Source organism: Gouania willdenowi, chromosome 10, assembly GCF_900634775.1.
Source record: "Gouania willdenowi chromosome 10, fGouWil2.1, whole genome shotgun sequence".
NCBI lineage: Eukaryota > Metazoa > Chordata > Actinopteri > Blenniiformes > Gobiesocidae > Gouania > Gouania willdenowi.
The window spans coordinates 23,373,911-23,642,923 of NC_041053.1; the positions used below are offsets into that span (position 1 = coordinate 23,373,911).

Genomic DNA, 269,013 nt, shown 5'->3' on the forward strand with positions numbered 1-269,013 from the left:
AATCAAACCAAAAGTGGAAAAAGTGGAGCACTTTGATAAGAAGCAGCACCTCACATTTTCACCAGTCAGATGTAATTTATATTTATTTCTAAACATGAGCTTAAACATCTACTTAGTTGTATGTGATTTTATATAAAATGTCAATATAATCTCCCTTATTTCATTTATTTCAAGTTAAAAACACTATTTAAATGTCAACCTTGTAAAGTTTTGGTAGGGTCGAGTTTGTACAGTCAGTCCTTCTGGATTCCTTTAGTTAATGCACATCCACTGTCATGACACCACACCCCACAGAGCGACAATTGCTGCCCTGAACCGATCTCAAATCTAAGTCTAAAATTTAGTTTCTGTGTCTGGAAAACTGGCCAAGGCTGCAGTGACGGGATAAGTGCACTTTTTGGTTGTTCTTGTACCACAAGCTGGATTCTCCTGCCCAATCCATGTCTTTTAAAACACTGCCCATGCTGGTTACACACCCTCAGCCTCGCCCAATCACAGTGCTGCCCTGGACCACAGGCTTTTAATGGAGTGTCTATCACAGCTACCTATGATGCTGCATTCAAGTTGTGTGGGGAAAGACAAAAAATAAATCAGATGTGCATTTTAAGACTGCTTACATCAAGGGGTCTTGCTACACTTGTAAGTATATAGCTAAATTTGTCTCTGCACACACCCTCCATCCTCCAAAGCATAGCATCACAGACCAATGAGTTGACCTACAAATTATTATATGAACTTAATGAAAGATAGCTGCTGTCACAGTGACTAAAAAGTTAAATCTAGGGATTCTTTTCCACTGGGATATAGAATTAAATTGTCATCAAATGTGAAAAAAACCCACATAATAACAAAACTAAATCAAAAGTGCTTCTGGACTGCACTGTATGTGTATTACTGCAAGAGGCAAATGGTGGCTTGAAGAAAATGAACATTTAGTGTTAAAAACAAATAAAATGTCCAGTTTTAAAGGTTTGTCCAAGGATTTTGATTTACTGAGCATTTTCCATTCTCTAACATAGCACGTCATTAGCTCAGCGGTTTCCAAACTCTGTCTATGTGCCACACACACGTTTTAAATCAATGCAATTCATTTCACACATTGTCATTTTAATGCAATCTGGACAAACTGCAACATTTTATGAATCAGCAAAGCTAATTGTGAGCTTCTAGTAGTGCCGCCAAGAGTCCTCTTTGAACATAAAAATATGCATTCTGTCTTGAAGTGATAAAGGGTGCATTTTATCCTATATTTTTGTTATGAATTAAAAATACACTGTAAAAAAAACCTATGCATTTAGGGCTTAAGTCCAAAAAGCTGCGCAGCTTTTGACTGCACGCTATTTTCCACCTGTACTTACGTCAGTCACTGTGCGCCTTCATCCCTGTTACGCACTGTGGGTGGAGCGAGCCTGAAATGTGGGTGTTCTCATTCAAATCTGGCTTTATGCGCATTCTGTGTAAGTCCTTTTCCTCTTACGCGCTTCTAACCCTGGAATAAGTGCAATGCCCAGATAAGGTGAAACCTTATATTGCACTAGAAATATGGACTGAGTTACGTTTGAAGCTACACAGACTCGAGCGTCGCGCAGCAGCAGCTGTGATCATTCAGCTGCTGCTGCGCGCGTAATTAAAACTCTGACAGACGCATACTTCTGTCCACATTGGTCACAGTGATTCAACTATTTTCATACTATTTCCAACGTAAAGTCACAGTTTGATCCACTACAGAGTGAAACAAGCTGTCATATGTGGGTGGGGATGGACCACAATATGTTCCCACACATATTTTAATGAGGCTCAGCTCAGGTCACTTTAAACTATTTATATGAGATTTTAACTGTGACTCAGACAGAATGCGGCCAATCCTCAGTCATACTGCAATAATCTGATGAATGATCTGATCAAATCAACCTGTTATATTGTTTATCAATGAAGGCTTTTCAAATTAAAAGTGTACTTTATCATTTTCACGGATTTCAATGACATTTGGGAAAACTCCAGGTTCCGTGATTCAAACAAGATAACTACACCTCGATGGACGATAATTCACAGGTCTCGGACACCGCTGACTTCCTGTCCCCGAACAGAACATTTTGATTCTTCTCCGAGAAAACCCCCCAAAAGGCTTAAAAAATTTCATGCACTTTAAATTACAACATATCCGTCAACATCTGGTTGAAAGTAGTGAAATAAAACATGTACAGTAGGTGGCGATACGCACCTATTGAAGTTGGTTGCAACACACCAATAACCAAGAAAGAAGAAGAATATCGGCCCTATTAGAATAAATCTAACAATTTCTGAAAGCTAAGATGTTTTACTTTACAGCCAAATTGATGTCATTACAGAAATGCCACCTGCATATGTGAGGAAAGCGTTTAAAGCAGCCACTTTGTTTTGACAGCTCGGAGACAAAACAGAGGAAAACACACAAGTGTAAAAAAGAGCGAAAAACATTGGATTTAATGTCATCAGAAAAAAAAATAGAGCTTTCAAACCTTACAGAGGATAGCTTCTTACTTATGTACAATACTGTGTGGTTTTTTTTTTACAATAGAGGAAACTTGCGGGTTGATGCCCAAAATACGTTCACAGTACCATTTTCATTGGGTCGCAGACAAAAAGCATAAGAAACCTAAAAATCTTTTTCCCTTATTTTGACTTCTCTCTTCTCACGGCTGCTTAAGTTTAGTTTTTAAAACTCATGATAAAAGTCAGATTATACTTACTTTTTATAGGCCTTTAGTTTTCATTAATTGATTTGAAATTGATAAAAACTACACCTTTTCTTTAATTTATTGGGCTTTTTGGCCATAACTTCAGTAAAATGAGTGTCGACTGTTATAACAGGATGTGACTATTCCTTATTTTCTGTTCCCCTGCTGTGATATTCTGTTATAAAATGCTCCATATTTGGTATTTAAGATGATTTTTTTTTTTTCTTCAGTGTGGCTAGCGTGTGTGTGTAGGTGTGTCATTATTTGAAGGGGATAATATTTCAAATTCAGTGTGTTATTATAAAGGTTTATTTAAATAAATAAAAAAAATGTGCACACATTAATGAACCATTTTATATTACTTCCACATCCAAGTCAGCTTAAACATTTGGTTCAACTGATGATGCACATTATGTTCTTCAGCCTCCAGCTTTGGTCTGATTGACAGCACATGTTCAGTTGACTTAATGTTGAGTGTTCACTGCACACAATGACAGTCTTCAACTGTTGGTTGTGTAGCAGCAGTGCAAATCTTTTTCTTGTTTTTAACTTTTTATCTTTTTTTTTTTTTTTTTTTTTTTTCAAAAACAAGGCTATTTCTTATGTCCACATTTCACAAAAAGATATTGCCTCATTTAGTGATGCTGTCCAGATAATAGACAAGTGGGCTTTGATGGTCCTAATGTTCATTCATTTTGACTGCTGTACTGTAAACATACAGAGAGCAGACATGTGTTCTGAGTTGGGACCCCTGGGGCCCTGGCAAGTGACCGACCAATGAAACCACAAAAGAGAGTCCAGGCTGGGGTGTGTAAGCATGTGTGTGTATGTATATTTGTGTGTGTGTGCATTTGTGTGTGAAAGGTGGAGAGGGGTTGGGGGGGGGTCACTAAGAGAGAGGCTTTTGCAAGAGCAATTAATGTTTCTAGTTACAAGACTCCTTATAGTGCTTTATATGGAGCATGTGGGTGTAATTTGGACACAAGTTGTGGTTTTGTATTAGAAAGCCGTCAGACAATAACTCCAGAGTGACTCACAGAGGTCTCGTGAAACGTAGGCTCACTTCACACATGCATTGCACGCACGCACACACACGCATAGATGTAGGGGAAACAATGTAACTGTAATTCAATTCATTTCAACTTCATTTGTATAGCGGAAATTACAATAAATTCATCTCAATGCGCTTATCAAAATATAAAATTCATAATAAGAAAGAAAAAACCCAACAAGATCCACGTGAACAAGCATTTAGCGACAGCAAGAAGAAACAACTCCCTTTTAACTCATTCACTGCCAGCCATTTTCAGAACAGCCAATCCCTCAGTGCCAGGCGTTTTAGATGATTTTCACTAATATTTCAAGACCCACAAAAAAATTTGTCCTATGACAATCTGACATCTGAAACCAGATTGATTCCGAAAGATTAGACTCCCTACTTTCATCAGAAAAAACGATTTTGTTTCTAGCTTGATTTGTTCTTCTGTAATCAGCAGTTGAATAGAGGCAAGTTTCACACAACTCACCAGTTTGTGACAAAAAGCTGAGAAAAACCTATTAGTGACTTTGAAGCAATTTTTTTTTATTTTTTTTTGCTTTAGGAAACATTAGTTTTGCTTTAGGAAACATTAGTTTCCTTCTATAAAACTACAAAAAACATCACTGAGACCAAAATTTTGATGGCAACTGTAGTGGCAACACACAAAAACAAAATTTTACCACTTCTTGCAGGGCATGAAGTTTTCTGACTCGTCTGTTCAAAACATAATCCAATAAAAAATTAGGAAAAAGAGGCAAGCGTAGGATGAATCAATCAGTCTCTTTAATCCCAAAAAATAGAAAAAACAAAAATAAAAGTTCCAAAATCAAAGTGTCCTTATATTTAAAGCTAAAAAAATAATAAACCCTTACATAACGACCACACTGACGCCCGGCCGCGACATTGAAGTTTACGACGGCGATGACGTCATTGACGACGATGACATCACTGACGGTGTTGGTGCTGCTGACGATGCTGACCACTTTGACTGCTTAGGTTGACGGTTTTAACAGCTTCGACCGTCAGAAACACTGTTGCTCCTCGTCCTGCTTCACTAAACTGCTGTCCTTTGAATGTAAGGGCTTTACCAGGGCAGTGTTTTCCTTCACTTTTCGACACTAACCCATACTTTACGGTAGAAAACCAGGTTCACAGCAGCAAGTCAAAACCAATGGAGCGAAGAAACTCTGATCAACATAAAAACACTATGGCATAATAATGATATGGCTCTAACAGCAACATTATTATTATTTTGCTATCTATGTCATAATTGAATGGTTTGCTTAATGTATTTTGGCCGTCCTCCAAGTCTCTCCTCCGTCAATCTTCACACACGCAACTTCCTCCTCCTCGCGGACATGCCGAGTCTCACCGCTTGCACCGTTTTTTTTTTTTTATCGCTTTCTCTCACCATCGTGACACTTTCAATAGTCCACTGAGTTCCACACATGCTCTGGTCGAGTGTGCGCTGCTGTGAGCTGCTGGGAACTGCTGGGAACTTCAGCATCAACTCTCGTAGCGCCATTTTCTGTCTCGTAAACTCCTTTCCTCTCCCTCTGAGCTCTGCCCATCAAGGGTGATCTCTCATCGAAAGATGCGCTGCTGCCACCTACAAGTCACCAGTTGGTCACTACATCATTATACAAGAGATGAGCTTCGTCACACTGTCTCCTAGCAACCCCAGCAAAAAAACACAATTCACGTCTATAGACGTGACCGGCACTCTACGTTACTAAACCAATTCACGTCTATAGACGTAACTGGCACTCAATGAGATAACAGGAAGAAATCTCCAGCAGAACCTGGTTCAGAGGTGGCAGCCATCTGCCTCAATTGGTTGTGGTTAGTGGACAGGAGGACCAACAGAACAGGATAGAGAGATAGAACATTTGAGTGTCCCAGACTAGTTGAGCCATGAACCAATGACACCTGAAACAGAGAAGAGAGAGAAGGGCGAGGAGAAAGCACTGACTGCAGAAAAACATGATACAGTTAGTAGAATGAAGTTATTATAATAGATATTGGATTTTTTTCCCTTAGCAGTCTTAGCAGAGAAATGAACATGCACATGTCCACACATCTATTTTAATACTACTAAAAGTATAGAAACTAAATAGTTAAAATGGTTCTCAAAAAACAAAAACAAAAAAAACAGTGCATTTGTATCACAGCTATCTCGTGAACTCCTCAAGCAGTGCAAAGACAGACCAAGGCGTTCACTCTGCAGAGTCATTACAGTCGTTTAAGAGGGTTGATTTGAGTTCATGTTAAGTTTAGGTGCAGGCACAAAAATGTAATGTGCACCAGTAAAAAAAAAAAAAAAAAAAAAAGGCTTCAAGTCAGGAATCAAGCTGAGTTGTTGACCTGGCAATGTATTTGCATAGCAATGAGGCACAGGGCTGTTAAATATCAAATACCAAAGTCTTCGAGGAACCTGAAGATGATATCTTAGTTACTAAAAACGGAACTGTTTATGACTGCGTGTTTGTCCCGTAGTGTGTGCGAGTGTGTTGAGACGACACGTCTTCCTTAACAGGTCAAATACAATCTTCGTGACATAAATCAATGACGTTATGAGCTGAGTCAAAGTTAAGGCTCCGTCATATCAAAGTTATGGTCAGCGGGGGTTCTTTTTTTGTATGATTGATTTGTTCAACACATTCATCTGGACTGACAATTTGAAGCCAATAGAAGAAACCCTGTTTAACCTCAAATGAAATCCAAGTACAAGTCGTAAATATCCAAGCCCAGTGACATAAGGTGTCATTCCTCACGCCATATCTTTCAAGCACATTTCACCCATCTTCAAAGATAAAGGTGCTTTATCTTTGAATCAGTTTTGTTCCCACACCAGGTGGGAGATGACTGGAAATAATCAAAACTATAAAAATAAATCTATTCAGGAGGCACTAAATACTGTTTCATTCCACTTATTTACATAAACACTACTCTGTTACCACTTTTTGTCATATTGCCATCTTTTTCAATACTGCAGCACATTAATGTAAATTGAGAGCATCAGATGCACCATGTACACTGTAATTTTCATCCAAAGTTGTGTTTTTTGCAATTAGCGTTGCATTTTTTTTAATAGTGCGATTAAATGGTGCCAGTGCTTTGAACATTTATAGGCATGTACAGTAGCTACTCCTCCATGTCTGTAGGTGGCAGCACAATAATAGCACTACAAACCAATTGTGTAAATTGTTTAATAGGCTTTTTCAAGTGGTTTGCATTGCTTAAACATGTTTTTGTGATAAGTAACAACACAATGTATATCACATCATTTCACAAAAGCTCTTTCATTCATTCATCAATACTAGGGTGACCATACTTTGATTTCCAAAAAAGAGAACACTTAAATCCACCTTGGCATACTTAAAGTACTCAATGTTTTCGACCTTGTAACGGCCAAATTCAACACAATAAATAAGTTGTTATTGTCAATAAGGTTTAAAAAGAATTTCTGCCTTTATAAAATAAGACTTAAACGAATCTAAAATCAGTGGTGACTCCAGTCAATCACTTTTATTATGCATTTTAACAATCTGTCTTTGAAATAGCTCATATTAACCTTAAAATCTTTCAATCATTGATACGATGAGAAACACTGCCTCCTAGACATTAAAACTATAACAAAGAACTCAAGGCTTACAGAACAGTAAATAATCATTAAATATACACTTCAGTAAATGACATTTTCAAGTAAATCTACTGTTATTTGGACTCTTTTAATCTCTCTCTCTTTCTCTTGGACTTTGGTCCTCTTTCTCTTTTCCTCATGTGAGACGATTTTTTCAAAACAAAGCGGCATCTTTAATGATTCCTGGAAAAAAAAAAGGACAATTGTAAAATATGCCCGGACAGCCTGGACAAGACGTTTCGGGGTAGAACCGGACTTATGGTCACCCTAATATATACCCACTGATCTTCAGCACAGCAATACAAGTTGATGGATCCAATATTTCAGTTGACTTAGGCCTTGATTAAGGGTGTGGCTCCTGGAGCAGCTAAGACATGTCCAGTCTATACCATGGTAAAATGGTAAATGGACTTGATTTATATAGCGCTTTATCACCACACTGAAGCAGTCTCAAAGCGCTTTACATATCAGCTCACTCACCCAATCACTCTCACATTCACACACCAATTGGACAGGACTGCCATGCAAGGTGCTAGTCGACCACTGGGAGCAACTTAGGGTTCAGTGTCTTGCCCAAGGACACTTTGACACATAGTCAGGTACTGGGATCGAACCCCCAACCTCTCGATCAGAAGACGACCCTCTACCACCTGAGCCACGGTCGCCCCATAAAATCTTCAAAGAACAAAGTCACCAAAATGCCACAAACCATTATTTTCAGTCAAAAGCATAATTAAATTGTAATAGCCAGGTTTTAACCCATAGAGGGCAGTCACTCTTACATTTTAACAACAAAATATGCCAAATTGAAATACTTTGACTAAAATGTCAAGAGTTGGACAAGAATTAGTCAACAACAGTACTACACACCCAAACAAATGTGTTTTCAGCAGAAAAAATAGGCTCTTTAAGGCTTGTCTAAATATTGGATGACAAAGTCAACTCAGTAGCTTGTGTTCCAACTCTTGGCTTTTACCTTGTAAATATTTAAATTTCATAGAGGTGAGTGGAAACGTCTCTGTTCTCTACTATTATTGCACTCGTGATAACTCACGTGAATCGTAAGAACACATTAAGCTTTTACTGCAGGCGAGCTCTGGGCTCTGATTAGAACTGGTGTAAATGCACAATATATCAGACCTTTACTTATCTTGGCTCAAACAATGTGCTGTTACGGAGTTCACTCCATGTGGCTTGTGTTGCAACACTACTGGTACATTATAAAGTACCTCTCTCATTACGGTCCATATAACCCTGCAGGCTAGGTTAGCACAAAGGAGGTATTGAGTGATAAGGGAAAAGATGGGCCATAGCTGCCCCTCACCTTGGCTGATCTAACCTCATTGCCAGCAGAGGTGATGTCATCATGGCTAGAGACCCAGGGGTCGACCACTCTGATAGGTGGGCATGCTGAGACAAAAGGGAGCAGTTGGGACACAAAGACTCCATTTATTGCGAGTGAGACATGAGGCCAGAGTGGACTACGTGGGTGGCACATAGTGTCATAGCTACTGAAAAGACTGTCGAGCAATTAATGATGGGATTGGAGAGCTGGGCAACGTGCTTATTACATAAGCTCAGTCAGACATCGCCAGTAATGAAAAGGCAGTCTTTTTGACTTACGCTTCTATTTGCTCTCACCGATTCCCCCAAAATTTACCTCATCCCATAATATTGGATCCAAGGATGCTAAATTTATCACGATGGCCAGGTCCAACCATTGTGCAGCATAATATGACACACTTACCACTCATTAGAAATGAAGGGTCCTTTGTGGTTGTCTGACAATCATTAAAACTTCTCTCCTGGCTTGGCTTGTTTACTCTCTGGTAATTACCAGGTGATTGTGTAGCCTGTGACCCATATTCAGAGTCAGGTCAGCCAAGACATGGGGGATAATTGACAATATTCAGAAAAGAGCACGTAGAGAAAGAGTGTTAGAGGAGATACCCATTTGTTCCTGCCTCATTAGACTGTGTTAGACTAGCGGGTCTGCAGTATTCTTTTAGGGAACAATACTGCTTTCCGTTGTAAGGCCAAAATGTTGCCTCATTGAGGCTGTGTATATTAGTATGTATAAGAAAGCCTCATTTGTTTATTTCTGTATTTATTTATTTACTGTGCCGGAATGTCAAGTGTAAATATCCTCCGGATAGTTAGACGTTGATGTTTATAAGGCATTTTTGACCGAGCACTTTGACATTTTTGCTTGTTTAAGTACAATTATGAGGTAATGACTTTTCTTTTTCTGCCTGTGTGATACATTTTTAGTCACAAGCATTTACTTTTACTACATTCTCTTTCTTACTTTTCACCCCAGTAACACGCCTGACCAAGTAAAACATCTTTTTTTTTTTTAAATCACAACCGACATGCACACTAGAGGACCTACAGTAGTACATCAAGTTGTGTGCATGTTGGAAAGTCCGATCACAAACTATCAAATGAGACGTGCATCTTTCTCCACAATGCATTTTATACATTCAAAATACTTTATTATTAGTTAAATAATGAGGCAAACTGCTCTGTTTTTTTTTTTCTCTTGTTGAACAAGCAGTCTTTTTCTTCAAAGCTGGTCCTTTTTTAATATTTTCTATTAGGAAATTGAGTCACCCATATAGCTACAGTATTACAGCACGTTTTCCTTTTGCTTACTCCCACGCACAACTGTGACTAAGCAGAAAAAGGAGAAAGGTGCTTTATCACTGTAAGCATTCAGTGTCAAAGCCTCCAAGTAACAGAATTTGATTTTGATTTCATTGACAGCTTAATAGGCAAGTTTTTATTTGGGTCATTGATTAGCCCTTGGTCTTGTTGGAACCTGTATGACAATGTGTTGGTGGGCACTAATAACTCGTAACTAAGTCATTAGAAGAGTGTTGTGTGGCACGTCCTGATTGGAGGAAATTATTTTTTTTTTTGGTGTGTGCAATTTCCACAAACATGGTTGACTTTATTGATAATAAACACACTCATGTAAGACCACCCAACTATAAAGAAATACTTTTTTTAAAAAGCTGATAAAATCTGTGTATTTACCAATAGCAAATTTTCTCATTTGGAAAGGGGAAATATGGCAAAAAAGTACGATTTTTTAATTTTAACTGAAAGAAAGCTCATCATGTTTATGGAATGGTTGAGGTTAATTACCCAGTTCATGAATTAGTGGTTGGGTGGAGATCAAACCAACATGTCTCAGATGCTTGTGAACCTCACTGCCATGAGGTTACAATTGTAGGATGTTTGTGGATATTTTTGTTTACGACGTGTGTTCTTCAGTTAGGGGTAATTGATTGCTGTGATGTATGTGTTGGAACATGTTGTATTTTTCCGTAAGGCCAGCGGCTGAGAGGGGCTGGACTAATGCACCAGATGAAAAGTCTCCCAGGACTGTCTAACCTTCACAGAAATTCCCAGAATTCCAGTTCCTAATTATGACATTCGCCAAGCAGAGGCCCAACAACTCCACCACAGCCGTCGCCACCACAACACTCATTACACATGCAGACTTGCATGACCACTTAAGCATACATACAAACATGCATACGCTGTAAAATCTCTCTCTAATAATATGAACCGATGAGAGATGGAAACTAACATGGAAATGGCAGAGAAAGACGAAGCCGCTGGAGTAATAGAGGAAGCCAGAAATCAGAAAAATGATCCTCCAGATTAGAATCTAGTATGGTGGAGACACTAACTGCTAAGAAAAATAATTTGGGGGTTTATATCTCTGATTTGAGATATGATGTAAGGCAGCTACCATAAATTTATTCTGCATTAATGATTCATACGAGAAACTCAGGCAATTGGTTGGTTTTTCCCATCAAACAATTGTAAGCCTTGGCCATCCTCCATCACAATACATCAATGTACCATTTTTTCCTTCTTTACCATCAATGCTCACATAGTTTATATCCTATCAGAAATAATACTGATTTTTCATTATTTTGGGAAAAAAAATGTTGACCCGGATACCTGTTGGTGTAACCTGTTACTGGGGGCTACTGATGCTAATCCTGTATACTGTAGATTTGATTAAAATCACTGATCTCTCTCGCATTTAATTGGCCCAAAATATGCCCCAAAAAATCCATTCATCTTATCTACAAGATAAAACCAATACAAAAGATTCAATACTTTTTTGTCTACTTAAGGAGATCATTCGTTTGCTTTCATATCAAAATTATTACATTACAGGTGTATATGTTTAGCTACTCTATTGTATTCTAAGTATTTTATCACACGAAAATTTAGGGCTCACCGACTTCCAACCTTCTTTTTGTTGCATTTGATATCTTTGTCTTAGAATGTGATCTTCTTCTTCATATATATGTTTCTGTTGTTGCTTGGTATGTTTAATTTCTGCAGATTTCATTTCGATATTGACATTTATTTGTTATTCAAGGCAGGTAATAACTGATTTGCTCTATGAGACACTACCAGCAATAACCACACAGGCTGTTAAAACCTGTGTGAGTACAACGAAAGTTGGCAATTCATACTTTGTCAAGTTTTCGTATTAACATCTCATATTCAATGTTGTCCAGGGTAAAGTAATTAGAAAAAGTGCTTCACGACTAATAAAAATCATATTTAAAAAAAAAAAAAAAAAAAAAATGAATCATGTATTCGGTGATCGAGATAGATGCCTGAAGAACAAAAGAAAACAAAAAACGATTGAAGCACCCTCACTATTATGGTCACTCTAGTTGAAGCTGTAAGCAAAATATTTAAGTTACTTCCTTCTTTATCTGGAAATATGAGCTTAAAACTGTGGTTTGTTAATGCCAAAAATGACACCATAAAACCCCCAGTTATGTTGCAACTACTACACCAAATGAATTAGCTATAGCTATGTCCTACAGACTGGAGATTCCAGTGTATTTAAGCTCAGCTCAGGGGCCTCATTTATAAACGCTGCGTACGTACAAAAGAAAGTGTACGCCACTTATAAGTAACGTTTGGGACTTATAAAAAACAAACCTGGCAAGATAATGTGCGCACCTCCACGGCGGCTCTAACCCTGCCGTACGCGCAAAATCATGAGGAACCGGAAACTCCGACCCCAACAGGAGAAGGATGAAATTAAAGACAGCTCTGTGAAATTGATACATTTGTGTGAAATAACTGAACATTGCACATTTCACAATAAATATCATATATGAAGGATATATTTGCAAAAACAAAGGAGGTAAAAAAAAATATACCGACACCCCAGGGAGTGAGTGACGTGCACGCGCCTACAAATACAGTTTTATAGGCAAGGCAAGGGAAATTTATTTGTATAGGGCATTTTCATACACAAAGCAACTCAATGTGCTTTACATGATCAAAAAGTGCAACAGAAAACACTGAACAGCTTAAAATCAATAAGAACATCATCAGTAAAAACATTTAAAATCATCATCAACTATATTAATAATAACAATTGTAATTAAAATCACATGATCATTGCACAAAATTGCTGATCAATTGCCTGCAACAACTGTAGCTGTTATAAAAAGGAACGCACTCACAATACGTAAAAAAGCACAATGGCTTATCTGGCACTGCTGGAGAATGTGGTGCACAGGAGACTCCGGAGGGAGCGACTCTTCAGAGACCAGCGAGATCTATAAGCAGGAACCCCCCCCCCGTAAGGACAAGGCTGCAGTACCCCCGGCCTCACTCACCCCAGCCACAGCACCACCGACCAGTAAACACCCTGGGACTGATGAAAAATATGGTTTTACTTGAAATTAAATATTGTGAATATCGTATAGTTCCAAAAGTGTTTTACTACCTCTTCATTTTTATTATTTCAAACAAGGAAATACAATTTAATCCCATGCTTCTGACCCATCTGTATAGGTATCCGTTATAACACAGAGGGATTCCTCAATGATCCTCCAGCTTTTGGTCTGTGAGGCTGAGCTCCGGTGCGCTCTTTCCTCCACCTGTTGAATAGATGCTCTTCCTATGGAGAGTGATACACATTTTCTCCTCCACTTCTACGTCTGACCATTTCCTTTTCACCTCAGTCACAGTCTGATGCTCTGAGGCATTCGTAATGCGCATGCGTGTGTCCACCTTACCTTAGTGAATATTCATTAAGGGCGTTCACCGGACTTTATATAGGCACCATATGAGCGGAGTAAAGCCTTGTTTAAGGTTCTGTGTAAAATCCCCCACTGTAGACGCACGTAGGCGTAGACCCCCTCCTCCGTAACCTTACGTGCGCTTCCCAAAAATCCTGACTATCACCTTGACGTGTCAGCTAGGGCTGTGATTGGTCAGCTCCAAACCTCAGCCCCGGTCACTGCCTTTTCCATCACACCGCCATCTTTCAACTTTTTGTGGAGCGATACGAGAGTTGTTTCTACAGTGGATTTAGTCAAAGTGAAAACCGAGACGGACTAAAAGTGCCAGAGTTTTATTTTTTCCTTTCATGGCTGCAGCACGTGAAGCAAGTCTGACAGTTTTTTTTTGCGTATGCACTTCCTGGTTTTTAGCGTACGGCAGCTGAAGTGATCTAACCTAGGCACAGTTTTATAAATGAGGCCCCAGGTCATCGTTTTTGTGACGACAGCAGATCTCACAGTCACCTAAAGAGAAAATAATCATAGTTTATATGAATATTTCCATCTAACTCTCATCTTTCTCCCACATTTCCCTTTAGCTTGCACAGGGTTAGCTAGCGCAGAGATAGCTCGCTGCATTATTCACCTGGCTTCATTCAAAGCATTCTTCAAATTATGTTCCAGAAAAGTTTTGGGAATAGTGGGCATTATAAACCAAGCATTGGTGTTTCTATTTTCTTTGTACATTTTGTTCCTGGGGGAAATATCACCAATTAAGTACTACTATTTTGACAATATTTCAACTCACTGAGAGCAGTGATGACTTCATGTGCTTGGCAGTTCTGTAAACAGCATTGCTGACCAATATGTTTCCAATCCCACTTAAATAGTGTGAGGGGGAAAAAAAGGTTCAGAAGGCAGCCTATTTAAAGGCTTTAGTCAGGCAGAAGAGCTCTAAAATATGTTTGAAAATATAAAAATATTTTATAATATATATTAAAAATATTTCATAAAGATGAATGACAATTAATTTTGAAACATATTCTTAGAGATCATTGCAGAATAAGGCTTCAGGAAAAATAGATTAATTCTCTAGGATGAAAAATGTGCCAATTTTTAAAATGCATATGCATGTTTCTTTATTTTTAGGTCTGAGGCCTTGGCGAGACCACGCTGTGAGTCAGTGTGGGAATAAAAGAGCCCTTTATTAGAGATGGCACACAAGGGTCCTTCATGAGGCCCACGTGGGCACTTGACAACATCTGACATAAGCATTTGTGAGTGTGGACAGCAGCGTTTGTGGTTTCATCACTAATGCTACACAGTTGATGGACTCCAGGGTTGTGAGGTCTGATGATTTATTTTATTCCATTCTGCCTTCTGTTGTATTTGAACTCTGATAAGGGAAGAAAGAACACAAAGAGTTGGTTTAGATATCAATAAAAAAGAAAAATGCATGAGGCAAATTTCTGTAATGCCAGAAATCACACAGAAGTCACTCAAAACCCCAAAGTTCATATAAAAAGTAAAGGAGCTACTACTCATTGGGGTGGATCTGAAACAAAGGGTGGTAAACTTAACCTTGCCTGCAAAATAGATTTGTGTTTGTGAACACCAGAATCAATTTTATGCTGCTCCAGCCCTTACCCGGGGTTTCCACTGGATACGTCTCCGCTGCGCCACGGCACCGATCCGGTTTTGTCCCGCTGTCCGCCTTCCGGTAATCCCGACCGGTTGCGTTTTGATTGTGCCACGGTGTACTCCGGTTGGACGACTGTGACGTCACGAGAGAGGAGTTCTCTCGATATTTATATAATCGCGCGAGAATGCAGTTAAGGGTATGTGTTATAAACGCAACAATAAACAGATGAACAGGTCAATGTTCCTAATGAAGGAGAACAAGAAGGGTTTTGTCATAGCCACATTTTTTTAGCAACAGCCAACAGAGAAGAGACAAAACTGCACCAGTAAAACATGAACTAAATCAAAGTTGCTGCAGTTTACAGTGCAGTTACAGTAGGAGAGGAAACAATATAGTGAATGTGATTTTGTTTTTACACATTGAGTTTTTAGTGATGTAGTTTCTTCAATTATAATCTGAAGTGTTTTATTTTGAAAAGTAACCGGATATTTTATTGCGGAGTACGTGCTTAACTTCCTGTTTAGCTTCATTTGCTCTGTGCTGATTGATACGTCGTGCTCCGGTGTCCGCCAGAAATAGAAGCCCTGCGTATATCTGGCGTAGGGCACCGGATTGTCGGAGCTGGCAAGGAGCAGACACGTAGCGCAGCGGACCCGGTGGAAATTAACACATAGACTAAAGTTGAAACCTTTCAGCTCCGGTGGTGCGGCGGAGACGTAACGCAGCGGAGCCGCATTCAGTGGAAATTGGGGGCAGTATTGTGGTTTAGGGCGGGATATCCGGGTGTGACGAAGGCAGAAGCGTCGCAGCAAAACTGGGGCATGCGCAGTTGCGGGGAGAGGAACTACGTGGGCTACCACTATTAGCGTAGCTCCGAAGCAAAACAGAAAGATGTTGACGCAGAAGGATGAACATGTGGAAGCTGCTATTAAGAATCCAGCATTTCATTTTTGAAAAAGCAACAGCGAGAGGCACTTTGTGTATTTTTGGATGATAAAGATGTATGTTTTCACCAGTGGAGTCTGTAACAGTTGTAGCCATAGCAGCGTCTCTGCTGTGTGATTGGCTAAAACAAATGATGGTAGACAGGTGCTTCGCCCAATCAACTTCAAGCTGTTCATGTCCCTCCCTGGTTTCGAAAGGATTCACCAAACACAGACCCAGATTGATGTGGAGAACTGGAGTTAGAGGGAGGGCTACACATCAATCTGGCTCTTGCCAGGTTATGGTGAACCAGGTGCGTCCCTAAATCCTTCGGTGGCGGTGTAATGTAGAAAACAAAATCTCTTGCTCTGATCAGTCCATGAAAACAGGAATATTTGGATAGAAACCGTCCTATTGATCTGTCGATGCTATTGCTCGAAGGTAATGCAGTCTGTCAATCAGTCAGCACCATGTGAAGATGATCTACCGACCATCATCCAGCAGGTCTGAACTCCTGAGCAGCGCTGTCACGCACACTCTCATATGTGAACATTGTGCCATCACTGCGTAAAATACGCAGCTGATGAGCTGATTCTGACGCTCCTTGCCATCAACGCCACACGAGAGTTTTGCGGTCAAAACATGGAGAGAAAGACACAGGAGCTCATTGGAGCGTCCGAAACGACATCCATGGAGCTCCGTGCAAAGTTTCCTGTCTGCACCACAGCCACACTGGACTCCACACGCGAGGCCGCGTGTCCACCTTTTTCTCTCCCTCACACACTTTACTCTGCATTTTTGTATTCAGTTAATATTGACTATTGTTGTACTTAAATTATTTTCTTTTACTAGAAAGGTTAACTGCAGCATTTTTTTCCATCTCCACTCTATTTTATGTCAACATTCAGTGCAATAATGATCTCTGTGTGTGAGTTTGCACCTGTCTATGGGTCGTATGGTCACCGCAAACAGTCCCTGGTTTGATGAATTGCATTGCACCCACTGCATTAATTTACTTGCATCTCCCCCTCCCATTTTTTGCACCCCTTGTGAGATCCGCCAAGTTTACATATTCATCAAAAATAAACACGCTAAATGGATTGTGGGCTCATTGTGATGCGCTGAAGACGCGCAGTCCTGATTCCCTGGGGTTTGTACCCATTAGTAGTGCGTGGAGTGACGTTTGCACACGTTTTAATACCCCTAAACCTTTAGTAAATCTGCTTCATTGTTAGCAATGGCTATATTAGTCTACAACAGAGGTGTTGGCTGACTTTATTACTTGTTACAAAAACCTGTAAAATGATTACTGACCCTAAACCATTGTAGAGAGAATGCCAAGCTGTGTGTGAGAGTGTTGTGGTATTTATTTCAATGGGCAGCAATGGCTGCACCCTAGCCTTCAATAACATGAATGCATAACATGAATGCATTGGAGGGTTTTAAAGTTGAAAATGGGCAATACTTTTAGGATTAGTACAAATAATGAAAGAAATAATCTCAACAATGTCAATCAGAAAAATCAACAGCTAGCATGTTTTAGTACACATCGATTAAAAATGTAGATTTTTCGATATTTTTGCCTACCAATTCACTTCATACAACTTACAGCGATCTCTAACTGAATCCATTTATTGGGTCAAATGACGCTAAGCAATGACAACTTCAGGTGTTAAAAAACTACCCTTTACTCCCCCCTGAGAGGTTTTTGAGGTACTTTAATGTGACGCAGCTTCCCCCGGTCCTTCTCACAAACAACAGTCATAATTCGCATGTCCGCATGAGATCCATCTCAGGAAATTCTAAACATAGTTTGTTTAAGGTATTTGCCCAAACACCTCAAGTTATTTTTTAGTAGTGAGGACAAATCTCCAAATTTAGCGAATGTCATTTAGGTCAGGAATGTTGGATAACCTGCTACTAGTTTTCAATTCATGCCTGTGAGTGTTTGTGTTGGTATCTGTAAGTGTGAACATTCCTGGCATGGGCAAGCAACAGAGCTGAGTGCACAGAGGGGGGGTTGGAGGAGTACTTCTAGATCAACTCAATGAACCCTGGTTGGCAATTTATCTCCCATCATTACCTTGGGCTCGAGATTCACAGTAGGAGTGGGGGAAAAACAGTCTGTTGTTTGTTCTACACAATGAACACAAATCTATTCAACTCAGAGCCTCTGATTAAGCCTCAAAACCCTAAATTGTAAATGTTTTGCATTTTAGCACTTTTTTACTGAGTCATGTAATAGGTTAATTGATTTTTAAGATGAGATTCTGACACCCTAGTCATCTGAAAGTCTTTAGGATGATTCATCAAGCCTGCTCTACAACTGTGACTCAGCTATCATGCTGGGTGCTAATTCATAAGTGGGAGCAGCCAACAAGGAATGTTGTGTTTGGCCCAAACACATTGTGACACATTGGATAGTAAAAGTCAAGGGTTGTACCACCAATTTTATGGGGCACTCGCTGTACCATCTCAAGTATTCGAAGCTGCACCGCTCTTTTGCCAAAAAAAAAGAACTTTAGCTTTGAGAACTTGAGTGAAAGTGGTTTTGCTCTGAACGAGTGACCATCATAGCCCAGCAAGACATTTTTAAGCTCTAACAAGCTTTTGCAAATGGTGGCGTAGCTTTTAATGGCACTGGGGCAGTGCAGGGTGCCATTCATCTTCAAGGTTGTGGACATCAACCCTTAAGCTGATGATTATGCTGTTGTGTTGTGGGCAGTAATATCTGTGGGTTTAGAGAGAGATACGGGCAGATAATGAATAGAAGTTGAATGTTTATGGTGTGTCAAGCTCCCCGAGGTCTGATCGTGGTCTCAGAGGAGTCTGTCACGGTTGGTTTGGTAGAAGAGGCTGACAACAGATCCTCTGGCTCAAGATTTAAGCGGTTAGAGCTGATCTTGACTCCAGGACCACATAATTCCAGTTAGCTTAAACATATAAGTCAGCAAGCTGGTCCCTTTGCCTAAAAGCAAGCCAGTCTATATATGCTGGAAGCTATGCAGAACAGCTAACTTAGAGCACACCTGTGCATGAGAGAAAGTCGCTGCATGGACTATTTGCTGGACGAATGTGACTTGATGGTTTAGGTTGGAGGGAGTCGGTGGAGGATGCAGCAGACGTGCACAGCGGTGGGAAGTATGTGGTAATTATTGTGTTCAGAGCTGCCATCTGTCAACTCTCTCCTTCTAGATATTTACTAGACCAACATTCCTCCTACTGGGTTGGTGGATTTGTTACCCGTCATTCTCTGTGTGTGTGTGTGTGTGTGTGTGTGTGTGTCCGATATAAATTGGGGCATATATGGCTTATAGACAGTTCCAAGCCTTGGGCCATCTTCCAGTATAATACCTCACTGTACAATTCTTCTCCTCCCTTATTTGTTATTCTCTCATAGTTTATATCGCCTGCACAGATTCATTTTGTCTCTCTGAATTATTTACATTTTTCAGAGGCACAGTTATTCCATGAATAAGCAACAAACCCACTATGTTTACAGCTCGTACGTATACGTCACATTGCAAACATTCGCCTTGCAACAATGTGCAAAGGAGTTTGCGCACTAGTTGAGCCTTTCTGCAAAAAAGGAGGGGGAATAAATCTTCTCTTATCACAAAAGCCTTTTGGGTTCGTTTTTTACCAAGAAAAAGGAATAAATAAAACTAGCTAATTGATGCTTGTGTTTGGAGTCAGTTTGGGCTAGTGTACATGTCTTTCAAAAGGCTTTATATCAGATCTATGCCGAATAAGCAGGGTTTGAGCTCCTTGGCACTACTGAAGAAGCCTAAAATGCATGTAAAATGTAAAAGCTGTGAAAAATTAATGAAGAATTTGTGTTTCATGTAACGCAACTCTGCATGGAGTGTGCCTTCCTTATTTCCTTGTCACTTGGTGGCTCCATTCCTCTCATTGTCTGACAAATAAGCTCTGGTCTGGCTTTCATTGAAAACCCTCTCTCCCTGGATTGCTAATGCTGTTTTGGAGGATAATTATGATCCCTTTATCCCATAAAATAATCTTTTTTTCAGAGCCTGAGATTTAGCTGAATTGTTTCAATGTGTAGCAAGTTGATAGGAGACAGAAGACAAGACATCATGCAAGACTGAGACCTATAAGTATTTATTTGCTACTCTTGGCAATTCACTAAACAGGTTGGTTAACATATACTGCACAGGTCTTGTCTAGCGTGTTGTCCACTGTATGTAGAGCAGGCAGCATCCAACCAGTAGTTGGCTGTCACAGTGAGACCATCGAAGAATTCTGTGTTGTTGTAGGAAAGCTCCCAAACCACGGCATTAGCTCTTATTTCCCACAGCCACTCATGACAACCCAGCGGTCCTCAGATGTGGCTTTTTCAAACACACAAGAGCAGAGTGGTTGAGACTAATATTTTATAGACCTGTAAAAACAGCACCATAAACAGAGCCTTCACTGGGTAACACATGGGGGTCTTGTACTGTAAACCCACAACTTATCAAGGCTACGATTTTAGCGTATGTGTGTGCCACTATTAAAATTCAGTCATTATGACGCAAAGTGCTTAACCCTCATCTGTAAAAGTAAGTGTGTGGCTCGATATTTGTCCACTCAGCAGTTTATGAAGTCTGGCAGTAGGTGCTGAGCATCCACAGTGTTTATAGTGAATGGTAATCTTCTTACCACCCTGTCGGAGATCTCATTAATGATATTTTAGGTTTTTTCTTGAAGGTCTGGCACGCATGGCAATAAACTTCGGTTACTTGCTGAATCTGGCTTGGTTTACAAAATCCTACGTTATTTATTGAAAAATATTCTCGTGAATAATAGTTCCCTGGAATTAGGGATGATGATGTATTCCCAGAAAAAATAATTCTTAGAAAACTGAGTGATAAATTTGAGGAATGTTTATAAAACCCAAAATGTGGGCCAAACGGTTTCTACGAAAGTCAAAAATGGAAAAAATAACAAGCCTTTATCAACTGGTGGCCTGTGGGGGGAAATATGATAGGATGGAGCACTAAACAATTACTTTTGTCACAGTGTGGCCTTCCTGCTCACCGAATCCTCTGCTCCCAGTACTTTACTTGCTTCAGCCACTCCCCTTCCAGCTGACTCATCTGAATCACACCATGTCCTCATTAGTAATCAACAAAATATATATAGGCTAAGCCCTCGCAGATTAATAACTTCTTGCCAGATTGCCGTCGCAACTTGCCTGACTCTCTTGTACTTTCTGTCAGTTTGGTTCCATGATTACGAGTATAGTGGTGTGATGAAGCCTCATGAGGCATGGAATCTTTTGAGCAATTGGTTCGAGAAAGGGTTCAGATGGCTGTCACCTCTGAGCTTGGTTCTACTGGAGATTTCTTCCTGTTAAAAGGGAGTTGTTTCTCCCTACTGTAGCTGATGCATGTTCATGTGGATTTGTTGAGTTTTTTCTTTTTCTTAAGAATTTTATATTTTGATAGCGCTTCGAGATGACTATTGTTGTAATTTGCGCTATATAAACAAAGTTGAACCACTCAAATCACACAAAGGACAGTGAAACTGTTTGTGGAACGAGGAAGAGGACACTGATTTACTGTATATGCTTGTTTAACTTGGACAATGATGTACAGAACATGGGACATTTTATACAGAAACAAGCATACACCTCTGCCAAACACCAAATATCCTCTTTGTCAGATATTGGCAGTTATCTGGATCAGTGATCCTGATTATGGTACCATGATCAATCACACTCCAAAGGCTTGTAAGAAATATCTAGCCCCATCATTATTGATATAGTAGGTCCAAATGTATGAGTGCCATTATTTTTTGGGAAAAATCAAGATGAAATGCAAAATGTTGATCCGGATTAACTCCCTCCGCACTGTCTCGTTCTCGTTCTCTCTCGAAATGCTCCTAACTATTTTCCAAACTATTAAAACTATCCAAAATCTAGTATCCAAACTATCAAAACTCTATCCAAACTCTTAACTGACCACAGCTCTGTTTAAAAAAAAAACCCCACATTTTAAATGGGGCCTGAGCGGTTTATATTGCTGTCAAACCTCGCAGCAATTCACTTCCCAAAGCAGTCACGTGGTACAGCCAGCTTGTGAGGCTTTGGTCATCATCATTTTTGGCTCCTTCCCTAAGGAGACCAGCTTTGATACGTGTTGCACAGAAACACCCCACCGTTACTCGACAAGCTTTGTAGCCTCAGCACATCTTGGTAACTGATTAGCTTTCCACCTTTGGGCATGTCTCCTTGTCCCACTCTGATCATTGAACTTGTTTTGAACCACCATTCGATGCTCCTGCTAAGGGTCTTCAATAAATCATTCATATAGTTTTATCAGCAGCCAGGTTGCATTTGAGTCCTGCAACATCCCGGGACAACTTTTGCTAGTGGGATGATTGATTCAGTGAAATGGCATTCTTTTTAAACTCAAAATGATTAGACAACTGAGTTACCCAAACCCTAGTGCCACCACACATGAATGGAGATAAATGCAGCTGAGTGCCTGAGGTTTCCAACATGGCTCTGTTATGAGTAAATAATTAATCCACATAGTTGGACCCTGTCTCCTGTCTGCAGTAGCATACTCCAAGGCCACACAGCTGGTACCAATTTACGTTCCCCCACCACATCGTGGTCCAACTGCATATGTAGGAATCATGGCTTATTGCAGCAGTAATTCTCTCCTTCCTCTCATGCCAAGGCTATTCTTGGACTTTTTGCCTCTTTATTTTTAGTCAGGCCTGCTTCACTGGGTCATTTAAATGGCCTTGATGTGGTGTGTTAGCTGAAAGCAGCAGACACTTGGTCAAAAGATGTCCTAAATAACCGTTGTGATGCGTGCTTTGCTGCCATCGCATTCGTTTGGCCAATGACATTGGCCAATGACATGGCCTCATTGCTCCTAATAGCTGCAGATGTTGAGCCTCACCTGGTTGTGGTGGAACCAAGAATGCATCCATTCTTTTTATCTATTTTTGTTTAACGTGTGGCTGTATGTTTATGAGAAATGGGGTGCGTGCGTTTGATTTTGCTTGTCACTGCATCAAATGGTTTAAATGGTATCAAGCACACAATAACAAAAAATCTGGGCCCTGTTAAAGCATTGGTAAACGAGAACACACCCAAATACCAAAGAGGACAGTTTCAGATAAGATTCTTCTCTGTCTTCTTTGAAGACATCCAAGTGGTCATAAAAAAGTCATGTATTGTATTTTCAGGATACAGCAGATCCTGAGGTGACCTCTCAAAAGGGCAGATGGCCTCTAGGCTCCTCATTTGGTGAACTCATCTATCCGTCAACAGGAAATGAACTTGTGCCTCAGTTTTCTGTGTCTTGGCTCTTCCTGAGGTTCCTGGGCAGACTGAGAGCTGTGGGGAACATGGAGTGCATCCCAGATTAACATAATAGAGTTAATTGATCAACTGAAGTTCAGTTAGAGGACAGTCCTTTAATGTGCTTGCTTTACTTTAGTTTGCTACATACTGAGCTCCAACATTACCTCACTCCATTCAAGGCTCCATACCTGAATGTGAGCTTCCTGTTCCAGACAACAATACCATATATTGTTATTTATCTCCTTTGTGATGTGGCATCTGGGAATTCACTCGAGCAATTAACTATGGATTTTCTTAAAGCAGAATTAAGAAACTTTTTCACCTTAATAAATCTTTCTCATAGTCCCAGTGAGGGTAATGCAAGTGTTTATGGGGTGAGCCACCCCCCTGCTGTCTCTGGCCAGAAAACAGCACTTGCAACTTTCCTGCCTCCAACCCGGTGGCAAGACATACTGCTTTATGGCAGCCCAATACAAACTATTGCTAGATTATGACCAGCCCCATGGCTGCACACGGTTGTCTACAAATGCACTTTTCTCAAACTTACAGTATTTCATGGTGGAGCCAGCAAAAAAAGGCCTAACAGGCCTTTTCTGAGGAACGGAACAACTCCATGCAGTGACAGCTCAGCACACTCGTCGTGGTGTGTGATTGCGCAATAGGCACGCACACACACTCGCAACCCAGCACTCCATCAGGCAGCACACACACAAATATCCATCTATCTATCTATCTATCCGTCCATCCATCCAATCATTTTCAGAGCCGCATTGTCAGCACACAAACAAACACATCACACAAACTTCCACACTCACTTCCGTATTACTCCCACATCATTCATTAATTTTACTTGTCTCTTTTCCTCTTACTGTTCACATGGTCACATGGGACTATATGTGTGAAAGCACCCTTAGTGTCACTGTTGCATTAGGATTTTTCAGTGATCGTTTGCTACTGTCTTGGGAGAGCAAGGGTGTGCATGTAGCTGTGGGGTGGGGCAGGCAGCGGAGGGTGCAAAGTTTTTACGACAGTGACATAACCAAAAGGGACCTTTAGGGGGAGCGCTAAGTGCAAGTTACTTAGTTCTGCTTTACTGTTCAGAGGAAAACATCTGAATCATAAAGCGTCGCAGCCCTCCAGGACTACATTTAGATATCCAAAAGCAAAACTATGAAAAATGACATGACATCTCCCCCTGTTCATCTGGTTTCATGTTTTAAAACAGATAAAATAGAGATACATTAAATCTATTTAGAGACTTTATGTACATGCTTTTTGCTATGGAAAGAAAACGGAGTACTTGTGTGAAGCCATAATGGAAACTCCTTCCAAACAAGACCTCAGGATCAAACCTATATTGATAAAATTCACATCCAAAATCTGTCACAAAATCTCACTGTGGCAAAACTGCCTCTCAGGTAAGGGTTCAGTGACACACCACACAGACGTTTTTCGCACTGCAAACTCCCTCCAAGCTGCTCCCCTGCAAGATATACAGCCGCTGTAATTAATCACAATGTGCCACACCTGAGATCAACCAAGGAAATCCCTCCCTGACCCCCGTTTCTACACAAATTCACTCTAACCATCACACCACACTTACCAACAATCAAATACACCAATAATATACAAACACTATGTTTCTCTATATATAACAGGTTATTAAGCCACTGTTGGCTTAAAATTCACAACTGTGCAACATGATTGTCACTCTGGAGAAAGTCTTGTAAAGATGTACTTTCACAACAAGTTAATTATCCGATGTTGTCAGATACACAACACAGTTTGGTAAAGTAGTGTACATTCAATGTTACTTTTGGCAGCACAAAAAAAAAATGAAATCATTCATCAATGAGAAATGGGCTTAATGTTTTGGCTTCACAATCTATCACACAGTGAGAAACCTAAACTGAAGATCTTTTCCAATCATTTTGAAAGCCACAGTTCTCTGTTCAAAAACCTCAACTGACAACAGCGAGTCGAAGGGACATAGATCCTACTGAATCTAAATGGCTGCTGTTAAACCACTTAAAGTTGAATGCCTTAAAGTGATGCAAATCTGTTCACTTCACGCTCTCTCACTTTCAAGGTCACTATCTTAACCACTCTGAAACGGTGATGTCTGGCAAAGAGTGGAATATAGTTTAGACTTAGTCACAACCTATTAGCTGTAAGCCCGTTTGCCTGAGCTGACTCCGGGACTGTCATTAAGATAGTTTTATATGGCCTGACCAAGCAGAAGTGCCCACAGGAGGTATTTTGCTGGCTGCTTCTCTCATGGATAAGCCAAGATGTGGTTCTTCCATTTCGTTTTGCATCTGCAGCTTCAAGGGCTCGCAGATATTAGCTGAATGGAAGGAGGACAATTGTATAGACAAAGAAATCGAACCAAAAACTAAAATATGATTACTTTGAGTATTTACAATGAGCAATAACAATTAAACAAATGTATTCCTCCATGTGTGGATGTGGGATCAGTTATTGTAACAGCTCATAGACCCTCTACCAGCTTGCTTACAAAAAAAAAAGTGATTTGTCTCCTGACATTAGAATAAATGACATCTACAGATCTACTACAGTCTGAGCGGATAGAACAGTATTTTTACAGCTGCAGGGAATGGTGAAAATGTAAGTGCGTATGGGAAATTTGCCAGTAGCTGTTCAATGACAGTTATTACAGTCACAGCTGGACTCCTGCTAATGAAAATATGAGAGGTGTTCATGAGTAAAGGAGAAAGAAGCTCACTGCAGCTGATATACGTACATGTGACTATAAAATGCATGTTTGATTGACATTTGTGTGACATGGCTACTATGGCCCTGAGTCTTCCTTCCACGAGTTTCCTCCAACAGTCCAAAAACTTGTAGGCTATTTTTGGTATCCACTAAATTGTCCATAGATGTGATGGGTTGTATCAGTTTGTGAATGGCCACGTTTACATGATGGTTTTTAATTCTAGTTATTCCGAATTAAATTATTCGAAATTAAAGTGTTCTGCTTCGTGTTTACATGGAAATGGTAATTCCAAATTGAGGTTTACATAGAAAACCGGTTTATTCAGCTTTATTCAATTCCGCTTTAGGGGATTGGGAAGGATTCTGAATGGACAGGGGGCGAACGTGACGTATTCACATCAATCTGGTAAAAAACATATAAACCTTTTCTTTTCGGCCACAACATAGAAGACCACATGATAACTGTTTTCACTTTCTTTTTTGATTGTAGTTTTGAAGCAGCAGCTCGACAATAACACATGGGTTCACTTTCATCCGCAGAGTAGAAGAAGAGAGATAGAGCAGCGGAAAAGAAAGATAGAAGTCCATACTTCAGGCAATCAAAGCCAGCGGTTAATGCAACAGCTGTTCTACCTCCACTATACAGCAGGATGAGTGAAAAAAGAACTTTATAAGGATCAGCGCGTATCCTCGGCTGGAGTCCGGGCGGCCATCCTGGACTATGTCGTCACCAGCACGTTATTGCCGCAAGTCGCGCATGCGCAGAAAGACAGGAATTAACTTAAAGCGGAATTAAGAGTTTACAAGAAAGAGGAATTATTTAATTTGGAATTAAAAGCGGAATAATCCAGCCACCTAATTCAGATTTAAGTTTAATTCAGAATTACATTTGCATTAGGATTTAAGTGTTTACAAGGTCAGTTTAAAGAATAATTAACTTTTATTCTGAATTAAAGAGGAATTAAAGCTCCGATGTAAACGTGGCCAATGTAATGTCTGTCTGTCTGTATGTGATGGGACAAAGCTAGAGTGTAGAGCCTTTTCTAGATTTATGGATGCAAGATGCTGCTTGGAGGGTTTAAATCTAATCAATGGTTCACAAACGTGTATAATCTACTACATTTTACAACGGGCCACAATCAGGGTAACAATAAAATGAAACATCCTAACTTGTGTAGATCTAACTTTTGTAGAAATTTATGGCTACGTTCAGACAGCAGGTCCGAATGCACAATTCATATTTTTTTTTTTTATATTACACCATTTATATTACACCTTGAATGCAACTTCTATCAGTTTAGAGTAAGAACTGAGAGTGACCCTGAAGTGACCTGCATGTGCAAGAGGTACTGAGGTAATACGTGACCACGCAGACACGCACCGTGTTTATAGAAATAAATAATAATAAACCTCACTCTCCTTCCACTGTCCACTTTCCACTCCGTCCTCCGCAATGGCTGCTTTTTTTCCTTGCCGCTCCCCTGGGACAGAGAATTGTGACATTGATTACATTTCAATGATGTAAAGGTCGAATAAATGCGACCTGGCCGTTCAGCAGTGGCATTGCAAAATAACAGATACGTATCAAATTTAGGACCATAAGAAAGTGGCCTCGGTTGGTTTTGAAAAAATCAGATTTGGGTCGCATTCGCCTGCAGTCTGAACATAGCTTAGTCTCATGGCTCTGCTTAGAATCAGTATTAATGCCCCCTGGTGGCTCATGGGGCCCTAAGCATTTTGTTATTCCACATTCTGCTAGACTGGCATCCTTTCAGGGTCTTCCCTCATTTTGTGCCTGGGCGATATGACCCAAAATTCATATCTCAATATTTTTGCTGAAGATGGCTATAGGTGATATAAACTTAATATATATATATTTTTTTTCTCACTGTGGTTTTACAAAAAAAACAATACTGGGTCAAAGTCACTGGAAAAAAAATCCACAAAAGTGCTTTTATTTTTTTCATGTGAATCTTGTTGGTTTTTTTCGTTCTTATTATGAATTTTATATTTTTGATAAGCGCATTGAGTTGTACTGTTGTAATTTGCGCTACACAAATAAAGTTGAATTAAACAAGGTATGATTATCTATGTTTTTATTCAATTGACTTATTTTGGCCTGAGCACTTTGCATATTTAATTTTCTTTTTTTCTTCTTTTATTCAGGATTCAATGTGTGAACACATTCTGTTGTGTTGCTTCTTCCAGGGCATGTCTGAGTTCATGAAAGCAGTTTTTAGAGCGTTGAGCCATTGAGTACGTGGTCCCTTTAAGACAGTAGCAGAAGGGGTCATGTGAGAGGTGTGTAAATGTATCTCTAGCTGCTGCTGAGGCTTCAAACACAGCAAGTTTGTGGGGCTACATAAGAGGAATACATGCACTGTTTACTCAAACATCTCTGAGTGCCTCCAACACTCATAACCAAGTAGGAGTGTGACAATATCTCCATACGGCGATATATCGCAATATTTTTTCACACGATCAATTATCGATATGCTTTCGCTAAGTATCAATTTTTTATTACATTTTTTTCAAAACCGTTTCTGCTTTTTCACTAAAATGTGCAGGTAGGTCTTTACAGAAATGTTGCACTAAAATAGTGTCACTGTTCATAGGACACTTTTTCAATTTATTGTCTTTTATAGAAATAAAATAAAAATTGTATTTTTTCACTTAATCTTTTTTTTCTTATGTCTTCGATTATCGTAGATTGATTTCTGACCAATGTATTAATAATCGCAGTATCGTCATATCGTGAGATAATAGTCATCGTGAGCTTTGTATCGCGTATCGTGAGGTACCCAAAGGTTCCCACCCCTATAACCAAGGGAGTTTTAGTGAAGACAACCAAAGCTCTACACTGTGCTGCCTCTGACAGACACAGAAAAGGGACATAACAGCAGAGCAGTAAGTCAGACAGCTATAGACAAAGCAAAATGCATAATTTTTTTTTAAATAAAATAATATAATTGTATGCGATAGTGTTGTTTTCTCTATTACCTATAATAGAAAACTTGATATTTTGCCAAATTCGATGTCAGGTTTTTTGCTTATCACTGAGCAACCTTGTGACAGGCATGAAACAAATAAGCATTTTGGTTTGGGGTTTTGTATTTAAAGCATAAACTTTATCATAAAACAACTGGGGTGTTCAGGTTGCATGTTCTTACAGTCATGATCTGTAATTTCATGTTGTTTATTTGGTTGCCTCTTTCCTTTAAACAACCTCAACTTTGATATATTGCTTCACAATAACTAAAGCCATTATGTTAATGCTCAATGGCTTTTATTAGGTTGGGCCTATTACACGGCACGGCAGTTAAGCAACATGTGTTTGTACAGATCTCAAGCTGAGAATTCAAATCAACATTTGGGTTGGGTTCTAATATATTGTGCATGTGGCAGGCTTTGTGAGTCTACTCAGATAATTGTCTCTTACTGTGAGGGCATTTGAATGGTAGTACATGCTAACATGTAAGCATCTTTTCTCTCCACCTGAGGTCCAGGAGCTTGAGGGTATTTTGTAATCTTAGATGATTTTGGGACTCTTCTGGATTGTGATGATATTTTACTAGTGTCTGGCACCTGCTGCACAGGTAACAGCCCAGAGTGCTTTAAATACCATAGGCACCCTCTCATGTTCCGTCTTCCTGGAACTAATCAAAACACATCACCTGGCCATTCATTTACCGTACAGCGTCTGAACCTGCCTGAACCAATGGTAAAACGATCAGAATTAAGCCCAAACCCAACCCAGCCCGTCGGGCAAAGTTTTCAAGCTCTAATAGCAATATAACTTCTGCTCTCCAACTGTCACAACTTCTGCATGCATCAAGTATCTAGCAACCATAATGTAATCATTGTTATGTCATTAAGTGTCATTCATTACCCTAACCCCTAACCCTACCTAACCCCACTAGATCTCTCCACCTAACCCAATGCCAACATTGCTCCAAAGGTGTCTTAATTTAGCAAATGACACTTAATGACAGCATTTATGACACCTTATTCATGCTAATGACAGGTGTCATGTCAGCCTTATGTATAAAACGTCAAGTAAAGTGTTACCAAAATTTTATTTGCTTGGATTTAGTCACGGTTGCTAGATACTTGATGCAAGCAGTAGTTGCGACAGTTGGAGAGCAGAAGTTATGTTGCCATGAGAGCTTGAAAACTTTGCCCGACGGGCTGGGTCGAGTTCGAGCTTAATTCTGATCGTTTTACCATTGGCTCGAGTCAGGTTCAGATGCTGTACGGTAAATGAATGGTCAGGTGATGTGTTTTGATTAGTTCCAGGAAGACGAAACATGAGAGGGTGCCTATGGTATTTAAAGCACCCGATGCTGTTACATGTACAGCAGCTGCCAGATACTAGTAAAATATCATCTTAGATCACAATCCAGAAGAGTCCCAAAATCATCTAAGATTACAAAGGACCCTCAAGATCCTGGACCTCAGGTGGAGAGAAAAGATGCTTACATGTGAGCATGTAATATCATTCAAATGCCTTCACAGTAAGAGACAATTATCTGAGTAGACTCACAAAGCCTGCCACATGCACAATATATTAGAACCCAACCCAAATGTTGATTTGAATTCTCAGCTTGAGATCTGTACAAACACATGTTGCTTAACTGCCGGTCCGTGTAATAGGCAGTAATGTCAGCCTTATGTATAAAAATATCACGTAAAGCTCAAAATTCACTGAAAGCCTTTAAATTCATGCACAAACTCAAAACTGAAATGTAGCTCTAACTATCTGGTCGAATAAAGGAATCACTGATAGACACTATTTGTCAAATACAGTCTTTCCACAATCAATCATGTTGGAAGGGGTAATTGTTGGAGGCCCTGGAAATAAGACATTCCTCGGAGGGGAAAAACGAGCTTGGTAGAAACATTCAGCATCCCTCCTGTGCTGGACCCAGTCTCCATTAATGCATTGCGCTGTGATGAGTGATTCAGGGTTTCTATATTGGGCAGAAACTCCAACACAGTGACATGAAAACACTATTGGCAGCAGCTTCACATATCCCACATCAGGCCCAGCAAAACCATAATTACCCCTTTCATTTTTCAGCCTTGTTTATTTCAGAGGCTGGTGTTACAATTAGGACCATTCGCCTTGCAATTACAATGTCAAAAATAATAAAACAATTTTGGCTTGCCTAAAATACCTGTGCATTTGGAGCAGTGATTCAATGTGTGCAAGATGAAATTGTGACATTTGGACATTGTTAAAGGAGCAGAGTAAAGTTAACAGAGTGATGGAACTGAAACTAGGAATGGTAATATCAATTTATGTTATTGTTCATTGTTTTTTTTGTTTAGCATTCAAAAATTGTCTGTTAATTGTTTTCTACTCTCTAAAGAACTAGTGCCTATTACTCACTACTAAACCACTCAGACTAGTCTGAAAACTTAGATTGACCAAGTCTTGATAATTTTCTTGAAAATATCGATGTCAAAAAGATCCTATGTTTCATTAAGTAATTGATAGATACTGTACAGTATTTAGACAGCAAAAAAAACAGTATAACCATCATAAACGTCTGCTATGGTACAGAAACTGTAGATAGATAGTCTGGAACAGTGGCGACGCCAGGATTCAATTTCATAGTACGCACCAGGCAGAGTAACATGGTAAAAACCCACTTTGTAATAATAATAACAGGCTAAAATGAAATGGTCTACGCCTCCCTGTTGGGTCAAACTCCCGCAGAATGGCCTCAGAATCGATAGGAATATCATGATAATTGTTCATCATGGTGTTCTGGAGGTATGTTTTCAACTCAAGCAACGTAAGACATGCAGACACTGCCATTTTTTTCAATCGTTGTACTCAACTCCAGCTCAAACTGTGCGACTCAATTGCAGAGGCCGAATGTGCGCAGCTCATGAATCATGTTCTCACACTGTACGGACCGACACTCTGACACAATCTGACTGCTAAAACTGTATGTTCATACACGACACGTCGAGGTCCTGTTTGCTGAAATGCAACGTACAAATTAGAAGAAGAACTCTGAAGCGTCGCCATTAAAACAGAAGAAGAACCTGGAAGTGGAGAGACACTCGCAAATCTCAGCAAAAAGAGCTTTAAAAAAGAAAAGGTGGGGATGTGATGGACCAGGAACTGGCTGGACAGACGTGGGCAGTACGGTCCGTCAATTTTACAGCGGTCCTACGGTGTTCGCGCTTGCGAAGTGAAAGAGTTTGAGGAAAGCGGGTCTGTAACACTGCTTCAACAGTGCGTTACCCTTACGAGGAGCAATCAGGATTTCAAACATGTTTGATTTCCTTACTACCATAAGATTGCTGATCGGGAGCTGGTCGTGAGGTGTTAATTGCTTCTCGTGACCCATGAATACTTCACGATGCACTACACATGATTTAGCAGAGACTTGGCCTGATCCTAAAAATAGACGCACGAGTCAAAAATCAAAATGGGCCAAAAGTCACGCAGTGTATGACCGCCTTTAACAGCTGAATGAATGCTCAGCACTGGCAATGTTAGGAGAACCTTCACAACAGTTTGCACATTGGGATAAAAGTCTCTAATTTTTTTTCCACACCTTCAAAAAAAAAATAAAAATTTACGCACAGTGCGTACAGGATTCTGGCTGGCGGTGCCACTGGGGTGGGATGGTGTAAATTTACTGCATTTAAATTACAATAGGAACCAACCTATTAATTTGTTGGTGGATTATAGAACATGTGTATGTGTCTATAAGTGTTTATAGAGTAAAAAGAAATGTGCATTGATAAGTGGAAGAAGATCCATAAAGATCTGACAGTCTCAATCCCAGTTTGGTTTTCTGGTGTATAGTGCATCTCTTTTCAACCTTCGTGGCTTGTATAGTTAATAGGTGAATGTAGTTTGGTGAGTATATACAGAGTACAGACCAACATGTATCAAGTGGTTTAAATGATCTATGTACATCCTGAAATTTAATGTGATGAAGCAGATATTGGAGCAAACACTTTCAAAAAGTGCTTTTCTTTGTATTTGGCAGGAGAGCATTTTCCATTATAGTCCACACGAGCCTGTCGTTTTCCAGAGTTTGAACCTGTAAAGTCCTGTAATTTGGTTGGGTATCTGTTCATTATCACATCTTCACCCTTTATCATTTCCACTGACAGGTTCGCACTCTCTCTCTGTATTTTGGAGGCACTATTTTCCACAGTGGCTATTTTTCCCCATATAACCCTCAATAAAGACAGAATGAAGTGCCTGGATTATAGTATGTTTGGAGTTTCTAGCTAATAAAAAATTAGGTAAATAGAGAAAAGCAGTGATGTGCCGTGACCACTAGGGTTGGGTAGGCACGTTGCAAATCGAGACCACCAATGACAATTTCATATGTTTCTGCTGGCAAGTGTTAATTCAATTCAAATCAGTTTTATTTGTTTAAAGCAATTTCCAACAAAGTCATCTCAATGCGCTTATCAAAATATAAAATTCATAATAAGAAAGAAAAAACCCAACAAGATCCACAGGAACAAGCATTTAGCCATCTAACAAAATCAACATCGTAAAACACCATTAAAAAAACATAAACAATTAATTAATATAGCCTCCATACTCTCCCAACAAGATATATCTCATGACACGGCAGCACATCTGTTGTTTGTGTTGGAAACACAGAAACACGGAGAAAAAGACAACAACAACAACTCAGAACAGCCTCAATGAGGTACATCCACAAAGCCAATCCTTCCTTTTGTTCCATTCACTGTGGAAAGTATTAAACATTTTCTGACTTTTCCTTTGCTGAAGCTCTGGTAGCTCAGGTGTTGGTCTCCCATCTTTTAAAAGCTGTCGATTTCCTTCAAAAAAAAGTTTCTCTATCATCTCTAGCGCTGTCATGCTGCCTGTAGTGTTATTCTGCCCACTAGCTAGAGGACGTAGCAGCAGCGGTCACATGGCATCTATTCACTAATGTACTGTGAACTTACGTATAGCATTTAGCATAGCGCGGTTACGTCCAAAGGCAGCTCTCTACGCTGCCTTTGGACATAAATGGTTGTCATCTTGAGGACCTGACTGTGCATGCGCAAACACATAAAAACACGCAATGGGAACAGAGGCAGAGGAGAAATGTGCCTTTGGCGTGGCCTCCCTCTGCCTTACAGCGGAGTGAAACTGTGCAACTGTTCCAGTAAATAGTGCTGTTTAGTAATTTGGGCTATGAAACGCACAAAATGCGGACACTTTCAAACTTATAGGTACTGTAGGCTATTGGAAATGAAAAAATAAATAATTTATAATTATATTATAATTAAAACAAATAATCAAAATATCAATTCAACCTTGGGTAGGCACTGCCTACGTGGCCTACCTTGACGGCACGTCACTGGAGAAAAGCACAATAGTATTGCTTTTTTCTGTTTTGTTTTTTTTAATGAAAACAAGAACACAATTAACCACCATGTAGTTCAGCTTCCACAGTGGAAATAAATAAATAATACAAATGTATCAGTCTATGAGACTCATCTCCAAGTTTAACAGCCTGATCGCAGACGGGATAAATACTTTGCATATCTGTTTGTTCTCCTACAGGGCGCGATGAAGCAATGGCCTGAGGGCATTAAAATAAAGTCAGAGCACAGTATGTGATCATGTTGGGAGATAATTCATCTAGCCTTTTTGACCACCTGTTTCTCCCAAAAAGAAAACAGATCTCTGTGCTGAACTTCAGTTGTTTTGGAGCATATTTCAACAATGCTGTGGAGACTATTTTGTCTTTGACAGACAAACCATCAAACCAACAAACAAAAGAAAATGTCAAAAGACTTTCAATAAAGGCTTTGTAGAAAATACGTAGCATTTTGTTCCAGACTTCCGATCGGTTACATGTCAGCAAGTACTTCAAGTACTTATTGTGAAAAGGTACCGGTATTCGTCTTTTCCAAGTTGCCAAACAAATTCCGAAAAGGCTGGTGCATTCAGAATCAATCTGTTTAGGACTTGAGATTCAGGTTTGGCTCAGTACCCACATCTGGCTGGTTTAACCCTGCAAACAGCTGTGTCAGTGAGCAAGTGAACCCGACCAACGAAAAGAAAATGACCCATTTTTTTCTATTTCCTTTTTTCTTTTCAGAATTGGAAAAAGAATGAATGGATTGTTCATGGACCATTGTTGATACCAGCTTTGTGTTTCTCTAAACACGTGCATTCTTTACACTGGGTAAATAAATTCAGAAAATGCATTGTGATCACATGTGCTGTACTAAGCTACAATGGCCACATTTACATGAGAGATTTAATTCCTCTTTAATTGGAAATAAAAGTTAAATCCTCTTTAAACTGACCATGTAAACTATTCCTAATGCAAATTTAATTCAGAATTAAACTTAAATCCGAAGTCGGTGGCTGGTTTATTCCGATTTTAATTCTGAATTAAATGATTCCTCTATCTTGTAAACACTTAATTCCACTTGAAGTTAATTCCTGTCGTTCTGCGCATGCTCGACTTGCCTCGATGACAACCTAGTCCAAGATGGCCCGCCGGACTCCAGCCGAAACTATTTATTTAGTAAGAGCCTTAAAAGACCTGGATATAATGAAGAGTGGATGGACATGCAGACGGACACAGACTTATTACACACGCGGACCTCGGCAAACAGAACAGCATCACCGAGGCATGAAGCACCAGAGCTTCACTATTGACGTGTGGATCATTATAAAGTTCATTTTTCACTCAGTTTTTGTAACGTAAATGAAATGTTGCACAGCACAACAAAAGGTTGAAAAATACGGCTCCAAGAGGTGCATATGTCATGTGAAGACACTGTAGCACTACGATTGATCAGAGAGAAAAGCCACTGCCTCATGGAAAATAGCTATTAACTGTAAAATCCAACAATTACAATTTAAAAAATCAAAACAAGCAGTATTTTTTAACTGTCGGAGAATTGACTCCATGTTTGTTTGAGAGGCTGCACACCACACGACAACAGAGACATGTTTTCGACTACAGACTGATTATAGACCCCATAATGGCCCACGTCACGAGTGACGTGGCTGGAGGCACAAACAGGAAACGCTGCTGACTAAAAACTATGGAGGCTAGTAATGTTACAGCTTTGTTGTGTGCTTGGGTGCCAGAATAGGAGGAATAATGTTAGTGGACATAGATTAAAGTTTTATAGGATTCCAGCGGACGCTCAGAAAAAATAAAGACAATTGTGGTTTTGCCTCCAGACTAAGCCCCGCCCAACAAAATACATTACAATGTTTACAAACAATCAAAGGGTCTATAGGGACAATCCTTTGATTGACATTTTTTCACCAGAAGAGTACCTGATACTAAAAGCAAGTAAATCAGAGCCAGTAGTTTAAAATCTTCATAGATTCATTCTTTGCTTTGCTAAGCATCAGATGAGCTCATGACAGGCTGTTACTAATAATAATACTAAACAATGAGCTCAAAGACACTAAACAGTTGGAAATCAGCAGAGGTGCTTTAAAGTTTTCTTTGAATTTGTCCAAATAACAAACACTTTTGTCCTTTATTAAGTTTTATTACATTTTCATGCAGCTTTTGATTGTAGTTATTGTTAAATGACTTCATTTTCATTTCAAGTTGTTAACATAAGAACAACTGGATTTGTGCTGCTTTTTTCTTTTTATATCATCAAGTTAATCTATCTGATATAATCTTGAGTAAACTAATCAATTGTTAACACAGACAAGCTGAATAAATGTGTGTGCGTGCGTGTAAGAAGGTTAGGGGTGGAATTCCGTGCTTTATATTTTTTGATCCAGTTGTTGTGAAATTGTATTAAGGCAGTGACACATGTGCTGCTAGGATGAGAAATGGTGAGCCCATAAAAGTTGTGCGTCATATCCCACGCAGTGCAAGCTGTTCAGGCTCCAGGTCTGGTTTTTGCCGTGCGGTGAGAGCTTGCAGTGCACGGAAATCTAGTGTCTCACACCATGCTCTGCAATGCAGGCCTGCATCTGTTAATTAAAGTGGATACACAGCCTAATGTGTGCTGATCAAAAGCAGGTTCATCCAAGACTGAGACTGCACCACAGTGGAATGCTGGAGGGTGTCTTTGTTTCCAGACACTGCTCTAAAACCTTTTTTTTTTTAGTCTCTAACCAAATTTCCTGGGTAGTGATTTAAAGAGGGTGCGGCTTTACGCTCATCTACGAGCATATGAACCTGCTGCTGATGTGAAAGAAAGTGGAGGCTGGTGCTTTCACAGAGCTTTGTGGCTTAGAACCAGCTGTCCATGTGGCAACAACTTCATCAACCACAAAAATGGCTGGCATTCACCATGCAGGCAGCCCAGCCATGGCACTGCACCAACCATGTCTGGCACCTTGCAAATGTAGCTACACCTTGTGATACGATATACTAGGGTGTTGCTGCTGGTCTGAAAATAGACATTTGATATTTTATTTACCTTTCCTCAATTGCCTGTAGAAATGTTGAACCACAGCGACGGATAAGGGTTCAAGATGTTCTGATATGTCAAATCAACCCATAATACTGATGGAATATATAACTATTCCACAGCTTCCACAGATTCTCCTGGGGACTGTGACAGAGATTTGATCAAACAAATGAAGCATTAATGAAATTGGTGAAATGAAAGCCTGTAATGTGTTTTAAATGTAAAACAGGAGCACACAACATCCACAAAGCACCAAATATCATCTTGGCCAGATATTGGCAGTTATCTGGATCAGTGATCCTGATCATGGTACCATACACATTCACATGGCTTGGAAGAAATGTATATCCCCATTAATAACAATACAGTAGGTCCAAATGAAACTTGGTGTATTTGAACAACCAACCTGATGTGAGTTTTCAAAATTTCGCCAATGAGCCCTCCAATTGTCCTTGGGGTAAATTTGACCCCATTCAATATTTATCAATCAAAAAAATAATAGTTGGCTTTGTTTTTTTTCATATTTCATGACTTTTCCTAATTGATTAAGCATAAAATTATCATGATGATCTTTCTCAATATGTTGCATGCATTGGTGTTCCTCTGGGGTCAATTTGACCCCTAGCTGTTTAAACTGTGTGAAACTTGTCTGTGTGTGTGACCCCAGTGTAATTCTAATTTAAAAATTTGGCCTGATCGTGGCACTACAGGTCAAGCCAGTGGTTCCCAACCTTTTTCGTGACCCCATTTCATATCACAAATTTCTGGCGATCCCAGAGACATTTTTTTCTCTGGAATTAGTTTTTGTGTTTGTTATAACAGCATTAGTGCACAAAGTGACACGATGCGCCAGCTCAGATAATATTTACTTCATTTTATTTGAACTACAATTATATTTGAGAAAGTGAAAGTATAGAACATTTGTGTTTGGTAAATTAAATAATAATGATAAAAATATTTCTAGTGACCCCATTTTAATTCCAGCTGACCCCACATGGGACTTTAACTACCAATGTAACATTATGAATTATACTGGAGACCCTATATTGCTCTATAACCACTTTCATTTGAATTCAAAATTACTAATTTTCATGTTGAAAGTTATGAAATAGTTTTACCGTTTCTTAACAAAAGGAAATGCTTATTTTTACAAGCACAGTTCTAAGTTATTGCACTTTTATTTATATTGCAGTACATTTTAAATAGAATTTGATGATTTACACTATTCTAGTTTTGCTATTTCACATCACAAAACATTATCTTCATGACCTTTAAGAAGGTCATCATACTGACGAACAAGTGACAGTTACTAGTTATATGTCATTACAGAATCTCTCCTGGTCACACGGTCCTAAGCAGGCCAGATACCATCGTACACTGACAACATTTGCCAAGGTCTCTTCTCAGAGACTATCAGCAGCATACAAAACCCTGAGCGCACAGAACAACTACAGATTCATTGGGACACACGCACACACACACACCTCTGAATCCCAGACTGGTCTGCCTCAAAAAAAATAAACCCAGTGTCCCCATCTGACCAGTAAACCCTACAACTTGACTCCGTCTCCTTCCATTAAAAACTGCCACAACAACTAGTATGATGGTTCGGAGCTGTCCGACTTATTAAGAATCTCTAAAAAGTTGGTCTTCAACCAACTGACACAATTCTTATCATTCAACAAAATATTTGATAAATTTCAGTCAGGCTTTTGTTTTCATCACAGCACAGAAACTGCTCTTATCAAAGTGATCAATGACATAAGGTTGAACACTAATTCAGGAAAAGTATCTGCTCTCATTCTACTGGATCTAAGTGCAGCCTTTGACACTGTAGACCATATAATTTTGTTGCACAGATTGCAAACATGGGTTGGACTGAATGGAAAAGTAATGCAATGGTTTAAGTCCTAGTTATTTTGTAAGCATTGGAAATTTTGAATCTGACAGATTACCAATGCCATGTGGGGTTCCTCGGAGCTCTGTTCTTGGACCTCTTCTGTTTAGCCTTTATATGCTTCCTTTAGGACAAATTTGACAGACCTGTAAGGTTGATTATCAGAGTTACGCAGATGACACACTATATCACTGAACCCAGATGACTGTGATCCCATAAAGGTGTTGTGTGACTGCTTAGAAAAAGTAAACTGCTGGATGAGTGAAAACTTCCTTCAACTAAATCATGACAAGATGGAGGTGATTGTCTTTGGTAACAAGGAAAAAAAAAACTGCTATCAGCAATTATCTTGAGTCTCGATCTTTAAAAGCTAAAGACCAAGTCAAAAACCTTGGTGTTCTGATTGACTCAGATCTGACATTCAGCAGTCAGAACAAATCTATCACAAAAACATCTTCTACCACCTAAAGAACATCTCCAGAGTGAAAGGTTTAATGACTCAGAAAGATCAGGAGAAACTGGTCCATGCTTTTATCTCCAGCAGACTGGACTATTGTAATGGTCTTCTAACAGGAATCCCCCAAGAGAGCATCAAACCGCTACAGCTGGTTCAGAATGCTGGAGCTCAGGTCTTAACCAGAACAAAGAGGTCAGAGCACATTAGTCCAGTTTTAAAGTCTTTCCACTGGCTACCAGTAAGCCTCAGAATAGACTTTAAAGTTCTGCTGCTGGTGTATAAATCTGTGAATGGGTTTGGTCCAGAATACATCAGTGACATGTTAGTCAGGTATGAACCCAGCAGGTCTCTCAGATCTATGGACACATTTCAGATAGTGGAGCCCAGAGTTCACAGTAAACATGGTGATGCTGCTTTTAGTTGTTATGCTGCAAAGAAGTGGAACAAACTGCCAGCAGAGGCAGAGCTGAAGTCAGCATCACATGTGAACATTTTTAAATCAAAGTTAAAGACACTTTTTTTCTCTACTGAGTATGATTGAGAGGGAGATATTTGGTCATGTTGATGTAATGTGTTTGTTGATGATTTTAAATGATTTTACTATAAATTACTAAATGTTCTTAATGATTTTAAGCTGTTGACTGTTTTCTGTTGCACTTTTTAATCATGTGAAGCACATTGAGTTGCTTTGTGTATGAAATGCGCCATACAGATAAGTTTGCCTTGCCTTGCCTAAAACCTGTCCTAATTGATGAATGCAAGAATTCTGCTTCCCAACAGAAAACCCTGAATGAGAATCTCCAGTCATCATTTGGTGTGCCTTGAATCAAAGCACACCACCAAGTCCAGCTCCAACTCAACCTAAAAAGGCTTAAAAACTGTTCAATGGGGCTGAAATAAAACCACTCTGAAATAAGGAAATTCCAAAGTGATGTAAAAGTCTTACAGACAGTCTGATTGCAACTTGTGCTTCCAAAGAGTGGCACAATCGTCTTTTGAACACGCTGTTATTTCGAACTATGGCTATAGGCTGATTTGAAAAACTATTTTTCAAATTCATTTAACAACGCAAACTGGACTTTGTGTGAAAAGTTTGTTTTAGTGAAAATATGAAAGCTCGTGTGTGACCAAAGAGCACAAGATGAAAAATGTTGCTGCAGTTTGACATTATTATACTATTTAAATGGTAGAATCTGCTGCTGAGTATAAATGCAGGGGAGCATTAATGTAGGAAACTGCTTGATCCTGTGATTTAGCCACCAGTTGGCAATTGTCTCAGCAGCCGGGATTTACTTATTCAAGCCAACTAAAGCCAACAGTAATGATGAGTTACAGCACAACCACAGGCCAATCACTGCCTCCCAAGCAGCCTGATCTGATCTCAAACTGTCTCTGAAATGTTCAGCATACAGGCATGTTGTAGCATTAACATTGTCGCCGATTCCACTCTTCTTTTTCTCTCCTCATCAGGAGTCTTCTTTCCTCTCCATCTCTTTTGAGTCTCCACCTCAAAAGCTGCTTCTTCTCCTCTGATGACAGTTTTTTCTCCACAAAAAAAGAGAAGCAGAATTACTGAGTGAAAGGGAAAAAGAGAGCAAATAACAGCTTTTAGAATGTTTGGATTGTGAAACCAGAACATTAGTACAAACCATAATGGCTGGCCCAGAGAGCCTAGCGCGTCTCCATAACTTCACTCTCACAGGCATGATGTAACGCCAACCATTTCATATGAAGCATTTGCTTGTTGCACTCCTCAAAGTCTATTTATACTATCTTCGTCTGCTCAAAATAAAGCAGTCTATGTTAGGCCGGGGCCCTTTAAATAGCCTGTTTGTTGAAGCTGAAGGTATTAAAGTAGAACGCTATGGCAGTGATAGCTGACGATGAATCTGGAAAAAACTTTGAATTTGTTATTGCCTCTAAAAGTAGGAAAAGATGTTAGACCATTTCTAAAAGAGGATGAAAGAAATTACTTTTTAATGTCACTGCACCACGTCTGTTTGTGATGATTCAGATACTCATAAAGCACTAAATTAATGGAACGAAATAAAAGTGACTCAGTCAATTGGCAGGTGCAACCGTGCCGTGTGTCATCCAGAGTAGATATATTTTTATTACAAAGCAGTATATTTATGTGAGAGCATGTGTCGCACGTGTGTTTATTGTGCCAACCAGGCCTTGTTTTATATGATGCAATTGAATAAACAACCGTGTCTATATCCACAATCTGTAATTAAAGTTGCAGAAAGGATCCACGCGAGCCCTGAGAGCACACGCCACAGCTCTGTGTCCCTGAGCTATCAGCATGGGTCTGAGAACTAGTGATCCACACCACCTTTGGTCAACATGTTTGCAAAAAATGATGTTGGGTTGTAACAAAGTTCAAATAAAGCAATTGGTGTTATGGCATTCTGCTAAATCTGACACTTTTTGACAGTTCTGTAGCATTTAAATTACAAATCTTATCAAAATATCTCAACGGAAAGACTATAATATGTAAACTTTTGTATAGTAGGAATTAGGGATGCACATCTACCTGTGATAAACGATTCCATATGCATCTCGATACAGGTTACGATTCGATTAAAAAACAATATCCTTTCATTACTGACAGATTCGATACAGTGTAAGAACTATATGATTAGTTTCGATGCTAAATATTTGTTGTAGATATTTTATAAGTTAAAGAAGCCAATTCTAAAGTGACAGTACAATATTTTCTTTTGAAATATGTAAAAGTTTTGCACTGGCAAAACAAAAACAGAACAACAAGATCACATGTCAATGTGATTATTTTTAGACATGGACCAAAATAAAAATAAAAAAAAGTCTGGCTGACTCATTAGATGGAAACTCCAGAGATAAAAGTAGCACAGAATACCAACAACAAAATGCAACATTTCAGCCTGAGCATAGTGTTTTGAGCATTAGAGATTGGTAACAAAGATGCAACATTTCAATGTAAGCAACTTACACACCTATAAACAAACCATGTAACAATAATCTTATAATAATGACCCCTGGTGGTCATCTCAAAATGTGGCCTGGGGAGTAGGGCTGGGATAAACGATTATTTTTTAATCGATTAATCAAGCGATTCGATTATCTCCCCATTAATTGACTAAAAGTTATTTATACATGCTGATTTACATATCTAAAATGAAAAAAAAAAACATGAATTCCTGAACACTGCAGTATATGTTTATCGCTCTTCAACTCAGAATTCCAAAATAAAGTTCAAGTTACAATATAAAAGTACAAAATAATGCATTCAGAGTCAGAGGTCGCATTAAAACAAACTTTCCTTTTACCTTAACAAGTGTGTGTGTGTGCGTGTGTGTGTGCGTGTGTGTGTGAGTAACAGTAGCAGATCGATGATAGGCTGTATGTCGTTTTGAATGATTGGCAAAACAAACATTACAATATAGTCCATATTGACAGGTGGACAGTGGAGGTGGAGTGCACACACACGCGCGTTTCTTTTAACATGCTCATACTCGTGTGTGTGTGTTGTCCTTTAGGAAGTTTAAGGGAAAAATAAAAGGACAGACTGCAAAGGAAAAACTCCAATAGATGCCTATGTGTACAGGAAACATACATTGCGTTAATCAGGACGGACTACTAGGCTATCACAGTGGTATGTAAATGCGTTATCTCATCGCGTGTGTGCGCAAGCGTATGTGCATGTGCTGTTGCTGATGTCACGGCGGGTGTTTCCTCCTTCTCGCGTCGACACGCTGCCGTCCGGTCACACTCGGGATAAAGGACGAGGTTTAGGGGAACAGCTACCTTCAACAAACGAGTGGGTGTCTTCACTGCCTTGTACTCGGAGGAGCCACTAGCGTTAGTTATTCTTTGGCGCCATCATCTTTGTTTTGGTCAGACGACGCATCGTTGTGTGCACATTTTGCGTCGACATATTTTTTGCGTTGACGTCATCGATTATGTCGTTGTCCCGGCCCTACTGGGCAGCTAGAGTGGAAGGACAAAGCAGCAATCACATTCTTATCTTAACAATGCTTAAAATACTCGTCACATATATTTTTTTTCAAACCTGAACTCTACTGTTATCATTAGTTATTATCACCCTACATTGTGTTCAAGGGCTCATGTTTCTGTGAAGTTTGGTTTTAAATAAGAAAAATTGGATTTGACATCATATATGACAATGATTGAGAGCCATGGGTCCTCTCTCTTTGTGAATAGCATAAGCAGTTACGTCGTGAAATTAAGCCGAGACGCCATTAAACTTGTTCAACTCCAGTTTTCGTCTTTTTTGAGCTACTAGTACTAACTTCTATGATCTGTTCATGAAAAAGACTTTGGTAGAATTTCCATTGGGAAAGATTCTTAAGTTTGTGGCGTAGCTGGGCTGCGTAACACATCAGGGCAGTATGCTAAATGGGTGGGGCATGTTACCAGGGCTCCTCGCGCCGGATCCTACTGCACAGACTCTGGCACCAAATGACATCAAATTGTGCAAGATGGAAGCGCCCCTAAATGCTGTATTTTGGCTTATCTCTCACTTGTTGAACCGGATATCCGGTCGCATCGGTTTATTGTCCACAACCTTAATAGGAATGAGAGGCGATGGAGAAGCTGCATATGCAATAAATAGCAATTTAAACACCTGCTTGTGGAGGTCGACATGTTTGACAAACTGTGACGTAGTGATTACTCAAGGAAGTGCTCAATTAACTTAACTTGAACTGTTTTTTACGAGGTTAAAGGCATCTGATGCTAGCGTGGACACACCTGATTTAGGGTGTCTTGAGTGTTCAGCTGGAAAGCATGCATTAATCTGTATTAAGATGGCTGATATTGGCATTTAAATTATTCAAAGTCTAATTTTATGTTTCCCGGTGAGTGCAACGTCAAAATCCATCTACCGTAAAATTCCTAAGACCTCATGTACAAAAGCTAGGAGAGAGGAAAAGGGTTTAGGCCTACGCTGAAATCCAGGAAACGCACACACAAAGGACCTGTACACAGGCTATGGCCGTGTTCTTGTGACGGGGTGGAGATTGCAGCATCAGACCAATGACAAACATGGTCAAACTGTGTAGAGCAATTTACGTCACAAATGAGGAATAATTCTTTAAAAATATGAAGAATTACAATCTATAAATCAGACCAAAACAACACTTTTGCTGCAGAAAAAGCAGGAATAAAAGAATACAGGCAGGAAGCTGCTGACACTGTTGCGTAAAAACATGAGATTATACAATATTAATCCATGGGATGATAAACGGACAGCGCTTTGATCAGCCAGTGTCACTTTTACACAGACGTGTTTCTATTCAAATAGTCCTCCTCAATTTATCACACACACTGCAGTAACGTGCAGTCAGGGTAGGCAAGGTAGGCAGTGCCTACCCAAGGGTGAATTGAAATTTTGATTATTTGTTTTAATTATAATGTAATTATAAATTATTTCTTTTTCAATAGCATACCAGAATGCTCAGTGTAAAAAACCCACAGTCCACACCATAGCAGAGGAGCTGATACTGCCTGCAGCATTAAACTTGGTCTCTATCATCAGGAGGAAACAAGGTCTGCAAAAATACAATTCAATGAAGCAACGGACAGCAACACAGACTGTTTATTGCTTATGTATGTTTTGACATGAAAAACTACCTGTTTTATTCATTTTTGTTTTGTAGGTTCAGTGTTTTATATATTGTGTTCCTGAGTTAATGTTGCTGGTTAATTTGCATGTATTATTATTTATTGAGTTTATTTAATTTTATTTTTCAGTATCAAATGGTTGAAGTCGGTCAAAATTACCTGCAGCAATTGTATATATGTATATATCCATTATTTATTCTTTAAATTTATTATTATTATTATTATTATCATAGTGTTTCTGGTTTGTTTGCTTTTTGTTCTTTCGCACCATCCACCAAGATAAATTCCTTGTATTGTTTTTAAACTGAAGTTGGCGAATTAAAGTGATTCTGAAAATCTTGATCTCTATTTCTTTCTTTTGTGGTTTACTTTAATGTTAATAAGGATACAATGTTATGCAGAGGTGCACTTATAACAATTTTATCGATATATTTATATTTATAGTCATAGCGGAGAGTCGGGGGGTGCAAAATATTTTCTTCTTCCTAGGGGAGGCGTGATAGAAAATAATTGAGAAGCAATGCCTTTGTACGCTGCCCTTCTTCTTATTTCTTAATCTTTAGTGACCTAAAAATAGCATTATATGATACAGGGCACTCAAAAAGACTAAGGTGTAAATCAGCCTATATTACACATTTTGCAGTATAATCAATGCAATTTTTATTTTCTAAAATATTGATAATATTGCATGATTAGGACAACTACTGACTGCTGACATTGTAAGCTTTGCAAGTGGGTCAGACAATGAAGTGAGTGCAACTGTTCATTGTGCACATGAATTAAATCTGATTATGGGTTTGTTTCTGTGGGGGTGTGTTCCTGCACGTGAGCACCAAATACTGACCCCTATAGTTTTTTGACCATATCTTGCCCTCTGCTGGTTCATTCTAGGCAGCACTGGTCTTGCATCAGCCATCTTGACAAATCATATGTACCACTTATGAAAGATGACGACATATTATTGGGAAAATATATTGCAAAGTACAGGGAAATGACCCAATTCTTTATCTTCTTTAATGACAAGATGTTGCATTTTGAAGTTAGTATAATGCAGACTTCTATAGCAAAAACAGTTTATTTTTGCCTTCTAATTGCCCTACCTTATGAATGTTTTTTCTGATTCTGATACTTCCATGACAAAACCACAAATAAAAGCATCTTCTTCTCATTCAGCTCCATTTTGGTAAAAAGATGCATTTGACAATATCGTACAGACAACATATTTTTATGTAAAAGCTAAAGAAATTGGGGGAAGAAAAGAATGTTTCCATCTGATTAACAAGTAAAAACCGAAACATAGATTGATTTTGATTAGATGAAGATATGACCACATTATGTAAGAGGTATGAATTATTGGTACCACTACATAAACAAATCCCCTAAAAAAAGGGGGAAAAAATGTCTCTTCTTGCCAAAAAAATGCCTGTGACTCAATGAAAATGGGTCTGTGACCCACTTAAGGGTCAGAACCCATCGTTTGAGAACCTGTGCTTCAAAGAAGAACTGGTACTTTATCAATGAAGCATACATTCACTAATTCATTCATGGAAAATATAATATTCATAAACTTCTGGAAGCATTAAAGAGATAATAACTTTGTATAAAAGCATACATTAGTTCCTCTGGGTGTGTACTTGGTACTTGTGTTCATACTGTCAGGTTCTATACACCACAATGCTTGTGTAGAATCATTATTGGGAGAACTAGACTTGGTAAATGTGTGCACGCACACACGCACACAACATCGTAAAAGGAGTCGACGAGAGGTGAAGATAATGGTTTTTGGAACAAGAATCAGAAGAGAACAAAGGCTCAGGAAGTTCTGCTGTTGGTTATCACAAGACCAGTCAAATGGTGAGTGGGGGTTCATACCCCAACCCCTGGACTCTGAACTGTATGTGGAAAATCACCAGAAGAACAAGGCAGTCAGAGAGAGTCTGCTGGGAAGGAAACAGAGAACCTCGATCGAGCATGTAGCTTTACATTTATCAGGGTTATTGATTATGTTAATGAATCTAGTCATCTAGAAATTGACTGATGTCCAGCTCATTGGAAACACCTGCAGAAAAAGTTTTACGCTGAAAATACATAAATCACTCATTATATGCATTTATCTAGTGTTGCAATGTGGATTTAAACTTTTCCTAAATGCATGATAGACTGCTGTGGGCCTTGGGTTCCCACAGTGAACACATCTGTTATGCTGTACTGTTTACTGTACTGAGACTGTGTGTGTTTCAATTATAAACAGCTCTCGTTTTGGGCACTCACGTGAAAAGTTAATGTGCGTTGACTATTCTTAGATGTTTGTAAGTCACACCCCATTGTGTGTGTGTGTGTGTGTGTGTGTGTGTGTGTGTCCATACATGCATGTGTATCCCCGTATAGAGTATGTGATTTCACCTTGGAGCCAGAGATGGGCCCTAAGTCCCACGCATTTCCCATGCTCACTCACACCAAGCAGTGAGTTTCCCCATTCTCTCTCTCTGTCTCTCTCATGTCCTCATCTCTTTTATCATTCTCTACCTTCTGTCATCACCCCGGTCCTGCCATTATCATCCTACTTTGTTTTCACCTGATTTTCAGCCTGACCCCATCTCCTAAAGGAAATAATTACCAAATGGGGACACCGTGTTTAATCGCTGATTTTGAGGTCAGCCACTCGCTCACATTTACTGGTCGTTTTTGTTTTCAGCTGTGAAACTTGCCAATGTTCCTGTCCCCGCAAACCACACACCCCATCTCTCTCCCTCTCTGTCTCTGACCCCCATGTATTAACCCACAGTACTGAGACCATACACTTCAGGCAGTAATCTGTGTAATCGCTCACCGTCGAAGGAGTTGGCCTCCAGTCCGTACACTGCGTATTGGAACATTTTGTCCGTCCAGTTCTTGACTATGAAAAAGTGGTGATTGCGGAACATGTGGCATGGTTTGTGCAAAATGCCAGCCTATTTTATATTGTGTTTCAAATATTCTGCTGAATTGCAAAGTACATGCAGCATACTGTACATTTTTCACGCGAAAACAAGTTATTTTTAACTTGCATGGAAAATCCATTGAAACCAAATCTTTCCCCATAAGCCCCCAGTGTGAGTTGCTGTGTGTGCAGACTAGGTGACTGCTAAGTGGTCACATACAGGTCTTAATTGGTAAGACGTGGCTTGAGGACAGTTGAAACAGCTGTTCTGTAGAGCGGTACAGACCTGGAGTCAGTCCAGCTCTGGGCTAATTGAGCTCCACTGGCATTCCACTCACCTTGAATATGTAAAACACTATGCCTGTGGCCACAGCATGGGGGGAGGGAGTGATTTTTCCCTCCGAGTGTACACTAGCTCCCGTAACTGGGTCATAACTGAACATCCCGTCCAGTGGAAATCTGTTTAAAACCACAAAAGTTGAAGGTAGCAATAACTAGTTTGATTGTTTAGCTCAATGGTTCTCAACCTTTTCAGCCCGCAACCCCCAAAATAAAGATTTTAGAGGCCGGGGACCCCGACTGTACCTGAAAGTGGTTGAACACAGACATGAACATTGAAGAACAGTCTTGTGGAGACAGGGCCAACTACAGGTACATCTAAAAAAAATAAATATCATGATAAAAAAGTTTTATATTTTTGGTCACTTCTTTCAGAATGTCAAACCCATATATGATATAGGCTCAAAACAGTGAAACATTTCAAGCCTTTATTTCTTGAATGTTTGATGATTATGGCTTACAGATAATGAAAACCCAAAAATCAGTGTCTCAGAAAATTAGAAGATTGTGAAAAAGTTCATTTTTGGAAAGTCAATCAGCTAATTAAAGCTGGGGTTTGTAAGTTTTTTTTAGTTTTATTTGGTTAAAAATCCATAATCATCTTGTGTTCTGAGTGGACAGTGAATGTCATCTCCTTCTCCGGTCTCTGTAAAATGAACTTTATAAATCTAGGAGCATGACGCTCCTAGAATCTGGATGTCAGCCAATCAGGGAACAGATTGCTGCCTTTAAATGGTCTCTCAGTCTGGGAAAAAATTAGTTAAAAGTGACAAAAAATGGTTAAAAAAAAAAAAAAGAAAAGAAAAGGTGGTAAAATTGGATTTTAAAAACCATAGAAATTTTTTAAAAATTGCAAATTAGAGTGGCCAAAAACGGAGACGATAAGTTGTAAAAAGGGTTCAAAGTGTCAGTATTGGAACAATTAGTTTGAACTGGCAAATGTGGTTAAATTGGCAAAAAATAAGCATGAAATATGTTAAGAGGCTAAAAGTGACAACATTGGGTCAACATATGTGACATTAGGTGGGAAAAGTGGTGGAAAGGGTTTATAAGTGCTGAAAATGTCTTGAAAGTGGAAATAAATGTGCAGAAAAGGCATTGAAATTTGATGGAGAAGAGGCAGAAATGGGAGTGATGTAGCAAAAATGAATTAAAAGGATTAAAAATATGGCAAGAAAAAGCGATGAAAATAGGTTAAAACATGGCAGGTTTGGTGTAGTTGCAGAAAAAGGGTAAAAATAAGCAAAAATGGGCTCAAATTGTTCAAAAAATATTCTTAAGTTTCTTGAAGGCATCTGGCGACCCCCTCCCAGTGTCTCGCGACCCCAAATGGGGTCTTGACCTCAAGATTGAGAACCTTTTTTGAGCTGACGTTTTATCAAAAAAAAAATAATATAAGCCAAACGTATTTCATTCCACAACGTGCCTTTGATCTTGTATGCCTACTTGTTGATTCCCATTTATTTTACCGTCACCGCTGCAATGTGTCAGCTTGAAGGAGCATCATTTAAGGAATGTAACTCATGCACCGAGGATGCCACAGAAATGAAGCACATAGGTGTAAAGGAATGCCAGTCAGCCTATGCATGGCTTCTACGATCCACCTTCTGCCAGAGCTCGGACTCAGGAATGCTGTGTCCATCCGTCAACACTGAGCTGTCGTCCCTGGCACATGCCACATAGAGGATTTTTGTAACCTGGCCTTGGGTGGATTTCATAACCTGGTCTGGCAAAGGCCGAGATCCACAGCAGTGTGAGAAGACTGTGTGTGGAGATAACATAGGTATGTCCAGTGACGCTTTGGCTGCATGGAGGGGGTGGACTTAGACAGAAAATGAGATTGAAATCTTTGTTCAAGCTAAAGTTAAATTGATCCCCCCTCCCCCTTCTGCGTATATATCAAAGTCTTCCAATGCTCATCTTTTTGTCCATCTCTTTTCTCCTTTGCCTCCAGTGACTCTTCCAGGTACTCCTGGTCTCCGACTGTGGCTCAGATATGTATAATGAATGGTGTGCTCTATGTGGGGCCTGAATATGTGCGGTGGACTTAAGGGGGCACAACCTCAGAGATGATTCTGTCTGCCCAAGTCTCTCCTACACACACGCACACACACAGTTGCGCACACACATGCCTGACCTCCAGGGAACACAAGGTCTTGCTGTATTAAGCCTCTGGGGAAGGAGAAATTAGAAAGGGCCAGACGGAGCACAGGCTCGCTCCTCATCTGGTCTCCATTAGGAAGTGAGAGACAGAAAAAAGAGACACGAGGTGCACAGAGTAGGACAGACTCTCTCCATAGCTAGAAGTAAAAAAAACAAGTAGGCTAATTAACCCGTTTTAAATCACTTTCCTCTGTTTGTGAAGATATGTATCCACTTTCACTTCAGCTGTTTAAAGTGTATTATATGGACAAAAGCAAATGACTTTATCACCAGGAGAAATTAAGTGTAGCCTAATGACACGACAGCATTTATGAGATCAGGCACTGATGTTGGATGAGAGTCCTGGCCCTCCAACACATTCATCCCAAAGTTGTCCACCCAACCTTTAATGTGCCACAGACCAATTTCATGATTTCATGACTTGGTTTTCCTCGGACTAGCAAGGCGGGGTTATGTGTGTGCACGCGTGTGTATATGATGGTGTGGCTGGAGCACGTCCAATATATGACTGTAAGCAAATTTGCTGCGTGTATCAAGGCCGTCTGAGGGGCACAGCAATCAAACGCTCGGGCGTGTGTTCAAGCGCATGTGTGAATTTTTCAAAATAAAACATTAGGAAATGAAATACAAATAATCTTCAAAAACTTTGCGGCCCAGTACCAAACTGGTCCACAGAGCGGACCACTGCTGTACACAACTACATCCAAGCCTTGTTCCTATGGAGTTTACATGCAGCAGCTTGGCCATAGAAAACCTTTCCATGAAGTTGGTTCCACAATCTGTGGTTAGTTTGATCCTACTGATGATGTGTCACTGAGCTCTTCTAACCAGCCCATTGTGTATCACAAATGTCTGCAAATGGGATCAAAATGCATTACAACACTGCTCTTAAACTGTGTTGCTGCATATGTGAATTTTTCCTCTGGGCATTAATAAAGGTGTATTCTACTTCTACTTTGAGGTTGGGGAGAGTGGGATAACAGTAAAAATAAAAAAATATTGATCCTCTGACCACATATTTAGGAGGAAGGCATTATTTCATGAAAGTGTCTGGAGGTACGTTAAACACAGCCATAACCCCCGGGACTGTAGATACCCTTCCGGAGCTTTTCTACTTAAGCGCAACGTGCCAGTGTTTATCAATGTACTAGGATAGTTGAGTGATCTAAGGCACCGCACTCACCGCCAATTTAAATTTGGCAATTTTTTTTTTTTTTTTTTTAATTTTAACATATATTCTTTTTTAATTTTAACATATTTAACACGCTGTGATGGACTGTCGCCCTGTCCAGGGTGTACCCCCGCCCAGCGCCCAATGAGAGCCAGAAATGGGCACCGGCAGACCCCCGCGACCCTGATAAATGGGAACTAGCGGGTTTGAAGATGGATGGATATTTAACACGGCAAATTCCACCTTTAAAAATACATTGTCGACAAAAATAAACATTTTAGGGTTAGGGATAGAGTTAGGCTTAGAGTTACAGTTAGGGCTGAAATAAAAGGGTTAGCGGGGTAGCTAAAAATAAATATGAGCTAAACTACAAATGACAGAACTTTAAGTCAAGTGGCGCACCTATCACGTGACCTAAACTGGCCAATGAGGGGCGCTGCGTAACCATAGAGTGGCAGTCTACGGATACGTTTAACATACCCAAAGCCACGGCCTTATTTCATAGTCTGTCAAGGTAAGAACCACATGGATAAAGTGCTTAGACAATTATGACAAAAAAAAAAAAGCACTTCTCAGTCAATCATAACTTTAATGAGAATTCTGTTTAGAATAAAACACAATTCAATTAATCCCGCTCATTTACCCCCATACACAAGGTGAGCTGTGCCACGAGACGACTTAATTTTAGACATGCTATATTTTCCAAACAGTTGTGTTTACACTCATTCTGTTTGTTTGAAGGGATGCACAAAATCCTGAAATATATGCAGATATATTAGTTGGTGACAAAACTATATTTGCCTTGATGTAGTGGTCCTAAAAATGAAAAATGGCCCCTTCCTACCCCATTCTCCCCTTCTTGATAGGGTTTTTAACAGCTTTTGCAAAGGCTTTGACTGATATAAATACACTGAATACTTATTTATTAGCTGACGACTAATATTGGAAAACACATCTTAGAGCTTTGTACAGCCTTACATAAGGTAGTAGCCTCCTTTTTTCACAGGTGTGCAAAAGCACGTTCCCTGACCGGGAATCGAACCCGGGCCGCGGCGGTGAGAGCGCCGAATCCTAACCACTAGACCACCAGGGAGTGATATACAATGCTGTACGGACAAATCACATAAATGCTCCATTAGACCGAGGGTGAAAACCAAGCTTCTCCAGCTAGCATTGTGACAGCGAGGGTCATGTTAGCCTGTTAGCATTAGCTCTTACCTCATTACGTCGTGTTCAACTGCAGTTGCGTGGGGAAGCGAGCAGTCAGCATGTAGAATGGAGTAGAACACAGACAGGGACAGGTTTGAGCTCAGTGAGGACAGATGATACTGGGTCACAGCAGGATAGCGTCATAAAAACCTATAGCAGCCCCCAGACAGGACACCCTGTGCAATGTATGTTCACATATAAATGTAGAACATGAAGGAACCAAACACCTGCTGAGGCACTGAAAGGATAATTAACTCAACTGTTAATTATGATCTGGGACACGTGGGGATTTTTTTTTTTTAACTCGTTTTTTTTTTTTTTTTTTTTTTTTTTTTTGGTGAAAGAAAGAAATTATAAATGTGAATAAATGCCCAGTTTTCTTGTGAAACTTGAACAAAAATGAGGATTTTTCAGGCGACTATAAACGGATGTCAGTGCAGTAAAGTGTGATGCTGCTCTCTTGTGGCTGAAATCTATATTACCGCCAAACACATATCCACGTTCAACATACAATACTGCACCTTCAGGTAAATTGTTTAAAGCTGTTATATTTATATGTCTGAACTTATTCAACACATGAAATTTAAGAAAACAGATACAAAAAAAAAAAAAAAAAAAATCTGATGGTAAGATAATTTTACATAAATTTTAATAATAATTAAAAATTTTAAAGGCAAAAAATCTTCCTCCTCCTATTATTATTTTTTTAAATATAGAATTGCACATTTAAAAACATGACCAACAGCAATTCATCCAAAATGCACACATTTAATTTACAATACCTTACGATAAATTCATTACAATACGGGCAAAAAAAAAATAAATCGATTTTTGAGGCCTCTAAAATACAAACAAGCTGGACATCACTTCAGGATTCATGGGATTTGCTGCTAACAGAGAGACCCCAACAGTTTCAGAGATAGGTTTTTATTAATTGACAGGTTTTTCATGATGAGATAAGATAAGTTATTCATCCCACTGTGGGGAAATGTGTTTTGTACAGCAGCAGAAGAATAAAACAATCTTGACAATGTTGACAGTCTTGGAGATAAGGAGTAATGGCGGACACCAGAAAAACAAGACTGAATTATCCACCATCTAATTTTGTGCACCTTTGTTCTGTACTTCAAAAAAATACAATAATATCGAAGGTGACTGGGAAAGGTTTTAAAGGGATAAAGATCAGCTCACGTTAGACTGTTTCTGTTGATATTTAAACGTAATGTTTATTGTTTCTGATTTTCAATGATAATCTGAAGACAGTGTGGAGAGGCCACGTGTGTTTATGCCTTTTCTGCTGTGTATTAAAGTGCCAAAATGTCTGCACAAAACTGTCTCTGAAAATCTATCCAACCACTTGTGAGCGACCACCGTCTCCTATGACTGACCTCAAACATCAGCTGTGAAGAACCGTAGACAAAACGTAATTATAAGATCCGTCCTCGAGTCCCCCTGTGGGACCTAACATCACCTTGAACTCAGTAAGTAGTGTGTATGAAGCCATGCCAAGCCTCAGAACATGACCTGGGTGTGTGTGGGTGGCTGTTGAAGAGGTTGGCAGGTGGATGGAGCAGATGGATGAAGGGGATGCAGGTCCATCTCTCCAGACAAATGATGTCGGGACACATGGTCCTTAAGATCACTGCCATGTTTTAGATTCCTGCCGCCTGACACCAGATCGGAGGAAAGTTCACTGGATGAATAAAGACAATGCTGACCTCTGATTGAACCACTAGCACCAATCAACAAGTTGTTTTTACACCAGATGAGAGTATTTCAGCCCAAAATGAGTATCTAGGGATTATACACGAGCATAGCAAACTGGCTTTGTGTAGGATTCATGCTAAAATAGGTGTGTGGATTATTTGTCATCATTAACATTGGAGTAACTCTAAGGGTATCCTTAAACATTATAGAAGCAGAACACAATTGGACATTGAATGCTGCTATAGTGTTTAATCTGAAAAAGTTTAAAGTTTGGTTGTTGTTTTTTTCAAGAAAGTGTCTATTTGTACGGTTGCCGTACGGACAACCCCCAGTGCTATTGGTGCGGTTACCGAAGTACATGTACGTAGCGTCTTAGGGTTAGGGTTACCCTATATTGCAACATTTTTTAGGGTTAGGGGTTAGGGCAAGGTTTTGTCTTAGTCACGGGACCTAAACTGGCCAATGACTGACCTATCACGAGACCTAAACTGGCGCAAATAGGGGCGCTACGTACGGATAGAATGTCGGTATATTGATACGACAATCATACGGATCGCTACTGCCTATTTTCAAATGACTGAGAAAGATTTTTTAGGTTACTGTTTTTTATAGTAATGTTACGGAAGCGGATTTTGATGGAGAAAATAATTTGGGGAAAATCAAGAATGAAGTCGAAATGTTGAGCTTAAATTGAAACTTCGAGAATAAAGTTGAAATATAATGTCAAGATTAAAGTCAAAATTTCGAATATTGTGATAAAAGTCAAAGGTCTGCTAATGAAGTCAAATCTACGGAAGCTGACGAGGGCCAATTCACCATATGACAACAACAAACAGCAGATCGTGGCCATCTACAAAATGCAGTGTATCGATGACTGCGTTAAACTATACTTCAAAATTGGGTTTAATAACAAAGAGACTCTTTCTTCTTCTTTTTTTTTTAGCTCATAACACACCATTATAATGTCTTTAACGACTTTAAAGCGATGTTGCCAACAACGTAATCTGTTCAGGAGGAAAAACCACACTGTTGTCGTATATGGTGAATTGGCTAGTCTGCTTCCGTAGATTTTACTTTATGGCAAACCTTCGATTTCTATCACGATATTATATTTTGAGTTCAATCTCGACTTTAATCTCAACATTATATTTCGACTTTATTCTTGATTTTGCCCAAAATTACTTTCTAATCCGTTTCCATAACCATGCGATATGAAATGTTAGTGGTTACAGAAGTGGGCTTGTAACCAGAGGGTTGCAGGTTCAAATTCACTGTGGGACCTTGAGCAAGTCCCCTTCAACTAATTGCTTCCAGGACTGTCTTGAAAAACAGATTATTAATCTCAATGGAACTTTCCTGGTTAAAAAATAAATAAATAAAAATAGTGCACATTTTAAACTATTTCTCAAACTTGATCAAAGCAGTCACATTTCTGCTACTTTTTCAAATATGCATTCACAAATATTATTTGATTTTGAAGTGAAACAGTTCAACAGATTAAATAAATCATATGGATTTAAACCAATTAAATTACAGTTCGTTCTGAAGCTTTGATTATTGGACTTCTTCTTTTCATTAGTTTATATCACAGTGAGTCCTGAGCCTTCAGGACAGAAAACAGCAGCCCTGGGCTCGGACACCCTCCCTCCTCTTTCCTCACACTGAGACCCTTAAAAATACGCACGCGTTTGTGCAGCGGAAGTTTTTAAGCAACCTTATCTGTGTCTTTATCTGAGCTGAAGATGTGCTGCAGAAAGACAGGTCAAAGGGGAGCGCGGCCCAGCATTAGGGATGTGAAACACATGCCAGGACCAGGACCTGTCATCTGCAATTTACAGTGTCCATGATTTCATCATTACACTATTTTCTACAGCAAACTGTGCGAGAGAACTTCATATAAATCACGTCACCGTGCGTTTACTTTGGTTTCAGGGATAATATTAGCGAGAGCCGAGTCTCAGGATGATTTTACGGCCATTCATCAGCAGACGAGGCCCACAAATCGTGTTTAAAACTATAAACACAAACTGGGACGGGACCAGGAGCTCGTGGCTGGGCTAAATGCTGTAGATAAAACAAACGATAATACTGTCTGTCTCCTGTTGCCGTCTCCACAGGCATTAATAGTGGCTTTAGTGCCAACTGTGAGGAAGAGAAACGCGTGAGGCCGCGCGTCTTTACGCACGGATGTGTTTCCGTTCCCCACAAATATCCTCACCTCAGATACATCTGTGTGAAATATCTCATTTGACATGAATCGGAACTATTTTATTGGCCTTGATTGAAGTGTCACACGCGACACCCGTGCATGTTAACGTGGCCTGCAGCGTGGGTGGGGTGTTTGTTTATGTGTGTGAGATTTGTTGTCGTCTGTTATCGCGTCCTGATAAGGCAGACAGCGGCTCCAGGATCTCTAGGAGGCAGACAGGAGAATAGTGTCGTTACTGGTTTCAGGTTCCGTGTCCAACCTGTGCTATAGTCTGTTTCTCTTCCTCTCTAGGGGAGGCTGGGGGGTCTCATCATGGACAGGGGGGGAGACTGCATTTTCTATTCAGTTGGGCTTTTTCACGATAAATCATTGCTCTTGTTTCCTGGAAACCAGTATAAACATCCTGGACAGGAGCTATAGAGATGTGCTCGTGTCGACTTTCCTCAGCGTTTAAACTATTAACGTGTGCGTGAATGCAGTCTGACGTCTAGACCAGAAGTGAAGCAACTGGTGGCCCAGGAGCCACATGCGGCCCTCGGTCGAACTTTGTACGGTCTCCAAAACAAATCCCCCCATAAAATTATCTTAGAATTTGGAAAAAAATATGGAACCCAACACAATACACAAAATAACTCCAAAACGACTGAAAATGCACTAAATGTCAACCAAAAAAAAAAAAAAAAATACAAAACAAATGTTCCAAATACACATAAAGAAAAATACACCAAAAATGGCTGTAAATGCACAAAATCACTGCAAATACAGAAAACAACACTGTAATAAATACAAAAAATACCACTATACACTATTATTAAAAACAAATATACAGAAAAATGTACAAATTGACTCCAACACGCAGTCACAACCCTTTCTTTTTTGCTGAGTTAATGCTCAGATTGGTTGAATGTTGATAATGTGGCTCCCGGATCAGACAATCACCTTTTATAGCCCCTGTTGGGGCTGAATGATTTTAGAAAATATTCTGCAATTTTTTTTGCCTCAATATCGCAATTGCGATTTATTATGCGATTATTTTTTCAAGGGCCTCTTGTCATGTATTTTTCAATGAACACAAGCAATAAATCAAACAATTTCAGATCTATTTAAATTTTAAATAATTATTAAATGTACATTTTAAAGCACAAATTACAACAATAAAGCAAACAAATCTGTGGCTTTACCTCTTCAACATAACTTCACGTTTCATGAAGCATGTGGTCTGCACTTCTTAAACACTCTCTGAACTTAACAGGAAAGTACAATACAGGACAAGAAAAAAATAAAATAAAAATGGCAGTCTTTGTGATTAGAAAATTGTTTTTTTTATAATATCACAAATGCAATGAATCGTTCAGCCCTACCCCTGTTGTGATTAAAGTTGCCCATTCCTGTATGGTAGAAGAAGTGGAAGTAAATTTAATCTCCGTATTTTGTCTCAATAGCATCGTTGCACTGCAAAATAATTTTCCTTACTGAATTTTAATGTTGATAGACATATATTTATCCAGTTATTAAATACTGATATAAAGGTCAATTCATTTACAAAGCAGGCACAATGTGTGCAGAAATTTGTTTCAAATTAAATTGTGTATGATTATGGGTTGAAATTACATGTGTGCTTTTTGTTGGTTGGACTCAGACGACTTGGTGTCTACTATGTTAATTGATTGTGTCAATATATTTTGTACAACATCATGCTCATGATGACTGGGCTGCACATAGTCCTGAAATTAAAACCCATACATCTTCTAAAATAACAAAACCCTGCAGTGGAAGTAATTAGTGGAGATTACAAGCAATAACTTTTCATCCCCATCATAGTCTGACCTCCCAAATACAAATGTGAAATTGTCAAGAACTGTACAAACACACATTAGATTGACCTCAGCCGTAAATCTAATGAATCATTTTGAGAAGGAGGAAGATTCTGTATTAAATAAGCTACATAGGGCAACAGCAGGTGTAAAACAGCTAAACGTTGCTCTTGGACATGTGCTTTGCCATGAATCTGACGATACAATACAATTCACGATGTGCATCTCACGATACGATATATCCCAATACTGTACCAAACAATACCATATACGTTGTGATATATCGCAAAATCAATAATTACAATTTCACGTACACATACAAAATGGTATGAAATACAATTCATTTAAAAAAAAAATTCACTTGCAAGAACAAGTAAATGGTAACTAACTGTAATTCAAGTACCAATATCAAAAACAAGTGGTATGTCTATCAAACTGTCAAATTACATTTTTCAAAAAAAGTTAAACTTTTGCTTCTACAACAGATTATGATTCTGTTAAGCCAGTAAATTCTTAAAAGTAACCACATACATCTATAAAAAGGCCCAACGTTTTATGAAAATAAAGTGCAATAAACTTTCAAGCTAAAACGCATTAAGGAGTGAGGTAGTTTAACAAGGTCTGATGTGGTTCACTGACACCCTGACACCTAGTGACCGGGTGTCATATGTTCGCACAATTATAATTTTTTTGATAATATTGCGATAAATCGCCAAATCGTTTTTCTTACACCTTTAGTTGTTCTATGAGGTAATCAGGTGGGTGTGAGCAAGGATTTTTTTTTTTTTTTTTTTAAAGCAGACCATTGAGACACTCTGACCCGCCTCCTTGATCATGACGTCACTAATGGAGAGAGAGAGAAACATTTAGACAGGGAGAACACTTAAAATCCACACTTCACACTTGGGATCAGTCTGGTAAACCAAACCTCTACTTAAACCAAGTAAATAACCCCAGAAAGAAGAGGAGGCTTGTTGACATCTTTGTATCTGCCCATGTGACGTTTTAATCGTTTTTTTTTTTAAGTCCTTGGCAATGTTCATCGGTCCCAGCACCTCCACTCCCTTCTCTGTAAAGGATATATTAAACCTGGAGCACAGTCCTGGTCTGATGGTGTCCTCTCTGGATCTTTCCTCTCGGATGGACTCATGCTGCAGCGCACCTCCAACATCCCCCTCCTCCTGCATGCTGAGCCGCCTGAGGCACGGGCCTCACCGGGGCCCCCAGCCCTCTGCAGTCCCTCTGTTCACTGAGGACAAACACGGCTCCAGAACCAGCGGTGGAAACGCGTTCAACTTCGCTTTGACACCTTATGACAGGAGGTCCACAGAGATGGAGGTGGAGAAGGATGAGAAGTCCCAGTGTGAGGAGAAAACAAGTGGAGGTGAGTTGATGAGGATTTATGGGATTATAGGTGTATGCATGGTTCATGAGCTTTGATTTATGGCACTATTATTAATACTATTATCACTGTGTGACTTTGGATTACAAGGCAAAATCGCGATGCTTTACATGGTAAATATTGAGACATGTTTAATGTGAAGATCTATGCAGAAAAACAGAACAAAATCCACAACAATATAAGTAGCCTAAACCCAAAAACACCACTTTATTTTTAATCATAAAGGTCAGTATAATAATTCCAGCAAGGTAATTTTGTTTTCTTTAAAAAAAAAAAAAAAATATATATATATATATATATATATATATATATATATATATATATATATATATATATATATATATATATATATGTATATATATATATATATACATACATATACACGTCAGGACACAGATCAAATCTCCCTGAAAAATGTCTGAATAAACGAAACCTTAACATAAAGCATATATAGCACGTTGCTTTGGCTTGTGATGTAGGCCTTTTTTAAATTTCATTTTATTTTATTGTTATTTCTCAAAAATAGGTGCTTCATGTCCATTTGAAATAAGAAAAAGGTATTAAACGAGCAGGTTTGATTTTTTTTTCTCACTATTGCAATATAAAATCATTCTGTGGTCATATATAAACCTTGAATTGCCAGCACTCTTTTTAATCTACGTGCTAATAAATATAGGATATTCAGTTATACTGCAGTTTAAGATATTTCAAATTAATGATTGAGAATTGTTTTAAATAAAACCTATACAATTTTGCAATAAAGATAACAAAAAATCTTCCTCATAATATAACTTTTTTCGTTCTTTAATTAATTACATTTAAATTAAATTATTGAATAAATCATAAATGATTATTATTTAAATAATTTTTACATCAATTATTAACAATTTTCTAAATAAAAGAAAATGTATATCATATGTTACATAATAAATGTTTTTTCTTTTTTTTTTTTACCTAAATCTCCCTCCTAATATTACTGTTTTGGTTGTTTGTGATTTCCAGGTGAATTCAGGGTCCAGGGGCAGCCAGAGGAGTCAGACCGGCTCCGGTCCAGGAGGCGTAGGAAGCCACGGGTTCTCTTCTCCCAGTCCCAGGTGTATGAGCTGGAGCGCCGCTTCAAGCAGCAACGGTACCTGTCTGCCCCGGAGAGAGACCACCTAGCCGGGCTCCTCAAACTCACCCCAACCCAGGTGAAAATCTGGTTCCAGAACCGGAGGTACAAGTGTAAGCGGCAGCGCCAGGACCAGAGCCTGGAGATGGTGTCCCTGCCGCCGCCTCGGAGGGTATCTGTGCCAGTGCTGGTCCGGGACGGGAAGCCCTGCCTGGCGGCCGAGGCCACTGCTTACAACCCGCCCTACAGCATGGGTCACATTAACCATTTCACATATAACAACTACCAGGCTTTTAGCAACTACAGCCCGGGCTGTAACACAAACTACGGCTGTAACTACGCCTCAGCACCGGGCCACACGGTGCAGGGTTCCCCGAACCACTACATGAACTACGGAGAGCAGAGTGTGCACAACGGCTTCTCTTCTGCAGCAGGAGTGTCCCACTCCCTGCATGGCATTAGGACATGGTGAAGAACAGAAGGATTACTGAGAATAATGAGGAAAAATCCTGCTACTGCTGCTTAACTTTGATACGTTTTTCCTTTTAGCACACTTTAATATTCAAGCAAAAATAAATACTAAATTTAAAAAAAAATGTACTCAAACAATTTAAATATTTAAAACCAATAACAAAATCGTAAATTTGTATATGGGCCAAAAAAAAAAAAAAAAAAAGGTCACTTTTAGGGAAGATTCATTAAATTTAAAGAAGTACTTTTTTTTTTTTTTTTTTTTTTTTAAAGGTTTATGGACTTTTAATGGCTAATTTCTTCCAAAACTTTATCAAAAATAATAAAGGTATGGGTTTTTTGTTTTTTTATGTTTTTTTTAAGTACATAAGTACAAAGAAAAATCCACCTTTCAAACAAAACAAACAGTAAATAAATAAATAAATAAATATATGAACCAAAGAGCAAAACAATGTACTTACAATAAAAAAATAAAATAAAAAAAAGGCTGTTGAGAAATATAAAGTTTTTTCAGAAATGAATTAAGTCTAGAGGCATTTATGCTATAAAGAATTGTCAAAGAGTATAAGCTTGTATTTACCAATGCAAAACAATATTATTCAAAACAAAATCAATCTTCTTACCATCAACAAACAAGGCAAGTTTCACATCTGATACACTGAACATGTTAAGTTGAATCCCTTTAGAGTGAAACCAATTCCGAACATCGCTCCAAAAACTGATGATCCAAATCCTCAGTCCCGACTTCACAAAATACACAATAACCAACGTCCATATTAAATCTCTGTCTCAATAATAACTTAAAAACCTTAATTAATAATCTTAAACTGAAGTTCTTACACTTACATCTTATCTTATGCCTTTCACACATTTCATTTTTTATTTTATTTTGAAAAATCTTTGAGGATGTAATCTCTTAAAAAGTACGTCTATATACCAGATTTTTAAAATTACAAGTAACTTATTGAGTCTTCTTCATCTTGGTCTTATGATGTAATCAGAAAAATAGTAGAACAATTAGTGGTACATTCAAAAATCAGATTCTCTTGGTTACGAACTGGTAAAAAATAAAATTAAAAATACAGCAATTACTTGAATAAATGCAAATCCAAACATACATATGAATAAGTTTTATGCAATAGATACAGAAACACTAAATGTGCTCACAAAAGCTAAAGGTCATATTAAATATACATGAAAAATTAGACTATTCCATTAGCCAAATTACCATACATTTTGTAGATACAATACTTTTTTTTTTTTTAACCATATAAATGAATTAAAATTTCAATTGTTTTCATTATTTTGTCAGAAAATCTTCAATACTGTATATTTTGAAAATAATCCCCCAAAGTTTGAGCCCTGATATCCAATGAGGGAAACATAAATAATTTAAGTTTTGATATTTAAACTATAATAAAAGTTTTTTGTTTTTTTTTTAATGCATATACAATGGTTCTAATGGAACATGAACCTCCAAAGCAACCCTCATGTTTTATGTCAGCTTAAAACATTCAAGTGGCTATTAGAGAGCGTCCCTCAAAATGCTTAAATATTTACGCTGAAAGCACAAAGCAGTGAAAAGTGTCGACTACTGTCAGCCACACACACACGCTTCACACGTGAAAGCATGACTTTGACTTTTAAAATATATTTAAAATCCAGGCTTGATTAGAAACGCTTTAAAAGGATTTAAATAGTTGAAACCAAATATTGACTTGTATCTTATGTAAATATATTGTTGGGTCTCCAACCAACTTTTTTTTCATCTTGTAAATTCATTACTTTCTTAATTGGGTAACCCCGCCACAAAGTGTGGAATATAATATATTTGAGCTTCGTCCGTGTGTCCGTCCATCCGAGTTCAAGTGGACAGCTTTTCTCAGAAACTGTTTAAGATACAAAAACCAAATTCAGTGTGTGGCTTCAGGGTATCAATACCTTGATGGAGTTCGAAAATGAGAAGCACGCCATTATTTTTTTCAAGAGTTATTGCCTTTGTTACATTTTTTTACTCAGTTCGAGGTATCTCAAAGTGGACAGCTTTTCTCAGAAACTGTTTAAGATAAAATAACCAAATTCAGTGTGTGGCTTCAGGGTATCAATACCTTGATGGAGTTCGAAAATCAGAAGCGCACAATTATTTTTTCCAGAGTTATCACCCTTGTTCCGTTTTTTTACTCTGTTCGTGGTATCTCAAAGTTTACAGCTTTTGTTAGAAACTATTTAAGATACAATAACCAAATTCAGTGTGTGGCTTCAGGGTATCAATACTTTGATGGAGTTTAAAAATGAGAAGCGCGCAATTCTTTTTTTCTGAATTTTTGCCCTTGTTCCATTTTTTTTTTTTGACGGGGGATGTTGATGACCAGGTCTTCTTGTTTATAATGTGTTCCTCTGAGACTGGTGTTGGAGGCCTATAGTTTCCATGTTTACACCATCAGGTTGGTGTCACAACTGTCCAATGCTCTGTTCTGCTCCACTTGACTGATTGTATCAGAACTGTTTGCAGGAATAGTCCAAGTTGAGGCCTGGTGTAAGTGTGCGGTGTTTAGGGACGGGCCACAAAACTGTCACCACTTCACATGAGTAGCAGGTTCTCATTCGTCCCTCAGGATTCTACACACTTAGGTCGCCCGTCTTCCCTTTTTTTGGACAAACTTTAGTCACATAATTTAACATGTGAAGCTTATTTGAAAGCCCATAAGCCGGAGCCTCTGTGTTGTTTGCAAAGAGGTATATAGCAAGGTCATGTAGGGTAGGTCCCCTGGCCGCCCTCTCCTCCCTGGTGTTGATAAGGCAGCGTCAGATAAGAGCTCTGCTCAAGCCTAAATATATCCTCTCTCGCCCTCCACGGTGGCTGAAAAGGGAGAGAGAAATCGTTGGAATATTCAGCTTTTCCGGCTCTTATCTGAAGAGAGGCAGAGGTGCATGCTTTACTATCTCTGCTACTGTTGAGGCTGATAATTCTTCTTGTGCAGAGCTCTCTGATGCTCATAATTCATACTTTTTCAGGCAAATTTGATGCATTCAAAAGATAGTTTTTATTGTCTGTTGCAAAGACATCACAGATTTTGTTATATAAATCACATTATACAGTACGTTTTTTTTTTTTTTTTTTTTTAAATAGCACAGAAATCATCATTTGGATTGTGTTGGCAAATCAAACCCTTTTGACAGAAGTGATTTTTTTTCCAGCATCACAAAGCATTATTGGTTGGGTCAGAATAAACATGATGGTTACAGCGGCATAAAATAAAGCAATTATGTTTGAACGTTGACTAATTAATCTTTCCTCATGGCACAGCCACATGGTATGTTTAACTATTTCTAAATCATTTTTGTGTGGAAAATGATTAAATATATTACTTGTTTTTTAAAATTATCCATTAAATACAGGATTGTACTTGTACTTGCAAAGCAGTTTTTTTTTTTTTTAAATTAAATAAATAAAAAATCATTTCTAATGTCATTTTCTACATTTTTCAGGAATTTCGACAAAATATTGTCTAAAAATAAACATGCCTAGTTTTTAAGAGCTTGATTTGCTCTTTTTTTTGTGTGTATACATGATGTGTACAGCGGGAGGCGGCGTTTAAAGTGGTTTGTATTCAGTGTCATGTGAAATGTTAGCATGTACCACATCTACAGGAAGGGGAAGAGCAGCCGCTTCTTTAGTATGTACAGAACTGTTGCAAGAAAAAGAGCCAACGCTAAGAAGATGAGCAGCTTGTCTGTGAGCTCTCTACGGTTGTACTTGGTGATGAGTTTTCTGCCCAGCTGAATGGTTCCCGTCATGGTTTTAAACTCGTCGTTCGTCTCATGGATTGTCCTTGAAGAAGTTGCTTTAAAAAAAAAAAAAAAAAAAAAAAAAAAAGTCAATCAACGCACATTGGAAAAAGCATATCAAATGAATCCAATGAAGAAAAAAAAAAACTCCATGTTATCCTTTTCACAGCCCAAATTAAAGATAATTTGACGAACCTAGCGTTGTGATGGTGTCTTCACTCTGCTGGACCTGCTGGGCCATCATCCGGCTGATGCTCATCAGATTTTCTGTGATGTTTGTTGATGTTTGGGCCAAATCCTCCTTAGTCGGCTTCCTGACAGAAAAGTGGCGTTCCTATTAGTTTGAGTCATTTTATTTATTGCTTACATTTCATTTTCTTGAAGAACGTCATTTAAATGTATCACCAAGTGTACTACAGACATATTCATATCAATATTTACTATTATTAAAATGGATCTCTCTAACAAAAAACGCAGCTCAGTGAGTTACTGGTCTAAATATCTACACGAAGAATTAATGATATTAAAACTTAACAATTTTAAAGGTAACATTTTTATTGATTTTGTTCAGAATATTTACATTAGAAGCAGTACAATATTCCAAAATTACAAACACTTGTATGCATTAATATGGAAACACTGTAGGTTAACATTTATGGCAAACAATTTCAAACACTTAAAATTGTACCAATGTGTAAGTGATTGCTCCTGATTGTATTCTATATATATATATATATATAAACAATAAATGGTATAATTATATATATATAGTCATATTTTTTTACAACAAAAAATAAAATAAAATAAAATAAAATAAAATAAAATGTTCCATTTGAACAAATACATGTTAAATTTATCCCTTTGAAGCCTCAGAAACAGAGTAAGTCTCTCCATCACAAATATTTGGTAAACAATATTGTACATTTCTTGAATTCCTGGTATGTCTGCTTGGAACCATTTTCTACTCATGGTTTTTTTTTTTTTTTTAGCTGATATTAAAATAAATATGTATCTGTTTGAGTTGTATTAGGGGTTTCTAGGCCTAGGTACAAATACAAAAATTCAAAGGGAATTCAGGTACAAAGAACCTTTTCCAAACATTTGTGAACTTCTTGCCAAAACGGGGTCACTTTTGAAAAAAAACAACTGTCCTGTCACCTCACCTATGTCTAACAGCACCATTACTCCCATTAAGGAGGTCCTGCTTTTCCATGTTGTCAATGGTGAGTTTGCTGGCCAAGTTGGCTTTCCTCCAAACTGTCTGATTACTGCAAAACATACAGAAGAATACACAAAAAACAGCTTCATATGAGGGGTTTTCAACCTTGGGGTCGTGACCCTATGTGGGGTCGCTTGGAATTAAAATGGAGTCGACTGAAATATCTAGTAATTGGTAAAAAAAAAAAAAAAAAAATACGACTGATTAAAATTGCATTTTTAGATTTAAAAAATATATTTTTCATATTAACACATCACACACAATATCAAGCAACTGTATTCTATTCTTAAACTTTTTCCAATATAAATCTAGTTAAAATAAAATGTGGAACACACTTTAACCCTCCTATTATTCTTTGGGTCAATTTGACCCCTTTCAATGTTTGAATTAGTTAATAATTGACTTTATTTTGACGTAATTCATGACTTTTTCTAATTCGATGGGTACAATTGATTGATTCATATTTTTTCATTGTGTTGAACACATATTGAATGCATTTGTCTTCCTCTGGGGGTCAATTTGACCCCAAGCTGTTTTAGAGGCTAATAGGAGGGTTAACAAACATGATCAACAACAAATTCTAGAAAAAACAATCATTCTCTGGGGTCACCAGAAATGTGTGAAATCAAAATGGGGTCACGACCACAAAAAGGCTGGGAACCACTGGCTTATTATTACAAAGTGGAATAATTAAAAAAAAAATTTAAGGAACATTTTTAAACCAAGTGAGGTTTTATAAAATGCAAGAATCACGTTGTTTTTTTTTTTTACCTCTGCATTTGTTTCCTGTGTCCTTCAACCTGACTGATTAAAATCTGTTTCTCTGACTCTTTATCCTGCTCCATTGCCATTTGTTCCAAGTCCTTCCATTGAAACAAAGAAACACGTTGACATGAGGAAATAAGCAAATTTACACGCATTGATCTCAATACTCTATATATATATATATATATATATGCAAATGTTGAAATTACCTGAATCCGTGACCTGAGGTTGTGGAAATTCTTTTTCACATCCGTGTTCAGTTGTGTCAGCTTGCTCTGAGGCCCTGAGCACGCAATGATATCCTGTAAAGACCAGAAAAATTAAGGGTGTATGAAAAAACTGATGCTGCGATATACCAAAAAAATATCCAAATCATGTTCTTTCTAAAGAAAAGCCATTTATTTTGCTAACATGCACAGAAGGTAAACACTGGGTGTCAGTGAACCACATCAGACCTTGTTAAACTACCTCACTCCCTTATGCGTTTTAGCTTGGAAGTTGATTTTATTTTCACAAAACATACTGGGCACTTTTATAGCCATTTGTGGTTATTATTCATATTATTAATTTTTTTTTGTTTTTAAGAATTTAAGAACTTAATAGAATCAAAATCTGTTGTAGAAGCAAAAGTTAATTATTTTTTTTGAAAAATGTAATTTGACAGTTTGATAAACATACCTCTTGTTTTTTGTATTGGTGCTTCAATTACAGTTAGTTACATTTACTTGTTCTCGCAAGTATTAAAACAAATGACATAAATTGAAGTTTATGTATTATATTTTACCATTTTGTACTTGCAAAAGTGAAATTTGTAATTATTGATAATACTTTTTTTTTTAGTAATTATTGATATCACAATCTATAACGTACTGTTTAGTATCGGGATATATCGTATTGTAACATAGGGCTGCTCGATTAAAGAAAAAATAATAATCATGATCATTTTAGTCATAATTGAAATCACAATTATTCAAACGATAAGTTATTTATTTTTGTACAAAACAATGTCAAATACATTCTTTAAACATGAATAAAACATGTAGCACTGAATAAAACAACTCAAAGTTAGTTATTATTTGTAGAAATCAGAAGTTTGTTTTATTTAGCAAATAGTGTATGTAAAATAAAAAATATGTATTATTATTTTTAATAATTGTTTTTTCTCAATTATGTTATTTTTGTAATCGTTGGGTGTAATAATTGAAATTGTAATTGAATTTCAATTAATTGCACAGCCCTACTGTAACATGCAAATCGTATCGTATCATCAGACGCCGAATACACAAACATCTGAAGGCAAAAACTAAAAATTTCCCACAACCCCAAATACTTTTTTTAATTTCTGGAATTAGTTTTTGATCATGTTTGCTACAGCGTTACAAACACAGAATGAATGACAAATTGCGCGATCACATATTTTTATACTGCATTTTTATTTAAATTACATTTTTATTCATACAGTGAAAGCATAGAATATAGTGTTTAAGATTGCGTGTTTTGTTTTGATTTAAATATATATAAAATATTAATAAGACTTTATTTATAATAAATATAATTTATTTATAAAAACATTTTAATCAATTACTAGGCATTTCAGGCGACCACAAATGGGGTCACGACCCCAAGGTTGAAAAACTCTACCCTAAATAAAGACATGATTTCCTTTGTTTCTTATACACATCTCTCCAAAATTCACAGTCCCAGTATAAGACATTATGAAGCAGATAGGTCCAATAATTAATGTTTTATGGTACAGCCACCAGTGTATCTCTATAAATAGTATACATTACAGTAGTTAGTGGTAAATACATTATTAACAATGACAGGCAGAGGAGTCCAGCCGTCCTAACGCAGCACTAAACCGTCTTACCGCAGAGATAATCGCACCTGAATGAGAGCTTTGATTTCCAGGTCATATTTCAGGATTTCTTGTTCACATATTCGGACGTGGACTTCCGATGACGCCATGTTGCCAACAACACAGACTACGGAAAGCAGGAAGGTTCATTTGAAGAGCAACGGTTAGTGAGATCCGTTCATGCGCCTGATCCTTTCAACGCATGCGTGTAAACTACGTCACTTCCTTCACTTGCAATAGGTCTGTCACTACAAACCCCCACAGAACCAGTGGTTTCCAAACTCTTCATAGTCCGTAGACATGTACCCCCTACTCCTGCATATAATGTAATGCAGCGTTTTTTTAAACCTTGGGGTCGTGACTCCATGTGGGGTCACCTGGAATTCAAATGGAGTCCCCTGAAATGTCTAATTTATGATTTAAAAAAAAAAAAAAAAAAACAGATAAAAATGTATTTTTTTAAAAGTTTTAATTATTATTATTTTTTATTATTATTATTACCACACACGAAACAAATTTAATTACTTATATTATGCTTTCACTTTTACAAATAAAAAATCTACATAAAATAAAATAAAATGCAATATAAAAAAATCTGAGCTGGTACATCTTGTCACTTTGTGCCCCAATCCTCACAACAACAAACATTGTCAAACGCTAATACTAGAAAAAAAAGAAAAAGTCTCTGTCAACGCCAAAAATGTGATATTAAATGGGGTCATGACCCCAAAAAATTGGGAACCACTGATGTAATGTCACATATAATGTAGCCTTACAGTGAAATTTGTCTCTGAATGTTACCCATCATGCTGAGGAATAATATATAATAAATAAGAATAATATCTCACCATGGGTTGTCTTACATCGGCTAAAGTGTAAATTGTGGCAATGCATGGAGGCTCCTGACTGCTGGTAAATTTATATTTCAGTTATTACAATTACAATTACAATTTTTATTTTTTATTCATGGAGCCCCTATGACAATTTATGCACCCGTGGGGGTACCCATACCCCACTTTGGGAACCTAGGCCATAGACATTAGCCGTTTCTCAGTGCAAACTCTGTAACTGTGAACTCCTGGGGTAAAGATTTATGAGATTTATGTGACGAAAAAATAAAACTGTCTGAAGTGAAGGAATCCATAGGAGCTCTAAGAGACAATGAATCTCCTGGCAATGATGGTCTGACCAGTGAATTTTATTAGCATTTCAAAGAAGAATTGTCTGTATTTTTAGTTCATGTTTTCGAAGAAGCCACAAGAAAGACATTTTCCAACATCACTACAACAAGGCCTTATTAAACTAATTCCTAAACCAAAAAAAGATAAACTGAACCTTGAAAATTGGAAACCAATCACCCTGTTAAATAATGATGCCAAATGATTTGCATCCATCTTTGTCAGGAGACTTAAAACAGCACAGGACAAGAAGAAACCATTAATGAAGAGCAGTCAGGCTTTAAGAAGTATAATGAATAAAGGAAAAAACCACCGCAAGACGATATATACAACACACAACACAACACTGATGAAATAAAATAAAAACCAAAATATATCATGTGATCAGGGGTTATTTTTGTCTTAATTGTTTTTACATTTATATGGGGATTAATTTAGGATGTGATTCGAAAAATGCATTTGTTTATTAGAGAATCAGTTATCATTTGAAAAGGATGTGAATATTGTTTTTGTTTGTTTCTCAGCTGGAAGTAGAGCTGGGACCAGGTTGTGGTTTTTTTTTTTTTTCTCTTGATGTAAATATTTGTGTTCCACTGTAAATATTGAGCACCGGCACCATTTTTGGAAAAATAAATGAAAGTCGACTTGCCATATGGATGGTCGTGGTTCTTCTTTTTGAACAAAAATCGAACCCCGCCACAATCAACATTCACTCAAAACATCTCCAATTTTAAGGATTGTGCACTGACAGCGACTGTAAATGTCACCATCTTCACCCAACCTACGTAATATACTGAAGAGTTTTTAATGACTTTATGAAGGAAACATTACTGAATATTTAAATACACTTAAAACGAAACATTTTAAAACCTATGTTGAAGTGCAGTCACTTAAATACATTTAAATATTACACTAAAATAATGATATACAATTGATATACAGTATTTAATCTAATTTAAATAACAAAAAAAAAAACAAAAAACAAAGACCATGGTGAAATTATTGTCCAGTTATTATTATTGACAGGTTAGGGTGAGAGGTACCAGCTGCAGAAGAAAAGCTTTTTCCTAACATTTTTACAATGCCTTAAGGAAAAAAAGTATTTAAGTTTTATTTCTATAAGTGTAGGTTTAATTTTTATAAAGAATAACTTTCTTTTCAGTGATTTGTTGGGAAAATGTGACGTTATTCTAACCCTTGAAAGTGCAATTATTGTCTGTGACTCAGCTTGATTAAATAGTAGCACACAGCTTCACACTGTGATTAAGCACATGGTGAAAGTAAAGGTTTTATAATGAAGAAATATTTCATACTTTAGGCATGGTTTTTACATTACATGTAGAAGTCGGGGCTTTCTACGCACAGTTCACACATTGCTGTACCAGTAATTCAGTGTTCTTTCATTTTGATTAAGTTTGATATCATGACTCAGTCGTGCAGATTTCTTTACATTTTTTTTTTGTTAAAAATAATGTTTAACTCAATAAACCACAGCTCATCACCAACAATGTGAAACAGGGATTCTATTATCTACCACTATTGACCCCTTGATTGTTGAAAGTGTTTATAATTACGGTTGCCGTAGGGACAACCCCCGGTGCTATTGGTGCAGTTACAGAAGTACATGTACGTAGAGTAGCGTCATAGTGTTAGGTTATAACCTAATATTGAAACACTTTTTATGGTTAGGGTAAGGTTTAGTCTTAGTCACGTGACCTAAACTGGCCAATGAGGGGCACTGCGTATGGATAGAATGTTGGTATGTTGATACGGCAACCGTACGAATAGCCACTGCCTTGATTGATTGTAAACACTGACGTATTTTTTGGGGCGGGGCTTGGCCTGGAGGCAAAGCACGATAGATGACTTACCCGCGCTGTTAGGCAATGTTGAGCGACGTAGCAATATGGCGGCCATCTTACATCGGACATGTGGCCCTGCTCATTACATCGATGTCAATGGTGTATGTACTATTTAAATAACCCTACCTGGCTCAAGTTTCTGATGGCAAGCAGCAATTTCAACATGTACAAGCATCCTGTCATACCTACGTATAATAAGGTTTGTAATAAGCAGACTGTTTGTAAATCTGTTAATATTTCATCAAGTTAAGGGTATTTTTGTTGAAGCTGACCATTCACCTTCTAACAGCTACTGTAGAGCGCGTCAGAATGTCAGTTGTCGGAGGTAAAATGGCCACCGTCGAGCTACGCTGGCGAATCTTGCTTGCGTCATCTAGCGTTTATATACATCTATGATTTAGCCAGCAGCGTTTCCTGTTTTTGCCTCCGCCATTAAGGGGTCTATAGGTCCCAGGTAATTATGAACATACATGAACTAATGCTCAAAAGATGAGTATTTATTTATTATACACCCATAAAATGAATGACATTCCATCATTTACAGAGGAACACACAAAAGTCAATGGCTTAGCTCTGACACAACACATCACTCATATTTGCAAAGGCTTTCATCAAAATGTACAGCATATAAAGGCTGAAAGACAAACACGTGAAGGCTGCTCCAACTCAAAATATAGCACTTTGTCAGCACTTCATAGTAAGATCCCAAAGTGCTGAGGAATTTATTTATTTTTATATATTTTTATTTATTTACACAAGGCACAAGTGTGGAAATATTTCAACAATAACTGATGATCTGAGGTTGACGTTGAGTTGGAGGAATTTCTGCATCAGTAAAAACGTATAGATGTGCAGCACTATCAGGGCCTCCCCTGCAACAGACAACGCATTAGCATGGCAGTGCATGGTCATGAAAGATCAGCCATTTAAAGGCACAGGGAGAAGCTCACCTGCATTAATGGGAGGACTGACGACTAGTTCCAGTGATAGTACAGGTACCAGATGGTGTCATTTGACAGGGACGGACCAAACAAGGGATTGAGCTGTGCAAGGATCGCTATCAACCAGCTGGAAAACAGTGAGGATAAATATATTTACCTAATCAGTTTTCAGACAAACAACTAATGTGGTAATTCTTTAAAATAATAAGGTTTTATTGAACACATCTAATGTGCACATTTCCATCATCACTGACACTCGCTGGATTCAAGCCTGGATTTAAATGATTAATTGCCTGAAAAGAATACTGTAGGCATACTTTAAACATTTAACACGTTCTTGACTTTGCATTTATCACAATAAATGTCAGAGGTTTTATGCAAAGACTTTGTTACATTGAAATTATTTACTCTGTGTGCACTGCATAGTTTAAATAATAATTATTTTAAAAAGTCTAAATGTTTATATTAGGGCAGAAACATATTTATCTGAGGATATTAACATACATGGCTAACACAGCTAATGTTTTAAGTCAGAGTTTTTCAACCTTGGGGTCGTGCCCCCATGTTGGGTCACCTAAAGATAAAATGGGGTTGTTTCAAATGTCTAGTAATATATACTGTATATATATATATATATATAATTATTTTTTTCCGCAATTAAAAACAATTAAACAATTATTCTTTTTCAAATGAAAACACACAATCTCAAACAACTGTATCCTACACTTTCACTTTCTCAAATATAATTCTAGTTAAAATAAAATACAGTATAAAATATCGTATCGGCCAATACCAACATCGATCCGATACGATTTCAGCACAAATCATACATACTTTTATTACTTATTTTGTAGTGTGGAATGTTAGAAAAGGCTTCATCAAGTGATGTTACTAAAACAGAGAACAAGTCAGCAACAGTAGGTATGAGAAAAACTGACCCATTTATTATTAACCTATTGGTTACATACATTTTAACCTTCAACATAATATCTACAGTATTCTACAACTGAATAAATATAATATACATCGGTGATTTTAGATGCAGTCCCAGATGATTCAATAAGACATAAATACAATTGTATACAGTATGTAAATAATAATTTGGATTAAATATGTTTTAATTATTTGTACAATGCAAATAGTAGTAACTAATATTCTACCCAACCTCCGTATGTATCCCTGCAATAAAGTGTATTTTCTTCAATACTCACAACAGGTAGCAGCAGACTGCAGTTAGGATCAGCATTGTGACTGTAACTCTGTGGAGAAAATTATTATTATTATTATTATTATTATTATTATTATTATTATTATAAATAGCAGATGAATCGTCTTGTAGGCCTTTTGCAGAAGCAGCTGATCCCGTGATGTGGTGACAAACTGAAAACAAGGAAGCTAAAAACTTCCCCACGAGGTGTTTTTAAAGTTAAAAAAATAATAATTTATTTGTTATCGATACACTGCACAAGGACATAAATATTCCCATATTGCCAAGTTTATATAAATTAAAGTGACGTTAATAAATTGTCTAAACTTTTAAGCGTTTAAAACTCACTTTAATAACTTGTTTTTAGTTTGTGGACAAATTTGACATTTTAATTCACCATGAAACCGGTTAAATGGTTTAAATAAACACCAACATGAAATGCCGAAGAATAAAAAAAACACGGAGGTGATCGTTTGCTGCTAGCAGCCGATGCTAAAGCTAAAGCTAACTGCTCACCCTCTGTTTGGTCCTTTGGGAATAAACCACGGTACAACTCCACCAACGATCCCCCAGAACAGGGTCATCACCGAGGTGGCGATCACAAAGCTCATTTCAACCATGGCTGAAGCGATGCTGGTCCTGAAAGACCTACGATGTCACTTATAGAAAGTTGTGTAAACTTTGTGCGGTGGATCCAGCTGCTGCTTTAGGACCTGTAAAACGGAGACTAGTCATGTGACACAGGGAGGAGGGACCTGCAAAACAGAGAGTAGTCATGTGACACAGGGAGGCGGGACCAGTAGAACTCAGGATAGTCACTTCCTACCTTACTTCTTTCAATCTTATCCTCATTTAGGAAAATGATTTCCACATATGGACCTGGATTCATTGTCCATTAAATAGGGCAGCCAAAATACAGCGCGTAGGGGCGCTGTCACCCTGTAAATTTGACGTCATTTGGAGCCAGAGTCTGCGCAGTAGGGTCCGGTTGGAGGAGCCCTGGTAACACGCCCCGCCCATTTAGCGTACTGCCCTGAAGAGTTACGCAGCCCAGCTACGCAAAGAACTTAAGTGTCTTTCCCACTGGAAGTTTCACTAACATCTTGTTCAGATGAACAGATCATAGAGGTTAGTACTAGTACTAGTAGCTCAAAAAAGACGAAAAAACTGAACGGAAAAGTTTAATGGCGTCTCGGCTTTCCTTCACCATGTAACTGCTTATGCTATTCACAAAGAGAGCTACGCAAGATCCGAGGCTGTCAATCATCGTCCTATATGACGTCAAATCCCGTTTTTCAACCTAAAAAAACTTATTTAAAACAAACGTCACAGAAAAATGAGCACTTGAACACAATGTAGGGTGATAATAACTAATGATCACAGCAGAGTTTAGGTTTGGAAAACAATTATGTGACGAGTATTTTACTTTACAATCTATGGTCGGGACCCCATTTGGGGACGCCAGACACTGGTAGGGGGTCACCAGATGCCTTCAAGAAACTAAGACTATTTTCTGAACAATTTGAGCGTATTTTTTGCTTATTTTTACCCTTTTTTTTGCAACTACACCAAACCTGCTGTATTTTAACCATTTTAATTCATTTTTGCCATATTGTTGTTGCTTTTAATTCATTCAATTTGTGTCATTTGTAATATTTTATACCCATGCACTTTTATACGGATTAACTTTTCATTCTGACAGACTTTTACCATACCTTATATTGTATTTTATAATGATTGTGTCTGATTTAAATGAATCTTTGAAGTGTACTTGAATGTTGTTGGGAGGGGCATGTGCAATTTTGTTGAAATTGTACATATTTTGATCCATTATTGTCACTTTTAATCTATTTTCACTATATTTCATATTATTTTCTATTTTAACCACATTCACGATTTGTCATGCACATTATTTGACAGTTTAAATTAATTGTTCCGATTTTAACACTTTGTTTCTGGCCATTTTAATTTGCAACTTTTATCCAATTTCTGTTTTTTTAAAATCCCATTTCACCACCTCTTCCACCATTTTTTTCCCCACCAAATGATTGTTCTTGAATGTTCATGTCTGTGCTCAACATCCTTCAGGTACAGTGGGGGTCCCCAGTCTCTGGCACCTTTAATTTGGGGGTCGCAAGTTGAGAACAACTGAAATAGTAGTAATTTCCAAAAACAAAAAATCAATGAAACTCCACAATATTTGCAGGGCTCAGTTTTCCCATGTTTATATCACATAATGGCTGTTTTTTTAAAAAAAATCAATGAAGTTTAAAAGAGAACATCCTACAGGGACGATTATATCACTTATTGGTTGAATAATATTGGTGCCCTACATACTTTATTTAAATTTCATTTATATGTAGAAGTGCAAACTAGGGCACAATAATGTTGAAATTGCTCTTTTTTTCCCCACCTAAAATCTGAGGCCCACTTAACATCAAACTGGTCCGTATTTGGCCCCTGAACTGAAATGAGTTTGACAACCCTGTGGTTTGCGTACGTTGAAATCATTTTTTTTCTTAAAAAACATGGCTAAATAAAAAAAAAAATTGATTTGGACATTTTTTGAATCGATACAATAATTGCTAGAGGTGAGTATTGGCAAGGATGATGCAATATGATACGTGGGTCACAATACGATATTGTCGCAATATTCAACCCAGTTAATATCAAAATTAAACGTAGAGATGAAAAATCAGGTGGCTTGATATGTTCATCAGAAGATATTGATCATTCAGAGGACAAATTGAGTCAAAACTATTTGCTTCAAAATATCCTATTTATTATTTATTATTAGTGTTTTTGCAGATTTTCACTGAAAAACAGAAAATGCAGTGTTACACACTGTTATCATAAAATAAAGTGCAACAAGTTTCTTTTCACTGAATCTACTGTGTAGAAGTCTAAAAGTAACCATGACAACATAATGACGGCATTGTAACAACTGTAAGTGAGAACATTAAGGATAAATCACCCTGAGCTACTGACAATGCACAAAAACAAGAAAAAATAATTTCTCCTATTGTATCAGTTTAAAGACTGATCTGAACACATCAAAAGCACCACTGAAATATTGCACAAATACACACAAATATTGATTAAATTCCCCCCCAAAAAAATGATCGTTAAATTAAAATCGATTTTTTTCACATCTTCAATAATTGCGCGAATATCGCCAAATCAATTTTTTTCTTACTCCTTTTCCAATCTCAATTAGACTTCCTCATAATGAGTCATTCATAAGGCCATATCAAAGATTTTTTTAAATAACCATCGCTCATGCATAACATTCTTCTTACCGTCTATTATCCATATTTTCCATACATTCATGGATCAATATATATTCAATCATTTTATATTGACTTATTTGTGCAAAAATAAGTAGCAGAATTCACGTTTTCCCCCATTTGAAATGCCCCCAGAGCTGACCAGACACTCAAGGTTCAGACAAAAAAAAAAAATTCCACACCAGATAGTTTTTTATATAAATTGAATTAGAAAGGTCGTACCCAAAGCACGTCCAGAGTTTAGTGAAATACGCATCTTTTTTCCCAACTGCATATTTTTCTGTCAAAAGTTACATCATAATCGCGAGCACATCATCTGCTTTGTATCGTATACCAAGTGTTTCATCCCACCCCTAGAGATAGGTTTACATTAAAAACATAAAATGTATTTCACCTAAGGAACTGGATCTCTAGTAAAACACCGTACATAGGAGGGCAAAGGCAACAATAGCAGCCAGTAATTAGCATTACTTTATTAAAACATCAGGTTTAACATAAGCAGAGACCCATTGTTGGCATTAGATGAGTGGATGGAGAACATTAATGTTAATTTTCAGCCAGCGTTACAGGATCCCTCTTTACATGATAAAAATAGGCCTTCCCTACACCCTTTGTCTTTGTGTACGTTGACTGTAGAAAATTGGCATTCAGAATTATGAAATCACAACAGACAATGTGATGTTATTTTATACAGTTTTATTACTAGCAAAAGATTGTTTTCACTCCTGCATCTTCTCAATAGTCTCCTCCTTGTATTTGCCCTTCTCCTTTCCATCGGAGCGAGACTTGGCCTTGCGCTCCAAGATCTTCTTGCGGTCCTTGTCAAGCTTTAGCCTGGTGATAACCACCTACAGACACATGCAAAGGAGGAAAAAATGATTAGTGAACTCAGATAAATGTAGGAGGTAAGAAAGAAACGGCAAATAATCTTTAACTATCAATATCCAGGTCCTGCATGTTAACTCAACCTTCTTATAGTGATTGTATCAGTGTCACATTATTGTTAGTTATATCATGATAAAAGAAAAAGGACACAGAACCCAGTTTAAGTAATTCAAAAGATGTCATGTTTTAAGGTTTGTGACTTGAGGTGAGCTGTATTATTCCTGGTAAATTTAATTTGACTTTCATCAACCAGTTCAGTTCAACAGTGATAAAGACCAGTTCCCAGGGAGAGCTGGACAAATTTAGTCCAGTATTTGGAAACTTAAAAATAGAGAGAAATTTAAAAAACCAAAAAAAAAAAATGCTTTTGGAGGGAACGGTTTTAAAGTAAATTAGGGAAGGAAAAAAATAAAAAATAAATAAAGACCCCATACTGCTGATTCATGTACATGCATCTTTTGGGGACGTGTAGGGACCAGTGATTCAGGTGATGTTACATTGAAACGACCAGAACCAGTTCACACGCAAATGTTGAAATTCCAATAAACTTGAGTTAAGATCTTTGCCCAATCCTGACAGATTGACTTTAGTGGTAATTTCTATCATTTTACTTTGGCGTGGGCACTGCTGCACAGTAAATGAGCAGATTTTGATCAGTATGAGAAAGATGGACAATAAGGAGGTGTCGAGCTGTAACGGATTCAGGTTCAGAAAAAACTGGCTTCAGGCTGAATTCTTTAGGTCTCGGGCTGCGTCGAGTTAACATTTTTAAGGCCCGATTACAGCTTTATAGTAAATCAATCAGTCAGTGGAGCTGGAATTGTGAGAAAATATAAACTCAAAAACCAGTTTGGATACAATTGGCTAAATGATTCACTGATTAGATATTTTATAGCCTTATTGTTCCAGGCAAACATACAGAATAAAACACATTAACAGTACTTTGTTTGGTTTTTTCAATTGTTCAATATTAACCTTCAGCTTGTTGTTCATATTTCAGGTACTGTATTTTTCATCCATGAAATCAAATCACTGTTTAAGATTAGATTATTGAACTAGTTTTACACCTGTGAGAGGAAACATTTCCCATAAGCGCACATAAACAGCTTTATTTACACTGCTCTGATATAGTTATATGTAATGTCTAAAGTTGTGATAGATAATGACTGGTCAACAACCTGTGGACAGGTGCTGTAAAGTAGCATGTGCTAAAACTCTCTAAACAATACATCTATCTGGGTTACCAATGTAAATGTGATGTCAATATCAAATAAAGGGAATCAATAAAAAACTTTTTCATTCAATCAGTAACATTATTTAAAACTAACCCAAATGTGCTACTATGCACATCATTAGAATCATTGTACAACACTGCAACCCAGCTTAATTCTACTCAGGTGATGAGGAATAGAGTTTGAAAAAAAAAAAAAAAAAAAAAAAAGCGTATACTTGTGCTATGCAAGTGTTGTGTTCTTTAAAACTAAAGTTGGTAACTTGAGAAAAAGATACAATAATAGCTTTAACATGACGTTATTTGTGAAAACAGGTATTTCCTGTTCATTTTGGTTGTTCAGCAAAAAAAGAAAAGATTACTGATTAAAGTGTTCCAGAGTGGAAAGCTTTTCAGACCCTCCAGGATTTTGCGATCACAACTATTAATACAAAATCAAGCAAACTCCGCAAAATCGGTGCGGCACAACTTTCCTCCAAAGCTGAAAAAAAAAAAAAAAAACATAAATATGCGGCTGCTTATCGTTATTTTTGACATTTTAGCACTTATAGTTGCTATGGAAATAGAGAATGTACTATGCTCCATAAACATATATACGTAGATGCCGCATTGACTGCTGCTGCCCACTAGAGTAGTGCGTCTACATATCTTATGTCTATGCTTTGTGCTGCTTACAAGGAACCTATGAAGAAGAAAATGCCTACGTCACATCCTGTTTTTAACCAGTGGAGAAAGCATTCAATGGAGTGATGTGTGATTGAAATACTCACATTTGCCAACAAAAATAACAGTTAAGGACCGTGCAAAACAGTACTTAACGTTGCTTCATAAGAATGGAGGTTAACTTTTTTGTTCAAAATGCAATGTTATCATTGAGCACAAGTCGTCTATGAACAAGCATTTTGCTTCTGCAAAGCACGTCAAGAGAATGCAAGCCAGTGCCCAACCCCATGTGGGAGAATAAACGGGAAACACACAATATCAATACATACAGTACGTTTGTTAATGCTTTGTATTTTATTTTTTGTTATGCCTAAAAAAATATGTCTTCATGACAGGCTCATGTTATGCACTTTAAGATTCCTTAAGTTCAATATTAATTACTGACTTGCACTTCTGATTATTTTGATTAAAAACTGTTGCACCTTTTGCATTCAGGGTATGCTCAGTATATAAGCCAAAAAAAAAGTGCATGTTTTGCAAAATTGTGTTGGTGTTTGCTTTCTAACAATAAAGTGTATTTTTTCAAGAACAAGTCTGGTCAATATGTATTTATAATTGGTAGAAACAATTAACTTAATTGTGAGTAAAGGATGTTTTAGGGCTGAAGAAATAATGCAACTTCTGGAAAAACAGCTGCAAAATCAGGCATTTCAGCCCACAACAATCACAAAAAATTCCCGCAAAATCCTGGAGAGGCTGGCTTTTATATCCTACAGTAATATGTAAATATTGTGAAAAGGCCCATGCATGACTTTCACTGCAAGTGCACTAATATCAAATACAATATCATGTTTACTGCCGACTTTGAAATGTTGGGCTTTAAAAGACCAGATAAAATTAATATTTTGACAACATAACATTGGGTCACAATGTACATCAATGTATCTGTAGCGTGTAAATAACTTTTCTCTCTGACAAAATGAATCAACCAAAAGGCCCGACAGAAACACTCACTATTCCAGATTCACAAGCAGAGCTTTGTCAGTAGTGGCTGATACAATACCGATTATTAGTAATCAAGGAAACCAATAACTTGGCCTGGCCAATATATCGAGGGTCAAGATGCATCAAAATGTATGTTTTGGCAAAATAGAAAATTACAATATTGCCTAGATTGAACAATACATTTTAATGTAATAGCTTATAGTGTATTAAAGTACTATTTTTAGTTATCGCTACTTCTCAAAACAGCATGAAAAGCAGTTAGATGCATTGCTGAGTGTGTCCTAACAAAGATCTTCCTCTACACAAGCCACACTACAGAACTCACTCACACATGCTGTACCTTAAGAGAAAAAGACTAAAATAGTACATATTGTGCAGGTGTTTGTAAATAAATGTGTCTGTAGCATTGTTGCATCACCGGAATTGTCTTTCTGGTATGACTTTATTGAGGGTATTGAGATAAAACGAAATGGATTTTATATCATATCGCCATAAATCTAGATATTAATTTTGGTCCACATCGCCCAGCCCTACAGTACACACACACACACACACACACACACACACACACACACAGTTGTCTGCTAAAGTTTGGCAGCGCGCCACAATTTACAATTCTACAATTTCATTTAGCAGAAGCTTTTAAGCAAAGCAACACACAACACGAGCAGTTTGGGTGAAAGGGATCCTCCACTGTTTTTACACATGTGGCTTAAAATCATTGAAATGTCCTTATTAGAAGATCTATGTTTAACAAAATGCATTATTTTGCACCATATTCAGTTCACTAACTTTTAAAAATGAGACTACTTCATTGTTTTAAAACCTGTATTCCACCATCTTGAAATTACGTGATTCAGAAGTACTGGAGCGACTGTAACAGGCAGCATGCACACCAAGACATTTAGCAGCTTTTTCAGTCAAAACAACAATTTTTTCTGCTTTTGGTTGCTCTAAACAATCAGGAAAAAGTTAATGATATCGATGTAAACCTCTTTGGTAACCAAAAAAAGATCATTTGTGTAAATTTTATGACAATTTTGAGGGACAAAAGTAGTATCAACTCCAAATACCAGCTAAAGAAAATTGGCAGTCCGTATCGGTTGATAAGGCTGATGGGAAAAAAAAAAATGTTATCGCATCGGCCCTAAAAAAAAAAAATCTCTATCGGTCTATCCCTACTGCACAGATTCCAGGAAATTCAAACCCCAGGTTCACCTAAAGTGATAAAGTTGGTCCACACTTGCGTTTCTTTTGTAATAAAACCTCCATGTCACGCTGTGGACTCCAGTCTCACCTTGCTGGGATGGATGCCGACATGTACTGTGGTTCCGTTGGCCTTCTCTCTCTGCACACGCTCGATGTAGATGACATACTTCTTCCTGTACACCTGGACAACTTTGCCAATCTGTTGGCCTTTGTAATGTCCACGAACCACCTGTTTAGGATCGCACAAGCAAATACAACAATTACCAACAAATGGAACCCGACCAAATCATTTTAGACCACTTTTGGAATGGCTTGACTAATGTACCTGGACTTCGTCATCTTTGCGGATGGGCATGGACCTCACGTTGTACTTCTGGCGAAGCTCCTTGGACAGGGGGGAGGACATGATCTTCCTCCTGATGTGTGAGGGGGCATTGAAGTGCCTTTTGCGGTTCTTACGGCGAGAGGACGTGACGAAAGGATTGAGCTTCATGATGCTGTTGAATATCACGAAACACAAGATTTAACTACGATTTTACACACTAACTAACAACAATTAATGTCTACAATTATTAGACAGCAGCTCTAATACGTTTTTGAAACTACAGTTGAGACGTGATGACGCCGTGTCCCCGATATGCTAACCCAAACATGCTAACACACCGTAACGCTGGTTACCTGAAAATAACATTGTTTTCCAATACTTTAAACCACAATTGCCCAGGGAAACATGTGCCCATGCCGACCAACTCGGCGTAAGAACTGTTAAATTCAAACAATCAGCAATAGCTTAATAGTCTATAACAAGCACGCTGATAGTAGCGGAGCAGCAGCACTCCATACATATCGTCATTTATTTAGTCATCCATACCGTGTAGGTGAGCAATATTTGCCGTTTTACAACAGGACAAGTGATGGCTTTAAACTTCCACGTGTATATGCAGACACCAATGTGTAAAACGAGGGATGGATGTGGATGTTTTTGGGTAAATACTCCTAGGGTATCTTACCCTGCCGCTTGGTCCTCTATGGCCGGCGGAAAAGAGGCTGAGGAACTACTTCCGGCGACATTAGTTCACACTGAAGTCTCGCGAGAGTTCCCGAGAACCAGCGATACAAGGATACAAGTACCTTATCATGATACGTTTGATTCCTGTTTTTAAAACGTATTTCTCCTGAAGCGACTGACAAATCAAATTAATTTGTTAACAGTTTTTTTTTTAGCATATTTGATGGAAGAAGTACATTGATTTGTGTTATTTGTAATAATCAAACGTCATCATTAAAGCATCATTGCTGCCTTTACTTGTGATTTCTGCACAGTTTGCATGTTCTCCCATATACCTGGTTTATGTCAGGGTATCATTATAGATGTGGACATATGTGTTTGTGTACATGTATGTATGTACTTGTATAATGTACTTGTATATATATATGTATGTGTGTGTATATATGGATATATTTAAACTGTGCATAACCATTTCACCTTTTATAACATTTATACTACAAGTTAATTGTAAATTTGGTTCTACATACAGTATAAATAGTGAAACCGTATTTTTATTTTGTTTTGTTTTGCACATCACAAATGTTGCTATTAAATTTAAATATATATTATTTTCACACTTGCTTTGGCAATGTAAACTTGCTTCTCATATCAATAAAGCTGTTTTGAATTGAACTGAATTCTAAAGATAGATAGATAGATAGATAGATAGATAGATAGATAGTGAGACCATAAACCCTATAGTCTTACTACATTTAAATATATATAAATAGGTAGTCTGCCCATGAATGTATGCGTATATACATATGTGTTTGTGTACATGTATGTATATATGTATGTACTTGTATAACCGGACGCACAGGTGTGTGTATATAGATATATGTAAAATTCTGTACATAACCTTTATATATATATATATAAAGAAACCCTATTTTTTATTTTATTTTGTTCTAATTTATTGTTTTCCATGTAGGTTTTAAAAAATATATTTATTATTTTATGTGTACTGTACATCGTTCTAGATAGACAAACAGACGGACCAATTAGCAATGCTGATTGTAATATTTTTTTTATTTGATTTAAAAAAAAAAAAATCAAAAAGACAATATCTGTGGACAACATTTTTTGTTAATCTTTTTTTTTTTTTTTTTTTCTGAGGTCGTTTAAAACATTTACCACAAGGTGACGCCAAATACAACTTTTAGGCTAGAAAACCATCCCTGTCAGCACACAACTTTTCTCCATGATTCATCAAGATTAAGTTGCGCTGGTTCTCTGTCCTACACACATTTAATTGATCCCTAAACATTTCAATCATACACAGTAAATAACTAACACAGGACAATACGATATGTTTGAACTGTTAACAGGGCACTTTGACGATAACAATCGAGTGCACACATTATATGACCTTTATTTGCGAAATTAGCGACGCTGCAATAAATTGAATATATAAAAACACCTTGTTTTAAAGCACGTGATGAAAACATAACCTGCGGCAGCTTCTCTTTAATTATCTGTAACTGACCTGCAGATAAACACACACACACACACACACACGCACACACTGACCTCCCCCTGTAGGACAGGAACGACCCCCTGTCCTGCTCACACACAGCGGACTAAAACACTGAGCTAATGTCGTGTCGTCGTTGAACCGGACTACGTGATAAAGTGATGCTGTCATAACCCCCCCCCCCCCCACCCACACCCCCACCCACCCCTCTTTTACCGCGGACACGGAGCCTCTCTCCCCGCCCGCACCTCCGCTGGACCCGCTGTGGCTGTCGCGGCGTCAGTGCGGATGTGGAGCCCGCAACGCGAAGCTGTTCAGCCGTTGGCAAGCACCGGAGAAGATGAAATGTTTTTCCCGTTATCTGCCGTACCTCTTCCGCCCTCCGAGCACTATCCTGTCCTCCACTTGCCACACAGAAGGTAGGGTAGGGTAAGGGTAAGGGTAGGGTGGTACCCCGAGGGGCTCTCACGGGACTGCTTACTTTGAATGTGAAGGCTGTTTCTCTAAAAGCTCCACTAATGGGCTGCGTCTGTTTTCTACACAAGCAGAAGTTTTACTGGTTTTTGGCGGTGGTAGACACGAGACAGTATATCCTACATTATTCATTAAGAAGTGACACATTCATCTGAGTTATTTATTTATTTATTTATTTACAGAGCAGACGTAAACATTTTTTTTTTTTTTTTTTTTAAAGCTTATCTATATCACTAAAGGTTTTATGACGTCATACACACGCATGACGTTTAGAAACACCTCACCAGTAATTCATAGGGTTTAAACTTTACAGTCATATGGAGGTGACTCAAAACTATGCAGATCAAACACCCACCTTCGCCACAAAGTTGGGAGCATGATATAATCCAAAAAAAAAAAAAAAAAAAAAAAAAAAAAAAAAATATATATATATATATATATATATATATATATATATATATATATATATATATATACATATATATATATATATCCATCCACTTACTACTAACGTAGTTAGTGTTTCTGATGTGGATTTGGAATGATTGATGATGTACTGCTCAACTTTTTTTTTACATTTTTTTATCGGCTTTACAAATGTTAGAATGTGTTTTAGTTTGGTACTATTAATGTAAGGCCTCTGATTTTTCATGATTGTGGAAAACTGAAGGAAAATATAGAATTCACTTCCTGAAGCATAAATTGGAAATATTATTATTATTATTTTAAAATATTTTGTTATGTATAGTGGCAATTTTGACACTGAATATCCCTCCACTTCCTAATAACGTTTTACTTGGCACAACATAGTCAGGGACTGTGATGTAAATGTGAGGACTAAATGTAAACAAAAGCAGAATGATTAAAACTTAGACTAAAGACATCAAACTTTTTTGTTTAAAAAAAAAAAAAAAAAAACCTGAAAAGGCTCATAAAAAAATTAAAATAACAACAAGTAAGGGTGTCCTGTTCCAAATATTGATATCTAATATTGGTTCGATATCAGATATATTATTATATATATTATAAAATTATCGGATTATATCGGCCAACATCCAAAATCTAAGATAGAAGCACTCTGATACATCATTTATTCTCTTTGGATTTATTGAGGTTATTGTTCAAATTAAATCAAACGTTATTCATAGCGAGTTTTTTGTATATAAAATATAATTCAAAATGCTTTACGTCATTAAAACTTTGCATAGATTAAAAAATACCCCACGCAAACACGCAACAAGAACGTAAACCAAACCCATGCACACAGACACATAAAACTGAGATGGTACAGAGGCTCTTGGAGGGAGTTTTTCCACACTCTATTATTTATTTTCTAATTATTTCATTACATTTTTGAATATTTTTATGTAATAATAAATGGGTCAGTTTTTCTCACACCTTTCTAACATTGCACCCTAAAATACGCAGAAGTTTGTGCAATCCGTGTTGATATCGTATCAATATGGGTACCAACTAACACTCAAGGCTGCAATATCAGTATACTGTATGCTTTTTTCTTTTATCATGATTCTACTCAAAAATAAAATGTCATAACCACTCTGATGTAGGCCAACACTAACCTGAGTCACCAAAGCCTCATATTCTGCCTGGTCAATCCATTGTGCTGATTGTGCTGTCAGAAGAGCGCAAAGAGGGTCTGAGTGTGTGTATAACCAACCATTTACTGGGTCATAATGTGGAGACTGAGCCATTGCATTATTTAGTCTTGCATGGTCGCCCTCCTTCCTGTGTGTGTGCTCTGCCCTCAGCCCTCTGGCAACCAAAGGAGGATTGTGTGTTACAGTATACAGTACAGCATGTGGTGGTCATAGTCTGGGCCCTTTGCAGCCTGTAGAGCTGCCCTATATATTACTGTGTCTCCATAAGACATGCTCATTCATTCATTCATTCACGCACTCACTATTTATTATTGAAAGTGTCTATTTGTACGGTTGCCGTACGGGCAACCCCTGGTGCTATTGGTACGGTTACCGAAGTACAAGTATGTAGCATCTTAGGGTTAGAGTTAGGGTTAGGGTTTGGTTATAACCCAATATCGCAACAATTTTTAGGGTTAGGGTTTGTGTTACTGCCATAATGAAAGTGTGTATTTGTACGGTTGCCGTACACCCAACCCCTGGTGCTATTGGTACGGTTACCGAAGTACAAGTTTGTTGCATCTTAGGGTTAGGTTTAGGATTATAACCCAATATCGCAACAATTTTTAGGGTTAGGGTTACTGCCATAAGGAAAGTGTCTATTTGTACGGTTGCCGTACGGACACCCTCCGTGCTATTGGTACGGTTACCAAAGTACAAGTACGTAGTATCTTAGGGTTAGGGTTAGGTTTAGGTTTAGGTTATAACCCAATATCACAACCATTTTTAGCGTTAGGGTTAGGGTTAGGTTTAGTCTTAGTCACGCCACCTAAACTGGCCAATGACTGACCTATCACGTGACCTAAACTGGCCAAATAGGGTGCTGCGTACGGATAGAATGTCGGTATATTGATACGACAACTGTACGGATAGCCACTGCCTTTATTATTTGCTTCACGACTCCCATTATCTTTATGTCTTGACAAGTGTTTTGTTTTTTTTCTTGCCCTCACGCTAACCCCAACCCCTCACTAACCTTTTGAGGCACGATGTATAAAATCAAAAGGAATAGTTTAGTTCATTTTAAAGAAAAAGCTACTCCTTAAACTCTTCAAATAAAATAAGCTTTTAAACACAGCCAAATGTCTTTTTCCAAGGGTTGCCACAGCTTGTCAATGTACAAAAGTCACAAATGTGATTTTTTTTCAAAAATGAAGAAAAATATGAATAAAAAAATATATTAAAAAAGCTTTTACCTACTGTAATATCTCATATCTCTTTCCTCAAAAGGTGAAACAGGTGTTAGATAAAGATAATTTGCTTTCTTAGGCTCTGTGGACAACCATAAGAGCCTGGACTGAGTGTAAACAATGTTTATTTGTGAGAGAGAGAGAGAGAGAGAGAGAGAGAGAGAGAGAGAGAGAGAGAGAGAGAGAGAGAGACAGCAGAAAACAACAAACCACTCATCATGTTACTAGAGTTAGGACTCAATGTTGTTGTTTGTGATGTGGATTTAAAATCCTGTACTGCTCATCTTTTATATCTGCTTTACAAATGTTAGAATGTGTTTCAGTTTTGTACAACTATTGTAAGGCTTGAAGGAAAATATAGAATTAACTTCCTGAAATGTAAATTGACAATATTGTTACTATTAAAATCTTTTGAATTATTTTGATTCATACATTTCTTTTAAAGAAAATCAAGTGCAAATGGCAATTTGACACCGAATATAGACTCACGCATGTTTTTGGAAATGATCACACAATTTGTCTTCATGGACAGGTGGACATAAACAGGAAAATGTCTATGTGAAAAATCTGTCCTAATATGATCAAATATGATGAGGGACTTCTACTTCTGAACTGCAAATAACTCTCTTACACGGACTAAACCCTTACCAACATGTTTTTTTGGGACATTATCACATGTTTCTGTACAATCTTTTTTATTTTATTTTTCATTTACATAATGATGCATGATTACTCTGTCATTTTTACTTTTTCCTGCGAGCCGAATTGGATGCTCCAAAGGGCCTGGATTTGGTCCCCGGGCCACGAGTTTGACGTGTGACATGATCTAAAGATTGACAGCGTGATAATCAATTTGTAGCTGCACTGCACAGTTTGTTTGTCCAATTATGAGGATGTGAAGTCACCACTCTTACACTTTTCACTCACCGTCTGAGTCTGGAGTGAAGCAGGAGTTTTTAATAAAGGAAGTAATGGATCAAAAACAACGCTCCAGCCACAGTTATATGATACATGTTCTCTTCCTGTTTGGAGTGTGGACAGAGAAACATGAAGCAGTTGTACTTGGATGGAAAGAGAGAGCGATGTTGAATGTCGTATGCTTGAAGGCTGGAGGAATGTGATGACACAGCAAATGACCTTGGAAATGTGACATGGGGGAAAAAAAGCCCATCCAGGACATCCTGTGTGATGTGTTTAAATAATGGTGGTGGTGGGAGGGGGGGGGGGCAGCAGCAGTCTGTGTAGATATTGTATTGGTGCTGTGTATATTCACCCACAGTGACTTGATGACCTTCTGCCCTTCCCAGGGAAACTTGCTGGTTTTGAAGAGGTTGACAGATGAGCATTGTTGTTGTTGGTCACTTCAGGGTAGATGACTGTGCAGTATAAGCATGTTAGTAGAAACAGATTACATCATAAGCCATGTGCTGGACTTCTCTGTGTGTGTGTGTGTGTGTGTGTGTGTATCCTGGACATTTTGAATCAGGGGTCACCAACCTAGCTGAAACTGTGAGCTACTTTTCAGTCCGAAGGGTTACCAGTTAAAAAATCACTTCTTATATACTACATTTTGACGGTCTCTCTTTAATTAGAGAGTAAAATACTAAGGAATGCTAGCAGTGACTTAAAAAGGTAGGAAATAATTAATTATATAGGGATATTGATATCGGATATTGGTCCGATATCAGCCAGAAATTATTATATTATATTTATTCCTTTGTAGAATACTGTAGATATTATGTTGAATGTTAAAATGTATGTAACCAATAGGTTAATAATAAATGGGTCAGTTTTTCTCATACCTACTGTTGCTGACTATTGTTCTCTGTTTGAGTGACATCACTTGATCAAACCTTTTCTAACATTCCACACTACAAAATAATTAATACAAGTATGTATGATTCGTGCTGATATTGTATCTTATCGGTATCGGCCAATACTCAAGGCTGCAATATTGGTATCGTATCGGAAGTGAAAAAGTTGTATCGGGACATCCCTATAATTAAATAATAAATAATTTATTCAGGCAACTTTTTTTCCGCTAATTTACTTTGATCTCCTGACATGTTTCGACTGTCAACTGCCAGTCCTCTTCAGAGGTGTCTGCTGATCGCTTTGATGTTTCCTTGACTTCTGCCTAATATTTCCAGCAAGTTATTTTTGAATAATACTGTATATGAAGGTTTTATTTATTCAGACTACTGTTTTTCACATCAAAGCGATCAATTCAATTACATTCAACTTTATTTGTATAGCGCAATTTACAACAAAGTCATCTCAATGCGTTCATCAAAATATAAAAATCATAATAAGAAAGAAAAAAACCCAACAAGATCCACATGAACAAACTTTAGCGACAATGGAAAGAAACAACTCCTTTTTAACAGGAAGAAATCTCCAGCAGAACCAGGTTCAGAGGTGTCAGCCATCTGCCTCGACTGTTTGGCGTTATTGGACCTGAGGAGGAACAGAACAGGATAGAGAGATAGAACATCAGAGTGTCCCAGACTAGTTGAGCCATGAACTACAGACCAGAAACACCTGAAACAGAGAAGAGAGAGAAGGGTGAGGAGAAGGCACTGACTGCAGAAAAACATGATACAATATTATCAAATCAGCCTGCCTTGGCCTTGGGCCTCGCCCCCAGTGGCCGAGTTAACACTTATTGTAAAGGTGATGAATCTCTTCCCGTTTATTGGTAAGCTAACTGCGGTTAAGTTATGTTATGATTCATGATCAGCAGACGCCTCTGAAGAGGACTGGCAGTTGACAATCGAAACATGTCAGGACATCAAAGTGAATTTTCAGGAAAACAGTTGCCTGAATAAATAAAAGCTTAACATAGTAGAGGTAGGAAATGTTGAGGTTTCAACATGAAACACTCTATTTATCCTCGTTTATGCAATTGTTTCAATTTCTTGAAAAGTTATAGAAAATCCACATTGCGTTTTTTTTCTTGTTTTGGTATATATTTTAATATATCATATGTTTTATAACATGCCACTTATCTTTGTGAGTTTGAATCCTGTAAAGTAAATAAGTTCATTGGTGACTAGAGCTCCTGAGGGCACCTCACATGGTCCATGAGGGCTACCTGGTGCCCGTGGGCCCCGTGTTGGTGACTCCTGTTTTGGATCATGTGTTTCAGAGATTCATGGTCTGGTTTTTGCTGCCTTCCTTTACATAAGTCGTTTGTTCTGCCTGTGTTCCCTGAAGATTTCTATCCTCCCCATCCCACATCACTCAGTCTGCGCTGCTGTGATGGATGAAATCTTAAAGTCCTGTGATGGGTGTGTGTCTGCGTGTGTTTCATTGCTTCTGCTTTTGTGTGGCACTCATTAATAATGTGTGTCGTCAACTCACTACGTCTCTCATCCTGTCATCAAGTGGGCTCAACCTGCATCAATATCCTCCTTTTCGTTGCCATGGCGTCTGGGTAAACTCGGAGATGAAAGACTTTTAGAGCGTGAAAACTGTACGCCATGTAGCCAGCTCTGTGTGTGTGAGTGTGCACGAGCTTTGTGTTTGTGTGTATTTATTCTTAAACCATTACAGGAAGCATTTCCTGACACTGTCTGATGGGAACCGAGTGTGGCACCAGTTTGGAGCAGTCGTTCAGTTGTACTCTTTCTGTTTTTGCGATCGCAGCTGTTTCCGGCTGGGTTGTTTTCCTGACAGACTTTCAGTCGTTATTATGGCCCTCTTGCTGTGTGCCACTGGGAATGAACATGAACACTGCTGCATACGGACATCACTCAAACACATGCACGGGAGGGACTGCTCTTTTTTCTGTTTGCTGAGCTTTTCAAAATGGAGCCTATTTTTCAACATGAAGGCCATTCCAGTAATTAACGTTGTTGTTGCTGATTTATGAAAGCACTATGGCTGTTATGCTGTCAGTTGAATAGTTTCCTGTGACGGGGCATTTGATTGCGACATAAAGGGTAAACTGTAGGTTTAGATAGTATCTCATATGGAGCGAGAGACTTCTAGATTTGGTTCCCTTTTCATATTAAGTATTTACTTCTGTAGCAGAATCGGTTTTATAGGTACTTGTACAGTGCCCGTCGGAAGTATGTATTCATATAGTGGGAGGAGCTTTAAGTAGAGTTGTCAATTATGGCCAAATGAGTATGTGTTTGAAGGTAACATGTACAAAGAGGTGTACATACTCTGTACTCTGTAGTATTATAAAGGGGTTTATTTGCGGGTGCAAAGTAAAATAGCGTGTGCAATTTTCCCTGGTTTAATTGTATGGGACATGTGATGATAAATTGAAAAATAAAGTTTGCACCAATGTTCGCTGGACTTAAGCAAATGGATAATAAATGTCATCCCCTGTCCTTAGACTCTCATTCGGCAAGGAAAAACTCAAAAAACCCAGTGGGAAAATGAATTACACACAAACATGTCATGTACATCTAAGGTGCGCATTAGGTTATGAAAATTCGGGGAGAAATTTGCTCCACACACGCACACACACACACGCAGACGGTCCTTGCTTTAATAGAAGGATGATAGAATATTTTTTTTGTGAAAAAGAATTGATATAATGAGTGATGCACTCAGACAGTAAATGGTTTTAATGTGTAAAAAAAATCACATGTCTTTTATTTGGTTTTTTTTTATGTTTGTGAAGAAAGAAAATAACATGTTTTTAAAAAGTAACAAACTCCATATAATGTCAATATAAAGCTGAGAATTTAGCTGTGGTAACGTTATAATAAATGTCCTACTCTAAATTTTCCTTAATTCATTTATGCATAATTTTGTAAATGATCAGTTTTGTTAGACATTTATCAAAGTTTACAAATCTAGCTGGAGAACATTTTTTTTAAATAATTTTTTTATTTCATTTTAAACAGACAGGCTTTGAGCTTTTTAAAGATACCTAACTCATAAAATATACATCACTGCAGAAAAAGTGACTGCTTTGGTTGTTTTGCTTGTTTTGGTCTTAAATGTGTTGGCCCACTTTCAATGTCCTTATCAGCATCGTTTCTAGCTGCAGCCGTTTCAAGTGTCATGATAAGCGCACTCATCAGCGTTAGCATTTCATGGCTAAACAACAACACTTTTAGTTATTCTGAAATTTAGCTGGTTTTGGTAATTTAATTGAAATTTAGTTTATGAAGCTCTGAAGTGAAGGGGATATTTTTGACCTAATAGTGTGGTTTGGATATTCTTTAAATTTGCACCTGTGGAAATACAAATATATGCACTTTTTTGTGTTATTAGCAGTAGTCTTACAAAAAAGTATTGTTCTTTCTTTACTATTTCTTTGTTATGAAGCTAGTCACTGGTGACCAGAGGTGTAAAGAGTTCTGATGTATTATACTGAAGTAGAAGTACTGTTACTTGATTGAAATTGTAGCTCAAGTACAAGTAAAAGTAAGTCATACATAAAACACTCAAGTACAATTAAAAAGTGGCTCAATTAAATAGTACTCAAAGTAAAAGTTACGAGTTGCTTTTGACCCCATGTTCATTTTTTGGTAATAAATCTTGCCACGGTTCCTTTGCATCTCATGTATGAACTTAAAAAGGAAGAGACAAAATCTTGCAGAATTGGAACTTTTTCATTTATTTTCCACAAAGGCATCTGTATAAAACACTAATAACCAGTGAGTTTTATTAAAAATAAAAAATGATTAAACTCTTAAGTATAGCTACATTTATGAACTCTAAAACTGAAAAAATAACCAGCATTCAATGCTGTTTTGGTCGGCTATGATGTGATGCATTTAAATGTTGTCTGTTCATTTCATTTTTAGTAGTTTCACAATGTCCGTCGATCACTTTAAAACAAAAAATTGTAAGTTCAGTACAAGTAAAATTACTGATTTTGAATTATACTATAAAAAAAGTACAAGTACCCATAAAAGCAACTCAATTGCAGTAACGTAAGTACTTGTAATCCATTACTTTCACCTCTGCTGGTGACATAACTATGTGTTATCACACATCATACATCGTACATGTAATACAATGATTACCCTCCTGGAGCTAACATTAGCTATTAGCGATGATGAGGTCATTGTAATGCAAATGAAATGTCAGGTTAGAACTACAAAGAAGATCTTTTTTTTTAAAAACCCTCAGCAGGATGTGATTGAGTGTTCATAGTTCTACTGCAGATATTTTATTGTGAAATCAAATGATTAACAGCAGCATAATTTGGAGGAAAATCTCCATATTGACACATTTTCCTCCACTTCCCTACAAGTTGGTGGGAACTGAAATCAGCCTGTAGCTCTCCTAACACTTAGTGAAAACCACTGCAACATATCAGTATCATTCTAACACAGCACTCGCCTGAAATCTCTCTGTACCACAAACACTTCCTGCTAGCATTACACAGCATGAGGGCACGAAAACAACTACAGAAGTGAGCAATTACTTGCAAAGCTGCTTCTCCCCGCACTCGCAGCTTCACAGGAGGAAGTGTGTGTTTCAGCATACGCAATGACGTAAGCCTCTTATGTCAACTTTTTTTTCCCCCCTCACTGTTTGCTATGAATTGAGAATAGATATTGGCTGTGACCAAACGGCGAGACTTGGTGTTAAACAGCATCGACCGCGCTCCTGTTGGGAGCCCTAGAGCCAGACAAAGAGGCTCCTTATCAAGCTGGACGGCTAGGCCTGTGTGCTGTGGTTGACAGGCTGCAGCAGAGACACAGTGACTATTGGGACTGCATGGGGTATATATATAGAACATCGGAATGGGCTTAGTCTTTCTTGATGCCTCCTTTATTGCCCATCTAAAACATTGTAAAACTTCACACGTCAAAAACGTTCATCCCGAAAAGGGTTGAACCATTAAACACCCTACTACTTATATTACAGTACATCAAACAGTTCAATGTAAATCTTTGTTGAAATACTTGCCATTCACGTTGGAGTACATAAAAAGTAATTAACAATTAATTATCAAGCAAACGGAGCAGTAAGAAGTACTGATGCGAAGCTGCCTGAATATTAAGCTATCAGGCTTTTTGAAGAAAAACAAATGTGTGTAAACTCTTAATATAGTGACCAAAAATGTGTATGTTTTCTATCATTGAATCAGCCTGAAGGACTGCCTCTGCCACAAAGCATTGGCCTGTTTTATTGAGCGTTAGAGCTGATTGTAAGGTTTTTGTTTTTAAATGACTACATCCACAGCACAGCCATATCCCAAAGACACTAAAAACTAAAATTAAACCCATGCAACAAAAAGTCCTATTGCTGTGTATAACCAATCTTTGAGATTCTCCTCTCAAGTGAGAATACTGGTTTTGGCTGTAACTGTAGATACAAGAGTCTCCCGTCACAAATACCAATTATTGTATTAATCTCGACTAGATTAAAAAAAATGGTAATGGGAAATTTATGAGGGTCCTATAAATCGTTTTAATATTTCTTCTAATCTTCTTCCTAATAAATTAGTGAACCTTGACTTTTTAGCTTCCCAGTAGACTTATTTTTTAACACCAAAGTGCACACAGTACTAATTGCATGTTATAGTAACAACCTTAACTCAACTCAACTTTATTTATATAGTTTACAACAAAGTCATCTCAGCGCGCTTAACAAAATATATGGTCCATAGTATGAAAGAAAGAAAGAACCCAACAAGATCCACATGAACAAGCAGTTCTCCCTCACATTAAAAACTCCCTCTTTTTATAGGAAGAAATCTCCAGCAGAACCAGGTTCAGAGGTGGCAGCCATCCGCTTCCACTGGTTGGGTTAGTGGACAGAAGGGCGAACAGAAAAGGGTAGTCCATCCAAATGTCCCAGACTAGTTGAGTCGTGAACCATCAATCAGGAACCACCAGCTCTAACATCAAGACACCTGAAACAGAAAAGAGAGCCCTCGGTGAGCGAGGAGAAGGCACAGACTGCAGGAAAAACATGATACACTCGTTCCCAGTGGTTAGGTTAATATTAATATTAAACTACTAGCAGCATGTAGTGATCTCAGCGATCAGTAGGGACACTTATCCGCATTTAAATTATCGCAACTATACGATGTAAATGAGTAGGTTATGATTGTAATGGTCTCTCGCAATGGTCTGAGATGTTGACCATTTATGTGTAATGGTCTGTGATTGTGACCAAACAACGAGACCAAAACAGTAGTACATTTAATTTAGGAATAATCTAAAGCTGGAAATGACAAAAGCAGCAGTCTTTGTTTTTTTAATGTGATGTATCATGAGCAGGGTCTAGTATTGTGTCCCACTGTGAGTGTAACACAAAGATCCTACATTTATGCCCAGTGTGTGCTTTTACTGTTCCGTCTGAATGGAGTCCTACACGACGTGGATAAATAATGCAGAGCCTGCCCCTGGTATGAGGCAGCAGACAGCAGCAGTACATGAAGTACCAGCCAGTGTGTGGCTGCTGTCTCGTTTCAGTACCACCTCACAAGCCCAGCCCTGCAATTATACTGGAAATACATGTGAATGGCTAGTAGACGACATGACGTCACATTGCTGAGTCTTTCCTCTTCTCCTTTGAGCACCTTTTCTTTTCATATTTTTATTTGAGAACATTTTTTTTCAAAATGTACATCTCTGCACAGTGTCTGGGAATTTCTGCACATTTGTTGCTGCTGCTGTTGTTTTTTTGAAATGCACATCTTGCACAATATCTGCATTTTTTTGGGAAATCTGTCTTTTTAGTTTTACCATTTATATTCCGTATATATTTTATAATCTTTCTACTGTTAGTTTTACACCGTGGCTCAGAGAGAAACGTTTTTTTTTTTTTCTCGATTCTTCTGTATGTCCAGCACATGTTGAAAAATTGATATTAAAGATGACTTTGACTTTTTTTTTTACTTTGACTTTAGGAATAAGTGCTGATTGCAACAGTGACTCAATTTATAATACTCCCATATTACTGGACAGAATAGCATTATTACATGACAGCTTTTAGTATCAACGCCACATTAGTGAGCTGGGACTCTATTCTAGAAATAATTACCTCCTATGTAAGATAATTTTAGCTCATTTGCCATTAAATATTCAAAACGTAATTGGTAAAGGTTGGACGATATATCGTGTGACAAAATATTGCAATATTAAAATGTCATGATGGGGGCTAAGATTAAAACAAATATCACACAATCTATTACACACACATTGTTGTGGTTTGTTTTTTTGTTTTTTCTTCCTATTGAGTTGAAAAGGTCATACCTAGAGTAAGCATGAAAGTATGTCCAGAGTGAAAGTCAAGAAAAAGCATCGTTATTTTTCCTACTACAATTTATTTGTGTTTCTTTGTCTTTTACATACACTAAGTGTAAATATCTGTTTTTTTTTTGTTTTTTTTTTTTTTTTGCACAAATGTGCTTTACGCATGGGGAGCTTGGCAGATTCAGGTGGTGACTGAGGTGATTCTACTCCTGATTTCTTTCCAAAATATTGTATCATTATTGTGAACCCTTTATCGTCGATCATATCGTATCGTCCCACCTCTAGTAATTGGCTAATATTCAAGGATAAACAAACCAAAATACAAATATAGCTGAACTGAAACACCATTATATGTAACCATTACTATAGTAGGAATGAGAGGTGATTTAAAAGCTGCGTATGCAACAAAAAGCAGCTAAAACGCACACTTGTGGAGGTCGACATGTTTGACAAACTGTGACGTAGTAATTACTCAAGGAAGTGTAGCATTTGAAGGCAACCGATCGTTCTGATGGTATCGTATACTTACCCATTTTAGACTTTCTGTGGGAGCGAAGCAGGACAGAGTCTAGTCCTGAATGTGATGTCAACAAAATAACATGCTAAAGCTCATTGGTTGAAATCTCCATAATAACAATGCCCACACACAAAGGAATATTCAATGTATTTGAAGGCTACAAGTGGATAAATAGGATGGCATATAAAACATTTATTAGAAATACATTGAATTTACAAAGTTTAGCATATATTCAGGCACCTTAGACACCTTATCTCTTGAGTAATCCCAAAAATCACATTTCGATACTCAGATATAATGACAACAGAGCTACTAAGCAATGTGCTAATCCACCATTGAAAGACATTTTGACACACTCCATCCATCCATCCATCCATCCATCCATCCATCCATCCATCCATCCACCCATCCATCCATCTACCATCCATCCATCCATGCATGCATCCATCCATCCACCATGCATGCATGCATCCGTCCATCCATCCATCCATGCATCCATCCATCCATCCATCCATCCATGCATCCATCCACCCATCCACCCACCCATCCACCCATACATGCACCCGTTCACCCATGCATCCATCCATCCATCTATCCATTCATCAACCATCCATCAAAACAGTATTTTTCCACATCAGTTAAGGACTCAGTAGAAATGCTGCTGCCTTGTCATCTTTTGAACATTTAGCTGAATTCAAAATGAGAATTACTTTGAAGAAGAAAAAAAACATGTCTTGACAAGCATTTTTTCTTTACAATCTAAATTGCTTAGACTTGAGCAAGATTATAAAAACTGTCACGGCAACAGTGCCACGCTCTGGGATTATGAGACATGTTTGAATACCAGTGTTAGGGATGAGCAGCCATTTTCTTATTTGCACTACATTTTAAGAACAAAGCTCAAGAGACGATAAATCTGAGGGCAAGTTTCAACAAAAGGAAAATATTTGCCAGTTGTGTATTAATGAGTGTGAAGACCATTTAATGAAATCAATGTGAACATTTTTTTTAATTGCGTGTTACTTTAGTATTTTTGGTTTGTATATGTCAAAAAGTGAAGCCTTAGAATAAAATACATTTATTGAATTAACTGTATTATTGTTTAATTAATAAATCCCACAACAAGCACATTTACAAATTCAGTCTTACTGACCTTTAAAATGTGCTAATGTAGTTACCTTTGTTCCCAAGTGTTTATTGTTCTGACCTAATGGTTCTGTGGCCCAATTAGCTTGTTTGTGCTCAGAAGCCTGGTGCTTAAAAATGACTTATTATATAAAATAATGTACTTATTTAAATATGACTATACATTTTTTACAAACAAACAGAAGTGGACATGTGACAAATATGAGGTTTATGGCCACAGATGTTGATGAAAAGATCAAAGCTCAGGAGAGAAGAAGCAGGATAGTGCTAAAGATGGCTTCACTCAACCCTCCTGGTGCGTTTCAAAGTTGCTGAGTGTAAGAAAGCGAGGTCAGGTGGTAGAGCAGAGCTGGTGGTGGATGTAGAAATGGATCGGGGGGAGGGGAGAAGATGAGAGTGCAGATTTTGGGGTTGAAAAAAAAAACGAAAAAAAAAAACCGCTCTCCGGCAGAGCTGAATATCCAGCTTGGCTGTGACACACAGTGTTGCCTGTTTTCATACTAAACATTCAACTTTGGACCATAACAAGTTCCAACTGAGCAACACCTCCTATACCCCCCCCCCCCCCTTCCACATTTGTACTTTTTCATCTTATCCTCATTTTTTAACATCTCTGCTTTCCGTCTCTGTTTTTAATTTTCCTCACCTTCACTTTATATTTCTCTCACCCTGCTTTTATGTCCAGTATGAAGGGAGTACAGAGGGGTGTGGGGTATAGGACCTGGGCCTCCAGGTTACCATAGTGATACTTTGTATCCTGATGTCATTAGTATTGATGGTGTGCAGTTAGAGCTGGCAGTCCTGGCACAGGGGCTGTTTACTGTTTGTGCTGAACCTAGGCCACTCACTGTGAGATTACTGTGTGTCTGTGTGTGCGGTAAAACACCTTCTGTTGTATTCCATGAGGTGGTGGTGGTGGTGGTGGTGGTGGAGGGTGAGACAGAATTGAAATCAAAGGGAAATGAATCAGTGATTGGATGCTTGGGGTCCAGGTGCTGGATATGGACCAGAAGGATGCTTAGCGTAGTGGAAATGTTTGTTCCTTAAAGAAAAAAGTTACACACTTCTCTCTGACTGCCCGTCCCACTTCTTATTCTTCTGGTTTCATACTTGGCTTGTGTGTCCATGAAGATAAATGTCCTCTCGTAGCACCACTCCTCTCAGAAAATGTATATATGTGTGTGCTGAATAATCAAATCCCATGGTTACTCCTCTGTCTACACCCTGCCCATCGCAGGCTCATATTTTGATAACTATGGCTATTCTTCAGCTGGCAGGTTACAACCACTGTGTTGTAAGAGTAATTATTTCTGCTTTGCTGTTTGAGGCCAGTGGTGGAACAAATTATGGATCCCATATTGATACATTTACATCACATTAGAAGAGAGAGAGAGAACATGTGTTGCTGGGCTGTTTTTAGTCATATGCAACACCTAACCCAGTGGTTCCCAACCTTTTTTGGTTCCTGACTTCATTTTGACATCAAGAATTTCCTGGCGACCCTAAAGTAGGGCTGCACGATTAATCAAATTTTAATCATGATCACGATTGTGGTTGTCTCGATTAAATTAACCTGATCATCGGCAATATTTATGTTTAGAACTAATAGTGCATTTATTCAGTTCGCCTTTGTTGTATTTAAAATTCTTGGGGTAATTTTTTTTTAATAATTTCTTTTAATTATAATTCCATTTTAAAGCTTAATATTGCACTGTAAACTGTACACATTGTTTGTTTAAAAGTAGTGCAATAAAAGCACAGATTTTTCCCTAATATGATAAATTATAGTGATTCCCATATTGATCAAAATAATCATGATTATCATTTTGGTAGTCCTAGCCTAAAGACAGGATTACTTTTTGATCATGTTTGTTATATTGTATTAAAAAAAATACACAGTAGCCAGGATTAGTGACAAGTTGTGCCAGCTCAGATATTTATTATTATTATTATTATTATTATTATTATTATTATTATTATTATTATTATTATTATAACTAGATTTATATTTGACAAAATGAAAGTATAGAATATACTGTAGTTGTTTAAGATTGTGTGTTGTTTTAATTTGAAAAAGTATATAATTAGTATTTTTTTTTTTCAATCAATTACTAAACATTTAAAGCGACCCGATTTCAATTCCAGGCGACCCCACATAGGGTCCCGACCCCATGGTTGAAAAACACTGACCTAACCTGTTAGTTTCTCTTAGAATGCCAAAAACCAGACTTAAGTGCACATTTAGTCCCAAAACTAACAATAAATCACATGTTGAATATTAGAGAGTTCTTCAAACTTCCTCTGTCAGTTCCTTTAATTTTTATTTACATTTGCTCGTGCATATGTATATGTACTGTACAATAAAACGGCGCTAATTCAGAGGCAAGCAGTTGTAAAAACAGCTGAAGAGTTGATGGTCCACTTCCTGCTCCACCCACTCCCTGTGTTTATTTTTGGAAGGAAACTCCACCCAAATTGTCTTGTATGAATCTGAGTGAGTATTCAGTGATAGTAGAATGTCAGCTAGAGCATTCAGTTGTTTATCTTCACCAGTATGACTGTGATGTGAATAAAAAAAAGGAATTATCCTAAAGTTTTAAAAAAGAATAGTCGAAATAATAGCTCCTCCCCCCCAAAAAAAATAGTTTCTAAAATCTGATTTTGTATAATTTAAATTTTTGATTAAACTTTGAGAACTCTACACTTTACATAATGTTGTGCAATAATGTAAATATATTATATTGTCACTTATATAAAATGTAGTCATTAGTTATTCTTGAAGAATACAGAAAAAAATGAAGCTAAACTGCACATTTCTGACTTTTATTTGTGATGAATTCTTTCCAATGACTTTTCATCATTTTTGTCTTCAATCATTCATGACATTTTATTTGTCCCTTTAATAATAGATGTCATTATGCAGCCAGCGACAAAACATTGACATTAGAGCCGACCAAGGCCGACTGCTATGATACTTCCTTAGTTATACATCCTCGCGGTTAAGTAGAAAAATAAATGCTCAGTGTGAACCAGTGTGAATACTTTAAAATTAAACGTGTTCTTGTTAGTCATTACATCCTGTACCTTATCTTTAGTTTCCGTATCTTTGCACATTGATTTTCTCATGGCCTGACTGAGCTTTTGTTGTTTAACATTCCCTTTCCCACTGATCAGCCCCTGATAGGAAACAGCTTCAAGTTCATGCAATTGTGATAACCCCCCCCCAACCCCCCCCCCCCCCCCCCCCCCCCCCCCCCCCCCCCCCCCCCCCCCAAAAAAAACAGCAACTTTGTCTTTGAATTCAATTCAATGCCTTTATTGTCATTATACAAAGTACAACGACTTTTCCAGCTTCTCCTATTTACAGTGCAGAACATGTTAAAAGAATACAATCATTACAGTTTGTAATAAAATTAGTTCATTAACAATATAAGGATAAAAGATAAATGTTTATACAAGTGAACACTATGGCTTCAAGATAAAGGGTGTGGTTCCAGAATTCATACATGTAATTTTGAATCTGGCCAGGTGGTGGTGCTCTAAGATTATCTGTGATCTACTGCTGCCAGGGCTTTTTTTGGACTCCAATTCAATCCCATTACATTTGAGTAGATATTCCAGTGTGAGTTGCTGGTGAGAGCAAGAAGAACGACATGCAGAGAGAAAGAATGAGAGAGAGAGAGAGTCAGGCAGATGGGCAGACTCGACCTGTTTTAATCACAGATAGCTGTAATGAATGGAAAAGGTAGTGACTGATAAAAAAAAGTACAAGTGATTGAAACCGACGACCGTCCAGTTACCAAAACTGAATTATTTGTACAAAACATCTCATTTTAAATTGTTCTATAGATGACAGACAGACAGACAGATGGATGGACCACTTTTGCCAGCTCTTACATTAGACCTGGCAAATCCCTGAGGGTTTTCCAGCAGTGATCCGTTCTGACCTGATCAATACATCTAGCAATAAAAATTAAGCCCTGTCTCTATGAGAAACTGTCCTGTTGCAACTTATTGACAAGTTTCTGGGAAATATGTTTCAAAGAATTTATCACCACAGCAGGAGATACTGATCCACCTTAAGCTTGACTCTACGTGTGTGTGTGTGTGTGTGTGTGCTGGTGGATGGACAGCTTGCCACCCTGTGGGCACCAGCCTGTCTGTGATCCACGCTGGCAGCTGCTCTGCCAAATGGGATTTTCTTGAAGATTATAGACTTCTAAGTGTGACACGCATTTGTTTGTCTCTGTTGTTGACAGAGTGCGTGTGTGGACTATTACATTAAAGACACAAGATGTAGGCCTATTTGTGTGTGTGTGTGTGTGTGTGTGTGTGTGTTGGTGGTGCTCTTGAGCCGAGGTGCATCATGAACATGTTCTGTTACCACATGGGGCTGGTTGAAACATGTGTGATTGGCTACAGGGACTCCTCTCTGGCAAGCTTCTCCCGGGGAAACGGACTGGGTTCAGATACGGGGTCAGGCTTTTTCTACCCTGCTGCTGTTCTTATTAACAACCACCATGTTAAACAGAGATTGGCTGTCCAATTCAATTCTTTCTTACATTCAGCTGCTAGAGTACTGTTAACCTTCGCCAAGGAGGTAATATCTTCGCCTGCGTTTATTTATTACTTTCAAAAGCGAAAATGGTTTTCGGAAGTATGTTGGTCAGTCTGTTTGTGTACACGAAAACTTGAAAAGTTATGAACGGATATTGATGAAATTTTCAGGAAATGTTGATAATGTGACAAGGGACAGGTGATTAAATTTTGGTGATTTTCTAAAAGAAAATATATAGATATATCCCATTAGTTTTCCCTTCCACACAGTGGAAATGTTCCAATAAGAACACTGTGATTCTATCATTGTCTCCAAGGAGACGTAGGTATCCGATCGGCCTTTTTTTTAAAAGTCTGCGATAAACAAGCGTGGGTTCATTGGTTTGTTTATTTGTCTAGCAGGATTACGTCATAAGTGCTGAACAGATTTAGACAAACGTCGACCTTACGCCATGGAAGTTTCAACAGAATTTAAAAGGGAATATGGATCAATATACTGATTCTGGATCAGTATCAAAAATCTAAGAATCATTATCTCTCATCATTGGCAAAAAATCATATTTCGGTTTGTAACTGGCTGAAGTTTATGAAATTTGACTCAGGTATGTCCGTTTGGTTCCTCAATTAACTCACCAAGTTTCATTGCGATCAGATCCGGATTGTGCATTTTATAACGATTTCACAAATGCCCATACATTTGGACCTATTGTATTGTTATTAATGGGGATATAAATGTCTTACATGACTTTAAAGTGTGAATGATCATGGTACCTTGTTCAGGATCACTGATCCAGATAACTGCCAATATTTGGCAAAGTGGATATTTGGTACTTGCCATAGATTTGTGCTCTCTGACTGCTCTTGTTTTAAATTGTGTCAACTGATAATTGTGTTTATTTTTTTAGCGAATACAATTACAAAATGTTTTATGGCATTGCATTTCATGCAAAAAGGCTTTTTAAAGCCTATAGTCATTTAAATTAATTAGATTGTCTTCTTAAATCACAACCAAAACCAGTCGTTGAAAAGGTTCATGTCTTCTTTTCTTCTTGTGAATTTCATCTGAAATCTTAGGAATAAAAGATTAAAAACACCTCATTTATATTCATTTCTTTTCGTTGGGTTCCGCCTCTTTTGTTTCCATTGCTTGTTCTCCAGAGAGCTGTCCACGGTGCTGAACATAAGCTCTGCATGGGTCCTTACTCATGTATGGGGAGGAAGCTTTGTATTCCCTCACTAACATGCTTAACCTACTTTCCACCAGCCCTTCTTTCATTGGTCCATGGAAAGGAAAGTGCTTTCACATAAATATAGTATACCTCATAACACATGCAGTGTGTGTTCAAGCTTTCCAAGCAGCACATTCAAGATCTGCTCAATATTTTAGGGTTTGATTGGATGGCATCTCATTATTGTCTCTCCTTAAAGCACCACTGATCATTCCACTAATCAAATACAGTTATGGTCCTGAATGAACTCCTCATGTTCGTCCCATTAACCCAGCTGGTGGAAAATGTGTTGGGACATGCTTGAACCTTTATTGAGATGAATACGACTAAAATAATACCATTTTAAGATCTTAATTGTCCTATTACTCGGACAGCTGTTGTGCTGCATTGCAATGCCAGTTCAAATGCAGTTTCCTAGCAACCAGAGAGGTGCAACGCACTGATTTCTTGTTAAGTGCCACGATTTCCTCCCAGTGAGTCAAGACTCCATGTTCATCAGATGAATTTGAATCTGCAGCGTGTGCAGGATTTTTCACCTGCAGGCGGTCATTTTGTTGTGTTTACGGCATGTAGCATTGTAAAGCAACAGAAACAATTCCAAACGTATGTTTTTTGACAGAGTAATCATCAACGAAGACATTCATATAGATTAGCACCCATCTGTATATCCTCAAGGTTTGCTCACAAAGAAGACGTGCTCCATGCAAACAAAATCATTTCGCTTGATTAATTTTCATCTAAAATGCTTCGTCTGGAGCTAATCATTGTACATGCATTCTATTCAATTAATTTATTATCAAGGGAAGCAGAGGAGGAGGCAAGTTTGGGGGAGGGGAGAGGAGAGTCAGAGGGGGGAGACTGGAAATCCAATCCTGCTGGTCCGAAGTCTCAAAGCAGTGGAGCATTTGTCTCAACCCGATGTAATTGGAATGACACCCAGAGTAAAGCCTGCTGATTTAGGCAGAGCCTCTAGGCCTGATTTAAAGCCCGCTACCAAAACTATACATTCATCTTTTTATCTTTCTATCTTACTCTTTTGCACAGCCTCTGTTCTCCTATGTAACCCTCCCCCCATTCATTCACCAACTACTGCCTTGTATCTCCATCTGCACTCTATTAACAGAAAGCAAGCAGCCAATAGTTTAAATGAATACGATTGAATTCTTACAGTGAAATGCATTTCGCACACTCCTCATGGCTCTAAGATGCTTGACCAGCTGTCCTTTACTTTTTCAGAGGTCATGTTTTAACACTAAAGTAAATAACTCCAGAGAGAGAAGTGCAAATAAAGGGCAGACTAAGAGAGTGTATCCAGGCCAGGGTGCTGCCTCCCTGGGGTTGGCTCCCATAGACAGATGGACTGCCAGGGCAATCCTATTACCCCCATGTGTTTAGCTGCTCTTAATGCCATGGTGGGTTGCATGGCTAATGGGCGCCAATGAATGTTTGCCCAGAGAATTTTATGCCGTCTATTATCATCCTGATTTGTTTAACAACACGGAGACGATTTAAACCTGATAAAATGTGGTGATTATTATGACCATGACACATTTGTAGCTCAGCTGGTGTTCTCTAATATAGCAGGTCTCACTGAGGGATGTCACATCAAATCAGCTTCGCCACTAGAAAAGGTCCCACACTGGATATACAGTATGTATGATACCAAACAGCCGCCTTATCTCGAATGACCTTTCTGGATATGTACGAAAACTGTAACTGGACAGTTATATTTATTAAATTGATCATTGTTGGAGGACCACGCCTCCTTCATTTCTGTACAGACTTGAACTGTTTTGCACAGTTTGTAGGATGCAGATATTTATGGCACGAAGGGATCAATGTATTAGTGACTTTGTTAATACCCTGACTTTTAGTCTTACGCCACGTCCAGGCTTTTGACTTGTCCCCATATCATACCCCAACTGCACTTGTTGGATTTGTAAATATTAGGGTTGTAGCGATACAACTTTTTCACTTCAGATACGATACTGATACTGTAGCCTTGAGTATTGGTCAATACCGATATCGATCTGATACGATAACTTTTATTACTTATTTTGTAGTGTGGAATGTATGAAAAGGCTTTATGTTACTCAGAAAAACTGACCCATTTATTATTAACTGATTGGTTACATAAATTTTAACCTTCAACATAATATCTACAGCATTCTACAATTAAATAAATATAATATATATCGGAGATTTTAGATGCAGTCCGAAAAAAACTGATATTTGTTTTCTGGCTGATATTGGACCGATATTCGATATCAATATCGGATCGGGACACCCCTAGTAAATATGGGTCTATTGGAGTGATATGTTAGACTAAAGGCAAATATTCCAAGTCCTTGTTCACATCATTACAGTTATCCTTTTTATTTTACCTGCAAAATACATAATATGCCCTTAGGGTGTGATGGTTTCTTGAAAATAAACCATCTGATTAGGTTTAAATGATTACTGTTCAGTTAATATTGCATGTATTTGTTAGTTCTACTGACAGTTATTTGTAATGTAATGCTTTAATACTGTGTGCAGCTGTCCAGGGAACTGCAGATGGAAATTAGCATGAGCTAAATCTGGTACAAAGCATCTTTTTGTAAGAGCAATGTATTTTATACATTGTCGCTGTCAAATGAACTCATAAAATAAAATAAATAACATTTAGACTCCAGACGGATGAAGGTAATCATACTCTAATATTTTTTTCATGGTTGTACCCAATGGAAGGTTATTAGGTAGAAATGCACTGATATGAAAATTCATGGTTAAAACCGAAAACCAAAACACCGCAATAAATTATTCTGCAAATTATTAGTGCCATGTCATGAATATCTATGAATATAAATGTATACTAACCTCACTAAAATTGAAATATTCCAGTTGTATAAATTTGTATTTATGCTTCAAAGAATAAACCAATTAAAATTATGAAAATATTTATTTAACACTGACATTCCATAATGCACAAAATAAGAGAAAAAAAAAATAGGCAGAGTTCATGATACAATTCTTAAAACGATAACTGGTTCACTGTAATGATACAATACAGTATTTTGGAAAGGGAAAAAGTCAAAACAAAAAATGCAGTTAGAAAAATAGCCATGCCTTAATTTTACTTTCACTCTGGGCATACTTACATACTTATATGTGTGACCTTTTCAACTCAATAATATAAATGTCATTTTTTTCCAACAAAACAAACAAAAAAACAGAGACGAACAATTCATGCAAGTCTAAAATTGAAACCAAATCATGTCATGTCTCCCCCCCTCCCGTCTTTTAATAACTTGATATATTGTTGCATGATATATCGTCCCACCTTTGATGGATATATTAGGCTGAATTTCAACATTCGGTAAGCTAAATAATAAGCAAACAAAAGAATCTGAGAGATTTTGACAACAACGTATAATGTGATGGCTGAAGCAGTGGGTCAAAGTATCTTTAAAGTTAAAGATTATTTTGAGGTTCTGGCTATAAAGTGGCAGGCATAATTTAAAATTGTTCTAATCAAACTGGACACAATGCTGAACAAAAGCTTACCTGTCCAGCATTAACTAAGATGCTTATGAGGTTGATTGTAGTTCTGATTGAAAGATCTCAGAAAACTCATTAGATTGTAGTTTATTTATGCAACAGCAGACCAGAATGAGGGCTTGTGTTGACCTCAGTCCACCTTGAAAAGCACTAACACTAAGCCTGTGTGCATTGGACCTAGATTATGGAGCACTGGACGAAGACTGGTCTAATATACACTATCAGTCAAAGGTTTTAGGACACCCTCAATTTTCCAGTTATTTATTGCAATTCAAGTCGTGCAAGTCCAATGAATAGCTTGAAATGGTACAACGGTAAGTACTGAACAACCAGAGGTTAAAAAAAAGGTTTGGTTACCCAAAACTGAAAAATAATGTACATTTCAGAATTATACAAATTGGCCTTTTTCAGGGAACACGAAGTGGGTTAATAATTTAAAGGGGACATATCATGGTTTTAAATCCTTTCTTTTTAGATATAAATCATACAGTTGTGGTCTATATCAAGCGGAACTGCAATGCTTGGGTCTGAATTCCTCATTATTATAGCTCCACAGACCCCTTTTCTGATGTGCTTCTGAGAGCAACTCGTTTTGGTGCGGTCTCTTTAAATGCAAATGAGACACTTCATACCCCGCCCCCTCTTCAGGTGACACTCGGTTCAACTCCATCCTGCTCGGCCATTTTTGTAGTTTGATAGAAAAGATACGGCTATGTAGCGGCACATAAACTTTTTATTCAGAGGTTATTTACAAAATGTCAACAAAGGAAGACTTGTCCATCCAGCCTTACATGTTAGAGCCAGAGTCTGACCCAGCGGAGCGAGATGAAAATGAAGATGATGAACCTGCAGAACCCTAACAAGTGAGCTAGCACAAGCACCGAGCTAACGCTAGCGCCAAGCTAACGTCACGAATTGCATTTTAATACAGTCTTTTCAAAGACAAAAACGGCAAAATGAAATGACTAATGAAAACTTTAGACTTTAATTAAATCACGTAGGCCATATCATCAAGGATCTAAAATGAGCACACAGCGCTAACATATGAAGTCTGAAGACGGTGCAACTGCTAAGCAACCGCTAATGCTAACAAGACAATGACAGGGACGTCTTATCGTCACACTTTTTAGCGTTATTTACAGCTTACCAAAGTGCTCTGTTCATCATCTCCAAAGATAGAAGGAATTGAACCCTCAATCAGACAAAGTCTTTCGGCAAATCCTTCTTTATACTGGCGGAGGTTGCAGAAGCAGTCATCCTTGAAGTGCTTCGCGCACACAAAAATGACCTTACCCACAGATGTGGGTACATTTCCGTAAAAAATAAAACTCAACCAGGCACTTTGAAAAGGTTCTGATGCTGGGAGACGGTGTAATGAAGCGTGTGGGTTACGACATCCAACAACCGAACATTTTGACTTATCCTCTCGTAACTTCGGCATCCTTGAGCTTGGACTACAAAATCGCAGCGAGAAATAAAAATGGCGGATTGCTCGAAGTGTTGGGCCTGGAGTCGATGTCCTAATTTGGTTAATAGTTCAAAAAACGTAATAGAGAATAGAAAAATCGAAACAGATTGAAAAATATGACCAAAACAGAATATAAAGATATCTACGGAACACCTGAAGAGACTAATTAGATTTTTTCTGTACTTCTAAGCACTCTAAATATACAACAAAATGCATTTAAGGGCTAAAAAAGTGGATTTAGCATGATATGTCCCCTTTAAAGCTGTTCTGCACCAATGAAGGTGGAATCAGCCTTGAAAGCTGGTGCTACTCATTCCTACAGGTGTTCCAACTTTTCTTGGTTACTTCCAACCCCCTCTGTCTGCATGAAAGCAGTGTTGGAACACACTGTGGTGCCAGACCCTCATGAGCATCAGGTGAACAGTATTATTCAACTCAAATTGCTTATTTGTTCTATGTTTTCATTTCAGAGTGAAAAGACACAATAAACTGAATAATTTTTCATTAAAAAACTGGAAAAAGTGTGGTGTTTGACTGGTAGTGTATATGACAAGAAGGACCAGATATGTATGCATTGCTTATCTAGTGAACGTGTAGCACTAGGACTAACTCTGGAAGGGACAACTGATGTAGACGAGTTGATGTTTTGATTCATTTTGGGACTTAACTCAAGTCTAAAGACGTCTTTGGTTTATTAACGTTGACTGCCAAAGATGTCTAAGGACGTCAATTGTGTTTTTCGGCTGGGGTTGCTAGGAGACAGTGTGATGAAGCTCTCCTATGAATATCTAACGTGTACCATGATGTAGTGATCAACTGGTGACATGTAGGTGGCAGCAGCGCACCTTTGGATGAGAGATCACCGGTGTTGGGCAAAGCTCAGAGGGAGCGGAAAGGAGTTTACGAGACAGAAAATGGCGCTACAAGAGTTGATGCTGAACTCAACTCTGACCTAGATATCAAAATAATAATAATTTTGCCATCAAAAGCCCAGTCTCAGTGTTGTTTTTGTAGTTTTATAGAAGGAAACTAATGTTGAGGTGTCACTAAAGCAACAAAAAAATTAGCTTCAAAGTCACTAATAGATTTTTTCAGAAAATGCCGTTTTTCTCAGCTTTTTGTCACAAACTGGTGATTTGTGTGAAAATTGCCTGTATTCAACTGCTGATTACGGAAGAACGAAACAAGCCAGAAACAAAATATTTTTTTCTGATGAAAATAAAGAGTCTAATCTTTCATCTTTCAACAGCCATTATAGTAGCAGTGAGCCTATACATTGTTAGGCAGGTGGACATAATCTTATTTCTGACAGATCATATTTGGAACTAGAGGGTGTACAGACCAGCATAAAATAGTAGGAGTGTAGCTTGCCAGTCTCCTATTTCACTGAATTGGTTTTGTCTAGACATTTATTTCTGGTTATTATGAGTTAATTGATTTTTCATTTGCACTATGTGTATTTACGCTCCTTCCACATCACGTGTCAGTAAACATTTCTACTGTATGGTGCAGATGTATAAAAGTGAAAAGCAAATTTATGAGTGATAAATGATCAACTGTTATAGATGTGTTTTTCAATCAGTTTTGACAGAAATCTCTTCAGTCAAAGGTCTAGCTGGATTTGGTTTGATGTGAATTATTACTCAAAAAATTGATTTATTTTACCCCATCATCTATTTGTTTTTTTTTTATCACCAAATTGGATCAACACTGTGGGCTTTGAATTGATTACTTTTTGTATTACCATAAGCTTATATTTGTTTGATTACCTCAGTGAAAACAGTCAATATCATATTCTATTTAAGTCTGACTTTTTCCAGTGATCAATATGGCATTGACTGCAGTATAGAGATATGAAGTAATTGCAGTGAGGGGAATATAGAGGTAAAGCTGCAACTGTACTGTGATGGAGAGAAGTGTGCATACAATATATAAGTGTTTGGTATGCAGGTGATGTCTCCACTGCTTGTAAACCTCCACTGGCATCTCCGGGTCAGGTAATTACCACACATCAAGGAAACCAATTGGGCATGACTAAAATATTATTGCCATGTGATGGAGTTCCGACGTTTGCTGGTGCCGGGGACTAATTTAACCCACTTTGTCCACACAATTGAGGGGAATTGAGGACACGCTTTTCCAATTCCGGTGGTTCCCCCCGAGCATTTGCTCCAAACTAACATGCTGCAGCTGTGCTGTCAGTGGTCTTTTACCCAGGGAAGGGCAAGATGGGACGTAATGAGCACGACAAGTGAGTTAGCACAGAGGAGCAAGTTGTAGAGGTGATGAAATGGTGATGGAAATGTCTGTTCTTTGTGCTCTGTGATTACAAGTCTAACTTTATCGAGCAGGGAGTGAGATTTAAATGCAAATTGAATGATTAGATATCTGTTACCCTTGATGATAGCAGTGAAGGAGATGGAAGCGTAATATTAGATTAGAATGCATCTCTGGCTCTGAGTAGCCCTCTCCACTCACGCCCTCATTATACAGTCACTTCCGCCCTTGGTTTGTATGCATACATCACAATTTTCTTCCACTCCGCAAACATCTTATACTAAACCTCTTATGTCGAAACTTGATGCATGACCTCTTTTGTTCTTTCAGTCCCTTTTCAATATTATTCAGGCTGCTCAGCTGTAGAAAAGACAATGTCTTTGTGAATATAATAAGAAACCATTTCTTTAGTGTTCACAGGAAACTGTTTAAATATAGATAGAGACTTAAGACACCATTGGCCATTGGGTCATATCTAAGAAGGTCAAGGATGGCAACATTTCTCTGCTGATTTCATTAGAGGGCAAGAGAACTAACTGTAAATATCCAAAACGTGAAATCAAAAGCCCAGGTAGCCTTCATTATCCTCCTGCTTGGATAATTCCCAGTAATGTATTCTGATGAAGCGGGGAGTTGGAGGGTGATGGGGTGTAAAATAGCATGTGTACAAAAGCTCTGTTTTTTTTCTCCTCTCAATACAAGCATGGTACCTACCTCACAGCCAGATCCCCATTAGGAGAGGAGCAGAGGATTGGATGTGCAAATGGTCCTGTGGATTAGACAGTTAATGCATTTAAGAGAGGGGGCTCCACAATCTCTTTACTGCCACTGCTGCCATTTCTCTCTCTGTTTCTATGTGTGTGCGTGTGTGTGCGTGTGTAGGGGAGATACCCTGTCCCTTTGTGCTGCCGGAGAGATTTAGGGTAAAGTGAGTAGATGCGACTCATCAAAGATTACAGGGTGACCATGGGAGAAAGCTTATTATGTGGGATGTTATTAAACTGCATGGAAATGAGAGCTTTTGCTGATAAAGGAGCAGACGACAGGCGAACTAATCTAATTAATCAGTGTCTGGGTTTTACATTTTCTACTCAGCTCATCTTTCGTCTTGTGTCCCTGTTTGTCTGTCCTTCACTCACCATACAGTATATACTCGATCTGCTAACTGTCCACAATCATGTGTTTCTGTGTCTTATAAAGCCTCCCTTGTTTCCCTCATGGTATGAATGTAAGCCAGAGGTGATGGGTCAGACTCAGTAGTGTATACATAAACCAGTTGCTCGATCAGCTGTGACTACACGCAGATGCCTCTGCATGAGGATGGATGGATGCACCGTCGTACCCAGGACATGAGGCTGCTGCAGCTGTCAGATTTACAGCCACGAACCTGCTGATGATGGCGCTCCAGCAGCAGTGAGAGAACACATTTTGAAGTGTCTCACTGTGGCGGTGCATGGTTGGTTGTTAAAGAGCTGCAGGGAGGGGCGGCAATAGGAGCGCATGCAGGGCGCAGCCACTACTGTCATCTTCATCTCCAGTGAGAGCACAGCTGAGCTGCAGGGTGACCAATGAATGAATGAATGAATGAATGAGGAGAAACCCACCAGTGGACGTTTAAAGGTGAAGGTGCAACTCCTCAGAGCGTGACATGAAAATGCTGAGGTGATTGGAACTGGGAGCGAGCTTGTTGACGCATAATCCCGCCCGCCCCGCTGGCGCTGAGAGACACATCGAGCCTCCATCAACTCAAATCCCCTAAAAGAGATTTAGTTTCCTACGGAGTCGCTGCGGCAGCACTGGGACAGCGTTCTTTTACGTTTACTTTTTGGATCGTCTGGGTTTGATTTTGGGGATTTACGCACGGACCTGACGCGCTGTGATCGATCCTGTCTCTGAGGTGTGCGCACGGAAACCTGCTGCTATAGTAGCCCACATATACATCACACCTCCATCACAGGTATTTGATCTGGGATCGCGTGTTTACAAGCGGATAACTGGAGCTATGACAGGCCCCCCGCTGGTCCCACAGTCCGCCTGCTGACGGTACCGGGCAGGATGGAAGCAGGTCTGCGCGCTTTCAGGATACCCAACCACCCGATTCATCAATGGAGGAGGAAAGTGACACCCGCAAAATTAACAACAGCTTCCTTCGTGATCACAACTATGCAACCGAAGGTATTTATTCCACTTATGTCTATAGGGAAATACATATTATTCTTGTATTTTAAATAACCTGCAGGCTTTATCTCCAGAGGGATGCTGTTCTCCATCACAGCACATCCTACCGTAAAACAGAATAAATGACCTTAATGTGCTTAAAAATCACTATGCCCATCTCCTAAAAGTGAGCACATTAGATTTAAAGGTATTTTAAAGCATATTTAATCCCAAAAGCTGCCTTAAGGATATTAAGGGATCCTCTTATTCTTATGATACAATGATAATTTTTTCAAGCTGAAAGTTAAGAGTCATAATTACTTCTTATTCATACCTGCTATTTTAAGATGACCATCCCAGTCAGATGATTTACACTTTAATCCATCCTTTACTATCCATGCATGCACCGAGGATAAAAACCCTACATAGCAGAGGAATATGTGCTTCAAATATGGTTCACTTTATTGAAGAAGACGTTCCTCTGTTTTGTTGAATAATGTCAAATCTCAGTGTTTCCAGCGTTTCGTGCCCATAATGGACACACTTCATCCTTTTCACAATCAACCTGTTCAATGTATGATTTACAATAATTCCCCACATGTTCCACCCATTAGCTGCAGCTGCCCTCCACCAGCTCCTTAAAGCACTGATCAGCATGAAATGTCACAGGTACAGAAGATCATTATCTCATTACTGCCTCATTTACCCCTAATTATGTAACATGTTATGGACATTATCTGTTGAACCAATGTAGTGCTGATAAAGAGAGAACCTGAAAAAAAACGTGATGACTTGTTTCTTATAGAATAATGTGATGCATATATTCACAAATTAATTTGCATATATTACACATTATTTAAATAGTACCCCATCCATCCATCCATCCATCCAATGTTTTGTTACTTGATATTTATTCATTGATTGTTTTTATTCTTGCATTTGAAGCACAATGCTTAATGTGCAGTATATCCAGATAGCAGAATATATTTGCTTATTTCCCTTGCCAAACCCTTGAAGAAGGCCCCAACCTAAAAATATGTTTCATTTTTAACCATAGGCGCTCTACTCATGATAGAGAGGGGGAAGAATTGAGCAATTTGTACTACACATGGAAATAAACTGCATGAGGGGTTGTTGTATAGGTTATTTCTAGCTGCAGGGTGGGTCAGAGCCATCACCGTTTTCTCCATTTATGAGCTCAGGTTACAGATGCCACTGCAGGATGAAGGAAAGGCAAAGTCAAGACTGCAAGGAGCAAAAAGCCCCATTATTTCCTGCAGTTTCAATTTCATTCTTTTTAGCTTTTTTTTTTTAACTTCCAGGATAGAATTTTTTTTCCATCTACAGATGATTCGTTGTCACAGATAAATACACAGTCACAGCAAGAGGAAGCAAAGTGGGGGTGGGAGTGGTTGTGATTGATACCTTTGTTTGATATGTGCTTTGAGATGGAAAATATACGGGGTGAATCTTCTCCGCCTTGTCTCTCTTTTTCTCTAAGTTATTCAGTCTTTTGCTATTTATTCATTGTACAAGCAGAGATGAGATCTTTTTAGATTTTATGTCTTTTTTAGCAAAAGGACTGTCTAGTCTGATGCCCATCTGTGCGTTTCAAATGTCCACTTTTGTTATGTTTTATTGCTGTAATTTACGAGCGATGGTCACACATCGTATATCATGAATAAGTGGGTGTCTGCTCACACTTCTTCAGCGTCACAATGTCCGTCTGATACCAGAGTTCATGCAGGCCAGTGCTGAGGTCTGTGACCCATCTCTAACTGACCAAAATGCACATGTGCTCCATCAGACCACACACACACACACACACACATACACACACAGGTCCCTGATGAGTGGCAGTGAGCTGGTCTGGATTTCCCTCAGGCCAAGCTTGTCCACGGCAGCAGGACACTTTAATGATGTCACATTTTCATGATGTCACTTGTTTCGACCTTTGCCTCGCACCAATCCCACGCCTCAGCGACTCTCTTTGTTATTTCATTGACCCGGCGTGCACACACTAATGTGTGCGAGTATTGAAGTTTCCAAATCTTTTCAACTTAAAAGCACATTTCCAGAGAGATGAATATCATTTATATAGGAGAGGTATTTGAGATATTTGCTTTGTGGAGTTGGTTGTCGATGAGACATGGTAACGTTTACATGAGAGCTTTAATTCCTCTTTAATTCAGAATAAAATTCAATCCTCTTCAAACTGACATTGAAACACCTAATTCCGAATGAATATGGCCATTTCGAATTAAACTTAAATCTGAATTAAGTGGCTGGTTTATTCTGATTTTAATTCTGAATGGAATAATTCCTGGATCTTGTAAACACTTGATCGTTTGATGTTTCTGCACATGCTCCTCCTGTCGCGATGATGCGCTGGTGATGACATAATCCAAAATGGCCGCCCGGACTCGAACTGAGACTATTATTTAATAGAAAGTGTCTTTTCGTACGGTTGACATATGGACAACCCCCGGTGCTATTGGTACATTTACCGAAGTACACGTACGTAGCGTCTTAGGGTTAGGGTTAGGTTTACGGTTAGGTTTAGTCTTAGTCAATGACCTAAACTGGCCAATGAGGGGTGCTGCATACTGATAGAATGTCGGCAAATTGATACGGCAACCGTACGAATTGCCACTACCTATTTAATAATAGCCTTAGAAGACATGGATATCATGAAAAGAGTAAATGGACGAAAGCATAAACTTGTGGACATTCAGACAGACATCGACAAACAAAATAGGCTTCATCGGAGGACATGAAGCCTTACACCAGACCCACAGAGCTTCAGTAATGACGCGGGTCGTCTGAAAGTTCTCCTTTCACTCAAAATCTTGTATAGTGGAGGCAGAGCAGCCATTGCATTAACCGCTGGCTTTGATTCACCAAAGTATGGCCATCTCCCTCTCTCCTCCAGTACTCTGTCTCTCTTCTACTCCTCAGCGGACGTAAGTGAAACAGTGCAGTATGTTATTGTCCAAAATAAAAGTGAAAATAGTACTTAATATGTGGTCTTCTATGTTGTAGCCAAAAAGAAAAGGTTTCTTGTGTGTTTTTTTTCGATAGACGTGAATGCGTCACGTTCGCCCCTTGTCCAATCAGAACCCTTCCCAACCCCCAGACCTAAAGCAAAATTGAATCAAGCCGAACAAACCTGTTTTCCATGTAAACCTCAATTTGGAATTACTATTTTCATGTAAACTCAAAGCAGAACACTTTAATTCCAAATAATTTAGTTTGGAATAATGAATTCCGAATTAAAAAAAAATAATCATGTAACTGTGGCCATTGCTGATAGTAATCGGATTAATGATTTGTGTTTTACTGTTGCTGTGTATAACAATATTGAGACAGGGAACTGGTGTTCTCCACGGTTCCAGTTCATTATCATAATCACCACTGTGGACGGGTCAATAATGGATGTAGCCGCCAAACGGCACAACGCTGGGTTTCAAAATATAAATAGCTTCCTAGCTGTGAGGCAGGACCTAACCTAACGCCTGCTTTTTCATTGATTTTTGGTCCTTTACAATCTATCCACCGGAACAATGACCTAAAGATCTATTGGTAGGATATGTAATTCCTTACTCCTCCACTGCTCTATCCTTTCTTCTTCGCCTGTATACTACCACAGGCTCCCTTGCTTTAGCTTCATATGACTATCTGATGAAAGTAAAGGCTGGTGTGAGATGTGACCTCTGTAGCCTCGCTGAATACTGATGCAGCACTGAAGCAGTGAGCACTGGGCCTTTATTACTGCTACTGCTGCTGCTGCTGATGAGAGCAGAGCCATAGCCTGTCTGCCTGTGCCAAGGCAAACGGCCGGGGGCCACACTTTAGGACGCCGGCATGAAAAGGCTTAGCCCACCATACCCCCGGGTCGCATTCATTATTCACAGTGAACCACTCAAAAACGCAGAGCCCCGCCTCAACTCATCTGGCCTCGTAGTGGAATAAAAGGCAGAGTGTATACATGCGTTTGGGTGTGGTGGGTGTGGGGGTTGCAGGGAGCCTAATGGCAATCTGTGAAGTTGGGGCAAGTCACATTCTTTCCTCAGCAGCCTCTTTCATCCCCCTCATTATCTTCTTATTAAGTCTGTTGCACCATGAAATTTTAATGAGAATTTATGAAAGTGTACCCGTGGTGTTGTTACTATAGGATGATTGCAGAAATAACCCATTTCTCAACCTGATTCCTGTGCAGTAGACGAGCTAATGCTGTGCTACACTCACTCTGGGAGTCATTCTGTACACTGCTAGCCTCATAGTTGAGTCGTGCTTGACCTTTTTTAGGTTAATAATTGGACACGTTTGTACATTTTAATAGCTAAACTCCCATGTCCTGCATGGGGAAGGACGGGGACACAGAATCCTTCATGTTTGTGTGATAAGGTCACTGTAGGTACAACATGGTTGAGTTGTGATCCCGTCGCTGTCTAATCTTTGATTTATCTGGCAACTGGCAGATGAAAGGATACAGACACAGACAGAGAAAGCTTTTGTTTTGGTGGGGAATTATGTTTTTATGAGTCCTCTGCTCGTACTCCATCCCCCCTCCTCTTGTGTTTTCAATTTCTAACAGAATACTAAATAACAAGCATCTGAAATGATTCCTTTGAATGTTCAACATTCCTTTTCTGGGTTTACCGTCTCACCCCTTCTTCCTGCTCCACCCGTTAACCCCCATCCACCCACCCCCACCCCCCGCAAGGCAGACGCTTGCTACAATAATATGTGTAATAAAGTTTGAGATCAGGGCAGCATTTTTATTGAACTCATTTCACCCTCAACCCCTGGGCGGGTGTGCAGCGCGCATGCAGAAAAACGAGAAGCAAGACGCACATGCAGAATAACACACTCTGTACGCACACTTTGTCTCAGTCTCAAGGGGCTGATCATGAGAAACCAGGTTAATTAGCTTGTTCACTCAAGATCTTTCAGAGAGTCTCAATCCTTAGATGAAGAGAGCTGCATTGTGCCCTCTTGCTTTATGTGCAGCTAATAAACCTTTAATGGTTTTGCCGGGTAGCAGAGCAGAATAGTGGTGGAGTAGTTTTAAATAAATTTTAATAGGTCTCTATTGTTGCGGGTGAAAAATTAGGTTGGAAACAAAGGGAGTGAAATGTTAATTTCGTTTCCTCGTGTGATGCCTTTGTGGTTCTTCTCATGATATGAGGAGAAAAGACTCACAGGAAACAATATGAGTTCAACAAAATCTATGGAAACCTTTTACTCTTTTTTAAAGGGTGATGAATCTCTGGACATTTCCACGCTTTAATATTGTAATGTAGTTTAAATTAGTGATAAACCGATACATTGGCCGGCCGATATTATGGGCCAATTTTTACGTGTATCGGCATCGGCTGATGCGGGCTGCTGCGTTTGCTTTTCTGCATTATTTACAGAGAGCAGAAATATTTTTTACTTTGTGTCATTTTTCTTTACCTTTGTTAATTTCAATTAATGGTCCTTTTTTTAAAAAATTAAGACTCGTACCATTTGTTATCATCATTGTGAAATTTTTATGATGTGAATTGAGGGGGAAAAAAGTAGTATCGGCTGCAAATATTGGCTCAAGAAAATTGGCTCTCCGTATTGGTCATCGGTTTAAGGCTGATGGAAAAAAAATCGGCATCGTCCCTAAAAAAATCCATATCGATCTATCCCTAGTTTAAATGTAAACATCTCATTTTCACATACATACTAATATAGTATTTAATATTGCACAGTCACCAATAGGGGTGTGCATTGCCATGAATCTGATGATACTATTTACGATTTGTATGTCACGATACGATATATCCCGATACTAAACAATACGATATACATCGCGATAAATCGCAATAACTAACTGTAATTCCAGGACCAATATCAAAAAACAAGTGGTATGTTGAGCAAACTGTCAAATTACATTTTTTTTTTAAGTTTACTTTTTGATTCTACAACAGATTCTGAATCTGGTTCTTAAATTCTTTTTTTTTTTTTTTTTTAAGTAACCACATACATCTATTAAAGTGCTCAGTATGTTTTATAAAAATAGTGTTCCAAGCTAAAATACATTGAAGAGTAAGGTAGTTTAAAGCTGATATCTGGAGTTTCTGAGAAATGTTTAAGTATCTTTCTTTTGAAATGTGAAAAAACACCTAACTAGTCTTTTACTATGGTCTACTGCCAGTGGTCATTCATATACATTATTGTATATAAGTCCCGCCTTCGTCCTATAGACCCCTATAAAAATGGAAACCAGCGCTGTGATCGCCCAGCCAATAGTCTTCGACTTCCTGTAGCGGACTCTGTCAATCAAAGTGAATGCGGAACTGTGAATGAAAACAAGTCCGCGCGTCACAACAGCAAACAGGTAAATATGATTTTGGCTCTTACCTGACCCATAGACCTATATCTATGCAACCGGATGCAACCTTGTTATGTTCCGCGATGCGCATGCAGAAAAGTAGAGGCGTGGCTTCTGGTAGATTGGCAGTGGCAGGGGAGAAAGTGGAGTGATTTAGGGCGGGACATCGAGACATTTCTCAGAAACTCCGTATATCAGCTTTAACAAGGTCTGATGTAGTTCACTGACACAGTGTCACTGACACCTAGTGACCATAGCGCAATTCACAATGTTTTTTTTTTTTTTTTTTGCTCAATGAACTATTGCGATATATCACCAAATAAATGTTTTCTTACACCCTTAGTCACCATGGTTCATCAAACTTTATGATGCTCTGTTAAATAATTTGTAAAGCTAAAACATAATGTGGTTTTGAAGCTTACACATTGTCTGCCTGTTGTCTTGTTTGCTTTTCAATAAAAATATTAATAAAGTAATTATTTTAAAACCCAGATTAAACATTTGGTTGAAACGACGTGAATCCAAGTGCAAGAACTGAACAGAAATATCCACCCGTCTGATCCTCTGAGGTAGGCGGCTCAGCACAAGTGCCATAATCCCCTCCTCCTCACATCTAATGCTAACAAAACATTTGCATGACATCATGTTGCTCACGTCCCTCCCTTTACCTCCTCGAACCAGTGCACACGATTTATGTGTGTAGATTTCCACTGCACGAGCACGCCATTACCAGGTTGGTGTGGCTTTATACAATCCTCCAGTGCCACAGGATCAAGCTTCAGTGTTTTGTTTTCTCTTTTTTTTACTGTCCTGGCAGGATTATCTGTCACCTGGAGGTTAGCTGAGTTACTCCTCTTAAGTACTTTGTTTGTCCTCCAACACGTTTCACTCTATTTTTCATTGTGTGCAATAAACATTCCCCCCATGCAGTCGTATTTCGTGCCCTTCCTGATGTTATTGAACATGTCATGCCCTAACGTCTATAAATACATTAAATATCCGCTCCTCTTCCTGGGGCTGTGTGTTTTCCCGACTGCGCGTAGGTGGTTTTCATTCCAGAATCAATGCATATCTCTGTTTCCATCCAATTGGTTTGATTGTCACTTTTATATTGCATTGTTGAGGCGGGGGTTATTGAGGATTAGAGTGGTGGATAGAAACATGGGGAAGAGCTGCTGTGCAGAGGCTGTTTTAATTCAGTTGTAGATACACACACATTAAAGCATCCGCGCAGCAGGCTGCTTTATCACTGATGATGGATGTGTGTGTTATCTTAAGCATCTCTCTGATGCGTCAAGAAGCGCTGACCTGTCTTTGTCAGACCTGGCTGGCCACAGGATTTATGGGCTTCATCTGGTTAGGGTCTGATGATGAAGCTGTGTTTGCACATGTCGGAGAGGAAACTGGAGAAAGTATATGTTTGTTTCATTATATATAGATTGAATCAGCTGAAGCTCCTGGACAAAACAGCATTATGAAATTATTTATGAGCCCGTATTCACCAGGCACGTCTCATCCATGGGGGATATGAGGGGTGCGACGTCCGCACTTCAAAATTCACCCCTCTCACTTTTTTCATTGTTGAAAAACGTATTGGTCCAGTTAGATTGATTGAATGGTGATCAAGCCAATCACAGCCAGCCATTTGACAAAGCTGCCGTTCCAAGAAGGAATCAGAATTAACAGCAATGAGTAAAGTGTAAATAAAGTGACAACAAATTAGTAACAGGTGGCAAAAAATGGTCCAAAAGTTTAAAAAACGTGGCAAGAAAAGAGGGAAAAGTGACTAAATGGGCCAACAAAAAGAGGCTAAATGTATGGAAAAAAGGAAACAAGTGTTATTTATTGGGCAAAAGGGTAGCTTATTTGGATGAAAAGTTGTAAAAATGGTTAAAGAATCTACAAAATTGGATATGTGTCAAGAAGAACTTGCAAAAATGGACAAAAATTTGGAAAAAGGTGCATTTATTGGAAAAAGGAAGCTAAAAAGTGTCAAAGGTTTTGGATAAGGGGGAAAATGGGACAAAGGACGTTTCAAAATGGCCAAAGAAAAAGGTAAAAAGGTGTTAAAAAGTTTCCCCCTTTTAAGGTTTTCTGGGGAAATAATAATTAAAATTAAGGCAAAGAGCCGCATGTTGATTTAATAACAGCTTTATTATGGTTTTAGTAAATTGATTTAATAAACTAAATTAGGAGTTGATGATTGCCCTACCCTGAGAACAACATCACTTTTAAAACCGCGGCTCCACCCTTAGTGTTCACTGATTAGTGCATTTTCACCAGGGCACACCTTGTGTTTCATTACAATGTGCATCATTCCATCAATGGCATAAATGTGTTTCAAAGTATGGCCAGAATTCATTTGCATGATGGGAAAGTCATTAAAGAAAAGGATTCCATCACATTACTGCAAATTTCAGCTTCACTGGCTTTTCTTGGGCGATCAGTCATCGAGATGATTGAGGGATGTATCTGAATGTAAACTAGTTAAATGGTATCCATCAATTGCCGTTTCACTTCAGTGAACTAATGGGTTGCAGATGAGCGATGAAGGTCTAAAAAAACAATACTATGAAGGAGGAAAAACAGAGAAAGAAATGGCAGAAAAAGCGGTTGCCAAGTCGATTTCACACCAGTGTCCTTGTGCTGATGGTTGGTGGGGAGGACGCATTTGTGTGTGTGGGTGTGTTGAGTGTGCTGCGGGGGTTGCACTATACATCTTTGTGAGCACATGTGCTCTACAAATGGTGTTTTTTTGTGTGTGGGTGGGTTAAAAAAAACCCCAATATAACTGGTTATGAGAGGAACACATAAAATAGATCACGTGCCACATGTGTGAAAAGAGGATTTTTTTTTCAATTTTTAAATACAGATATTCAGCTATAAAGATTGAGCCAAATAAGTACAACAGATAATGATTAAAAATCTAATTTTGTGTATATAATTATGTGTTCCATTTTTTTTATTTTTATTTATCATAAACATCACGCATGACAAAATTCAATTCATACAGTAGAATTTGAAAAATGCTTCATAAACATGTGTTGACATTATGATGTACATAGCTTTATTGGGGGTAAATACAAAAAAATAAACTGTTTTTTAATTGTTTAAGCTATTTTGTGACTTAGTGGTTAGCATTACTGCACTGTTAAGTTTGTTTGAGTTTCTAATTTGGCCAAAGGGGTGTGTACTAGCCTGGACTGGTATTTGGTCCATAATGCACCAATCCGAAGTCAAATATTAAATAAAATAATGCATTTCATTACCTATTCCAACCTCTGTGCTCTCATTTTGAAATCTCTCAAATTTCCCCAATTATTGGTATTTTTTCAGCAAATGATCTGACACAAATATGTTGAAAGCACAGTTGACAAAAGTATGACACATATTCATCAGGCTGTTTATTGTAAAGACTAGCTCGTCTACACAGCTTCTATTGTCTGCTTTAGTTGTGTGTGCAGCATTCACTCCCCCAGAATTTCACCCTATTGCAGCATTTCTTCTGCTGAATTAAAGCTAGCATCAGCAACTAAGTCTGAAAGCTATTGGCACTCACACACACACACACACACACACACACGTCTGCACTCTGCCACTAGCGATGGAAACCATCTCCATAGCAACATTCCCTTCACCTCTTCAGAGCTCCTCTAGTAGCAGGTCCACAGAGGGCGTGTGTGTGTGCACGTGTGTGTGTGTGTGTGTGTGTGTGTGTGTGTGTGTGTGTGTGTGTGTGTGTGTGTGTGTGTGTTGAGGGGTAACAAACAACAACCATTCCTTCTTTTCCTATTTCACTGCATGTATTGTTATCTTTGTTAAACAGGTTTTTAAGGCAGATGTGAAGCATTTTGTATTTCAGCCCATGGCTGTTTATTAATTACAATCGCCATTAGCCTCTAATGAATGCAGACAGATGCAGAGAAAGCAAGGGAAATCATCTCTTATTTACAATTTACAGTAATGAACCAAACAAGCTTCTTTTTCTCCATTTATTTATAAGGGACAGTGCCCATTGAGGAACAAATGTAGCAAAAATTACATATTATAAATGTGCCAGAGTTAGCAAAAATGCTAATTTGCGTCTGTTGTCCCTTGGCAGGTCACAAAACAAACATTATTCACAAGACTTAAAGTACATAAATGCAATACAATCAGTCAATCGACAATACAAAGTGCATGAATATAAGACGTATAGTTAAAGTGCTTGAGTAGTGTATGAATTATTCGGAAAGTGCAAAAGTAAAAAAATCACTCACCACTCATACAGTATATACAAAATCAACAAATGCAATATATGTATACATACGTTCATGCAAACATGTAGAAAAGTATCTTTATATATAGTGATAGTTTAATGGCTATGGTAAAAATCTAATGGTTTTTAGGTTTTGTGCAGTGCTCAAAAGATGGAGCACATTATTAGCATTCGTGAGTGCAATTTAGCACCACAAATTGACTCTCTTCAGTTTGACAAGTGGCTAAATTATCATGCTGAGCTTCGTCTACTGATTTCTCCTCACTCATTTTTTTCACCAAACTGGGGTATTCATGTCATTTTGAGGTACACATGAGAATTCCCCTCCATATTATTCCAACTTGTTTCCCTTCTTTCCTGCTTCACTAAATAATCTTTCTCTTTTCCATGCCATATACTAATATTATTGTATATTTACATGCCATATATTAACATGATTGTTTGCATCCACAATGACATTTTCTCTGTCTCTGCTTTGTGTGTTACAGCTGACATTATCTCGACGGTGGAGTTTAACTCATCAGGGGAGCTGTTGGCCACTGGGGATAAAGGAGGCAGAGTGGTTGTCTTCCAGCGGGAGCAGGAGGTAGAAAATGCCAACAATGCAACACTAATTATGCTGTCTGACAGCCATGATGCACTTTAGTGTTTGTTTGTAGTTAACTAGCAGGATAATGGGTGTATACCAAAGACAAAATGATTTACGCTAAATTGCATGTAATAGTTACCCAATTTAAAATGTCCTCATTATCATTGTCACTTAGCAACACATTTGATTACTTTGCTAAACTGTAAAAACAATAAGCTTTAATTTAAAGAGAGTTAATGTCCTTGCATTGTAGTTTTTACCGTTAACAGCAATTTTTCCAACATTTCTTGGTCATTTTTCACAAAAAACTCTTTTCGCTTGAACACAAAATCTGCTTCTGTTTTTTATAGCAATAAAATCACGCATATTGGATTGGTTTGTTCATAAGTATTTACCATAATGACAAAATGTCATCAGCAGCCAGTGGTGTACAGTCAGCGTTCAGTCAGGCTCTCGGGTAAGCAAATTGGTAACCACACATTTGTCTTTTATAGCACACATCAAAACAGATGTAGCCTTCATATGTGAAATTCTAGCATTCTCTAAAGCAGTGGTTCCCATATTTTTCACAGTACCGTACCCCTTCAGACATTAAAACTGAAGCCATGTACCCCCTACTCTTGCACACTTAAATAATAATGTAATGTCATATACAATGTAGCCCTACAGTGAATTTTACCTATCCTGTCGAGGAATAATATATAATAATAACTAGAGTATTTGCATTTCCTGAAGAAAATATCATTGAGGATGCAGATGCTGGCCCACGTCACATTGCATAAGCTTATCATTGGCATTAGCATTATCTAGCATTAGCATTAGCCTTGCAATAGCAATAACCAAGCATTAGCATTAACCTAGCATCATCATTAACATTAGCATAGCATTAACCTAACATTAATATTGAACTAGTATTACTTTTAACCTAGCATTATCATTAGCCTAGCATTAGGATTAACCTAGCATTAGCCTAGCAATAGCAGTAACCTATCATTAGCATTAACCCGACTTTAGTCTATTTTATTTTTTTAATTTATTTATTCAGTTTATTTCCAACATGGTTACATTCACTTTTTTTTTTTTTCACATTTTTTTTTTCTTTTTGTACATGCCGAAATAGCAATAGCATTAACCTAGCATCATCATTAACATTAGTATAGCATTAACCTAGCATTAGCCTAACATTCATATTGACCTAGTATTAGCTTTAACCTAGCCTAGCAATATCATTAGCCTGGCAATAGCATTAGCCTAACATTAACATTAACCTAGCATTAGCCTAACAATAGCAATAACCCAGCAACAGCACTAACCTAGCATCATCATTAACATTAGCATAGCATAGCATTAACCTAGCATTAACATTAAGTGGATAGCCACTGCCTTAATATTTACCTAGTTTTAGCTTTAACCTAGTATTATCATTAGCCTAGCAATAGCATTAGCATTAACCTAGGATTATCCTAACAATAACAATAACCTGGCATTAAGATAGCCTTAACATTAACCCAGCATTAGCATTAGCCTAGCATTACCATTAACTGTTCTATTTGTATTCTAGTTTCCAGTGTTACGTATGTCACATACCCTCCATGACAATTTGCTTACCCCTGGGGGTACCCGTACCCCAATTTGGGAACGTAGGCTCTTAAGTGTTGCTTGCTTCCTACTGAAACCACTATGGCGCGTTTAAATTACTCTTTTTTGAAATCCCGTTCAGATTTGCAAAACTAACCCAAAATGAAGCGCTAAGTGAAACATCGGCTGGTCCTCGTGGCTCAGCGCTGTGAACAGCCTGCATGTCATATTTAATATAAATCAAAGGCTTTCAAATTGAATGTAGCAAATAGAATAAAAAGGTTCATTCAAGGTTTGTTGGAACATCAAATTAAACATTGCCAATAACAAACTGCTAAAAAAACTAACTTAGTGTCATCGTTCATTCATATTAACTATATCAGATATATATATCAGGGATTTACCAGGATTGCTGTGCAAATCAGTGCACATGCACAGGTGGTTGAGCTTGTCCTACTTAAATAAGCATTTTGCGTGTGTAAAGTGTTCAGTGTAGAGAATTTAGGCTGAGTGGACAAAAACACCAAATTAAATGTGAATCAGTTGAATTGGAGCAGCAGGTACACTTCCCTCTCTGCTATGAGCAGATAACTGCACAAACACTCATTTCTGTTTCTGAATACATTACCTTAATTCAATTTTTTAGGCTACAAAACTGATATATAGTAAATAAAACTGCTATTAAGTAAATGGACTATAAAACATAATGTGTTTTTTTTTTCCTTCAAATTTAATATTGCCTTTATGGGTTCTCATGTCTTTAAGGATTCTAAGGTCAGTCCGTGATCGTCACACTTCTTAAATCTGCTCAAAACCAGCACCTTGGTAAAGGCCAGAAGTCATATTGATTATATTGAGTTGCTGCAGCAACAGTGATAGCAATAATAGCAGTTTGCATCACCTGAAGATGGGCTACGAGTTGTTGCTCACGAGGTCTGAGACGTGTCCAGTGTAGCACTGTGTCACCCACACTAAGCGGGGGACATACACCACTTCACACTTCAAAGCTTTTTCTAGCCCTCTGTGACAAAAGTGGTCGATGTTGACCTCCATCATAGAACCTCATCTGTGGAGCTGGAAAATGGAGGAATAGAGCACAACTGTTGGTGCAAAGTGCAGCTCAAGAGGAAGGAAAGCACCGCTCTCTTTGACTAAAAGAAAGAAGTAGAGTGAAACAGGAAATTTAATATCTATTTATCTATTTACACAGCTTGTTTGTTAGGTTAGGTGGTTCATACAAACACAGTAATTATATTTTTGTTATTTTTGGGCTAACATCTTATTTTTTCCCCTGCGTCTTCTACTTATAGCTTTCACTGTGCGTAAAGCTGTGACAGTTCCCACCTGCCTGTGAGAAAGGCTAAATTTACATGCAAAACAGCACATATGTCATGTGTTGTTCAAACAACAAGTCTGAAATATAAAGTTTTAATAATAAACTTAACAAACTACACTTACAAAAATGACTGTAATGGTATAAAAACAGCCTCTGTGAAGTCAACGTTTAGTTTTTTGGAGAAGAGATTAAAAGTGACTTTGTTTGCCAGGGTCAGCTATTCATAATGGTTCTCTCAGCTTTAAAAATGACAAACATTTCAAATAACTTGGTGTCAGTGTCCTTGCACATATTTGTAGGGCTTTTCTGGTTGAGCAAAGAGATGCAATAATGTAACCATTAGAAATCTTTCTGCTTTCTTTATTGTAGAGTAAAAGCCAGTCCCAGCGCCGTGGGGAATACAACGTTTACAGCACATTCCAGAGCCACGAGCCAGAGTTTGACTACCTGAAGAGTTTGGAGATTGAAGAGAAGATCAACAAGATCAAATGGCTCCCTCAGCAGAATGCAGCGTACTTCCTGCTTTCCACCAATGGTCAGTAACTCAAGCAACTTGTAGAAGATCTTCAAATGGCTAAAAGGCTTAGAAAGACATTAGAGTGTGTATACATAAGGGAAGCGTTTTCGAATGAAGGCAAATTCATTCCACATTTTGGTCAAAGGAAAAGCTGATGTTAGAAGAGCTGGTTTTCAAATCACATTAAAACATCTTTTGGACTGTTGGGGCCACCATATAGGTGATTTGCTTGACTGAGCAAGGAGTTTCAGATTAAGGGCTCCATGCATGGTTGCAACAGCAGATACACACACACACACACACACACACAGACGTACAAAGGTTACAAAACCACATGATATGAAGACCCACACACCCACACACACACTCACACACAGATCAAGAGAGAGATGTCTTGCAGATTGCCGGCTTCATGCATGGCTGCAAGCGTTCACAGTGACTGTAGCAGATGGTGCAGGGTCCTGTGACTCGTTGCACTGACACCAATATTCACAGCGGAAATTAAAAGGAAAAAAGGCAACAACCTGCCTGCTGCTGCTGCCACCGCCTTCAGCGGACCGAGACGATGAGATGTAACTGGTGTCTCTGCGACGCAAAATTGAAAAAACGCCCAGATGGCTTTTTCAAGGAAAGCGTACAGTGAAGCAGGGAAAGGCAGTCAACTTGTAGATTGATATCAGTAACATCATAACCAACAGTAGAGCTGCCATTCATCATCCTCACTGGCTCCTGCCCAGCTTCATGCCAGATTGGCTACCCAACCCCCCCTGCATCCATCTTCTCACAGAGATTTACTGTGTTGCGCCTTGATCTTACTCTATGTTTGTCTCTATGTGCTTTGGATTCATCCATCCTAGACAAGACTGTGAAGCTGTGGAAAATCAGTGAGAGGGACAAACGTCCAGAGGGCTACAACCTGAAGGATGAGGATGGAAGAATCCGAGACCCATCGACCATCACCTCGCTCAGGGTGAGAAGTTACACCAAGTCATCAAGTGTGTGTAGCATGATGTTCTTGAACCTTCGTGGCACCTTTGGGGACCAAAGTGGACCTTCTGCTTATTCAGTTTTTAAAATTTCCAATATCGCATTCAGTTCAAAGACTGATTGTATCAACCTTGGCCAGGATATCTTTTGATATCATGTTCATAATCCAATTATCACTTTTATTGCAAGATGTGTAGAACAGGAGATAAAATGCATTGACACACTTTGTGTTCAGAACTGATTTGGTCCCAGTGACTCTTCTTATAACCACATATTTTGGATATGCTCTTATCTTGACATATAACTGTGGTTTTACCATAAACACCTAATAAATCTAAGTCTCTACCATCAAAATACAAAATGCACCTTATTTTTGAAAAAAGAAATATTGAATATATTGAAAAAAATAATTGTTTTTATGACAGAAAGGGCATAAAAACTTTAAAAAACAGAAATGTAATGAAAACTTTATATCTATGGTTAGGTCTGAAGTTCTGGAAAAGATCTGATGTGAAAAGACAGGAATGGTAAAAATTATATACATTTTTACAACAGTTTATGAAGTGTACCGTTTTGTACCTAAGCTCAAAGAGTGTCATTTTTTTTTTCAAAGCTGCCCTGAGGTTTAAAGAAAGGACAAAAAACAAAACAATAAAAACCACTGCTCCCTTTGTACATTTTGCCACCCATGACACTGTTCTGTTTTGTAGTTTATCCACAATAAATGCAGATATCGGCAGGAAAAACATGAAGTAATAACAAAAAGCACCAAGATTAGTTATAAACTGACTTGATAGAGCTTAGGGAATAACAGACAATGTTTCTAACTGGCTTTATTTGCCTTATCTGTAGCACAGAGAGTCCATTTTCTAAGTCCAATATTATGACTCTGTGACTCAGATGTGTTCCAACTCACTCCTTGGCCACAATCTTGAAGATACCTTTCGGCAGTGCATGTTCTGCGATATTTGTTGTAGTTTTGTGGACTGCATGGGGTCGAGGATGCCAATTTAAACTCTTTACTAAAGGTTTTTTTTTTGATAAAACCATTTGATTGCTTAAAAAAGGGTACAAATGATTTGCTGTACATGCCTTTCTTCTACAATTTTCTTTCTCCTTTTAAAATCAGGGAGTGTTGAACGACAGGTAAATCACAGAATGATTTTTTTTTTTTTTGACTCCAGATGTCAGCTGGAAGAGAGAAGTGAGAATGAGTGAGATCAATATGATGTGCACTGTTGAGCACCGTGAAGGGATTATCTTATCACACCACAACCTATTTGAGTTTGAGTGTGTGTGTGTATGTGTGTCACAGCAGATTAGTGCTGTGTGCTCGGCATGTCTGTCCCTCTTTGTCTTGCTGACCGGGGATCACAGCGACCTGGAGGACTGGCTGGGACTGTGGCAATCCTGTTTAGAGACTGTGAAATCATCTGTCGCTTGATGTACGTCTGCGCTCCCTTATCAAAAACCATGAATTCAGTCAATTCTCATTTCGCCACTATGGATACACCGATGAACCGTGTGAGGAGAGACAGCCTAGGAAAACTGTTTTGTGGCCTAAAATGTCCCTATTTTGCGCCATATTTGTTTTATAAGCTTTAATAATTTGGGACTACTTTACCTTTTTAAAACCTGTATTCCGCCATCTTGAAATCATGTGATTAAAGATGTCAGTAAACTGTCCATTGTTTATTATTGGAGTGAAGCATTCTTTTAGTTGCTTTTTCAGTCAAAATGCCAATTTGTGCTGCTTTTCGTTGCTCTAAATAACCAGGAAAAGTTAAAGATATCGATGTAACCCTCTTTGGTTAACTGAAAGAGGATAAAAACAGTTTTCATCCAAAAAAATAATCTATGAACGCAGGGGGCGACAATTCCAACTTTGCAGTTTGGTAGACAATGAAGCAGAGAAGAAGAGCTCAGTGAGCAGCTGACAGAAGCTCTGGAGGCTGAAGTTAGTGATTAATCACAGACTGTTGAAGGACTCCCACCCAAAAAGACTGCTATCCTCAGGGTTTGTGCGTCTTCAACAGTCTTGATTACTCGCTAACTTCAGCCACTAGAGCGTCTTGCGTTTTGTTAGGCATAGATCTTCTAATAAGTACATTTCAAATACTTGAGACCATATTTGTAAAAACGTGGACGATCCCTCTAACAGGTCTTTATATATGCATTGGTTTGCAGTGCTGCCAAAAACCATTTTTTTGTCACATCTTTTGTTCTATAATACGCCCATTTGCAGGTGTTGGGTCAAACTCAGCTGTGTATCTGTCAGTGGGTAATGGGTTAATGTGGTCATTGACAGCTAGTGAAAGACTTGGAATATAAGCGACACCCATGGAGATACATCAGCCTGCTGAGCTGCCTGGTCTCTCTGTCAGTGCCAGCAATGGACAAGAGAAAAAGGGAAAGAGCAGCCGATTTGTCGTCCGTGCTCCCTCCCATCTTCTCTCTCTTTGTCTGGGTTTTATCTGGTCAACGGGGGGGCTGCATGCAGGCTGATGATGGGCCTCTTTGAAGCCTGAGCCACCCCCACCCGACTGCATTTGTGAATTTGTGTCTGCATAGTAGTGTATGTGGAGTTCAGTTATCATTCCTCAGCAGGGTCTAGCAATGCCTTCGGGCCATTGCTTCTCCCTCTCATTTTCTCTCGTACACACAAATAAGAAAACAGGAGTGACTGATATAGCATCTACGTTAGAAAGAGACCGAAGGAGAGAGGGAGGAGAGATCCAAGTGTAGCCAACAGATATCCACAGTCTGATTGAAGAAGCTCATCAAACAGCCCCGAAACCCTCTGCACACTGCCGGTCTTCCGGTGTGATTTGTGGAATGAATCCCTCGGGTCATCAGTTTGCCTTCTCTCACTCGATCCTAATCCCTCACAGATAAATATCTAATGCTGTCTCATTGAAGCTGACTTCTCAGTACAGCATGATAAATAATACATCAGTCTAGCAAAGCACATCCCTTCATCTTATAGGTTTAGAGTTCTTCTTGAATATTTTGAGTATCCTTTAATAACTTAATTTAAATATCTCATCTGTAGGTGCCAGTACTACAACCAATGGATTTAATGGTCGAGGCAACAGCGAGACGAGTATTTAGCAACGCCCACACCTACCACATCAACTCCATCTCTGTCAACTCCGACCATCAGACCTACATCTCCACCGATGACCTTCAGGTGAACTTGTGGAACCTGGAGATCACCAACCGCAGCTTCAGTATCCTCAAACCTCACATTCACTCAACAAGCATTGGGTCCCAAAGCAACAGACCAACAGACCTAAATGGCTTGTATAAGTGATTATAAAGCTCTTTCTGTAAACACGTTTGCATTGTCTTACATTGTATTATCAATATAGTAGCTAGATGATTTGCATTAGGACAGGAAACTTTTAAATTGAAGGGGCCATTTGCAACCCTCACAAAATCAGCTTTTATTCTGAAAGGATTTTCTCTTTGGCTTCTGAGCACAACCTATGACGTCAGCGTATTTTTTTCTGAAGGAGCATTCTACAACCTTCACAGAATCAGCTTTTATTCTGAAAGGGTTTTCTATTTGGCCTCTGAGTACAACCTATTATGTGATCAGAATTTATTTTGAAGGGGCCATTTGCAACCGAAGTATAACCCGTCGGAGTCAGATGTCACTGTGTCAATAGGTTGAATGGGTAATTTTCAATTTGATTTTGCCAATTAAACAATAAATTAGGACTATTCTATAATGGTAATAATATTAATAATAAAGTACACTGAAAACAATAGTAGGAGAATGCTATACAACCTCACTAATAATGTAAATTAGCTGTTTCTGTGAATATTTTCTACATAACACTGAGATTTAAGGCACCATTTGCTTGACACAAAGGTAATTTCCACAGTAATATAAAATTAAGAGTGAAGTAAGAATTAAACAATGCTTGAGGTCTCTTTGTTATATGCACTAAGTGTTCCCTTTATAGAGCAGTGTGGGTGTGTTTTGCAATCAGTTGTCTTCCCTGCAGTAGACATCAACCACAGCCACCGTAAAGGTTCCTTAGTGGTTTCCTCTCAGACATTGTGGACATCAAGCCGGCCAACATGGAGGAGCTGACAGAAGTCATCACCTCAGCGGAGTTCCACCCGCAGCAGTGTCACACCTTTGCCTACAGTAGCAGTAAGGGCTCCATACGCCTGTGTGACATGAGACAGGCTGCACTGTGCGACAGGCACTGCAAATGTGAGTACGACCTCACAGGAGAGATTCCAGTTTTACATGAAAATGTGTGGATTATTTTACAGTGATTGTGTTACTTTATTAGATTAACCCTACAATTAAACATAATGACCACACTAAACATGTGCCTATGACAGTGGTTCCCAACCTTTATTGGATCACGATCCCATTTTTATATCACAAATTTCTGGCGATCCCGGAGACGTTTTTTTCTTCTAGAACTAGTTTTTTTTTGTCATACTGTGACAAATACAGAGTGGCCAGAGTTTTATACTGCATTTTATTTGAACTATTTATTTGAGAAAGTGAAATGATAGAATACAGTTGATTAGGATTGTCTATTGTGTTTTAGTTTAAAAACTAATAATAATTAAAAAAAAAAAAAAAAGAAAATGTAAACAATTCATTTTTAATCAGTATTTTTAATTAATTACTAGACATTTACGGGAACCCATTTAAATTCCAAGCAACCCCAAGGTTGAAAAACCCTGGCCTATAATGTTTTTTGACTGATTTTTATTTCTATAAATATGCATAAAGGCTATAGATAGTATACATTATTGAATAGCATCATCTTGTCCTGGTGTTTCCCGCCTTTAAGGTTCATTTCCGAGAAGAACATAAAGAAAAAAAATATATATATTATGTCAAATCATGAATAGATACAGAGTAAAAATTACTGGTAAATGTAAAAATGAGTCCAGATCTTCTTTTAAAATCAAACTCATGTTTTAGGGTCGGCCTCGCTTTTATTACATGTAGGCTTTCCTTGCTCAGTATGTCACGGCTGATAACGCTTCACTGACTCCGGTGGCGTGTTTCTGACAATGAATGGCCTTCTCTAATGCTTAACATCCCCATGCATACACTTTACTTGAATGAATAATGAATACATTGACATTTCCGCTGAGAAATCAATGGCTTAAGAGCATTGCCATTAGTCCCTCGTGGACAAACCTTGTTGTTCGATAATGTCACTCATTTCCTCAGATGTATTGATGCGCCTGCTAGAGACTGTGTGTGGACACGGCCTGTTGAATTTTACATGAGAGTTTGGAGCGTTTGGATTGTGAGGATTATGAGGATGTGTTTTTACACCACATCTACTCACAGTTGTTCTCTTGATTGTTAAAAGTTTGACTTTTCAGTGCTTATCGGATGCGTGGACACATACAGAGCAGACAGGTGCTCTCATTAGCCTGAAGACAGGTCGTTTAACACTGACCCACTGTGTCCCTGTGTGAACCTGTATGACTCAGCATGTGTGTGTGTGTGTGTGCTCCTCCCTTCTGTTAGCACACACAGTAGATTTATCCTACCTAAGTAGAAGTACTGTTACTTGATATTTTATTTTATTTTTATTTTTTTATTTTATTCAGTTTATTTCCGACATGGTTACATTCACTTAGATAGAAATTGTACTCAGCTACAAGTGCAAATAGGTCATACATAAAATACTCAAGTACAAAATTAAACAGTAGCTCAATTAAATAGTACTGAAAGAAAAAGTTACGAGTTACTTTCACTCTCACACACACACACACACACACACACACACACACACACACACACACACACACACACACACACACACACACACACACACACACACACACACACACACACACACACACACACACACACACCACCCGATGTTTATGTTTTTGTAATAAATCTTGCCACGGTTCCCTTGCATACAGTAAAAATCTCATGGATAAACTTAAAAAGGCAAAGTTTTACACAATTGGAACTTTGTTTATTTTCCACAAAGGCATCTGTATACCATGAAAGGTTTGTCCAAATGTACAATTATTCGTTTTAAATAAAATAACTCCAATGAATTCAATTCAAAATTTAAAAAAAATCACAGCTAAATTTATGAATTCTAAAACTGAGAAAACAACCGGCATTCAGTGCATTACATTTAATCTGGTTGGTCGGCTTTAATCTGGTTGGTCGATTGACCAGATAACAATCAAATGTCATGCATTTGATTGTTATCTGGTCATTTCATATTTTTTTTTACTTTCACAATGTCCGTTGATCATTTTAAAACTAAAAATAATAATTTACTTAGTAACAACTGGGTGTAGAAATACTACAAATCACTTTTACTTCTTTTAAAATGTACTTAAATACAAGTTAAAAGACTGATTTTAGAAATATACTCAAAAAAGTACAAGTACCCATAAAAGCAACTAAATTACAGTAAAATGAGTACTTGTAATCTGTTACTTTCACCTCTGGCTAAACACACTCACACCCTGCACCAACGGTCAGACTCTGTTTCCCTCCACACCTACAAATCTGTCAGGCTGCAAGTATCAATCAGTGTTAGACCAATGGGAATGGATGGATGTGTGAGTAATAGATCAGAGAGGATTGCTACAGCCCTAAGCACCAGGATGGATAATAAGGAAAAACCAACACCCCCCAGTCCAACAATGCCATCTCTGCCAAGTCCCCACGGACCTTATTATAGTCCCCCAGAGTGGGATAGAGGGAGGGTAGGGGACGCATACACATGCATATATATCCTCACCCTTCACAATTGCTCATTCACTGGCACACACATACAAATCCAGCAGGGCTCATATGGACCCAGCGCTTTGACATTGATTTGTTTTCCTTATCCTTTCCTCGTCTTACCATTTTTTCATCTCTTGTACCACAACCCTCGTTAGACTCCCCGCTGACACAAAACAGAGCTATTCTGCACACCTCAACTGGGGAGGAGGATTTAGGCCAGGGGAGGGGGGATGGAGGATTTTTTTTTTTTTGGATAGATGGAGAAGAGAAAAGAAGAGGTGGGAGGGAAGTGAGTGTGGGAGGAAGAGCATGAAGAAGAGGAGGAGGATGAACAATAAGTTGACAGCTTACGATGGGATGCCTGGCTCTTATCCCCTGCGTGCTAGCCTGCACACACATTCCCAGCTGGCAAAATCAATATGAATCATAACCAATATTTACCCACCGTGCTGACCCAAAGATTTCTCCCTAAACACACAATGACGAGATGCAGCTGCTAAAAAAGAAAGCCATTGTGGTGGCTGGTATTGTATGCTAATATCAGTTCCAGGGAGATCCATTTTGTCTTCTTTTTGAATAGTATATAAAGTTGAGGCTTTTCAGGAATTTTTTTTTTATCTTCTGACATGTTTCGACTGTCAACTGCCAGTCTTTGTCAGAGGAGTTCTGCTGATTGCCTTTGATGGTTCCTTTGAAGTTTTACTTGACTTCCATGTAATAGGTCCAGCGAGATTAATTTTGTTTTATTTTTTAAAAGTATGTTAAAGACAAGGTTTTTCAGGAAATTATTATCTCGACTGAAAGGCAAAATGAATATTGCGGGAACTACAGTATTACATGGAAGTCAAGTGAAACTTCAAAGGAACCATCAATGGCCACGGTTATATGATGTTTTTTAATTCAGAAGTTGTTATTTCAAATGAAATCATTCAGAATTAAAGTGTTCTGCTTTGTGTTTACATGGAAATAGTCATACCCGAACTGAGGTTTATATGGAAAACCGGTTTATTCAGCTTTAGTTAATTCCGCTGTTGGTCTGGGGGTTGGGAAGGCTCTGATTGGAGAGGGGGCGAACATGACGTATCACGTCGATCACGTCTATCAGGAAAAACTCACAACAAACCTTTTATTGTTGGCTGTAACGCAGAAAATCACACATGAGAACTTTTTGACCTTTATTTTTATTGTCATTCTGAAGCAACAGCTCAACAATAACACACTTTGGTCCACGGAAATGCCCACAAAAGCCCAGTAAAACGCCGTAAAACAATAACCAGGAATAAATAGTTGCTCCCTGGTAAAGATAGTAGCTCTAACAACCTTTACAATGGCAATCAGCAGAACCTCTGACGAAGTCTGGCAGTTGACAGTCGAAACATGTCAGGAGATAAAAATTTCCTGAAAAACCTTGTCTGAATAAACAAAACCTTAACTTAACTTAACATGCTAATATCAGCCTTCACTGACTTCAGTCTCCTTTGTTATATTCACTGTAAATAAAAGTGCATCAAATTACAGTATATCACTTTTTCATTTTTGTTCTGTTCCATTAGATTTTGAGGAGCCGGAGGATCCGTCCACTCGCTCATTTTTCTCTGAAATCATCTCATCCATCTCTGACGTGAAGTTCAGCCACAACGGACGCTACTTGATGACCAGAGACTACCTCACTGTTAAAGTGTGGGACCTTCAGATGGAGAACAAACCTCTGGAAACGTACCAGGTATACGCCACTTGATTTCCTGGCCCTTTCTCAGCAGGTGACGGCAGTAAACATTGGTAAAGCTCAGATCAAATCAAAATGTATTGATCCTTGGCTAATCACTCAACTTAATCCTGTTTCACTGCCATGCTGCCAATCTATAACTGTGTCATCTGGAGCATTCGCCCCGGGAGGGCTTTATTGAACCAAGTGTCCAGAGAAAGACAGATAGAGTTGGGGCGTGTTAGAACCTGGAGGACACAAACCTCCCACTGTGTGGTCACTAGTGTTGGATCCACACTGTCTGATCAGGGGAAGCCATCTTTGTGCAGGCTGTGATTGATACGCTCATTAGCATGTCTCCAGGGATTCTCCATCCAACTCCACCTCTGCCTTCACCTGCTGCTCAGCATCTTAGCTTAGGTCAGCAGGTCTGGAAGGATTAGTGAAAGTAGGGCAGATGGTAGTTGAGGAGCAAGTTGTGCATTAGAATATAATATTATGATCCTCTAACTTTGAAACAAAGTGAATTAAATCTGCCAATTTTGACTGTTTAATTTTTTTTGTAGGTTCATGACTATCTACGGGGCAAGCTTTGCTCTCTTTATGAGAACGACTGCATTTTTGACAAATTCGAATGCGTCTGGAACGGATCAGACAGGTGATATTTTAAGTCCATTATATAAAGTCTACATTGCTACAACCTCTGCCTCTTTCATTAATCTCCTTCCTCCTGCTCTTCTTTCCTCAGCGTCATCATGACAGGCTCGTACAACAACTTCTTCAGGATGTTCGATCGCAACACAAAGCGCGACGTCACGCTGGAGGCGTCCAGGGAAAACAGCAAACCCAGAGCAATTCTGAAGCCTCGTAAAGTACGTGACCTCCGCACTAATCAACTTGTTACAATTTAAGGACCACCGGATTTAGATGTGTAAGGCCTGAGGCTCCAAACAGATTAGGACACATTGATAATCCCCTGTCGATAACCACTGGCAAACAAAGCAGAGAACAATTATATGTGAGGTGTTCAAAAATATGTATGGAAAAAATGTTGCAGATGCTGCAGAAAACCTCATTTTTAATTTTAAAATGTTAAAGTAATCTGATGTGTTGTTGGCCAACTTAAGGAGAAACTGGGTTTCCCACAGAGACTTTGTTAGTGTATATTATAGTTGAACCCACAAGGAATTCAACATAAAACTAGATGATAAAGTAATAATGCAGGTGAGACAGTTAGGACAGGAAATATTCACAGAACAAACTTTTTTTTTTTTGAAAGGGATTGTTTATTTGGTTTCTGAGCACAACCTATGACGTCAACAGCTTTTATTTTGAAGGGGCATTCTACTTCCTTCACAGAATCTTTTTTTATTCTGAAATAATTATTTGAATTGGATTCTGAGCACAACCTATGTCATCATCAGGTTTTATTTTTAAGGGTCCATCTGAAACCTTCACAAAATCAAAAATCACACTTTTACCTTGTCTGCACATGCTGTCAAAGATCAACACTAAATGTAGAGCAATTTTTTTCACGACAGCAATGCATGTTTTATTATTGCAATTAAATAAATGAATTTATTTTATTGCTTAGTTGTGACCATCACCAGCCCTCCCTAAGGAAGGATAAGGAAAACTTTATTAAAGGGTGAATATAAAAAGAGAGGGAAGTGTTACCCCTAGGTGAGGGGGAAGAGAACAGGGAAGAGGGAGTCAGGGTAGGACAATGGAAGGGTGGGGAAGAATTGACTATTTTAAGGTGAGAGTGCAATGTGGGGTTACAGTTATGCATACTGTGCTTATTGTGTTGTGTAATCAGCTAACAATCAACAATATCAAAATAATTGGTTGATGTCATCGTTAAAATCTACATCTGGCCCAAAACATCATCATCATACCACCAGCACGATCTAAGTTTAGTTTGTGGAGCCAAGAAGTTATAGTTTTCTCCTTTTTGACTGTCTATTGCACATGTGTCAAACTTATGGCCCGGGGGCCAAATCTGGTCATTTTGTCCATCCAGTTCAGCCCGCAGAAGAAAGTTTAAAATAAAAAGACAGAAAAAACATAAATTATTGTGTAAATTACCAAATATTTAAGATGTAAATACACAAATTCATTGAAACGCCACAATATTTGGAGATCGTAATTTCCCCATGCTTTTGTCACATGACTGCTGTCATTTTAAATCTCAAATTGTTCAAAGGAAAACAAAATGTTCCCAAAATCAATGAAATTGCCTGGATATTGTCTGCGCCTTACACACGCTATGTCTCATTATATGCTGTGTAAAGAGCAAACTTGAAGATATCAATGTTGAAATTGCTGATTTTCCCACCTGAAATCTGCGGCAAACTTAAGATCGAACTACTTTGTATTTGGCCCCCGGATTAAAATGAGTTTGACACCCATGGTCTAACGCATACAAAAATCAGTTTAGCTTGTGAGTGACTCCTGTAATATGTTTAAAAACTACCTAAATTAGCTTTTTTTCCCATTATAGGAAAATTGTCATAAGCGTTTAAATCTTTTAAACCTTGTTGTCGTCCGACAGGTGTGCATAGGTGGTAAAAGACGCAAAGACGAAATCAGCGTGGACAGCCTTGACTTCAGCAAGAAGATCCTACACACCACGTGGCACCCGCACGAGAACATTATCGCAGTGGCGGCCACAAACAACCTCTATATCTTTCAAGACAAGGTCAATTAAAGGGCACGCTGATGACCCCTGACCTTTACAACACTGTCTACAGTTCCCATCTACTCTGCTTGGGTAATGCAGAGTCTTACATTCAGGAAGTGAAGCCTGAAGTGGACAGTTTGGATGATTGTCATTAGAAGACTCCTCCACACTAAGAAATGGGTTTTCATTGAGCAACCACGTGTTTTTGTGCGACGTGGACTCCAGAACAACAAATCCTCGACTTTTTTGCAAAAGGAGGATTGTTGCATGACCCTGGACCCTGGAAAAGGAGAGAGAAACACTGAGCACACAGACACTAGCTGACATGACGGTGTCATGTAGCAACAGCGCCCCCTCCCTTCTCAGTCTGCTCATGCTGACGTGCATGTGATAAATCTTTAGACCTCGATTTGAGGTCAAGTTTGGGACTGTGTTTGAACTGTTTGGCCTGACCGAGAGATTTCCTCAGCCCACAATACAACACAGTCCAGTTTTTTCTTCGTACCAATGTTGTGTCTCTATGATGAGACTGATGTAGTTTGTAATGTGAACGAAGCCCTTCCAGGGCCGTGTCATTTGTTTTTTTCTGTTTCCGTTGTTGTTTTGGTTGAGTCCTTTCTCTCCGTCAGTGAGTCTGTCTAGAAGCTGTGGTGCCTTCTTTGGTATGTGGGGCTTTGTCGTAGATGGGAAGGGGGAGGGGACTGTACAAGATGTGGGAGTGTGAATGTTTCAAAATGAACAAATCAAATGTAACTGAGGATTTTTTCTTCCAATTTCCTACATTTTTTTCATGAAAAACACAAGAACAAAAAAAAAGAAGAAGTGCGAAATAGGTTTTGGAGGCGATCAGATCCACACACGACTACAGTGTTTATCACAGACTTGGAGTCTCAGGAGAGGATGTTGTAGTTTACAAAAGTCATCGATGCTCTTACACATTACAGTTAATCCACTGTCATTAGCTATAATAGACACAGGAAAACTTCATTATTATTATTATTATTATTGTTTAAACAAATCTAAAATCGATAACGTGGATAGGACAGAAAATTGTCTTTCATTCTCTGATTTTGAATAGACTTTTTTAACAATAACCAAGCTTACCCAGTTTTTGTGTTTGTGTTGAGGCTGATGATGATGATGTTGATGATGATAAATTCTCCTGGTGTTATCGGATCATCTGTGGCATTTTGTAGCTCAGACGTTTTGCTTTTAGTACATTTTAATGTCTGATCTCAGTTTGCTGCAAAGCCCCTCCATGTCTGTCTTGTTGTTTCAGGTGAATAACTCACAGAAGAAGAAACAGGTTGGTTCTTTTTTAGGCTTTTCAATCATTTCAGAGATGGTTGCCTGTCTGGAAATCTCCCACAAAGCAAAGTGATTTCAGGGAATAATTAAGTGTGAATTATGTAGGCAGTTATGTCTTCTAAACAAATACTTTTCAAACACTTCTAATTGAAAAAAAAAAAAAAAAAACTTTTTCTAGCTGGGAATGTATTGAAATGCAATGAATTACCATGCAGTCTTTATGCGTACTGGACTTTCTTTGAATAAAAAAATATTAAGATGTGCAAGTTCAAGTTGCTCTGTTGGTGTATTTTTTTTTTTTTATTTCGTTTTGTTTTTTACAGCTCCTACTGTAAAGTGCAAGTGATGATTGTTATTTGAGGTGGGGGTGCATTGGTACAATTTCATCCTCATGAGTGAGTTTTGACTTGTTTGGAGAGGTTTCACCTTTGGGAAGGATTGATCATGTTTAGATTGTTTCATACCTCAAAGCTACAACTACAACTGAATTAAACAGGACATTCCTTTCAGGTCAAAGAAATGTTGAGTACCGCCCTCATGTGGACAAAGAGGTGAAAGACAAGTGAATGCAGATTGGCTAGGCTGAAAAACTCCCAAATTGTTGACTCCAATATCTTTGATTATTTCAAGTTTTTCACATGGTTAATCATTCCTGCAGGTTTTATTTAGATCATGTTTTCAAATATAGGTTTCGCTCCTTCATGGCCAAACATAACTGCCAGCATCACAGTGAAATAATCCAGAGTCCTCTCTCCCCAGCTTGGTAACATTAGTGTAATATAGGCTGATTAACTTTATCCATTGATTAAAGATCATTAATCACAATTCACATACGGTCATTAAGCAGCCAATACATTAATGGGTGCACATTATGCATAGTTTTTTCTTAATTGGCCCCATGAGGGTGCCATCTTGCCAGTTGGGGACAGTAGCTGTCAATCAAAGCACATCTTTATAACTAGCAGCAGAAGCTGCATCTCTGCGTGTGGGGATAAACCAGGAGACAGGCTGGAGCTCCTCTGATCACTACTATAGACAAGCATCTTCTCTGAAGGAATCAGTTCAACAGGTTGGAAGTCCAAGAGGTTTTTGGTGAAGCTCAAAGTTTTCCAATTTTGACTCTTGACTTTATTCTTCTCAAATTAGAGCCTCATCTTTCTATAAGGGATGGATACGTTGGATGGGAACAATGTGACGATGGAGAACAACTCATCTACTAAATGGTCCTTTACTGAGCACAGTCTCTTCCAGGAGCCCCGTGAGCTGAGGGTTCTGGTACCGGCCATTCTAGGAGTCATCTGCGTCCTGGGCGCGGCTTGCAACCTCACCGCCATGGCCGTCCTCTTCTCCAACGCACACAAGGGCAAACTGTCCCTCATTAACTCGCTCATCTTTAACCTGATGTTTGCTGATGGGCTAGTGCTGCTCTTCTCAGTGCCTTTCAGGGCAGTTTCCTTCTCCAAAGCCAGTTGGAGTCTCGGCTGGGTGGTGTGCAAGACATCCGACTGGTTCCTTCAGTCCTGCATGGCTGCAAAGAGCTTCACCGTGGCCACCATGGCCAAAGCCTGCTACTGCTACGTGTCCAACCCCACCAAGCAGGTCAGTGTCCACCTGGCTTCCATCCTGATGGTGCTCTTCTTCATCTGGATCTCTGCCTGTTTTGTCACCATCCCACTTTGGCTGTTTACTACTCTGCAGAGAAAGATCCGTGGACTGGTGTGTGTGTTGATGATTCCTCCACAAGCCCTGGACTTCATGACAGTGTATAACAAAGCCTACCCACTGGGAGTTTACTGTGCTCCCCTAAGCATTGCCTTGATGTATTTCTGGAAAGCTTATGGCCAGTGCCAACGTCGCTCCAGTAAGACTCAGAACCTGCGCACCCAGATCAGATCTCGAAGACTGACATTGATGCTGTTCAGTCTCACCGTGGCCATGGCCATCCTCTGGCTTCCGCAGTGGGTGGTGTGGGTTTGGGAGCGCCACATGGCAGAGAAAGAGATTGACGGATCACAGCCCTACGTCTCTTCTTCTCCTCCTCTTCTCCTGACTCTCTCTGCTCAGCTGCTCACCTTCACCCTGTCGCTGGTGAATCCTCTCATCGTTCTCTCTTTGTCTGAGGAGTTCAGAGATGGCTACAGAGGACTGTGGAGACGTCTCACTCTGCACCAGCAACCCTCACCCAAGGCAAAGCCAGGACCACACAACCCTACTTCTCTCAAGTGTCCCTGTCCCAGACCAGAGATGTCGGCCCAGCTCAGAGGGGACACCGGCTTTCGAATGAACTTCTGCCAGGAGCCTGAGGAGCAGAGTGGAGGAAGAGAAGCAGACACGGGGAGCCTAAAGGACGGGGTGGTGTTACCTGATGTGGAACAGTTCTGGCATGAGAGGGAGATCGAAGACAACGCAGAGGAAAATGATCCTGTGCCGTGGGAACACCAGAGCAGAGAACATAAGAGGCACTCCCTGGGTTGATCATCATCATCATCATCATCATCATCCTCATCATCATCACCAGAGCTCTGCTGTATGGACTGCTGAGCACTGCACTGTTAAATCTGTGCTCGTCCATGCTTAAGGTAATATAGGTAAGAGGGGTAAACACTGTGTGTGTGGAAGACAGAAAGAGTTGTAAATATCATATTCGGTGTGTTCAATGTGATGTGTTAAACAGTGAAGCTGTATTATAGTATCATTATTGTGCAAAGTGAATTTGTTACATTTAAATACTGCTTTCTAGCTAAAGACAAACATTTTCACTGAATACTGTAGTGTGTGTAAATAAATACATCACATGGCAAAACTTGCTATATATATATATATATATATAAAATACATCTTGTTGGATCAGTATTAAATGAATTACTGTTTCTAGAATAGCCTTTTCCTTCTTCATTACGTATATATGTTTTATTTTATGTCACTTATTTACAGTTTATTTTACATTTTGTTGACACAATTTGTGTTTTAATTATTTATCTAAAAATAGCTTTGTGTGTATTTAAAAAATAATAATTAAGAATAAACAAAAACATTCAGGACTAGTATGAAATGTTTGAGATCATCATATTTGGTGTTGCTGTTCATTAAATGTAATTATATGGATTTAAAATTCTCCTGTGCACTAAATGTATCAACAGTTGTCAACATGTGGTTCGATTGTGGTTTCACTTGAAAATATTACAAATACAATAATAATAATAATAAAGAATACTAAAACTGTTTTGGTGTGATTCTGTGATGATGCAGTGATGGGTAGAATGTATTTGTTGTGCATGATGACAAACAGCAGAGACGTTAATATTTAAATACATGTAGAAGAGCAGTGTGGAAATAATAAAAGGGGATTTTGTCATTCACACAAAGCAGCTCAATATGTCTGACCATCACAATAATTTCACCCCAGCTGTGTCCACTATAAACCTCTCCTGATTAATAACTCCATGACATCACAAACTGCATTCTATCCAACAACAGTAATAAATCTAGCATTGCTGTTATTACACAGAAGGCAGAATAACCCTTTTTTTCCCAGCCCGTCACTTATGACATTTTCATCTCATTAAACATTTACTCTGACCTTTAACTGCCAGAAGCAAGTACAGTACCTCTGCTCTATCAGACCAACACTTATCTATAGAACCCACCACTGGTCCCTGGGGCTGCCAAAACAAAGCTTGGCACTCATTAATGGGCTCCAATTGCGGCATTTACTTTCAACCTGGGACATTCTATAGAATGTCACTGTAGGGCAACGGCATGGACATCACTAATAGTCACTCCTTGATTAGAAACACTGAATGGTCAATGTGTGAAGGCTTCCCCCGATGGCACCTCTGGCTGTGCGGGTTACTCTAGTATATGAGCCATTAAATTTACTGTAGTGCCATTCCATCCAATTCCCACAAAAAGGCCCAGAGCTGAAATTCAGTGGTAACAGGTGCAAACAAAGGCAATGCCACATCAGAAACACATGAAGGCATTTTAGAGCCTTTTAAAAAATGCCCCTTGGTGATGCTCATGCACAGCCGGACCCTGGCATAGGCAATAGGCAAATGCCTAAATGGCATTCCAGACAACAATCCAGAATAAGAAAAAGAAAAAAAAAGTATTTTTCTTATATCTTATAGTATTCAAATATAAAAAAGTAGTTGGTACTATATGTTAATATAGGATAAAACCCAAGTGACTTTATTTGGCCCAAAACACCTTAGCGAGAAATTATCATAGCAAATAGTGTCTCTGGATGGCATTACTTTGTCATCCAGCACCACAGTAAAAAACTTATCCTTTAACTCTCATATTAAGCAAATCTCAAGGACAGCCTTCTTCCACCTCCGGAATATCTCTAAAATCAGGAATATCTTGGCCCAGAGTGATGCTGAAAAACTAATCCATGCATTTGTTACATCGAGATTAAATTATTGTAACTCTCTACTGTAACATATTTCTCCAGTATTGGCTTCCCTTCATTGGCTTCCTGTAAAATCTAAAATAGAGTTTAAAATCCTCTTGTTAGCATACAAAGCTCTACATGATCAAGCTCCTGTGTATCTCAAAAACCTGTTAGTGCCCTATCATCTGGGCAGATCAATCTGTTCTCAGTTTTCTGGTCTCCTGGAAGTTCCTAAAGTGTCTAGAAGTAGAACAGGAGGCAGAGCATTCAGCTCCCAGTCTTAGTACGGGAGGCTGCTACTCCCTCCACCTTTAAGGCTAAACTCAAAATATACTTATTTGCTGAAGCGTATACCGTATATCAGCATTAACTTAACCACTAGAGCGACATGGACTTGTCCATAAACGGTCGCATTCACAGACCTTGGAGTCGCTGTTAGCTTACCAATAAACTGGAAGAGATTCAAATTCTGATGTAGCTGGTTATGATTTACAGTTTGCATAAACAGGACTGAATCATAACATAACCTAACCACTAGAGTGGACATGGGCTCGTCTGTGAACGGTCGCATTTACAGACCTTGAAGTCGCTGTTAGCTTACCAATAAATGGGAAGAGATTTGTCACCTTTACAATAAGTACTAAATAGGCCACTGGGAGTGAGGCCCAAGGCCAAGGCAGGCTGACTTGATAATAATGTATCATGTTTTTCTGCAGTCAGTGCCTTCTCGTCGCCTGTCTCTCTCTGTTTCAGGTGTCCTGAAGCTGATGATGACAGTTCCTGATCTGTGGTTCACGGCTCAACTAGTCTGGGACACTCTGAGGTTCTATCTGTCTATCCTGTTCTGTTGGTCCTTCTGTCCACTAACTCCAACCAGTCGCAGCAGATGGTTGCCACCTCTGAACCTGGTTCTGATGGAGATTTCTGCACGTTAAAAGTGAGTTTTTTCTTCCCACTGTCACTAAATGCTTGTTCATGTGGATTTTGTTAGGTTATTTTCCACATGAACAAGCATTCATACGACAGTGGGAAGAAAAAACTCCCTCTTTTTTATAGGAAGACATCTCCAGAAGAACCAGGTTCAGAGGTGGCAGCCATCCATTTCAACTGGTTGGGGTAAGTGAACAGAAGGGCAAACAGAATAGAATAGAAGGATAGAACATCCAAGTGTCCCAGACTAGTTGAGCCGTGAACCATCAATCAGGAACCTCCAGCTCCAACATCAAGACACCTGAAACAGAAAAGAGAGCGGAGAGCGAGAAGACAGACTGTGGGGAAAACATGATACATTATGACAAACTCGTTCCTAGAGGTTGGTAAAATGACTTGCGGCATCCTCCACGCTCTGAAATGCTACCACTACAGACAAGGTTTTGTCTTGTACTGGTCACATGTAATGATATATGGGGTGGGCATCAGTGTAAATGGTGTGAAGCAGTGTGAGTAGTATGATGGGTTATGCAACGAGGGAAAAAAGTGGGAGTTGCAGCCTCCCGTACTAGGACTGGGAACTGGTTCCAAAGGCGAGGAGCCTTGTCGCTGAATGCTCTGCCTCCTGTTCTACTTCTAGACACTAAACTCTATTCTAGATTTAACAGGAAGCCAATGATGGGAAGCCAATACTGGAGAAATATGCTCTCTAATAATCTAATCTAGATGTAACAAATGCATGGAATAGTTTTTCAACATCACTCTAGGCCAAGATATTTCTGATTTTAGAGATATTACGGAGGTGGAAGAAGGCTGTCCTTGTGATTTGTTTAATATGAGAATTAAAGGATAAATCAGTATCAAAGATAACGCCTAAGTTTTTTTACTGTGATGGTGGGTGACAGTAATGCCATCCAGAGACACTATTTGCTCTGATAATTTATCTCTAAGGTGTTTTGGACCAAATAAAATCATGTTGGTTGTATCCTGGTTAAGAAGGAGAAAGTTACGGCTCATCCAGAATGTGATGTCTTTAAAACAATTAAAGCCATCTGTATAAAAACGTATATATCAGGTGGTTTTTCCCAAAATCCTTCACACACATTCCGTTTATTTACTCTTGACTGTGCATTTGTCAGTATGAGGTGCGATGGACTGGTGTGTGGCAGCTGAGGTGACCAATCATGTTCCAGTGAGGTCCACCAATAACACCACATCAGCATCTTTCTTTGTTTACATTCAGAAATCTGTATGTATAGCATTATTCATGTCACTTTTGTTTAGATGGACTATGCATTGGTTTTAGGTGAAACTATGACATTATTGTGTTTCTTCTGTGTTGCACCTGAATTATTGCTTGGCCCATATGATAAATGCAACAAACTCATGAACTGTTATCTTCTTAAATTTTTTTTTAAAATGAACTAAGTGAACTATCAGTAAAATGAATCAACACTAAACAAAAAAAGCTCAAAAGATAACAAATGATGATAAAGCAGCTTTAAATGTAGACATTTAAATCAAGACGTGGTGGCAAAGAAGTGCAATAATCAGCTTTTACAGGTGGAAAAACAACAAGTGAGGCCTAATGAGGTCCTGACAGCATGCAGGGGGTGGGGGGCTTCCAGCAGGTGAGCTGCTCTCTGTACTGCCCTCCTGCTGTTTGGGGAGGTGGGGGTGTCACCCTGGCGTTTCATCCTTTAGCCAATCATCATCTCTAATAAATGAATCTCCACAGGAAGTGACATACTAATTATGTACAGCAGGAAAGGACTAACTGCAATTATTCTCCATGTTAAAGCCTTTCCCTGCCAATACCCCCCCCAACCCCCCCCCTCACCCCTCTTCTGTCTTTATGAGTGTCCTACCTTCACCTTCACCTTCCTCTTGTCCTGAAGCTCATCACCTGTGTCCCCAGTCCATACACAGTTAAACTATACATATATTTCTATGTGCATGTATTAGTGTCTATTGCTGGTTGAGGGGGTCGGCCTTGGTATTTAGCAGCATATTGATCAGAAAAATAATCAGAGGGCTTTCATCTCACTGAAGGATGTGGCGTTCTAAAGGGCAGCCACCTCTACACCCTGCCTGCTGCCCTAACAGGGGTGTCATTTACATATATAAATGCACTAATGAAGAAAACATCAGTTAATTAACTGTGTGTATCCTTCCTCTGAGGACACTAAGCCTTCAGTTAGTTTATTTTGTGTTTTAGCCGATTAACTTATTTCACCCGTTTCAGATCAGAGCTAACAAACATTTGTCTTTTAGAAAACGTTTTTTCAGCTGACAGTTGCTGATAAGGTAACTTTTGCAAACGTGTGTTGCTGTTGTGCAGTGGTGTCATCAACACAGATTCCAAATGGCAGCGTTATTTTTGTCGACTAAAAAAAAACTCCTCATCTTAGTTTTCTTAATGTTGAAAATGATATGCTACTGGGCTTGCAGTAGCGTTTTTTTTTTGCACATTTACTGGTATACGATGCACTGGCACGCCTTGGGATGTGGGATAAAACTCATACTGGGCTTAACTCTAGACACGTTAATCCCAAATACCTGCTTTAGGTACTACCATTCACTCATTCCCCCTGTTCACAGCCACCACCATTATAGCTAAACTTCACACTTGTCACCATACTGGCTGGATTACACAACATAATAAGCACAATATATTCTACAACCTCACATCTCACCCTCACTGCAAAACAGTCTTTTCTTCCCCACCTTTTCTATTTCCTGCCTTGAGTCTCTTCTCCCTGCTCCCTTTCCCCTCCCCCTCCACTTAGGTGTAACACTGCTCTCCCTTTTTATATCCTCCCTATAATAAAAGATTTCTTACCCTTCCTTAGGGAGGGCTGGTGATGGTCACAATTAAGAAATAAAATAAATCAATGTATTTTATTGCAATAACAAAATATGCATTGTTGTCTCATAATGATTGCACTTCTTGTAGTGTTGACCTTTGACAGCATGTGCAGACAAGTTAAAAAAAAAAAAAGAAAATGATATGAAGGTTTGTACGCATATTTCTCAATTTAAACATGTATAGAGCAAAAAAGTGTGATTTTTACAAACGTAAAAACCATCCCATATCAGGTTGCTAAATGCCAATTGAATCTTTGAAGAATCTTGTACATTACCAACAGATTTAGTCGAGTAAAATCATTGAGATCAGTGGTTCTCAACTGGTCCCACCCTGGGACCCACATTTTGCCATGGACATTAAATCGCGACCCACTTTTTTTTCCATTTTTTTTTTATTATTCAACCAACAAAATGTTTTTCAAAAATAGCTGTTGAAAACACATATATAATATTTTTTCCAACATAAATCTACATATATTCCTGCATTTCACAGCATGCCTAACAAAAGAAAAGTTTCTTTCAAAATAAAATACAACATGAGAGACCTTAAACATTTATTTAATTTTGACCAGCTGTCCGCGACCCACCCAGTACAGGTCCACGACCCACTTTTGGGTCCCGACCCATTAGTTGAGAATCACTGATTTAGATGACTAAACTGAAATAGTCCCGACGACTACATATACACTAAAACCCAGTTGCATTTTAGTCAAAAGACTACGATTAAAACTAAATGAAAATTTGTTGTCAAAATTAACACTGGTTTGCACTTCAGTGTGGATACTGTACAACTATCATTCCAGTCAATTACTCTTCTAACCATAGGAGTTTATACAGTTTATCACCTTGAATAGACATTACATTTGAAAATATTCTCCCAAAACATGTTGCATCTTTCACATGCATTAATGTACCATTGCATGTGACGCTAAACCAGTGGTTCAAAACTTTTTCACAGCCCGTACCCATTCACACAACGAGGGATTAGGTGTCCAAGCACTCAGCTAAATAGTGGAGGAGGTCTGATTGGGAACGAGCTACACCTGAGTGCAAAACATGAGTCAGCTAATCAACCCACGTTAACGCATGAAACTAGAATTAGAAAAAAAGAAGACCACAGAGCTAAACACAAATATAACCACAACCTGACACTACTGGCATTTCTAGGGAGAAACATATCAGTTTTAATTGTATGTGTTTGAGACGTGTCCCTTGGGTTTTGACTTTATTTAGATGAAAACTTTATTTGAGATGGTGACTCATTTTGAACAATAATAATCCTCACTTAAAGCTGGGGTACTCAAATTATTTTCTTTAATTTAAAAAAAAAAAAAAATTCTTATTAGCATCATATAGTTTATCGTAAAAATAATCATTTCTGAAAAAAAATCGTACGTCTGCGTGCTGTCTGAGCCTTATAATTAAGTATTTTACTTAATAAAACCCCAGAAGATGGCCGCACGGTGGATGAGGGGTTAGCACTTCCGCCTTACAGCAAGAAGGTCCTGGGTTCAAGCCCTGGGGTGGACACCTGGGTCCTTTCTGTGTGGAGTTTGCATGTTCTCCCCGTGCCCCGTTCCTCCCACAATCCAAAAACATGACCGTTAGGTTCATTGGAGTCTCTAAATTGCTCGTAGGAGTGAATGGTTGTCTGTCTTTCTGTGTTGCCCTGCGATGGACTGGCGCCCTGTCCAGGGTGTACCCCCGCCCAGCGCCCAATGAGAGCCGGAGATTGGCAACGGCAGACCCCCGCGACCCTGAACAGGAATAAGTGGGTCTGAAAATGAATGAATGAATGAGTCTTGGTGGTCACCCCCTCCAGCTCCAATCACGGGATTTAGAGAAATGAGGGGTGAGCAAAGCCCACGAAGGAGCCTCCTCATTGGCTGCCACGATATATAGTGAAGCGCGTGAACGGTACGAACTTGTTTTCAGTAAAGAATGGCTGCCGAACACCCACCAGGAAAGATCGCTATACCTGCGCTAGCTGTTACTGCATATACTGCTAAAAAACCCATAAAAAGAAAATCAGAGGAAGAAAAGAAAGACGCGGTACGTCTAAAAAACTAAAGAAGAGCCAAAACTTGAATAAATATTGGTCTGGCGTATTCCAGATGGAGGGCACTGCGGGTCAGTCTTGGACTAACTTTGGACGCACAAGTAGCTGTTTTCCTTCTAGACAGGTAATCTATTGTTCCATTTTCCTATATTTTGTGTGCATCCTTTAGCGTGGCGACGTGTATTACTGATAGTCACACAATTGTTGTTCCTTGTATTGTAAACAGAGACATGGTTTGTGGTGTAGGACAAAAGGCTAGTCACGCTAGTCACGGTCATGTCCAAGAATTTAAAGCCCATTGTCGCAACTCAGATGTGCTGTAAAAAACTATAACTTGTATTGCCTGTAATGTAATGTACTGTTTCACAGCACTGGTTTATTTTAGCTTGATTGGGCACATTGCAATAGTTTTTTTTAGCCCCTCTTAGCGTCCGGGGAAAGTTTAGTTCCTTCCTGGTTTTGTGTTGGGAAGACAGTGATCGACTGTAAAGGGTCATAGAAATTTAGAATAAAATAGGAAATTGAACAGACTGCAGATACTGGGAATACATTTGTTAGAAAGTGTGGGTGTTCAGTGTCTGGTGTTGGTCTCTCTCTGGTGATTCTGTAATTCATATATATTTGTGTTAAATGGGAGCTTGTTTTTAACAAAGGAGGGATTGATATGTCATTACTGAATCTCTTCTGGTCAGACTGCCCTAAGCAGGCCAGATAGCGTCGTACACTGATAGCATTCACCAAGGTCTTTTCTCAGAGGTTCTGGAGCTGTTATTTACCACTATCAGCGACATACAAAACCCTGAGAGCACAGAACTACAGCAACTACAATGTGAACTCAAACCATGACACCGGTCTGCTTCCAAAACCCACTGACCAAATAAACCCTGTGTCCACATCTGACCAGCAACCCTAAAGCTCGACACATCTCATTCATCCAAAACCGCCACAACAGAGGCCAATGTGTAATTTGTGGCAATGCATGAAGGCTTCTGACTGCTGGTCGATTAATGTTCTATTAGGGGTCTTGTGGTACAGCTGCTGACCAGCAGAGGAAGTGAAGATGGGTTTCTTGAATTTAGTGGTGGCCAAAAGTTTAACAGTTTCTCATCAGATCTGAGCCCATGAACCATGTTTACACTAAATGTTTATCATTCAGTCTGAAAACAGCTGCTGGACACAGTGAGTGTGACATCAGCTACAGAGCCAGATGTTTCCTCGAGAAACAGATGGCCATTAACTCTGTTTTTGTCTCTCTCTCTGTATAGCATTACCAAAATTGTGGCATGGTTTCACTTTATTGAACTCTATCCTTACCTATCCTGTTATCCTGGAGCCAATCACAGCATGCGTGCAGCAAGGCACAGTACATACTGGACAGGTTCCCAGTTCATTGCAAAGCATAAAGTATGTCAATCAATGGTACAGACATATCTACTCCTAAAGTCTGGTACAATCTATAAATAATATATTCACAAACACAACATGGTAAAGAATGAAGGTATTGAGAGAGGAGTCACGTGGTGAGTTGGGTTATTTTGGGGGGGTCTGAGCCCGTCAGCCATGATGGTGGTAGACGCCCCCAGAACTTCACGCTTTCGCCAGAGCTTTACTTTTTGCGCATTTACGTAGAGGAATACGACAAGGAAAAAGAAGAAAAGCAATGCAAAAAGAGAAGGCGAAAGAAAAGGGACCTTACAGGGACAAACTGATACCAAGCACAAAAAAGAGGTATTTGGAGAAGCTAGTGGACATTCGCAACATCGACCCGTACGAGCTATCTGCAGCGGAATGACACAGAGACCTGGACCTTTTACCTCTGTGCACATACATGGACATCGTAAATTACCTAGTTTTTGGTGTAAGTTACTACACAATGCAGGAGTTCAAAAGCCACAAGTCTCTGGAAAGTTACGAGACTTTCTGCTGCGGCTGGGTCCAGGACTTGGTCATCTACAAGCCTCCAGCTGGTGAAAACAGCGTTGTACTGGCAAAAGTACGTTTCTTCACATATGTGTTTTAGTGTGTCAGAGACAAAGGCACTACAGCGTCCACAATCACATAAGGTAACCTACACTTCTTAGCTTTAAGAGACAACTACATAAAGACATTTTAAGAGAACGTTCCAGAGTGAAAATGCAGAGAACACACTCTCATCCACGGGGGTGTGCGATCGAAAGTAAGGTCCTTTCTTCTAATTGCAGCCAACCAAGCAATCCGACGTCTCCTCGTCAGGTCAGATACTTGCTCTCCTAGATGCTGTGTCCATTTCGGTAACTTAACTCTTCCATGGCTATCGTGGGAGGTATTGGAGCTGTTCTTTACGCAGCAGTGACTTCCAGGCATGGTCAAACAGTGCGGAATAGCAAGTACCTCCGCTAATACCGCGTTAAAAACACATGTAAACAATCTGTTTTGCCGCGGGACTTATGCCAACATGGCGGCGGGGAGGATCGGGGGGAGGGGCTCTAGGCCGTGACGACAACTCCACATTCTCAATATATTATATATCAACTTCTAGTCTTGGACTCCAAACACAATTGATCACATGGAAAATAATGACAAAAACAATAGTATATAAAAAAAGAAGACATTTTCTTTATTTCCCCGTGTGTTGGTTTGAATTCCAGTTTCAGACGCCCATTGAAACATTCCCTGTGTTTGCATAGATCTGATGGCAGCGAACAGAGAACAAGACAGAAAATCATCTCTACTATTTCACTGTACCTTTTTTTTTTTTTGTTCCCAAACATAGTAACAGTTGCACCAGTACAATCCTAAACCGCAGTGATCTTAATCAGTTGAGAGACACTGCTACAAAGCACAATGAGACATTTATATTAACTTAACATTCCAATGCAAGTAGGAGCATGTAAACAAAAAAAGGTTATGTTTGACACTTGTACAATTCAATAAAAAGGTTGTTAGTGACAAATCCACGAAGGTTCTGGTGATGATTTTAAATGTGGAGGGATGAGATTAGTTTGGCCTTTTTCAGCCTTTTTCAGCGCTCGCCCATATTTATGACGACTGAAGTGCAACATGATGACAGCAATACAAAAAGAAATCCCCTTACATCCCATGCTACATATCATACACGCATCTGTCGTCATGAACATATATACCTACAACATGCAAAAAGGGTCCTCACTAGTTCACACCCTTTAGCGTGCCTTTATTATTAATCATATTATTCACACTGCATTGTAACGCATCACTTCTTAATGTAAGATTTCCCTTTACAACTGATGCACTTTAGGGGGCACCATGTTTGGTACACAGGCTGCGTTGTAAACATTCATTTTTCTAGGCTTTGAGAATAAATATCTAAACTTGATTTCACATTTCTAACCAACTTGTGGAATAATAACATTTTTCCAAAAATTTGAAAATTAAAAAAAAGAAAGTTACACTGACAGGTCCAGCTGTTTCATGTGAAGACGAAAAACACACGTAGGGCTGAAATACACTCACTGTGACCAGTGCTGTATACGTTGTATTTAGTGCACATAGTTAAACACAGTGTCAAGTATTGGTCCTACAGTGTGAGGTTTTTAGCACGCTGCTGTAAACGCTTTGAGGAAGTCACCATCAGGTGCCATTGGTTGGTTTCAAACCCTCCCTGAGCTGGTGGTTTAGGCTCTGCAAAACAGGGAATAAAGGTTAAAATGGGAAGTCAATCAATGACAAACACTTACAATGCATGTTTGCATTTTTAAATGTATGTTAAAAAAAGGAGGAAAAACATGACTGCATATTAGGGCCATATATATATATATATATATATATATATATATATATATATATATAAATAAAATAAATCTGTACACTATGAGCTTAAAGTCAGAATATTTTGAGAAAAAAGTTGTAATTTTACGAGAATAAAGTCGTATCTTGATAACGTAATTCCATGGGATTAAATAATGTTTTAAGATTGAAGTTGTAATATTTTGAGAATAAAGTCGTGATTTTATGAGAATAAAAGTGTTTTAAAATATGGCTTTATTCTCATAAATTTATGAGTATTCTCAAAATATCACAACTTAAATCTCATAGCGCTCAGATTTTTTATTTTTATTTAAATGTGGCCCTAATACACCGCCAGTGTTTTTTCTTTACTTTTACCTGTTTGATTTTGTTTGTCCAGCAGATGTCGCCAAAGCTGCTTTTCCCTTCTGCAGGGCGTCTGTTGTGATCAGCGGGCCTTTTCCTGAATTTATTTCCTAAACAGCAACAACAAAAAAGCATATTGTGTTTTTTTTTGTGTGTTCACATTAAACAATACCCAACAACATGACTTTGCATTTATTTGTGTGTGAACACACAGCAGTCTGTCCGTTGACAGGACGAGGTGGTGGAGGTCTGTTTGGAGGGTCTGGTCTATGTCTGCCTGATGGTTCCGACACATTTTTGCGTTCCAGAGGAGGTAATTGTGGACGTCCTGAGAGTGATGTTGAACCCTGGTTTAGTTTCTGTCCAGTGAGCCGGCCAGGCTTTAAGTCCTGAGTAGAGGGTTGTCTCTGAGGGGGTCCTTTCTGCTCGGGTGTAGGGGGAGGTTTCACTGCAGGACGTACTAACGCTGGTCTGGACCGAGCTGGACACGACGGGGAAGACTTTCCCTGAGGACACGCACAAAGACAACAGAAAATAAATCCATATGCAGATGACAACTCAGACAGAATAATGTAAAGTGCGCATCTTTACCAGGTGATCCGGCTCCTGTTTCTTCAAGAGGAATGTTGGGTTTGCATGTCCGGCAACATGAGAGTCTGGATGTAAAGGTTTGATTTCCACAGGAACACAACTTCTGAGAAATAAAAAAGAAGTAACTGTATTAGATTACAAGTACCAGTGTGGATTACATGTAAGTTTTTGGGTATATTTCTAAATCAGTCATTTTACTTGTACTTAAGTATGTCTTAAAAGAAGTAAAGTTACATTTCTACACCCAACCATTACTGAGTAAATTATTATTTTTTGTTTTAAAATGATCAACGGACATTGTGAAACTAAAAAAATGGATTGACCAGACAACAACTCACTGCATCACATCATAGCCGACCAATCAGATTAAACATAATGTACCAAACCAAAACAGCATAGAATGCCTGTTATTTTCTCAGTTTTAGAGTTGATAAATATTGCTATACTCTGAGCTTGACAACTTTAATTTTAATTTTAAATTGAATTAATTTGTGTTATTTTAGTTTTTTAAAGAATTGTACATTTTTGACAAACCTTTTATTTTATACAGATGACTTTGGGGAAAATAAATGAAGTTCCAATTGTGCAAGATATGTTTCTTTTTACGTTTATACACGATGAGATGTTGACTGTATGCAAAAGAACCGTGGCAAGATTTATTACTAAAAATAAATGTGGTGGGTGAAAGTAACTAGTAACTTTTACTTTGAGTACTATTTAATTGTACTTGTACTTGAGTATTTTATGTATGACTTACTTGCAACTTGTACTTGAATACAATTTCAATCAAGTAACAGTACTTCTACTTGAAATACTAGGAAATATCAATACTATTTACACTTACTCTGTTCACCACGATTGAGGTCAATTATAATTGTAATTGCGTAATTTATAACTAATTACCATTATGACGTAATTGTAATTCTAAGTGTATTTGAAAAAAATCTGTTGGTGTTGTAATCATAGTTAATTTGTAATTGAGTTCAGATAATTGACTTTGTAAATGTAATTGTCATGGAAATTCCATAAAAAGGCATGAAAATGGAAAAAAAAAATCTATAGTAAGGCATAAACATGTTTTATTTTAGGCTCAGTAATTGTGATTAATTAAATTTGAACTTTGGTAATTGAGAACATAATTGTAATTGAATTTCAGGAGAAAAATGTACTTGTAATTTTAATTGTAATTGGAAAAAATGCTAGTCATCCTATTCATAAATGGGTTTTAATTGAACATGGCTAATTTGAACTTGTAATTGTAATTGAAAAATGTAATTAACCCCAACCCTGCTGTTCACCAATAATAAAAAAAAAAAAAACATGCAAACATAGATGACTAGTAGCGTATACTTCAGTTCCGTACTCTGGCACTGGTGGTGGAGCTGATGCTTTGAGTGGTCTCAGCTTGTGTTTGTAGCAGCACCAGAGACCCATGGCAGAGAGGAGCACGAAGAGAGCCAGAGGGAGGACGAGCAGCACTGGAAGGAGGCTGCCTTTAGGAGGACGAAACACACACATCAGTCAGAATAAATCACACACAGCCATGGATCAGAAACACAACACTCACTGTGGGTGATGACGGGCCCACTGTCCACGCTGCCACCTGAGCCCCGCTGCTCACACAGAGGAGGGGCCCAGCCAGGGTCACAGTGGCAGTTATGGTTGTTGTTGCACAGCTAGATAGAGTATTTAGGATACTTAGTTACCATCATTGAGGCCATATGAAGGGTGTTGGAAATGTGATTTTAATTCATTTAAAGCTGCAGTCTGCAACTGTTGTAAAAGTAGCCTTTTGTCATATTTGCTAAAGCTGTCACTATGTAAGGACAGCTTGACATGAAACTCATTGAGTCCCCCTTTGGCAGATTACCATAATGCACCGCGACCGAGCAAAAAGAACCAATCAGAGCCAGGATTGTGTTTGATGAGGTGTCTGACAGCTGTTGCTCACAGTCCCCGCCCCCTTTCCCAGAGCTAGAGCACCGTCTTTTTTACAGTGTATGGTCTGGAGGAGTAGAAGATGGAATTAGCGACTTTACTGTTCGAAAGGTAATTATTGCTGCTTGATTTACATTATGTTTTATTTGTAATTGTTACACTAGAACTCTGTGGTGCATGTGTTGTTCATGTGCGTGCAGCAGCCGCCATGTGGGCTGCTGTAAGTGACACTGTGTTGTTGCTGCTGCTGCTGAGGTGTGTGCACATAGAGAGAGTAATATGCTTTTAACAGAACATGTTATATTACTGTGATGTTACTGTCGGACTAACGTTAGCTTGTTAGCTCCTCTGAGGGAGGGACTTTTGAAAGTTTGAAGGCAGGGCAAGAGAACAGAAGGGAGGGAGAGGGAGAGAGTGATCTGAGAGTTGCGAACTACACCTTTAAACGCGCCAAAATGAATGAAACAGTACTTTTAGGCTAGGGTGTCTCACTCCAATATTGATATTGGATAGAAATCCAATATCCGATAAGATATTAGATAAGCTTTTGCTTGATCCCGCCCCTTCTCAAACTGAGGAATACATATCTATTATATCTATTTCTTGTTTGTTTTTCCCTGTATAATGATTAGAACATATGTATTCAATGTTTTGTTTTACATTGTTTTGATGTTGATTCTGTCGTGAAATTTGAGACAAAGAATGAAGAAAATTTTGGAAAATAAAGGAAATATCACATCAGAATATATTGGCCTGCATCTAAAATCTATATATATCTATATACGCACGGATACATATTATTTTTCAGCATCTTTTAATTTGTTTGTATTCATTCTATTCAATTGTAGAATATGCTTATGTTTAAGTTAAACTAGTAACAATTAGTTACGAGTTTGTAGTTATATTTTTAAAAATTTGTATTGTATTTATTGAGATTATTTTTCAGGGTCTTCTAATTTGTGTATTTTATTAAATTGTAGAATATTATTGTAAAGTAATATATAAATTTCATGTAACGCATTAGGTAAATATAACATTCTACACTACAAAATCTATAATAAATATAAGTATTATTCGCTTTGACATCGTATCACCTCAATATCAGTATCGGTTACCACACAAGACAGCAATATCGGTATCGTATCGGAAGTGAGACGTTTATTACACTTTGGATGAATTAAACTTTATCTGGGGTTTATAGAGAGATCAGTATTTTACATGTTACGTCTAGAATCATCCCTGAGTGTTGCTTTCTACTATGAAAAAGTTAAATGATGTAAATGTGAGCCGACAGATTCAAATAAAATTTCACACTGCTCCACAGGGATCCTACATCAGGTCAGACCAGCACGCTGTACTCCGTGCTGTGAAACATAATACTCACTCCATGTTTGTGACACTTGGAATTGCACTCGTGAGCTCGGAGAAAAGAGGCATTGCGACACTCTCCGTTGAAGCAAATCTGTTGAAATAAGATGTGGGGAAACAGGAACATAGGCTTTTAACAAAGGGGATTAAAAAATATCAAAGAAACAATTCAATGGGTTTTTTTTTTAATTTAACAGTGTTCTCCTGAGATCAGGACACATTTCTGTCTAACAAACCAGGAGCTGTGATAAAAACGCAGCACCAAAATAGAGGTCCTCATGTTTATGCTTCTAATGCTGTGTTTTTACAATTTATCACACATCATGCATTAAAATATCCAAATATTTACACTACTTACTGTAGCAGCTGTATTGTGCTCCCTACTGCCCCCTATTGACAAGGATGAGTATTCCACGTACTTGTGAATGTTAAAAAATAAATAATTTCATTATCGTCCTAGTGGCTGATCTAATGCACAATGATCAACAAAAATACAGAACTATTTATATTATATTATTGTTGATTTTTTTGTTACTTTTTTAACACAATTTATTTTTTAATATATTTTTAGAATAAACCAAAACAGCTTTTGATTACATCCAGAATATAATCTCAAGCTCCACCTGCGCCCATTGCCCCCCCAAATAATCCTGACAAATACGTTACAACACATTTTCAAATTTATTGAACTAAGGGGGCACAAAGTAACATCATATTTCATAATAAATCAAAAATCTAACACTAAATTAAACTAATTACCTGCATGAAAAAAAAGGTAAAAGTGCAGTAGAGTGTTGATGTCTCACCGATTCCTCCCCACACTTGGTCCCCGTCATGACGAGGCCTGGGTCCAGAGTGTCTCCCTGTGGCTCCTCGTCACCATGACCCAGCTTGTACACGTGCGTTCCCAAACACTGGACCTTCCTGTGACCAATCGTCACAGTGGTTTCGATACGCACTGCATTGTTCTCAATAGGTTTGGAGGCTGAAGTTGAACACTGGATCTTCCCACATGTAGCGTCCCTGCAGAGACAGAAGGTCAGAGACAGAAGGTCAGAGACACGAGGAGGTCAGAGACATGAGGAGGTCAGAGACACGAGGAGGTCAGAGACACGAGGAGGTCATACACAGGTGAGAAGTTTCAACCTGAAAATAAACGACTGCGTCATTCATTTATAGGATAAACACCTTGAGATGAACCATCTCGTTTTCAAGGAGGTCCTCAGTAATGTTCAAACAAAAAAGAGATGCACAAAACGGAAGCAGCTGTACATGCATTTCACAGAATACAAACAATAACACGTAGAGGCAAACATTACAGTATGTTACATAGCTCTCACACACACACACACACACACACATCACACACACACACACACACACACATACACACAGGGCTTTTAAGACATAAACTAACAAATATAAGGTATGAACAAGAAAACTCAAAAACAGTTACATACAGTTTGAAGGTATTGCACATGAGCTTTTTTAAACATACAGTATTAAGGGAGGTTATAGAGCGGATAGAGGTAGAAAGATCATTCCAATCACAGGGGGCTTTGTAATTAAATGAAAGTTCGCCAATTACTTTTCTGGTCCAAGGATAAAGAATGTTTGAGATCGTCACCTTTCTTTACAGCTCCTGTATTTCCCCAACATATCTTTGCCACAGTTCCCGTACATGTCCCCGGCCTCGTTCACCTTTCTGAAACACACATCAGGGGCCGGCCGACCATCTGTGGTTTGAGAGAGAAAGACGCGCACACACATTTAGATACTATGTTATTATTATGTGGCCACCTGATGGAGAACAGATGGTCCGAGACGGGTTCTGCACAACAACGACGCTACAGGACGTCTCTGTGACGACCTGGACACGAGTGCTGTCCAATAACAATATATGATTCTGTAGTCCATTAAATAGAAGTCTCTCCCTCAATGTTACACTGCGTTAACAGACAACATTTACCTACAAATATGAAAATGAAATAACAGTAGAGAAGAAACTGAGAATTGCACAGAAAAACAAGTTATTTTAAAAAATAAAGAAGAAAATGAAGAGTTGAGTTATTTTAAAAAGTGATTTCACTGATAATGATGCATGACGGAGCAGCAGAGACGTCTCATGACTCTTGTCTAATGTGAGTTGAAGAATCACATGCTTTCACAGCCAATAGATTTTATAAAAAAAAAAAAAGAAAAACAAGAAACAAATTATGTTTGTAATAAAAAAGCAGATAAAAATGGCTTTTGGACCCAAAAACCTCTCTTAATAACAAGCATGGATCTGAACCAAGGAAAATGATCATATTCTGAAGTTTAAATTGTAAAGATTGAGCAGCAGAAAGTCAGTGAAGGCCAACATTTACAAAACAAGTCCATGTTAAAACCAAAAAGTAAATTAATAATGCAAGTGAGGAAATATTGATTAAAACTAAAGATGAAGTGCTTTTTTTCAATGACTGACAGTTGAATTCTTGGATTGCAACCAAAGGAGGCTGTAGTTTTCATCTTACAGTTAAATAAGAAATTAAGCTAAATTATAAATGTATAAAGAAAAGTTGCTTATACTGTATTACAGTTATCAATGAGTAATAATGTAATGGTTAGGCTTTGAATTTTTGAATTGTGCTGTCAGCACTCAGTATAAATGCAATCCTTACCCTTTAGAAATAAAAGCACAAAATAGATTGATTTAATGGATACATTTAGAAAAGTTTTTTTTTTGGACCAATTATTTTGAAAATGGGTCAGTGACAAATTTTTGCTTCCCTACTTACAAGTTTAAAACCACTTCTGTTAAAAACTTTAGCACAGTTCAAAGTATAATTTAAACACAATCATATTTGTTTTAATAAGCTGTGAGTAGGGCTAGGCCAGTTTGCCTATAAAAAAATCTCCAATTTTTTAAAGAAAAATTTGAGTTTCGATTCCATTTTTTTGTTAATGCACTTAAAAATGACTGCAGACATCAGACATATTGTCAAAAGTGCAACTTTATTGCTGTGATTGTCCTCAATAGTTAAAATGCATAGAACAATCCCAAAATAAAAATAAATGAGGCTCCGTCATTCAATAATTTCAAGCTTTAATTCAGGTTTAAGCAAAACTGCAACAGCAACTTCACAGTAGCTTCAATTTTCTGATTAAAAAAATCTGATAACTACATATTTTTTAACATATAACATTACAACTAAAAAAATAATAAACCCTTCCCTTAGCATCTCAGCAAAGTGCGAATAAAAAATTAAACATGCCTGTGGCACACATATAGCCTACTCAAAGGGTAAACAAATGTAAACAAAGAGGGGGCTGGCTCACATCACGCTACGGTAACCCACAAGGACGGAACGCGTAAAAGTCCAAAAAAAACGTGGTGGGAAATATAAATAAATAAATAAATAAATAATTTATTTTTTTTTTTTTTAAACTCGATTTTGTATCTGTGAGTAGAAAAGACTCCCTGGCAGACATGTGATGAGGTGAATAATGGACTTAAACTGATTAATAAGTGTAAATACTGACCTGGTCCCCACAGAGACTGACACTGCTGTTCCAGGGTCAGACACATGCCTGTGTAGCAGTACGCTAGTCCACCTGAGCACGAGGAGCCGTCCACCAGATAAAAATTAGCCGGGCAGGACTCGGCCTTTCCATCGCAGTACTCTGGTAGGTCACATGACCCAGAGGCCGCTCGGCACAGGACGCCTGGACTCTTCAGCTTCACAAGGAGAGACACGGACAAGTAGAGGAGTATGAGCAATATTTCTAACCAGGTACATGTTTAACAGTTTTAGATAATTATGCAAGTCTTATATTATGGCAGAATTTACAGCCTTACACTGTTGGGAAGATGCACATTATAACATTTGTAATTCATACACAGAACGTTAGCTAGTGGTAATAAAATACAGCTGCTTGGTGGAGCAGATGTTAGCAATGCAGCAATAGTGTGTATAGCATTGTTGTGTGTACATGCCCTGGTCTGGTTTCATTTCCACTATCCTACTAAAAAAATGCATGTTAAATACTATTGTGACTGACTGAGTTGAGGAGTGAATATATAAAATAGAATAGAACTTTATTTGTCATTGCAACAAGTACAATGGAATAGCAAAAAGCCCTTTAGTCATTGCAAACAACAATCATTTTAAATAGAATAAATAAGAAAGTGCATAAAAATAAAATCAAGGTGCAAAAGCTGTATGTCTGTGCTTCAGTGTATCCTGATTCACCTAAAGCCACGACATAACCTTTGACTTGTAAAAAAGAAAAACCATTAAAACTGATTTTACACACTGTGCTATGAAGGAAATTAAATAAAACAATAGTGCAAACATTAATCAAATGTGTAAACATAGCGCTGACGTGGAACAGCTGATCAGCTGTAATTATTCGGTCAATGTGGCTGTTTTATTTGTTTGTTTGGTGTCACTATATATTTAGCACTCAATACTGCTTCTATTGGCTTTAAAGGATCCTCCACTGTTTTTACAAATGTGGCCTAAAACCGTTAAAATGTCCTTATTAGAAGATCTACGCTTAACTAAGCGCATTATTTTGCACCACATTAATGAAATTAACTTTTAAAACTGGGACTACTTCACCCTCCTATAGAACTCAATGGACTAAAAGGGGCTAATCACGTCACCAATGACATCATTTCAACATGGCGGCGCACAGGGTAAAGTAGTCCCAGTTTTAAAAGTTTAAAAAAAAAAACAAATATGGTGCAAAATAATGCATTTTGTTAGGCATAGAACTTCTAATAAGGACATTTCAAAGGACATTTGTAAAAACAGTGCAGGATCCCTTTAAGAGGCCTTTGTGTTCCGAGCAGCTCAGTGTGTGATGTCATGTGAGTACTTTGCAGTTATGGCAGCAGACTCCATGGGCACACTCCGCTCCAGCCTTCAGGGTGCAGTTGTTGGCGTTACAGCAGGGACTGGTGCATTCCTGCACATGCATAGTACAAGAGTCATTATTCCTGACCAGAACTGTAAGTCTGCGTAATTTGCTCGCACGCACACGCACGCACACACACTGACCTCCTCCTCCCCGCAGTCACATTCCTCTCCATCCTCCAGGTAGCCGTTGCCACAGCGCTGGCCCCCATACATGGCTCTGGTGTTGGGTAAGTTAAAGAGACACTTCCCTCCTCCAGAGCTGAGGTAGCTCTTCAGCTCCTTCCTGTTACAGGTGTTGAACACACGGGGAAACGGGTGCCTGCGCCAGAGTGGAGGCGAATTAATAAAGTCAGACGTCTCCTTTTAAATCATCATTTCTCTCTTTCAGTGCATCCTACCCTGTTGCAGCGGCCATGATGCAGCCTCCGTCCTCTGCTTTTGCCTGACAGCAACCTGCGATGTCGTGGCTCATACCAAAGTTGTGGCCCATCTCGTGGGCCATAGTCGCAGCAACGCCAACCGCTGACTCTGAGTGGTCCTGTTCAACAGAGAATAATAATAAATGTAGGATCATGTGACATTGTTGTCAAATGAAATCATCAGACCAAGGTTGGGGTAAATCATAATTGTAATCGCGTAATAATGATTACGCAATAATTGTAACTGTAACAAATCTGTTGCTGTCGTAATCTTATTGAATTGTGAAAATTGACTTTGTAATTGCAATTGGTATTAAAATTCTACAAAAACTGTCGACTATAATTTAATTAAACGTAAAACTATGGAGCAATGTTACAGTTCTCTAGCTTACACATACACAGTCAACCAATATCAAAATATGTTCCATGTAAAAAAAAAAAATCCCAGTTCTCTTGAGGATCATTTTACTGTTTCGAGGGGTTTACTGACCCAAAAAAGGCTCAGACGCCCACACCAAAAATATTAATACCAACATTTTCATGTACAAGGAAGCCTAAAAATGTAACCAAGATATGAAAAACAAATTGGATGATAGATTATTGTTTTTAGTTTATTTTATAGGTGATTTAAGATTTTGTGACCAATTTCTATTTAGTTAAGGGAAATATTATGTCATAACTAGAGAAGAAATGGAAGAATTTTGTAAGAATGTTGAGTTTTTTTTCAACTGTTTAACATTAGAAATGACTGCAAATATTGTTAAGTTTCATTTACACAATGATTCATGTTTTCTCTGTCATTTTTACTTTATCCTGCGGGTCGAATTGGATGCTCTAAAGGGCCGGATTTGGCCCCCAGGCCATCAGTTTGACACACAAGTGACGCTAACAGGAAGCTAATACAAAAGGAAAGTTACGTTTTATGGGGCTCATTAATTGTAATTGAACTTTAGTAATTGTGAACATATTTATAATTTACTTTCAGGTGAAAAATTACATTTGTAGTTTCAAAAAATCACCGTAAACGTAATTGAAAATGGATAATTGAAGACGTAACTGAAATTCTAAAAGGTATTTAACCCAAACCCTGATTCAGAAATAGTGAGAAGAAAATATTAGCACTAATTTATTCACTGCACTTCACAGCTGTGTAACTTTTCTCAGTCTTTTCATCAGAAAGTTTATATTCAACTCAAGCAAAGGCCACACATGCTGATTGTTAGCACTTTGTTTACTGTGTCGTCTCTCACCGTGTTCACTCCACCAGACTGGTAGTCAGAGCACATGGCTTTGAGCGGGGCCAGGCCGATGGTGGTTCCCTGAAATGGTTTCCCCCTGGAGACGAAACGCAACAATGGGAATGAGTTCCAACTGGACAGCGTCTCATTAGGGTCCAAAAGTAAAGAAAGAAGCTACGCTGACGTGATGAGCTGAGCATTGTCGTTCGGCAGCGCCTTAAGTTGTTTGCTTCTCCACGACAGGAATGCTGCCAAAGTGCTGTGCGGATTATCGGAAACGGTGATCAAGTCCTGACTGGTCCACACCTCCAACCCAATCAGTGCCACACGGATATTCAGAGCTTTGTAGTACTGTTGGTGCAGGAAGACACAGAAACATATATAAATATAAACTGTGACGGTTTGAGCTTCATATGATGTGTTTGATATCCATCGTTACCTTGTCAACCAAGTTGGCCGCCTCTAGTAATTTCTGCTTGGTCCTCTCCAGGTTACTCCCATGCCTCTCAAACTAAAAAACGTCCATAATTAGAATGTGTCCATCATTTTTTATGAGATAAAATCATAGTTTTTGCATCATTGATCCATGAACGTCATTTACTCAAATAAAAAAAGGGAAAAAAGCTGAAATTGCTGCTGAAATGTTTGTTTTGGTCAACACTGTAAACACTCTCTTATTGACATTTTCTCAAACGTTTTGCACATTGCATTGTGGGATTTAGAGTCCAACATGTGTTTTTATTTCATTCTGGCGTTGATTTCTTGTGTTTGACTACTCAACACATTTCTGGTGTTTTCAATGAGGTGATCGTATTATGCGGAATACTGGGAACAAGCCAGAACTAAAATGGTGTCAAGTGAATCAATGCCCCCTACCCCCCCTTGTCTGGCCAAAACAAAAAAAAAAAAAAAAAAAAAAACAATAAATCACAGTGAGAATGAGGTAAAAACACTTTACAGAATATGTGAACAAGAGAGGAACATTTTTGAACTTGAACTACTGAGGGTAGACTTTATTTTACCTTCTAGAATTAGTTTTTGATCATGTTTGTTATACTGTGTGTGTTACAAACAGTGTAGCCAGGATTAGTAGTTTAAAATTATATATATTTATATTATTTATCATTTATGATATTTTTTAATTATATATATATATATATATATATATTGCATTATATATTGTTTTATTTTAAATTTAAATTTGAGAAAGTGAAAATATATAATACAGTTGTTTAAGATTGTGTTGTTTTATTTTGAAAAGAATAATTTAAAAAAAATCAATCGGTAAGTGTTTTTTTTTTTTTAATGAATTACTAGACATTTCAGGCGACCCCGATATGGGGTCACAAACCCAAGGTTGAATAACACTGTGTTAGTCCATTAACTTACATTAATACGTCATGAATAAATAGAAAATCTTAATAATAAACAAGAAAATGCATGGGAATTTGACTTTACAATATCTTATGTTACTAGAGTCACATTATGTCACATAATGTATACAGTTTATACGTTCATACACTGATACATTGATGATGTACTGACAGCTTAAAAACCCTGCAGGTGTATCAATATTTTACAGGTAAAATGAACAGTATTATACAGAAATTGTATTAAATTGTGCACATTTTCTCCTCACCTCAGCCTTATCAGCCACTAACAGAAGCTCCACGTATTTCATGTTTTGGCTCACTTCTCGTTTTCTCTGAAACCACAGACAGGAGGTCACATGATGAGCAGGGATGACCCAATACAACCTTTCACTTCCAATACAATACCAATATTGCAGCCTTGAGTATTTGCCGATACCGATATCGATCCGATACAATATCAGCACGAATCATGAATACTTATATTAATTATTTTGTAGTGTGGAATGTTAGAAAAGGTTTGATCAAGTGATGTTACTCAGAGAACAATAGTCAGCAACAGTAGGTATGAGAAAAACTGACCTATATATTATTAACCCATTGATTACATACATTTGAACCTTTAACATAATATCTACAGTATTTTACAACTGAATAAATATAATATAATATACATCGGTGATTTTAACGAACCCACCCTCACTCTGCTCGCTGACATGGTTCCACTGATGAAGTCATTCAGCTCCTCCTGCTTCTCCTCCTTGTTGCCATGGTGATGCAGGCAGCTACCTCTGGATAGATGGAGGCTCTCTGCTCTGAACAAGGCGTGACGCTCATCATCCTCAGCAACAGGAAGAGGCTCTATCAGGTAACTGACGCTGGTGTTTAGTGAGATCAGACCCCTGAGGAAACAAGGATGGCCCTGTTCATAGATCCCAACTTATATTTTTTTTTTTTTTTTTTTTACATTTCATTTGCCAGCTGCTGTGATTTTATAGATGGGTGGAGCAGAGGGATGTATTATTGGCTCTAATAAATAAAGTTCAGCTGGGAGACACAGCCAAGCACATGGTTCCAGCTTCCTCCACACAACCACTTGTGACTGTGAGCACAAACGCCTCACACACACACACACACACACACACACACACACGCAAACACACACACGCAAACACAATGGTGCACACAAAACAGCAGGTCACGCAGCTGCTAAAAAACACATCTGCTGAAATCAGGCCTCCGCACGTTAGTGTCCCTCAGCGCGCTGTTTGCATTCCTCTGGAGAATTTACACAAGTCGAGCTATAACCAAGACCGGTTGCCAACAATGTGCGTGTGCTGATGGTCACATCTCTAACAGAGTGGAGGGCAGGAAGCGTTTGTGTTTGTTGAAAACACAGGATCTGCAAAATGAGCTGTACTCAGTGAACCAACCCAGGAGCAATGACTAACGGCTAACTTAACAGATAACAAGATACACAAAAACACACAACTGTGTCCCCACATCCTTTCAGTTGAGACACACCCTGATCAAAGGATGTAATACTGACGTTTCGTACCAACTCCGAGGAGAACTTCTCGTCACCTTCCCGTTTCAAAACCACTGCTGCACACCACACTGTCCTAACCATCAGTCAGCTTTTTTTTAAATTTTTTATTTAATTTTACCCAGTATTATTTTTGAATGCACTAAGTTTTCATAGATAAACAAAAAAGCAGTTTTTCTGCATAACAAAACTTTTTTTAAACTTAAAAGACAAAGGTGATAATAATAATAAAAAATAAATAGATTTAATTAATGTGAGTTTTTTTTCTCATGCAGTAAGGACAGAGCATTGTGACAGTGAAAGCTATTTCAGTGCTTTACTGTATGATGTTAAGGCTTATTGTGTTGAAATGTACATTTAGAGTAATACATAACTCTTTCATATTCAATATAAAAGGCCTTACATGGGCATTTCATAACTTCCCGTACACATTTCCCTCTCATCTTCACTTATTTAGCTGAACACAGAACTGATGGAAATAACCTCAATGGATACTAAAAGGTTTATGAAGGTGAAATTATGTTAAAAAATAAATAAAAATAATAATACATCATCGTCATAGAATCTATCCAACACCTTGTGGTCTAATTTGTGTCATGTGTCAGGGCATTGTTGTGTGCTTATTATTGATGCTTTTCTAACAGCACATTTTTTATCACCTTCACCAAAGAGGAAGTATTTTCTCTGGCGTTTATTATTGTGTTTGTTTGTTTGTTACCAAGACTACGTCCACAGTACAGATCAGTTTGAAAAAACTCCTATCATTGGCAAAATGTAAAAAAAATTCATATCTTGATTCATCATTGACTGATCTTTATGAAATTGGACTGTGTCCAGTTTAATCCTGATCAGATCTGGATTATGCATTTCATTGCAATTTTTTTTGAAACAATGGGGGTGCCCGTACATTTAGACCAACTGTATTATCTGGCATTATCTGGCAAAAAGGATATATGCACTGTCTGATTGATCTTGTTTCTTGTGTTTGCCGTCACTGACTTCTTGTTGCCATGACATCATGATTACTTGTTTCCTTGCTCCTCATCGATCATTAGTCCCTTACTTCTACCATTTAAATCTTGAGAACGGAGATGGTTATTAAATCTGACTACAAATACCTTTATTTTTCTTATAGTGTGTTGACATTTTACTTCGATTCATAGTTAAGATTAGTTGATACTGAAGCTTCCCTGTTCTTGATCACACTTTAGAGCTACTGTTTTTGGTCGCTGCTCTGTTTATGGACAATAATCATGTATATGTTTTGATATACTGTGGTCTACAGCTATAATACAAATAAAAGCTTCCTACCTGAGTCCTGAACATGTGCTGAGAGCGACGCTGGAGCCCTCCACGCCCACTACTTCACCGTGGTAAAAACAGTGTCGCTGAAATGCAAAGTTATGGTCAGTGAACAGAATAACTAAAGCTACCATTCATAGAAATTAACTGAATTTCTCATACTACCTCAAAGTACCACCATATTTCTGCTGTCAATCTTTTTTTAATGCATATTTTGTAAAAATTGTAAGTTTATGCATATTTTTATATATATATAGACTTACGCTGTTGGCAGGAGAAGACGACCTACGCGACCCATCAGCTGTGTACCATATTTCTTGATATCCAGGAGCCAGCAGCTGACTGGTGAAAGACAACACAAGCTCAGGTACAGCAGAATAAATGCAGTGTCATCGCATTCAGTCTGAGAAAACATCAGGCTGATTCATGTTTAATGAGTGAGTAAAAGCTGCAGGATACTGAGCAGACACAGAACCCAACGATCTTCAGAGAGATAAAGGAACACACACAGGAATAGGGAGAAGGGCTGGACATAAACCAATAGAAAGTATAGCTAAGATGATGACTTTCATTCTTACAGTTTATTATTTCTGTTGGCCTTATTTTTTTTTTAATTTTTAAGTTGAGGTTTTCGTTTCTTCAGACAAGGATTTTCAGGAAATTTTCTTTTTTTTTTTTCTTTGCAATTCATAACAATAGATACAAATAACTTAAAAATGTAAGAAAAGCGCTAAAGAAGAAAGAATGAAAAAACAAAAAATAAAAACAAAATCAACAAAAGATACAACATATACCAACATTTTATTTGTGTTAAAAAAAAAGACAAAATGGATCTCACTGGAACTATTGCATGGAAATCAAAGGAAACTTCAAAGGAACCATCAAAGGAGATCTGACAAAGACTGGCAGTTGACAGTCGAAACATGTCGGGACGTAAACATTTCCTGAATAATAATAATAATAATAATAATAAATTAAACCTCAATTTAACATGCTGTTAAAATTTATCGCACTGGACATATATTTTTATTTATTTATCCAAACAGGAAGATTTTTAAATTCATGCACAAGACAATCTTATGGAAGCCCGTTTCCGCCACTAAAAAAAAAAAAAAAATCACCAAGGAAAGTCATAATTATGAGTTAGTAAAGTCATAATTATGTGAAACAAATTCATAATTATGAGAAAAAAAGTCATAATTACAAGTTAGTAAAGTCATAATTATGAGAAAGAAAGTCATAATTATGAGTTAGTAAAGTCATAATTATGAGTTAGTAAAGTCATAATTATGCATATTTCTATGTGAATTTCCAAGCAAACAAAGTATTTCATCATTTGTAAAGCCCCGTCTAAAGTAGTCTTTGAAAGTCTTATCAGCCAGCTCTCAGTGTCAGCTCACCACATGAACAAGCTGCTGTAAATGTGTTTAAGTATCTCATAATTATGACTTTTTATCTCATAATCATGACTTTCTAACTCATAATTATGACCTTCTATCTCATAATTATGACTATTTCTCATAATTATGACTATTTCTCATAATTATGACTTTCTATCTCATAATTATGACTTTCTATCTCATAATTATGACTTTCTATCTCATAATTATGACTTTCCTTGGTGACTTTTTTTTTTAGTGGCGGAAACGGGCTTCCATACAATCTGCATCAGGAAAGACTGATAGAAAAACATGAATATGTGGGAAAACCCATTACAAAATTAGTTTTATTTTAATAATGCATGAAGTTCCTTTAATTCTCCATCTGTGATTCTTTGGACTCTATCCAGTGTGGATGCCTGATTTCCTGCCCTTTTTCAGTCCAACTGTGTCTCAATCCATTCTTCCTGTTTTCATTCATAAACGTTGCCTGCCTCGCAGCTGCTTTTGTTTTTGCTCCGTCCTTCTAAAATCCTCCCTCAGCTAAAAGCTCCCAGAGTCTCACTGCAGTGCCTCCAGCTGGAGCTACTTTAATAACACGACACAGGAACATTATCCACAATGATTAGATTCATAGAATTCCGGTTATCGACGTCACTAATGATGAAGAAACTTGTGATTGTGATTCAGTCATTTGTGCTTTTACACCCCGATAGTCAGGAGGACTGGGTATGACTGGGTCTGAATGCTGAAAATGCATTTGGTTTGGTTTTAAAGGTCACTTTGAAAAGTTTATCATGTCAAATCTTTTAAAAATTTCCCATCATTTTGAGGTGCACTTAAACGCAATCCCTGTGTGCAGTGATAATCTTCGTTTGCAGAGTCACATTTTCAGGAAGTTTTCTCACTGATCTTGGGATAAAGTTATTTTAGTGGTCATTTTTTTTTGCAGGGGAAGTTATTACAACTACAGTGAGGCCAGGATGGACGACTGGAAAAAAGAATTAATAAAATAACTGAATAAATTTTAAAAAACGTGAAAAAAAAAAAAAAAAGAAAAAAAAAGGAAAATTAAAAATTAAATACAAATAAATAAATATAAGTGGGAAATAAATACAAAAAAATTTAATATAAATAGATCATTAAATAAATGAATGCAAACGTATTTCCCAAAAATTAGTATAAATATAGATTGAATGAGTAATAATTATTTTCACTTTTATTCATTTATTTCATACATTTAAAAAAAACAATTTGTTTTTGTTTTGTGTATTTTTATTTTTATTCTATTATTCATTTATTTTTAATTTTGGCAGGTTTGAATCGCAAAATGTGAATGAGTGTGTCTGTGTTAAACTGGTTGACACCTATTGGTTAATCAAAATGTGATAATGTTGTTATTTTTCACGTTTATTTAGTTATTAGTTTATTAAGTTTAGTCCTGTTAATTTAATACTAATGTCTACAATCTAATAGAAACTTCGTTCAGGAGGTTTTTTTTCCCCTGATCATTTGTGGGTTTATTGCAGGATTAATACTAGTTTCCTCCCATCTGTCTTTTTCCAAAAGGCGACTTAGCAACTTACAGGGATCGTTTATAGTTTCAAAAACAAATATAAAGAAGGAATGAAGAGTGATATTTTAAATAGGTTCTGCATGCAGGATTATTTCAATGTGCTGAGTTTATACACGCTAATCTTTGTGGTGTGAAAATTGTCAAGATCTTAATGAATGAATCTCAATTCATCCTCTAGTTTAACACTCATCAATTTAAGCAACAATCAGCAAATGACCGACCTCCGCTAGCAGAGCAAACAAGAACTTCCCAATCCCCTAAAATGTCAGACTGATCTTTTAGAAGGGTGACAGATAAATGAAGGGGATTTTTTTTTTTCCCCGCCCCCGTCAGAAGCCCTAAGGACATTAGCCTCTTGAAACAATGGCAGCCTGTTGATGCAATCTGCAATAAAGCATGTCAAAGACAGAGGATCCACTTCATCTTTGAACAGATCAGGGCTTTGGCTAGAGGAGGCGTGTGCATCTAAATGTAATCTGCATCTAAATGCAGACTTTAAAATGATCAGCCACTGGTGATGATGTGATGATGTCACCCTAAACTGGGATAACCCCAAACTTCCTATTCTCTCCTCTGCAACTCTCTGTCACTCTGAGTTAACAACAGAATAAGAGATGCTTCACTAAACTTCACCAGCTGCTGTTTCCTATTCTCAAACTTTTTTGGCTCAAGTTAAATCTGAATCCAAGTTCCCCCTTTGTCCGACTGCAACATTTTGCTTAGAAAACTATCTAAAAACAACGAGTGATGACACACATTTTAAACAAGAAGACAGTCATCAACATCCCCCACCAGTATGATTCTCATTATAACTCACAACCTTTTCCTAAATGTCCTAAATCTAAGAACTTAGATGTATACAAAAGAAAATATTATCACATCAGAATATAAAATTACTAACTATCATAAAAGAAAAACTGTCCCCTTTGAAGATACCTCGAACAGAGTCAAAAAAACAGAACAAGGGCAATAACTCCGGAAAAAATAATTGTGCGCTTCTCATTTTCAAACTCCATCAAGGTATTGATACCCTGAAGCAACACACCAAATTTAGTTATCCTATCTTAAAAGGTTTCTGAGAAAAGCTGTCAGAGTAAAAAAAAAATGGAACAAGGACAATAACTGGAAAAAATAATTACTCACTTCTCATTTTCGAACTCCATCAAGCTATTGATACCCTGAAGCCACACACTGAATTTAATTGTCCTATCTTAAATGGTTTCTAAGAAAAGCTGTTCCCTTTGATAATACCTCGAACAGAGTCAAAAAAACAAAAAAAGGGCAATCACTCTGGAAAAATGTATTTCTGAGAGAAGCTGTCCTCTTTAACTCGGACAGACGGACAGAGCTCAAACCCTTCTACACTTTGTGGCGGGGGATAATATCTCATTCTGTAAATAAGTGGAAGAAACAGTATTTAGTCCAGTGGTTCCCAAATTTTTTTTGGATCTATATATATATATATATATATATATATATATATATATTTTTTTTTTTTTTACTGCATTTCAGTTGAACTAGATTTATATTTCACAAAGTGAAAGTATAGAAATACAGTTGTTTAAGATTGTATGCTGTTTTTTATATATATATATATATATATATAAAAAGAACAAACAACCATAATTAAAGAAATTCAAAAATCTATTGTAATTTGTCAGAAATTTCAGGCAACAATGTTGAAAAACATTGATTAAGTAACGTCTGAATAGATTTATTTCTATAGTTATTATCATTTCCGGTCATCTTACGCCAGGGGTGGGACCAAGACTGACACTTTATTTGTTAAGTTTCCCACTCTCTCTCTTTCTCTCAAGTACCCCCTGTAGTGCCATCGCATACCCCTCGGGGTACACGTACCCCATTTGAAAAACACTGCTATATACATTATAGAAAAATGTCCACAATGATCTGTCTTATGTTCACATGCCAGTCAGCAGCTCTGCCTCCTTTGGGAAAAAGGTACTCAGTGGTGGACTGACGGCTGCTTAAAGTCCTGCTGTGTGACGTGTAGACCAAACACACAAAGTTTACCAAAAGCTACAAACTGTCACTCAAACCTCAAAGGTTAATACTAATAAATATAAAGCATATGGTTAAAACATGCATCCTGCGACTTGAACTAAACTACCATTCAGATAAATATTGTGATTTGCTTTTTCCGTCTATATAACACATATCTAATCAGATCTTAAAATACAAAAGGATGTAGGAAATGTCAATTCATTCGTGAAGTAGGCGTGAGCGTTACATCGTGCCAGCACAGACGTTAAAAAAAACTAGGTGTGAACTAACTGAAAGGTTTCACTATTGTCTCTGAGGTTTGATGGTTGGTGAACAAAGACCAAAAACCTCACGTCGACTTATATCACTAGGTTGAAATATAAAAACACATTGCCCTGGAAGAACGAAGAAACCCAGACAGCTGCCCCTCCCCCTACAGTTTCCTCCTGCTCATCCTGACCCCAAGCTCTTTTCCAGCTATAGCCAGATATGATTCTTCTATCAAATCCTGCCTGGACTACAAGCAACGCCACTTTAAATCACCATTATTAGACAACCACAGACGTCATAACTGTGACTGTTTGCTTAACAAAGTAAGCAACTTTCCTCCTGAAGCTGTGAATTCTACAAAGGCTTTAGCCGACCCACAGTGATCCACATGTAATTCTTTACAATCAATACTCAATAGTCTATATCAGTAATCAAACATCTGTAACTATAGCTGAGCGCCTTTCCATATAGCTACACTTTAGATTTAGAAAATCAATACGGTTAAAACTGACATGAACTAGATATAAACCATTGTAAATCAAGACTATGCAGGCATAAATTAATATTTAGCTCTGATTGGCTTCATAAATGGAATATTAAGCATTAAGGGGTTGCTATTGTCTGGATTTCAGATGCTTTTTAAGAAAGCTTCAATATCCGATCAATAAAACTGGCAAATAAAGCCCTATTCGCACAGGATTCGTTTAACCTAGGGACCACACGCGATTGGTAATAATTGCGGAGAATGTCTGTGATGTTAATCCCGTGAAAGTCAACCATGTCAGTAATTTAAAAATTCCCCCGCAAATGACCTTCTATATTCTGCTGAACTCCGAGGTCCTGTGATAATACTAATCCAATGTGAATAGGCATCTCTGTGATTTGGACAGAAATGGGCGGGATCCGATGCGTGATTATCGATCATCATAATCGATCGCAGTACGAGGTAAACTCAGACCGTGACACCGAGACGCATGTTTATTTACTTTTGGTGAAGAATGGAGGCTGCATTGGAGTGTTTAGAAAACCTTTTGGGTCTCAGGCCAGCAAAACCTTATCGGCCCGTAACGTACAACAACTATAAAAGAAGGAGCAACATCAGAAGCAAATGGTGGATCACGTCGTGCTTTGCACTGTGCGGTAAGAATCTTTTTTTTTTTTCTGTTTGTAGCCTTCTATTTAATACAGCTGGCTAGCGCTAGCAGTAACACAGCACTGAGCTGCAAAGTTGTTTTAACATCAACTCACACTGATTGACGTTTTCAGATATCCATAAATTTCAGCAAAATCTAAGGCTTCGGTTATCCCGTGCGAATGCGTCACATAAAAAACAGACGTTGGCGGGTCATTTATTTAATACATGGGGTTCCCAGATAATACCTATCCCGTGCGAATAGGGCTTAAGAGTGACTGTTGCTCTGCTATTGACATAACTGTAATTAACTGCTATAATGCCTGAATTAAATAATGCTCGTTAAAATTTAAATTTGTGTTTTCTGCAAACTTTTGAGCTACAGAACATTTTTGGGAACCATCATAATTTTCTTTTCTTTGTAATTTCTTTTGTTGATTTCAAATATTATTCATGTATTTACAGTTTATTTGAGGCATAGCCAATACCCTTATATCCAATAGCCCTTATTTTAATTATCCATATACCAAATACAGTATATCCTTACATAAAATAGTTCAAATCGGTCAGGTCACTTTTGCAAGACAAGGACAAAAAGTTTCAAAAACATAAAACATCTGATTTCAACCAAATCTAACGAACAAAACAAGCTTTACGTGGGCGACGAGACAAGTCAGATAAGCAACTATTGAACAACTATAGAGTAACTTCACTCTATTCTAACACTTTCGTCTTTTTTGTGTGTGCATGGAGGTTTGATGACTGGACCAGGTACTGCATATGTGAAAATGCTCATCTATGTTATAGAAACTGGCGCCAGTCCTCATTTCTAGACACTGAAAATCACTGCTTTAAAAAAACAACAACTGACATGTGCTAAATAGATGTCATGTAAAAAAAACCCATGGGTTGAATGAACTGTGAGAATGTGAATAATGAAGAGAGAAACATGTAGTTGAGATAAAGTCAAAGAAGAGAAACGTATCCACTAACTTGTGACCCTGACTTAAGGAGAGCAGATCCAGCTGTAGAAGTGTTTTGAAGCGCTTGGATCAGCTTGTGTAAAGATTTATTCCTGGTTACCTTCTGGGGAACAAATGTGCCAGCTTTTCAAATCAAGACTGGAATAAAACTTTATTGCGGGAGCACTCAACGTGGTTTGGATGTGGTCCAGGGTCTAGACAGATGCTGATTGAGGAGTGCAGTGCGGGGCTGACTCAGGACTGTCTAGCAGCAAAGCAAAGACAAAGGCTCGGTTCAGAATCAGGAGGAGAAACACGGGGCGGGCGGGGATAAGGGGGGGGTTAATGCTAATGGGGGGATGGGGGGTTGGGGGGGGGAGTAATACATTAGGGTCAGTGGGTCGCATTCTCTCATAGTATCGGATGACATCACCACACATGAGCCGAGAGCTGATGCAAAGTCAAAGTGCTGCTCAGCAACAAATAATGAAGAGCTTTTTTTTTTTTACAGCAGTGAGGGGAGGATAAGCTCTAGTCATTGGTGAACATGTTGGACACGTTCAAGCAGGCAAGACCCCAACCGCTGTGAGACTAAACATAGACACAAGGGAATCTGGATGGAAACAATGCATCCCCATAGCTCTGTGGACCTGCAATCCGTCAGGTCTGAGCTCTGAGTCTTGTTTGTATTTGTTTGAGGTGCCATGTGTGTGTACATCCATGTCTCATCTGTCTGCGTGTGGCCATGATCACCCAAACTACCACCGAAAGAGCACGTGGGAGAAGTATATTTATCCTGGAGCACTGGGGAATATCAGACGAGGTGAAAGTGGGAGTGACAGAAGAAAGGATGAGGTAGTTTCATTGTTAAGCAAGAAAAAGACTTATGAGTTTAAGATAAGATAAGAAAAGAAGAGGAGAGAGGAGAGGGGAGAGGCTAAAGCGACTCTGTAGGTTTCCCAGAGGAGTCCTGAAATCAGGTTCATGCACTTAGAGGGAGCAGGAAATCCATTTAACAGAAGGACAAAGGAGGAAGGACACTTTTCATATCAGAGCGACGAAATATAACTACATCATTTCCACTTTCCTCTTTCCGTGACTTGGTTTTCCTCACCTCAGCCCTGTCCTCTGATCCATCATCCACTCCCTCTCTCTACACCCTTTCCTTTCTCAGCTCGCTTTCCTGCTTCTCTGAGTCAGCACATGTCAAATCAGCCTGAGCCACCCTCTGTGGCTGCACTGTAGCCTTTCATTAAGATAATGTGTGTGTGTGTCAACCCAAAAAAGACACGTATACACACACTGACAGGCATGACTAGGGAGGACGTATATAGATTGAGTCTGAACTGCCTACATATCACTGATTAAGTGATATGTTAAGTCAGGATTTTTCAAATGGGGGTACGCACCACGGCGTACACATATATAATGAACAAATAAAAGTACTGAAAACATGGGGTTTTATAATGTTTATATTTAGTTAAATGGTCATGATTTATATAGTGCTTTTATAACCACTGAGGTAGTCCAAAAGAACTTCACAATAACAAGTCACACACCAATGGGACTGAGCTGCCATGCAAGGCACTAATCAACCAATGGGAGCAACTGAGGGTTCAGTGTCTTGCCCAAGGACACTTCGACACATAAACAGGTATAGCCCTGGGATCGAACCCCCAACCTCTTGATCAGAAGACGACCTCTCTACCACCTAAACCTCGGTTGCCCATAATGATAATCATAATAATGATGATGGAAATGATCTTGATTAGAACATGAAGTGAAAATATGAGTCAGTCACGGTCCCACACCAGGTGGGAGATGACCGGAAATGGTAAAGACAAGAAAAATTGAAATATATCTATTTAGGAGCCACTCAATACTGTTTCATTCCACTTATTTACAAAGGCTCAAACAAACTCGGGCGCACACCCGCAAAGCGGAGTCCGAGAGGAGTCCACCAGGCCAATTAAATCCAAAGCTTGCGTAGCTGGTGTCACACAAAACACTGCTTGGCATTGTATCAACCACATTAAATGCAACACTGACCTGCATTTCACTGCCTGGTGAAACAGAGCAGGAGAGATGAACACTTAGAGGTTTAAAACACGTCCAAGGAGTATAAGGACTACAGAGAAGCGCTAAGAATCAAGGGACATGTAGGATTTCAATGGAAACTATACGCGGCGGTATGCCCAAGTATGTGAGCTCTGAGGAGTCGGTGCAGAGTCCATTGTGCGCGAGGTCCGCCCGAGTATGTTTGAGCCTTTAAATTCTTTAAAATGTGTGTTATCACTCATTCATTCCATCATTATGCTCTGTTGTTGTTGGACAAAGGAGGTACTTGGATTCCGAAATAGGAGAATGGGGATACTTGAGCTAGAAAAGTTTGAGAACCACTGCGTTAAAGCTGCTATCCGGAGTTTCTGAGAAGACGTCTCGATGTCCCGCCCTCAAGAGCTTCACTTCCTCCCCCTGCCTCTGCCAATCTTCCAGAAGCCACGCCTCTACTTTTCTGCACACGCATCGCGAAACATAACAAGGTTGCATCGGGTCGCATAGATATATGGGTCAAAATCATATTTACCTGTTTGCTGTTGTGACGCGCGGCCTTGTTTCCGTGCACAGTTCGACATTCACTTTGATTGACAGTCTCAAAAACAGGAAGTTAAAGCCTATTGGCTGGGCGCACTCAGCAATAGGGTATAGGGGTCTGTAGGATGAAGGAGGGACTTATGTACATTAATGTATATGAATGACCACCAGCAGTAGACCATAGTAACAGACTAGTTAGGTATTTTTTCGCATTTCAAAAGAATCATCCATAAACATAGATTTCTCAGAAACTCCAGATTCATAGGGGAGTGGCGGCCTAGTAATTTAGGACGCTGGGCTTGTAATTGGAGGGTTGCCGGTTCAAGCCTCACCTGGGCCATCACTGTGGGATGTTGAGCAAGTCCCTTCACCCCGAACTGCTCCCCAGGCGCCGCAAAATGGCTGCCCATCCTCAGGGATGGGTTAAATGCAGAGGACAAATTCCATTAATGTAATAACATTACATGGCCAATTAAAGGCGAAAGATTTAAAAAAAAATCTTTTAAAAATATCAGCTTTAAGTAAAAACTAGATGGGAAGCAGAGCGAGTAAAATGTTGCAGAGAAGAGGAATAGTGATGAGATCAAAGCGGTCTTTCATGTCCTTTACACTAATGTAGTCAGGGCAGCAGGATAGGTGGACACTGGCAGCCACACACACACATTCATCTCCTCCCACACACAGTTGTGTTCGTCAGCGCCGTGGACTAGAGCCAGTTGTGTCTTTTCATGGACTAACAGAGGACAAATTAAAAACATGGTTTCCCAGTTTGTGACTCTGTCTGGGAGAGTTTAATGGAAGGGTGAGTAATGGCGCTCCAGCTCCTGAGCTGAAAAGACGCTGTGCATAAATTATTGAGTGAATTTGGAAGACGGGGTGAAGCATTTACAGCGTTTAATTAAGACTTTTGTTAAAACTAAAGCCTTTCAGCTGCATTTGAATAAAAAAAAAAACAAGATTTGCTGATTATCTTGCATTAGGTTTCCTACATTTATTCTCCCTCAGCTGTGATTTCAGACTCCGCCTACTTTTGATAGCTAAATCTTTCGAACAGCTGTGTCTGATACAGAGCAGGTAGTGCTAAACTTGGCTGTGTGGCTTTGTAATAAAAATAAAAAAAAGAAACAGCTGCCTCCTGTGATACAAAGCAACACGACGAACAAAACAAATGAACCACGCCTGCAAAGATCTGAATCCTCTGTAGAATAAGAGGCATATTGACCAAAAACTGCTTCCAAAATACAGCGAGGTCCATTTCAAAGCTTTTATTCCAAGCATTCAACTGTATTTACATGATGTTTAGCCTGGATCAATAATGCCCGCAGACACAGTACATTAAAGGATCGATGCTCAGGATTTGTAGTGTGGTTTCTCTAAATAGAAACATCCATTTTTGATTCTAAACTGATACTGTTCTTATCAAAAAAACAAAAAAAACAATTCTTCTCTTGTTCTGCTCTTTATGACTCAATTTATTTCACACAATACCTCTTTTATTGCTCACATCAGTGCAGCTTTTGTGTAACTGTTAAACAACTGATTGGTTCCTGTTTCAAAAAGATGGGAAGTTGCACAAAGGCTATTTCCAAATGTATCATTGAGATTTTCTACATTTGCTTTTTTTTTTTTAACTTAGGTTTAACGCTGTCAAAAACAAAGGAAGTAAATCTTTAATGATATCAGTCTCAGACCTTTCAGTCTACCATCTGTCTTACCTTTTCTTGTTTTCTCTGCTGCCACATGTGTGCAGACAGTGTGTGATTAATGAAAATTCCTCAACCAGGAGGAAATCTAACTGTCTGACCACCTGCTGGGCTGCGAGAGCAAGGGGGCAAATCCCTCAGGGGACGGTTAGTCAGACATGGCGGAGTCATGGTTTTCTAATGTGTGTGTGTGTGATAAAGATAGAAGGAGAAATGACAGATTCAGCATGCATTCAACGTTGTGTTCTGGCTCAGATCCCAAAGTGATAAACCCATCAGCTCATCTCAAGGAGTTGCACTTTTTCGAGCGAGCCCAACTCTTGCACTCTTCATCAAAGCACTGAGATACTCGGTTCCCTTCCTATCACAGTCCCATTGTTACTGGGACAGGAATGGCTCCATTGGATTACAGGATGTCAGGTACAGAGGCGCAATCTGGTTTCCTGTTTGCCCCAAAGCACCCAACAGATCGAGTGTCAACCGTCTGTTGTCCAAAAAGTCATCACCCCTTCCCTCCCTTCGTCCTGCTCTTGACACTCACTGACCTTCCAAATATGTCTCTGTGACAGCTCACATCTGGTCAAATAAACAGGACAGGGAACACAGTAGTAGCAGTTGTTACTTTTTTAAAGGCTTTGGTTACTTACTCGTTTTTCTCCAAGTGTAGCGTCAGGTTGTGGCCTTCAGCTGTGATCTGAACCTGAGCTTCTGATGGATGCTGGAAAGAAGATGAGAGGAAGACTCTCAACCAAATGTATAACTTAGATAGATAGATAGATAGATAGATAGATAGATAGATAGATAGATAGATAGATAGATAGATAGATAGATAGATAGATACTTTATTCATCTCCAAGAGAACGTATTTTGGTAAAACAAACAGAATCTGTTGGATGGATGCACAAGTTGTCCAAACCAACGTTGACATGATTAGATTTATTTGGTTATCCTAGAGCTCATGTTATGTAGCTAACCCTGAATACGTAATGCATCTACTCATTTTATTCCAAGGGATACAAACGCTTCAGTGGTGGAAAATCCTGTGTGACAAATCAAGTATGAAGAAAAGCACTTAGAAGGTGCACCAAATCTCCTCTTTACCAGGTATTGGCAGTTATCTGGATCAGTGACCTTGATCACGTCAAAGACTTGTAAGAAATTTCTATTAATAACCATACAGTGAGTCCAAATGTAAGCACACCCTCATTTAAAAAAAATCTGATCCAGGTGAAACTCGGTGGAGTAATTGAGGAACCATCTTGACATAACTGTGTCAAATTTCATACAGACTGGCCAATCACAAACAGAGATATATATATTTTTTTTTAAATCACCCATGATGAGAGACAAGGATTTTTTGATTCTTGAAAGTGATCCAGAATCAGTATTTGATTCGGATCCCATCTGAGATCTAATAGAATCTTCCATGGTGTGTAAGGTCTACTTTTGGTTAACATTTGTGTCAAATTCATTAAGTACTTTTGATGTAATTCTGCTTACAGAGAAACAAATAAATAAATAAATAAATGCCGGTGAAAATATTAACAGTACCTCCTTGGTGGAGGAATTAAAGAAATTCAGAGGCTTTGTCAAAATGAACACGCTACAGGGGCCAATTTTGATTTAGAAAAAGATGAAATGTCGAGAATAAGGTCAAAATGTCGAGATTAAAGTCGAAATTTTGAAAATAAACTCATAATACAAGACCGTGATAAAAGTTGAAGGTTTGCTATTAAAGTGAAATCTACGAAAGAGAACTAGAGCCAATTCACCATATACGTCGACAACAGTCTGCATGAAAAATGGCCCTAATCTGTTTCCGTAGCTCCTCAATAGCCACAGACGGGAATAAATGCTCCACCTCTTCTAAACGTCACTGGTTTTTCATTCTAAACAAATTATGTTTTTGGTAATAAATCTTCAAGGTCTTTAAATAGAGTACAACACCATTTTTATCAGCTAAAAAATGAAGAAAATCTCTTTGTTATTAAACTCCATTTTGACGTATGGTTACGCATTCATTGATACGTTCATTGTAGACGGCCACGATCTGCTGTTTGGTAAATTGGCCCTTGTCGGCTTCCGTAGATTTGACTTCATTAGCAGACCATCAACTTATATCACGATATTGTATGAAATTCAAATTCAAATATACTTTATTCATCTGGTAGGAACTTAATATACAGAGAGCGCGCCAGTGCAGCAACAATAAACCAATGAACCAATAAAACACAGCACATATCCATTTACATATTAAAATTCTGACATTCATGAGTTCCCTAATAAATAATTTTAAAACCCAATAACAACAGATTCAAAAGAAATGGCTAAAAATGACTACTTTAATTTCAAGTCATTATATTTCAATTTTATTCTCAAAATGTAATCTTTATCCTGAACATTTTGAATTTATTCTTGATTTGCCAAAAAATTACTTTCTCCAACAAAATTGGTCTTAATCTGCTTTGGTAACACACAGATCAACTCTTTAACACAGTACAAATGTCCATAAATACATCTATAACAGCAACATATTGTAAAGCTGGACATACTGTATATCATGGCATTGCATTTCACCCAATAATTATGACTTTGGAATTTGGAAAAGTCATTTCAGGCAAAACCCACACTGCTGTATTTTAACACCATGCACATTAACAAGCCAATGCAGAAAAAAACAACAAAAAAAACACAGTGATGCCATGAAAAAGTATGTTTTACTGACTTTCCACAGCTGTTTGACACAATGAAGGGCGATAACTCACTTGTTTGCTGTCAGACCTTTTGTGTCTGAGTGGAAGCAGCCATAGTGGATGAGTGATCTCATAACTGTGGACATCCTCCAGGATGCTCCTCAGTGGAGCCTGTTTAGCTTCTGCTGCAGGGGAAAGACAGGGACGCCGTCTCTGTCAGTGGATACACCGACCATGTGCTTCAGTGAAAGCCTACGGTCTCATTCTACTCATACCTTTGTGGAGGTCTGCTGCAGACACGGAGCGGCGGAGGACGATCAGCAGACAGAGGCACAGAGAGGCGCGCACGGGACGCATTGTGTGGACACGCGACGACAGAGGAGGACATGCGTGTGCGTCTGTGTCCAGCGCACACACGGACACGGACACGGACTGAGGGATGGGACGCTGGCAGCGCGCACATCACATCCCTCTGTCACCACCAACCAGCCTCCCCCCCCCCCCCCCTCACTGAGAGGCAGGATGTGATGATGACACGATCCTAAACAACTCATCTGTTTTTGTCATAATATAAAAATATATATATTCATTTTTTTTAATATCTGCCAAGCTAACTCAATAATTAATTATTAATATAAACTTATTCTCAGATATTTTTCCTCTGAGAATTAAACATTTGGAGTTCAGTAGATATATTTCAACAATTTTTTTTCTCACTTCCGATACGATACCGATATCGCAGCCTTGTGTATCAGCCGATACCGATATTGATCCGGCATGATATCAGTACGAGTCATACATACTTTTATTACTTGCTTATTTTGTAGTGTGGAATGTTAGAAAAGGTTTGATCAAGTGACGTCACTCAAACAAAGAACAATAGTCAGCAACAGTAGGTATGAGAAAAACTGACCCATTTATTATTAAACAATTGGTTGCATGCATTTTAAACTTCAACATAATATCTATACAATTGAATAAAATACATAAAAAATAAATTATAAGACCAGCACCAACGTTAAGGTGCATTTCCGCCACCTATTTTGTTGGAGTGTGAATCACAGTCACCTATGGATAGAGCAGAAAATTTTATCGGAGTGCTTATGTCTGTGATTTTAGATGCAGATAAAATCCAATATTCATTTTCTGGTCGTGGCATTCTATACCAATGAAGAGGTTACAAAACGCCAGGGTAATTACAAAGACAATACATATTCACACACACAAGCAAATTTGGAAACCCCAATAATCTGAAATACAGGTTAATAAATAGTTCAGACTGATACGGGATTTTTGTTTGGGGGGGTTTATGAAGCCGATATCTGATGTTCTGTATCTGGCGATAACCAATATATGCCTTATTGGTCGATGATATGCGAAATAAGAACATTGATATACCCCCGGAAATATACAATTATATATTTAATTGTAATCCAGGAATTCAGTTTGCACAAGTTTGCCCTTTCTCACTCATCAGTGACTTTACATTCTTTATGTTTACACAATGCTTCTAATTAAAGTTCCTTATTCTAATTTAATAATGTTTTGTTTCTTTGTCTCCAATCATATGTTGGTATTATAAGTATTTGTTTTACATTTGTTCAAGTGCAGTATATTTCCGTTGTATATCAATGTTATATATACATAGGTAAAATGTAACAGTAAACAATAAACTAGTGCACTTCTCCCAGTGTCGTTACTGCCAATTCAAAAGTGGCAGGTTTTAATAAAAAAAACAACACAGAATGTCCATGAACTAAACAAGTTAACACATCAGTTACACATTAATGCTGGGGTATTTACTGATGTTGATCAATTGGTAATAGCTGAAATCGGCCCAATGGGCTCTATATAGTTCTTGACATTAGAATTACTCATATTGATCACTTTGTTTACAAAATCCTGAAGTTTGATCCCCCTATATGAGAGGAAACATCCTCATAACCTAAAATAATCACAATCCATTCATCTTCTGTTCCCTGTTTGCTTGTTCAGGGCAGTAGTGACCAAACAGCATGCAGACACACTATTTGTCATCTTAAAAACTTTGGACTTCACGCCACATTCAGTGGAAATTAGTTGAAGGTGAAATTTGATTATGATTCCCTATCAGAACAACTAGAGTTTGAAGCAAAGTGTTGTTTTTTAATCCTTATCAGCTGGTGACTGGGTTTCTGAGTTCATGGTGTAAACACATCCCCTTTAAATAAAGTTCACCACTTGCCTCAACATGCCCCGGCTCCTCAGATTTCACTCCTTCATTGACATCCATATGTGAAGAAGACATCGTATAAACCCGAGCGCAAGACTGTATATTTATTTGTGCAGCTGTTCTATTATCTTAATACAGAAAACAAATGCTGTCAAATCAAAGTGTACACTTCTGGTTATGTAAATTACAGTAAAGTCTTCGAACGGGGCCAAAGAACCAAAAATAAACACGCACACCAACTCCTGTACAGTAACTAAATACAGTAGAGCTTCTTCTTCCACTTCCACAGCAGCCATTCATACTGAGCCAGTCAATTCTGAGTGCAATGATAAATATGCTGTGCAGCACATGTCAGAGGGGTCGAGTGTATATATGCTGGGTGTGTGTGAGGTATTCTTAGCGCTGATGAGTGCGGCATAGTAAATCCATTCATATCTCTAAACGGTGTCCTGGCAACAACACAGATCTGCTCACTCCACTCAAGATATTGGTGTCGGATTACTTTCCTTATTGCCTTTTAGCAACTACACACTTAACATGAACACTGTCACAAACATTACATTTCAAATGTGAGTGGTTCAGAAAAAAACACAGCAATAAATAAAGAGGGATTTTTTTTTTATTTTTAGGAGAGCAAAGTATAAAAGGTTTGATATACAGAGAAGGACTGAGCCGACACTGGTAACATCACGGTGCATATCAATATGTGGCTGTGCTAAAGATAAACTAATTATCTGCATCCTGTTTGAACATGACGGACAGTGTTATCCAGTTAAGGCTTCACAGCTCCAACTCGGAGGTAAAACTAGGTCAAACGTGGGATAAAATAGAAAAATGTACCGTGAGAAAAACATTAAAATAAGACAAAATCAATCATCAAAGGCTTCTGAAAATAAAATAATAAAAAAAAAATAGTCCTTCTTTTAAGTGCAAACATAATGTTAGACAGAATGGTTGAAACAGTGACTTCAATGCATCATCCTCGGCCACTTCAGTTTGATGTGTTTCACTGAGTTCTGTTAGAGGAGCTGTTAGCAGTCGTCATCCTCCAGAATGTCCTGGTGCTCCTCCCAGAACTGTTCTCCTATGATGTCACAGTGGTACGTCTCCACCCGCCTCCGGCTACGTGTGACGCTAACGTCTTTCTCCTCTTTGTTGGGTAGCATTAGGCGTTTGGTGACAGTTTCGTCTCGCTGGATATGAAGATATGAGAGATATGAGCGTCAGTGTCGTCGACATTTAATCGATCCATAGAGAGTAACTAAACCCCAAATCACTTTTTTTCTGCTGAAAACAAATGCATTTGGGTAAAAGTCGTGTTGTTGATTGATCCTACTCCAACTTTTGACATTTTAGTCAAAGTATTTTAATTTGGCAGACTGAAAAATAGTGACGAGTATAATTATGGTTTACATTAAAGCTGTTAAAGGCAACCAGAGCTGACTTCAGTGGCTCTGAAGTCAGCAAGTAAACACAGGCTGTGTTCTAAATGGCATACTAACTAGGGCCGGGACAACACGCCGACGTAATCGATGACGTTGATGCAAAAAATCCGTCGATGCGTCGTCTGACCAAAACAAAGATGGCGGCACCGGAGAATAACTAAGTGAGTGGCTCCTCCAAGTTTCAAAAGTACAAGGCACTGAAGGCACGCAGGTAGTGGTTCCCCGTAACCCTCGTCCTTTATTCTGGGTGCGACCGGACGGCAGCGCATCGATGGGACAAGGAGGAAACACCCGCCGTGACATCAGCAGCAGCATTAAAAGAGGCACTTTTTTCATTAAGTGTATGTGTTTTCAACATAAATCTTAAATTCTGTTGGTTCAGGAAGGACACCATGACAGGCTGCCTGCTCCCACTGCCTTATTATGTACTTTTATATTCTTACTTGAACTTTATTTTGGAATTTTGAGTTGAAGAGCAATAAACATATACTGCAATGTTAATGAATTCATGTTTTTTTTTCTTTCATTTTAGATATGTAAATCAACATGTATGAATTTTTTTTAGTCAATTAATGGGGAGATAATCGATAATCAAATTGAGTCAATCCGAACTTGAAAAATGAATCGTTAGATTAATCAATGCATCGAACAAATAATCGCTAGATTAATCGTTTAAAAAATTATCATTTATCCCAGCCCTAATACTAACATACTACTCATACTAAGTCTGACGTCAAAATGAGTATGTAGTGTGGGGAATATATAAAGGAGTTTACACACTCCAGTACTGTAGGTGGTGATATGCACCTATTCAAGTTGGTTGCAACATGCCATTAACCAAGAAAAAAAAAGTATATCGTGCGTTCCAATTGGATAGTATGAAAATATTGACTATGCAACAAATATCCGGATGTATACTAGATTGGGACATTTTTGAACTATGCACGGTGGGCACACTTTGCTCTAATCTTGGTCAGTGACCAATCAACACTGTTCTATTAATTCTCCTTTAGTGCATTTTAATCTTTACATTCATTAGCTGTGATCCCAAAGCTCTAAAGATGGCTGTCCAATCTATTCCAGGTGGATAACTGATCTACTTTCTTTAGATGGGAGGATAAGTGAATGCTTTTCCACATCTTGATTCTAAAGGATCGTCAAAAACGGTAATTACTGCTCACCTTTTCCCAAATGAGGGTGGTGCCTTTCTTGTACAGATCAGATTCTTTGTTGTAGTTGATGTCAAACTCAGAGAACAGGATCTCGTTTTTATCTGCGGCCAAAGTTCCCTTAAAAACACGACATTTATTTAATTAAAAACACAATAATCAGTTTGTAGACACATCATTCTCTCTGTCTTGCACCAAAGAAACAGCACAAGCCACAGTTTTTACTGTTGCTGCAGTGCTTCATTTCATGTAAAACTATAAAAACAGAGAGAAGCCGCACTTTTGATGAATATTAATAAAACATGTCCTTTTTTGTGATCTTCAATGGTAAAAAAAAAAAAAAAAGCTTTGATGAGCTATGGGTGATCGTTGCTCCCACCACCAGCTGGACTGAAGCTTTCCACACCTCTAGGTTTGTTTCCCTCACTGGAAAGTTAAGGACCTTCCAGAGAACAGCTGCACCGCTCTGAGGCAGTGACTGTCATGCCCTCTACCTCTGGCATCTCCTGAACTGGTCCGTTGGCACCATCTGGTGGTCTCCATGCCTCACTATCCAGACTACTCAACTCTAATCATCAGGATTGCTTCCAGCTGCGGCGGGGAGTGGTCACACCACTACTTAAGACACCGGCAGACCACAAACCGACGCCAAACTGTAAGCATTGCAGACTCTGACCCTCTCAGCCGATGGGAGCTCTCCTGCTTCCTTCCCTCCTGGAACCATCATCACCGCTGGAATCCCTCAGCTCACTCCACCCTTCAGCTGGTTCTTCCCCACTCCTGTGCCAGGCTCCTTCGTTTCGGCCGCGTTGGCTGCAGCTCGAGCGTCTCTGTGTTCCTGCCCATTTGGGGTTCAGAGGTTTCCTTTGTTAGTTTAGTCATTCTGAGTTTATGCCTTTAGACCTAGGGTTCTGTTTTTTCATCAGTAGTTTCCTGATCGTTTTTAGTTAATCTTAGTATTAGGTCTCCCTCAGTTAGCTCAGCACTTAATTTCTCCACCACCCCACTTAGGGCGCTGGTAGGTTTTCTGTTGTATTCAGTTTTTGTGAAATAAATCAGTTAATTGTATCTGTGCCTCCTGTTGTGCTGTCTGCGCTTGAGCCTCAGTTCCGTCTCGTGACAGTACAGTTTGGCCATAATGAGCTCAGCAGACCGCACTACAGATGAGGCCTCAGCCGCTCATCATGCTGTAGTTAGTCATGACGCAATTCTAGGCCGGCATGATGAGCTACTCAAGACTCTCGTGTCTAGCGTTAAAGCTCTAATCAGCCAAATGTCTCACCTTACTGGTCAGCAGTCCGTGTTAGCATCTTCACTAGCTGCGTCAGGTTGCCAGCCTACCCCCATTAATGCCCCCGAGACGACGGTTGTAGGCTCTCCCTCTGCCCTGGCCACAGTAGGCCGTGAACCCACGGTTCCGGTTCCTGAGCGCTATGCTGGAGATCTCGGCTCTTGCCAGGCCTTCTTGACTCAGGTTTCACTCGTCTTTGAGTTACAACCGACCTCCTACGCGTCCGATAGGGCTAAAATCGCATATCTAATTGGCCTTCTACGGGGGCCTGCACGGGACTGGGGAACAGCTGTGTGGGAGAAACAGGGGGAGATCTGCACCTCCTACTCCCGCTTCTCTGCAGACATGAGGCGCGTCTTCGATCACCCAGTTCGGGGGCGAGACGCTGGAGATCGCCTCATGGCCCTGAGGCAGGGGGCCCGCAGTGTTGCAGAGTACTCCGTGGAATTCCAGGCCCTTGCAGCTACCAGTGGGTTCAACGATCCGGCCCTCCAGAGGTCATTCTATAGGGGACTGTCCGAGGCTCTGAAGGATGAACTCGCCACCAAGGAGGAGGTGGGCAGCCTGGAGGCCCTAATCTCCCTCGCCATCCGGCTTGACAATCGCTTGAGGGAGAGGCGCAGAGAGCGCGCACACTGGAGGGACTCAGCACCCTCCCGCCGACTGAGTCCCACTCTCCAGCCTGCTACGCCCACACCGTTCCCTGAGGCTGCCTCCGAGGCCATGGAGGCACTTCATTGCTTCCTGCCCCAAGAGACCAGCAAAAAAGAGGGCTCACTCGTGACAGGGAGTCTACGAGTGAGCCGGACTGCTTCCACCTCCCCTCATCTGTTACAGCTACCCGCTACACTCAGCTATCAGAACCACTCACTTTCTGTGACCGTGCTGGTGGATTCTGGGGCCGAGGAGAACTTCCTTGACTCGGACCTCGCCAGGCAGCTCTACATCCCGTCGGTGCCACTGGATTCTCCCGTGGAGGCCCGTGCTCTCAACGGCCTCCCCCTGGCCACGATCCACCGGAGAACAGTTCCTGTCACCCTCCGGTTAGCAGGTAACCATCATGAAACACTAACCTTTCACTTGTTGGAACATTCTCGCCCACAGTTGGTGCTGGGGCACCCCTGGCTGATTAAACATAACCCCTCCATTGACTGGTGCGGCAGCCAGGTTAAGTCCTGGAGTACTGGGTGTCATGCTAACTGTCTCCGTTCAGCCCCATCCCCTGCTCCAGTAAATCCCAAGCCAGATCCTCGGCCTCCGGACCTGTCCGGCGTTCCTGAGGTTTACCATGACCTAGGTCCAGTCTTCAGTAAAGAGGATGCCCTATCCTTGCCTCCTCACCGGCCCTACGACTGTGCCATCGAGCTCCTGCCTGGAGCCACTTTGCCCTCTGGCCGTCTGTACAACCTCTCTAAACCCGAGCAGGCCGCCATGGAAACTTACATAAGGGACTCCCTGGCAGCAGGTATCATTCGGCCCTCCACTTCTCCGGTAGGTGCGGGATTCTTTTTCGTAAATAAGAAGGACGGGTCCCTGCGACCCTGTATTGACTTTCGGGGCCTAAATAATATAACCGTGAAGAACAAGTACCCTCTACCTCTGATAAACTCTGCCTTCACCCTCCTCCATGGGGCCAAAGTGTTCTCCAAACTAGACCTGAGAAATGCTTATCATTTAGTGAGAATAAGAGAGGGAGATGAGTGGAAGACGGGTTTTAATACCCCCCTGGGACACTTTGAGTACTTAGTAATGCCCTTTGGCCTCACGAATGCCCCCGCCGTCTTCCAGAACCTGGTTAACGATGTGCTCCGGGATATGATCAACCACTTTGTGTTTGTTTACATAGACGATATCCTGATTTATTCCAGAGACCAAGAGGAACACGTCCGCCATGTCCGCCTGGTTTTGGAGCGCCTGTGGAAGAACCGCCTTTTTGCTAAAGCGGAGAAGTGTGAGTTTCACATTACTACAGTATCATTTTTGGGTTTTGTCATCTCCCCAGGACGTGTTATGATGGACCCGGCCAAGCTATCGGCTGTCTCCGAGTGGCCCCAGCCAGAGACCCGGAAACAGTTACAGCGTTTTTTGGGCTTCGCTAACTTTTACCGCCGCTTCATCCGTGACTATAGTAGGGTGGCAGCCCCTCTCACAGCCCTGACCTCCACCTCAATTCCCTTCCAGTGGACCCCCAAGGCCGAGCAAGCATTTCAGTCCCTCAAGGTACGCTTTACCTCTGCGCCTATCCTTGTTCAGCCAGATCCCCACCTTCAGTTTGTGGTCGAGGTGGATGCCTCCGACTCCGGGGTTGGGGCCGTACTCTCCCAGAGGACCCCATCTGACCAAAAGCTGCATCCCTGTGCCTTCTTCTCTCGCCGCCTGACCCCAGCAGAACGGAACTACGATGTGGGGAACCGGGAGCTGTTGGCGGTCAAGCTCGCTCTAGAGGAGTGGCGGCACTGGCTGGAGGGGGCAGAGCACCCATTCATTGTCTGGACAGACCATAAGAACTTGGAGTACATTCGTTCAGCCAGGAGATTGAACTCTCGGCAGGCCCGCTGGGCGCTGTTTTTTGGTCGCTTCCAGTTTTCCCTCACGTATCGCCCGGGGTCCCGTAACATCAAGCCGAATGCCCTGTCTCGTCAGTTCTCCTGCGACGAACCCTCTGGTGACCCTGAATCTATCCTTCCCCCTGCTCGTCTTGTCGCCTCTCTAACCTGGCAAGTGGAGGATCAGGTCCGTCAAGCACAGTCCCAACAGCCAATCCCAGGTAACTGCCCGCCTAATGTTCTCTATGTTCCTGAGTCTGTGCGTACCCAGGTGCTCCAGTGGGCTCATACCTCTCGCTTCGCCTGCCATCCTGGGGGCTTCCGGACCACAGCCATCCTTCGGCAGAGGTTTTGGTGGCCCTCTCTCGAAAGGGACACTCGGGACTTTGTCGCCGCTTGCCCCACCTGCTCCCGGGGCAAGACCCCTTACAGACCCAGCTCGGGTCTCCTTCAACCACTCCCGGTGCCCACTCGGCCTTGGTCACACATCGCTGTGGATTTCGTCACGGGGCTACCCCCCTCTGGAGGTAACACGGTCATCCTCACCATTGTTGATCGTTTTTCCAAAGCAGCACACTTCGTCGCCCTTCCCAAACTCCCCTCAGCCAGGGAGACGGCATCCCTCCTAGTTGACCACGTCTTCCGGTTGCATGGGATACCAGCAGACATTGTCTCGGACCGGGGTCCACAGTTCATCTCCGGAGTCTGGAAGGCCTTCTGCGCTGCCCTAGGGGCCACCCCCAGTCTCACCTCTGGCTTTCACCCCCAGTCTAATGGCCAAGCGGAGCGGGCCAATCAGTCTCTGGAGACGTACCTCCGGTGTCTGGTCTCCTCCAACCCCACTGCCTGGGTTGAGCATCTGGCCTGGGTGGAGTATGCACACAATTCACAGATAAACTCTTCTCTGGGGATGTCTCCTTTTCAGTGCTCCCTCGGCTATCAACCTCCGTTGTTCCCCTCCCAGGAACAGGAACTCTCCGTTCCCTCTGTACAGACCTTCGTCAGCCAGATCAAAAGGGTCTGGGACAGGGCCAGGGCCAGACTTATTCAATCAACTGAGAGGATGGAGCGGCAGGCCAACCGCCGTCGCTGCCCGGCACCAACCTACTCTGTGGGCCAACGAGTCTGGTTGAGGGCCAAGGACCTCCCTCTGAAGGTCGAATCCAGAAAGCTGGCACCCCGGTTCATCGGTCCCTTCCCCGTGGAGAAGATCATCAGTCCGACAGCGGTACGTCTCACCCTTCCCAGAACTTTGAAAATTCACCCCACGTTCCATGTCTCGCAGGTCAGGCCCGCCAGGGACTCCCCCCTGGCTCCTCCTGTTCCCCCCCCCCCTCCTCCCAGGATGGTGGATGACTCGCCCGCCTACTCGGTTCGGCGCTTGCTGGATGTCCGCCGCAGGGGTCGCGGCCTCCAGTTTCTCGTGGACTGGGAGGGTTACGGGCCTGAGGAGAGGAGCTGGGTTCCCCGCAGTCAGATCCTTTGCCCTGACCTAATCAGGGATCTCAAGCGGCGGCGTCCTGAACGTTTTGGTCGTGCGCCTGGAGGCGCACGTAGGAGGGGGGGGTACTGTCATGCCCTCTACCTCTGGCATCTCCTGAACTGGTCCGTTGGCACCATCTGGTGGTCTCCATGCCTCACTATCCAGACTACTCAACTCTAATCATCAGGATTGCTTCCAGCTGCGGCGGGGAGTGGTCACACCACTACTTAAGACACCGGCAGACCACAAACCGACGCCAAACTGTAAGCATTGCAGACTCTGACCCTCTCAGCCGATGGGAGCTCTCCTGCTTCCTTCCCTCCTGGAACCATCATCACCGCTGGAATCCCTCAGCTCACTCCACCCTTCAGCTGGTTCTTCCCCACTCCTGTGCCAGGCTCCTTCGTTTCGGCCGCGTTGGCTGCAGCTCGAGCGTCTCTGTGTTCCTGCCCATTTGGGGTTCAGAGGTTTCCTTTGTTAGTTTAGTCATTCTGAGTTTATGCCTTTAGACCTAGGGTTCTGTTTTTTCATCAGTAGTTTCCTGATCGTTTTTAGTTAATCTTAGTATTAGGTCTCCCTCAGTTAGCTCAGCACTTAATTTCTCCACCACCCCACTTAGGGCGCTGGTAGGTTTTCTGTTGTATTCAGTTTTTGTGAAATAAATCAGTTAATTGTATCTGTGCCTCCTGTTGTGCTGTCTGCGCTTGAGCCTCAGTTCCGTCTCGTGACAGTGACCACAAATAGTGACACACCACATTCAGCTAATAAGAAGTGGCCAGCAGGATAAACAGGTACAGAATGGAAAACTACATTTTTAAAACGGAATATCAAACATCCACACCTAAAATCCTTTTTTGTTCAAGAAACACAGAGTCATTCTGTCTAAAGTTTGGATTTATTTTTTAGAAAACATGTGCATTAGGCTAATTAGAGTGTGATTGGGTCTTTGCTCCCTAATCAAGTTAAGGGAACATAGAGCTTGACAGCATAGAACATCAATCCTATTAGCTCGACATTTACATTCAATTACTCAGACCATATATACAGTCACTTTGGAGCAAAAAGTGCTTTACCCTCCACTCTCAGAAAGAAAGAAAGTAGGAAAATTAAAAAAGCTAAAATAAGGAATGCATTCCGTGTACCCTTCGTTCTTTGGTTTTTCTGTTTTTAAACTAAATCAAAAAAACAAATAAACAGTGTGGTTATTTTGTTTTTCCGACTTCAAACCAAAACAGAAATACAGAAAAAACAAAAACCAAACAAGCAGCGTTTTTCGAACAAAAGATGGATTTTTATTCAGCTGCATTTGATAAAATGATCTTGTATCATGTTGTCCACCTCACACCGATGGCAAAGAGGCGTGATATATGTGTGTCAACGTTTCATTAAAGAGTTATTGATGCTGGAAGTCTGAATCTGTGAATATCTGCCAACTTTACCCGACAGTGTTAGGGTCCAAATAGTATCCAGATAAACTGGTGACTGGGTGGACTTTTGCCCCCGGGACATTTGACAGTCACCTGTTTATCTGGATATTATTTGGACCATGACACCGCAAAACAAAACATTAAACGTGAGCTAGAACATCCACGCACTGAATGAAAACATGAGCAGCATCAGAAAACTGCTGAAATAAATGGTCCAGGAAACCAGGTGCAGTGGACTTCAGATCTCGCTTTAACTTCCCTGTACATATCCAAATATCTCATAAACAGAAGAATAACAAAAAAAAAAAAAAAAAAAACTGAAAAATGCTGCTTATCAGTTTTTTCTGTATTTCTGTTTTGGTTTTAAATCAGTAAAACAAAATAACCATACTGTTTATTTGTTATTTTGATTTGGTTTTAAAACATAATAACCAAAGAACAAAGGGTACATGGATTGAACCCAAAGCAGAGTGGATTAAATGCTATCATGTTAGACTTGTTTTTGACACATTAGTACCTTTAATGAGTTATTAATAATTTAGTAACCCTAACCTAGACTTGGTGTATGATACCTTAAATCTTGTTTCCCATCTTTTTTTTAATTGTTTTTCAAAAAAAAAGGAACATATTTTTACATCACCACCAAGGATGAGCTTTAGGGTGTGTTTTCTTGCACCTTTAGGCGATCCTCAGCCTGTGCTGTGGTGAGTCCTCCTCTTTGCACCAACGTCCAGAACACCGTGTTATACAAGTTGTTAATGTGACCTGAACAACGTAAAACCATCACATGGAACATTTTTTGCATAAACACACACAATAACTTAATAATAAGGCACACGCTCAGGTACGTACAGTCAGCTTGCCTCCAGCTGAGGTAGTCTTTAATGTTTCGGTTGCTAGGATACAGGACCACACGCCCATCAAAACTTGGAGGATACAGAAGGGGCTTCTCGCCAAAAAACTCCTTCCAGTAAAACACATAAGAGGAGGAGAACTGGGAGGTGACGTGAGTCATCAGTTTGCTGCCATGGGAAAGAGAAGCACAATTAATGTCAGCCATTAAACAAATGGGACGTTTAAAGAAGAAGGCCATAACATGCAGACAGAGATCAAACATCATCACTACCTGGCTCTCCTTTTGAACCATGTGGAGCTTCTCTTGAAAACAAAGCTGAACTCATCGCTCTGACCATAAGCGATGACGATGTCCTCCATTTCCTCCAGGACGGAGCGTGCGCTGCGGCTCATCAGACCTAAAGCTCGGTTATCATTGGGTTTGGTAAAGTTGTGCTGCTCTGCAAACCTAACGAGACACATGACAATAATTACTTCATATATTATAATGTGCAGTATAAAGACATGAAATAGAAAGAACATGCAAACAAAAACAGAAGCTAAGAATCCATCAATATTAATAGTTAATAACCCCATACCAGACATGTATTTAGAGACTCTGTTCTTTAGTTATTGCAACCTGTTCATTATTTTTGTTCATATTTTAGAACCTAACCTCATACTGTACAGGGTGAACCCTACCTGATGTAAATACTAAGCTAATATAAGGTCCATTTCCTTATAACACATGTCAAACTCAAGGCCCGGGGGCAAAATCTCAGCCCTTCTAAACACACTACTTCATCAAAACTCCAAAATATTTAGACGATCGCAATTTTCCCATGCTTTTATCACATGAGTGCAGTCAAATTTAAATCTCAAATTGTTCAAAGGACTCAATTTTCCTGAAATTATCTCTCATGATTTCGCAAAATTAAACTTTAAAATGAGTCACAAAATCAGTTAAATTTAAAAGAGAAAATCCTGCAGGGACTGATGTCTGTCCCTCATTGCCTGGATATTGTCTGCGCCTTACATATTTTATCTATCATTTATACGTTAAAGTTCAAATTTGGAGAAATTATTGTTGAAATTGCTCATTTTCTCACCCCCTTGAGATCAAACTACTTTATATTTGGCCCCTGAACTAAAATGAGTTTGACACCCCTGGTTTAAAAGATAAATGGATGAAGGATGAACTGGTTGTCATGGATATGTACCTTGTTACAAACTGGCCAACCCCAAAGATGTGATCATACAAACAAAAATGTGCAGATTCAACTTTTACTTACAGCCTAAACATGTTCTTAATTGTCTAGAAGCTTTTAATAGCAGCACATGTTTTTTTTTTACATCCGATGCTTTGTGCTCATTATTTTCAAAATGTCTAATAAAGCAGAGATGATTGAAATTTGTTGTTGTGTTCTTGAAACAACACAAGTCAAATTATGTTTTGCTGTGACACAGAACGCATTATCCGTAGTTAATCACTGTTTAGAACACTGTTTTCCTGATTGCTTTGCATAAAGCAAAAAAACTAGTGATGCACAATATCATCGGCGCATTATCAGCAGCTATTGGACATCGGCCATTCCGTGGATATAATTAATTACCTTATCATATAACAGTGTTTGCTGCCTTCATAGAGACACCTCGGCACCCATGGAGAGGTGTGACTAAGCATCGCCATCTTGTGTGTGAGGAGCAAACTGCAGGTGTGCTTGTAAATTAACCGAGATGAAAGAAACTCAAACATCTCAAAGTCAAATTATTCACTGAATCTAACAATTTCATCAAATATAGCTATGACACAGAATGCATGAAAAAGCAGCTTTTACCACTTAAATATAAAATGTAAGTAGGTAGAAACTGTTTGAAGAGTGATAGGCAGCAAGTATCTTCATTGTTTGGTTTGAAAACAACTATTAGGAATTAATCTGACGTGTTTTATAATTGTGTGAGAAAAAAAATTATTTTGGCGATATATCGCAATATTTTACTGCTTAATTATCATATCGACCCCAAAGATTTCCAAATTGATTTTTTTAAGCCATGTTTTTTTTTTTTAATGAAAAATACATTTCCTAGCACTAACACATGCAAAGCACATAAATGTAAACAGAATCTGTTGTATAAGAAAAAGTTAAACATTGTTGAAAAATGTAATTAGACAGTTTGATAAACATACCACTTGTTTTTGATAAACTGGTACAGTTAATGACCATTTACTTATTCTTCTCACAAGTAAAAAAAAAAATGAATAAATTGTATTTCATACCATTTTGTACTTCGTAAGGTGAAATGAGTTATTATTGATATCGCGATATATTGTATTGCTTAGTATCGAGGTACAGCATATCAGGATATATTGTATTGTGTGAGACAAATCGTGTATCGTATCATCAGATTCATGACAATTCACACCCCTAGGGTTTTATAAAACGTAAGTTAAAGCATTTTTTTTTTTTTTGCACAAGGAATGATAATTATTATATATGTTAAATCCACTACACAAGAAGCTAGATGACCGCTGCAATTAGGTGGAGAGTAAAAAATTCCGATATCAGCCGACTTAGTTGTAAAATATGGGATATTGGCCAAAAATCAACTATCGTGCATCTCTACTCTAAACGATGCAGCAGACTCACTTGTGAAAGTTGCGTCCATCCAGTCTCACAACAATGTAGCAGTTGCGTAGACAGGTGTCGTCCGTCTCAAAGTTGCGAACGTACTCGAACTTGCTCTTAGCCATGTTGAAGCTGATGCTGAAGCGTCGCCGCAGGTGAGTCACAGCACAGCGTTTCACACACTCCACTATCCTCCAGGACTTTACAGTCAGCATGAAGACACTGCTGGACAAGGAGGATACGTTCACTTATTGCATTCAATAAAAAAACTTTGCTTTTTTTCTGAATTGATAAAATAAAAATACGTTTTTTCTTTTATTTTGGTTTGATGAGATACAAATAAGTAGATTAAAAAATTTGGCCCCATTTTTCTGTTTTTACAGGAAGTGTTTCCTGAGTTGAGAAAAAAATAGAAGTAAATAAAAAAAGGAAGTGTCTATTGATAAGAAAACATATCCATAGCCCCAGGGACAATGGGTACGTTTTCAGGACCTTTTCTACATAAGCGTAATGTGCCTGTGTTTTCACAGCGCCGCCGAGTGGTCTAAGGCTCCTGAATCAAAGCATCTTCCTTTCGCTGCCGAGGGTTCGAATCCCACTTTTGTCATATATATTTTTTAATTATTAACATATTTAACATGGCATATTCCACCTTTAGAAATACATATACAAAAAAAATAAACATTTTAGGGTATTTCCTGGGTTAGAGCTAAAATAAAAGGGTTAGCGGGGTAGGTAATAATAAATATGAGCTAAAATAAAACTGACGGAAGTTTAAGTCACGTGGTGCACCCAACACGTCACCTAAACTGACCAATGCCGCGCTGCCTATGCATAGACTGGCAGTCTATTGATACGTTTCCGTATCAACAGCCAAGGCCAGCAACAATTTTTTATAGGAAATACGTTTCGTTTTTTTCTGAGTTGATGAGATAAGAAAACGAAAACTATTTATGATAAAAAAAACTTCTCATTAATTCAGAAAAACCGAAAAAATCTGACAATTTTTACATTTACTTATTTATATCTCATAAATTCAAAATGATTCTTCAGTGAATGCAATAAACGTCTGCGACATTCACTATCACATGACAGACAATCCGTAACAGAAACAACACGGTTATTGTGGTAATTATAATAAACTTACGCATGGATGCAATGTGTAGTTCCAGTCCTGCTCCGTCCAAATAACCTACAATTAAGCCTCTCAAAGGCCTGTTCACTTTACATAATAACACTTAACTATAGTTTAACCAGATAAACTCCGAACTTGAAAATACTACTGCATTAAAAGTTACAAATCGCAATTTAACTACGACTGTCCTCTGTATTGTAGGTGATGTATCACGTTGGTTAGTGACAGTCCGTCCCTTATTTCTGTCGTACCTCCCACATACAAGACAGACGTTCCGGGACGCAAGTTAAAACAAACTAAAACATTTTTCTAGACTTTTAAAAGCAAAATTCACAACTTAAAATTAGATTATATAAAAATGGTCACCATGTGTTGCAGTTTTACTTCTCCTTCTGCGAAGGAGAGTCTGAAAACGGAACTAGATTCTTTAAAAAGTGTCAAGTATTTTGGTTGTATGTTGGCGCCCTCTAGCGGCGAAAGGTTTAAACAACAAAAAGGCGTGAGACTGCAATAAGTAGTTTGATTTGCGACATTAAATTCAATTGATGGCATCATACTGTATATATTTATTTATTCATTTATTTATTTTTGGTCAATGAACTAGAATCAATTTTAAAATGTAATTTATGATAATACTTTATTAGTCCCACAGTGTAGGGATGCAGCAAGGAGAGGGAAATCAAGAAAATCAATCCAAACACTGAACAGTAATTATTGTGATAATAGGTTCAAACGTTTATTTGAAATATAGAAATTAATTTTAAACCCCTTGATTTAAAGCAACAAGAATGATAATAAAGAGATCAAGTAAAGTGATTTTATTGAGAAAAAAAAAAATGGCACAGACATGTTTTGAAAGATACTCTGATATATCTATATTCGGAGATTAATTCTTCTGTATTACATTGCAATTATTTATCAAAAAACTGTCCAAATTAACTTGTATTATAATTTCAAACTAACCATGTTTTTATTGTGTTAATAGTGTACTTATTTTTTAATCTCAATTGTATTACTGTACTATTAAAGTTAACTTATCTCTCTCTCCTTCCTTATTTCAACCAAATATAAAGAGACTTTCTTTGAGTCAATGAATTATACAATGACTTTTTGGGACAAACGATATATTTGTGTTCTGTGAGACATATTGAAACACATTTTGTAGTTGTTGCTTTGTTCATATTTTTTTTTTTTCGACCTGAATAAATATGAAACACTGTGAATTACAAAAGCTAAAATATCAGTTTTTTTTTTAATCAATAAAGTTGAAAGGTTCAACTCGTTATCTCACGTTACTCTATGCCACCATGATTACAATTCACATGTAATATGTATGTTTGTATTTGCATGTGTATATGGGTGTACGTATATATGTTTTAAGTATTCATTTTTTGATTTTCAATTAATATTTTGATCAATATTCTAATTTGTCTTTTGATATAGATGTTTGTGTACTTTGTCTATATATTATTTTTCATCATCACATTAAAGTTTAATTTTGCATTTTGTCTCGTGATTTTACAAGTGTTTATTTGTTTGCCATTATTCTAAACAGTTTGTGTTTATTGAAAGGGGTGGAGCTCTTATACAAGCCCTTTGGACTTCAAGCCCTACTTACACTTTAATGTTTTTTTTTCTTCCTTAATATATGCTAAACAACCTGGCAGCTTTGATTGTTGTATATATCTGTATTATATTACTATTACTATTATTATTATCAATAATAATAATAATAATAATAATGTTTTGTTTTTTTCTAATGTAATGTGTGCATTGTTATTTAATCCTTATTTAATTAACAGTCTTTTACTTTATTGTTTACGTTTTTCTTTATCTTAGAATCTTTCATTTTATTTGTAATATTTATTGAGCCTCTGTAACGCAGGTAGTTTCCCTCTGGGATAAATAAAGTATTTCTGATTCTAATAAATAAATGAAACGAATGAAATTTGTATTCTTGCGCCACCTAGCGGTTAAAAGATAAAAAGCGCCCACTAACCACGAGCAGGAGGTCATAAGCTAAATAAGTAATAGATTGTCATTTTTAGGCAAATATCTGTATATGAAAATAACTGAGACATTATTAATAATCATTATAGTAACCTAACTTTTGGAATGTTAAACCGTAACTAATTAGATAGCTCCTTCACTACCCATGATGCAACGCTTCACCGGAGCTCCACTGCGGTTGTTTTGAAAATGGAGGAAAGAGAAGGTAAACAGTCCCACTGTGAGCCTGGTACCAGCTCCACGGAAGTATCGAAGACTACAGACGATGAGTCGGACAGAACGGACGTGTGTTCGGATCACTTTGACCCGCTGCTGGCCCTGTATTCTCCCTCCGTGCAGCTCCCGTTCCCAAACATCAAGAGCTTCAACAACGTGGCCGAGTATGAGAGCTTCCTGAAGGGGGGCCGAGGTCGAGCTCGACCGGAGAACGTGGAGAAGCGGCGGGACAAAGCTAGGAAAGGAGTGGCCGACCCGGAGCGCATCGAGAGGCTGAAGAATCTGATGGTGAACAATCCTGTGGCCGAGGAAGAGGGCCAGGCCAGCGGCCTGAAGACCACCAGGAAGAGGAGGGACAAGAAGCAGAAAAACGTCCTGACTAGGATGCCCTGTAGGTCCAGCTGCTACATCACTATAGGGCAGGGGTTTTCAACCTTGGGTCGTGACCCCATATGGCACCTGTGTCAAACTCAAGGCCCGAGGGCCAAATCCGGCCCTTTAGAGCATCAACATCGGCCCTGCTCGAGAAAGTAAAAATGATAGAAAAAAAAACATGAAACATTTTGTAAATGACCAACTAATTAAATTGTAGATATGTAAGCCCCTCCAAATAATAATAATTAAAAAAAAAAAAACTATTAAAATAATCCACAATATTTGAAGAGCTCAGTTTGGTAGTTCTTATATCACATCATAATCTAAAATTGTTGAAAGAATTCTCAATTTTACCAAAGTCTGCCAAATTTTCCCCAAATTATTTCACAAAAATTTCCCCAAATCAGGGAAATGTAATTGAAGATCCTGCAGGGACTGATATACTCACATACTTTATCATTCATACTTCGTTGATACATGGAAGTGCAAACCAGGGCACATTAAATGTTGAATGTGCTAATTTTCCCATCCAAAAATCGGTGGCCCACTTACTATATATTTTAAAATATTTAATTATTAATCTTTCAAATTAAAACACAACACAATCTTAAACAACGTTCTACTTCCACTTTCTCAAATATAAATGTAGTTCAAATAAAATGCAGTTTAAAGCGAAAAAGGAAGAAAATAGACGGAGTCTGAGCCTTTGAGCGGGACATCATTAGTACTGTATTATTCATCCAGTGCTCTATGGTTACTGGGCAGAGCAGAAAGGCTCAGGTTAGACTTTCACTAATATTAATGATCTGCTTTAAGTGTGTAATATATGTCATTTACCTGTACAGCTGCTGCGTTTAGTTTGTGACGCGTTTGTATTCACTCCTAACTGCTGTTCTGTTTCTCCCCTGCATGTCTTGTTTTCCAGTGTGTGACGGAAGTCCTCTGGGGGAGCTGTACCGCTGTGTTAATCAGAGAATAAGGGTCAAAGTTCACATCAGGACCTTTAAAGGACTGAGGGGGGTCTGCTCCGGCTTCGTCGTGGCCTTCGATAAGTTCTGGAATATGGTAAATCTCATGATGACTGATTTGCAGGACACTTGATATACAGGATACGATAAATCAAAAATGATTGTAACTAAACTTTCAGGCCATGGTGGATGTAGATGAGACGTACAGAGAACCATTGCTGGGAGAAGCATTCTATCATGAGAAAGCGCTCACCATTTCACGGGTATGTATGTACCAGTTTCAACACCTCCATGAAGAATCAACAGAGTCAGTTGCTGAAGCACAATATAGAAAAACCTAAATAAAACACTTGAAATGACCGTTAAGTAGTTTTGTTAGAAATACTGATGGACCTTGAGAATAACATGTAAATATTATGCGTTTTGATAAAAAAAGAATTAGCAGAGAGGAAGAGCGTTTCCCACAGTGTGAGGATTAGTGCTGTATAGGATGTACTGTACATTAGATTCATTTAAAACTATTTCAGCTCTAATACACTATTTATCAGTGGGAATGGGAGTTTTTCACCCAAACATGAAGTCATTTTCTGAGGTTTTGCTGACGGTAGGTCTAAATTAGATGACATTTTACAGCTATTCTAATATTTGGAATGGTTAACCCAGTGTGTTTAATAAAAAAACAAACAAATTTACAATAAAAATGACAACAGCTGTCATTCTAGACTCATTAGAATTAAGCCACATATTTGATCATCATTTACATTTTGCATTTATATATTTATTTAACAATGACAGTAACAGTAATGTACGTCATAGTCCGCCTCCTTATTAATTGTTTTACACAGTAGGGCTGAACGATTTTAGAAAATAATATAATTGTGATTTTTTTTTTTTTTTTTTCATCAATATTGCGATTGCGATTTAATATGCAATTATTTTTTTTCAAGGGCCTCTTGTCATGTATTTTTCATTGAACACAAGCAATAAATCAATCTGTTTCATAATAAACAATTTCAGATTCATTTAAACATTAAACAAATGTAAAATATTCATTTTAAAGCACAGATTACAACAATAAAGCAACAAATCTGTGGCTTTACTTCTTCAACATATCTAACTTCACGTTTCATGAAACGTGTGGACGACATTTCCGAAACACTTAAGAGGACAGTACAAGACAGGGCAAGAAAAAAATAATGAAATAAAAATAAATAAATACATTTTAAAAAATTGCAGCCTTTTTGCGATTAGAAAATCGTGTTTTATGATATATCGCAAATGCAATTAATCGTTCAGCCTTAATACACAGTGAATGCAGGTATAATCATTTGATATATGGCCTTTATTTGGTTTGTCTAATTTAATATTCTTATAATCCACTCTGAACACACTAGAGATATTTTAACCTTTTGTTTCTTCAGCTTTGATATTTTTTAAAGTCAAATTTGAGTTTCTTTCAGTCATTATTAGTTCACAATACACTCATAAATCAGGGAAGCTTTTTTTTTAATAAGGATTGTTACTCTTTTTTTTTAGATTCTGATCAACTTGTGTTAAAACTGTGGAAGTGGATGAACTAGTGTTTTACAAAGGACTTGACAACATTATTGTATTTCAGAGATACTTGTGAAATAGATTAATCTTATTTTTCAGACAATGTTGACATTGTGGTTTAACGTGATTTTGAAGAAATGTTTTATGCTGAAAATTGAAAAACCATGGGGTGTAAAATATCTCGCCAGCTCTTTGAAAAGCTTAAAGTCCAGGACAGCGCAGTAGGCGATGCACCGGTGGACGGAACGGCAAAAGCTGTTAAAGACCAACAGTCGCTTAAAGATCCAAAAGCTCATGGAAAGAAGGAGTCGCGGACATACGGACAAGTCCACACTCGACACGTCAACCAGCTTTTTATCCGTGGGGAGAATGTTCTCCTGGTGAACCCACAGCCTTTATGACGTGAATGTTCTGTTATGGAGAAATGCTGTGCTAATCAAATATTGACTGTGTGTGGAAAAAAGTGTGACACTGTCAGATACTGAGCTATTAGCATTCAGACGGATCACATGTTTAATACTGTTATATCACATTGATATAGATGCTCTTCTCTGTTCATAAGAGACATTTTGGCTATGAGGAGTAAACACTTTTCTAAGCTGTTTTCCACTTTGTTGTTTTTCTTTGTCAAAAGTAGGGTTTTTCAACCTTGGGGTCTGGTCGCTATGTGGGGTTGGTTGTCTAGTAATAATAAAATAATATAAATTACTGATCAATATTTTATTTTTTTATTGAATTTTTAAAATTTATTTTTATTTGTCTATTTTGCACAATTAAAAAAAACATTACATAATATCACAGAAATAGACATTTAAAAGCTTAAATATGTATTATTTTTTTTCAAATTAAAACACTACACAGAGTCTCAAAAAACTATTTGAACTTTAACTTTCTCAAATATAAAGCTATTTCAAATAAAATGCAGTATAAAAATATGTGATCTGGGGCATCTTGTCAATTTGTGCACTAATCCTTAATATTCTGTATTTGTAACAGCATAAACCAGTGGTTCTCAACTGGTCTCACTCTGGGACTCACATTTTCGAAGGTCATTAAATTGTGATCCACCTTTCTTTTTAGAATTCAACCGACCAAATTCAGTTTTTACGAAAATAGCTGTTGAAAACACGTCTGTAATAATGTTTTCCTGCGTAACATGCATTTCACAGCATGCCTGCCAAAATAAAAGACAAGTCCAACATGAGAGACATTAAGTATTTATTTATTTTGACTAGCTGTCTGAAACCCACCCAGTACAGGTCTGCGATCCACCAGTTGAGAATCGGATTATTAACCGTGTCCAAATTGTTTAGAATTCAACCAACCAAATTTAATTTTTCGAAAATTATATAGATTTATGTAAAAAAGCTGTTTTCAGCAGTGAAATATATAGATTTTTAAATCTATATATTTTCCTGTGAAACATGCATTTCACAGCATGCCTTTCAAAAGAAAACTTTATTTTTTGACCAGCTATCCGCGACCCAGTTTTTGGTTCCGACCCAGTAGTTGTGAATCTCTGGTATAAACAATATGATCAAAAAGCGAATTTTATGGAGAAATTTGTGATATAAAAATGGGGTCACACGACCCGAAAAAGGTTGGGAACCACTGGTCAAAAGTTAGTGCTAAGTCCTGCATTACATCATCTGACCTGAAGGTGGCAGCAGAAACGCGTCAGAAGCCTGTGAAACACCATTGTGATCATCCCGTGCAGCTCATGTCCCTTTTTGTTGCATTTTCCCCGTTAGTTTGAACGGGAATGACAGCGCAGTCTCAGCGGACTTCATAAATGCATTATGAATAATTGAGTTTGTGAAGCTGGAGATTGCAGATGGCACTCAAAAGCTGTCATTTGTCTTGACGTCTCAGATTGCTTTTACTCTTTAATGGGCACATTACCCATAAAAGTGCAATTTACTGCATCTGATAGAAGTTGTAAAGATGCCGTTTTTTCCCCCTCGTTAAATGACAGAGGTTAGTTTGGATGATGAGTGGCATAGGAAGATCCTACACTACACTGCCTCACCATCACTTTTATGGTCTTATTGCCTGTAATGTCACTGCAGAAAAGATTGATGGAGCCCCTTTAGGTATATTTTACATTATAACTAGGACATGTTCGACTGAGTCTCAAATCCATTCACTGTAGCCTATACATTGTTGCTGTTCATATACTGTTTTAAAAGTATTATTAGTATAGTAGCCCATTTACACCAGTCTCCAGAGAGGAAAAATGGGTCAATTATTTAATGTGAGCAGTGTTTTAGTGGTATTTGTCTCACAAGTGTGTTCCAACAAGCCTTGATACAACATGAGAAGGGCAAAGCAATGATTGCAGAGAGATGAGCTGCAATTAGACTGTTTCACTCACTATGCAGTAATCAGGCCACTCAGCTCACTCCATATATTACACCACATGAAAACAAGTTGAACAAAAAGGATCAAAGTAGAAATAGAAACTACAGACTTAAACAAGGTTGTTTATGGAGGTAGATTTCTGTCTTTATTATTCAATAAAACAATAGAAAAATACCTTTTCAAACAAAAAATAAAACATCACTTAAATACAAACAAACCTTGTCAATCAAAAAAGAAAATTCAAAGACAATCGTGTTCAAATGCAAAAAAGTATTTGAGACCCAAATAATTGCATTTAAACACTTGCTTTGATTAAAATGTATTTTGATTGAATAATAAAGACACAAATGTACTATCCATAATATGGCCCAAATACAAAAAAGATTACTTCAATAAAAAAACATATATATATATATATAAATATAAAATGAGAAATGAATGTTATAAGATGGAACAATATTTGAACAAGGGACAATTGCTCACCGCTAAGATATACTGAAATATTTACTAACCCTGACCTGGTAAATCTTACTTTTACATCACGTAGTGAACAAATGCCCTTTTTTTCCAGTTTCTGGGTGGGGAAATGTCAGGCTTGTGTAGTTTGATATTTGTGAAAACTTTCTCGTCACTGTAAAAATTCTGCAAATATTAGCAAAGAAGTACATAGACAAACATTAATAAACAAATACAGTTTATGGTTCAAGCATTTTTAAGAACAGTGTATTAGACTTTTTAAATCATTGTGTTTTCCCAATTTAAATATTTCAACTCAGTAAATATCCAATTGCTGTATTACTCTTAATCGAACTTTATTTCACTTTGTAGTATTACATTTAGTGTAATATTTTCACCAAGAGTATTTCTTTATAACATAAAGTTTAAGATACAACTTTGAGCATTTAGAAAACCAAACATGGTGGCTTCACATCTGCTGCTTGAAGCACTTTTGCATGAGGGTAATGACACACAGCACACTAAATAACACACACCATTAACAATATTTCAATCAACTGTTTAATGATGTAAAGAATCTTGTTTCAATCAAATAATGGTGAATAACAAAGCTTGTTTTTTGTTTCGTTTCTTTTTTTTTTTTTTAAAAAAAAAGGTCTTGTTTACATTTGCATATACTACTGTTCAGTAACAATCCCGTTTCAGAAAAAAAGATCAAAAAATGATTTTAAGTAGAAAACAGAAAAAAGATGCTAATATAATTCTATGGATATATATTAGAAAACAAAAGTACAGCAAGTAGATTTTGGTCCTTTTTAATTTCTTCAGACACTGAAGGCTACTGTGTGTTAGTGTGCTCAGCCTCGAGCCCTTGAGAAAGAAAGGAAAGCGCAACTTAAATCCTCCTGGGAGAGAAGAATCCACTGCTTCTCTGGTAAGTGAATTATTTATCTCCGTGTTGTCATACCAAAAATGTCAGGCAGCCCAGGACTCAATTCTGATTATCAATCACTCATTACAAAGGTCAGGAGGCACCCGTTGGCAGGCACTTGCAGTGTGTTGTGTGCCTCTGACACATTAGCGCAGACAGTGTACAGCTGAATGGAGAAGCTCTGGATGTGCAAACTCACAACACGGCTTCATCCAAGCAGCAGGATTGGTCAAAGTGTACCTTTCTGTCCCCAAAAATACACACACACTGACACTCGTGATGGTAAGGAGAGTGACTTCTTTAAGGATTGTCGTCTTTGTCGTGCAACATCATGTAATTTGATATGATAAAATAAAGGATCTTATTGCAATCACTGCCCTGAATATTGTAACAAACAGCTTGAGGTGCAAACCAACACAATCGGATTCTGCATCACTGTATAGATTGTACGTTGGCTCCATTATTTCCTTACGTATAACTGTTGAGCTGAGGAGGAAGTCAAAGGTCTTTCAGGCACATTGTGCAGAAACAAAGAAAACCCAAAACAAAACAGCCATTCTCCCTCTTGATTATCTCATTTGGATGCAAGCAGATAGCATTAATTATAGTTAAAATATATGTATTTATATATGTATATATAGCTATATACCAACAGGAAAGGCCACAATGGATATTCAGCTCTAGGAAAAAAAACATCCCAAATTAATTATTAGCTTTAACAGCAAAACAATCACCATAATTAGCCCAACTGTGGCACTAATATTTGGAGTGTGGGCATTTATGTACAAAGAGAACATGTGTCAATGTTATTTGTGATAGGTCTCCATTCACTAAATTATAATACTTCACATTTTCACTGTATCTCATTCATTAACTTTATAACTTACAAGGAATCAGAGTTTCTATTTACAGCTCAAACTAAGAATGGGTACAAACAAAAAAAAGAGGATACTTGACATTCTTCAGAAAATGCTTGAAAGTTAAAAATGGCTGATTATTATTTCATCCAAACTCATCGATCTGTAAAATGATCAAAAAGGCAACCAATATAATAATGCAACAAATGGACAATTATTATTTTTGCTACTATTGATTTAACTTGATTTTGGATCTATAAAAACTCCCCGATATTCTCCTCACAGCACTCTTCTTTCTTCATATCAAAAGCAAACACACGTACATCTTCAGCATGTCTGAATGCCATTCCAGCTCAGACATGTCATTGGTAGAAATATACGCACACACACGTTCATATCAATCCATACCACTGGATGTTATTAAATAAAGGAGACTTCAGGGTGTTTGTTGATGTTGTGATAGGTATTATAATCATTCAAGTACTCTTTGTATGCAGCTCATAGCGATCCTTCACTGGTGGACCAAGAGAGACGTAATCATAGCTCTCCTGCTTCACTTTCCAAAGTTTCCAAAGTCAGCAAAGGCATCGTGTTTGGGCTGTTGAACCATGGCGGGGTTCATTCCCATTGCCATCATACCAGGCATCCCCATGCTCATACCTGGCTGTGGCATCCCCATGTTCATTCCCATTCCCATCCCCATCATGCCTTGGTTGGGAACCATACCCATCCCCATCCCCATCCCCATGCCAGCTCCAGGGTGCATCATTGGATTAGCAGGTGGTCTGACCAGTGTAGGTCCAAGATTCATACTAGAAAAGCCCTGGGAGAGCATGTTGGCTGGAAGTTGGTTGCCTTCAAAAATGCAAAGAAACAGACCATCAATAAAACATTGTTGAACAGAACTTTGTTTGAATGACGAGTTGCTAAGGCCATTCTGTGACTGGAAGTCAGACATCAGGGTTGGGGTCATTTACATTTTTCAATTACATTTTTAATTATCCATGTTCAATTACAATTCAATTGTGATTATGGTGACCAGCATTTTCCCCCAATTACAATTAAATTAGGAATTATTTTCCCCCAGAAAGTCAGTTCCAATAATGTTCTCTAATACAATTGAGCACAATTACAGAGCCTTTAATAAATAATTCCATAAAATGTGACCTTCCTCTTGCGTTAGCATCTCTTATGATAACGGGTTAGTTTTGACCCATGTATTAAATCAGCTGTAAAATACACTAAAATAATATCATCTATAATCTAATTTGTTTTTCATCTCTTAGTCACCTTGTTAGGCTTCCTAATTAATAAATAATATTGTTATTAATATTCTCGGTGTTGGCGTCTGAGTCTATTTTCTGTAAGTATACCCCTCGATGTTAACTACATATGTGTGTAAGCCATAGAACAGCGTTGGGGTCAATTATAATTGTAATCACGTAATTGATAATTAATTACAATTATGGTATAATAATATTTATAATTTTAAAAATGTGTTAATCATAATTCAATTGTAATTGAGTTTAGATAAATGACTTTGTAATTGCCATGAAAATTCTATATAAGTGGTGAATTATAATTTAACACAAAACTGGTGAACCATGTTACAGTTCTATGTACAGTTCCACACATACAGTGGGGCAAAAAAAGTATTTAGTCAGCCACCAATTGTGCAAGTTCTCCCATTTAAAAAGATGAGAAAGGCCTGTAATTTTCATCATAGGTATACCTTAACTATGAGAGACAAAATGAGAAAAAGAAATCCTGAAAATCACATTGTAGGATTTTTCACGACTTTATTTGCAAATTATGGTGGAAAATATGTATTTGGTCAATAACAAAAGTTAATCTCAATGCTTTGCAATGTACCCTTTGTTGGCAATGACAGGTCAAACATTTTCACAAACTGTTGCTGGTATTTTGGCCCATTCCTCCATGCAGATCTCCTCCAGAGCAGTGATGTTTTGGGGCTGTTGCTGGGCAACACGGATTTTCAACTCCCTCCAAAGATTTTCTAAGGGGTTGAGATCTGGGACTGGCTAGGCCACTCCAGGACCTTGAAATGCTTCTTACGAAGCCACTCCTTCATTGTCCGGGTGGTGTGTTTGGGATCATTGTCGTGCTGAAAGACCCAGCCACGTTTTATCTTCAATGCCCTTGCTGATGGAAGGAGGTTTTCACTCAAAATCTCATGATACATGGCTCCATTCATTCTTTCCTTTACATGGATCAGTCGTCCTGGTCCCTTTGCAGAGAAACTGCTTCAAATATGATGTCACCACCCCCATGCTTTACAGTAGGTTTGGTGTTCTTTGGATGCAACTCAGCATTCTTTCTCCTCCAAACACGACAAGTTGAGTTTTTACCAAAAAGTTCTATTTTGGTTTCATCTGACCATATGACATATGACCATATGACATATGACCATATGACATTCGCCCAATCCTCTTCTGGATCATCCAAATGCTCTCTAGCAAACTTCAGACGGGCCCGGACAAAAGACTAGCTAGAGACCTGAACAGCTTCTACTGCAGGTTTTCACACCCACCCCCCAGCTCATTAGCATCAGCCCATCACCTGGACTCTGCCCTTCCTGCTCCCCCTACTCCCCCCCCTACCTCACCCTCTGTCCCCCCACCTGCCCTGAAGATCAATGAAAGAGATGTGTGCCAGCTTTTCAAAAAACAAAAGATCAAAAAGGCTCCAGGACCAGACGGAGTATCTCCCTCCTGCCTGAAAGCCTGTGCTGAGCAGCTGGCCCCCATCTTCACACGGATATTCAACACATCACTGGAGCTGTGTGAAGTACCTTCCTGCTTCAAAAGTTCCAGCATCATCCCAGTCCCCAAGAAACCTGCCATCACAGGACTTAATGACTATCGACCCATTGCTCTGACGTCTGTAGTCATGAAGTCCTTTGAGAGGCTGGTTCTGAGCCACCTGAAAAAGATCACAGGACCCCTGCTGGACCCCCTGCAGTTTGCCTATCGGGCAAACAGGTCTGTCGAGGATGCAGTCAACATTGGTCTGAACTACATCCTGCACCACCTCGACTCCCCAGGGACCTACGCTAGGATCCTGTTTGTGGATTTCAGCTCTGCGTTCAACACCATCATCCCGGACATCCTTCACCAGAAACTCACCCAGCTCACAGTGCCGGCCTCCACCTGTCAGTGGATCACCAACTTCCTGACTGACAGGAAGCAGCAAGTAAGGCTGGGAAGCATCACATCTGGCACCCGGTCACTCAGCACTGGCGCCCCCCAGGGGTGTGTTCTCTCCCCACTGCTATTCTCCCTCTACACCAATGACTGCACCTCAGGGGACCCCTCTGTGAAACTCCTGAAGTTTGCAGATGACACCACCGTCATCGGTCTCATCCGGGACGGGGACGAGTCTGCCTTCAGACGGGAGGTGGAACAGCTGGCTCTTTGGTGCAGTCAGAACCACCTGGAACTGAACCCACTCAAGACTGTGGAGATGACAGTGGACTTCAGGAGAAATCCCCCCCCACTCCCCCCCCTTACCATTTTAAATAGGGAATTGGCTACCGTGGACTCCTTCAGGTTCTTGGGATCCACAATCTCACAGGACCTGAAGTGGACCTCCCACATAGACTCAACCAGGAAAAAGGCACAGCAGAGGATGTACTTCCTGCGTCAGCTGAGGAAGTTCAACCTGCCCCAGGAGCTGCTGATAATGTTCTACACCTCCATCATTCAGTCTGTTCTGTGCACCTCCATCACTGTCTGGTTTGGATCTTCAACCAAACTAGACAGACACAGACTACAAAGGATAGTCAGGACTGCAGAAAAGATCATTGGTGTTGATCTGCCCTCCATCCAAGACTTATACCTGTCCAGGGTCAGGAAACGGGCAGGTAGCATCACTGCAGACCCCTCTCACCCTGCACACAATCTGTTTAAACTCCTCCCCTCTGGCAGACGCTACAGATCACTGTACGCCAAAACAACCCGCCATAAAAACAGTTTCTTCCCCCAGGCTGTCACTCTGATCAACACTAAACAGTCAAAGAGTGTCAGTCCTGTTTCTGTGAAAAAACCCTGGAACCAAACATAACAACCCTGGATCAATCTGACACTGAGAATGTTCATGTACATACCTTTAATTTAAATGTTCTCCTGCACTACTTATCAATGCTCTACTGCACTATTTTCCTTTTATTATTATTATATTTTATTATTATCTTTCTTTTCTATTATCTTTTTTCGTTCTTTTTATCTTATTTTTTTTAACTTTTATTTTGTATTTGTTTATTTTTTTTTATACTATTATTATTATTATTATTATTATTATTATTATTATTATTATTATTATTATTATTATCATCTTGTTATTTGCACATTCTAGTCTAACTACTGTTTATATTTATACTTATGTTTATACTTATTATCATCTCTTCTAGTTGATTGTTTATTATTGAATGTTTCACTATTAGAGAGAGCACAGTTGACCGAGTCAAATTCCTCGTGTGTACAACATACACTTGGCCAATAAAGATGATTCTGATTCTGATTCTGATTCTGACATGTACTGGCACTGCAGGATTTGAGTCTCTGGCAGCGTAGTGTGTTACTGATCGTAACCTTTGTTTTATTTGGTCCCAGCTCTCTGCAGGTCATTCACTAGGTCCCCCGTGTGGTTCTGGGATTTTTACTCACCGTCTTGTGATCAATTTGACCCCACGGGGTGAGATCTTGTGTGGAGCCCCAAATCGAGGGAGATTATCAGTGGTCTTGTATGTCTTCCATTTTCTAATAATGGCTCCCACAGTTGATTTCTTCACACCAAGCTGCTTACCTATTGCAGATTCAGTCTTCCCAGCCTGTTGAAGATCTACAATTTTGTTTCTGGTGTCCTTTGACAGCTCTTTGGTCTTGGCCATAGTGGAGTTTGGAGTGTGACTGTTTGAGGTTGTGGACAGGTGTCTTTTATGCTGATAATGAGTTCAAACAGGTGCCATTAATACAGGTAACGAGTGGAGGCCAGAGGAGCCTCTTAAAGAAGACGTTACAGGTCTGTGAGAGCCAGAAATCTTGCTTGTTTGTAGGTGACCAGATACTTACTTTACCGAGGGATTTGCCAAATTATTCATTAAAAATCCTACAATGTGATTTTCTGGATTTTTTTCTTCTCATTTTGTCTCGCATAGTTGTGGTATACCCATGATGAAATCTGCAGGCCTCTCTCATCTTTTTAAGTGGGAGTACTTGCACAATTGGTGACTGACTAAATACTTTGTTGCCCCACTGTATGTAGTTAATAGGGCTGGTTATTGCCAGGCACCTCGCGATACAATACATCGTAATATTTTTTACACACAATAACGATATTATCATGATACAGCGATAATCGATTTACATAATTTGGTATTTATTGACTGCACTGAATCCATTGCACAGGAATTACAAAACACTGTCAATCAATTTCACATGAACGACAGCAAAGTAAAACAAATTGTATACCGCACAGTGGCTCTTCTGAACACACACACTGACCACAACTAGACCAATAACCTTGTGTTACTGTTTGTTTAAGTCTTTAAGGGAAGACTGATACAAAATAATGCTTCACCAAAATATTGTTAATGATGTCTGTGCAAATTATGGGTTAAAAATTACAAAACCAGCGAAGATACAGCATTTAGAATGTGATGGCGAGGAAATGGCGATGGATTTTTCGGTGACATTATAGGCCCCTCCCACTGATCACAGCCTGTTTTTTCTTCATCAGCAACCTGTTCCTATCGGTTTAGGTTCATCCAACAGTATTTTGAGGTCAATACGACATATCGTCTTTTTGCTAGAGCTGTGAGTGGCTCCATCTGAGAACGCAAAGCATGATCATGTGTATCAAATATGAGACTGTTTGAACTTTGTATATGAGAGTTATAGCGGTTTTTCTATTATGGCATGCTAAATGGCGCCAGTCGAGAACGCAAGGCATGCTGGGTCATTATCACATTGGGTCTTGTTTAGGGATAGACAGTCATGTGTATCAAATATGAGGCAGTTTGAACTTCGTACATTAGAGTTACATGCATTTTTCTATTATAGCATGCGCTATTTGAGAACGTAAAGCATGATGGGTAATTTTTACATTGATTCTTGTTTAGGGCTGAACAGTCATCATGTGTATTAAATATGAATCAGTTTGACCTTTGTATATTAGAGTTATATGCATTTTTCTATTATGGCGTGCTATAGTTGCTAACAGTGAACATGACCAAAAAATGGCACCAGTCAAAAACGCAAGGCATGATGGGAAATGTTTCAAGGCAGTCATGAATAGGTTCAGGCAAATGTCATTTGCGTGAAATTTGAGGCTGATTGAACTTTGTGTGCCAGAGTTATAGGGATTTTGAAATTGTGGCATGCTAACAAAAATTAGCATTGCAACTTTGCGGCAGCACCACGACCAAACTGTTAGGGATACACAAATTTCTTTGAAGACTTTTAATCTTCAGTGGGTCCGAGAGTGTTCTGGCCGAGTTTGAAAGGAATCGGAAGAAGCCCCTCAGACTAGTTCGCGCAAATGCGTTTCGCCATTTTTGCCCTTTGACCCAAGATGGCTAACTTCCTGTTTGGTTTTAAGCATGGTTCAAATGTAATTTTTTACTCATCCTGGAGTAAATAATATATGTGGAGAATCTCGTAAATATCGGTCAAATCTGCCGGTCGTGCGGTTCCATTGCAATTTTTGCGTCAACAATGCGGGTTGCTTTCACATTTATTTGCAGATTTTTTTTATTGCGCCAAATTTGCATATTTTCAACCAGTTCTGAGGTTTTGGTGAGACTTCATGCCTGTTCAGGGGGTCAAATTTAGGATTCGTCACTGACAAGTATAATAGTAAATTCAAGCAATTACAATAGGATCCTTTTGGTCATTCTGGCCTTTGGACCCTAATTATCTGAACTCTATTAAAATTCAATTACAATTACAACAAACGTCACAATTATAACAGATAATTATTTCTGCTATTACAATTATAATTGACCCCAACCCTGCTTGTGTTCAGCCTCTCACCTTGTTGGAGGGTGTTCAGAGTGGGTTGGCTTTGTTTTGGAGGATGCATCCCAGGGCCCAAGAAGTCCAGGCTGATGTTTACAGAGTGATCAGACCAGGTGGATGGAAGGGAAGCTTTAGGTCCAACAGCCATAGAGGACACTCCTTGCTGAACAGGCTGAGGCTGTAAAGGACCGCCCATGCTCTGCAAGGGCTAATGGATACAGAGACCCACATCAACAGTCTACCTAAAAATGCAATTTCTAGCACAGTAAAGGCACAGAGAAACTGTAATTGAATGCCTTAACCTGTTCCCATGACCCACTTAAACTTGATACTCCAAGTATAAAAGTGTCAGAATGGGAACTCAATGAGAACATCATGTAATTTAACAGGAATAAAGGGAAAGGTGGATGTCTAAAAGTAAGGTATCGAGAACAACTAAGAGTTCCTTAAGTAGGTCAACCACCTTTTGACACAGAACCACAGTCGACATCTGCAGGCTTTTGTTGGGTTTTTTAATGTTTTTCTGACACAAATCACATTCCTCTCATTCTGTGTCAGTCACAGGAGAAGTGGGTGGTTAGTGGGCGGTCCCTGGGGGAGGGGGGGATAGCATCTGCTGTGGCTATGTGTGCTGACTCTCCACTATCGCACTTGTCCTCTTTCGATCACAATGCACGTCTTAATCACACAAGCTCACAATGTGATGTGGTCAACAAGTATCGTAAATGATGTGGGTCTTTTTAGTCTGGATATTATTAGTAACGGTATTTATTTTTTTACCATCTGTTTGGTATTAATCTCACTTCAATTTAAAGGTTTTTTTTCTCTAAACTCAAACCTGCCATGCAGCATAATATTCAAATGCCAAAAACAAACTGCTCAATATTCACATGAAACAAAACCTATTCAGAGGTTTGACTTTCCAAAAGAATGTTCCATACCAGTAATCATTTTTAAAAATTAGCATATGGATTTTTAGTACAAAATGGTGCAATAAAACAGGAGCAATCAGAGAGAAAAAACCTCCACCAAGCACCAAATATCCTGCATCAGTGATCCTGATCATGGTACCATGACCATTCACACTTTAAAGGCCTGTGATAAATTTATATCCCCATTATTAACCATACAATAGATCCAAATATATGGCCATCCCCATTTAAAAAACAAACAAAAAACAATTGCAATGAAATGCGCAATCGAGATCCATATCTTGATGAAACTCTGCGTGGTAATTGGGGAACCAACCTGACATAACCCAGTCAAATTTCATAAGGATCGGTCAATTACAAACAGACGTGAATTTTTGACATTTTGCCAATAATGCGAGTTAAAGATTTTTCAATTTTTGAATCTTATCCACAATCAGTATTTGATCCGAATAAGTACTTTTGATGTAATCCTGCTAACAGACAAACAAATAAATGAATAAAGGCCGATGAAATCAAGGTTAAACTTTTGTAGGTTGCCTTTTAAATCAAAGTTTCTAAAATTAACAGTAATATTTCAGTTTGGCTGTTTTGTACTGACGAGGAAATAGAATTTAAATATTGTTTAGCTGTACTCAAGTGACACAATTTGACCGGGTCATACCTTGAATTAAAAAGCCATTCTTTTTAAAGTTGAACTTACCTTTGCAGACTAAGACATTTGAATAAAATAAATACAAATTATTCTTGAAAAAATATTTTCAAATATAGGCCATTTCTAATATTGCCAATATCAATATTTTGAAATTAATATCAAATAAGGAATAAGTTACTTTGTTAGCTATTTAAATTTGCTTAAAGTACCAGTAAATAAAGAAATAAAACATAGTTAAACCTTTAATATAATACATAGTCTAATGATGTTTCATAAAAAATGACACACCCTTAGCTAACCCCGCACACACTTTTAAAAGAGCCTTTAAGTGTGTGTCTATTAGCCGTAGAACAATAAGCCCATTATTACCTGCCAATGTTTAACCCGCACTGGTATTCCATTCAGGACCAATAAAGACTTGCGATCATATGTATATCACTGAATTATTGACCAGGACGTGTGTGTATGAGTGCAGTCATGTGTACCTGTGATATAGACTGGGGCAGGACTGTAGTGCTCATGCTCTGTGAGCTGCTCATGCTGAAATTGAGGCTCTGTGAGGAGGTGAGGGACTGACTTGTCCCCATCAAGTCAAAGAGGTCCGCCGAGGCAGGACCGGAAGCTGCAGCTGGGGGAGGAACGGGGTCTGGGGCGACAGCGGGAGCTGTAGTAATGGCTCCAAATAGGTCATTTCCACCCATGTCAACACCCTGAGCTGATGATGGCATCTGACCTCCAGGAAAAGCATTCCACTCTCCAAAATCTCCATTGGTGCTTGAGGATGGTGGTGGTGCTGCAACAAGAGTGATATTACATTAGTGCTAGGAAATATATCGAGATTCAAGATATATTGAGTTTTCCATCGTGGAGATGTTGAAAATTAAAATATCACCTATATCGATTTATATATATATATATATATATATATATATATATATATATTTTTATAGCTTATTTTGTTTAAAATACTAGTTCAGAATCAGAATCAGAATCATCTTTATTCGCCAAGTGTATGTTGTACACACGAGGAATTTGACTCGGTCAACTGTGCTCTCTCCAGGAGTTGCTGCTTTCAGTACTCGTCAGAACAGCATTAAATTCCGTTAGATGGATTTCTGAGTGCGTCCTAACCCAGACGTTCCACTAAACAAGCCACACTACAGAACTCACTCACACATGCTATCTCATATAGTGGTCCCGTCTGTTCGGGGAAGAATTGTCTACAAGCATGAAATTTGGCATATTTGCAGTTTTTGACCTGCTGAATTCAAATCTGGAAGGAGCCGGAGCCAATTCTCAATGGGGTCGCCATATTGGACAATTCAAAATGGCGGCCACCCAAAAACAGGTTTTTCCATTACTGGCAAAACAAAAGTCACATTAATAAAATCCGAAACACATTTCTCAGGGTCTGGCCCTCGGGCATTCGGTGAAAATTTAATATTAAACATTTATGACCAAAAATTTCTTTTTTACACAACATGAACGCCTGACATCCCAGATCAAGGTATCCTAAATTGATCAACCAAATCAACTGTTTCTGAATAAATGTGTCTGTCTGGCATTTTGAATCAGCAAATTTAACCCAGAATTGTCTTTTCAGTCAGACCTGATTTGATTCAAAATTTTCGAGATTTCTATCGTATATCGCCATTTTCAGAAAAAAATATTGAGATATGAGTTTTGGTCCATATCGCCCAGGTCTATATTACATACATTAATGTTTGCACTCTTAGGTGTCTCAATAACTTTAAATTAATCAAACTGGATGATTTGAATCCATCAGAACATAAAAAGTCCCATCTATCTATTCTCAGTGACCATGAGTTTCCAAGTTTTACTATTTCTTTGATCTGGCTTGATTTTTGTCTCTCTTCCTTTCCCAGTCTTTCCACCCCCACTAACTTCTTCCTCTGTCCCTGTCTCCTTGTCATCCATAACAGGAGTTGATGTGTGTCTGTTCTTATTATGCTGAGCAGGTAGCAGGCTCCATATGGCCAGGGCTCCCTCCCAGCATTCCTCTGAATATTCTAGTGTTATGGCTGCAACAGGACAACGTACACATACACAAATGTGTGTGTGGGGGGAACAACCGCCCCAAAAAAGCTTTGAAAACAAACCAGATCCAGAGGACAGTCCAGCAGAAGCCATGGGCGAGGAAAAGTCAGCAAATCCACTGATCAAATCTGTGCAGCAGAAATAAGCACATACGTCTTAAATGATTGAGCTCCAGGTGTCACTCCAGCATAGTTAGCATGCCTTCAATGACATAAATGTAGCAGTGGAGGCAGTGGATAGGTGGAGGAGTTCAAACATCTGTTCCACAATCCCACCCCCCAGTTCATTTGGGACTCCTCCAAAAACATCTGGCACACTTAGTCTCTGTACATCAATTCCCTCCTTCTGCTGTCCTTAAAATCTGACTTTGGTACCAGCAGCTGGGTTCTGTCACTTCCAACACTCTACCCAGTGCCTCTAGCTGTTATGGACTTTGTTCAAACACTAGACCAAAAAAAATTACTCCAAAATCATTGCCACTGGAAAGTCATTAAGCATCTGAAACGCAAGAGTAATCTTTAGTTAAAAAAGACATTAGATTAGATTGTACCTGTGGAAGCAGGTTGACCAGGTGTTGTATCCACTATTAGTAGGTCAGCTAGGCCAGAACTGGATGGCTGAGGGGTTCCTGCTGCTGGTTGGGACTAAAAATAATAATTCAATAAATTTCTTGGAATTAAAATATTAAGGCAAATACAACCAAATATAGGTAATGGATTAGTAAATTTTGTGTGTTATTTTCACCTGTTTGGTTGTGGTATTTGGGCTCTGGTCTCCTGTGTAGTGAGCTGCAGCTCCCAGATCTACTTTTTTGGATGGTACCCCTCCCCTTTTGCGAGTTGCTGTCGTCTCTGTGGCTTGGACAATCTGTACACTCTTAGTAGTAACAGTCTCTTCATCTTTAAAATCTTTTCCACTCTTGCCATTTTGAGTTGAACGTCCTCGATCCTCGTCGTTATCACTGTAGGAGAGAGATACAGTTAAAATCTATATAGTGAGAATTTCAGATAGAATTCTTCTCATTTCATAAAACTTAAGGATTTTGCCAGCCTGAATCTTTCTGGCGAGTCATCTCGGTCCTTCTTTCTAAATCGGTTTATGGTATCATCGATGGTGCTGCCGATTTTGTCGCTGATTTCGCCCAACTTTTCACTGAAGGGAAACTGCCCTTTATTGTTGTCCCAGTCATCGTCCCACTTTCCTCGTGTATCACTGGAGTCATACCTGTCACCCGCTTTAGAGAGAGAAATCATGTCACTGTAGAACACATTTGCAGTCAGTTCTTGCATCACTGATAGTATGTTCAAAATACTGCTACTAACAATGCAGTATGTTCCACGTAAAAACTAAATATATAGAAGAACAAAGTTATTTTTGGAATTATTTGTTACAGACTCTAGCAAACACTTACAGTAGCCCCTGTATCCCATACTGTCAGAGGAAACGCCAATATATTTGTCTTTGTTCTTCTTTGCCTTTTTCCGTTCTTCCCTGAGCCGATCATCGTCCTGAATGAACTCCACCATCTCCTTCACTTTCTGTCGCACATTTACACCCTGGTCTTTTCCATTCTCATCTGGGGATTTAAATTCAAAACAGGCAAATTTTAGATCATGTATCAATCAGTGAAGTATACAGAAAGAGTTTGTCCAAGCAGCAACAAAGCTGGGTGAGAGAAAGCAGCTTTAGTGGTGCAGAGCGGTGTGTGTGCATGGGTGATTTAATCATTAGTGAACTAAGCAGTTCTTTGGTTTTCATCTATTCTTTACAGCTCACAGTAAGAGTACTGTTATGATCAGCACTAGGTCTACTCTCTAAATCAAAGCTAAATTGTAATCGTAAGTATTGCTTTCATATTTAGAAATACCTTAACAACACCTTACCTACAAAGTGGTAGCTTTCTAATGACCTCAGGTCATATAGATGTTCTCTGGCACTGGTTACAACCCTCTCTGATCCATTCTTGACAAGATGAGCCAACAGTAGCAGGGACTGGGGAGAAGAAGGGAACCAGTCATGGTTTGGTACACAGTGTAAATGTACAGTGGTTATAAGTCTAAAATCTTAAGACAATGACTGCTCTAATACACTAGAACCATTTTCTAACTGTTAGGCTTATGTTTTGACTGACCTTGTAGACTCTCCTCCAATTCTTCTTGTTATCCCTCAGCATGCGAGCCCACAACATGTTCATCACCTCTGGAAACTGCTCATACATAAAAGTAGCTCTGTTTGGGAAACATTTAACAAAGGAGAAAGACTCAAAAACGGAAGGCCTTTACATTACTAGGCCTCATCATATCATCAAATACACATTATATCAAAACACTCTTACCGAGAAATTTCACTCATTTGCTGTCCTGATGGTCCCCAAGGGTCGTCATTGGTAGCCTCTCTAACCTTGGACTCCACCTCTGAGTAGTTCATCACTACATTGGTCCTAAATAAATAAATAAATAGAATAGAATAAAATGCCGTTGTGCTGTAAAACAGCATTTCATGTCCTAAAAAAGAAAAAAGAATGCACAAAGCAGCATATAATAGCACATGCAAATTTAAAACAAGCATGATGACACAGAAGAACAAATAACACATGAGAATGTAAATTACATCTGGTTAGTGTATTGCCAAGTTTAGAACTTTTTGTGCTTTGGTTATTTATTGTTTCATATTCAATTGTACACAGATAATGCTATTTTATACACACATATCCAGGCTCTTTTAAAATTCTCAGTTTACATATACCATTTCTTATAGAATCTCAAAACATGAAACTCTAATTAGACCACAAATAATAATCAGGACATCTCTGTTAATAAGTAAAGGTTTCCCAATAAACTGCACAGGGAAAGAATTTGCATTGAGGAAAAAGGGAATTAAATTTGATTTGCACGTTTGACTATTTTCTGCAAATGGTATTTGAACAATGCGTTATTTGAGAATCACATGGGAATGACTGGACAAACCAGTTATCTGGGCAACTATTGCCATTGTTTGTTTTACAAAAAGCAACGTATCAATTTTCCATGTATTGTCCTTAACAATATATCAAGTTTTCTATTTTTGGTGATAAAGAAAAAGACACTATCCCCTGAATCGATTTAATTTTAAAAATATTTTTTCATTTTGCTTTAATTTCTGCGGCACTGCTTTGTTTCTGACTCGCTGCTGCTCCTCTGAGCACCAACATCCCTAGTTCACTACCCCCCACCCCCACAAGCAGAGAAACACAAGGAAACGACACATGCCAAAGTGTGATGAACTGTGTGAGCGGCTGACCGTCTGAGGCACAGTGCAGATGTCCAAGTGTCCCTCACTGAACTCCCTTAGTTATGACTGTTAGATAGGCCTGGGATGAAAAAATTGTCCCACCGGCCGCTTCCTGCTTTACTGTTGTTGCAGTACCTTACATGAACTGCTGGTGACAGTATTGCCACCACTGTATACATTCAGCAAGTAAACAGTGAAGAAAAATGGCGCAACAAACTCCAACTCCGACTTAAAGTTTTCAAAGTTTGTGAACATTTCTCTGAAAACAAAAATGGTAAAACAATGTTAGTGTAAACTCTGAAGTTCATCTCTCATTCCCTGGAGGCACTACAGTGACACAAACATTAGAGCCGCTGTTTTTTTTAATTTCTAATTACATATTTTGTTTGTTAGCCAGGCTTTGTAGTAGACATGAAGCAGAGAAGAAGAGTTCTACTAAGGGGCCTTTACTCCTCCTCAGAATGCGTGGCTGAGGCTTCGGTGGCTGAAGTTAGCAAGTAATCGCATGGAAATGTATTGAGGTCAGAGAAGTTATCAAGTTCACTTTTATTGACTGTAAGATTAATTAATGTATTGATTATCATCCCATGTCTAGTGTTAGAGGCACCCAGACACATGGATGAAAGGGTGCATTTATTTTTTTTCTCTGTAACAACCGAAACTCGCCGTGTCTGAAGCTGCACTGCATATACGCTCTTTTTACACATTTTCTAGCACGCTCTCTCTCTTTCTTTAACACGAGGAATGGCCCCTCCTGCAACTGTCTTGAAGGGGCCACGCACTGGATGGTTGAATATGCTTTAAAAAGTGCATAAAATAACTCAAAAGAAGCCACGCTACAGAATCTACTCACTAATGAGAAAAAAAGCCAAACGTTGCTCAAAATGTTAATATTGTACCTGCTCATAATTAATAAAAGAGCCTTTGTGGCATTTTTCTCCAGTGACTTTGACCCAGTATTTTCTGGTAAAACCATATTAATAAAAATACGTTAAGTTTATATAGCCTATGGCCATTTTGAGGAAAAATAATAGGATATGAATTGTAGTCCATACTTCCCAGTTCTAGTAGACGTAGGTAGAAACTAACTGACAATGATTTAGTTGGTAATATAATTAAATACAAAAAAAGGCCACCTTTTTTAAAATAATAAACATCAATAGCTCAGCTCACAGTTTATCAGTCATCAGTTTCTTCTGAATTGTTCAGTCAACATAGCTTGAAGCGAGTAATATCATAAGTGATTATTAAATGCCATTTATAGGCACAAATTAACAAAACAGGATGTGAAGCAACATCTCTTCAGTAACAGCCACTGCCTTAGATAACAATTACATAAATGGAAAGGTTATACTCACTGACACACACACAATTACACCACTACAACACAAAACAGAATGCTTTACCTTCAAGAGTCTTAGAAAGAACCATTCTACTGCATGTTGGTTTCTTTGATAGAACTCATTTATACTCAACAAAACATCACAATAATTTTTTTTAACAAAACAAGCCTCATTGAAAGGGGACTGTAATGGCCTTATACTAAGGCAAGCATCAGTGTTAGTATAAACAACTTCAGAATATAGACGCCTGAGAAATGTTAAAACAAATACTCAGAATCAACACAAAAGGAAAAACATAAATATAAGAAAAGAACAGTCCCTAAAAATGTCACCCTTCAGGGGTGTGTGTTGGACTACGTGGGTATCTTTGAAAGTAAAACATCGCCTCGGTTTCCAAATATGGCTATAAAACCTATGTACAGAAAACAGAACAATTCTGCAACAGCCAACCACAACCCCATAGTGTGAGCCACCATGCTCTCATTTAGTCACCAGCTCTACAGAAACAAAAGCCAGACAAACCCTAAGGTGTTGTCCCTGCACAGTGTGAGCTGATAATTGTGTTTCGCTATCCCTGAATAACTGGTTCTGTAGGTTCCTTTGAAGTAACAAATCTCTCAATAAGTGCAAATTAATATTTGTGGAATGTGTCGTGTCACACAGGGAATCTGCTTTTCTTTAGGTGCATAGCAGTCTGCTGCGTTGTGGTATATTTACCTGAAAGAGCTGGATTGCTACTCCAATTTGGCACAATGAATGATGACTGGGGATGTAAAAATTAATTGGGAGGAAGTTAAAAATCGATTCAAAGGTGTAAGGGGTTCACATCGATATTTTTATTTATTTTTTTTACAGCAAAGGCCAGGGCGCTATCTATTTAGAATTTGAAATTCAGGATGCACCACCATGTTTTAAATCAGAAGTGTGGAAGTATTTTGGCTTCCCGAAGACAAAACGAAAGAGGTGAGAAAGAAAAAACATGTGAAATCCAAGATAAGAGGGGCACAGAGAGGAAAGGGAGAAACAAGAGAGAGAATGAAAGCCATAGTTTGATTATTTATATTATTTCTTTGATATGGGATTTGTCCAATTGTTAAGGCACAAGATACATTTTCAGTTGCATTTATAAAAAGAAAAATAACTATTATGCAGTTTTGCATAGTTTACTGTAGAAGCAGAATTTAAATGAATAGGCTTCTTCATTTGTACTATTTTCTGTATTTATTTATTTCATTCAGGATTTATTTTTAATAAAATTGCATTGATTTGCATAGTACAGTATTTTTATTTTCGAAAGAAAAAAATAACATTTTTCAGTCATAATTTGTCTACAGTCTCATTTTGTAAAATAGATTGTGAGAGAATCGCATCGTAAACCCAGTATATTGAATCGAATCGTTACATCCCTAGTGATGACGATTTTCTGTTTTAATCTACCGGTTTGGGACTAGTCAACATTATTTATTAATACATTTTATTAATTTACTTTATATAAAGGTGCACCACTAATCCAAAGGCAATAAATCAAGGTTGTAATCTTAGGTGCGTATTTTCATACCTAAGATTTTTTGATTGATATAGTGAACAACGGGAGTTGGCTCCTGTTTGGAAACTGATTTGTTTTTTAGCAACAGACTGTCTGTATTGTGGCAGAGGGGCTACAGACATGAAGTTGTGCACACCAAAAAGGGAGAGAAACACACGGGAGGACTTTAATATTCAGGCACAGAGAGTAGGTCAACATAGTGGGGGTGAGGGAATTGAGTGAAAGAAAACGGAGCAAAATTTGGACAATTTTTAATGTATTGGGAAATTGCAGAGTGTAGACCGGGGGTCACCAACATGGTGCCCGCGGGCACCAGATAGGTAGCCGGCATGGACCATATAACATGCACTCAGGAGCTCTAGTCATTAATGAGCTCCATCTAAAATCTAATTTACTTTCCAAGATTCAAACTCACAAAGACAAATACAGATGACAGATGTAGTTAGCACTTAGTAGAGTTAAATACTGCTGCATGTAATAAAAGATTTTGTATTAAATTAACCATCTTTAAATGTTTATTTTCACTGTAACATTGTGACACATGCTTTAAGAGTTGCAAATTGGGTGTATGGGTTGTGGTATGTTATATATAACATATATTTTTAAAAATTTGACATATTGTTACACTTAACAATAACGTTATGATACACAATTAGTTAAAAATTGCTTTTAGTCGCTAGGAAAATATGATAATTTTCTATAAAATGTAATGAAGGAGAAATAAAGTGTTGCATGTTGAAACATAAACATCTCCTAGAACCTTTTTAAGTTACTGCTTATTATCCTTATTATCTTACCTTTTAATTAAAGTGAATCTGTGAACAGTTGGTATTTAAGAATTGCTTTTCAAACTGGTAGCCCTTCAGACTATAAAATACCTATGAAGTAGCGCCTCACAGTTTCAGAAAGGTTGGTGACCCCAGGTGTAGATTTTGCCAGCTGAGCATTTCACATTGTTGCAGAATAAAAAAATAAAATAAAAAAAAAAGGTAAGCACCAAGCAATAACCCAAGGCCTTTGCCTGAGTACCAAACTAACAGAAGTTGAATGCATCCCTGATTCTGACACTTAATGCAAAGCGAGTCACATTTTTCATGGCATTCTAATCACCGGAATGATTTTTGATGTTGCAAAAACAAACAAAAAGCAACCCATTGACATTGCAGTTATATTCTTTTTACAAGTAAAAGCTGTGCAAACATTAGTGTACAGTTAAGACAGCTCATATCTCTAGTTTGACATGCTTCAACTAGAAATTAATCATGGTGTTGCAAAACACTTGTGGGTGACAGCCAGGAAGGATTAATCGGTGTTCAGCTCCAGCAAAAATATATAACATTGTGTTGAGAGCAAATGCAATAGAAAGTGTCTATTCATACGGTAGCCATACTTTTTGAGTAGTCTGTCGGTCTAATGCAGCCAGCCACATGTTTCTAAACAAATAGTTTCCCCCCAAATATTCCACAACATTTAAGACTGCTGAAATTGTTTCCCACTACTTGATTTTGAACCCAAATACAAGCTCATTGCTTGAATGTTTTTGTTTTTTTAAATTCACTGTTATTGTTTTAAAACAACAAAGAACAGTTCAGCAGCTCTTTTTAATTAGCAGTGAGAAATACATACAAAAACAATAAAATAATAAATTACAATAAAAACACCAACAGAGTATACAAAAAAAAAAAGAAGTTGTTGTACAGTGAAGATAGACCACAAGACATGCATTTAGGAGACATTATATTACACAAAGGGCAAACAAAGAATAGAATATGCAAAAAAAAAAAAAAAAAAAAAAAAACAAATTTAGAAATATTGGCCAAAATACAAACAGTGATTGATCCGTATATCATTTTTGAAACTGATAAAGTTGTTGTGACACAAGAGGAAACTCAGCTACAAGTGTCTCGTATGTGTAGTAGTGACAGTCTAAGTGTGCTTGGTAATCTATCCTCATTTATGGCTTTAACAAACAGTCCGAGTGTCGTCTCTTAACTAACATCCACTGGTGATTTACTCGACACAAGAGCTGTCAAACTAGCTTAGCTGGCTAGCTTTGTCAGCCAGCAGGCTACATAATTAGCTTGTTAGCTAAGAGGTTTAGCTCGATCTATCGGAAAGGACGCAAGTATTCCACACTCATCTGTACAACAAACCTACAAGGTCGTCAGCAAACTATCCTAACTACCGGTCAAGATCACTATAACAAGCAAAGGACGTCCAAAAGTGCAAATAAAAGCGAGTTTGTGAAAGTCACTTAAATAAGTATCAACTAGCACACAGGCTGTGCTAAGAGTGTTGTGACGTCAGGGTTTTGGGTACGTGTCTCTTTTAAACAGGTGAACTCCAGATATAAATGGCTCCAAAAACATACTTACGCCTTGTCAACCAACTCCCGGACCTTCCACATGTTCAGCATGGTGACTCTGAGAAACGGGGCTTCGAGCCTCAGCTAAACCCAACAGTCCCGGCGTACACCGACCCAAACCCGTGAACTCTGGAAAAGTAAACTAGTCAACTACTACTGTACTTTTCACCTCTACAAAGGCAGGCGGCGCTGCTGCTCTCACGTTGCCAAATACAGCTGAGAGATTTCCGCTCCTAAACTTTTCACTGACACACAGGGCAGTTTTATTAGCCAAGTACAGTTTAAAAACAATACAAGGAATTTAACTTGGTGCAGGGCTGGTGCCCCCCCCCCCACAAAAATGTAAATAAAAATAAAAATAAAAATAAAAATAATGAACCGTGTTGGGAGCAACTAGTTATTTTTGTGATATATTACAGTAATATATTTCTTTTTGAAGTAACTCAGTAGTGTAACTCGTTACAAAAGTGAAAAGTGGTAAGTAATATATAAGTAACTCAAGTTACATTCATATTTAATTGAAGTGCCTATTTGCTTTGGGTTTTTTTTTTCTCACTGTTTGCAATTATTTGAAGAAAAAAGATGATCATTATAGTTAAATATAACTTATGGGGAACACAAAAAATAAATAAATAAATAAAAAAAAAGAAGAAAGAAAAACAAAAAAAAAAAGCTTTCTGCTCCTGAAACAAAACTTAGAAACTTAGACCGATGTTATTCGAACACTCAGTACAGTGTGATATATAATTAGTGTTCTGGACCAAAAGTAACTAAAAGCAATTCAAATAAGTAGTGTAACTCAGTTACATTTTAAAATACAGTCATATTGTAATACAAATATATTTCTTTTTTATCCCAATAACTAGTAATATAAATATATTACAAGTGTAGAGTAAATTACCCAACACTGATAATAATAATACATATAAAGTATAGATATATACATATATACAGTAATGATGTGTAATTTGCTTAATGGCAGTTGCACTCAAACATTTTGTAAGTAATTTAAGTATTCATAACAAATATATAACCTTATATACTAACTTTACAAACATCCCAGATTCGAAATAATTTACAACAGCGCCAAATTCCCCAACCTGGCAACCTTCACATAACCGCACATAAAACATGCTAGCAACATTCAGTAGGCTACAGTCTGTGTATCATCGAAACAACGCAAGGCACTACTGGAGTCGTAGTTTCCTGTTTGAACTCGTCGTTCTGACGTTTTCACGTGCAGGTGTACTACAGTAGCTGGAAAAGGCGTGGTCTAGTAAATGTTTAAACAAAGGTGATACATGTCAGTGCAAGGAAGTGTCTTTGATTTCAGTTAATACAAGTTAAATCTCAGAACTCTTTAAATGTTCCAATGAGACGTAGGTTTACATTCACACAAACATGGGGGTAAGAAACTGTCCAAAAGGTTTCGGTTTGGTTTAACATAAATATTCTCTTCCTTGTCTGTCCTCTTATAATACCACAAGGGATATTTAAACATTTAACTATTGGAACCTTATCTTTAAATAAGCTATCGCTGAATGAAGCAAAACTAAATTTATGTTGTTTGGTGGTAAAAGGACTAACCCTGAGGTGAAACTGAATTTAAACAAAGTTGAAATTGAAAGTGTTTATGAAACCAAGTTCTTGGGAGTAATAATAGATAATAAAGTTTGTGGTAAGTCTCACATAAAGCAAGTAAAACAAAAAAATATTCAAGCCAATCTCTTATATAAATTATGGAATGGACTAAATGATGAAATAAACATGTGCAAGTCTATGTTTGTTTTTAAGAAGACCTTAAAATTAAAAATTATCAAAGGTTACAATGAAATTTGATTGTTTTTGATTCTTCAGTTTAACTTATTATGTGTTTTGTACCGATGTACTAGTACTGATGTTTTATTGTGAATTATTTAGTTAATCCTATGATGGTACAGGATTGGCAAAAATAAGCATTGGAGCTTCAGCCTATTCCTTTTTTGGCTGCTTTTTTGATAAATTCTGTTGTAAAAACATGTTTTTAATTTGTTTTTTTGTTTTTTAAACCAAAATAAAAACATTCATTCATTCATTATCCCAGGATTAAAATCAAATCTTTTCCAATTGATGGTCTGCATGTCCAAGAAGTTGCTTAATTTCAAGTTAGCTGTGACCATCTGTGTTCATTTTTATTACTATTCATTAGTCTTCATCATCAACACTAGTTCTAATTGTCGTGAAACAAACCAAGTATCATTGCAAAGGCAGGATGAAAATATATGAAATGGATTTTTTTTAATCAAAAATAAAAAAAGGTAAACTTGATGAAAAAAGTATCAAAGAATAAATCTGTAGTGTTGATGTTTAAACATTGATGTTTTTACCTGATGACAGCAAACTATATACCGTTCAATAAATGTAAATAAATGTAATATCTGTCAAATAAAACCTCACTGATGTTTTAGACAAAAATCATTTTGCATTAGTTGATTCAAACTTCATCTAAAATAATTCTAAAGACTAAATTACAATGACAAAGTTTGTTCAAAAAATTAAATAAAGTGATTTTTAAAATAGATAAAGTTCAATTAACTGTCTATTTGCTTTAAAGAACATGATATTTCTTAAAGATTGATGATACATCACCAGTTATTGAATTCCCAGCCTAAGACTTGGTGGCAAAACTGTAGTTCAGCAGCATGTTGGTTTATAGTTTTAGTGACCATGCAGAACCAGGGAAAAGTGGTTTTGTGTGTACATTATTTAGGTCGAATCCCTGAGGCTGCAGTTCTGCCACATTCTAGAGCAAATGTGTCAACGTATGGCTGCAAGATGACGACTTTTCATCCTGGAAAAGTCGAAAATAATAGATAACTCTTCTCTTTTAATTGTTTTACTTCTTTTCAGTTACGCTTAATGAAAGGAAAACTGAAACAGTTATTTATGGTAAATTATATATCATTTTCAGGTTTGGTAGGAATAGATGCAATTTACATTACATATTATTTATATTCACTCCAACATTATGTTATGAAACAAAGTGCAAAGTGCAAAATGTAAAATTTACTTTTGGATTTTTGTTTCAGTGAGTTTTCCCTGTTATCCCTGCTATTAGGATGTGGAACAAAAGAAATGGGCGTAGACGATAAAACCACAATTGTGAAAAAGGATTTATTGTAAAAAAGAGTTAACAAGAAGCTTAAATGCGAAATCTGAATCAAATTTTTTAGGCAGTGGCTATCAGGTACGGTTTTGCCGTGACATTCTATCCGTAAGCAGTGCCCCTATTTGGCCAGCTTAGGTCACGTGACTAAGACTAAACCTTACCCTAACCCTAACCCTAATCCTAATCCTAATCCTAAACCTAAACCTAAACCTAAACCTAAAAATGGTTGTGATACTGGGTTATAACCTAAACCTTACCATAAACCTAACCCTAACCCTAAGATGCTACATATTTGTACTTCGGTAACCGTACCAATAGCATCGGTGGTTGTCCGTACGGCAACCGTACAAATAAACACTTTCTATTTTTAATATCTAGCTCAGAAGCAAATGCAAAAATAAAATGTTGATTGCTCATTTTGCACAGCAACATCTTTGATTGGCGCATTAAGGGCCTGTTTGTCACATTGAAGTGATTATGTCTCGGTTGATTGTTTAATTTTACACCAAACAAACTAGTCAATTTTTAGTTTGCGTTTAAAAAAACAAAAAACCAAAATTCGATACGTATCCAATTTTTTGCAATGAAACTGCAGTCTGAATGGCCGAGGTGCTTTCTATCCGACCCCTACGTCATCACCATTCCAAAACGTCATAAGTTTGAGTCCGGGGAGAAGCCGCATGGAAAAACAATGACGTTGTTTACTTTTGCAAATACTGTACCTCCCTGTGGGGTCAAGTGTAGGACCACTTCTGTGCATGTGGGTCACATTCTGTTCATACTCCAAATTGATTGAAGATGCATTTAATATGTAATATGAACAATCACACCAAGAAATCACATTTTTTTTTAAAATTGTGCATTACAACCTGCAGCGTGAACGTATGGTGCTAGGTGCCTTTTAGCACACTTCAAGTGCACTGCTTTGCCCTCAACATTAAAGTCCTGTTGGGGTGCTGAGTATGTTTTTCCATCATCAAAATGTGAAAAACCTCCATAAGCATTACTTTGGTGTGGAGTAAGAATGTCCAGAGTTAATGTCATATACAAGCATGGTTAATTTTCCAAATGCAATTTTTTGGGTCTTTTTTCCTTTGCAAAAGACATTGCATCGTATCATTATTGCAAGCCCGTTATCGCAAGCTCGTTATCGGCTATCATATCTTATTGTGAACTCTATGCATCGTCCCACCCCTAGAAGTTTCTTGATCGCTAACTTGATCGTTCTTCACTTTTGTTCAATCTGTTGTTTGTGTTCAAATCTGTTCTTGCGCTCTCTAAAAACTCTTATTTCCATTATTGTGAGCGGGTCACCAACCTCGTGTGTGTTCTCCATCCTTCCTCATCGGGCATTCAGGCATGCTACAGTGACCCAGTGATGCTGTGTGACAGGCCAGGCAGAGCACTGGCTGTTTGTGTCAATCCAGATCAATCACTCCCTCTTCTGGACAGACAACGTAATCAACGCCAGGAAAGGTCGCAGAGTGTACTCAAGCCAGGCCTGATGTGGTGAGCAGAGAGGTCAATGCAGAAAGTGAACACCCTTGACTGACTGAGCGTCCTATTAAATATTGACACAGTTGGCTTTGGGGAAAATGAATTGGGATTTAATGGCTTGGGCAACAGTAGAATTCAACAATAGCTTTTTTTTTCATCCTTCACCAAGTACATTTTTTGGATTCTCCTGTGACTGGGTGTGTACAAAAAAGTATTAAGCCTTCTTGTTGTATTGATTGGAAGTCCATGGGGTACAAAAAGCCCTACGATGCCCTACAATTGACAGAGTTTTCTATTCTCCAATGATACATGTAAATATGGCCCACTGCTTACACTTCTATAGGAAAGCAGAAGGAAACAACACAATAGCCAAAATACAACCCATTTGAGAAAAAAAACAACAAGAAACAGCACTTAACGGCCCAGAATGCACTGCACCCATGGGAGCAAACTCAATTACTGTTACACGTCCGAAAAGGAGAACTCTAGGAGAAGTGATTGCTGAGATGGAAATGGCTGTGTGTGTTTGTGCATGTGTGTGTGTGTGTGTTTAGTGTGTGAATTGTCTCCAGTGTGACTCGTGGAGGATAGATAGAAAGGCACTCAGTAAAAAGATCTTTCACAAACACTTTGCCTCGGTGACGTTGACGCGAGGCTGTTGATTGACATGCACTTCTCGACAGAAACCAGAACTATCAACCTATCTGCCACGCATTAGGAATGGCACGGTCCTCGGGGAGGGGCCTAAGTGGTAAATGATGTTGCTCAAGACACTCTCTGTCAACCAGTGTGTATTTGTGAGTCTGTGAGTGCTGAGGATGGCAAAGTACTCAATCAAAGCTTTGATTGGAAAACCATGTGTCCTCAAAGATCAGAATTCTGCACATTGACGTATAGGAAACACATGTGTGGGTGGGTGAGTATCATGCCCTTTGTTTCATGGGCTAGATACTGTATGTGCTGCAGTTCAGTGAAAAACTTAATGTGCTGTAGCAGAAGGAATAATTGTAAGATCTGATCTTAACTGTACTGTCAAAGCAGGCTCTATGAGATTATATTTGATAAAGACAAGAGGGAAAACCACTCGTTTTAAGAACACGCAGACCTACACTCTTGCTTTGGATATCAATGGTGAAAAATGTCAGTCTTTCTTTGATATTTCAGGTTTTATAACCATGTTCTATTCATCATCTCTGTCTTTGGTTTGTTATCAATTAGGTCTACAGAGACCAAGATGTCACTTGCAACATTTGAGTTTTCAGGAGATGAAGAACTGTAGAGGATAAACTCTGTCAGCATAACAGATGAGGCAGCAGGGGGCGCTCTGACTTCTCTGCTACACCTAGAGCTGAGGTGTGCAAGTTAGTGAGTTAGTGTACTGTAACACTGTGTTTACATATTAGCTTTCATTACAAAGTACAAACATTACCACATCATCATTTGGATTTGGGAACATCCCTGATCAAAGCTATGGTTCTTAACCAGTGTTGGGTAAGTTACTCTAAACTTGTAATATATTTATATTACTAGTTACTGGGATAAAAAATGTAATATATTTGTATTACAATATTACTTTTTTTTTTTATTTAACTGAGTTACACTACTTTGAGTTACTTTTGGTCCAAAACACTAATTATATCACAATGATGGTGTTTGAATAACATCAATCTATACTCATCAATACTTCTGTTTCAGGAGCAGAAAACTCTTTTTTGTTGCCCATAAGTTATATTTAACTATAATGATCATCTTTTTTCCCCTCAAATAATCGCAAACAGTTAGAAAACAAAGCAAATACACACTTTAATTAAATATGCATGTAACTTGAGTTACTTTTAATGTAACTAGTATTATATTACCACTTTTCACTTTTGTAATGACTTACACTATACTTAAAAAAGGAATGTATTACTCTAACATGTGACAAAAAAAAAAGATGGAGAATGAGCTTCCAATATCTTTCGGCACTTGGTGATGAATGTCTTTGATGTTTTTTAATTTTATTGCAAAACTAACTTGTTTGTTCGAACAGTATAGCCTTGAACTATGATCACACACCCATTACTCTGCTTGTTGGAGAGTTTGAAAATGTGGAGCCAGTGACTGAGGCCCTGCTTTTCCTCCTGTCAGAGTCATGGTTCCCTAACTGCTGTTATATTTCAGTCTGTTATTGTTGGCCCTCTTCAAGCCTCGGTAAGATCTTTAGTCTTTTTCCCAAGCGATATAGCTCCCCACACAGTATCTGACCCCTGTCTCCATGACAAATGACAGGTCCACTGTGCTGTGTGTGTGCGTGTGTGTGTGTGTGTGGACGCAATGGGTGTGCGTGTTTCATGCGTGTGTTTGCTTTCATGTAAATGTGCTGTAAATATGTGCACCGCATGGATGCGTGTAGCGAGCACATCGAGCCCAGTGTGGAGGTATTGAATATGCTAAAACAATGAGGCCACTTGTCACATGTTCAAAGTCGAACAGACAACCCGCTGTGATCTCAAGCCACACACACAGATGTTCCTAATGGGACTAAAGTAGCTCTCACATTCCTGTGGATAACCAGTCTGTTTATTTTTCTCTTTAAACTAGAGTGGATCGCCACTCTATGGTGAGAAAAATAAGAATATGCTAGATGTTTAGCCCTGGTAAAACCAGCCAATTTCTGCAGTGGATATCCAAGCGTGACAGTATTGTAATTTTTAATGGGAACTGATGCCAATGTATGATGCCATGGAAGTCAAAACTGATGTTTTCTTTTGTGATGAAAGGTCACGTGTCAGGGCCTTCCCTTTGAGGCCTTTCACATTAAATGTGGCTGAAAGGCATTCACATGCACACAGAGAGACCCACGCAGGTATTCTCAAGTCCTGTGAGCATCTGCTCCTTTACAGCCAAATTGAATTAGCAATTACAGAGAGTAAAAAACCAGGACAAAACATCTGGAGCTGTAAGCATGTAGAGGTTATAAATCTGAAAGTGTTGGGGTATGAAAATGAGACAAAGTGAGATTCTCAAGGACAGTGTCTCTGATTGGTCTATTAACATGCCAGGGGTGTCAAAAACGACCCGCGGCAATGGGAGAAATGGGACAGAGCACAGGGCTGTAGAGGGCGTACAGAACACTGGCGAGTAGATAGAGGTAGAGTGTTGGAGAGGTAGCTGGCTGTGGGAAAGTAAAATGCTTCATTGCAATGGATATTACAAACACGTTTTTTCACGGACCTTCCGACAGTAAGATTAAGAGCAAAACTCTAAGCTTAAAGAAATGGAACCTACATCTAGATCTCAAACTTTTTTTTGCCTCAAGTACCCCTTTCTCTTACTTTTGAATGCGAGTCTTTGTCCGAATATAACATTTTGCTCAGAATCTATAGAGCATAATGATGACATTTTAAAGACTATTATCATGTAAATAAATGGAACAAACCAGTATTTAGTGCCTCCTGAATGGATATAGATTTATTTCTATAGTTTTTATAATTTCAGGTCATCTCCCTTGTGATGTGGAACCAAGAATGACCTTTGTGCTTTGAGTTCATGTTCTAATCAAGATCATTTTATCATCATTTTGTGTATTTTGTTGTTGTTTGTCTGTTCTTTTTATTATTCAGTATATGTTTCTGTTATTTTGTTTGTTTTTGTTGTCTTTTTTGTTTGTTGTTGGTATTCTCTCTCTGTGTGTGTGTTTTTGGTGTCATTTGGTTGTTTCTTATGTAGTTTTGCATGTTTCTCGATTATTTGTGTGTATTTTGTAGTGATTTTTCTTCTTTGGTGTGTCTTTGTTGCCATTTTGTGTGTTGCTGGTAATATGTATTTTTTTTCTTGTAGTGTGTGCGTTTTTGGTGTCATTTTGTGTATTTTGTTGTTGTTTGTCTGCTCTTTTTGTATTATTCAGTATATTTTTCTCTCATTTTGTGCGTTTTTGTTGTTGTTTTGTGAGTTGCTGGTAATATTTAGTATGATTATTGTTTTTAACGACAAATAAACATTATAAAGCTCCATATTTTTAATGCATTCATTTGTTAATTTTCCTCTCTCTCAAGTACCCCCTGTAGTGCCATCGCGTACCCCCATTTGAGAAACACTGATCGAGACTGTAACCCTGCCAACGCATCATTATGTGTGTTTGGATTCTGCAATGCGAGGTGAATATCTTTCAACATATTATAACAATTTGAACCAGTTTTGTTTCAATCCAATAAGTCTGGGCTTGGAAGGCAGCAGTGCCATTACTACATCTGCTTTTGCTATTATTGGCACAATAAATTACGTAGGCAATTTGTTTGTGCTGTTGTTAGAGTAATAGAATCAAATTATCCCATGTTAGGGAAATGATTATGTACAAAGCGCGTCCCATCAGGGATTCGTAAGGCAATCATTGAAGTAAGACAGAGCTAAAATGTTGGTGTTCTGTGTAGCAACTCTTCCAGAAGCACTCATTCAAAACCTCTTAACCTTGGCTTGGGGCACCATTTGTTTGGTTACTGCAGAAAAAAACTTCCTCTCTTTCCACTCTGTCCACCCCTCTATCGCTAAGTGAACTCATAGGCTTAGTGCATGAGGCTGCAGTAGAACTTTCTAACTCTACATCATCAATCCAGCAGAGCTGTGTGAAAAACTGGAGTGCGATAGGACGACAGCCATAATTGGAAGAAGCTGACACCAGCGCAATGAGAAGGAAGGGCAATATCAAATGAGTCTTATCAATTAAAAGCCAGTGAACAGTGTTTACATTCCCTCTCCGTGGCAAAACACTGAGTGGATATTTCAAATAGGTCAAGGTTGAAGTGAAAACAAAAGTTATTCTAATAGCAGTTGAGGTGTAAACACTCCTAATTTGTATGCTAATCTGGCAGATCATCATATCATGTAGGTACTGCCTGCATTTCTACGCGCACTCATTTAATTATCCAAACACAATTCACAAAAGTCATTGGAAACAAACCAAACCAAAATAAAACAATTTGCATATATTCAAAAGAGTAGATAAACTCCCCAGGGGTTGGTTAATATTTCAGAGGCATAATAATAATATGCTAAATCATTCACATTTCATCCAGCACCAAAACAAAGTGGCTTTGTCGATGTAATTAGAGTGTTTTAGAGTTGAATCACCCTGGCAATTGACCATGTTTTTCTCTCTGGGAGACCAGTATGTGAATGCATCCAAGAATATCTCACAAACCAACCCCCCCCCCCCCCCCCCCCCCCCACACACACACACACACACACACCAAACCAACCCTGTGTGTCTACGTTCATGTGCTGCTTGCGATGTATTGTAAAGGTTCCTCCATGTGCGCAAAGTCTTAGAAAAGGATTGATTAAAGAGAGAGTGTCTGTCTCAGAGCAGTTAATGAGGTTTAGTCCCAGGAGCTGCAAGGTTTGTGTGTGTGTGTAAGTGCACGATCATGTGTGTTTGCGTGAGACTATGTAGACCTAGAGGAAGGCGTTGTTAATTGGCTAAGACTTACTTTCAGCAGGGGGATAGTCAAGGGCATGGAGCCTCCAACATTTGTGTGACATTTGCACAACACGATGATACATTCACTTTCCATAATAAACTGTATTTCTTTTTTTTTTTTTTTTAGCGAGTAATGAGTCAGTAGCTGACTGAAGGATGAAATCTTTTGAAGCGGCTTATTTTGTGTTGGTTCTTGTTTTAAACAAATTGGTGAATACAAGTTTTTGTTTTTATTTATTTTTACTAAATGAGTAACAATTGTCGTGTAGTGTTCTGATATATCCTACTCAACTAAAAGTACAAGTAAGTCATACATAAAATACTCAAGTATAAGTAAAAAGTAGCACAATTAAATAATACTCAAAGTAAAAGTTACTAGATACTTTCATCCCCCATGTTTTTTTTTTGGTAATACATTTTGCCACTGTTTCCTTGCATACATTAAACATCTCATGTATAAACGTAAAAAGGAAAAGACCAAATCTTGCACAGTTGCAACTTAATTCATTTTCCACAAAGGCATCTGTATAAAACAAAAGGTTTGTCAAAATGTGCAATTCTTTTTTTAAAAAAAAAAAATAACAGCAATGTATTCAATAAAAAAATAAAAAAAATAAATAAATAAAAATAAATTCTCAGGCTCTAAGTATAGGTACATTTATGAACTCTAAAACAGTGCCATGCCAAATGTGCCATGTGGGTAACAACATAATATAGGTAGAAACCCCAACCTGAACCATAGAAAGCGGTTGGGCGTTGATCAAGAAATGGCACGACTAAGAACACATGGATTATGTTCAACGTGAAATTAAAAAAATTATCGCACAAAATAATAATTCACTCATTAACAGTTGGGTGTAGAAAAGTAATGAATTACTTCACTTCTTTTAAAACGTACTCAAGTATAAGTAAAATGAGTGATTTAGAAATGTACTCAAAAATACCCATAAAAGAAACTCAGTTACAGTAACATGAGTACTTGTAATCCATTACTTTCACCTCTGTGTACTGTCACCTCAGAAGTTGGGGATGAAATCCATTCAGTTAAAGAAGAAGAGGGAGAGGAAGACAAAGAAGAAGAAGAAGAGGAGGAAGTAGTAGAGTAGACAGAGAAGAAGGGTCAAATACAGGAAGTGTGACAGCATTTGACAGGAAAAAAACCCACATCACTAAGGCCAAGATGGATACAATCTTACCTGCTCTGGTCTGCACACAGACCTGTCCGTCTACATGCATATACACACACACTTGTAATGTTCTTTTGCAGTGCAACACACAGCCCATCTCAAACAGCAGGAAGCATGGATGCTTTCATGTGGAGCTCAGCCCAAAGTAGAGCAAGATCACAATGTGCGTGTGTGTGTCTACGTGCATGCGTACGCTCATGCATGTGTGTGTGTGTGAAACCCAGGCTTTTCCCCCCATGGGACCTGCACAAACACGCTTCCCATCTTTCCTTTGAGTTTCACATTCAAAGGTTCTACTCGTTCAACTGTCAGTCATTCTCTCAGCCAATCAAGGCCCCTCATCCTCAGTCTGTTTATAGATCAATGGTGGTTTAAGCGTAAGTATGTGATGTGACTGGAATTTTTACCATGACTAATACTAATACTGTAAATATTCATTTTTACTTTTTTTTCTATCACATCACCCATGGTGTCAATCAAAATCAATGCTATTGTGCCATATACTGAGAGCAGTTAAAGTCTGTAACAATGTTTATCTCTGCAGGGTCGTGGAAGCCCATTGTAGAAGGGTTTCAAAAAAAGAAATGCAGACCAAGAAAAAATGTGTATGAATTGAAATAAATAAGTATATGAATTTATGAAAAGAAATGACATTTTTAAACAAATGCTCAAAAGTTACAAAATAAATTATGAGTTGAGCTGGTTGGCTTGTGCAAGATATGTGTGCACTTGTGTTATCAAAAGAAATTCAAGGCTGTATAGAAGCATTAACTGCTACGTTATAGGGTTATCGCAACCCAGATATGTCATGCTTAATTTAGTGTCTAAGAGTAGTAGAGAATAAAAGGGAGGAAAGGAAAAAAAAAAATCTACAAATTGCTGTGAAAAGTACAATATATGAACAGTATGAGCACATCCCAGGCAGGCTGCAGTGGTTGTGGTAACACTTAAGACCAGTGCATATGGTTCTCAACCTTTTCAGCCTGCGACCCACAAATGAAAGGTGCCAGAGACTGGGGACCCCCACTGTACCTGAAGGTGGTTGAACACAGACATGAACATTGAAGAACAGTCATGTGGAGACAAGGGGAATAAAGGGGAGAGCTTTTTTGGGGCCCATCCATGAAGTCGGCAAAATGATGGTCCATTGTTCTATTAATCTGTGATAACCACATTTATTTATTTATCTGAACAATATCCACTGTTATACAGGAAGTTCATTATCATTTGTGCCATAGTAGTCATCTTAAAGATGTAAATCCTTGTTTTAATCAGAAATAAAATCGGTTAAAAGTGACCAAAAATGGTCACTTTGGTGAAATTGTTTTTTTCAAAAACCACAGAAATTGTTTAAAAGCTGCAAATTAGAGTGGCCAAAAACCGACAGAAAAACGTTAAGAAGGGTTCAAAGTGTTAATATTGTCTTTAAAGTGGCAGAAAAATTGAAACAATTAGTTTAAACTGGCAAATAATCGTGAATATGGTTAAATGGTCAAAAATAAGCATGAAATATGGTGAAAAGAGGTTAAAAGTGACAATGATGGGTCAACATAGGTGGGAAAAGTGGTTGAGAGGGCTTAATAGTGTTGAAAATGTCTTGAAAGTGGAAAAATGTGCAGAAAAGACTTTAAAATATGACAGAGAAGTGGCAGAAATGGGAGTAATGCAAAAATGCATTAAAAGTAGCAAAAATCTGTCAGGAACAAGTGATGAAAATAGTTTAAAATATGGTATCTTTGGTTTAGTTGCAGTAAAAGGGTAAAAATAAGCAAAAATGGGCTCAAATAGCTCAGAAAACATTATTTTCTGTCTTTCCTGACCCCAAGATTGAGAACCCTTGCTTAAGACAACCATGAAGCAAAGAAAGCAGTGGAGTGTGACAGTGGGGTTGGTAAACAGACGGAGCATCAGGTGACAGCAGGCGTTATCAGGCCTCACCTCTGATTGCCATCCATTATAATGGAACAATAGTTTCCTCTGGGCCGTGCTAACGACGTGTGTGTCAGCAACAAGGGAAATTAACCCAAGTCACAACCAGTCTGTTTTAATGCCAGGAGGGGAAATTGACAAAGAGAAGAATCATCCACACACCTGTTATTTCAGTGATAGACAGCTGCCATATGTCCATATACCTGCATGCACTAGATTGTTAGGCTACAGTGGTTGAGATTTATCCACCGACAGAGGGCAGCAGAGGGCTTCAGAGTTACTTTATTAAGGCCAAAAGCTTCTCCAGCTACTCATACTGTAGCACCAACCAAACTCTAAGATTCTGAATGGAAAACCCTCACTTTAGGTTTAATGGGAAAAAACAAAAATCATACTGTCAGTAACTAATAAAGAAATGCTTGTCTCGCTCAAGGGCTTAAAAAAAAAAAAAGTGATACATTAGTTTGTTTTTCCTCGACTTGTCGCTTTATTAACCTGAACTAGAGAAGGCTTGGATGTTTGAACTGCAGGGCTCTGGATAATGGCAGAGTGACTGTTGAACAGCACGTTTCAGCAAGAAACTAGGGAGCTATATTCACACAGCATTCAGAGCCGTGGCCTTCAGGCTTCAGTTCCTACTTTGGTAATGACTCTGTTCCCCTGTGGAATGTAGAACATTGTCTTTTCTCAAATGAGGAAAGCACACAACCTCTCACAAACACACACACACACACACATATACTTCAATATGTATGACACACACTAGGTTGTAAGCATATACAGACCAACAGCGCACACTTGCATGTAAATAAACACACAAACAACAACTGAATAGCACCAAGCCATGCACTTACACACTCTTCTCTAGCTAGGATTTCCCCAGTTGCAGAAGCATTGATTGGGCCTCTCTCTCAGGTTTGCTTCTTGCTTCCCTCATGATCAATCAGGAGCTTTATGGACCACAATGTGTGACAGCTTATATTGCTCTTTCTCTCTCTTCGTTACCGATCAGAGAAAATCCCACTGTAAGCAAGCGCAATGCACATTCATACAATTTTAATGACTATTAAATTAACCATCATATTTTTGCTGCACTCGCTCACCGACTAAATCGCTTAATATGCATCAACACTGACCTCACTTGTGAGTTTGCCGTGACATTTTTATAATTCCTAAGCATAGGCATTGTGTTTATTTATGAGTGTGTAGGCTTTTTTAGCTGATAAATGGCACAATTAAACAGTGCTCAGACACGAGAGCAGGCGTTTCAAGCTGCTGACAGATTTTTAGTGTCCTCTTCCTTGGCTAACGATGAAAGTAAATAATGTCTTAACGAGGTTGCCGGAGCAGTTGTTTGAGGATTCATTTTATCTTTTTGCATTTGCTTTGAGCAGCCGCGGTTGAACACGAAACAAAAGCAAAAGGTTCACAGCCTAGATTTTGAGCTTTGAACATAATTTAGTAGCTTGTTAACAAATTCCTTTAAAACCATCACCAAGGTTAAAAATTTTTTTTTCAATTTCGGGATTTTTGTTTTTGATTTGCATGGAGAAAAGTAATTATATTAGCAACATAACATTTTCCTTTGGTGTTTCTGCACACCACCTTTCATTTTATTATTTAAATTGCATGACACTAGCTGGGTTTCCATTACCCTTGGAAATGCGCAAAATCTAAATAGCGCAATAAAAACTGGCAATGGAAACACCTACATTTTTAAGAAACACTCAAATATCGCTAAAAAGTTTTTACACTTTCATGGGGAGGAATTTCAGACGTTTCAATATTGAAATGTGTTGCATTTCATTTCATTTTTTTTTTTTTTTCTAGTTGATTGTTATTATTTAATGTGTACACTATTAGAGAGAGCACAGTTCACCAAGTCAAATTCCTCGTGTGTATAACATACATTACTTGGTCAATAAAGTTGATTCTGATTCTGATTCTGATTCTGATTCTGAAAAGCGCTATGGAAATACTTTTTCCGCAAATACATGTCACAGAACACGACGTACATGATCACATGACGTGTGGTACCTGGTCACATGACCACTTAACTCCCAGAAAACATAGCGCGTTACGTGTAAACAGAAGAGGAGACCTGTACTTTTCTTAGCAGTATACTTAAAAATTAAGCAGTGGCTATAAGTAAGGTCACGTGACTAAGACTAAACCTTACCCTAAACCTAACCCTAAAAATTGTTGTGATATTGGGTTATAATCTAACCCTAACACTAAGATGCTACGTACTTGTACTTCGGCAACGGTACAAATAGACACTTTCTAAAAATTATTACTGCCACATTAGACGTGAAACAACAAAGGAATGCGAAGTGTTAAATGGAGGTTCTGAGCGGCCGTCTTCCTGCAGCGACATCTTGCGGGATGAGATTACGAGGCTCCTCCCCATAACAACCTTCAATGGAAACACGTTCAAAGCGCAATTATACTTTGTCGACATTTAGAAATATAATATAATTTTATTTTGCAAAAATCTGTAATAAAAACCCAGCTAGTAACGCAGTCAAAATAGACAACAGCAACATTGCTAAACGATAGTGGGAAGGATGCCAAGGAACTTGAATCTTCGAACTTCCTGTATGCATTATTCACAATCCTCGATTTGCTGTTGTGGGTTTTGTGATGAAAGCACGCTGACGCAATTTTCAGCAACTCTGTTTTACAGTATTGTTTTACAAACTATTGTAAGGCAGGGTTTAGAACAAGGGAGATTATTAGCCATGGCCCTGGGAGGAGGAGAGGAGGGTGGCTTTAAGAGCCCTCTGAGGCTGGATGCTGAGCGTATGGAGTCCTGTGCAGTAAAGCAGGAGGCCAGGGCACTACAAGCTGCCCCTACATTTACAGGATGCCCTTGGATGGAGGATTTGTGCGAGAGAAAAAAAGTGTGTGGCATGCATGCTCATGGGCTAATGAGTGCATGTGTAAATGCCTGTGTGTTTGTGTGCACGAACGAGATGTTGTTGGGTTGAGTCAGTCTCCAGAGGGAAGGAGAAGGACAAATGCTCCTTAAAAATAGCCCCCGGGCAGCTGGTGTACACAGTCTATCAGCAGTCCGTCCCTGGGGCCAAGAAGGGAGGGAGGGAGGGAGGGAGGGAGGGATGGAGGGAGGGTGGGAGAGATGGAGGAAAGAAAAAAGAGGGGGGCAGAGAGAGAGAAATGTGGAGAATAAAACAGGAAGGAATATGGTGCAATGATGTTTAAAAAATACATATATGAATATAAATGGGTGAAAATGGTAGATATGGCGTCTGAATGGAGAGAGAATATAGTTGAACGAAAAAGAAAAACAAAAGTCAGAATAAAATTGGAAAGTCAGTGAAAGAAGGAGCGAAGGCATGAAGATGGAGAGTGGCTACCAGTTGTGAATGCTCTGGAGGTCGAGGTGGAGGGATTGGGCTTTAGAGAAAGCATATTTGTCCCCAGACATCTTCAGTTACTCATACACCAGTGTGCACTTCACTAAATCGCTCCCAGTCGGCATGGAGCAGAGATCCTTGAGACCCACTGAGACCCTTTATGGAAATAACGCTACACCATTTACTCTTAATAACTTTCTGGAACAGTGTGTGTATTTGTGTTTGTGTATGTGGTGTGTGTGTGTGTGTGTGTGTGTGATCACTGGGGGCGGGTTGTGTATATTTGAGTTGAAGGCACTCATTGAGCATTTGTGTGCGTATTTCTAATGGACATGCAGCACATAAAGGATAGATGGTTTTTACAACTGTTCAATCTACTGGGAGCAACTATGTCATCAAGCTATTAGATATTTATGGCACTGGGATGGATTTTTAAGACTGCACTGCATGCTTTTGTCTGATTGTGGTGTGATCTCAGGTATTGTATTACCATACAGCAGAAAATTTAGATTAAACAAAGACTTATCAGAGGGAAATATCAGGTAGGAGATAGTTCAGAGTGTGGAACTGCCAGGGTTTGTGGGTGTATTTCAACTTTAAATGAGAACTAAAGAGCCAGAAGTCATTCTGTCTTTGCTTGAAGAATCCCACACTCACACAGTATCATCAACCCACCAATTAGACGGGGAAAGGATCAATGGGATTCTGTGCGTGCATTGTGCGTGGGTGGTGTATATGTGTGCACATGGATAGATGAGTTTCGTTAGTTTCTCCACTGAACTAATTGAGCTGTTTCTCCACAACAGTTGGGAGCTCTTAGGCTGCAGACAGATGCCCTTGGGCACAAGGTGTGTGTATATCTGTGTGTGCACGTCTAAGTGTGCATATATGTTTTCACCACAGCGAGCATGTGTTCTGGCCCACCATAGTGATTGCGAGAGTTTGTCAGTGCATACCAAAATGAACTTTGCGTGTGATGTGTGTGTGTATGGCACGCAGGTCATTGGTCTGTCACTGGCGTATTTAGCGGTCTCCAGACGTCATTAGTGCACCGACGGTCACACCGAGCCGTCTTAGTTTAGCTCTTTATAAAGCTTTGTTTGGAATACTCCGGCCACATGTGCGCCGCTGCGACTGATGAGCCCAGAACGGGTGCTGATGGAGTGTGTACACGCGTGTGTGTGTGGAAGTGGGGTGGTGATGGAGGAAAGCCGTCCTGACAGAGATGTTACCCAGCACCAGTATCCTGTGCCCCCACTCTCACACTCTCTCTCTCTCACACACACACACACACACACACACACACACACACACACACACACACACAAAGACACCAGCACCTACTCAAAGAGCATGGCCTTCAATGTCATCGTTGGGGTCATGTTTAACTTGAGATAAGAGGATATACTTTGTTTATTCCAGGAAAAAGACAGTTGACCATTCCTCACATACAGGAAGTGCAACGAGCATGGATACAGTTTGAGTCAACAATCTTCACGTGAATAGAGCAGGAAAAGTCACAGATTGCACTCAAGTGTTTTTCCATTTTGCGCTTTTGCATGTGTTGACATACTTATAAGCTGAAAATACTGTGAATTTTTCATTCACAACTAGAATAACTGACATGTATGCAAACCTGTTCATCAACACTGGAAACTTTAAACATTTCTGAGGATCGGAGCCTGATGTAACAATTTTATCAAGTTCCTGTGACAGACGTTTTGACAATCTGCCACAAACTGTAATTAAAGAAATTTAAAGATGTAAACACAAAGGCACTACTCACTCACTCATTATTATGGTTTATTTTTTTTCTCTCTCTCTCTTGAACAAACTGGTAAAAAGAGAAGCTATAATTAAAGGGGAGACACTCATTCCTATTTGAACAATCACATCAACACTACAAACAAAAACACATTCTGATGTCCTTGAGAGAGACTTGTTTGAAGAAGGAAACAAATATTGTTGGATTTAAGAGTGGTTGGTTTCACAGCGATGTTTAAGATAGTGTTTTTTCTCACAGCAATAATTTGATAGGGTTTCTGTTCAATATGAGCATCTTCTCACTGAGTCCAAAGTTTTCTGAATTTCTCCACTTTAAAAATATGTTTGGTTTTGTGGTCACAGGTGCACAGGATTATATATAGATGTATTCTATATGTCATGTCAATGATAACATCCTTTAACGTCTTTACACCTTTTATGATGCACGGTCTATATAATAGGGATACTTAACCCAAATTACACTGACATCTCAACTGAAAGACTATTACTGTAACCTTTACTATTAGGAATGACAGGTGATTTTGAAGCTGCATATGCAACAAAAAGCAATTTAAATGCATGCTTGAGGAGGTCAGCATATTTGACAAAATAACACGTCATTACTATGGGGTGCCAAGTGTAAAAATTTAGTATAAAAGTTTTAGCTAACACATTTTCATTATTTATCTCACTTTTCTCATATTTAGCACCTTTTCCTACATTTAACACAACATTTAACCACATATATAGAGGTAAAAAAAAAAGCATTCAATCTAAATATTTAAATCTAAATGGTATTAGTTATATCTAAATGTTAAATCTAAATCTAAATGTTTAAATCTAAAAGTTATATATCATATCTAAATGCTTAATCTTATATCTAAATGTTAAATGTTACATCTAAATGTTAAATCGAAATCTAAATGTTAAATCGAAATCTAAACGTTGAACTTAAATATTTCGGACATATGCTAATTGACCCCACCCCTTGTAACCTCAACCAATACACAAGCAGAGAGACACAAAACCGCTCCCACCCACCTCTTCACTGATGCTAGCCTGGGTGTAGCAAGATGGCTGATAGTGACATCTGAATGCTGTGCCAATTGACGTTTTCAAAGTCCCATTTCTTCATTCCTGTTGAACGGTATGTCAAAATCTATCCTCCGTTTCAGGTCTTTGTGGGAACAACATCATAAGATCCAAGGAACTGGATGAAATGTGAGTAAGCGCTAAAATGTTGGATTCAAAAACCATTTTACTGTCGAGTAACTTTGGACTGGAAAAAAATCAAGAGTATTTATGTTGTGCCGAGAACATGATCTGTGATCGCTGATTGGTTGAAATCTCCAGTCCTTCCGACCACCACCAACACTCACTCACACACCACATTCATAACCGGCAATGTGAGTGAAGTGTCTTGCCTAAGCACACAATGATAGATACCACTGGAATCAGAATCAGAATCAGAAATGTTTTTAATGGCCATGTACAGTTTTAAGGACAGTACAAGGAATTTCTCTTGGTAGTTGGTGCACAAAACAAACAACAAAAAAAAAAACAAATAAAAAACAAAACAAAGAACAACCCAGCAACAATAATAATAATAATAATAATAATAATAATAATAATAATAATAATAATAATAATAAATATAAAGGATGAGGGATAAATAAAGGATAGATAGAGAATAAAGGATAAATAGGATAGATAATATATATATATATATATATATATATATATATATACAGTGCAGCAGATAATGTCATCATGGAGGTGGTGATCGGGGGGGTTCAGTGGGTGACTTGGGGTGTGTTCATGTGGATGGTGGCAGAGGGAAAGAAGCTGTTTTTGTGTCTGGAGGTTCTGGTCCTGATGGACCGAAACCTTCTTCCAGAAGGGAGAGATTGAAACAGTTTATGACCGGGGTGGGAGGGGTCGGCCACAATCTTTCCTGCACGCCTCAAAATCCTGGAGGCGTACAGGTCCTGGAGGGAGGGCAGATTGCAGCCGATGACCTTCTCTGCAGAGTGGATGATACGCTGCAGTCTGGCCTTGTCCTTGGCAGTAGCTGCAGCGTACCAGATGGTGATGGAGGAGCAGAGGATGGACTGGATGATGGAGCTGTAGAAGTTCACCATCATCTTTGTTGGCAAACTGAACTTCTTCAGCTGCCGCAGGAAGTACATCCTCTGCTGAGCTTTTTTGATAAGGGAGCGAGGTCCTGAGTGATGATGGTCCCCAGGAAGCAGAGGTACTCCACAGAGCTCACTGTAGAGTCTCCCAGGGTGAGGGGGGTGAGGGGGGTGAGGGGGGTGAGGGGGGCTGGGTTCTTCCTGAAGTCTGCTATCATCTCCACTGTCTTTAAAGCGTTGAGCTCCAGGTTGTTCTGGCTGCACCAGGACACCAGCCGGTCTGTCTCCCACCTGTAGTCAGACTCGTCTCCATCAGAGATGAGACCGATGATGGTTGTGTCATCTGCAAACTTCAGGAGTTTGACCGACTGGAGCGACTGCCATCCCACTGTGGTACCTGGTCTCTCATTCATACAACTAACCAGGTCCTGCCTGCTTAGCATCTGAGATCTGACAAGTTGGGACAATGACAGGCAGGTATGGCCACTAGTCCAGCATTAGAATTCAAAGCAATAGTCAGGCAACAACTACAATTTAACCCCCAATTTCCACTGGATGCTTAACTGCTGGATATCTGCTGCGCAACAGCAACAAAGCTGATAGGTTTCCATTAAAGTCTTTGTGCCAATCGTGTGGATTTCCTTCTGCTCCTCTCCAAGGACACAATGAACTGTTTGTACGGTTTTTGGTTCTCTTTGTATTGATCACATCTTGCTATAATGCGCGATTACGCATAAACTAGCGGGATTTACTGAATCCTTGCTGCAACAGATACAAATCCCAGACAGTGGCGGTGGGCATCTGATTGTGACATTGTCATCGGTGTGGGGATGAGGATGTTGAGAAGACCATCATCGGTAAAGGTGTCTTGTAGGTCATTCTCCATCAAAACCTGAAAGCGAGCCAGTGTACCACTGCATCTCTGGAAGTCCTCAATGCTGTAGATCAGCAACAGCTCTGTTTTAAGACTGGCCTTGTCCAGTGAGGGATGGGCTTCCACTGTGGTATCCAGTGCTGACTTTGGGAACTTCTTGTTGTATTGTGGGGAACAATTCTCCTTGCAGCAGAGTGGTGCTGACCAGGTGTTTGGTGAAGGAAAACCTCTCCTTGGCATGGCACAGGATGGTGTCACACATGAATCATTTAAAAAAAAAATAGATAAAAATCAGGTTTTGACATTATATTTTAAACAACAGGCTATAATTCTTCTTCATTTTACAGAACAGGTATAATTGTGGTATATGGACAGATGCATAGCTTACCTGATAGCCTGCATGCTGTCACTGATTCTCTGGATGATTTCTGGGTGGTAGACAGAATCAGTGTTTCTTATACAGCATGTTTACATGTGGCATGGTTTTGTGAAAGAGGGCCAGGAAAAAAAACTGAAAACATCATCTGCCAGCATTCTTACATAGCTGCCAGCCTCTTTCTTTGTAGAGCCGTCAAATTCATCTCTGTTCCATCTCAAAACACAGCCTTGTGCTCATACACTGTGTGAACAGTGCAACTTAAAGTTCCAAAGTGCACAAAGCTGCTCCTCATTCGTTGAATTAGCAATCATCATCCCGCTGATTGATCGAGCCACACAAGCTGTTTGGTTTGGAAGCCCATTTCTGCCAGTTAAAAAAAAACAAACTAGGAAAAGCAAAATAATAATAATAAAGTATTCCCCCATACACGGGGTAAGTTGTCCCACGACACCACTTTTTTTAGCCATGCTATTTTTTCCAAACAGTTATGTTTACACTCATTCTGTTTGTTTGGAGGGATGCACAACATCCTGAATATACTGTATGCAGATATATTAGTTAGCGACAAAACTTTGATTGCCTTGTAGTGATCCTAAATATAAAAAAATGTCTCATTTGACCCACTCTCCTCATGACAGAAAAGAAATCACGCACTAATTCAAGAGCAATTTAGAAACTGATTAACTTAACATACAATAGAGGTAGCCCTGGACGCAAAGACAGGCTGAACATGCAAACTCCACACAGGAAGACCATTGGAAGGATCCATGACCAGCAATCAAACGAGTAACTGTGAAGCAGAAGCAGTAACCACTACAAGACTGTACCACTGTTTGCAATTCGACAATGCAAATAAAGCTTGTGAAACTGATCTTTTATTGCACCTGATGTTTGTGCTGCTGTCAAGTCACTTCTTTAAAAGGACAGATTCATTGCCATTTATTCTTAGCTACAGATAATACTGACTGATTCTGAAGGCCATGTGGCAGATGTTATTTAATTTGTTTACTCTTGAGATAGTATCTGATGAACACCATTGGAGGCAGCCCAACTCCAAGGAATCTACTGAATTATTTTTTTGTTGTGTAAAATGTATGGAAATAAGTAGAAAAATTACATTTAAAAAAAAGAAGTAATTGAATAGAAGCTGACCACCAAAAAATAAGACTTGGAAAATCCTGGACGGGACATATATTCTTATAAGTTGTATATTTCCTTTTTGCTTTTTTTTTTTTTTTTTTTTTTTTTTTACTTTGTCTGCACATGCTGTCAAAGGTTAACAATATAATAAGTGCAAACTTTTTAAGACAGCAATGCATGTTTTGTGACTGCAATTAAATAAATTAATGTTTTTTATTGCATAATTGTGACCATCACCAGCGCTCCCTAAAAAAGGGTAAGAAACACTTTATTATAGCGAGGATATAAGAAGAGAGGGCAGTGTTACACCGAGGTGAGGTGGAAGGGAACAGGGAGTTAGGGTACAAAAATGGGCAGTGTTACGTCTAGGTGGGGGGAAGGGAACAGGGACGAGTGAGTCAGGTGAGCAGTCAGGTGAAGGGTACAACATAATTTCCAAGGAAATAAATATAACATGGAACACAGTGAAGACAGTCATCATCAAGTGGAGAAAATAATAATATTATAATAATACATCAATTTTATATAGCGCTTTAATAAGAGATATTTTTTTCACTTAGTGGTGGTAAACTACTATTGTAGCCACAGTTGTCGAAAGCAAGGCTGCCATAGTGCACCATTGGCTCCTCCGACCACCACCAACACTCACTTACACACTACATTTATACTCGGCAATGTGGGTGAAGTGCCTTGCCCAAGGACATAATGACAGATACCACTGGAGCGACTGTCCCCCACTGTGGCACTTGGAATTGTCAGTGGTCTCCAATCCAACTACTAACCTTTTACTAAACAGTGAATTTACCAAGAACAGGATGTCCGACCAAAATTGATGACAAGACGAGAAGAAAACTGGTCAGGGAGGCATTCAAGAGGCCAACAGCAACCCCGAAGGAGCTGCAGGAATTTCTGGGTGTGTAGTACATGTGACAACAATCTCCCATCTTCTTCATATGTCTGGGCTATGGGGTTTGGTGACAAGTCGGAAGCCTTATCTTACATAGAAAAACATCCAAGCCCGGCTTCATTTTGCAAACAAATTTGAAGTCTTCCAAACGCATGTGGGAAAATGTGTTATGGTCCGATGAAACCAAGGTTGAACTTTTTGGCCATACTTCCAAAAGGTATATTTGGCGCAAAAAAACAACACTGCTCATCACCAAAAGAACACCATAACTACAGTGAAGCACGGTGATGGCAGCATCATGCTTTGGGGCTGTTTTTCTTCAGCTGGAACTGGGGCATTAGTCAGGGTGGAGGGAATTATAAACAGGCAGTGTTGGCACAAAACCTGCAGGCTTCTGTTAGAAAGCTGAAGATGAAGAGGAACTTTATCTTTCAACAAGACAATGACCCTAAGCACACAGCCAAATCAACAAAAGAATGGCTTCACCAGAATAAGATTGAGGTTTTGGAATGGCCCAGCCAGAGTCCAGACCTGAATCCGATTGAACATCTGCGGGGTCATCTGAAGAGGGCTGTGCACAGGAGATGCCCTTGCAATCTGTCAGATTTAGAGCGGTTTTGTAAAAAAGAGTGGGCAAATATTGCCTCATCAAGATGTGCCACACTGATAGAATCTTACCCAAAAAGTGCTGTAATAAAAGCCAAAGGTTCTGCAACAAAGTATTAGTTTAAAGATGTGCATGTTTATGCAACCAGGTTACCTTAAGTTTTTTTTTTTTTCTTCTTCTTTCCCAATTTGGACAGGGGTGTGTAGACTTTTTATATCTACTGTAGCTGTGCATATTGTGTTGTGTAATGCGTTCAGCCAGTCTGGTGACAAGTGTGGAGCTTAAGTATAATGGTGGTGACCGTGAACAGAGGGAAGGAGTGAGTGGTTATACCTAAAACGTATTTGGGATCAACGTGTGTTTAAGGTTAAGTCAAGTATGAGTTTATCCCACAGCCTAAGACATGTCAGTGCATCCATGAGCAATGTTTGTGCAATTACCACTTCTGGGAACCCAAGCGCCACCCCGGACCCAAAGATGCAGCCAGGCCAGCAGAAAAAGTGGGGGCCAAGGAGCCGCAGGCCACTCCTCACGACCGAGCAGCCCCCCAAGTCGAGAGGCAGTCACCGACAAAGCCCCAAGGAGCGGAGGACCCAGCGCACCTCACCACTAACCCCAACTCCCAATACCAAGGCCCCCCTCCAACTACCAGCCGACCCCCACACCCCAGCTCCTAACCCTTCTAGGGGAGGGCCTAGAGAGCCCCCCGCCCAAGATCCCAGCAGAGGAGCAAAGGCCCAACCCAGTAGCTGGCCAGGGCTGTGTCGAAAAGGCAGCCAGAGGGCGCTTGCTGGCGGGCCCAGAGCCAGCAGAGGCCGGATACCAGGCCAGAAGGTATCGGAACAGAAGCAGCACCGGCAGCAGCCCTCCCAAGGACGACGGCCTCATCTCCAGCCACATGGGGCACCAAGGGGACACTGCAAGTCGCTCCACCGGCCCCCAGGCGCACCGGCCGAGCCCCACAGAGCGCCCCAGATCACCCTTCATTGATGCCGCCCACGCAATAAGCCTAAATGGGGGTTTCCACTGGTTATGTCTCCTCTGCGCCACGGCACCGATCCAGTTTTTCACCGTTGTCCGCCGTCCGGTAATCCACACCGGTTGCGTTTTGACTGCGCCACGGTGCACTCCGGTTGAACGACTGTGACGTCATGAGACAGAGCCGTTTTCACGATATTTATATAATCGTGCGAGAATGCAGTTAAATGTATGCATTATAAATGCAACAATAAACAGATGAACAGGTCAGTGTTCCTAACGAAGGAGTACAAGAAGGTTGGACTCTCTGGTTTTGTCATAGCCACATTTTTTAGCAACAGCCAACAGAGAAGAGATAAAACACCACCATTAAAACATGAACTAAATCAAAGTTGCTGCAGTTTACAGTGCCGTTACAGTATGAGAGGAAACAATATAATGAATGTGAATTTGTTTTTGGAACAGTGAGTGCCACCCCCCAGCAAACAGTCCCAAAGTGCCACGCAAACCCGCCCCAACCCTGGCACAGATGCCAGCACCTCCCTAACATGCTCACCCCCCACACCACCCCTAGCCCGCACACTACGGGAATCACCCCCAAGGCAACCACCCCCAAGGCAACCAGGAGACGATACAAGTACCAAGCCATACTCGAAGGGAAGAGGCACCCCACGCCCGCAAGGCCAACACCGCCCAGAGGGACTATGCGAGGAGAGCACCCAGCAGGCACCAACCACACCCCTCAGCAGTTCAGGGGGCAACCACTGCCGCACGCCGGCCCCGAGCAGCTCACCCCGCCGCAACGGGGAATAGCCGGGCAGCAGAGAAGCCCGCGCCCGCACCAGGACCAGCACAGGTCTGCACAGCTCCACGATACAACACCGCCACCCCACACCAATGCTGCCAGCATAGTTCCTCCCCCCATGGAGGCCACCTCCGATCACCCACGCTCCGACACACACCCCTGACACCAGCACAGCCTGGACGACAGCGGGCCCCAGCTCACCTGCCCCACCCCGCCCAAGGCAGAGTGGCACCACACCAAACTGCGGCCAGTTCCCAAGCAGACCAAAGGAGAGCACGCCCTAAGAGGTCCAACCCAAAGACCCATCCTCAAGACATTCCTACCCCGGCATGGCGCCCACGGGGCCCGTCGCACCCAGCCAGCATACCAGCCACTCCCGATGCAAATCAGCTGTATATTTCCTGAAATCTACGACACTCAAAGGCTTTTTCGAATAAACAATGTTCGAATGCATTCACAACTCCTCACTTTTTAATTTTTTATGATATTTTACAGACTCATTTTAACATTTGAGCATGTATTTCTTTTACAAAATCTATAAAAATTCCCCCATTATGATTTTTTTTTTTTTGTTTTTGGAAAATTGTACATTTTTTTTGTAAATTCATGGAAAATGTAGACATTTAACAGTTGAGTTGATGCATATCAGAGCAGAAAACCAGGGAATTGACCACAAGACAAGTCAAGTCCAGGCAAGGATACGAAAGAATTTCAGCAGCTTTGAAGCTTCCGAAAAACATTATCGTCTCAATTATTTGAAATGAAAGAAGATTAGAACTACAAAGACCATTCCTATTTCTAACTGTCCGACCAATCTGAATAACCAAGAGAGAAGGGCCTTGGTCGGAAAGGTGAACAAGAACTCAATAGTCACTAAGGCAGAGGTTTCCAGTGTTCCCTTGTGGAGATATGAAAGTCATCCAGATGATCAACCATTGCTACTAATACACCGTAGAAGGTATATTTCTCTCTCCCAAGAGCGACCGTGGCTCAGGTGGTAGTGGGTCGTCTTCTGATCGAGAGGTTGGGGGTTCGATCCCAGTACCTGACTATGTGTCGAAGTGTCCTTGGGCAAGACACTGAACCCTAAGTTGCTCCCAGTGGTCGACTAGCGCCTTGCATGGCAGTGCTGTCCCATTGGTGTGTGAATGTGAGAGTGATTGGGTGAATGAGCTGATATGTAAAGCGCTTTGAGACTGCTTCAGTGTGGGGATAAAGCGCTATATAAATCAAGTCCATTTACCATTTACCATTCCCTGGTTCAGCTTGTGATCAGCTGTGATTGCCATTTCTTTCACTCCTTTCTGCTGTTAGCATGTTTATCAAAAGCGAGATGAGAGCAGCCAAAACAACCTGCTTGGAGTTTGCCAAAAGGCACCTTAAAAATTCACAGACCTGGAGGAAAAAAAATTCTGTGGTCGGATGAAACCAAAATATTTCTTTTTGTACTGAACTGCAACTGAACTTGAGAAAAAGAGGCGCACAATTTTTCCACATTTTTTGTTACAGACTTATTCAACAACTGACTTGAATATGGTTTTCTCTATTAAATATCCCATTATGCCAAATAAAAAAAAGAAACAAATTATCAGACATTTGTGTACATGTATTGACAAATTATTTAAACCAAATAGGGAAACAGGGAGTCACACCCTTTTGCTGGCACACCTTTGGCAGCAATCACAGCCTCAAGTCTTCTTAGGTATGTCTCTTTGAGCTTGGTGAAGTTGGATAGAAAGCATTAGTAATCAACAATCTATAGGTCTTGATTAAAGTTCTGGTTGGGTCGTTCAGGGACATTCACAGACTGCTCCTGGAACCGCAGGTTTGTTATCTTGGCGTTGGGTCATTGTCATGTTGAAAGATTAATCAATACACTATTCTGAGTTTTATTTAAGAATCCCACTATATTTTGCACTTTATTTTGTAGTTATTGTCTTACCCTCTATGCAGACCAGCGCATAGAGGGTGCACTGCAGCAGATAAAAAAAAAACCAACAGCATGATGCTGCCACCACTATGCTTCACAAGGTGGTAACCAGACGATGAGCTGTGCCTCTTCTATTTAAGGCGTATGAATACTTTCTGTTGGCCTTCTAACATTTGTAGACTTTTGTAAAATATCCGTGTGATTTTTCTATGTTTTTTGGATCATGTTTCAAATGATTGCATCTTTACTTTCCTTATACAACACAATTATAATAAGTAACATTTTAACAAAGACTTTGGTTATCAAGACCTTTTGCTTAATGGTTTTAGCAATAGTGAGGAATAAATTCTGTATTGGCTACATCAGCCAACAATGATCAAACATGTCTTTGTGCAAAATGACAAAAGTAGCCTACAATTAAGTATTTAACAAAACAAAAAAAGTAGACAACCATATTATTTGGCTACAGACATTTGAGTTTTAAACAAGATTCATAGTTAAAACATGTAAGTTGAAGTTTTAGGAATCATATTTAAGAAATCAACAAGTAGTCTGTGACATTTTAAAGAAAACTTCCCAAGTGCATCTGTAGCTGGTGCTAGTTGTCTCTCCTCACCACGGCAGCTGCTTGTGATGGGTTTTTCTCATTCCCTTTTCAAACATCACCACGCTCTCGTACCCACGCCCGTTTGTGCACCCACTTCTGGATTTCCTGTACTTCTGCACATGTTCATGTTATTGAACATGCTTTTTCCTCTTTTTAACATCTTTTCCTCTTTGAAAACACAACTTCCAGCTTAACTTGCAGCAGAAGTGCAGCACTCTTAGCTCAGTCCTTCAGCACCAGGCGTAACTTTGAGCCCAGGCATACAGTCAAACTTTATAGAACACGACTAGTCAGTGAGTTTCCCCTCAAGGGACCTCCGGCTATATAACTTATGCTTACTTTACAGGACTTCCTATCAGTAGAAAGCATCTCTCTGTGAAATCATTGATATTGGAGTTGGGAATGAAGCTATTTGACGCTTTTGTAAGGAATTGTATTTGAGGTAATAGATACTGTGTGAAAGGGTACGGCTGTGTGAGTGGAGTGACAAAGTTAGTTTGGGCCATACAGATCTTTAAATCCCTCTGGATCAGTCAAACTGCCCCCTTTCACACCCAACGCTTCACTGATTGTGTGTGTTTACGTGCGTGTGTCAGATGATTGGTACCTGGGCTAACACAGAGGAATCCCTCAGGTCCTTCTGTGGAGGTTCTCGGGTCTGGTCAGTTAACCTCCATCTCTCGCTTTGATCGCTGCGGCTCAGACGACCCTCAGGGAAAACATAGCACACTCAAACCTCCATCAGACCCCTCTCAACACGCACACATACACACACATAGCCACACTTATCCACAGCAGACAAATGGACTGACACCAGTAAAACTTGCACATATGCCAATGCTTCTCCCCCCCATCTCCTTATCCACACACACTTTGCCACACAGTTAGTCCAAGGGGTAATGCTATACAGCCTGTGTCAGTGAGAGCACGGTACTTAAGGTGCTATTACACTCCCATTACCTCTACTCTCATGTGCAATCAAGGAGAGGTGATGGCCTGTATTCTGGCAACACATACCCCTGTTTCCCCTTCTGACAGCACCGTGAACAGAAGCCTGATGCACTAAGCTGCAGGGTTGGAAGCTTTAGGAAAGGCGAGAAGATCTAATCGGCAGCATGTATGTGTGCACTATCTTGTAAGGTGGAGGGAAAGAAGTGCACGGAGAAGCAGAAGGGCTAATGTGGATGACACTCATCATTCTTTGTCAATAGATAATGATTATGATGATGATATGCAGAGATTCGTATGTTTGTGAATGTGTCGTAATGAAAGGGGTGAAAAGAAAACATCTTTATACCACCACCCCCCTCATTTCTACCTTTTTTAGTGGTCTCTCTCTCTCTCACACACACACACACACACACACACACACACACACACACACACACACACACACACACACACACACACACACACACACACACACACACACACACACACACACACACACATACACAAGCGCATCCTTTTGCTCTCTCTCTCTCTCTCTCTCTCTCTCAACTATGCCCAGATAGTTTCGCTCTTCCCCCAGCTCCTCTGGGACCCCTTCTCTGTGTCGTTAATCAGAGCTCCTCAGCTCAGCTTCTCTCTCTCTCTCTCTCTCTCTCTTTCTCTCTCTCTCTCTCTCTCTCTCTCTCTCTCTCTCTCTCTCTCTCTCTCTCTCTCTCTCACACATTCTGTGCCCCCCTCCACTCCTCTGCAATGCATCCACACCCCCATCCATCATAAAACAGTAGTGAAACGGTGGGTCGGTGTGTAAGTGCAAGTGTGTGAAAGTGTGTGAGTCAGGTTCTGTGTGTGTCAGCTCATGTGTGTGTGCGCCTACAGCGCACATGTCCTAAGCAAAAATGAATTGAGACTTTACAAGAAAAAAAAGCAATTAGGCCAGGGCTTTGCCCTATCATTCACCGGCTAATGTATCAGAGGCAGAATGAATATTATTAACAAACGGGGAGGGTATACCGCTCTGTAGACTTTACAGCCAGGAGGTAGGAAGAGAAAAGACTAATGATTGTGACGAAGTAACCCTGAGTTGAAGGGTTTTAATCACTTGTAGGCTTTGTGGTTTCACAGTTGACATGCTCTTTATGATAACGTTATTGCTCCCAGCTCTCAGTCACCGACATCCACTGAACACCAGTGGGAAAAATCAAATGAGCCATTATCGAACATGGACAAGGATGACTGGGTACAATGCTACAAGATTACTCATTCACCGGGATGTGCGACTGAAGGCCGCAGGGCTGAGCGAGCGGCGAGAAAAAAACTTGTGAGTCAGAGAAATGGAAACAGTGATGAACAGAGGACAAAAAGACAAATTATGAGAGAGGAGGCACAGGAAAAGGTCACAGAGACAAAAGTGCAAAGTGCAGCGGTGGCAGTGAGGTGGAGCATTGATAGACAAGGAGGAGCAGGCAGGGAAGAGAAGACATGAAGGAACAGCATAGGGTCAGTGATGCAGAGAGACCAACCATTTGCACCTCCGCAGCAGCTAAGCAGAGTGCATTTGACTTCTGTGTGAGTGTAGGGCAGAGAAAGTGTGAGAGGGAACCTATGGGTTCACACAGCAGAGCAAAGGTTGCAGCTTTCTCAACTTCTGCTCTCCTCCAGTGTTCACCAATGTTCAAAAGTTGCATCTCTGCGGATAAGCCTGACAGTAATGTGTATTATCTTCAATAAGGCAACCTCTTTATAGCGGTGAAAAGCCTGTACTTTCTTAATGCTCTCACCATAAGCTCTTGTTACATTTGTCGACATTGCTGAGCTCTTAAAAGAAAATCTGATATAATAAGTTACTCAGGCAAGACGCTAAATATTGAGATAAGCTCAAAGTGACCCTGAACAAAAATATAAGGTCAATCTGTTCCAGCCTCTTTCTGTGTTACAGTCACAATTACTGGAGATTACTGCTAAATCACTTCCACATGGGCTCAAGGAAAACTTTGCAATTCCTCCCACAATACATGTTGAAGTGACTTTGTTTGGACTTGAATCCACAGGGGGAAAGCGGAGAGGAGCCTTAGGAAGTAAAGGGGAGAAAAGCCTTGGAGCTCTGAGGGCGATGGGAGAGATTTGAGGGATGGGTGGTGGAGCTTTATGTATAAAGATTATTTTTAAACCATCCTGCAAGCATCAGTTTCTTTCACAAGAATGTTCTGTTCCAAGATCTGTCAAATTAGAAACAAATGTTGTGGGTAAAACCGCAGGAGATTTAAGAAAACATTCTCGTAGTTTCACAATCCACCACCAAAAAAAAAAATAGAGAGTTTGACTCAGAATGGGAGTTAAATATTGAGCATGCAAAGAAAGAAATGAGATTCAACTTCAACATCAGAGCAAACAGAGGAATGCTGTAAAACAGACTGTTACAAATACATGTGTATTCAAAGGAGAAAACTGGAATGAAAGAAAGAGACTGTGACATGTGCTTAATAAGAGCTCGCTGATTAATTGCAGGAAAAACAAAGATGGGGGTTCTGTTTCTCTTGATAATGTGTGTGGGAGCGGGAGCATAATTTTCAAGGTAATCAGACTCAAGACTTATATTTTATATCATTTTTCAAAAATCTTTACCGTTTGGATAATGTGAGATTTAAATGGCTTTCATTTGTATTATTACTTGCTGCGCGTTGGAGAAGCGAGCCGTTGTGTGGTTCTCATCCATTTTTTTAATGATGTGTTTCGATGGTCTGGGTACCAATGACAATGAATCTACCTTTTTTTTTTTTTTTTAACTTGGTAACAGTAATAATGCAACACTTTGTAAAATGAAATAAAATGGAATTGCTTTGAGAGTTTCAGCTTTTAACCATGCGCTAATGTTGTAAGCATTAGCAAAAGACAGGTTTGGAGTGTTTAAGGAATTTCTTTGTGGTTCACATGAAGGTACATACAGTATCACAGGCTTTACTCAAGCACAATACAATTCAGTGGGCATTAAAGGTGCAGGCCACAATGTTGGAAAGCTCCTCCCCCTCTGTCCAAAGCCAAAGCTTGAATGTGCATCTGATATAAAAATAACACCCCCTCCCCACCAAAGCAAAACAAATGATAGCTGATGTGCAGCAACGGTCGGAGCCAAGCAGTCGTAGGCACTTTAGGCAATTAGGCAATTCTGAGCAAAATAGCAAATGGACCTGATTCATATAATGCTTTTATGATGGAGTAATTCCACACTTTACAACATCAGTTCATTCCTACACCAATGAAACAGAGCTGCCATGCAAGGCACGAGTCGACCATTGGAAGGAACTAAGTCTATATTCAGACTGCAGGCATAAGTGACCCAAAACCTGTACTCGATTAGTGAAAGACAGTTTGAAGAGCACAAATCAGATTTTTTCAAATCCAAGCCAGGCCACTTTAATATCTGATGGTCATAAATCTGATAAGTATCTGATATTTTGCAATGCGGCCAGACCGCATTTATTTGACCTTTACATCATTGAAATGTGATAAATGTCACAATTCTGCCTCCCAGGAGGAGCAGCAGGGGGTGCCTGCGTAGTCACGTATTACCTCAGCACCTCTTTTGTGCACCTCTTCAGTGTTACATCCAGTTCATACTCTAACTGATAGAAGTCACATTTATTGTGTAATATGTACACAATTCAATCAGATTTTTCCCAAAAATCTAAATTGTGCATTGAGACCTGCAGTCTGAACACTTCAACACATGAACAGGTATAGCCTCGGCATTGAACCGACAACCTCTCGATCAGAAGACGACTCCTCTACCATACAGAAGGCAACATTTCTTTCTTATTTAAAAAAGCACTTTGTTGCTTTAACATTAGGTAACCAAATAGATACAGTACAAGAGGTTTGAATTGGCACTAGATCTAGGGGAAGAATCGTTGTTTCAGCAACACTGATGGCAAATCTCAGCCTGACATTTTAGAAATAAAGATAAGATATGAAGAGAAATGAGAGAAGAAGTAATAGTGAGCTAAGTAGAAGAACAGTGTAAACTGGCGTGGGACTGAAACCATGTTGATAGTTGTAGCTTTCATGGACCTTTGTGTAAGAATGAACTCATGTTTATTCATACTGATGCCAACTGATGGTTTAAAATGTTAGGATGGATAAATATATGAATTTTATTGTGTTATATGTCACACATTTTGTAATTTGAAATACTGAAAGCAGGTTCATATAATTAGGCTTTCTATTAAATGTAGTATTTAAATAAAGATGGTAAATTTGGATAAAGTTAAAAGAACGGCAAAAGAAAGTAAGAGCACCTGCTAGCACCAGCACCGCAGCCCATTATACATTGATTTCCCAGCCTTTTGGATGTCGTTGAACTCAAATATTCTGTTTGTGAATTAATTATTAGATATACACCCTTAAAATCTCCTTTGAAAAGTGGGTGGGAATTTTTTATCATGAAATTGCCTGCTCAACTTTTGACAGGATTATAACACAGATTTTAATGTTTTTAATATCAAAGAATTTTCTGTGCAATTTGTTTTGAAAATAACGATATTCTAAGATAAATTTGTGGCTGGTGTTTGGCTTTGTCCATTCATAGGATAACATAAAACGGTTTTTAGATGGTTGTAAAATGAAGGTCAATTTCGAGTTTTTCTTGTTTTGCTTAATAAAACAGTTTCTTAGAAAAACAATCCAGAGCCACTGGTCATAAACTCAGGCTGGCGTATACCGGCCTTGCTTTTATAGGTGGCAAACGCTACTAATCCTTCAGTGTAATATTTGCTTAGTCCAAGTTATGCTTTCCTGGAGCCTAGTTATGCATCCCCTCTGCTCCCCGCTTGTGTATTCTTGGTCCTTGATGTATTCCTGGCTCAGGAAGCAACTTTTAGTGCCCCACAAGGGCTGAGCAAGAATTGACAGTGTGTGTGCCAGGGTGAGATCCAGAGGTAGAGGGCCTGTTTTACTTTCACTGTGTTTGTAAGGTCACTCAGAGTACATCTGTATAGAGTGGGAACTCACTCGCTTTCACTGTCACAACCACTCACAACAGCAATCTGTAATGCTGTTATGTGGAGCACTGTGTCCCTTTTGTCCCTTACGCGCACGCACATACACACAGAAGCAAAAAAAAAAAAAAACGCACACACATGCAGACCCACACTACGTACACATGAGATGTAACCTTTCACATGACAACAAATGAACCGGTGCAAACACACATTAACATAATTTTAGCTTCTAATTGCAAGAGCATGTGTTTCTCATAAAAAAAAAAGTTGTTGCAGGGTTTTTATTCCGCTCGCCTGTCAAACAATTCCGCCATGTTTTGAAATATAATTGTGGGGACTGTAAGAGTTTCAAAACCCAAACCAAAACATCGCTGAGATCCTGGTTTCTAATGTTTCTAATTTGTTAAAATATGCTGAGTGACAAAAGTAGAAGCCTGACCTGCCAAAAAAAACATATCCGAGGCCAGGCCATGTGGAAGTACAGAGACTCTTTTTAGAATCAAGATCAATGTAACCTTTGTTAGATGAGAAAGAGAGTGTGAGAGAAGGATGGGGAGGCAGAGGGACGACACACAGCAGAGACAGAAGGTTCATGTTTGTGTACATGTTTATCACTCCTCCATCCCCGGTGCAGGAACATGGGCCAGGGGAAAGCAAACTGTGGCTTGTGGATCCACCACAGGGTTATACATTGTTGTGGTGAGGTGAAGATTCCCTGGATTCCATTAAACAAATGTGTAAAGGCTTATTTTCCTAAACTGTCAAATGCAGAGGAAGAGAAGGGAGATTTTAATCATGTACGGATGGAAAGTATATACCTTCTTACTTCTCGTTTCTTTCCTTTTCTCTCAGGCTGGACTGAGAAGGATGTGTAACCCCCTCCTCATCCCACACTTCTAACCCCAAAACTAACATAACAGAAAAGGGACTGAGCAGTGTGTGTGTGTGTGTGTGTTAGCGGAGGGGCTGGATGTGGGGGCAAATTCATATGCCTGAAGAGCATCTCTCTCTCCCTCCCTCCTTCCTATGTCTCCCCTTCCCTCTACACGTATCTGTTTCTCCAAAGAATAACATACAAACCCTCTGTGAAAGGATTCATGGTTTATTAAACCTGAGGTCTCTTTCCTGTTTTAACACTGAGATGAAAAAACAAATATCATCGCTTGTTTTCTCTCCCCTTGGCTCAGTCCACTATCTATCTCTCTATCTGTGTTCTTAAAAGTTTCTCCTCAACCCCCCCCCCTCCATCCTGGTGAAATCTGTCATTTTTAAAACAGTTTTTCCATATACTTTACCCTGAACTTTTCTTAACATTGTCTCATTTCAGATCTCTTCTTTCACTCTTGGACACAAATCAACCACACAGCCCATTAAAGCAGAGTGTGTGACCAATGAATGGGTCCCACTAGTTTAGACCCTGTGTGAGCTGGTGTGTGTGTGTGTGTGTGTGTGTGTGTGTGCGTGTGTGTGTGTCAGTGTTACAATGAGGGCAGACTAGGATAACTCAGGGTAATGTATTGTCCTGGGCGTGCACCCTGACAGTTCCCCCTGCCAGTGCCTGGTCATTCATTATTGCTAATTTGACATGTTTACGGACCCCCTTCCTAACGTTACATACTTAAGGCAATCGACTGACCTTAAATGGAAACACCTACAGCCGTGCGGCATGTCAATACCAGATGAGGATGTTGGTGTATGTGTACTCTCTCTCTCTCTCTCTGTGTGTGTGTGTGTGTGTGTGTGTGTGTGTTTGTGTGCGTACGTACCTGCGAAGCAGTGCATCAATACTGAGTTAGTGATTAATCTGGAGGAGCAGGTGAGTTATGTCTGCAAATACAGGCTCCAGGATTATCTGAGTGAATGTGTGTAATGCAGCTAAGAGGTGAACAATTCAGATTAATACAGTGTGTGTGTGTGTGTGTGTGAGAGAGAGAGAGTGTGCGATTAGACCTTCTGAGAGATGATATCTGTTTTGATTTCCCTCACACTCCTCCTAATCGCTCCCTCGGTTTGTGTTTTTTTTTTTTTTTTTTACACATTCAGCATTTGAATGCAGTGCCATTAAACGGCCAGTCTTGCGTTGTCCTCTCATAGATACACAACATTAATCACCAATTAGCTTGTCTTGTGACTGGCCACCTCTCTCATTAGAATATGATAGAATATAATGGTACTTAATGATGCTTAGAAAACATAATTAAATGACTGAGCTGTAGAACATGTGGAGGAACCGTGCTGCATCAATCAAAGACGGGCCCTGTCAATCCAAGCGTTCGTCGAGGGTGTGCGAAAAAGAGTGTGTGTGTGTGTTTATGAATGTGTGTGTGTGTACGTGTGTGTGTGTGTATATGTGTGTGCGCGCGCCGGAACTACTGGCCTCTTACACGACCTCATTAGGTAGAAATGAAGGGTGGATGTGTCCCCATCACAGGACGCCATTGGTGCTTCAAACTGTGAATGACATTAATATGGGACCGTGTGCCTCTGTGTGAATGTCAGTTGGTCTATCTGGCTGCGCTGGGACAGAAAAAAGGCTATCTCTCCCAGATATCTGCATCTAGCTCTAATTAGCATGAGAATAAATGGAATAAATAATCCATATTATTTATGGTTTTGTTTTAATCATTAATCAACATAACAAAAAGCTTGTCTAATGTGTTTGGTGCAGTCGCCACTGTACTGTCTGTTGAGGGGAGGAGGCGAGATAGAGGAAAGGTATAAGAGGAGAAGGGAAAAAAGCTTATCTTTTATTTTTGTTGGTTTTTCCCCCTCATTTTAGTAGAACAATAAAGATA

The 269,013-nt window shown here is 38.9% G+C and overlaps 10 protein-coding genes and 1 non-coding gene across 21 annotated transcripts; 4 read left to right on the forward strand and 7 right to left on the reverse strand.

Moving 5' to 3' along the window:
• Window positions 1-53,092: 53,092 nt before the first annotated feature.
• Window positions 53,093-53,164, reverse strand: trnae-cuc (transfer RNA glutamic acid (anticodon CUC)). Its single transcript has one exon. It is a non-coding gene; the product is annotated as a tRNA-Glu (tRNA).
• Window positions 53,165-60,045: 6,881 nt separating this feature from the next.
• On the forward strand, window positions 60,046-61,995 carry nkx2.5 (NK2 homeobox 5). Its single transcript, XM_028460197.1, has 2 exons — window positions 60,046-60,424; window positions 61,415-61,995. Exons 1-2 carry the CDS (start codon window positions 60,046-60,048, stop codon window positions 61,993-61,995), a joined length of 960 nt encoding a protein of 319 aa, XP_028315998.1.
• A 3,014-nt stretch (window positions 61,996-65,009) lies between these two features.
• Window positions 65,010-69,811, reverse strand: bnip1a (BCL2 interacting protein 1a). 2 transcript variants are annotated; one of them, XM_028459473.1, is made up of 6 exons: window positions 69,655-69,800; window positions 67,977-68,069; window positions 67,774-67,865; window positions 66,947-67,051; window positions 65,979-66,097; window positions 65,010-65,839 (listed from the first exon to the last, which is right to left on the reverse strand). In XM_028459473.1, exons 1-6 carry the CDS (start codon window positions 69,733-69,735, stop codon window positions 65,640-65,642), a joined length of 690 nt encoding a protein of 229 aa, XP_028315274.1. In that variant the 5' UTR covers window positions 69,736-69,800; the 3' UTR covers window positions 65,010-65,639. The 2 variants fall into 2 exon arrangements, with proteins under 2 accessions (XP_028315274.1, XP_028315273.1); XM_028459472.1 differs by having other exon boundaries at window positions 67,774-68,069; window positions 69,655-69,811.
• Window positions 69,812-73,141: 3,330 nt separating this feature from the next.
• Window positions 73,142-75,559, reverse strand: atp6v0e1 (ATPase H+ transporting V0 subunit e1). Its single transcript, XM_028459586.1, has 4 exons — window positions 75,330-75,559; window positions 74,818-74,865; window positions 73,616-73,733; window positions 73,142-73,537 (listed from the first exon to the last, which is right to left on the reverse strand). Exons 1-3 carry the CDS (start codon window positions 75,431-75,433, stop codon window positions 73,640-73,642), a joined length of 246 nt encoding a protein of 81 aa, XP_028315387.1. The 5' UTR covers window positions 75,434-75,559; the 3' UTR covers window positions 73,142-73,537; window positions 73,616-73,639.
• A 3,220-nt stretch (window positions 75,560-78,779) lies between these two features.
• Window positions 78,780-84,206, reverse strand: rpl26 (ribosomal protein L26). 2 transcript variants are annotated; one of them, XM_028459425.1, is made up of 4 exons: window positions 84,104-84,206; window positions 83,419-83,590; window positions 83,182-83,322; window positions 78,780-78,948 (listed from the first exon to the last, which is right to left on the reverse strand). In XM_028459425.1, the coding sequence occupies exons 2-4, from the start codon at window positions 83,584-83,586 to the stop codon at window positions 78,820-78,822; spliced, it is 438 nt and encodes a 145-aa protein (XP_028315226.1). In that variant the 5' UTR covers window positions 83,587-83,590; window positions 84,104-84,206; the 3' UTR covers window positions 78,780-78,819. The 2 variants fall into 2 exon arrangements, with proteins under 2 accessions (XP_028315226.1, XP_028315227.1); XM_028459426.1 differs by having other exon boundaries at window positions 83,965-84,124.
• Window positions 84,207-85,664: 1,458 nt separating this feature from the next.
• Window positions 85,665-143,367, forward strand: ppp2r2ba (protein phosphatase 2, regulatory subunit B, beta a). 2 transcript variants are annotated; one of them, XM_028459350.1, is made up of 10 exons: window positions 85,665-86,034; window positions 126,127-126,224; window positions 129,511-129,676; window positions 130,516-130,628; window positions 133,698-133,875; window positions 134,709-134,873; window positions 138,953-139,122; window positions 139,671-139,762; window positions 139,853-139,976; window positions 141,659-143,367. In XM_028459350.1, the coding sequence occupies exons 1-10, from the start codon at window positions 85,956-85,958 to the stop codon at window positions 141,812-141,814; spliced, it is 1,341 nt and encodes a 446-aa protein (XP_028315151.1). In that variant the 5' UTR covers window positions 85,665-85,955; the 3' UTR covers window positions 141,815-143,367. The 2 variants fall into 2 exon arrangements, with proteins under 2 accessions (XP_028315151.1, XP_028315152.1); XM_028459351.1 differs by lacking the exon at window positions 85,665-86,034 and adding an exon at window positions 114,224-115,031.
• Window positions 143,368-143,962: 595 nt separating this feature from the next.
• On the forward strand, window positions 143,963-145,688 carry gpr151 (G protein-coupled receptor 151). Of its 2 annotated transcripts, XM_028460187.1 has the most exons (2): window positions 143,963-144,694; window positions 144,794-145,688. In XM_028460187.1, the coding sequence occupies exons 1-2, from the start codon at window positions 144,263-144,265 to the stop codon at window positions 145,568-145,570; spliced, it is 1,209 nt and encodes a 402-aa protein (XP_028315988.1). In that variant the 5' UTR covers window positions 143,963-144,262; the 3' UTR covers window positions 145,571-145,688. The 2 variants fall into 2 exon arrangements, with proteins under 2 accessions (XP_028315988.1, XP_028315987.1); XM_028460186.1 differs by having other exon boundaries at window positions 143,963-145,688.
• A 10,235-nt stretch (window positions 145,689-155,923) lies between these two features.
• Window positions 155,924-186,920, reverse strand: adam19b (ADAM metallopeptidase domain 19b). 5 transcript variants are annotated; one of them, XM_028460287.1, is made up of 23 exons: window positions 186,727-186,920; window positions 186,524-186,633; window positions 184,406-184,476; window positions 172,401-172,479; window positions 172,147-172,223; window positions 169,987-170,191; window positions 169,559-169,624; window positions 168,359-168,430; window positions 168,104-168,270; window positions 167,932-168,016; window positions 166,661-166,800; window positions 166,404-166,581; window positions 166,222-166,311; window positions 164,881-165,076; window positions 162,983-163,091; window positions 162,162-162,378; window positions 161,372-161,449; window positions 159,617-159,725; window positions 159,413-159,542; window positions 158,050-158,152; window positions 157,671-157,964; window positions 157,471-157,568; window positions 155,924-156,987 (listed from the first exon to the last, which is right to left on the reverse strand). In XM_028460287.1, exons 1-23 carry the CDS (start codon window positions 186,806-186,808, stop codon window positions 156,981-156,983), a joined length of 2,763 nt encoding a protein of 920 aa, XP_028316088.1. In that variant the 5' UTR covers window positions 186,809-186,920; the 3' UTR covers window positions 155,924-156,980. The 5 variants fall into 5 exon arrangements, 4 of the variants coding, with proteins under 4 accessions (XP_028316088.1, XP_028316090.1, XP_028316089.1 ...); XM_028460289.1 differs by having other exon boundaries at window positions 169,993-170,191; window positions 186,524-186,636; XM_028460288.1 differs by having other exon boundaries at window positions 158,050-158,149; window positions 186,524-186,636.
• Window positions 186,921-189,264: 2,344 nt separating this feature from the next.
• Window positions 189,265-203,151, reverse strand: thg1l (tRNA-histidine guanylyltransferase 1-like). Of its 2 annotated transcripts, none has more exons than XM_028459328.1 (7): window positions 202,633-203,151; window positions 201,507-201,707; window positions 199,151-199,327; window positions 198,877-199,046; window positions 198,701-198,789; window positions 191,290-191,397; window positions 189,265-189,856 (listed from the first exon to the last, which is right to left on the reverse strand). In XM_028459328.1, exons 2-7 carry the CDS (start codon window positions 201,698-201,700, stop codon window positions 189,695-189,697), a joined length of 900 nt encoding a protein of 299 aa, XP_028315129.1. In that variant the 5' UTR covers window positions 201,701-201,707; window positions 202,633-203,151; the 3' UTR covers window positions 189,265-189,694. The 2 variants fall into 2 exon arrangements, with proteins under 2 accessions (XP_028315129.1, XP_028315128.1); XM_028459327.1 differs by having other exon boundaries at window positions 201,507-201,710.
• A 1,508-nt stretch (window positions 203,152-204,659) lies between these two features.
• On the forward strand, window positions 204,660-208,410 carry lsm11 (LSM11, U7 small nuclear RNA associated). The gene is made up of 4 exons (XM_028459768.1): window positions 204,660-205,237; window positions 206,147-206,286; window positions 206,369-206,452; window positions 207,932-208,410. Exons 1-4 carry the CDS (start codon window positions 204,820-204,822, stop codon window positions 208,142-208,144), a joined length of 855 nt encoding a protein of 284 aa, XP_028315569.1. The 5' UTR covers window positions 204,660-204,819; the 3' UTR covers window positions 208,145-208,410.
• A 2,695-nt stretch (window positions 208,411-211,105) lies between these two features.
• clint1a (clathrin interactor 1a) lies at window positions 211,106-231,734 on the reverse strand. Of its 2 annotated transcripts, XM_028459549.1 has the most exons (12): window positions 231,562-231,734; window positions 225,363-225,467; window positions 225,159-225,255; window positions 224,911-225,019; window positions 224,439-224,603; window positions 224,078-224,261; window positions 223,772-223,988; window positions 223,578-223,671; window positions 223,090-223,155; window positions 221,455-221,762; window positions 219,401-219,593; window positions 211,106-213,203 (listed from the first exon to the last, which is right to left on the reverse strand). In XM_028459549.1, exons 1-12 carry the CDS (start codon window positions 231,600-231,602, stop codon window positions 212,902-212,904), a joined length of 1,881 nt encoding a protein of 626 aa, XP_028315350.1. In that variant the 5' UTR covers window positions 231,603-231,734; the 3' UTR covers window positions 211,106-212,901. The 2 variants fall into 2 exon arrangements, with proteins under 2 accessions (XP_028315350.1, XP_028315351.1); XM_028459550.1 differs by lacking the exon at window positions 223,090-223,155.
• Window positions 231,735-269,013: the final 37,279 nt, after the last annotated feature.

Excerpts from the sequence above, each read along its gene's own strand:
- nkx2.5 (XM_028460197.1), top strand. The coding sequence starts at position 60,046 with ATGTTCATCGGTCCCAGCACCTCCACTCCCTTCTCTGTAAAGGATATA. Across the intron at positions 60,425-61,414 it reads GAGGATTTATGGGATTATAG|GTGAATTCAGGGTCCAGGGG; the intron begins GTGTATGCATGG and ends TGTGATTTCCAG.
- bnip1a (XM_028459472.1), bottom strand. The coding sequence starts at position 69,735 with ATGGCGTCATCGGAAGTCCACGTCCGAATATGTGAACAAGAAATCCTG. Across the intron at positions 66,098-66,946 it reads AATGGTGCTGTTAGACATAG|GAAGCCGACTAAGGAGGATT; the intron begins GTGAGGTGACAG and ends CTTTTCTGTCAG. Across the intron at positions 65,840-65,978 it reads AGACACCATCACAACGCTAG|CAACTTCTTCAAGGACAATC; the intron begins GTTCGTCAAATT and ends TTTTTTTTAAAG.
- atp6v0e1 (XM_028459586.1), bottom strand. The coding sequence starts at position 75,433 with ATGGTTGAAATGAGCTTTGTGATCGCCACCTCGGTGATGACCCTGTTC. Across the intron at positions 74,866-75,329 it reads CCCAAAGGACCAAACAGAGG|AGTTACAGTCACAATGCTGA; the intron begins GTGAGCAGTTAG and ends TTTTCTCCACAG. Across the intron at positions 73,734-74,817 it reads GCAGTCTGCTGCTACCTGTT|CTGGTTGATAGCGATCCTTG; the intron begins GTGAGTATTGAA and ends ACTGTTTTCCAG.
- rpl26 (XM_028459425.1), bottom strand. The coding sequence starts at position 83,586 with ATGAAGCTCAATCCTTTCGTCACGTCCTCTCGCCGTAAGAACCGCAAA. Across the intron at positions 83,323-83,418 it reads GCAAAGATGACGAAGTCCAG|GTGGTTCGTGGACATTACAA; the intron begins GTACATTAGTCA and ends GATCCTAAACAG. Across the intron at positions 78,949-83,181 it reads TCGGCATCCATCCCAGCAAG|GTGGTTATCACCAGGCTAAA; the intron begins GTGAGACTGGAG and ends ATGTGTCTGTAG.
- ppp2r2ba (XM_028459350.1), top strand. The coding sequence starts at position 85,956 with ATGAAATGTTTTTCCCGTTATCTGCCGTACCTCTTCCGCCCTCCGAGC. Across the intron at positions 126,225-129,510 it reads TCTTCCAGCGGGAGCAGGAG|AGTAAAAGCCAGTCCCAGCG; the intron begins GTAGAAAATGCC and ends TCTTTATTGTAG. Across the intron at positions 134,874-138,952 it reads GTGCGACAGGCACTGCAAAT|ATTTTGAGGAGCCGGAGGAT; the intron begins GTGAGTACGACC and ends CTGTTCCATTAG.
- gpr151 (XM_028460186.1), top strand. The coding sequence starts at position 144,263 with ATGGATACGTTGGATGGGAACAATGTGACGATGGAGAACAACTCATCT.
- adam19b (XM_028460286.1), bottom strand. The coding sequence starts at position 186,808 with ATGCGTCCCGTGCGCGCCTCTCTGTGCCTCTGTCTGCTGATCGTCCTC. Across the intron at positions 168,271-168,358 it reads CGGCCAACTTGGTTGACAAG|TACTACAAAGCTCTGAATAT; the intron begins GTAACGATGGAT and ends CTGCACCAACAG. Across the intron at positions 165,077-166,221 it reads TCTGCTGCCATAACTGCAAA|CTGAAGAGTCCAGGCGTCCT; the intron begins GTACTCACATGA and ends CTCCTTGTGAAG.
- thg1l (XM_028459328.1), bottom strand. The coding sequence starts at position 201,700 with ATGCTGACTGTAAAGTCCTGGAGGATAGTGGAGTGTGTGAAACGCTGT. Across the intron at positions 199,328-201,506 it reads GATGGACGCAACTTTCACAA|GTTTGCAGAGCAGCACAACT; the intron begins GTGAGTCTGCTG and ends GTGTCTCGTTAG. Across the intron at positions 191,398-198,700 it reads AGGCTGAGGATCGCCTAAAG|GGAACTTTGGCCGCAGATAA; the intron begins GTGCAAGAAAAC and ends CGTGTTTTTAAG.
- lsm11 (XM_028459768.1), top strand. The coding sequence starts at position 204,820 with ATGGAGGAAAGAGAAGGTAAACAGTCCCACTGTGAGCCTGGTACCAGC. Across the intron at positions 205,238-206,146 it reads CGTCCTGACTAGGATGCCCT|TGTGTGACGGAAGTCCTCTG; the intron begins GTAGGTCCAGCT and ends CTTGTTTTCCAG. Across the intron at positions 206,287-206,368 it reads TCGATAAGTTCTGGAATATG|GCCATGGTGGATGTAGATGA; the intron begins GTAAATCTCATG and ends CTAAACTTTCAG.
- clint1a (XM_028459549.1), bottom strand. The coding sequence starts at position 231,602 with ATGCTGAACATGTGGAAGGTCCGGGAGTTGGTTGACAAGGC. Across the intron at positions 225,020-225,158 it reads ATTGGAGGAGAGTCTACAAG|TCCCTGCTACTGTTGGCTCA; the intron begins GTCAGTCAAAAC and ends TCTTCTCCCCAG. Across the intron at positions 224,262-224,438 it reads TATGGGATACAGGGGCTACT|CGGGTGACAGGTATGACTCC; the intron begins GTAAGTGTTTGC and ends CTCTCTCTAAAG.